Source organism: Paramisgurnus dabryanus, chromosome 14, assembly GCF_030506205.2.
Source record: "Paramisgurnus dabryanus chromosome 14, PD_genome_1.1, whole genome shotgun sequence".
NCBI classification, from domain to species: domain Eukaryota; kingdom Metazoa; phylum Chordata; class Actinopteri; order Cypriniformes; family Cobitidae; genus Paramisgurnus; species Paramisgurnus dabryanus.
Genome location: NC_133350.1, coordinates 32372174 through 32607173, shown reverse-complemented (window position 1 = coordinate 32607173; position 235000 = coordinate 32372174). Strand labels below are relative to the sequence as shown.

At 41.7% G+C, this 235000-nt stretch overlaps 3 long non-coding RNA genes and 113 other non-coding genes across 116 annotated transcripts; 100 read left to right on the top strand and 16 right to left on the bottom strand.

Annotated features, from left to right (window-relative positions):
* Positions 1 to 8432: 8432 nt before the first annotated feature.
* LOC135747292 (uncharacterized) lies at positions 8433 to 9827 on the bottom strand. The gene is made up of 3 exons (XR_010531829.2): positions 9766 to 9827; positions 9507 to 9567; positions 8433 to 8664 (listed from the first exon to the last, which is right to left on the bottom strand). It is a non-coding gene; the product is annotated as an uncharacterized lncRNA (long non-coding RNA).
* Positions 9828 to 12888: 3061 nt separating this feature from the next.
* Positions 12889 to 13029, bottom strand: LOC135747395 (U4 spliceosomal RNA). Its single transcript, XR_010531900.1, has one exon. It is a non-coding gene; the product is annotated as a U4 spliceosomal RNA (small nuclear RNA).
* Positions 13030 to 14119: 1090 nt separating this feature from the next.
* trnah-gug (transfer RNA histidin (anticodon GUG)) lies at positions 14120 to 14191 on the bottom strand. Its single transcript has one exon. It is a non-coding gene; the product is annotated as a tRNA-His (tRNA).
* A 201-nt stretch (positions 14192 to 14392) lies between these two features.
* On the bottom strand, positions 14393 to 14474 carry trnas-uga (transfer RNA serine (anticodon UGA)). Its single transcript has one exon. It is a non-coding gene; the product is annotated as a tRNA-Ser (tRNA).
* Positions 14475 to 14579: 105 nt separating this feature from the next.
* Positions 14580 to 14652, bottom strand: trnak-uuu (transfer RNA lysine (anticodon UUU)). Its single transcript has one exon. It is a non-coding gene; the product is annotated as a tRNA-Lys (tRNA).
* Positions 14653 to 16225: 1573 nt separating this feature from the next.
* On the bottom strand, positions 16226 to 16366 carry LOC135747396 (U4 spliceosomal RNA). Its single transcript, XR_010531901.1, has one exon. It is a non-coding gene; the product is annotated as a U4 spliceosomal RNA (small nuclear RNA).
* Positions 16367 to 17729: 1363 nt separating this feature from the next.
* On the bottom strand, positions 17730 to 17811 carry trnas-aga (transfer RNA serine (anticodon AGA)). The gene has a single exon. It is a non-coding gene; the product is annotated as a tRNA-Ser (tRNA).
* A 105-nt stretch (positions 17812 to 17916) lies between these two features.
* trnak-uuu (transfer RNA lysine (anticodon UUU)) lies at positions 17917 to 17989 on the bottom strand. Its single transcript has one exon. It is a non-coding gene; the product is annotated as a tRNA-Lys (tRNA).
* Positions 17990 to 18601: 612 nt separating this feature from the next.
* On the bottom strand, positions 18602 to 18742 carry LOC135747404 (U4 spliceosomal RNA). Its single transcript, XR_010531908.1, has one exon. It is a non-coding gene; the product is annotated as a U4 spliceosomal RNA (small nuclear RNA).
* A 3907-nt stretch (positions 18743 to 22649) lies between these two features.
* Positions 22650 to 22721, bottom strand: trnah-gug (transfer RNA histidin (anticodon GUG)). Its single transcript has one exon. It is a non-coding gene; the product is annotated as a tRNA-His (tRNA).
* A 783-nt stretch (positions 22722 to 23504) lies between these two features.
* On the bottom strand, positions 23505 to 26912 carry LOC135747294 (uncharacterized). Its single transcript, XR_010531830.2, has 4 exons — positions 26625 to 26912; positions 25608 to 25685; positions 24676 to 24750; positions 23505 to 24242 (listed from the first exon to the last, which is right to left on the bottom strand). It is a non-coding gene; the product is annotated as an uncharacterized lncRNA (long non-coding RNA).
* A 33215-nt stretch (positions 26913 to 60127) lies between these two features.
* On the top strand, positions 60128 to 60211 carry trnas-gcu (transfer RNA serine (anticodon GCU)). The gene has a single exon. It is a non-coding gene; the product is annotated as a tRNA-Ser (tRNA).
* Positions 60212 to 60683: 472 nt separating this feature from the next.
* On the top strand, positions 60684 to 60755 carry trnac-gca (transfer RNA cysteine (anticodon GCA)). Its single transcript has one exon. It is a non-coding gene; the product is annotated as a tRNA-Cys (tRNA).
* An 817-nt stretch (positions 60756 to 61572) lies between these two features.
* Positions 61573 to 61645, top strand: trnav-aac (transfer RNA valine (anticodon AAC)). The gene has a single exon. It is a non-coding gene; the product is annotated as a tRNA-Val (tRNA).
* An 817-nt stretch (positions 61646 to 62462) lies between these two features.
* Positions 62463 to 62544, top strand: trnas-gcu (transfer RNA serine (anticodon GCU)). Its single transcript has one exon. It is a non-coding gene; the product is annotated as a tRNA-Ser (tRNA).
* A 472-nt stretch (positions 62545 to 63016) lies between these two features.
* trnac-gca (transfer RNA cysteine (anticodon GCA)) lies at positions 63017 to 63088 on the top strand. Its single transcript has one exon. It is a non-coding gene; the product is annotated as a tRNA-Cys (tRNA).
* An 817-nt stretch (positions 63089 to 63905) lies between these two features.
* trnav-aac (transfer RNA valine (anticodon AAC)) lies at positions 63906 to 63978 on the top strand. The gene has a single exon. It is a non-coding gene; the product is annotated as a tRNA-Val (tRNA).
* Positions 63979 to 64795: 817 nt separating this feature from the next.
* On the top strand, positions 64796 to 64877 carry trnas-gcu (transfer RNA serine (anticodon GCU)). The gene has a single exon. It is a non-coding gene; the product is annotated as a tRNA-Ser (tRNA).
* Positions 64878 to 65349: 472 nt separating this feature from the next.
* Positions 65350 to 65421, top strand: trnac-gca (transfer RNA cysteine (anticodon GCA)). Its single transcript has one exon. It is a non-coding gene; the product is annotated as a tRNA-Cys (tRNA).
* Positions 65422 to 66238: 817 nt separating this feature from the next.
* trnav-aac (transfer RNA valine (anticodon AAC)) lies at positions 66239 to 66311 on the top strand. The gene has a single exon. It is a non-coding gene; the product is annotated as a tRNA-Val (tRNA).
* Positions 66312 to 67128: 817 nt separating this feature from the next.
* On the top strand, positions 67129 to 67210 carry trnas-gcu (transfer RNA serine (anticodon GCU)). The gene has a single exon. It is a non-coding gene; the product is annotated as a tRNA-Ser (tRNA).
* Positions 67211 to 67682: 472 nt separating this feature from the next.
* Positions 67683 to 67754, top strand: trnac-gca (transfer RNA cysteine (anticodon GCA)). Its single transcript has one exon. It is a non-coding gene; the product is annotated as a tRNA-Cys (tRNA).
* An 816-nt stretch (positions 67755 to 68570) lies between these two features.
* On the top strand, positions 68571 to 68643 carry trnav-aac (transfer RNA valine (anticodon AAC)). The gene has a single exon. It is a non-coding gene; the product is annotated as a tRNA-Val (tRNA).
* Positions 68644 to 69459: 816 nt separating this feature from the next.
* trnas-gcu (transfer RNA serine (anticodon GCU)) lies at positions 69460 to 69541 on the top strand. The gene has a single exon. It is a non-coding gene; the product is annotated as a tRNA-Ser (tRNA).
* Positions 69542 to 79178: 9637 nt separating this feature from the next.
* On the top strand, positions 79179 to 79250 carry trnac-gca (transfer RNA cysteine (anticodon GCA)). The gene has a single exon. It is a non-coding gene; the product is annotated as a tRNA-Cys (tRNA).
* Positions 79251 to 80067: 817 nt separating this feature from the next.
* Positions 80068 to 80140, top strand: trnav-aac (transfer RNA valine (anticodon AAC)). Its single transcript has one exon. It is a non-coding gene; the product is annotated as a tRNA-Val (tRNA).
* Positions 80141 to 80957: 817 nt separating this feature from the next.
* trnas-gcu (transfer RNA serine (anticodon GCU)) lies at positions 80958 to 81039 on the top strand. The gene has a single exon. It is a non-coding gene; the product is annotated as a tRNA-Ser (tRNA).
* Positions 81040 to 81511: 472 nt separating this feature from the next.
* Positions 81512 to 81583, top strand: trnac-gca (transfer RNA cysteine (anticodon GCA)). The gene has a single exon. It is a non-coding gene; the product is annotated as a tRNA-Cys (tRNA).
* Positions 81584 to 82399: 816 nt separating this feature from the next.
* On the top strand, positions 82400 to 82472 carry trnav-aac (transfer RNA valine (anticodon AAC)). The gene has a single exon. It is a non-coding gene; the product is annotated as a tRNA-Val (tRNA).
* Positions 82473 to 83301: 829 nt separating this feature from the next.
* On the top strand, positions 83302 to 83383 carry trnas-gcu (transfer RNA serine (anticodon GCU)). Its single transcript has one exon. It is a non-coding gene; the product is annotated as a tRNA-Ser (tRNA).
* A 471-nt stretch (positions 83384 to 83854) lies between these two features.
* trnac-gca (transfer RNA cysteine (anticodon GCA)) lies at positions 83855 to 83926 on the top strand. Its single transcript has one exon. It is a non-coding gene; the product is annotated as a tRNA-Cys (tRNA).
* A 1706-nt stretch (positions 83927 to 85632) lies between these two features.
* On the top strand, positions 85633 to 85714 carry trnas-gcu (transfer RNA serine (anticodon GCU)). Its single transcript has one exon. It is a non-coding gene; the product is annotated as a tRNA-Ser (tRNA).
* A 10580-nt stretch (positions 85715 to 96294) lies between these two features.
* Positions 96295 to 96366, top strand: trnac-gca (transfer RNA cysteine (anticodon GCA)). The gene has a single exon. It is a non-coding gene; the product is annotated as a tRNA-Cys (tRNA).
* Positions 96367 to 97179: 813 nt separating this feature from the next.
* trnav-aac (transfer RNA valine (anticodon AAC)) lies at positions 97180 to 97252 on the top strand. The gene has a single exon. It is a non-coding gene; the product is annotated as a tRNA-Val (tRNA).
* Positions 97253 to 98068: 816 nt separating this feature from the next.
* On the top strand, positions 98069 to 98150 carry trnas-gcu (transfer RNA serine (anticodon GCU)). The gene has a single exon. It is a non-coding gene; the product is annotated as a tRNA-Ser (tRNA).
* Positions 98151 to 98622: 472 nt separating this feature from the next.
* Positions 98623 to 98694, top strand: trnac-gca (transfer RNA cysteine (anticodon GCA)). The gene has a single exon. It is a non-coding gene; the product is annotated as a tRNA-Cys (tRNA).
* Positions 98695 to 99511: 817 nt separating this feature from the next.
* On the top strand, positions 99512 to 99584 carry trnav-aac (transfer RNA valine (anticodon AAC)). Its single transcript has one exon. It is a non-coding gene; the product is annotated as a tRNA-Val (tRNA).
* Positions 99585 to 100401: 817 nt separating this feature from the next.
* Positions 100402 to 100483, top strand: trnas-gcu (transfer RNA serine (anticodon GCU)). The gene has a single exon. It is a non-coding gene; the product is annotated as a tRNA-Ser (tRNA).
* A 471-nt stretch (positions 100484 to 100954) lies between these two features.
* On the top strand, positions 100955 to 101026 carry trnac-gca (transfer RNA cysteine (anticodon GCA)). Its single transcript has one exon. It is a non-coding gene; the product is annotated as a tRNA-Cys (tRNA).
* An 813-nt stretch (positions 101027 to 101839) lies between these two features.
* Positions 101840 to 101912, top strand: trnav-aac (transfer RNA valine (anticodon AAC)). The gene has a single exon. It is a non-coding gene; the product is annotated as a tRNA-Val (tRNA).
* An 816-nt stretch (positions 101913 to 102728) lies between these two features.
* On the top strand, positions 102729 to 102810 carry trnas-gcu (transfer RNA serine (anticodon GCU)). The gene has a single exon. It is a non-coding gene; the product is annotated as a tRNA-Ser (tRNA).
* A 461-nt stretch (positions 102811 to 103271) lies between these two features.
* Positions 103272 to 103343, top strand: trnac-gca (transfer RNA cysteine (anticodon GCA)). Its single transcript has one exon. It is a non-coding gene; the product is annotated as a tRNA-Cys (tRNA).
* Positions 103344 to 104130: 787 nt separating this feature from the next.
* Positions 104131 to 104203, top strand: trnav-aac (transfer RNA valine (anticodon AAC)). Its single transcript has one exon. It is a non-coding gene; the product is annotated as a tRNA-Val (tRNA).
* Positions 104204 to 131799: 27596 nt separating this feature from the next.
* On the top strand, positions 131800 to 131871 carry trnac-gca (transfer RNA cysteine (anticodon GCA)). Its single transcript has one exon. It is a non-coding gene; the product is annotated as a tRNA-Cys (tRNA).
* An 820-nt stretch (positions 131872 to 132691) lies between these two features.
* trnav-aac (transfer RNA valine (anticodon AAC)) lies at positions 132692 to 132764 on the top strand. The gene has a single exon. It is a non-coding gene; the product is annotated as a tRNA-Val (tRNA).
* Positions 132765 to 133581: 817 nt separating this feature from the next.
* On the top strand, positions 133582 to 133663 carry trnas-gcu (transfer RNA serine (anticodon GCU)). The gene has a single exon. It is a non-coding gene; the product is annotated as a tRNA-Ser (tRNA).
* A 472-nt stretch (positions 133664 to 134135) lies between these two features.
* Positions 134136 to 134207, top strand: trnac-gca (transfer RNA cysteine (anticodon GCA)). The gene has a single exon. It is a non-coding gene; the product is annotated as a tRNA-Cys (tRNA).
* Positions 134208 to 135020: 813 nt separating this feature from the next.
* Positions 135021 to 135093, top strand: trnav-aac (transfer RNA valine (anticodon AAC)). The gene has a single exon. It is a non-coding gene; the product is annotated as a tRNA-Val (tRNA).
* An 816-nt stretch (positions 135094 to 135909) lies between these two features.
* On the top strand, positions 135910 to 135991 carry trnas-gcu (transfer RNA serine (anticodon GCU)). The gene has a single exon. It is a non-coding gene; the product is annotated as a tRNA-Ser (tRNA).
* A 460-nt stretch (positions 135992 to 136451) lies between these two features.
* On the top strand, positions 136452 to 136523 carry trnac-gca (transfer RNA cysteine (anticodon GCA)). Its single transcript has one exon. It is a non-coding gene; the product is annotated as a tRNA-Cys (tRNA).
* Positions 136524 to 137340: 817 nt separating this feature from the next.
* On the top strand, positions 137341 to 137413 carry trnav-aac (transfer RNA valine (anticodon AAC)). Its single transcript has one exon. It is a non-coding gene; the product is annotated as a tRNA-Val (tRNA).
* Positions 137414 to 138230: 817 nt separating this feature from the next.
* On the top strand, positions 138231 to 138312 carry trnas-gcu (transfer RNA serine (anticodon GCU)). Its single transcript has one exon. It is a non-coding gene; the product is annotated as a tRNA-Ser (tRNA).
* Positions 138313 to 138783: 471 nt separating this feature from the next.
* On the top strand, positions 138784 to 138855 carry trnac-gca (transfer RNA cysteine (anticodon GCA)). Its single transcript has one exon. It is a non-coding gene; the product is annotated as a tRNA-Cys (tRNA).
* An 813-nt stretch (positions 138856 to 139668) lies between these two features.
* Positions 139669 to 139741, top strand: trnav-aac (transfer RNA valine (anticodon AAC)). Its single transcript has one exon. It is a non-coding gene; the product is annotated as a tRNA-Val (tRNA).
* Positions 139742 to 140391: 650 nt separating this feature from the next.
* On the top strand, positions 140392 to 140473 carry trnas-gcu (transfer RNA serine (anticodon GCU)). The gene has a single exon. It is a non-coding gene; the product is annotated as a tRNA-Ser (tRNA).
* A 1062-nt stretch (positions 140474 to 141535) lies between these two features.
* On the top strand, positions 141536 to 141608 carry trnav-uac (transfer RNA valine (anticodon UAC)). Its single transcript has one exon. It is a non-coding gene; the product is annotated as a tRNA-Val (tRNA).
* Positions 141609 to 142424: 816 nt separating this feature from the next.
* On the top strand, positions 142425 to 142506 carry trnas-gcu (transfer RNA serine (anticodon GCU)). The gene has a single exon. It is a non-coding gene; the product is annotated as a tRNA-Ser (tRNA).
* A 461-nt stretch (positions 142507 to 142967) lies between these two features.
* Positions 142968 to 143039, top strand: trnac-gca (transfer RNA cysteine (anticodon GCA)). Its single transcript has one exon. It is a non-coding gene; the product is annotated as a tRNA-Cys (tRNA).
* An 817-nt stretch (positions 143040 to 143856) lies between these two features.
* On the top strand, positions 143857 to 143929 carry trnav-aac (transfer RNA valine (anticodon AAC)). The gene has a single exon. It is a non-coding gene; the product is annotated as a tRNA-Val (tRNA).
* Positions 143930 to 144746: 817 nt separating this feature from the next.
* trnas-gcu (transfer RNA serine (anticodon GCU)) lies at positions 144747 to 144828 on the top strand. The gene has a single exon. It is a non-coding gene; the product is annotated as a tRNA-Ser (tRNA).
* Positions 144829 to 145299: 471 nt separating this feature from the next.
* Positions 145300 to 145371, top strand: trnac-gca (transfer RNA cysteine (anticodon GCA)). Its single transcript has one exon. It is a non-coding gene; the product is annotated as a tRNA-Cys (tRNA).
* Positions 145372 to 146184: 813 nt separating this feature from the next.
* trnav-aac (transfer RNA valine (anticodon AAC)) lies at positions 146185 to 146257 on the top strand. The gene has a single exon. It is a non-coding gene; the product is annotated as a tRNA-Val (tRNA).
* A 650-nt stretch (positions 146258 to 146907) lies between these two features.
* On the top strand, positions 146908 to 146989 carry trnas-gcu (transfer RNA serine (anticodon GCU)). Its single transcript has one exon. It is a non-coding gene; the product is annotated as a tRNA-Ser (tRNA).
* A 1062-nt stretch (positions 146990 to 148051) lies between these two features.
* trnav-aac (transfer RNA valine (anticodon AAC)) lies at positions 148052 to 148124 on the top strand. Its single transcript has one exon. It is a non-coding gene; the product is annotated as a tRNA-Val (tRNA).
* Positions 148125 to 148940: 816 nt separating this feature from the next.
* On the top strand, positions 148941 to 149022 carry trnas-gcu (transfer RNA serine (anticodon GCU)). Its single transcript has one exon. It is a non-coding gene; the product is annotated as a tRNA-Ser (tRNA).
* A 461-nt stretch (positions 149023 to 149483) lies between these two features.
* Positions 149484 to 149555, top strand: trnac-gca (transfer RNA cysteine (anticodon GCA)). Its single transcript has one exon. It is a non-coding gene; the product is annotated as a tRNA-Cys (tRNA).
* Positions 149556 to 150372: 817 nt separating this feature from the next.
* Positions 150373 to 150445, top strand: trnav-aac (transfer RNA valine (anticodon AAC)). The gene has a single exon. It is a non-coding gene; the product is annotated as a tRNA-Val (tRNA).
* Positions 150446 to 151262: 817 nt separating this feature from the next.
* trnas-gcu (transfer RNA serine (anticodon GCU)) lies at positions 151263 to 151344 on the top strand. Its single transcript has one exon. It is a non-coding gene; the product is annotated as a tRNA-Ser (tRNA).
* A 472-nt stretch (positions 151345 to 151816) lies between these two features.
* trnac-gca (transfer RNA cysteine (anticodon GCA)) lies at positions 151817 to 151888 on the top strand. The gene has a single exon. It is a non-coding gene; the product is annotated as a tRNA-Cys (tRNA).
* An 813-nt stretch (positions 151889 to 152701) lies between these two features.
* trnav-aac (transfer RNA valine (anticodon AAC)) lies at positions 152702 to 152774 on the top strand. The gene has a single exon. It is a non-coding gene; the product is annotated as a tRNA-Val (tRNA).
* A 650-nt stretch (positions 152775 to 153424) lies between these two features.
* Positions 153425 to 153506, top strand: trnas-gcu (transfer RNA serine (anticodon GCU)). The gene has a single exon. It is a non-coding gene; the product is annotated as a tRNA-Ser (tRNA).
* Positions 153507 to 154568: 1062 nt separating this feature from the next.
* On the top strand, positions 154569 to 154641 carry trnav-aac (transfer RNA valine (anticodon AAC)). Its single transcript has one exon. It is a non-coding gene; the product is annotated as a tRNA-Val (tRNA).
* A 650-nt stretch (positions 154642 to 155291) lies between these two features.
* On the top strand, positions 155292 to 155373 carry trnas-gcu (transfer RNA serine (anticodon GCU)). The gene has a single exon. It is a non-coding gene; the product is annotated as a tRNA-Ser (tRNA).
* A 1062-nt stretch (positions 155374 to 156435) lies between these two features.
* trnav-aac (transfer RNA valine (anticodon AAC)) lies at positions 156436 to 156508 on the top strand. The gene has a single exon. It is a non-coding gene; the product is annotated as a tRNA-Val (tRNA).
* Positions 156509 to 157324: 816 nt separating this feature from the next.
* On the top strand, positions 157325 to 157406 carry trnas-gcu (transfer RNA serine (anticodon GCU)). Its single transcript has one exon. It is a non-coding gene; the product is annotated as a tRNA-Ser (tRNA).
* Positions 157407 to 157867: 461 nt separating this feature from the next.
* trnac-gca (transfer RNA cysteine (anticodon GCA)) lies at positions 157868 to 157939 on the top strand. Its single transcript has one exon. It is a non-coding gene; the product is annotated as a tRNA-Cys (tRNA).
* Positions 157940 to 158756: 817 nt separating this feature from the next.
* Positions 158757 to 158829, top strand: trnav-aac (transfer RNA valine (anticodon AAC)). The gene has a single exon. It is a non-coding gene; the product is annotated as a tRNA-Val (tRNA).
* An 817-nt stretch (positions 158830 to 159646) lies between these two features.
* trnas-gcu (transfer RNA serine (anticodon GCU)) lies at positions 159647 to 159728 on the top strand. Its single transcript has one exon. It is a non-coding gene; the product is annotated as a tRNA-Ser (tRNA).
* A 472-nt stretch (positions 159729 to 160200) lies between these two features.
* trnac-gca (transfer RNA cysteine (anticodon GCA)) lies at positions 160201 to 160272 on the top strand. Its single transcript has one exon. It is a non-coding gene; the product is annotated as a tRNA-Cys (tRNA).
* An 813-nt stretch (positions 160273 to 161085) lies between these two features.
* Positions 161086 to 161158, top strand: trnav-aac (transfer RNA valine (anticodon AAC)). The gene has a single exon. It is a non-coding gene; the product is annotated as a tRNA-Val (tRNA).
* A 650-nt stretch (positions 161159 to 161808) lies between these two features.
* trnas-gcu (transfer RNA serine (anticodon GCU)) lies at positions 161809 to 161890 on the top strand. The gene has a single exon. It is a non-coding gene; the product is annotated as a tRNA-Ser (tRNA).
* A 1062-nt stretch (positions 161891 to 162952) lies between these two features.
* Positions 162953 to 163025, top strand: trnav-aac (transfer RNA valine (anticodon AAC)). The gene has a single exon. It is a non-coding gene; the product is annotated as a tRNA-Val (tRNA).
* Positions 163026 to 163841: 816 nt separating this feature from the next.
* trnas-gcu (transfer RNA serine (anticodon GCU)) lies at positions 163842 to 163923 on the top strand. The gene has a single exon. It is a non-coding gene; the product is annotated as a tRNA-Ser (tRNA).
* A 461-nt stretch (positions 163924 to 164384) lies between these two features.
* Positions 164385 to 164456, top strand: trnac-gca (transfer RNA cysteine (anticodon GCA)). Its single transcript has one exon. It is a non-coding gene; the product is annotated as a tRNA-Cys (tRNA).
* An 817-nt stretch (positions 164457 to 165273) lies between these two features.
* trnav-aac (transfer RNA valine (anticodon AAC)) lies at positions 165274 to 165346 on the top strand. The gene has a single exon. It is a non-coding gene; the product is annotated as a tRNA-Val (tRNA).
* An 815-nt stretch (positions 165347 to 166161) lies between these two features.
* On the top strand, positions 166162 to 166243 carry trnas-gcu (transfer RNA serine (anticodon GCU)). The gene has a single exon. It is a non-coding gene; the product is annotated as a tRNA-Ser (tRNA).
* Positions 166244 to 166704: 461 nt separating this feature from the next.
* On the top strand, positions 166705 to 166776 carry trnac-gca (transfer RNA cysteine (anticodon GCA)). Its single transcript has one exon. It is a non-coding gene; the product is annotated as a tRNA-Cys (tRNA).
* An 817-nt stretch (positions 166777 to 167593) lies between these two features.
* trnav-aac (transfer RNA valine (anticodon AAC)) lies at positions 167594 to 167666 on the top strand. Its single transcript has one exon. It is a non-coding gene; the product is annotated as a tRNA-Val (tRNA).
* An 817-nt stretch (positions 167667 to 168483) lies between these two features.
* Positions 168484 to 168565, top strand: trnas-gcu (transfer RNA serine (anticodon GCU)). Its single transcript has one exon. It is a non-coding gene; the product is annotated as a tRNA-Ser (tRNA).
* A 472-nt stretch (positions 168566 to 169037) lies between these two features.
* Positions 169038 to 169109, top strand: trnac-gca (transfer RNA cysteine (anticodon GCA)). The gene has a single exon. It is a non-coding gene; the product is annotated as a tRNA-Cys (tRNA).
* An 813-nt stretch (positions 169110 to 169922) lies between these two features.
* trnav-aac (transfer RNA valine (anticodon AAC)) lies at positions 169923 to 169995 on the top strand. The gene has a single exon. It is a non-coding gene; the product is annotated as a tRNA-Val (tRNA).
* A 650-nt stretch (positions 169996 to 170645) lies between these two features.
* Positions 170646 to 170727, top strand: trnas-gcu (transfer RNA serine (anticodon GCU)). The gene has a single exon. It is a non-coding gene; the product is annotated as a tRNA-Ser (tRNA).
* A 1062-nt stretch (positions 170728 to 171789) lies between these two features.
* Positions 171790 to 171862, top strand: trnav-aac (transfer RNA valine (anticodon AAC)). Its single transcript has one exon. It is a non-coding gene; the product is annotated as a tRNA-Val (tRNA).
* An 816-nt stretch (positions 171863 to 172678) lies between these two features.
* On the top strand, positions 172679 to 172760 carry trnas-gcu (transfer RNA serine (anticodon GCU)). Its single transcript has one exon. It is a non-coding gene; the product is annotated as a tRNA-Ser (tRNA).
* A 461-nt stretch (positions 172761 to 173221) lies between these two features.
* trnac-gca (transfer RNA cysteine (anticodon GCA)) lies at positions 173222 to 173293 on the top strand. Its single transcript has one exon. It is a non-coding gene; the product is annotated as a tRNA-Cys (tRNA).
* Positions 173294 to 174110: 817 nt separating this feature from the next.
* Positions 174111 to 174183, top strand: trnav-aac (transfer RNA valine (anticodon AAC)). The gene has a single exon. It is a non-coding gene; the product is annotated as a tRNA-Val (tRNA).
* Positions 174184 to 175000: 817 nt separating this feature from the next.
* Positions 175001 to 175082, top strand: trnas-gcu (transfer RNA serine (anticodon GCU)). The gene has a single exon. It is a non-coding gene; the product is annotated as a tRNA-Ser (tRNA).
* A 472-nt stretch (positions 175083 to 175554) lies between these two features.
* On the top strand, positions 175555 to 175626 carry trnac-gca (transfer RNA cysteine (anticodon GCA)). The gene has a single exon. It is a non-coding gene; the product is annotated as a tRNA-Cys (tRNA).
* Positions 175627 to 176439: 813 nt separating this feature from the next.
* trnav-aac (transfer RNA valine (anticodon AAC)) lies at positions 176440 to 176512 on the top strand. Its single transcript has one exon. It is a non-coding gene; the product is annotated as a tRNA-Val (tRNA).
* An 817-nt stretch (positions 176513 to 177329) lies between these two features.
* Positions 177330 to 177411, top strand: trnas-gcu (transfer RNA serine (anticodon GCU)). The gene has a single exon. It is a non-coding gene; the product is annotated as a tRNA-Ser (tRNA).
* A 472-nt stretch (positions 177412 to 177883) lies between these two features.
* Positions 177884 to 177955, top strand: trnac-gca (transfer RNA cysteine (anticodon GCA)). Its single transcript has one exon. It is a non-coding gene; the product is annotated as a tRNA-Cys (tRNA).
* Positions 177956 to 178768: 813 nt separating this feature from the next.
* trnav-aac (transfer RNA valine (anticodon AAC)) lies at positions 178769 to 178838 on the top strand. Its single transcript has one exon. It is a non-coding gene; the product is annotated as a tRNA-Val (tRNA).
* Positions 178839 to 179488: 650 nt separating this feature from the next.
* trnas-gcu (transfer RNA serine (anticodon GCU)) lies at positions 179489 to 179570 on the top strand. The gene has a single exon. It is a non-coding gene; the product is annotated as a tRNA-Ser (tRNA).
* A 1062-nt stretch (positions 179571 to 180632) lies between these two features.
* On the top strand, positions 180633 to 180705 carry trnav-aac (transfer RNA valine (anticodon AAC)). Its single transcript has one exon. It is a non-coding gene; the product is annotated as a tRNA-Val (tRNA).
* Positions 180706 to 181521: 816 nt separating this feature from the next.
* trnas-gcu (transfer RNA serine (anticodon GCU)) lies at positions 181522 to 181603 on the top strand. The gene has a single exon. It is a non-coding gene; the product is annotated as a tRNA-Ser (tRNA).
* A 461-nt stretch (positions 181604 to 182064) lies between these two features.
* trnac-gca (transfer RNA cysteine (anticodon GCA)) lies at positions 182065 to 182136 on the top strand. The gene has a single exon. It is a non-coding gene; the product is annotated as a tRNA-Cys (tRNA).
* Positions 182137 to 182953: 817 nt separating this feature from the next.
* Positions 182954 to 183026, top strand: trnav-aac (transfer RNA valine (anticodon AAC)). The gene has a single exon. It is a non-coding gene; the product is annotated as a tRNA-Val (tRNA).
* An 817-nt stretch (positions 183027 to 183843) lies between these two features.
* trnas-gcu (transfer RNA serine (anticodon GCU)) lies at positions 183844 to 183925 on the top strand. The gene has a single exon. It is a non-coding gene; the product is annotated as a tRNA-Ser (tRNA).
* A 472-nt stretch (positions 183926 to 184397) lies between these two features.
* Positions 184398 to 184469, top strand: trnac-gca (transfer RNA cysteine (anticodon GCA)). Its single transcript has one exon. It is a non-coding gene; the product is annotated as a tRNA-Cys (tRNA).
* A 7905-nt stretch (positions 184470 to 192374) lies between these two features.
* On the bottom strand, positions 192375 to 194572 carry LOC135747305 (uncharacterized). The gene is made up of 2 exons (XR_010531831.2): positions 194309 to 194572; positions 192375 to 193886 (listed from the first exon to the last, which is right to left on the bottom strand). It is a non-coding gene; the product is annotated as an uncharacterized lncRNA (long non-coding RNA).
* A 792-nt stretch (positions 194573 to 195364) lies between these two features.
* Positions 195365 to 195446, top strand: trnas-gcu (transfer RNA serine (anticodon GCU)). Its single transcript has one exon. It is a non-coding gene; the product is annotated as a tRNA-Ser (tRNA).
* A 461-nt stretch (positions 195447 to 195907) lies between these two features.
* On the top strand, positions 195908 to 195979 carry trnac-gca (transfer RNA cysteine (anticodon GCA)). Its single transcript has one exon. It is a non-coding gene; the product is annotated as a tRNA-Cys (tRNA).
* A 29669-nt stretch (positions 195980 to 225648) lies between these two features.
* Positions 225649 to 225720, bottom strand: trnac-gca (transfer RNA cysteine (anticodon GCA)). The gene has a single exon. It is a non-coding gene; the product is annotated as a tRNA-Cys (tRNA).
* Positions 225721 to 226192: 472 nt separating this feature from the next.
* On the bottom strand, positions 226193 to 226274 carry trnas-gcu (transfer RNA serine (anticodon GCU)). The gene has a single exon. It is a non-coding gene; the product is annotated as a tRNA-Ser (tRNA).
* Positions 226275 to 229562: 3288 nt separating this feature from the next.
* trnac-gca (transfer RNA cysteine (anticodon GCA)) lies at positions 229563 to 229634 on the bottom strand. The gene has a single exon. It is a non-coding gene; the product is annotated as a tRNA-Cys (tRNA).
* A 463-nt stretch (positions 229635 to 230097) lies between these two features.
* trnas-gcu (transfer RNA serine (anticodon GCU)) lies at positions 230098 to 230190 on the bottom strand. Its single transcript has one exon. It is a non-coding gene; the product is annotated as a tRNA-Ser (tRNA).
* Between the last annotated feature and the right edge of the window lie 4810 nt (positions 230191 to 235000).

The window sequence follows — 235000 nt, the reverse complement described above, 5'->3', positions numbered from 1 at the left end:
ACCAGTATTAATAAACATTTAAACAAAAATAAAAAAGTGCTGTGATCATCTACTGTTTAATCACGACTATAATGCAGCAACATTACACAGCTGATATCATATAGCAATTGATCACACCCTAGTGTCATGTTGCTTTTGTAAAATGACTACTTTAATTGAAATTAACATTGGATTATGGATTCTTACAGTCTGTTAAAGATCATGTCGTAAGCAATAAATCATATATTTCATAATAGAAAAGTAAACAGAAGTTGGACTCTTGTTGATTTGTTTCTAGACCCGTCAAAGCACCCACAGTTACATTCAGTCAACCGTGTCAATTACTTAAAGCAGCTGAGGACTATACAGAGGGTTCATGTTTTGGTATAGCGGTAACAATGCTAATTTACTCACCAGTCTGAGATTGTTGAAGCGTTCATCTGTGGAAGCTGGATGGTGGTTTCTCTCATCACCCTATCATTGGTGAGGATGCACTCTCGGATATGTCTGTAGACCCGTGCAATCATTGTGAAGCGGGTGACCCTCTCTCCATTAACACGCACAGCATTTTGGTAGAGAGCACAGAGCCTTATGAAGATGCCCTCCACCACTCTGTTGCAGTCAGGCCTCTGTGCAGGACTATGAGGCCCAATGAAACACCTACAAATTACAGCAGAATACATATTATTAATGTAAGATTGTTTTCAGTGTGTGAACTTTTCTCTGTTAAAAATTTGTGACAAAAAACTGTTCTAAAACTCAACATTTTAAATAAAAAAAAACCCATTAAATTGTACAAAAAAGTAATACTTTTGGTTAGTAGCCTTATTTTTTAGGTTTAATTACACAGAATTCATGATAAATAATGTATTTTATAAAATGTCATAAAACTGGGGCCCCCCTGGCACCATCTCGCGGCCCCCAGTTTGAAAACCACTGGTCTAGATGTTAATTTTTAATATCTGTGCAGAGTTATGTTGTCTTGTTTGTCTTCTGGGTCGATGTTGAAATATCATATCAATAAATTAGGTATCTACTGTTTTACTGTGTTGTGGCATTATCACAGCTTTGGACAAAAAGTGTCTTAAACTGTTGTTAAACACAGTTAATCCAAAAGTCTATGAGAAAAATAAACTGGCTTTTTTGAGAGGGTCAGCCAACAAAAATATGTAATCCCTGTGGCACTCTATAATGACCCCGGTCTGCGTTTTTTCAACGATGTATGGTTAGAACTGTGTCCATAGGAATGTAACTTACATAACATAAAATCAGCATTAAACGTAAATCACAACTAACAATTTTTGTTTTATCTAAGCCAAGTATGAATTTAAGAGGCTGCAGGAAGATAAGCTAGTCATAATTCGTCAGGTTTTACTAAATATATATCTTATTATAAAAATCAAAACCCTCAAACAAATCAAAACCCTGTATTTGCTAAATTTAGCATACCTTCTGGTGCTCTCCACACCTGGTGCCACATTCTTCTTACTGGCCCTGAATCGTCCCTGTTTTAGGTTGGTTTGGTGACGTGGCGAGTAAGTGGTCTTTTTCTTATCAAACTCCCCCAATGCCTGCCATAGGTTGATGATTTGATCAGACTCTTCTCCAGTTAAGGCCAGACGGTGTTCTCTAAGGTTGAACAAATACTCTGCCAAGTCCTGCACAGCTCCATAACCTTCAATATTATCGGGTCCAACACAATCCTAAAATGAAAGATCATTTAGCAACTTTTGAAAGCACCAATGAATACAAATATTCACATGAAAGCACAGCCAACATAACCCAGATTTTGTTTGCATACATGTATATGTACATTAAAAAAGAAACCGTGCCCTTACATCATGCAAAGGGTTCTCTTCAGATGTTGGAAGGTCAGTTTCTGTGGACCCTTGGTTACCTGGGGCTACATGAAAAAGGTAAATATTTAGTTTACATTTGTATTTATCTTTCAATATGACAAATATTCATTTAGAGTCATTTAGAGTTAGTTTGACAACAAACAACTCTCAATAAAAATACTTTGATAAAACTCACAGCTATGTGCGCCAGGAGATAGTGCTGGCTGAGTGTGCAGTGAGCTGGAAACAGAAGATGTGACTGGTATTGGAGGGACCACAGACAGTGATGACGTAGAGCTGGTGACAGGAGATCTCACTGGTGACACATACAGTGATGACTTGGGTCTGGTTGCCGGAGGGGTTGAAGATGATGCTGCAGACACTGATGCTTGTGAAGCAGCAGAAGGTATCCGCTCTGTGTCAAAGGTGGGGACAGTGATGTCTTGAAACTCCTCAAGTTCATCATAAGCTTCCTCCACCTCTATAGCAACCTCAGTGGTCTCAGACTCTTCAATGGCCAACCTGTAGTCCTGCAGAACTTTACCAGTTTGCTGGTAAAGATACTCTACTCCGATAAGTTCACCTTTAAAATATTAAAACAATGACAATTAGATAATATACCAGAATATTATATTATTACTCTTTATTATAACACTGTGTGTGTGTGTGTGTGTGTGTGTGTGTGTGTGTGTGTGTGTGTGTGTGTGTGTGTGTGTGTGTGTGTAATTGTCACCAAAAACAACAAACAGTTATCTACCAGTGTACTTTCTTGGCCCAACATAAGGGCTGATTTTCATGCCCATGACCTCCTCTGCAAGAATATTGGCAGGATGACGGAGAAGATGACTATAGGAATGTGGCTGCTGCTCATCAGTTGTTGCTGCCACAGCCCGGTCCTCATTCCACCTTGCAAGTCCATCCAAAAGATACGCCTGAAAAAAGGTGTCACTTGCCAGCGTGCCTGTACATTAAAAAAATCATATAAATACATAAATAACTGTTCTTGCTATTCTCATAATTATTTCAATCAGGCATGTGATTGGCTAAGGACAAAAAAGCAGGAAAATATATTGAGACCCCACACACACACGCCAATCAAACTGGTGGCGGATCTATACGGATAGTAAAGTAGGACCCATAACAACTTATTTGAACAAAAAAACACATTTTAATTCATTTTACAGCTAGATGTGCAACATGCTACTTTTTTGTACAGTATGACACATAACAAATTATTTGGTGGATGTGTAACAGTGGGAATCAAAAGCAAGTGTCTTGTCCACTGCTCCATCACCACCTCTCTCTATATCAACAACCATAATAAAAAATATGTTTTAACTTATTTTTGTTTTGCATTTTTACCCAACTTTAACAGCTAAATGTGCAACATGCAAATGTTCATGTCAAAAGAAGGCCTATTTTGCCGACATCCAAATAAAATGTAGGCAATGGCTTATAAAGAACTAAAGGCATGGCTACTTTTAATTTTATACTTTAAATACATTTCCAAGCCTGTACTTTGATACTTTTACTTGAGTAAAGAAGTTAAATCAGTACTTCTATTTTTACCAGAGTATTTTTTTTTAATACAAATATCTGTAAAATGTGCTACACAGGACCATTAGTTATAATAAAGTGTCTTAAAGGTCTCTTTTTCTAATTTTAGACCCCTGTAGATGAGTAACTTTGTTAGCTGTTAAACATGAACAATAGAAGGTTGACACTAATAAATAGAAGTAATTGTACAAAAAAGTGCAGGTGCTATTTATTTTAATCAAACTGGCAACCTTAAAACTTTAAACACACGAATAGAAGGTTGACACTAATAAATAGAAGTAATTGTACAAAAAAGTGCAGGTGCTATTTATTTTAATCAAACTGGCAACCTTAAAACTTTAAACACACGAAACCTTTGAAACAAACGATGATACAGAGCTCAATCCTAAGTCTGCAGCCTTCCGGAGGTCGCATTTCTAAGCTGCATACGTCATCAAGACTCATCAAGAGTCACAATATTAACAATAATGAAGTTTACTATTATTCTTAGTTAATCGTAAATTGTTGTAATATGTTTATCAGGGCTTGACATTAACTTTTTGAGGAACTTGTCCTTCGGACAAGTAAATTTGTGTTTCACTTGTCCATGCACAAAAGTCACTTGTCCGGGTAAAGATTTATAATATAATGTATTTTTTGAGTTTTGCTAATCAGTGGCAGACCAAGGGATTTTTTCATAGGGGTGGCCAGGCAGGGGCCAGCAGTTACTCTGGGGTGGCATATAAAATCTCTATCATCCAACCTTAAAATACTTTTAAGTATTATAGTGTGTTAATCAGAATAATGTAACATACAATTGCTACAATAATTTAATTTTTATTAAAATGAATTGAGATTAACATACAATTTATAGTCATAATTCAACCTCCATGTTTTTTCATGTGAATCATGTGAATTTTGAAGGCTACTTTAATGTATTTTACTAAGATTTGTTTGGCTGCTTCTTGCTACTCTTTCTGAAGAAGGATGCTATATCTGCTGCCTTTCTCTTCATTTTTCCCTCATTTCAATGATTGTCTGGCATTAAAACACTAAAGCAAAACATTAAAACATTACCATGTTTTTAAAAACTTATTAGGGTAAATGTATCTAGATTATCTGTTATATATAAAATCAATCTTAATCCTAGCATTTACGCTGTAATGTCTGTGTGGGATTTTTTAATGTACAGTGACGAACTCTGTCAGATTCAAATCGGCTGTCACGCGGCGCAAACACACGTAGGCGCGCTGAAAGAGAGATTCTCATTATAAAACAGATTCTTAAACAAGATTTTAAGCCCATTATGTGTTTTTACAGAACTTTAGAAGAGAAATTTATATTCACGCCGGAGCCTGAAGAAACACTCCGTCCCGCGATTCCCGCCCCTCCGTGTTCGTCGATCAGGTTTCATGCACGAATGTAATGCTCAGTTAGGTTAAACCAGGCTCGATGAGGTAACTTATTTCCTTGCCTTTTTTCGGAACCAATATTATTGCATCGTCCCTCTCTCAGTCGCCACCAGGATATTCTGCAATGGCGCTCGTTTTTCCTCTCATTTCTGTGAAAATTGCTGCTCCAAATCCACCAAGTAAACCGACGTGTATATGTTTGCCGCTTTGTTTCGCGTCACGCGAGTGACAGCCAAACGTCGCAAATGAGGAGAAGAGAGGAGATAAACGATCGGGTCTGATTGGTGAATACAATCATACTTCGCCATCCGCCATTTGCGAACGGTCAGAAACACGTCCTTGTTGATACTTGGAAAGGAAGGAAAATGCATCTCTTTGTCATCTGCCACCGGTGTGGCCCTGTTGCGCGGGGACGGCGATTGTGGTTCCGTCCCGGGTTACCATGGCGACGGCTGTGAGATACCCCCCTCCCCCCTTATTATTATTTTTTTACATATCTGCATGATTCACGTAGGTCACATTTTCAGGTCGGAAAATCCGGAATTCCGGATTAATCCGGAAAAATCACATCCCTGTTCAATATATAATTAAGTAAAATCTTATTTAAAAAATTCTGTGACTAAAATTACTTACCTGGGATGAATCTGTTGAGGTGCAGATGAAAAGACTCCAGCGAAGTAGAACCTCTGGCACAGCGGTAAGTTGGCAGACGATGCCCTCCCTTCATTAAAGTGCCCGTCTGCATGTAGAGCTGCACACCTTGAGGATCCTGGATGCAGGCCACATGCTTTCGCTGGGACTTTATGATCTCACTCATCCGGGCTGAGTTTATTAAAGGGACTCCCAGAGTGTCACGACCAGCATCTCCTTCAAAGGCCTGAATGAGGCGCTCAATCATCGTCAGGGTCTCCTTGGTCCCACGAGTGGTTCTCCTGCAATGTAGGGCTAGCTCGCTACGGCTGATACGGCGCAGTACATCCGCCTCAGATGATGGTCTCCAGTCAGCTTCTAGCTCTGCACGCTTTGCCATCTTCAGGGCCGTCAGGTCGGCCTGGTCCCACATGAAAATACAGTGGCTGAGGCGACTCATAAATGTGGCATATAACGGGTGACAGTCGGTGGTGCAACCCACAGAAAATCTCCTCATAAAGTGCCATATATCCAACCGGATGGTCATTTGCTCCCACTCTTCAAACATCCTCCTCAGAAGAGTGTTGCCACAGCAGTCTCGGTCCACATACAGTACCTCGGGAGGAGCTACCCCAGCCACTCTGTGTCTCCTAATGAGGCCTTCAATCATTGGCCCAAGACCAAAACCCTCACTTGCTGTGAGCACGGACATGATCACCTGTCCATGCTCATTTCCAACATTGGTTGCCCAGGCAGCGGTGCCATAGCTGGGTCCTGCTAGTTTTCTGGCTACTTTTTTTGTGGAATCCATTTTTAAGATCCGACCATATTGTGATGTTATAGCGGCCTTGATCTCATCCAGCCGTTGCAGGACATCCTGGGCATAGACCTGCATCAGCCACCGGTGCTTAGGGACAGAAGGCATTGGAGGAAATGGTTCAAATGTCACAGGCAGTATCAAGCTTGATGTGACAGCACTGGCAATCCCCTTGCAATCTGTAAGATATTGGACTGTTTTTTGCAACCAGACCTCAGCATGACGCTCCTGCAGCTTGCGCTGGATCTGGCTGCTGCTGTTTCCCAGGCCTCGTTGACGCATCAAACATACTACCTGAAAGTCACATGCAAGTTTTGAGGTTAGAATGCAGGGGAACTGCACTCTGTGGCCAATGTCGAGTTGGGAGACGATATCATGGCTCCAGCTGATGACCTTTCTCTTACATCTTCGGCAGGCCAGGTACTCAGATGCCACAAAGTACACACTATTTAAAGCAATCACGACCCTGATCTTTTGATGCAGGCCAGCTGAGGTCAGAAGGTCTTTCTGACAGTCTGGATGTGGACAGGTCAGCTTCAATTGCCACAGCTTTCGTGGCATCCAGAGCAGCAGAGGATGGCCAAAGTAATTCCAAGGAAGGAGCACTACTGGTCTTCAGTGGTACCGGTGGAGGATACCACCAAAGTTTGTCCACCCTGTTATAGATCAGCTCAGGACGGCCTGGTGCAGCCCACCTGAACAGGGCCTTGGATATCCACCTTTGGTCTACTTCAGGCAGGGTGTGTATCCATCCAGCTGGAAGACAGACTCGTTTTGCTGGAAAAAAACATAAACACTAATTCACATTGTTGCACCAACAAGGCTTCAATTAAGCCTAGAATTTGACAGACAGTTTAGAGCTAATCCAGGGTTTGTTGATCTTAGTTTAATTTTAATTTGACTTGTGTTGCACTACTTCAATTTAAACACAGATTAACAAATCTTAGATTAAAACCTTAACTACACCCTTCATCTGTGATTTATTTTGTCCGCCACGATGAATTTGCTGTAATTAAACAGCAACAATGTTGACGTTGTCATTCAAAAGAAAATAAACAGTTTATGCAGGCAAAGGTAAAGTCATTTTTGTATTATAAATCACTACCTACATGCATCGGAAATCTAAAGGGTTGATTCAAAATAATAACATTTGACAATCTATTAAAACAGTCTATTGTATTGTATTGAGCAATGTGGCAGGAAACAAGCTCAGATATTGTGATATAATGCTGTGCCAGCGCATTTGTCATGCATAATCTAGGTTTAATGTAAAATTTAAACCTGGATCAAAATGATAATTTAAATGTAACCCTGTTTATTTTTCAACAAGATTAAATGTTTGGGCCTAATCCTTGTCGGTGCAACCCACCCATTGTTTTACTTTACTTTATTATGCCTGTAAAGGAAACTTCAATATTTTGTTATATGTTTTAAATAAGTATAAACGTACATGCCACATGTGCCTCCTCAAACATAGTTGCCTCTGCCAGCAGTGTGCTGTCATCTATCTCAGTAGACACAGGGGGGTGGGTTAGGGTAGCTGAGGGCCCTGCGGCGGCTTCAATGGAAACAGTCGGGTCGGTGAGGGTGGCTGTGGGCCCTGTGGCTCCCTCAATGGACACAGTTGGATGGGTGAGGGTGGCAGAGGGTCGTGCACGTGCCTGGGCCAAAGCTACAAAACAAAACAAGGGACAATTAAACATGACTCCTGAACAGCAACAAATACTAAAAACAAACCAAGTATTTTACACATAAATGTTTGCTTACAAGGTGTGGTTTTGATGGGGGAAACCATCCTTTTTATGGTCTTGGTCAGGGTTCTTTGGTCAGGCAACTTCCCAACCAAGAGGGAGCGTAGAGAGGCAGTGGAAGCATGGGTGGTGGCAGCGTGCTGGGTGGGTGCAGCATGCTGGGTAGGTGCAGCGTGCTGGGTGGGTGCAGCGTGCTGGGTGGGTGCAGCGTGCTGGGTGGGTGCAGCGTGCTGGGTGGGTGCAGCTTGCTGAGTAGGGGCATCGTGCTTGGAAGCTTTTGCATCATTTTGCTCTTCCTTCATAGCAATGGCAATTTTGCCAGAAGGAAAGAGCTCAATATACTCCCTGAAACTCCCCTTGTTGTGGGCATGTTCTTGGGAGTCTTTGCTGCCTCCTGTGGTGTCCCTCTTCATAGATGCAACCAGGTAAGCAACATACACTAGTGCATTTTCTGCCACCCACCTGAATGTTTGCCCACGAAAGATACCAAACTGGATTTCAAAGAAACCCAGCAGGTGCTTTCTGTTAGCTGGATCTCCATGGTGCTGACTTAAGCTTTTCTTGGCCTTGTCCAGCACAGCCTCCGGGGACAGGGGTCTTGTGTAAGGCTTTCCTTTGTTGGCTTCCTTCACCTTTGCTGCTTCCAGTGTGTCCGAAAGATTCAGGCTGCCATCAGCCCGTCTCCTGAAGCGAGGCTCCATCTGAATTAAAAAATGAAGATATAAATATTACAGAGAAACAGAAAACACATTTGGTAATCCAGCTGTGTAAATTACATTACTATATGGGCAATTCCTTACAAAAGCTAACCTTACCATGAACATTTTTTTACCAAAGATTTTCACTGCATTTATAGCTTAGCTGTCAAAATTTGGTGGTTTTTATACCACTGGAGGTCTCTTTCTTAAAGATTTTAAAGCATTTTAAGTATGTTTTTTCATAATCATATAAAAACCATTTCAGAATTGTCACATCCATAACAGTACATATTCCTCTTTAATGCACACATGAAAATTACATTTAAATGCATTGTTTTTGTTCTAAAAAAGAGTCATCCCTTCTCCATTTGTTCTGTTTTTGGCTTCTGGTTTGTGCAAAATAATTCACTGAAATCCTACAAATGTTTTCTCTCAAAAACGTGTGTCTTTTTGTCACTTCCATAACATTCATAACAGTCCCTCATCTAAAATAGAAAACTAGTGCATAGATTGATATTATTTTGATTACTGATAACAAACATATTGACTCTGACTATTTATATTTCATGTTTTGACAAAAAAATCACATTAATAATGCAGAAATTGATCACATTACAGTGTTGATTTTATATTACTCTATGTATATAAATATATATGTATATTTTTTCCAACAGATTCAAAATGTTGACTAACATATCAGCATTATATTCCAGAGTAAGCTCTAATAATGTTACAAGTAAAGCATTTAACCTTAAATCATGCATTTACAATTGATTTAGCTAAAACAACTAAGTTTAGCATCAAAATACACTTAAAGGTTCTAAAAATAGAAGCATGTAACTTACTGTGCACGAAGCTGTAGTAAAGCCGTAGTAACTTACAGTTATACTTTATTGCTCTGTGAATCTATAAAACATACAAATTAACTTACAGTATAACAATTACAACAACAACAACAATATAATAAATAACAATTGATGTTTAATTAAAAGTTTGTATTAGTGACCTAAATTACAAAGCTAATGTTAGCCTGGCTAACGGTACAGGTGTTTCGTTTAAAACGAATATTTGCTACTGAACTAAAAATAGAAGCATGTAACTTACTGTGTACGAAGTTGTAGTAAAGATGTAGTAAACTGTAACGTTATACTTTGTTTTGATTGCTCGGTAAATCTATAAAACATATAAGTTTGATTACAGTAACGTTATAACGATTGCAACAACACACACATATATACATATATATAATAACAATTGACGTTTAATTATTAGTTTGTATTAATTACCTAAATTACAAAGCTAGTCTGTGCTAGAGGTTTTTCGTTTAAAACAATTTAAAATATTTGCTACTTTATTTTTGTTGATAAAAAGTGACTTACCTGAAGATGTTTCTCCGACCGTAATTCACAAGCTCTGGGGGGCTCTTGACGTTGATTGGTCAATTCTTGGTTGTTACTAGCAGACAGGTTCATGATAGCGATACGAGCGCTGATTGGTCATTGCATGCGAATCTTGGTTTCAGTCAGGAGCGCTGATTGGCCGTTGCTTGCAAATCTTGGTTTCAGTCAGGAGCGCTGATTGGCCATTGCTTGCAAATCTTGGTTTCAGCCGGGAACGCTGATTGGCCGTCGCTTGCAAATCTTGGTTTCAGCCGGGAACGCTGATTGGCCGTTGCCTGCAAATCTTGGTTTCAGCGGGGAATTTGATTGGCTGTCATAACCAAGAATAACCACGACTTACAGGTGGCAGGGAGAGCTATCCGGGCTCAGGTCTCAGCTCCAGAGCTTCACGTCTCAAGCCTCCTATGGTCTTATAACACTTGCAGACAAAGATGGGATTTTTTTATCATGACCTGTTCATTACTCGCCGGTCTGCGGACAGAGTAAATGTTACTAGAATGCCACAAATGAGCAGGAGCCTGCTTCAGTCTTCTAACAGAGTATGTAAGAGCTCTTAAAGTGGAGTAGTCTTGCTTCAGCTTGAGACACTGTTCTCTTGGGGAAAAAGCAGTTGTCCTCCAAAACGTCATCAGAGAGGCAGCGTTACTAAGCTAGAGTAAGTGTAGGTGTGTTTGCGTAACATGATGAACTGACTCTCCAGTTGCACGAGATAAAGCACATGTGACAAAAACGTGATCCTTCCTGTAAAAAGCCAGCTAAATAATTTTTTGTTATTTGCTCATTTCTCCATAAAATCATCACACATGACGTAAAGAACACTCTGTAAAACGCAATCTTGATATTTTCAACGTCCACTGCCTCATCAAAGCTTGAAATGAATGCAAGTAGAGGTAGCTGCAGGCTGGAGCAATGGGCGTGGCAAGAGGTCGGAAAGAAATGGGGCGTGCCACGAGGAATGGGGCGTGCCGTAAGGTCTTTTCAATTGGACGCGAAAACCTTCCTGATCCGCATAAAAGCGAGCCATAAACTTAATCACTATATACTATGTTGCTTGCTGATGTATGTATATAAACAATTTTATCGTAACACATAGAGCAACACTCACACGCTGTTTGCTGATTCACTCACTTCTTTTACTGCTTTATTCAGTACAGAACTCACTCTAATATAGAACACTGTTGCCCCCTAATGACAACTCTTCATATAGCACAACATTTAGCTGCATATATAACACTATACAAAATACATTTCTTTCACTGTTAAAATAACAATATTGATATTGAGAATTCATTCAAAAGTACGTTACCTTCGACACCTTCTGTATGGCGCGGGTTACATGACGTCATCACCACCGCAACTTTTTCAGGATCAATCATTAAAAACATTTATAATGTTTGTGATAAATGCACTTTTTGTAAAACATCAATTATAGATATTAAACATTTATTTTTGTATTGCCCTTTTTCTATTTCATTTTGGACTGACTTCAAAATAGATATTCCTAAAATAGAAATTCCCAGTATTAGAATTTAGAACCTCATGACATTTTACTTTGTTTCCAAAACCCATATTTTTCTGGAAAAAAATGTATATAATTAAATTATTTTGTCGACGTTTTATATGCATAATACACAAATAAAAGAAACCCTCATATATTACCTTTTATAAGACCTAGCAGTATACTTTGAAACCCTTTCAAACATGAGATAACAAAACAAAAAGTTTTTGAAAATATCTATAACTACTTTGACTCATAAACTTTTATTTTTGTATTCATTTGTATTTTTCATTTTATACTTGTTATTCTCCGATTTACACATTTTGAGCTGTATTTACATTGCTTTGTATTCATAATTTTTTATTGCATTATACTTGAAATGTCTGTATTTGAACTAAATAATACAATTAAAAAATCATTAAAAAACAAATTATTATTTTAAAGATAAAAATGTCTCTAAAAGTAATGTTATTTTTTATAAAAATGGTACAGCAAATGTTTTGGCTGTATAAAGGCATATACGTGTTTGATCAAACCATATAATTATTAAATGAAGTAAAAACGGTTTAATACACTTCTTTTAAGTGACATTAATCAATTAAGCAAAACAAACACCATTTTATCCAAAAAACATTTATTCAGTCATTTTTACAATAATTTTTTTGAAACGTCAATTGAAGTTGTCATCAAAGGCTTGTGTTCTTGTGTTCAAAACTCATTCCTTCGAACAGAAGCCATCAAACTCTCTATCTAAATAGAACGCACAATGACCCCCTTCATGGCGAACCGCGCGAAGTCTGTGGCTTTGCAAATGGCTTTGTATCTTGCGATATTCTAACAACAGAGCACAGAACGGACATCAACATAAATCGCCGACTCGGATGTCTTCGATGCAAATGCAGTCATTAATTTTTCTCACTGTAACATGTATCTGTCAACAACAATTAAATAATCCCCGAAGCTGAAAAGACATCAAGCAAAGAGACCATCAAATTATATCGCACATGAATTATATCCATCTTCTTCTTTCCATCAAAAGAAAATTACGATTTCTTTTTAGCTAAAGGAAATGACGTATAACTATGGTTACGGCTGATTGGCCAACGCAGTTGCCAGGAGGAAGCTCCTTTGACCAATGAGAAACCTCTTACCACGCCCCTACCTCCTGCCACACCCCTACCTCTTGCCACGCCCATTGCTCCAAGCTGCAGCTACCCCTGTCTCAATGAATGTGACACCAACTATTGGGATGAACCTGCGATACCCCTGATCTCATTACGAGCAACCCCAAAACAAGGGGACATCTTTCTTTTCCAACGACTTTGTAAGTCTCTTAAGAGACTGGCAAAAATTGCCAAAGCTGACTGTATTTCAAGTCATCCTGGCGGGGTATTGGGTAAAGTTTTCAACCAGCAATGATCACGCCTCGGGTAAACCTCATAGGCTACGATATTGCCTCTGCGAAAGAATGACAGCAAAGGTCACGACCTCTCCTGTGCACATTCACGGACGCTGGACGACATGGTGGTAATCACCATGAGAACTGAGATTAGACTTCAGGTACAAATTTTAGAGCATGTTTTTTGTTTTTGTCGAAAGTATATTGAGGAAAGGGTAAACACTGCAGAGGGCAATTAGGCAAGTGGGAATTGTTGACTTGAACCCTGAGAATATAATCTGTTACGGCTTGGAGAGTTTATTTCATTATTTAAAGATAACAGGATTGACTAAGAGAATGTAGGGGTTTTTTTTGTGGGGAAAACTCTGCTTCACACTCCAACACAGTAGGTGGCAATAATGCACCTTAAAGTTGGTGCTACCCGCCATTAAACAGAGAAGAAGAAGAAAAAGAAGACGAAGAAGAAGGTACTGCTTTGCTGTATGTTGTGCCTTTTCGGCAGGTAAGAGATCTTTACGAGAAGTTTAATTATTTTTCGCTTTCTATTAAGAAAAGCATAAGTGCAAAAACATGTTTAAATTAATTTAAGGACAACAATCTGGGGCAGGGAATTATGGAAATTGTGAAAAGAAAGGGGTGGGGCCTTAATCCTTAACCTCTCAGAACATTGCTCAGGTAAGGATCAACAGGATTAGCCACAATGCACATCCGTTCCAAACAACGACCTGTTCCAGCTCTTCTTTGGTCTCATGTTGTACGCGCTGTATATGGTCAAAATGACAATGGAAGCGCATCACTCCACAACAGGGCTGCTTGTTTAACACACACAGGAGAAACTACAAAAGGCTGCTTAGTTTTCCCTTCGCATATCCCACGGTAACAACTTGAGCTTCAGAAATACAACACCTCGTGAGCTGGAACGTCCAACAAGAGAACGTCCGGGAAGCAAACGCTCGTAGTCGGCAGGGTTTGAACGTGGGTGAGGAGACCCCAACGGCTTTCGAGTCAATCGCCTTAAGAAGACGGCCACAACGAGTCGTCGGGGTGAACCATCTGGGCTTGGTGTGTGCCGAAAAGAACTTGTAAGAAGAGGTTAAGTTTTTACAGAATGGGTTGAGCAGCTGATCACAAACAGTAAGCCACCTATCGTCCTGAATGGACTGCCGTGACCCGGATTCGAACCGGGGTTGCTGCGGCCACAACGCAGAGTACTAACCACTATACGATCACGGCATGCCACCAGACTCCACCAGAATGCCGCCTGCAGGTCTGCCATAGTGTGTCGGCCGGAAGGCGCTTGGCATTGATTTTCCTAAGTCTCAATCAACTTTTTGTTTACGTTCATCGGCAAACCTTAAACGAAATGCCTCTTAAAGTCCAATCCATCATCGAGTCCGAAAGCTGACCCGAAAGCCAAAGGAAAACGCCCGCAGATGTAGTCGACAGGATTCGAACCTGCGCGGGGAGACCCCAATGGATTTCAAGTACATCGCCTTAACCACTCGGCCACGACTACATGCTGTCAGGTGGGTGATATGTTTAACTCTCGCCATTCCCAGCGAAACGGAGCTCTTCACACAGCGGCACAAAATCCGATATAGGATCTTATGAGAACAGTCATCGCCCGAACAGGGACTTGAACCCTGGACCCTCAGATTAAAAGTCTGATGCTCTACCGACTGAGCTATCCGGGCTCAGGTCTCAGCTGCAGAGCTTCTCAGCTCCAGAGCTTCACGTCTCAAGCCTCCTATGGTCTTATAACGCTTGCAGACAAAGATGGGATTTTTTTATCATGACCTGTTCATTACTCGCCGGTCTGCGGACAGAGTAAATGTTACTAGAATGCCACAAATGAGCAGGAGCCTGCTTCAGTCTTCTAACAGAGTATGTAAGAGCTCTTTAAGTGGAGTAGTCTTGCTTCAGCTTGAGACACTCTTCTCTTGGGGAAAAAGCAGTTGTCCTCCAAAACGTCATCAGAGAGGCAGCGTTACTAAGCTAGAGTAAGTGTAGGTGTGTCTGCGTAACATGATGAACTGACTCTCCAGTTGCACGAGATAAAGCACATGTGACAAAAACGTGATCCTTCCTGTGAAAAGCCAGCTAAATAATTTTTTGTTATTTGCGCATTTCTACATAAAAGCATCACACATGACGTAAAGAACACTCTGTAAAACGCAATCTTGATAGGGATGGCTCCCGCGAAACTGACGTTTCGACACTGTGTCGAGATCCCGAAGCGTAAATGTTTCGAAACACTGCTCCGAAATGTGATTCGAAACACCCATGTCACGTGATGAAGTGATTCGAAACACCAAGCGGTGCATTTCACAAGTATTTCGAAAGGTGGCGTACCTGTCGAATCTGCTTCGAATCTTAAACTGACAGGGTAGGAAACAAAACTGACAATACCTCATAGATGCGTTTTTGGCAAGATCAAATACTATAAATTACTGAAAAGAAGTAATTTTTCCTCATAGGTATGTAACACTTAGGCTACTTACAAAAAATGCATGCCAGCAACAAGTGTCCCTTGTGTGAGAATGTTTTCAAGGGCTGGATAAATTATATGTAAAAAAGAAGCTGGTTGAGTTTATCAACAAAGAACAATTTATATATTTGAATAAAGATCTTTATATGTAAACAATGTGGCATATTATGGCTTGATAAATTTTATGAATCTCTTATTATTTATTTGGTATATCTCTATTCTGTTTTTTTTTTCATTAGATAGACCTGAATAGCCTATAGTTATCGACAATTGTGAGCCTAAAAGCTCATGTAGTTGTCAAACAGATGTTAAAACAACAACAAAACTATTTCATTATGATGACGTAGCACATACATTTCCCAGGTTCGATCCTAAGATCTACGAATGAGAGTCGAGAGCACTATCCACTCTCCCATTCTATCACTTGTGTATCAAGCAAACAACATGTGGGATACAATTTGTCAGCGCTCGTCTAAAATCTTGTCAAGGCTGCTTCATGTAAAGACATGCAAACGACCGCTAGGTGTCACTGTGGAGGCGGTTTCGGATTGATGTTTCGAAGCCTCGAAACAAACGGCACAATTGATTCAACTGTTTCAGTGTTTCACGAAGCCTCGCTCTGCCCACCACTAAATCTTGATATCTTCAACGTCCACTGCCTCATCAAAGCTTGAAATGAATGTGACACCAACTATTGGGATGAACCTGCGATACCCCTGATCTCATTACGAGCAATCCCAAAACAAGGGGACATCTTTCTTTTCCAACGACTTTGTAAGTCTCTTAAGAGACTGGCAAAAATTGCCAAAGCTGACTGTATTTCAAGTCATCCTGGCGGGGTATTGGGTAAAGTTTTCAACCAGCAATGATCACGCCTCGGGTAAACCTCATAGGCTACGATATTGCCTCTGCGAAAGAATGACAGCAAAGGTCACGACCTCTCCTGTGCACATTCACGGACGCTGGACGACATGGTGGTAATCACCATGAGAACTGAGATTAGACTTCAGGTACAAATTTTAGAGCATGTTTTTTGTTTTTGTCGAAAGTATATTGAGGAAAGGGTAAACACTGCAGAGGGCAATTAGGCAAGTGGGAATTGTTGACTTGAACCCTGAGAATATAATCTGTTACGGCTTGGAGAGTTTATTTCATTATTTAAAGATAACAGGATTGACTAAGAGAATGTAGGGGTTTTTTTTTGTGGGGAAAACTCTGCTTCACACTCCAACACAGTAGGTGGCAATAATGCACCTTAAAGTTGGTGCTACCCGCCATTAAACAGAGAAGAAGAAGAAAAAGAAGACGAAGAAGAAGGTACTGCTTTGCTGTATGTTGTGCCTTTTCGGCAGGTAAGAGATCTTTACGAGAAGTTTATTTATTTTTCGCTTTCTATTAAGAAAAGCATAAGTGCAAAAACATGTTTAAATTAATTAAGGACAACAATCTGGGGCAGGGAATTATGGAAATTGTGAAAAGAAAGGGGTGGGGCCTTAATCCTTAACCTCTCAGAACATTGCTCAGGTAAGGATCAACAGGATTAGCCACAATGCACATCCGTTCCAAACAACGACCTGTTCCAGCTCTTCTTTGGTCTCATGTTGTACGCGCTGTATATGGTCAAAATGACAATGGAAGCGCATCACTCCACAACAGGGCTGCTTGTTTAACACACACAGGAGAAACTACAAAAGGCTGCTTAGTTTTCCCTTCGCATATCCCACGGTAACAACTTGAGCTTCAGAAATACAACACCTCGTGAGCTGGAACGTCCAACAAGAGAACGTCCGGGAAGCAAACGCTCGTAGTCGGCAGGGTTTGAACGTGCGTGGGGAGACCCCAACGGCTTTCGAGTCAATCGCCTTAAGAAGACGGCCACAACGAGTCGTCGGGGTGAACCATCTGGGCTTGGTGTGTGCCGAAAAGAACTTGTAAGAAGAGGTTAAGTTTTTACAGAATGGGTTGAGCAGCTGATCACAAACGGTAAGCCACCCATCTTCCTGAATGGACTGCCGTGACCCAGATTCGAACCGGGGTTGCTGCGGCCACAACGCAGAGTACTAACCACTATACGATCACGGCATGCCACCAGGCTCCACCAGAACGCCGCCTGCAGGTCTGCCTTAGTGTGTCGGCCGGAAGGCGCTTGGCATTGATTTTCATAAGTCTCAATCAACTTTTTGTTTACGTTCATCGGCAAACCTTAAACGAAATGCCTCTTAAAGTCCAATCCATCATCGACTCCGAAAGCTGACCCGAAAGCCAAAGGAAAATGCCCGCAGACGTAGTCGGCAGGATTCGAACCTGCGCGGGGAGACCCCAACGGATTTCTAGTCCATCGCCTTAACCACTCGGCCACGACTACATGCTGTCAGGTGGGTGATATGTTTAACTCTCGCCATTCCCAGCGAAACGGAGCTTTTCACACAGCGGCACAAAATCCGATATAGGATCTTATGAGAACAGTCATCGCCCGAACAGGGACTTGAACCCTGGACCCTCAGATTAAAAGTCTGATGCTCTACCGACTGAGCTATCCGGGCTCAGGTCTCAGCTCCAGAGCTTCCCGTCTCAAGCCTCCTATGGTCTTATAACGCTTGCAGACAAAGATGGGATTTTTTTTATCATGACCTGTTCATTACTCGCCGGTCTGCGGACAGAGTAAATGTTACTAGAATGCCACAAATGAGCAGGAGCCTGCTTCAGTCTTCTAACAGAGTATGTAAGAGCTCTTTAAGTGGAGTAATCTTGCTTCAGCTTGAGACACTCTTCTCTTGGGGAAAAAGCAGTTGTCCTCCAAAACGTCATCAGAGAGGCAGCGTTACTAAGCTAGAGTAAGTGTAGGTGTGTCTGCGTAACATGATGAACTGACTCTCCAGTTGCACGAGATAAAGCACATGTGACAAAAACGTGATCCTTCCTGTGAAAAGCCAGCTAAATAATTTTTTGTTATTTGCTCATTTCTCCATAAAATCATCACACATGACGTAAAGAACACTCTGTAAAACGCAATCTTGATATCTTCAACGTCCACGTCCATCAAAGCTTGAAATGAATGTGACACCAACTATTGGGATGAACCTGCGATTCCCCTGATCTCATTACGAGCAACCCCAAAACAAGGGGACATCTTTCTTTTGCAACGACTTTGTAAGTCTCTTAAGAGACTGGAAAAAATTGCCAAAGCTGACTGTATTTCAAGTCATCCTGGCGGGGTATTGGGTAAAGTTTTCAACCAGCAATGATCACGCCTCGGGTAAACCTCATAGGCTACGATATTGCCTCTGCGAAAGAATGACAGCAAAGGTCACGACCTCTCCTGTGCACATTCACGGACGCTGGATGACATGGTGGTAATCACCATGAGAACTGAGATTAGACTTCAGGTACAAATTTTAGAGCATGTTTTTTGTTTTTGTCGAAAGTATATTGAGGAAAGGGTAAACACTGCAGAGGGCAATTAGGCAAGTGGGAATTGTTGACTTGAACCCTGAGAATATAATCTGTTACGGCTTGGAGAGTTTATTTCATTATTTAAAGATAACAGGATTGACTAAGAGAATGTAGGGGGTTTTTTTTGTGGGGAAAACTCTGCTTCACACTCCAACACAGTAGGTGGCAATAATGCACCTTAAAGTTGGTGCTACCCGCCATTAAACAGAGAAGAAGAAGAAAAAGAAGATGAAGAAGAAGGTACTGCTTTTGTCACCACCAGGGGCTGGCTGGTCTAAACTAAAGCCACGCCCCTTTGCAACTCCCACCTCGAGGAGGTCCCCAAAGCCAACCCAACGACCAGACAAACACGGGAACAGGTAAGTAAAATTTAAAACAAGCTTTATTTAGTTAAATATTTAAAAGAATGGGGGATTTGGGAAAAGGGGAAATTAAAACTAATAGGCCTCTTCTTCTCCCTCCAGGGAGACTGCAGCCACGGCAGACAGGCCAAGGGCAGCAAGGGTGCCAACCACCATAAGCCGGGGGAGAAAGGGGAACGTCAGGCTCCGGCCTGGACCCTGCTAACCGTGGCGCCCTCCTTCTTCCGTCCTGGAGGCAGAATAATTTGGGTATGACTGGTAAGGAAGATCTCCACTGTCGGTGTACCTTCCCTCGGGCCGGCAGGGGGTCCTCGCCCCACGTGCCTTTACGTTCCCTGTCGTACGTCCGTCCACGTTCTCCTTATGCTCCACAGATAGTCACTGCTACACAAAAGCACTGTTAGCTTGCACTTGAGGTGTCTCTCACCGGCTCTGCTGCTTGCAGCTCTCTGGGTGGGTATCACGTTACACAGTCTGTTTCCTAGTTGCTTCTCCTTGCTCTCTACAGGCGGCCTCTAGGACACAAATGACACTGTTACTTGGACTTCGGGTATTGCTCACCGGTTCTGCTGCTTACAGCTCCCTGGGTAAGTATCACGTTCACAGTTTGCTCTTCAGTGGTTCACTCTCGTTCTGCTCTCTCTCCACAGGTGGCCGCTAGAACACAAAGACACTGTCACTGGGACTTCGAGTAATTCTCACCGGCTCTGCTGTTTACAGCTTTCTGGGCAGGTATCACATTCACGGTTTGCTCTTCAATGATTCACTCTCGTTCTGCTCTCTCTCCACAGGTGGCCGCTAGGACACAAAGACACTGTTACTGAGACTTCGAGTATTTCTCACCGGCTCTGCTGTTTACAGCTTTCTGGGTAGGCATCACGTGCACAGTTTGCTCTTCAATGATTCACTCTCGTTCTGCTCTCTCTCCACAGGTGGCCGCTAGAACACAAAGACACTATTACTGAGACTTCGAGTATTTCTCACCGGCTCCGCTGTTTACAGCTTTCTGGGTAGGTATCACGTTCACAGGTGGCTCTTCAATGATTCACTCTCGTTCTGCTCTCTCTCCACAGGTGGCCGCTAGAACACAAAGGCACTGTTGCTGAGACTTCGAGTAATTCTCACCGGCTCTGCTGCTTACAGCTTTCTGGGTAGGTATCACGTCCACAGTTTGCTCTTCAATGATGCACTCTCGTTCTGCTCTCTCTCCACAGGTGGCCGCTAGAACACAAAGACACTGTTACTGAGACTTCGAGTATTTCTCACCGGCTCTGCTGCTTACAGCTTTCTGGGTAGGTACCACGTTCACAGGTGGCTCTTCAATGATTCACTCTCGTTCTGCTCTCTCTCCACAGGTGGCCGCTAGAACACAAAGGCACTGTTGCTGAGACTTCGAGTAATTCTCACCAGCTCTGCTGCTTACAGCTTTCTGGGTAGGTATCACGTCCACAGTTTGCTCTTCAATGATTCACTCTCGTTCTACTCTCTCTCCACAGGTGGCCGCTAGAACACAAAGACACTGTTACTGAGACTTCGAGTGTTTCTCACCGGCTCTGCTGTTTACAGCTTTCTGGGTAAATATGGTTCTCCTCCGTAGGTCAGCAGAGGGGCGAAGGTCACACACCACCTCACCGGGTCGAGCGCTGCCCTATCTCCAATGCCCATAGGCCGATCGATTCCTAGACGGGGGCGCCCTTTTCGTAGAGACCACGGGGCGGCGGACCCTTTCGCCTCTGACTCTGCGACAAAGCAGACACAGGTAAGTTCACACCACGAATGTTTCCAATGGTTTACTCACGGTCACGGACAGCTCTTAGTCTGCATCCCTTCGTACTCCAAACAGCACACTATTTATAGTAACAGTGGTTTCTGTAGTCGTTGGCCTCTCCGTCCTCTGCCCAGTGGAAGAAAATGGATAATGCGGGGCTTCGTCTACAAGACACACAGCAACCCACAGCAATACACAGCACCACTCCAAACGTGAAAAAGATTTATTACACAGTCTCACTCACCACACTAGAAGTGCACCACAACAAGGGAAGCGCCCGGTGTCCTCCACTGCGCTTGGGCTACGATAAGGCGATGGGAAATACGACCACAATAAGTCTCGTTGCGGTGGCTTGTTTGAAGTTGGACTTCTCACGGCTCGCCCACCACACTCTTATAGGGGTAGGGCCGCCCTCCTTCTCCTGGAGGTTTCCAATAGTTATACAAGTTAACTTTTGCCAGTTACTCCACACAAAAAGGGTATACTCACGGCGAATAGCCTTTGTTTACGTTGTACCAGAAGGTCAATTTTCTTCCTGCTTTACTCCTTCAGTATTGATTAAAACAAGTTCCTTTCGACCCATAGGATTTTCCTGTTCACTCCAGCAGGTCCACAATCAAAACTGCAACGAGAGAGAGAGAGAACCACAGACAGCCACCACGTCCAAAAACGAGCACAGCTCCGTTTCCCAGCACACACTAAGCACCTCTAACTGTGTTCTAACTGTGCTTTATATACTCCTCTCTGTACTATAATCATCCAATTGCCCGGCGATCTCTTCAACTAGGCACAGCTGTGCCCAATCGGCTGATTACAGCCTCCGTGAATCTGCCGGATGTCCGGTGTTTCCGTTTTCCGGTCTGGACGGAAACATCCGGGCGGAACCAAAACTTCCTCAACTTTTGGTTCCGCCCTGAAAGATCGTCACCCCGTGACATCTTGCTGTATGTTGTGCCTTTTCGGCAGGTAAGAGATCTTTACGAGAAGTTTATTTATTTTTCGCTTTCTATTAAGAAAAGCATAAGTGCAAAAACATGTTTAAATTAAGGACAACAATCTGGGGCAGGGAATTATGGAAATTGTGAAAAGAAAGGGGTGGGGCCTTAATCCTTAACCTCTCAGAACATGGCTCAGGTAAGGATCAACAGGATTAGCCACAATGCACATTCGTTCCAAACAACGACCTGTTCCAGCTCTTCTTTGGTCTCATGTTGTACGCGCTGTATATGGTCAAAATGACAATGGAAGCGCATCACTCCACAACAGGGCTGCTTGTTTAACAGACACAGGAGAAACTACAAAAGGCTGCTTAGTTTTCCCTTCGCATATCCCACGGTAACAACTTGAGCTTCAGAAATACAACACCTCGTGAGCTGGAACGTCCAACAAGAGAACGTCCGGGAAGCAAACGCTCGTAGTCGGCAGGGTTTGAACGTGCGTGGGGAGACCCCAACGGCTTTCGAGTCAATCGCCTTAAGAAGACGGCCACAACGAGTCGTCGGGGTGAACCATCTGGGCTTGGTGTGTGCCGAAAAGAACTTGTAAGAAGAGGTTAAGTTTTTACAGAATGGGTTGAGCAGCTGATCACAAACGGTAAGCCACCCATCTTCCTGAATGGACTGCCGTGACCCGGATTCGAACCGGGGTTGCTGCGGCCACAACGCAGAGTACTAACCACTATACGATCACGGCATGCCACCAGACTCCACCAGAACGCCGCCTGCAGGTCTGCCTTAGTGTGTCGGCCGGAAGGCGCTTGGCATTGATTTTCCTAAGTCTCAATCAACTTTTTGTTTACGTTCATCGGCAAACCTTAAACGAAATGCCTCTTAAAGTCCAATCCATCATCGAGTCCGAAAGCTGACCCGAAAGCCAAAGGAAAACGCCCGTAGACGTAGTCGGCAGGATTCGAACCTGCTTGGGGAGACCCTAATGGATTTCTAGTCCATCGCCTTAACCACTCGGCCAAAAAAGGGGCAAAATGGACTGCTTGTGGGGGGGAAGAGAAGAAAAGAGAGAGGAAAGAGGGGGGAAAGAGAGGGGAGAAAAAGGAGAAAAAATGAAGAAAAACGTACACTATATCAATTTTTATCCACTCTTTTATCTTCTCAACATTGTTTACACATACACACTAAAAACTCCTGGGTCAAAAACAACCCATAATGGGTTATTTTTGACCCAACTCCTGGGTTAAAAAGGGACCAACTAATTTCTGGGTTATTTCAACCCAGAAAAATGGGTTATTCTTTTTGACCCAACTTCTGGGTTAAATACCTGACCCAACTTCTGGGTTAAAATAACCCAAAATTGTAGTTAATATAACCCAACTTCTGGGTCAAAAGAACAACCCCAATATCTGGGTGGAAAAACCCAGAAATTTGTAGATCCTTTTTAACCAAAGGTCAAAGATAACCTAAATTGTGTAACTATGCCTTATTTCAGAAAAGAAAAATTCAGACACTTACACACTTCAAGCAGTTTTAAATTTTTATTGGATTCAATTAAATTCTATATAAAAATGCACACTTGGACCTATTTATTTTAGGTCACACTGTAATAACATTAGAAAGGAAAAATAGAATAATAAACAACTCTCAAACATTTGACAACATTCAATAATTGGATTGAACTTGAGGCTTTAAGTCTTCAAACATTGGTTGTGTGCAGCTTGAGATCTCCCAGAGGGGAACGGCTTCGATTGCTGAAGGTATTCCACCAGTGCTGGCCGGTGACTTCTTTATTCGAGGATGCTCGATGCAAAGTTCGTCACAACATGTATGTAGCTTGTCATGTGTGTGGTTTGTAATTTTAAAATATGTATTCTGCCCATCGAGAGATCCTGTGTGCATCACGTGTCATGTCAAAATAAGTTCCTGCTGCAGACGCGTTTAAAGGGTTTATGATAAAAGAGATCCTCGCGTTTGCCAGATACTCGCATAATCTCATGCATAATAGGAGTTTACTGTTAAGGAAGTGTCTGGCGTGTATTTTAGAAACATGAGCGTCTCTTTTATCATAAACGGTTTTGACGCGTGTGCAGCAGGCACTTATTTTGACAAAACACGTGATGTACACAGGATCTCTCGACACGCAGGACACATATTTTGGAAAAGGGAACCACACACGTGACAATCTGAACACTTATTTTGAATTAGCGCATCCTCTGATGAGCAGTCACGAGCCGCCACTGTATTCCACCATATTTGTTCCAACCTAAAACAGACATTTACAGAAAGATATAAAGTGAATATTGTGTAGAACGTAAATTGTAAGCAAGATAATAGACTACCAGTTTGTGTTATAATGCTGATACTAACTGTACAAGGAAGCCAAATGAGCTGTGGTTCTTAATTGGTGTCTTCATTTTGAGTGGGTACAAGAAAATGTGGGTTGAGAACCACTGAGTAATAAAACTTAACATCTTTAACTTAACTTTTTAGTCAGATTGCTACCTTAGATGGCATCGCCCAAAACTGAAATACAACTGCGAGGAACCTTGAAGTTGTTTTTTAAACCAGGATTCACCCTTTAGCTTCCACATGAAACATGTCCCTTGTATAGCCTTCTTTCACATGAACAGTATAGTTATAGAATTAAGAATATTCTCTCTCAGAGTAGTGCTGAGAAACTGGTCCATTGTACTTACAGACATTTGGTGTATGAACGCTGTCAGGGATTCAGTGGAATGCCGGATAGTCTTCTTCTCAACCCTGTAGATGGCCTGTAAATGATGACAGAATTTTCATTTTTGGGTGAACTATCCCTTTAAGCCCTATTAAAGAAAAAGTATTTCAATATTTTACTATGTTCTTACCTTAACTTAGACGAAATAATACATCCTTTTTTCTATGCATGCAGTTCATCTTTGTACAGCGCGTTATTAATGCATTTAGTCTAGCCCCATTCATTCCTTAGGATCCAAACAGGGGTGAATTTAGAAGCCACCAAGCACTTCCATGTGTTCCCTATTTAAAGACTGTTACATGAGTAGTTACACCAGTAAATCTAGTGGCACTAAATAATTTTTTAAGCTGATAAAAATGAGAACTATATTGTATGGCGGAAGATCACTTAGTTTGCAGCACTTTGACCTCTGGTGCAGTAACATCATAACTCATCACACTGATTTTGAAAAAGATGAGAGAGTTCACAGGAGTGATGTTACTGCACCAGAGGTCAAAGTGCTGCAAACTAAGTGCACTACCGCCATACATTATAGTTCTCATTTTTTAATCCGCTTAAAATATCGTCACCTCTTATTTTGTGCCACCATACTTACTCGTTTAAATACTCATGTAACAGTCTTTAAATAGGGAAAACATGGAAGTGTTTTGTTGCTTCTAAATTCATCCCTGTTTGGATCCTAAGGAATGAATGGGGCTAGACTAAATGCTAACACATTCACGACATGCTGTACACGATGTACTGCACGCATTAAAAAGACAGGGATGTATTATTTTGTCTAAGTTGATGTAAAAACATAGTAAAATATTGAAAAACGGTGTAGTTTTCCTTTAAAGAAAAATGTTGTTTAGGTATAGAGAGATGATATGAGGGCAATAAGAGTAAAAAGCTCACCTCAAAAATGTCTCTGTCAGCTCAAACAGCCGCCACTCAGTTAACTTGTCAGTGACAAAGCTGTCCATTTAAACAGACCTGGAGAAAACATATAGAGGTTAGCAACAATTTGAAGACTTGACCTGCTTCTTTAAATCTCACTACTTCAGCCAGTAGAGCACTGTATAATATTATAAGCATGGTGCAGCTGGTAAACATAACTCAAAGCAACGCAACGGTTGGTTTTGCCGGTTGTTGATGAGTAACAGCTGTGAGTGATCACAACACGCTTAAGCAGCCACATCACAGGATAATAAGTGAACAGTGTCCCAATGTCAAGCGAGCTAAAGTCCTTACCAGTGCCCGAACCTGTGTACATGATAAACTGATTCACGACCTCGCGAGCTATAGGGAACGAAGAGACACAGGGTACAGTATGTGTGTGTACCGGCGGCGCCATTTTGCGTCTGTCTGCGGCGCCGAGCGCCATGTACATAGTTTTAAATTTACACTTATTTGTCTCAAATTTGTCGTTAATGTATATACAGACTTCACCATGTGCTGTAATGTACATTAAATTTTACATTCATTTACAGAAATGAGCTACTTTCATGAAAATTGGTTGATATTGGATTTTCAGGTGATATCCTAAATTCATTCAGTTTACGGACGCTCTGAGGTAAAGTGTTCAGACTGCAGACTCAGCAACGATTGTATTTAATTATACAGTACAATCATAACATAGTACTGATATATCTTAATTCCATAATGTCCTTAAACATAACAATATTGCTGGCCATAATCTGAGAAAGTGCGGGATACCTCGAGTGGTCTTATATACGGCGCGGCGCTTCTCGTCCGGTGTTCCCCGTCCGGTGTTCCCCGTCCGGTGTTCCCCCTTAACCCCCTTAACATTGCACGAAGTCATAGCTGCCCTGTACTTATCGTATTTTTACCGGTATTATAACAATGAGATAAGCAACGGGGACATGGACACAGAAAGTTTACGTTACATTGACACTTAAAATACTTGCTTACCTTGAATACACAACGAAGAAGCCCAGGCCAAAACGGATCGAGCGCGCCGCGAACTCCGGTGACAGTTATTTCAATCGACTGTTGTGAGAAAATTCCAGAACAGCGAGGGGCGGGGCGTTAACCCAGAACATGGGTTAACCTTTGAAAAATAACCCAGAAACCCAAACAACCCAGGAATTGGGTCAAAATATTAGCCCTATAACCCAGAAAATGGTTACTCTCTGAAAAAATAACCCATAATTTTAACCCAACACAAATAACCCAGAATATGGGTTGAAGAAATAACCCAGGAGTTTTTAGAGTGTAGTTCTCCAGTTATTGCAAGGTTTATCATCACTTTAATTTTCATGTCTCTTGCGGGACTCGAACCTATACTAGGGCAATATCGCTTGCATCTTCAGTAGCGCCTCACTCCAGAACACGACATCCAGGGGGCGGGGTTGGATTCAGGTCCAGGGGCGGAGCTGGAACTCTTCCCACTGCATTTTGATTGGTCGGCAGTTTTACCACAAGACACGTCATACACGTGTTGTTACCATTTCCCCATTGAGTTGTAACTAAATTAAGTTATTATTTTGACAGAAAAACAAACTTTACTTATGACTACAAAAAAATTGTGACTTTAAGATGAAATGTAAGTGTTTTTGCTATGTTTTGAAGTAAAACATTTCGGGCACTACGAGTAATCTTACCACATGCAGTATAATACCTATGAATGTATACAGTATAAATTAGCAGAAATATTAAAATATATATGGCAAGTTATTTAGAAATTAATAAATTGAATGTTTATCTTGTAGGGACTTTGAATTTGTTTTAACGCGTCTTTGCTTACAGGCATTAGGAAACGGGTTTCCAAAACATGGTTTACGTTTTTTTTTATTGTGCTAATAAAATATATCAAATAAATGTGTGTTTTTATGTGTAATAAGTGTGACAATGTACAGCCAAGCGGGTCGAAAATATATCCCTTCAGTGATATCACCCTGTCTGGAACGTATTCCTCCCCTTACACTAACTGTGATCATTACTTAATAAATTATGATTCATTCTTGACTATATTATTAATCAAACGTAGACTTAAACTGATAAGAGCAAACGTTGGCGACCACAGGTTGCAACTAATTGCGGGCTGCAACAACGCAAATACCGCAACGCAAATACCGGTATACTGGTTCACTTGGCGGAACAAAGTATATAAAGTGGGAGGAGTTGGCTCTAGATCCAACTCCGCCCCCTGGATCTCATGTTCTGCAGTGAGGACCCATCTCTCTTCGCTTGTTCTAGTCTGGTAGTGCATTCCGGAAGTACACATGCAATGCATTTTGGGTAATGTAGTACTTTTTTAAGACAGGAACTATTTTCCATATGAAACACCACAGTAATAACCCTGTGATTATGCAATTATGCACATAAATGCATTTAAAGCAAATTTTGTAAGTAAACATATTTTGTGGTGTAAACAAATCATTATTCAAATATTTAACTCAAAATGTCACATGCTACATTTACAGCTAAAACAGTATTAACAGTGTATAGCTTTAAATGTAAATAAATCCCTCATCATGTTTCCCCTCCTTTTTTTTGAAAACACAATTACAAACACAGGCTACATCTGTGCAACACAAGTGAATAAAACATATTATAAATTGAGCATTGAGTGTTGGGTTTTGTGAATAAATGTAAAATGATTCTGCAAGTAATTCTGGCTATAGTTTTAACAATTACATTCAATGGATGACATTCACTGTCCTGGTATTCAAGAGGAAATTACATAAAAACGTGAAGGCTGTTCTTGGCCCCATAAAATTCTTAAACTTTATGGTAACAGACATACAAACGACATAGAGAGATACAAGTAATAGTGACAGCAACTATACACTCTTCCTCCAGACACCCAGGGTCAGCCTTGAGGCTGGACAGTACCACCACCCCTTCAGCTGGGTGTGTCCAGTCCTTTTATTTTTGTCCTGGCCACACACCTTACAGGTGTAGTTGTACTGTAGTCCTTTGTCAGCCTCTTCTGTGTCGGTTCCCCCATTGACACTAGCTCCTCATCAGAAATTGCTATGAATTTATTAAATATGACTTAAAAACAGATACAAATAGGATTGGTATGAATAATGATGCTTTGTTATGATAATTATGAGTCCGGGTATATCTAGTAATAATTATGAGAAAAGGAGAAAATGCAGATTAAATGATGTCATAAATTATTTTTTAATTAAATACTGATTGGGCCAACAGTTCCACACTCTTGCCAGGATTTGCACCTGGAGTCTCCCACCCAAAGGATGGACGTGTTACTATTACACCACAAGAGTTGTGTTTTTTTTTTTTTTTTTTGGAAATAGTTGCATTAGCAACTAATATTTTTTTCCATAATAATTTTGCAACAGCAAATGGTTTGAACAGTGATTGTGAAATATTAAAATAAATAAAAAATATTATTAATAAAAGTATAAATAAAAAAGAATGAATTTCTTATATTTACAAAGAGCTTCTCCACTCCTCAAGGGTCTGTCCAGATGCAGGGCAGTACCATTTGCCTCGTACCTGTGAGTGTCCAGTTTGCTTTGATTTAGGCTGACCACACAGCTTACACTCATAGTGATAGCTCTCTTTTGCCTTTCTGACCTTTGGGGGCTCACCTTTCCTCACTCTCTCCTGGTTTTCAAGTTCTGCCCTGCGTAACCGCCATTCACGCTGGCGATTAAAGGGATCTAGTGCTTGGTGAGGGAGCCTAGGTTGGTCATGAAAGTAGGAGGTGGATGACCAGCCCTGGTGGGTGGGTTGCAGACCAGCCCTGGTTGGAGGACCAGCCCTGGGTGGATGCTGAGGGTGGTGGGTAGGTTACAGACCAGCCCTGGGAGGATGCTGATTGTGGTGGTTGGGTGGCAGGCCAGCCCTGGGAGGATGCTGAGGGTGGTGGGTTGGTGGTAGACCAGCCCTGGATGGATGCTGAGGGTTGTGGGTGGGGGGCAGACCAGCCCTGGGAGGATGCTGAGGGTTGTGGGTGGGTGGAGGACCAAACATGAGAGTGTGCCAGGGGCGCCTGGTAGGAAGACCAGCTCTGGTACTGTGTTGGGGATGGCTGGTTGGCAGAGGACCACACTGTAAAAAATGATTTGTTGACCCAACTTGACTTGGTCAAGTCATCTTATTGCATTGACTCAGTTAAGTTTAGCCAACATTAGGAGTTAAGTTAACTCAACTTATATGTATTTGTTGAAATAACTTGCAGTAAATTGGGCCAACGTACCATATCAATTAATAAGCAATTAGATTTTTTTGTTAAGTAAACTTAAAAACATATTGGTTTAACTTAATTTTTCATGTTTTCACAACCATTAACAAAGTCTAATTGACATAAAATAGTGAGTTTTCCCTCAACATCACAACTTAACTTTTTGAGTTTATTAGACTTCATTGTTTTCTTTGACAAGAAGTTCTAGATATCTGCCTGAAACCAGATTTTTTTTAAATGAAATCAACACAACTGCAAAATTGAAACTCTCAGCATTTATTTTTCCTTGCAAAGATATGAAAACATTACACGAAAAACACTCACATATATTCAGCTCACATAAGCACATGCAAACTTCTTTATGCACAGACCCATTCTTAGAGAATAGTATCAGATATTTTCATTGCAGGAACAACTGTACATGAAGAATTCACTATAAGCTGAGTTTAACAACTTCAAATAAAAGTCTTCAATTCCCAATCAAATGTCAGACATGACAAGGAAAGAGAAGCAGGACAAGGTAACAAGAACACAGTCTGTTTAAAAAAAAATTCTATAATACCAATGTTAAAATTAGGGATGTCCCGATCAGGTTTTTTTGCCCTCGAGTCCGAGTCCGAGTCATTTGATTTTGAGTATCTGCCGATACCGAGTCCCGATCCGATACTTCTATAATACATTAAAAAAAAAGAATAAAGAAGAGCAAAAAAACAGAACCAGTCCAGGATGTTCCTTATGTCATGCCGCACGCATTGCTGTTTCTGTGTGGAGTCAAAAGAGTCTAACTCTGTGCCAGCGCATAACTACAGATGTGTTAAAAAATAATGAATATATACTATATATGTTCAGGGGTTAAATTGGGGTTTGTTTTGTGGGGATGCTCTGTTAGGAGGGAGGGTTCGAGGGGTAACATGTTTAATCCTGATGACAGCAAAGCAACTGGGTGTGTTTCAATGACATTTTGTATCTCTGATAGGATTTTATAAGTTTCAGTTTTAAAGCTGTGCCACATGTTGACCCAAACTTTAAAACCTGAACTTTAAATTATGCAAATCTATGAGTCTGACACCCTATATGCATTTGGTGCACATGTCATTATGCACAATTGATCAAACTTTGAATGAAGTTATAAGACTTAACCTCCTTGACTCATTCTAGGCATAAGATAGGCTACCCAAAAAGACTCAATTAACAAGAAAAACAACATACTGATTCAGCAATATATCTTATAAATTAGCCATAGAGATTCCCTAAGCTGGTCAGCTGTTAGTTAAACAATCACTATAGTTAGGTCGTAATTGATTTGTATAATCAAAATACATTATTTTATTAAACTATACAATCAGTTGTATCCAGTTATCTAGTTAACATTTTGTAATGAGATGAGTGACATTGCTATACATACTTTAATACTTTGTTTCTAGACTTCTATTAAGTTTTTTCGACATGGGCACCATTCTTACCTCTCTTTCTCTCATCTCTACAGTAATGTCAAATGATCCTGCGCGAATGCGCGTTCTTGAGGTTCTGAGTGAGACGCGGAGCTGCGTCTGAGCACATGTTGACAATAACGATCAACGCGTCGTTTAAATGAGCGGTAAAAACGCGGTTTTGTCGTGGGTTCCTTGCACGCACGAGTGTGTGAAGCCTATGAATGAAAGCACGTCAATAGGCTTGTTCGACTTCATGCGGCGCCGCAACACTCGACACCCTGGTGACGTCAAACTACCGCGAGAGTGATCCGCGAAATCATACGGAGGAGTTTGCTTTTACATCGTTCTCGCGGAACTTTGACGTCATGCAGCACCACAAGAACCGGCAGCCGGATGAAGTCGAACAAGCCTATTCTCTTCAGTTCACACGCACCAGCGCAGCGCGTACACTGGCGCGGAGCAGAGCGAGAACTTAATGGATTTTAAACCCTGCATATGTATCCGAGTCCTGATCGGGAGGTAACGTCCGATCCCGATCGAGTCTGAAACCACGTGATCGGGGCCGATTTCCGATCACGTGATCGGATCAGGACATCCCTAGTTAAAATATAAACCTCACAAAAACACGTGCAAACTTCTCTATGCACTAGGGCTGCACAATAAATCGCATGTGATTGTCACGCGCATCTTGTAAGTAATGCCGGTTCCTTGATTAGTAGTAAATCGCCATCCGCTGCTTTCAGATGGAGCGGCATTTACTACACAGAGCCGTTCACTGACATTTGGGGCAATTTCGCATTTATTATCGCGGACGTATTGCCTGCGATATGGCCCAGATTGTCAGTGAACTACGGCTCTGTGTAGTAAATGCCGCTCCATCTGAAAGCAGCTGATGGCGATTTACTACTAATCCAGGAACTGACGAGATGTGCGTGGTATCGCATGCGATTTATCGTGCAGCCCTACTATGCACAGAACCATTTAAGAGCCAAAATAGTACAAATAACTCCTTGTCATTATCAGATATTTTCCTAACAGCTTATAGTGAATTATTCATGTACAGTTGTTCCTGTGTTTAACAACTTCAAATAAAACAGTGTCTTTAATTCCCAATCAAATGACAAACATGACAAGGAAAGAGGAAGCAGAACAAGGTAACAAGTGAACAGTCTGTTTAAAATTTTTTTAAGAATACCAATGTTACACTTAAAGCGATACACCATCGTTTTGTCATATTAAACTATGTTATTACTTAAACTAAGAAGAGTCAATGTACCTCTATCATCTTAGTGCGTGCACTTAAGATCTGTGGCGTGTGACGACACTTTGATAGCACTTAGCTTAGCCCAGTTCATTCAATGGTACCAAACAGAGATAAAGTTAGAAATGACCAAACATATTGTTTTCCCTATTTAATACGAGTATTTATACGATTAAATATGGTGGCACAAAATAAAACATGGTGCTTTTAAAAGCGGGTTAAAAAGGGTAACTATATTGTAAGGTGGAATAGCACTTTTGGGAGTACTTCAACTCGCCTGAAAAATCTGCTCCCCTTCTCCCTCTCATAATGATTATAGTTACCCTTTTAAACCCACTTTTAAAAGCGCCACATTTTATTTTGTTCCACCATATTTGATCGTATATCTACTCGTATTAAATAGGGAAAACGTTAATGTGTTTGATAATTTCTAACTTTATCTCTGTTTGGTACCATTGAATGAACTGGGCTAAGCTAAGTGCTACCAAAGTGTCGCCGCACGCCACAGTTCTTAAGTGCACGCACTAAGATGATAGGGGTATGTATTGACTCTTCTTAGTTAAAAGGATAGTTCACTTTGAAATTAAATTTTGATATGTTTTAGCTTACCTCAGGGGCATCCAAGATGTAGGTGTCTTGGTTTCCGCGGTACTTTCACTTTTGATATTTTTAGGTCAAACCGTTGTTGTCTGTCAGTCATATAATGCAGGTCTATGGTCACTTACTAAATGTTACTTCAAAGAGCATGCACAGAGAAGTCCAAATTAAACAACTGTCCATCATAAGTACACATTGATGGCCTAAGACACGAAACGAGCGGTTTGTGTGAGAAAACGAACACTATATTGTTTTTGCCCCTTGTACACAACCACGTCTGTGCTTAGTCTGCACATGCGCCAGAAGAGATCTCCTGGATGAGTTTGCGCGAGCATACGTAATTGTTTTCTTTCACGTCGGTTTAAACATCCCGGATAAGCGCAAATCAGTACAATTTCTATTAACTGTCTTACCTACAATCTCTGTTCTGTGTAAACAATGAGTGACGTACACGTGCGAGAGATCACTTCCGGCGCATGCGCAGACTAAGCACAGATGTGGTTGTGTACAAGGGGCAAAAACGATATAAATAGTGTTCGCTTTCTCACACAAACCGCTCGTTTCGTGTCTAAGGCCATCAATGTGTACTTACGATGGACAGTTGCTTAATTTGGACTTCTCTGTGAATGCTCTTTGAGGTAATGTTTACCTCATAGACCTGCATTATATGACTGACAGACAAGAACGGTTTGACCTAAAAACATCAAAAGTGAAACTACCACGGAAACAAAGACACCTACATCTTGGATGCCCTTGAGGTAAGCTAAAACATATCAAAACTTAATTTCAAAGTGAACTATTGCTTTAAGGTAATAACAGTTTAATATGACAAAACGATGGAGTATCCCTTTAAAACAATAATATCTAAAATAACAATGGTCTTAAACTTTAAAACAGTGTAACAGTGTAAGTGCTTATAGTAGCAAGGAGAAGAAAAGAGTTTCTTATCTCAGCAACTTGCTCTTCAAAGAGTGAACTCTTGCGGTGCAAGAGGGTGATCCCACTCCAATGAACAGGCGTTGTATCACTTCAAAAGTGAATTTTAATTCCTTTGGAAAGTCAATGTTTAATGTGTACACCAGGCCCATCAGGTTCAGAAAAGCATTAGGTATGTCACTCAGGTGACGCATCACCACTTCTTCCTCAATCACCAGGGCAACGTCATTGTAGAATTCTGGGTGAGGCTCCATCACATTTTCCACAACCACTAGGACTCCGATCACCACGCCCTTGATCACATCCTTTTCACGGTCACTGGGCTTTGTAGAATGAAAACAAAATTAAGGTACTATTACTTATAACCAATTTCACAAACAATTTAAAGTCCCCAGACCCCTACAAATTAAGAGATCTAATGTTCAATATTCCCTCGTTTTGCCTTAAAGGTTTCAGCATACCTCGCATATCTTCATGAATTTAGAAGGAGTCTCTCGCATGTATCACGGCAGCCCAAGCAATGCTGCAGTCCTCATCCTTTGGTTTGTTGTCTGTAAAATATATGATGGTTAAAGTACCTCCTTTATTGGTTCAATCCTTTGTTTTTCTTTTAATTTATCCTTTCACCCCCCTCCCTCTGTCTTGAAAAATAAAAACATTAATTTCAAATATGTACACTTTTTGCATGCTTTTGTTGTAAATAATTTACCAGTGATGTGGTACAACAACAACAGTTGTTTGTTACCTTTTGTTCAGCACCAAAATAAGATTTAATAGTAGATGTAACCAGCTGATGTCACTTAAACCAGGAGTGTCTAAGGGTGGTTCACACTGGGCTCGTTTGCTGTGATCTGAACTCCTAACCCGATTGTTCCCGACCCCGGCAGCGTTGGTCTGATTTCACACTCAACTGATTTCTGTCAAACCCTGGTGCGTTATTACGTTATCACAAACGTGCATGAAGCATAATAGAAAACAGATTCCACACGCTATGCGCGAACACACTGAAGGCTCACTATCGCTCGTATCCAAGGTAAATCATCAACACTATCATCCCTTACATGTATTATATTTAACTAAATACATCATAATAAGCTAAAACGCATGCGCAGGTCACATTACTTCCTGAACAAGTGCGCACGCGGCACGGTTTGAGTGCAACCGAACAAAGACCACTTCCTCCAGGTAGTCTTGGCTTCGGTACCCCAGTGCACACCCAAGTCCACATGACAAAATCATACTGTGACACTGTCATGTGGACTCGGATGTGCACTGTTTCAGGAAGAAATGTGACCTGCCCATAAGTTAGCTTATTATGATGCATTTAGTTAAATATAATACATGTAAGGGATGATAGTGTTGATGATTTACCTTGGATACGAGTGAGAATGAGCCTTCAGTGTGTTTGTGCATAGCATGTGGAACCAGGACAACAAATCTAAAAATCCACTGTCTCCTTAAAAGAGTTAATTTGCAAGCAGCAGAAGCCCACATTATATGACACACACACACACACACACACACACACACACACACACACACACACACAGCACCGAATTAATAAAAAAAGCTATATATTGACCAGTGTTGTTTTCTATCATAATAACGCACCAGGGTTCGATCGAAATCGAATCCATTTGAGTTTGAAACCAGACCAACGCTGCGGGGTCACCGGGAACAATCGCGTTTGGGCTATATGCCACAAAGTAAACCATGATCAGACAGAACAAATTCAGTCACTTTGTGCAATTAAAGGTAATTACATCAATGTAGTGCACTTTAAGAGTAAAAATAAGTGACATAGATCTATGAGGAATTTAAAAATCTTTGGTTGCATATATGCATGGTAATAATAGGGCACACAAATGAGATTCACCATTGGTCAAAACATGTTTATAGAATAATAAGTGGTAGCATTTAATAAAGATTTATTATTTATCACTGAACATCAAGCAACCTTAGCACCCTACATTTGAAGTGGATACTGCAACATTAAAGTTTATCATTCAAATGATGATGTGACTTTGCCTTTTCAGACACCCAGGAATTTAGTCAAGTCAATTTGTTTTTTGCATTAATCTTTTGGCAAAGCATAACAGTCAAGAGCTACGCGTTTCACACACACATGCAGGCAAACAAGATCTACGAGTGTGTCATTATACTATTCTGTAATCGCATGCGTTAACGCAAACACGCAAATTAGATTCACAAACCATCAGCTAATGTGTGTTTTTGTCAGGATTATGTGGGATCTGATTCATGTGGATGCGCGCGTTAACGCATGCGCGTAGAGAATATTATAATGCAAGCAAAACGTTTTGACACAAATGCAACTTTATATTGATATCGTGAGACAGCATTTGAAATGCAAGCACCTGCTTCTCTTAATTTCTTCTAAAATGATGCCTGTCTCTGCCTATTCCTTCTATCCATGCCCAGCGCCACTTATTTAAGTGCTTTATCAATTAGGTCATATCTTTCCTGTTCTTTATAAACTTACTTTCCATCCTGCGGATTCCTTGCTACGTGACATCTCCGGTCTCCGCACGGTACCTGCACCTGGATCTCTCAACCACACTTTAAAGACCCGCCCCATTCTACTTCTGATTGGCTAGTTTAGTTTGGTTGAGAGTAAAATATGTGTTCCTCTAATCCTATTTGTGGGTGAACGCATGAACGCGAAATGATATGAATATATCAACGTTATATATATTTTTTTTAATTCGCAGTCAACGCCGCACGCCGGAGATCCGGCACGGTGCCTGAAAACTTTAAACCATGCGAAAAAGCTATTTTGGGCCATTTTACACCAATTAACATGCTAAAAAGTAACTGTACACGTTTTTATCTGTTTACCAACATTAACTTACACTAGTCAAAGACGACTTCTCTTTCTGCTCACGTCTCGACAACAGCTCGGTGTCTAACACTGTGTGTGTGGCTCCTGATTAACGTTAACTTACCAATCAAGTTGTCTTAAATTAATACGCAAACGAAACAAGCCTATTTTTTTACATGAAAGAAAGAACAAAGCGGGGTATACTTACTATAAAAATCCATCTGTAGTCGTTCAAATAATCCTTCGTCGTCTTTTTTCTCCCATCAGCAACTCCTGTAGTGATCTCGTCCTCTCGTGCAGAAAATGGCGATGGCGCCTCTTGTTCAAATTCGTTAAAGTAGTACGTCATTATGACGTAGAGATTCTGGCACATGCGCATGAGGCAAAAAAATTGAAAGAACCTATGTTTTGTTGTTATATGAACACCTTATTTTAAGTTTTCAATTTCCCTTCAAGTTGAGGTTGATATAACTCATCCTTCTGCGTAGTGAGACACTGCAAGTTGACAGGACATGATTTTACTTGTCCACCTGACTAAAACTCAGAATCACTTTTTACAGTGCAGCCCTCCGTACTGATGTTTTGAGAAGAAGCAGCATCGTGTTGGGCAATACTTGCTTCTTCCCCACCTGTGTGTGGAATAGCAGATGTTCTGGAACTGTTTCGCCTGCGGATTTTTGCCTCACCCTCACGGTTTTCAGGCTCCTGGAACTCCAAAGGAGTGTGTCCATGCTGAACTGGCTGTGATGGTAGGTCACGAACCTCCAGGAGGGATTCTTTAGCCACGGCAATCTGCCGTGGAGGCCGCACACCCTGAAGTAAAGAACCCTGTTCTGATGTCTTAGAGCGTTCTTGCAGCCTGCAGAGACAGAAAACAAAACACACAAGAGTACATTTTTCAGTGTGTTAATATTTAAAAATTTTGTTCAAATACGCAATTCAATCAATTTATGAAGATATTAAAGATGAACTCACCAGTCGGACACTGTGGTGTTGTTAATATTAACCAGTACGAGGTCACTCCTGTCCATGATCTCTTGGCAGTCCTCAACTAGCTGCTTGATGTGTGAGTAGGTCATTACAATGGACTGGGGTATGGCAAATCTCCTCCCTTTATTGTCCTTTGGCCTATTTCAGGGTTGCTTGTACTCTTTGTACAACTTGAGAGCAACACATTCAGAAATTCGGTTCTTGTCTGGTCTGTGAGCAGCCTGACCATGGACCATGAACAATCTGCAAATAGATGACCAGATCACATAGTGCTCTTTATATATGCCTGTTAACATATTGACATAACTATGAAGAGTTTGGTTCCAAAACGCGATAAGCGCCATTTTTAAAATAAAAAAAAGTTACTGCCAAAATCAGTATTGTATCAGGTCAGTATTAAAAAGTTAATTCTTAATTTTACGCAAAATCCAATAACCGCCATGTTATTCTGTCATCTTTTCTCCCTTTTTTCCCAAAACGTGATAAACACCAGTCCCCCTTTTCTGCAGAATGCAATAAATCCGCTCAACAAATCACAGCGCACCATCCCACGCAGTGTAAAGAAACAATGGCGGCGCGTTGAATACACACAGAATCCTAGTTTTCCTCATCTACTTTGTACTTCATGATCAACAAACAAATAAAAACAAAATAATACTTTTGATGGCATTGATAAACCTGTGGTGGTTTCCTGAGACGGGGAAGAAACATAAGCCACTCGGGCGACAAGAAAACGACAGCTGTTCTCACACGACAGCATGAAGCTTCTGTCATGCTAACACATTAACTCCAGGGGATCTTATGAAAAACTTTCCATAATTGTACTCGAAGTCAACAAAAAATGTAGCAGGACCAAAACAGCGATGATGTCTCAAGTATAACAGCAGCAATGACAGTGTTCTTAACATGACAAAGTGTTTTAATTAATTCTATTAATGCTTATTTTAATCAGTGTATACCACTAATCACCTAAATGAATATAACATGGCATCAGTTTTTATAATAAATCTTTGAAAATCAAATTTTTAATGTTATTATAACCTAAAGATGTGAAAGTTTGTAACAGAAAATAGTGGTTTTCATCTTGACACTTTCTTGGTATAGAAAAATGGATGTATTGCGTTTTGGAACCAAGCTCTTTAAATATTGATATGAATACTAAAGAATACAGTTATATGAGATGTAGATACCTCTCAGCTGCTTGCTGGCCTGGAGCAGAGCCACTGCGCTTTCTTGAAGCCCTCCAAGGTCCTGACAAATTTTTTTTTTTGCTCTTGAGGGTGTATCTGGTGGGGGTCTTGTCAAAGACACTTAGATGCGAGTATAACCTCAAAATCTCTGCCACTTCAGCATTGGAGAGTGCTGTTATACTTCTGTTAAGCCCAACCAGGTAACCTGCCAAGGCATCAACTGCCTCCCATCCAGGAATCCCTCTGGCATCACACCTGGTGTCCTGTTACAAAATTAAACCAATAAACATCTGGTACAAGAGCAAATATAAAGAAGCCCACATTTCTAATGGTGAAACATTATCCACTTTACCGTAGCTGGAGTGACGAGCCCACTTTCCTCAAATGGGGCGAGGACAGGCCTTGTAGAGGCATCACTCTCAATTGGGGAGTGAACGGGACTTGCAGAGGCATCTATCTCCTCAAATGGGGAGTAGACGGGCCCAGCAGAGGCATCCCCCTTCTCCAATGAGGAGTAGACGGGCCCAGCAGATGCATCACCCTTCTCCAGTGGGGAGTAGATGGGCCCAGCAGATGCATCACCCTCTTCCAGTGGGGAGTAGACGGGCCCAAAAGATGCATCACCCTCCTCCAGTGGGGACCTGGGATCTGGCCTGGGCCTAGGGCCACCGCTTCCAAATTCCTGAGGTGATTAATAAAAGTATACACAGAATAATTAATAAAGAATAAATAATCTTTTAAATGTTTTTTGTGTCTGTTCTACATAAAAAATGAAAAACTGGTTATTAGTTTTCCAATATTTTTTTAAAAGTTGGGGTCGGTTTTTTGTACGTCGCTTAATACATCCGAGATCAAATGAGACATCCGAGATGTTCAGATCTTGCTAATTATGATCTTGCTTATTCAGTTCTTTGAACACCTCTGCTGTTGATGATTAGTATGGCAGGATTGAATTATCTGAGATCATTGCGCTTTCGTTCACTGCAAGAAAAGGCAATACAGGTCGATAGTACAAACACTGATCAGCCACGATTGCCCAGTTGTTACAATGGCCAAGAACATGCCCTTTTATTACCCCTTGCAGTGCGCAAGCTATTAATAAAAGGTTATTGTGAACTTTTCATGAGGCTGAATTTGTAAACCCAGTTAAAGCTACTTTTGTACATAAAATCACCCTACATAATGTAAAATATTTTGTGTAAATATAATCTTGATATCTTCACTATTCATGTTAAAGATTGAAATTAATGATTGTAATCAAACTTTGATGCTCCTAAAGTACTTTAAGTCTCTTTTAAAAACAGTTAAATGCTGTTTTGTCTGTTTGTAACATCAACCTTAAAAGCAGAATAAAAACAGGTGGTGGTCCTGTATCTTCATGTAATGTGCTAGCAGGAGTGATGTCTTTAAACTGATTGATTGTACAGATCATCTTTGGAGGCAGCTGCTCTCTTAAACCTACAGCCAATGCAACACTTTGATTCTGATAAATAAACTTTGAATTGTAGTTTATTAAAAGATGGTGTTTTTCTCCTATTGTGCATAATACACCAACACTTTTAGCAGTTCTCAAGAATGTGTTAAATGAAGTATGATGTGCAGTAAATGAATGTAAATGTGTTTCTACATCAAAAGATTACAAAGTGCAACTGTTTCTGATAGCAATGCACATGACAGCAAAGAAATGCTCTCAGATGAAAGTCATTTAGAGAAACTATATGCAAGTGGTTAAATAAGTTTAATTAAATTGCCTTTTTCTTATATAACTGATTTCTGACTATATTAGCAGTAGTCCACATTAACTAAAAGTCTTGCATCTGCTGAGTCTGCACAGAAATTTGTAGTAAAGAAGATAAAGATATGTGAAGATATGTGCAAAAAAAACCTTATTTGGTTATTGGCATTTTTGTCACAGGAAAGGGACAGGGTAACATCGTTGTAGACAGAGTTTTAAAGATAGAATAGATAGAAATGACTAGGCAAACCCTTCATGCATGACTTTGTAAGCCTACTTGACAATCTAAAGACAAAACTAAAATAGGAGATTAGTTTATTCAAAGGAAACTTATTTCACACTGAGTAATATTCTTTATTGTACATAATGTTAACTTTATGTGGGAGGGGATATATTATCGTGAGAGTCTACGGGGCTTTTTACACCTGGTCACTTCATGCGTTTTCTCTGATCGGATAGCTATCTGATCGTAAAAAGACCAGGTGTAAATGCCCTCTGAAACGATTTCGAGACGGATTTAAATCCGATCGCTCAAACCACTTCAGGAGGTGGTCTGGGACGCATTTCAGAGAAGTGTAAATGCATCTGGTTGATGAAACCACATACGTTGCGCTTTACTCCTCCCAAACGTAAACGCGTCACTCGTAAGTAAGCTGGAAGAGTGCCAAACAAACAAAGATGACACGCCTATTGCTTTATGGAGTGATGACAGCGGGTAAAAAAGCTTCCTAGAATCAATAAAAGAGTCAATGACAAACTCAAATGACAAAGAAATATAACTTTAAGAGAGAGTTTTGTGAATGCTTTTCCCATCATGGACCCGCATAAAATCATCGCTCTGTCACCTTCCTGCTGTGCTGTACTGCGTGCTCAGCTCATGCCGAGCAAGGAGAGACGCGCGTCCCCTGCCCAACATACAGAACAACATACAGTAAGTGCTGCATATTGTTGCGTAAACGTCATCTTAAGTTTTTTAAGGCGGAGTAATAAATAGTGTGTTTGCATTTTGGGCGGGGTAAAAGATCGGATTCATATTGGTTTTGCCAAGACGCATGTGGCCAAATGTAAAAGAAACAGTTTTAACAAATCAGATAGCTATCCGATCAGAGAAAACACATGAAGTGACCAGGTGTAAAAGGCCCTTTGAGAAGTGAGACTGAGTGTATTATTGCGAGAGTCAGTGAGGCTGGGGAGAGAAAGTTGTTCTCAGTTTGTAGGGTGTGAGTGGATGTGGCGGATTTTGGGCGTAAAACGGAATAATAAAATCTTTCTTTGGAACTACGTTGCATCTATAGTTATTTGCATGGTAGCAGAGGATGGTTTCCAACGACAGAGTACCGCCTAAGCTTGATGAAGCCCAACCATACGAGTGCTGGAAAAATTAAGTTACTATTTGGAGACTTGTTACGGACTTGGACAAGAAGAAGCAGGCACTCGCGATGGTACTGGGGATCGAGGGGCGAGCCAGAGAGACCGCTTTGGAAATACCTGCGAACAATCTGAACAAAGACGATGGTATGAAAACTTTGCTAGCTAAGCTGGACGCAATATTCTTATGAAGCATACTCTCATTTCGACTCGATTTCTAAAAAATCTTGTGTCCATGACGGACTACATCATAGACTTTGAGCAGAGATACAACTTCATGAAGAAGTACATGACCCTGTCTGATGCTGTGTTAGCATTTAAACTTCTGGACACGGCTTGTCTGAGAAGAGTAGAAAGCTAGCACTTACAGCGTGCACGGATTTAACATTTGCATCCATGAAGTCAGCGTTGAAGCCGATTTCGGAGGAAAAACCAGTGGAGTAAGCGAACAAAATGCGTAATTTGTCAGAGCACGTACCATTGGCCAAAAGACTGTCCTCATCACAGAAATGAAGTAAAGCTAGCAGAAGATGAAAATGTGGAAGAGTGTAACTTTACACTGTTTACCAAAGTCATGAAAAGAAGATCAGGCCTACAGATGAAAAGTACAAGACAGGAGACAGGGTGTACTACAAACATGCAGACAGTACAGAGTGAAAAGGCCCTGCTGTAGTTATCGGTCAGGATGGCTCTGTAGTATGTATCAGACATGGGGGATTCTTGTCAGAGTACATCAGTCCAGGCTGAATAAAGTTAATGCACAGGATGAGGATAAACTTGTAAAAGGAAAGTGAATTCTATGGATTTTAAGTCTGCTTTTTTACAGGGAATGGAACTCTCAAGAGACATTTACATTCATCCCCCACCAGAAGCAGGTGTGGACAATGTATTCAGGTGTGGACAATGTATTTTGGAAACTAAAGAAATGTGTGTATGGACTTGCAGACGCATCCCTCTACTGGTACAACAAGGTCAAAGAACTCATGCTGAACAGTGGGGGTAAAATGTCACGGGTTGATCCTGCAGTGTTTTATTGGCAGGATGAGCAGTCTGAGGTGACCGGCATACTGGCATGCCATGTGGATGATTTTTTTTGGGCAGGTTCAGAGGATTTTGTAACTAATGTCATCCCTGTTCTTAAATCTGTATTTCACGTAGGTCGTGAAGAGCATGAGAGTTTTTCATATGTGGGTATGAATATTGCTACTGTGGGTGGTATAGTGCAGGTGCATCAGCACAGTTACATTAAAAACCTATAACCAGTTCACTTACAGGCAGCACGAGCTGTACACAGAGAGGCTCCACTAAACGAGAAAGTAAGAGAACAACTCCGGTCAAAAATAGGACAGATTTTGCGGGTTGCTAAACAAACAAGACCAAATGTAATGTTTGACACATGTAGCCTAGCATCCAACATTAACAATGCTACTGTTCAGTCCACACATGAAGTGATCAAAGTAATCCATAAACTTAAGTCAGAGAAAGTCACACTTAAGTTCCAACTCTTGGGAAACAGTGATGATTTAAGTTTAGTGGTTTTCAATGATGCCTCACTGGGCAGTCTTCAGGATGGAGGTACACAGGGAGGGGTTTTAATTGGCCTCATGGAAAAAACAGTAAAGTTTTCCCCTTTGTTTTGTCAATCTAAGAAAATCAAACGTGTGTTAAGAAACACGCTGGCAGTAGAAACCCTTGTGATTGTAGCAGCACTACCCAGAGACGGGTTGAATGATAAGTGCTTTAATTAGAGACAGGTGCGCTATGGGTGTAGGTGTGCATAAAAGGAAGGTTTTCAGCATTGTTTGAGCGTGATGGGTGGTTGCTGCTGTGACTTTGGATGTTGAATGCCTAATGTTTTCTTAGTGGATCTTTTGAGTCGTTTGGGACGAGCATTTAATTGTGGACTTGCTGCATTTTGGGTATGTCACAGTGGATAAATAATTTGTTTTATTTAAGAAGAGCTGTTGACTGTATGCGCTTTGTTCATTTGTCTTCGTATTCATTCCGGGCTGTATTTATCATGCTGTGCTTTGGTGTTAGCAAGGCTGACTCTATTTATCAGGTTTGTAAACTATCGTGAGTTATTTAATATAAAGGAAGCTGTTGTTTGTAAGCGCTCTATTTGTTTACATAGTATACATGCCGTGCGGAGTTTATCCATTACTGGATGTGTCAGCAGTGCCGACTTTCTAATAATCAGGTGGGTATGCTACTGATTTATTGCATGCCGATTATGAAAATTCCAACGTTAATGCTGTACTCTTTCCTTTATCAGCTTAAAGCACTCCAGAGGTATACGCCCATCTGACACTGGGTAGCTGATTTGGATAGTGGCCCAGCTTTGTTAGTTTCTAATTTTATTTAAGTATCTGCCTAGCGGCGTACATTTCTGTGACACCTGGTCCACCCCTTCATTTGTGCCGTCCGCATTAAGTGGCCTGTTCCTGGGAATAACTGTGGGACAGGGTATTAAGCCGGACATTCGCTACCCCGTATTGTTTCAACCAGCGGAGGTTTGCGTGGTTGTAAGGTACATTTGTGGTCGTGTGCATGAGTTAAGTGTAAGTGTGTGTGACTTATAGCATGTGTATAGTGCAGGCACGTGCACACATAGACATCAAAGGGGGCTTGAGCACCTGCCCTTTTTGTTCCTGGAGAGAAAGTGCCCTTTTTCTTCTGGGGTGCTTTTTATTTTTTTTTTAAATAATAATATAATCTTTATTCATATAACAACTGATGTCTGTCTGTTTCTTGTGTTTTTTACTTATTACTTATTTAATTTAACATGAATTCATTCAGGAATCATTTTAATGAAATTTAAACTCAGAAAAAAGAAAATTAGCGCTATTTGCGGTACACACACGGTTAACAGATGAGTCCCGCCTCCAAAACTCACATAGCTAATATGATTGGCTTTACCTTTCTTAAGTCCCGCCTCTCTAATCTACTTTTCTTTATGATTGGTTTGTCTATCCTCGTGTATGGCTGCATTGCAATCGCGCTTGTAAGCGCCAAAGCTCAGCCAGAATGAGACGCGATGTGCATGATTATGCTGCAGCAGGCAATCGGTAAGTGTGTGAGGAAGAAAGCATTCTTATATTAACAGTTTTATGCATAAAATATGGGACACATCGTTACACATAACGATTCAGGGACATTGTTTTCCATGGTAATCCCATATTAACCGGAATAGTTGCAAACTTGTAACCGTATATAGTGTATGTAGTTTAAACAGACTGCTCATAAAATAATAAAGCACAACCAATAATATAATTGCTAACTACAGTGGTAAGCTTTTTTGTTTGCGTTTTTTTGTAATGGTTGGCTGTTAAATAAGTACAATGTGTTATACCGGAGTGCTGGAGTAGATTGGGAAGAAATCTGATGGTTCAGTATTTTACTTGCCCATTCAGAATTTTCACATCACAAAAAAGTAAAATATAAAATACAAATAAAATAGGCCTAATCTATATTTGTTGTTTCTGACATGTGTAACCCTAATAAATATGAAACCTAAGATTAAAGGTGCCATAGGATGTGTTGCCATAATGTTAAATTGTTCTTTGATAATTACATAGAAGGTATGTTGCTTTATTAAGTGCAAAAATGATCCAGAAACGTTTTTATATGTCCATTAACAACCCTAGAATTTGTCATTTGAATTAAATGGTCTATTTTTGCTCTATTTGAAAGGGTCATGAATAATAATGTTGAGCTCTGATCTGAGGCTTATGCCAGAAGCTCACATTAGTAAACAGACCGTATCAGATGAAAATACAGATTTTGAGTAACAACTAATTGTTAACTAATAGAGCTTCAGCTAAACACTAGCATATAGCATTTATTGGCATGTAGCGCTAACTCAGCAGTCACAACTTTGTTTTTAGCACTTTAACACATTTGTAAATTAATGTGTAATTTAATGTTGGTGTGTACATCATGTCATCAAGAGTCTTTCCACCTGAAATTTAGAAATCTAAATTGGTGAATTTAGAAGAAATCTACAGATACAAACAGATGGAGGATACACTCTAAAAAAAATTGTAAATCTGAGTAACTGCATCTGGTACTGTACATTAATAAATAAAACTGAGTAGAAATAATTTAACATTAAACATTAAAAATAATTATTAAGTTGCTGTATTTTGTCAATCATTTTTGCAGTGATTTTTTCCAGTAAAGTTAACAAAATAGCAGCAACAACCCTCTTCAGTTTAAAGTGAATATTTGTGTTGATTTTATAGCGTTATGTATTCTGATAACAACAAAATAACTAAAATGATGTAGTGTCTTGTGCAAAAATAAACAAATTATTAGTAAAACACGCCCCTCTGCTGGATGCATTTATTTAGGTTATTCTAAATATATACTTGAAACTAGTAGCTTAGAAAATGTTTTCAAAACATGCACATTGTGTAATGGTTTCCTTTGCTGCTCTATAAACCTAGAAAACTAAGGAGAACATGGTTTCTGTGTGAACTGATTATTTTGTAGACATCTTTTGAAAATGAAACAATTGCGTAAGTTTTAGGAAGATAAAATTAATTAACTTTTTTAATTATTTTTTTTAAAAAAGGAAGTGAAAGTTGCGTTAATATATATACTTTTTTGTTTTAAAAAAAACAAACAAAAAAAACAACATAATTATGAGAAGTGCCCTTTATTTCACTTGAGCCCCTGCCCCTCAAAATGTCTGTGCACGTCCCTGGTATAGTGTGAGAACGACACGTCGTTTAATGTGTGTGTGAATTATAAAGCGTTTATCGTGTGGTAAGTAGATTATGGTTTAAGTGAGGAATGAGTGCTAGTTTGTTTACTTTATTTTGTATTTGTTATAAACTATGATGTGATTTATTTAGTTTTCTTTGTTTATTTGATTTAATATTGGTTTCACGTGTGTTTATTTGGTTATTTTGTGGAGCTGTGGTATATTATTCAACTGTTAGATCGGTCCGGGAGGAGTGTTAACCTCTCTTAATTTTTTTGTAATTGTTCACTGAGTGGTTTGTGTAACTTTGTTTCTTTGAAACGCGTGTGCTGAAGTGGGCCCAAAGAAACTTTTATTTAAAGTGTGTGGTGAAGTGGAAATTAGCTTTTCTTTCTCCCTGTTATCCGATCTGAACTTTTGATGTCTGCTACCTAATCCAGTGTTTTTAAATGAAGCTAGCTTTGCTAGTCTTGTGTTAAAGCTATTACATTAAATTGTGGTTTTACTCTCTGTATAAATAAAGTATTGTTTTTGTATTCATGTCTCCCCTGAATCTTTGTGGGAACAAACCTGTGTCCCATTTATATTTTCCTGGGTGTAATTCCAAGGGTGGCATAGTCTGTTACAAAGACTTGGGTGTTTAGAAGTCTTTAAGAGATTCCGAATGTTGGAGGTAAATTGTGTTTAGAATAACAGCTCTGGGTGCAACACTGTCAGATGGTATTGACACTTGTGTTCTTGCTTACTAATAAAGCTGATCTTGATGATCTTCCCCCTTATTTGTGTTACTGATCATTCCCTGTTTAATGCTCTTAAGTCTACAAAGCAGGTCACAGAGAAGAAACTAAGATTAGAAATAAAGTGGTGTCAAAGGGCTCCTACATGCTAACAAAATCGAAGTGCATTGGTCAGAAGCCAAGTCACAACTTGCTGACTGTTTGATACAGAAAAGGTGCTTCCTCACTTGTGCTTCTTAAAGCACTGTATGAGGGTGTATGGAAACTGTAATATCTGGTTGATTGAACAATTATTTTGGTAAAAAATTGTTTATACTCTAGCACAGTGGTTCCCAATCCTGGTCCTCGAGGTCCCCCTGACAAAGTTTTAGATGTCTCCTTATTTAACACACCTGATTCAACTTATCAGCCTACTTCACAAATGGTAAACATGTCTCTCTAATGAGCTGATGAGTTAAATCAGGTGTGTTAAATAAGGAGACATCTAAAACTTTCTATTGGGGGGCTTTGAGGACCAGGATTTGGAACCACTGCTCTAGCATATTTAAATGTTACCATGTTCTGAAAATCATTTTGTATTTGGTGACATTAGGTGTGTTCGAGATCATCCGGCGCTGCGCAGACCGATTTGCGGGATTTGCCGCTTGCAGTCGGGGGATGAACTGAAGACTGAGCCGTCAAGCTGGACACCTGCTGCTTGCCATATTGACGTGTGCGCCTTGTTTTTAATCGTGAACGAAGTGAATTAGATGCTGAATTTCATAAAAACTAATTTTTAAATAAAAAGTTGCAACCAGAAACATTTTATATTGAATATTTTAATTGCTGCTTATACTGTATACCCGAAAATAACAGGAAACAAGCCTATATTATTAAAATACCAATAGAGTTTGTTATTTTCATTTTTATTTTATATTCAAAACGCAATATAACATATATGCAAACTAACGTGTTTTTTCCTGTTTTAAAACATGAATTTGTTTATTTGTGGAACTAAAGGTTGGATTAAACTTGAAACGCACGTGATCGTTGTCATCAGTAAGGTGACCAATCACGAAAAGCTGTTACGTCATCACAACTCCGTGCCGCCGCTCTGGAGTGTCTAGTTATTTACACACAACACCTATTATTGCTGGGTAAAGATGATTGATTGCTATTTTTATAAAGGAAAATTAAAATTAATTTAAAATGAATGTGATCATAAGCATGTTTGTCTTGTCATTCGTTTAAGAATAATAAGTAAAACAGCTGCTGCACAAAAAAGATGCACAAGTACATAAACATATTTTTCTTTTATATATTTTTAAATAACATTGCTAGAAGATTCAATCTATCCTTTTTTATGTGTTGAATTTGAAATGCTTTTCATATTTATTGTACATCTTACGCAGATTGCCCTCGTATAATGAGAATACATAACTCTGACAGACTTTACGTATCACATCCGCTTAAAAAGGTGCGATCTGATGAGTTTCGAAGAACCAAATAATTTAAGATCAAGACAAATCGCCAACAATCAAATCCAGCTGACTGATTAATCCACGTATGAAGAACAGACCCCAGATATACTGTTGACATATTACCTGCAATGTGAGGTCATGAGTCTGTGGTACGGTCACATCAGGACATTCATCCTCAAGGTCTTCATCCAAGATCTCAGGCAGGATGTCAGCATTACCAGTCTGCTGGCTCAGAAGATCTCCTCTGTTGGATTGTGCCAGAAGATATTCTACAGCAATTCGCTCTCCTGCAATAGATATTCATCAAGGGAAAAATTATTGTTTACTTGCGTACCATGTCACAGTATAGGTCTGATCATCAACAGCAGACTTTTCTTACCTGTAGGTTTCCCAGGGGGGATAAATTCTGGAAGAAGAGGTTTTCCCAAGACTTTGTTGCTGAGCGCATTCACATTGGACATCAAACGAATGTCATACAGCTTTGTCCTGGATGTCTCAGTCATTGAAAGTGCTTGTGCTGACCGGTTTAAATTCCACCTTGACACACCCTCAAGCATGTACATCTGAGTGTGCAATGCATTGCATCTCCACCCTACTCAGACAAAAAACAGGATCACTGATTACAACAAATTACAACAATATTATGTCAACATTCAATAGCAAAATATACCATATGTGCGTGTGTGAGGTTTTAACATGCCTGGAATGAAAGCACACTGGTGCTTATGAAAGCTTTCCAAAGAGGAGGACCCTCTGGCGCATCTTAGAACATCCAGTGTCTTCTCTCCTTTCTCCAGCCCTGACCCAATGTTAGTATAAAGCTGCACTTCTGGTGGATCCTGAATGCAGGCAAGGTGCTTTTGCTGTACCTTCCACACTTCAGACATGCGCTCGTGGTTAATAAGGTGCAGCCCAGTGCCGTCCACAAGGTTCCACATGGAGTCAAGAAGACTTTTGATGAGGGCACGGGTCTCCTCCACTCCCCGGGTTTTCCTGCGGCAGTGCTTGGCTAGCTCTTTAGGGCTGATGCTCGCCAACACCTGGGCATCTGTTGGCTCATAGCCCTGATGCTTTTGCCTCAGCTCTGACCGCTTTGCCTCTTTCAGATTACTGATGTCCTGGTAATCCCACTCAAAAATGCAGCTCGACAATTTGGAGCAGAACGTACCGTACAGTGGATGGTGTTCCGTGGTGAGACCTTTGGTGAATCGCCTCATAAAGTGGAACACATCCAACCGCACAGTGGACGTCCATGGCCAAAACCAATGGAGAACTGGGCTCACCCCTGTGTAAATTCACAAGATCATAAATACATTTTTTTCCCTCACAACATGTATGTATTCGTCATGTGTGTGGTTCGTCATTTCAAAATATGTGTTCGGTGGGTCGAGTGAATCTATGTGCATCATGTGTTTTGTCAAAATCAGTACCTGCTGCAGACGCGTCTAAAGGGTTTATGGGTTCATAAAAAAGACGCTTGTGTTTGCCAGATACTCATATAATCTCAAGTTTACTGTAAGGGAGTCTGTATTTTGTGAATGTGAGCGTCTCTTTTATCATAAACAGTTTTGACACGTGTGGAGCAGGCACTTATTTTGACAAAACACGTGATGCACATGGTTCACATTTTTTGAAAACACAAGCGACACACATGACACTCCAAACCCATATTTTGAATTTGGCCCCTCAGAGGAGCAGTCACCAGCAGCCACTGGTTTGTAGTGTCATCAACTGCAATAATTTGGCAAAAAAACATCAACACCAATTACAGGTAACCCACCTCTGTCACTGCAACAGTCTCTATCCACATAGATGGCGGCTGGCTGTGGCTCACCAGCATCCCTGTACCGTTGGACGATCCCTTGGCACAGGTCATCCAGTCCAGCCCCCTCGCCGGTTGTGAGGACAGAGTTGAGGACCTGACCATGCTCGTTCCCAACATTGGTCATCCATGTTGCCGTGTTCTCAATACCCCCAGCCAGTTTTTTGGTCACCTGTTATAACAAAAGAATATACATCATAAGCACATGTATTCTTATTAAACCCTTATAGAACAAATGAGCTCAAGCTTATATGTTTACATTTACCTTCTTAGTGGAATCGAGCTTCAGAATTCTGCCAAATGTTGAAGTGATGACACCTTTGAGTTCATCAAGGTGGCCGACAACATCGTTGGCATGCACTGTCTCAAACCACTGGACCAGGGGCAAGGGAATGAAGGGTGGTGGTGGGGAATAAACAGCCTGGGACTGCTTCAGGCAGGATTTTTTGTGAATTTCACAATCTGTGAAATAGTCACAGGATCTCCTAGCCCACTCCTCACTGTGTGCCTCTTGAAATGCCTGCTGCAGGTAACTGGAGCTATTCCCTGCTGTTCTAGGACGCAAAAGTGTCACACATTTTCTGTCTAGTGCCAAATGTATAGTCAACACAGCAGGGAATTTGTTGCGGTTAGAGGGGTCCAGTTGCTTTAAAATCTCACTACTCCAAGGACAGACAGGTATTTTGCACTGGCTGCACCTTGGGTAGTCTCCCCCTATTAAATAATACTTGCTGTCCACATCAATGACCTCTCTGACCTTGGTGTAAATGCCAGAGTGGTGCATCTTTCGGTTGCACTGAGTACATTTCAAAGGGATGCCCCACATGCGCATTGGTGCCCACAGGAACATCCTCTGTCGAAAGTAATCATGTGGGTTTGGAGGTGCCACAGATCTGATTGGGCTTGGGGGGTGGTGCCAATTTTCCCTGACATTCTGTCTCAGTTGCCCTCTTGCATCATAGAGAATGTGGGCAATCCACTCCAAATCACCTGGCTTGATGACCCGGAGGAATGGCTTTGGTAAAAACCCGGCCCGGCTTACCTCTGGAAAGCGCAGAGGGACTGGTAGTCCTGGTGCTGCTGGAGGAGGAGCAGAAGCAGGAGAAGAAGGAAGTGGTGTGCCACTCTGAGTCGCTGGTGCCATCTCAGATAGTGTGGAAGGGGTAGGAGCAGGAGCAACTTGGAGACAGATGGTTGGTGTCGTCTCCTGGGATGTGAGGCAGACTGTAGCTGGAGCATCTCGGGGAGAGACGATTGGTGTCGGTTTCATCTCTTGGGCTGGGGTAGTGGAGGGACAGGCTGAAGGGGTTGAAGGTGAGGTTAAGACATGACACTTCTCAAGGTGCTCTGATAACCTGACAGCACCCATGGCCTTTGTGCCGCAGTGCTCACACTGCTCCTGGACATGGAAGTCTGACAGATGCTGTGTAAACTGGTCAGAGAGCACTTCCTGAGCACAAAGGGAGCATGTCATACTATTATCACTGGTCCCTGTCTGCTGTGGACCTGCAGCGGTCCCTGTCTGCTGTGGACCTGCTGCGGTCCCTGTCTGCTGTGGACCTGTTGCGGTCCCTGTCTGCTGTGGACCTGTTGCGGTCCCTGTCTGCTGTGGACCTGTTGCGGTCCCTGTCTGCTGTGGACCTGCTGCGGTCCCTGTCTGCTGTGGACCTGCTGCGGTCCCTGTCTGCTGTGCACCTGCTGCGGCCCCTGTCTGTACTATACTCTTATCCTCTAAATCACACAAAACTCTGCATCAAAACAAGTCATTTGGAGAATCAAGCACATACAGCGAAGAACCAGCCATGGGGAACAGCTGTAAAGGAAGCATTTGTCAGCATCTTTGTCTCACATCTTATGTTTAAGGATTCAATGACATTACTTCCCACCAAACATGAGACGTCTCCCCGACGTGCAGATCATGTCTATATTAGGTCGCTTGGTCCAGGCCCTTATCTGTACGTCTATACAACGTGCAGATCAGGTACAGTATCTGGACGTCTGACTATGAGTATCTGGACGTCTGACTATGACCCCTCTTGGACGTCAGGTAGACGTCCAAAAGGGGTTCGGGAAATCAATACAAAAACATTTTATACAAATGTGGTCTATGAGTTCTGAGTCAAAAAACATAAACATCACGTGTATTTTTGTAGAAAAATTTTGTAAAGCTGATAAAATAATGTAATCTTTATATATGAATGTGTGTTCAAAAACATAGCACTGCTCATAGATAAAGTTCCACCTTAAATGCTGTCTCTCTCTCTCTCTCTCTCTCTCTCTCTCTCTCTCTCTCTCTCTCTCTCTCTCTCTCTCTCTCTCTCTCTTTAATTAACAGAGATGTATATGCTGACGTTTTATTGAAAATGTTTTGTCACCATAATGACGATCAGTGATTCCTTTAGTTGGGTAGTTTGACTCTTTGACTTTTTGTAGTAGTGTTTGGTCTTTGTAAGAGTGTTTGCTAAAGCATGTTATTTGCTGCAAAGAAAATTTGTTATAAACAAAACTCACATGTGGATCTTACAACTTCATTCAAAGTTTACCAAGAGTAATACCACATATGTAAAGTCCATAAATTCATTTTGTAAACCATGTAGTATTGTCTCAATTTCTCAGTTGATTTGAGGTGTCACATCCAACTTATTATTTAGGTTCATACCACCACTGGGAAGCGCTTATATACAATTAACAGTCCAGATTTCATTGTCACATATGCAGACATCAAGAATCAGCCCATGAATCACAACAGTGGTGACAATCTCTGGACTCATGAGTTTTATAATACGCTGGTGCAATGCATTGCAACATTTAGAAAAATCACCATCATTGTGATTCATGAGCTGATTCTTGATGTCTGCATCTGTGTCAAAAAAATCTAGACCTTAGATTTTTGATTACAGCCACGAGGTTTCATTTTCAGTTACAGTAGGCAGCAATATGCATCAAAGTATGTTCATTGTAGCTCCAAACAAAACTGAGATCGAGGTTTACTTCTTAACTTAATTTATGATGTTTTATCTGTGTTGTTAGTTCAGTTATGTTATATAATATCATCACTTCTGACCATCAATGTAATTAATGTGAAGCCACAAGTAAGTTGCATTGGTAACAAACACTTGGTGCAATAATAATGTGTTTTAAAAAACACCATCATCAAGCACACACACTACAGTATAAAAAAAGAGTCAAACTACCCAACTAAAGGAAACACTGATCACCATGATGGTGACAAAACATGTTCCATAAAACATCAGAATCTTGTAAATTCTCAAAAACGAGCAGGTAGAAATGACAAAAAATAGAGTGAATTTGTTTTTTTTTAGTCAGTATGGTCCTACTTCAAAACAATGCTTTGTTAAAACAACTTTTTGTAATGGTGATGACATTGTTTTAGAGAATGTACATGTAACAATTATCCAGCGAGAGCAAGTGTGGGAGGGAGAGTGAAGTTCACCTCACTTCACTTCAATAATTGAACGAGAGAGAGAGAGAGAGAGAGAGAGAGAGAGAGCAAGATTGCAGACGCAGACAGTTAAGGTGGAACTGGTATATTTGGGAATTATCTATAAGCAAAAAATTTTAACATTTATTCATATATAAAGATTATATATACACATATAATGTTTAAAAAGGCCACATTTTAAATAGTTTTACTTTGCGTGGAGGTCCCCTTGACATCATCTTGGATGTTCAAAACAGGTCATAAAAAGACGTCATAAAAACTTTCATTCTGGCTCCTCATGGGACGTCGAAATGACGTCTTTTTAAGACGCTTTGCTCAGTGGGTTACATCATGGTAGCCACATTTGCAGGGAATCGTTTTCCCAAAAATATATTTTTTTCTGACCGTTAGGCCATATGCAGGGGTCAGCGGACAATTCTTTATCCTCTCTAACACTGCCTTCCAACGTCTGCTCCCAGGTCTCTGGCCAGTGGAAAATTTATATTTCCCCTGGGCAAACAGCATCATGACGCCGGTCCAGAATGAATCTGGCTTTCCTTGCTTTGGCATCTATAGGACAAGAGATAGTCATTTATGCTGTTGTATGCAACATGTAGGCCTGCATGCACAGACAGATAAACAGACAGACAGATAGATAGATAGGAAATTAAACAGCTAAAATATAAGGTTGTATGTTTTTTACAGTCTTAACTTATCTGGTCAGGGCCTGTATGTATAAAGCCGCTCAGAGTAAAATTTTTGTCTTAAGTGTGTCAAAATTCTAAGAATAATGTCATTTTACTCTTATTCCTAGACTTAAGCATAAGTTTGATTTATAAAGCCTCCTAAGTGTTAAGACTAGGTCTCAGCTCCTAAATTATTAAAGAGAGCTGGAGAGGTCTCTTAACCTAGTTTAGAGTAAGAAGGCAGCAGAGAGGCGAAGATCATGCACTTTACAACAAAGAATGTGTAAGAATTACTTTAATTCAAATGTATTTATATAGCACTTTTTACAAATTTATTGTTGCAGACCAGAAAATGTACAATAAATACATATTAGTAGTATATAAACAGTAGATAGGAATTAATATAACATTATGAAATATAAAGAGTATAGGGTTTTTTATACAATGTATATTATATTACACAATATAATATACAGTATAAGATGTATATTAGTGAAACTTATTTAAGTGCTTGCACAGTACCAAGATTTTTTATGGGATTAACAAGACATCATACTTAAAGGTATATAAATTTGCATAATATTAAAAGTTAAAGTTGGATCAATTTATTGATATTGCCTAAAAATGTAATGTTTTTTCAACTTAAATTTTCTGAGTTTAAGTGAAATAATTAAAGTTAAAATGTTTAAATATTAGGTGTTCCTAATTGAAGTAAGTTTTTTAAGTAGAGACGCTTTTTTGGTTTTACAGTTTATGACAGGTAAATAAAATACCATAAAATGTAAATAACATCTACAATAGCATTATCAACCTCAAAAATTGCAAAGTATCTACAAGATTGCAGTGACATCATTACATGTAAAGTGATATTAATAGTGTCATGATTCTGCCCTCTTGTCATTGCTTTATTCTAGTCTTGAGGCAGAATCATGATAGACTCATGTTTTGTGTGCCTGCACGTGGCCTTTTTGTTGGGCTGCGTGCTTGCGTGTCTTGTCACTTTATCCCCGCTCCCTTGTCATCCTCTTGCCTTCATTGACTAATCCTTGTCACCTGTACCCCTCATTAATTTACCCCTATTTAAGGTCCTTGTGCTCTGTGTTCTGTCTGGTATTGTTAGCTCTGTTCTTGATCCGTTCCTGAGTTAAGTTAAGTTAAGTTAAGTTAAGTTAAGTTAAGTTAAGTTAAGTTAAGTTAAGTTAAGTTAAGTTAAGTTAAGTTAAGTTAAGTCAAGTCAAGTCTAGTAAGCCAAGTTCATTGAATGTTGTTATTGTGTTGTCTAGTCAAGTTCAGTCTAGTTAATGTCAAAGTCTAGTCAAGTTTAGTATTATGTACTATTCGCACAGGATTAGTATTACCTGGGGACCCTGTGTGATTTAGAAAATACCTCCCTACGTCTGAGTTTCGTGTGGCCGGTTCGCACGGGATAAGCAAAGCCTGTGATTTCACTCAAATTTACTGACTTATCTCCCTGATATAATGTTGAGGCTTTGCATAACACTATCACGCAGCACCGCGACATGCTGTAAAAGGTACCTTTACCAAATCATATTTCGTTGGCTGATCATACAGTGAGTGAACGTGTGGGGAAAAAAGTGAAACTGAGATGACAGAATTAGCGTCCTCTGCCTCTAGATGCCGTTTTAAAGATTAAAATTACTTTTAACTATCTGATCAACACAAATACAAGGCGCCAAAATATGATTGCTTACCAGCATTAAAACCGCTTTTAATAAAAACCGAATTTCACCGCTCCGTGGACGAGGAGGCAGCAGCCAATGTAACGTCTGGCTGTATATTAACTGACTGAACACTTGACTCTCGCCTGGGCATTTAGATATGCAAGTTTTTCATCAACAATATCTGCGTGAAACATTAACATCATGATCATCTGCCGACTCGACTGTTTCAGCACGTCCTCTACGGAGAGTCTGCTTTATTAACGGCTTTTCGTTCGCTCCGCGTGAGCTAAATGTTTTTGTTCTGTACTTTTTTACTCGCATATATTTCTACATATTTTCAACCAAGGAACACACGGAATATAATATAAGTTATTATGAATAGCAGTTAAGCTTGTTCTGAAATGATGAAAAAAGCCAAATGACTAAAAATGATCTTACAACAACTTAATTTCAAACGTTATAGATACAAATTGAAAATGTCCTAATATGTATTGCCTTCAAGCCTAAACAAAGTTCTTTAATATAATATATATATTCTCATAGGGGAAAGATAGCACCCTGCGTTCTACCTCAGTGCATCTCGTTGTTCTGGATTTAAGTAATAATCTTATTTTAATAAACAAGGTATACCACGCTAGTAAGCCACGCAAAATCACCGCAAATGAAATTCCTTTACCACGACATCCATAGCGCCACCTAAACTTAGAGATCGCAAATATTGACAGTTCTGCATATTTTTAATCATCAAGATGGACGAGAGAGACTGATTAGAAGTTTAAAATTAGAAATATACTAATAAAGTCCTCAAGTTTCACAATGAAAGCCAAAAAAATCGAAGGGATGTGTCTCTGTATGTGCGCTTCACAGCTGCAGTGCGAGAGGCGCAGAAACTGAGAAAATAAATAAATAAAAAAGGCTCACTGGTAACAAATGCTGGCCAAATTACAGAGATGCCTATTCGCACGGGACTAATATTATCAGAGGACCTCGGTGTTCGGCGAAATATGGTAGGTCATTTGCGGAGGAATTTTTACTTTACAAATTACAGACATGGCCGATTCGCACGGGATTAAGATCACAGACAACCTCTGTAATTATTACAAATCACTAGAGGTCACCAGGTAATACTAATCCCGTGCGAATAGGGCTTTAGTCAGTCCTAGTTATTGTTTCTTATTTAATGTGCTTTGCTCCCACGTGGGCTCTGTTTATTTATTAATAAAGTCATCTTTGTTTTCCATCTGTCTGCGCTTGGGTTCGTTCTCATTCTAATCATGACAAAGAGTATAAAACCCTGACCCCAAGCATAATGTTAGCAATGAGCAAACCAAATGTGAAAGTGACAAAAATGGCAAAAATTACAATTGTGTTTAAGTGGAGAAATCCAGCTTAACTTGATCATCTTGTTCAGGCTTGATCACAAGTATTTTTTATCTAAGTGTTTGCAAACTTTAGTATTTTCTTAAACAGCTTGTCAGTGAAATGAAAATGATATGATTCATCATCTTAATTTTTTAAATAGCACTACGTTTGTAACATGTTAACATGTTTTAACATGTTAAAATCTTAATCAAAATGGTGCAAATCTTGTAAAATAAACGTATGTACTTATTTGTAATATTGTTAAACATTTCTTGAAGCAAATTTAAATTAATATATTTAAATACTAATATAATTGTAATGTCTTCATGATTCATGAATGTATGGTGTCACATGCTGCTGTGAATGTACCGTTGCCGGCTTTCTATGGGCTGATTCAGAGGTTAAGGGCGGCCATTTTAGGTTGAAATCATTGTAGTCCTCAGTTTGCAGCACTTAAGTCAGCACTTAAGAATGAGTCTTACACTTTACTTAAAAGTGTTTATAAATACTCTTTATAAATGTCTCCTATTGTGAAACTGTCCTACTCCTTACTAAGAATTTTTTGACACTTAAGTCATAGCTTAAGACTATTCTCTTAAGAGAATTTCTGAGAAGTTTTATACATACAGGCCCAGGAATTTTTTAAGTCTTAAGTTTCTGAGACACTGTTTCATTTACATTGTTATGTTAATGTGAAATACTTTGTTAAGATCACATTAGATGGCATGAACTCACCCTGATGGTTGTCGGTTATTAAAAAATGTAATCAAAACAGTTTAGTGATGAAAGAAATGGGAAAAATGATACTCTCTCACTCACAATCTCTCTATTGTATGATAACTGAACTAAAATCACAACACAAGTCAATCCTGTTTCTTCATATGATGTTTTTTTGATACAGAATATGATGAATGACATGAATATATATAACAAAATATCCAATTCAGTTTACCTTGATGGCTATTTTCTGTTTCAATCTCTCGTCCTATTGCTGCAGACCTTATGGTCAAGTGGTGTAACCAGTGTTTTGTCTGAAAGACTAATATTATACAAAAAAGATCATATGAATAATAATTTAATACTCTACTACACTGTAATAATGGGTATTTAAACGATTTGTACTTAAATGGTCAAAGAATAGACATAAAACAAGATGTTTACAGCATATGGTTTTGCTCAGTACAATGAAAAACCCATACAATTTAAATTTAGAAATAAATATAATAAAAAACATATTCTCATAGGATATTACTAATTAAAGAACTATTTTCATGCGAACTCATGAGGTGTAAAATATTAGATATTAGTCATTTTTTGTGACTATCTATCTATTGACAACATATTTTGTTAAAAATAGTATAAATGTCATATTAAATAATAATTAATGGCGTTATCCTTTAAGGTTTTCTGACAGTCTTATCAAACTTAACAGCGACATAAACACTTGACACAGACACAAAATTGAGCATCTCTGTTCTAGTTTAATTTGATGGACCAAAGACAGACACAAAAAAGACACTTAAAAACGTCAAGTAAAGAAAATAATTAACATAGCGATCAGCGTTATCCCTTAAGGTTTTGTGACCGTCTTATCAAACTTCACGAAAAACATCCAACGTTGATCAAAGCAGAAGTATTTACAAACAAAACAAATACTTTTACGATTTCATTTCAGTGATTTATAATTAAATTCAGATAATTTAGTAAGTTCTACTTACTTTTAGTGTCTAGAGATATTCGCCGACGGTAAATACAGTTACCTGAGGATGAACTATAACATTGTCTCCGTCAGTAACCAATCAGAACACTGTTTGCACGGGGCACCTGTTTCGACGCATATAATTGGCTCTTTTGCCCCCCTTGGAGCGGCAACTGTTTCGAAGCATATGATTGGCTCTTTTGCCACGCTGTTGTTAGGACTCTGTTCGGATTTGTTAGGAGTTGTTAGGACTTGTTAGGACTTTGTTAGGAATTGTTAGGACTTCTTAAAGCAGTCCAATTAGTGGAGGGTACGAGGTGGCCGAGTGGTTAAGGTGATGGACTGCTAATCCGTTGTGCTCTGCACGCGTGGGTTCGAATCCCATCCTCATCGTTGTGACGTTGAACTTTCTTTAAGACGCAACATTTCCGAAGCTTACGTTGTTTCTCACACCTCTAGGAGTGATCTGCTACCCATTAGACAAAGCAACGTGTTTTCGTTGCACCAGTTTTGAAGTGCTTACAATCCAGAGTCTCTGATGGACACTTGAGTGTTTTCAGACTTTAAAGTTTCAGACTATGTGCCAACTGTCTAGAAAGTGGTAAAGACTGGGTTGAGCGGATTTACCTTTGTTGATGTTTGCTGTAAGAGGAAAAGAACAGGAATCATAACAACTGAAAAACCTTAGCGGAATGGTTGAAAACATACGTTGTCTCTAGCACAATTTTTATAGGTCAGTGCTAGAGCGTTTAAACGCAGATAGGGAGGTCTAACCGTTCACTTGGACATTATCAAGACAGCTTTAACTGTGGTGAAGCATAACACATGTTGGTTTTTCAATTCTTCAGTCACGTGTGTTCTCATAGGGGGTATAGCTCAGTGGTAGAGCATTTGACTGCAGATCAAGAGGTCCCCGGTTCAAATCCGGGGGCCCCCTTAAGCCTGTATGTCCGTAACCTCTTGCGGTAGTTTGCCGCGTTAATCTTTCGGACTCAAAGTTCATCATGGATCCTTTTCACGTAGGTCCTGGAGTGCAGCAGTCCTGCAGAGTGTAGCTCCAGCTCCAATCAGGCCCACATGAACAGGCTAACCAAGGTCTAAAGGTCACCTGAGAACCACAGGTGGATGAGGTTTATTCAGGGTTGGAAATAAAATCTGCAGCATTGCGGCACTTCAGGACCGGCGTTGCCTACCCCTGTTCTAACGCTAAAGACGAGCATACACTGTGCCATTTCAGCACAGTCGTGGCTAAATGCCAACGTACACTATACGAGTAAATCCCATGCGATGTGAAGCCAAAGTTCACAAATTGTGTGCTCACACTATAGCAGGGGTCTTTGACCCGGCTCCTGGTGAGCTTCCGCCCTGCAGATTTTAGCTCCAACCCCAATGAAACTTAGCTGAAGCAGCTTATCAAGGTGTTCAAGGTTGCTTGATAATTACAGACTGTTGTGTTGGAGGTGGGTTGAAACTGAAGTCTGCAGGACAGTAGCCGACCAGCAGCAGGTTTGGAAATATCTGCGTTATTCGGTCAGATCGCAGAGCTGAGACTTGACTGCTCACACGTCATCTCTGAAACAAATCGGAGAGATATCCAAACTAAGAAGTGTGTAGCTGTTTGCCGGTTTCAGAAGAAGCATCCATGCATTTCTGGGAAATGCACCGCCTTTCTCATACAGTTTGTGCGGTCCCTTCAAACGATCGCAAAATATGTGACAAAATGCTTTGATACAACCAAGTGTCAGAGCATGTGGGTTTCTGTAGTGTAGTGGTTATCACGTTCGCCTAACACGCGAAAGGTCCTCGGTTCGAAACCGGGCAGAAACAGTGTTTTCCTTTTGATACGCTGCGAGTTAAATTCCTTTCTTGAGCCACGTTACTCCTTGTATCATGAAGCACTTTTAAAGTTACACACAGTTCCGCCCGTCACATTCGCTTCACGCATGAAAGGTGGCCAGTTCTCAAGTGGGCGAAAAGCATTGCCCCTTTGGGAAGTGTTGCACAGAGAGAAAGTGTGTGGCCAAATCTATCAAAATAAACATTGAATCCAAAGGAACAGGTTTCTGTGGTGATGTGGTTATCACAAATGTCCTCGGTTCGACTGAAATAAACACTTTGTTAGAGATATGACAGGGTTTTGGTCATGTTGATTTAACAACCTCAACAGTTACATCAGTTTGATGCACGTTATTGTAAACCTGATCGTCGGTTAGTGTTAGTTGAACGGACGGCAGGTAAGTGTACTGAGGTTTAGTCAACATTACCCAGCCAGTTGGCTGTGTACATAAGCCAATGAAAACCTCTTGTTCCCTTTAAATAAAGTCTTGAATGTCTCCTTTGGTTTTTGCCTGTTTTATGTCGAAATCCGATGAAAACTATTTTGAAAAAGAACCCCAATCAATTAAAGGTCAGTCTTTGAAATTATTTCTAAACATGTCTAAGGCGATGGATTGCTCATGCACAGTTCTCTTCAGGCGTTTCCCTTCTGTCAGGCCAAAATGAACGCTTTCTAAAAGATAACGTTTAATTACACCAACAACGGAAACAATTTGATGCACGCTACTACGTACTTGGTGGTAATTTAGGAATCGCAAAATGCCCCACAGCAGCGGTTACGGGAAAGTCTCACAGGACAACCTCACAGGACGAGGTGGCCGAGTGGTTAAGGCGATGGACTGCTAATCCATTGTGCTCTGCACGCGTGGGTATGAATCCCATCCTCGTCGTTGTGACATTGAACTTTCTTTAAGACGCAACATTTCCGAAGCTTACGTTGTTTCTCACACCTCTAGGAGTGTTCTGCTACCCATTAGACAAAGCAACGTGTTTTCGTTGCACCAGTTTTGAAGTGCTTACAATCCAGAGTCTCTGATGGACACTTGAGTGTTTTCAGACTTTAAAGTTTCAGACTATGTGCCAACTGTCTAGAAAGTGGTAAAGACTGGGTTGAGCGGATTTACCTTTGTTGATGTTTGCTGTAAGAGGAACAGAACAGGAATCATAACAACTGAAAAACCTTAGCGGAATGGTTGAAAACATACGTTGTCTCTAGCACAATTTTTATAGGTCAGTGCTAGAGCGTTTAAACGCAGATAGGGAGGTCTAACCGTTCACTTGGACATTATCAAGACAGCTTTAACTGTGGTGAAGCATAACACATGTTGGTTTTTCAATTCTTCAGTCACGTGTGTTCTCATAGGGGGTATAGCTCAGTGGTAGAGCATTTGACTGCAGATCAAGAGGTCCCCGGTTCAAATCCGGGGGCCCCCTTAAGCCTGTATGTCCGTAACCTCTTGCGGTAGTTTGCCGCGTTAATCTTTCGGACTCAAAGTTCATCATGGATCCTTTTCACGTAGGTCCTGGAGTGCAGCAGTCCTGCAGAGTGTAGCTCCAGCTCCAATCAGGCCCACATGAACAGGCTAACCAAGGTCTAAAGGTCACCTGAGAACCACAGGTGGATGAGGTTTATTCAGGGTTGGAAATAAAATCTGCAGCATTGCGGCACTTCAGGACCGGCGTTGCCTACCCCTGTTCTAACGCTAAAGACGAGCATACACTGTGCCATTTCAGCACAGTCGTGGCTAAATGCCAACGTACACTATACGAGTAAATCCCATGCGATGTGAAGCCAAAGTTCACAAATTGTGTGCTCACACTATAGCAGGGGTCTTTGACCCTGCTCCTGGTGAGCTTCCGCCCTGCAGATTTTAGCTCCAACCCCAATGAAACTTAGCTGAAGCAGCTTATCAAGGTGTTCAAGGTTGCTTGATAATTACAGACTGTTGTGTTGGAGGTGGGTTGAAACTGAAGTCTGCAGGACAGTAGCCGACCAGCAGCAGGTTTGGAAATATCTGCGTTATTCGGTCAGATCGCAGAGCTGAGACTTGACTGCTCACACGTCATCTCTGAAACAAATCGGAGAGATATCCAAACTAAGAAGTGTGTAGCTGTTTGCCGGTTTCAGAAGAAGCATCCATGCATTTCTGGGAAATGCACCGCCTTTCTCATACAGTTTGTGCGGTCCCTTCAAACGATCGCAAAATATGTGACAAAATGCTTTGATACAACCAAGTGTCAGAGCATGTGGGTTTCTGTAGTGTAGTGGTTATCACGTTCGCCTAACACGCGAAAGGTGCTCGGTTCGAAACCGGGCAGAAACAGTGTTTTCCTTTTGATACGCTGCGAGTTAAATTCCTTTCTTGAGCCACGTTACTCCTTGTATCATGAAGCACTTTTAAAGTTACACACAGTTCCGCCTGTCACATTCGCTTCACGCATGAAAGGTGGCCAGTTCTCAAGTGGGCGAAAAGCATTGCCCCTTTGGGAAGTGTTGCACAGAGAGAAAGTGTGTGGCCAAATCTATCAAAATAAACATTGAATCCAAAGGAACAGGTTTCTGTGGTGATGTGGTTATCACAAATGTCCTCGGTTCGACTGAAATAAACACTTTGTTAGAGATATGACAGGGTTTTGGTCATGTTGATTTAACAACCTCAACAGTTACATCAGTTTGATGCACGTTATTGTAAACCTGATCGTCGGTTAGTGTTAGTTGAACGGACGGCAGGTAAGTGTACTGAGGTTTAGTCAACATTACCCAGCCAGTTGGCTGTGTACATAAGCCAATGAAAACCTCTTGTTCCCTTTAAATAAAGTCTTGAATGTCTCCTTTGGTTTTTGCCTGTTTTATGTCGAAATCCGATGAAAACTATTTTGAAAAAGAACCCCAATCAATTAAAGGTCAGTCTTTGAAATTATTTCTAAACATGTCTAAGGCGATGGATTGCTCATGCACAGTTCTCTTCAGGCGTTTCCCTTCTGTCAGGCCAAAATGAACGCTTTCTAAAAGATAACGTTTAATTACACCAACAACGGAAACAATTTGATGCACGCTACTACGTACTTGGTGGTAATTTAGGAATCGCAAAATGCCCCACAGCAGCGGTTACGGGAAAGTCTCACAGGACAACCTCACAGGACGAGGTGGCCGAGTGGTTAAGGCGATGGACTGCTAATCCATTGTGCTCTGCACGCGTGGGTATGAATCCCATCCTCGTCGTTGTGACATTGAACTTTCTTTAAGACGCAACATTTCCGAAGCTTACGTTGTTTCTCACACCTCTAGGAGTGTTCTGCTACCCATTAGACAAAGCAACGTGTTTTCGTTGCACCAGTTTTGAAGTGCTTACAATCCAGAGTCTCTGATGGACACTTGAGTGTTTTCAGACTTTAAAGTTTCAGACTATGTGCCAACTGTCTAGAAAGTGGTAAAGACTGGGTTGAGCGGATTTACCTTTGTTGATGTTTGCTGTAAGAGGAACAGAACAGGAATCATAACAACTGAAAAACCTTAGCGGAATGGTTGAAAACATACGTTGTCTCTAGCACAATTTTTATAGGTCAGTGCTAGAGCGTTTAAACGCAGATAGGGAGGTCTAACCGTTCACTTGGACATTATCAAGACAGCTTTAACTGTGGTGAAGCATAACACATGTTGGTTTTTCAATTCTTCAGTCACGTGTGTTCTCATAGGGGGTATAGCTCAGTGGTAGAGCATTTGACTGCAGATCAAGAGGTCCCCGGTTCAAATCCGGGTGCCCTCTTAAGCCTGTACGTCCGTAACCTCTTGCGGTAGTTTGCCACGTTAATCTTTCGGACTCAAAGTTCATCATGGATCCTTTTCACATAGGTCCTGGAGTGCAGCAGTCCTGCAGAGTTTAGCTCCAGCTCCAATCAGGCCCACATGAACAGGCTAACCAAGGTCTAAAGGTCACCTGAGAACCACAGGTGGATGAGGTTTATTCAGGGTTGGAAATAAAATCTGCAGCATTGCGGCACTTCAGGACCGGCGTTGCCTACCCCTGTTCTAACGCTAAAGACGAGCATACACTGTGCCATTTCAGCACAGTCGTGGCTAAATGCCAACGTACACTATACGAGTAAATCCCATGCGATGTGAAGCCAAAGTTCACAAATTGTGTGCTCACACTATAGCAGGGGTCTTTGACCCTGCTCCTGGTGAGCTTCCGCCCTGCAGATTTTAGCTCCAACCCCAATGAAACTTAGCTGAAGCAGCTTATCAAGGTGTTCAAGGTTGCTTGATAATTACAGACTGTTGTGTTGGAGGTGGGTTGAAACTGAAGTCTGCAGGACAGTAGCCGACCAGCAGCAGGTTTGGAAATATCTGCGTTATTCGGTCAGATCTTAGAGCTGAGACTTGACTGCTCACACGTCATCTCTGAAACAAATCGGAGAGATATCCAAACTAAGAAGTGTGTAGCTGTTTGCCGGTTTCAGAAGAAGCATCCATGCATTTCTGGGAAATGCACCGCCTTTCTCATACAGTTTGTGCGGTCCCTTCAAACGATCGCAAAATATGTGACAAAATGTGTTGATACAACCAAGTGTCAGAGCATGTGGGTTTCTGTAGTGTAGTGGTTATCACGTTCGCCTAACACGCGAAAGGTCCTTGGTTCGAAACCGGGCAGAAACAGTGTATGCCTTTTGATACGCTGCGAGTTAAATTTCTTTCTTGAGCCACGTTACTTCTTGTATCATGAAGCACTTTTAAAGTTACACACAGTTCCGCCCGTCACATTCGCTTCACGCATGAAAGGTGGCCAGTTCTCAAGTGGGCGAAAAGCATTGCCCCTTTGGGAAGTGTTGCACAGAGAGAAAGTGTGTGGCCAAATCTATCAAAATAAACATAGAATCTAAAGGAACAGGTTTCTGTGGTGATGTGGTTATCACAAATGTCCTCGGTTCGACTGAAATAAACACTTTGTTAGAGATATGACAGGGTTTTGGTCATGTTGATTTAACAACCTCAACAGTTACATCAGTTTGATGCACGTTATTGTAAACCTGATCGTCGGTTAGTGTTAGTTGAATGGACGGCAGGTAAGTGTACTGAGGTTTAGTCAACATTACACAGCCAGTTGGCTGTGTACATAAGCCAATGAAAACCTCTTGTTCCCTTTAAATAAAGTCTTGAATGTCTCCTTTGGTTTTTGCCTGTTTCATGTCGAAATCCGATGAAAACTATTTTGAAAAAGAACCCCAATCAATTAAAGGTCAGTCCTTGAAATTATTTCTAAACATGTCTAAGGCGATGGATTGCTCATGCACAGTTCTCTTCAGGCGTTTCCCTTCTGTCAGGCCAAAATGAACGTTTTCTAAAAGATAACGTTTAATTACACCAACAACGGAAACAATTTGATGCACGCTACTACGTACTTGGTGATAATTTAGGAATCGCAAAATGCCCCACAGCAGGCGTTACGGGAAAGTCTCACAGGACAGCCTCACAGGACGAGGTGGCCGAGTGGTTAAGGCGATGGACTGCTAATCCATTGTGCTCTGCATGCGTGGGTTCGAATCCCATCCTCGTTGTTGTGACGTTGAACTTTCTTTAAGACGCAACATTGCCGAAGCTTACGTTGTTTCTCACACCTCTAGGAGTGATCTGCTACCCATTAGACAAAGCAACGTGTTTTCGTTGCACCAGTTTTGAAGTGCTTACAATCCAGAGTCTCTGATGGACACTTGAGTGTTTTCAGACTTCAAAGTTTCAGACTATGTGCCAACTGTCTAGAAAGTGGTAAAGACTGGGTTGAGCGGATTTTCCTTTGTTGATGTTTGCTGTAAGAAGAACAGAACAGGAATCATAACAACTGAAAAACCTTAGCGGAATGGTTGAAAACATACGTTGTCTCTAGCACAATTTTTATAGGTCAGTGCTAGAGCGTTTAAACGCAGATAGGGAGGTCTAACCGTTCACTTGGACATTATCAAGACAGCTTTAACTGTGGTGAAGCATAACACATGTTGGTTTTTCAATTCTTCAGTCACGTGTGTTCTCATAGGGGGTATAGCTCAGTGGTAGAGCATTTGACTGCAGATCAAGAGGTCCCCGGTTCAAATCCGGGTTCCCCCTTAAGCCTGTATGTCCGTAACCTCTTGCGGTAGTTTGCCGCGTTAATCTTTCGGACTCAAAGTTCATCATGGATCCTTTTCACGTAGGTCCTGGAGTGCAGCAGTCCTGCAGAGTTTAGCTCCAGCTCCAATCAGGCTCACATGAACAGGCTAACCAAGGTCTAAAGGTCACCTGAGAACCACAGGTGGATGAGGTTTATTCAGGGTTGGAAATAAAATCTGCAGCATTGCGGCACTTCAGGACCGGCGTTGCCTACCCCTGTTCTAACGCTAAAGACGAGCATACACTGTGCCATTTCAGCACAGTCGTGGCTAAATGCCACATACACTATACGAGTAAATCCCATGCGATGTGAAGCCAAAGTTCACAAATTGTGTGCTCACACTATAGCAGGGGTCTTTGACCCTGCTCCTGGTGAGCTTCCGCCCTGCAGATTTTAGCTCCAACCCCAATGAAACTTAGCTGAAGCAGCTTATCAAGGTGTTCAAGGTTGCTTGATAATTACAGACTGTTGTGTTGGAGGTGGGTTGAAACTGAAGTCTGCAGGACAGTAGCCGACCAGCAGCAGGTTTGGAAATATCTGCGTTATTCGGTCAGATCGCAGAGCTGAGACTTGACTGCTCACACGTCATCTCTGAAACAAATCGGAGAGATATCCAAACTAAGAAGTGTGTAGCTGTTTGCCGGTTTCAGAAGAAGCATCCATGCATTTCTGGGAAATGCACCGCCTTTCTCATACAGTTTGTGCGGTCCCTTCAAACGATCGCAAAATATGTGACAAAATGCGTTGATACAACCAAGTGTCAGAGCATGTGGGTTTCTGTAGTGTAGTGGTTATCACGTTCGCCTAACACGCGAAAGGTCCTCGGTTCGAAGCCGGGCAGAAACAGTGTGTTCTTTTGATACGCTGCGAGTTAAATTCCTTTCTTGAGCCACGTTACTCCTTGTATCATGAAGCACTTTTAAAGTTACACACAGTTCCGCCCGTCACATTCGCTTCACGCATGAAAGGTGGCCAGTTCTCAAGTGGGCGAAAAGCATTGCCCCTTTGGGAAGTGTTGCACAGAGAGAAAGTGTGTGGCCAAATCTATCAAAATAAACATAGAATCCAAAGGAACAGGTTTCTGTGGTGATGTGGTTATCACAAATGTCCTCGGTTCGACTGAAATAAACACTTTGTTAGAGATATGACAGGGTTTTGGTCATGTTGATTTAACAACCTCAACAGTTACATCAGTTTGATGCACGTTATTGTAAACCTGATCGTCGGTTAGTGTTAGTTGAACGGACGGCAGGTAAGTGTACTGAGGTTTAGTCAACATTACCCAGCCAGTTGGCTGTGTACATAAGCCAATGAAAACCTCTTGTTCCCTTTAAATAAAGTCTTGAATGTCTCCTTTGGTTTTTGCCTGTTTCATGTCGAAATCCGATGAAAACTATTTTGAAAAAGAACCCCAATCAATTAAAGGTCAGTCCTTGAAATTATTTCTAAACATGTCTAAGGCGATGGATTGCTCATGCACAGTTCTCTTCAGGCGTTTCCCTTCTGTCAGGCCAAAATGAACGCTTTCTAAAAGATAACGTTTAATTACACCAACAACGGAAACAATTTGATGCACGCTACTACGTACTTGGTGGTAATTTAGGAATCGCAAAATGCCCCACAGCAGGCGTTACGGGAAAGTCTCACAGGACAGCCTCACAGGACAAGGTGGCCGAGTGATTAAGGCGATGGACTGCTAATCCATTGTGCTCTGCACGCGTGGGTACGAATCCCATCCTCGTCGTTGTGACGTTGAACTTTCTTTAAGACGCAACATTTCCGAAGCTTACGTTGTTTCTCACACCTCTAGGAGTGATCTGCTACCCATTAGACAAAGCAACATGTTTTCGTTGCACCAGTTTTGAAGTGCTTACAATCCAGAGTCTCTGATGGACACTTGAGTGTTTTCAGACTTTAAAGTTTCAGACTATGTGCCAACTGTCTAGAAAGTGGTAAAGACTGGGTTGAGCGGATTTACCTTTGTTGATGTTTGCTGTAAGAGGAACAGAACAGGAATCATAACAACTGAAAAACCTTAGCGGAATGGTTGAAAACATACGTTGTCTCTAGCACAATTTTTAAAGGTCAGTGCTAGAGCGTTTAAACGCAGATAGGGAGGTCTAACCGTTCACTTGGACATTATCAAGACAGCTTTAACTGTGGTGAAGCATAACACATGTTGGTTTTTCAATTCTTCAGTCACGTGTAACATCTGGCTGGACGTCCACTGGAGGTCTCTTCAGTCTGGGTCGTTAACGGTTTCATGCTGTGACCCTAGAATGAGTTTTGTCACCAGGTCTGCTTGGACGCTTTAATCAGAAGATCCTAATCTCCTGATAACACACATTTCCAGACCTATCGACTCTCTCTCTCTGGCTGTTTTATTGTGCCAATCTAAGCAAATTAACACCTCAAAGCAAACTTCAAACCGTGAGCAGAGACGAAGCAGCCATGACACAAAAATGTGTCTGTCTAAGATCACAGCTAAGACCAAAATAAATTGGTTTAAATTGTATATATTATATATCCTTGTATTGCATGTTTGTATCTGTAATGAACCACTTTCTTGTAACACTATAGGGATGCTTTGTTCATCTTAGCATGTCTCATAAATACTATTTGATGTGTGTTTCAAACCATACCTTGTTTACACTCTTAATAACCCCCTTTTCCTTTCCTGATCAATGATGTGCATCATCTTACCATAACTGATATCAAACTTGTTAAATATTAATCAAAATTATTATTTAACAAAATCTTTAGCATAGTCCATCTATGCAAATGAGTCTGGTAAAACAAAGACAAAGTTTTCCTACTCTATCAACACCCTTTTGGATTGGTCATCTGAACTTCAAGGGGTTGGTCTAAACTCAGGTTAAGAGGCCTGCACCCCAATTCATCGAGGCTCACAGCGCACAGCTCACGCTTGTATGTATAGTTAGTCTTGTGTGTTTTTGTAGTGTAACGTAGTTTAATAAACCGGTTTTGCATTTCACAATTGAATTGTTTCTATGTTCAATGCTCATGAAATAAATGTCACTTAATCTGCCGTTAAGATCTTAAAGCTACATGCTTAAAAATACTTTATAGCAGTAAGAAGGTTAATTTTAAAGGCCATGAAATTAACATTTCTTAGACGTTAATATACGATTATGGATATATGTCTTCGGTGGACGAACATATTAATTAATTGTTATTATTAATTCTGCTACGCCAGGTAAAACCTGATAAACTTGTATAATTAATTACCGTTAGTTATACATAATATTCCCTTTTGAGCTAAAATCTAAGATTCCCTTGGGAATCCCCGTAGTATTACAGTCGGAGGTTTATAGTGTTTCAAATAACTTTATTCCCCTCCTCCCGCTGAATCGCTACATATTAATGGTGGAGAATGCGGGCAGATTTAAACATTATTTCTGAGCAAAAACAGTTAACAGGTCAAATGTGTTTTGCATTGTGTGAATGAAAAGAACTATCAGCTATAACTGATTTCGTTCTTATATTGGTATGAATGAAAATGTAATTTCCTGTATCATTTTCAGGACATAACAGACTCGCGCCCCTGTTATGTATAGTTAACTGCAGTCTTTAAGGTAACCGCATTACCGTCTGATTCCGCCTAATAAAGAGTATAATTCCTTTATTTTGAGCGAAGCGGTGGTCGAGTGAGTACTCCCATCTGATAAGGCCTTTTTGTTATCTCCAGGAAATTATTTACAATTTGAGAAGCTGTCTATTGTATTTTTCCATTTTATTCACGTACGTGGATTTTTAAAATTGTAAGCACCGAGGGAAAAACTTTTCAATTTTAAAGGAGATAAACCTTGATCAAGTAACTTATGTCAACGGAGAAGAAAGCCCGTTAGACTTTTATTTATTGTGTGTCCCGGTAACGTAAGCCAAAACTGGCACCGGACGAACACAGCTCAAATTACATCCGTCGTCTTAGCAACGCAGCGGTCGCCGATGTAATTATTGTATGGAAGCGAATCTTTGTCAGTTTAAAGCGTACTACCTAGTTCTAACACTAGATGTCAGTCTTGAGTGTCTAACACTTCTCCTTCTCTCTCACTTTACGCCTGACTTCCGCTTTTTTTGTTTGTTGGGCGAAATATCGCCATCTGGTGGGGAAAGCTCGTTTGGTCCTCTCATAAACTCTTTTGGGAGTGTATGACAGGAGTCAAACTGGGATTTCTGACCTTACTTCGATATCTAGGTTATTTTACTACTTTGTAGTTTTGTTTCCTACATATTGAATGTTATGGTCTTAAATTATAAATAATAATTAATATTGCTGTGGCTTTATTAATTTATTATTTCTTTATTTAATTTTTTTTAAATTTTGATTTATCTTATTTTTATTTTATTTCATTTTTGCTGTTCTCTCTCACTCCTTAGTACTTCTTATTCTCTTTTCTATTGTAGAGATTGTATTTTAATTAAGTTTAAATTTAAATTTAATGCAGTTTGATTTATTTTAAATTTTAATTGAATTAATTCTTTACTGTGAATAGAATCTAGCCCCACAAGTCCCATTCTCAGTGAATTCATTTATGTTTTAACTGGTGCAATAGGATAAGCCCCCTGTCCCTTGCAAGTTGGGCCTAGCCCAGCCACTCTAGCTAAGCCACTCCCCTAGCTCGCATGACTTCATAGTGCCCTCTCCCTGTAAGGCCCTGTCATTAAATCTAGGGTAGAGAACCTGCTAAGCTAAAACAGGGATCCCCTTTTCATCCCTATTTTCATCTCCTATCCTTTTCATTTCTCAGCCTTCTGACTTTGTCTGTTTGGCTGTCTTATTTTCTTTTCAGTTTTATTTTTATTTGAATCTTTTTTTTTCCCATTTTATTTTATTTGTTTTATTTTCAACAATTTATCTTTCTCACCTTCTATTTGCTTTTTATTTTATTTTATCATTATAATTAATTAACTTTAATTATTTTGATCTTATTTTTATTTTTGGGCTGAAAGACCATATCTGCACAAACCATGAGAAAATGTATTAGTAATGCGACCGATTAACCAAATGTCTGAAGCGACCAATAGGTTAAAACACATCGTCCATTCACTAAACTTTTTCCCTTTTTACCCACACTAATTATCTGCGCCGCCGAAGCAAGGCCCCGATAATAGTTTTTATTTTTGCCACTAGCTGATCACGTCAGTTAGACCCACATAGCCCATATTTTTTTTTTTATTCATTTTAGCTCGTTTAAATTCTGCGGACTTGTATTGGCTCTTTGTGTGTTTTGTCACCCACCAGTGCGCCAACGTGTCCAGATCACCCAGCCCTGCCAACCACTGTGACCAGCTGGAGGCATGGCTCAACGATCCGACATCTGACCTCCTGCCCAATGTCGCCAACGATCTGCAGTGCCGAGACCGAGAGCAACGGGATGGCAACCTGGACGAGATCATAGCCCGTGATTCAACACAGAGCTACAGCCACAAGGAGATGGCAAGGATCACAGGTGCCATCGCTCACAACCTCATCATTCAGCTAAAGCGGGACGAAAGGAACGTCACCCACCTGGAACAGGATGCAGCAACGCTAAAGCTCCAAGCAAAGGAAGCCTGGAGGAATCAGGAGGACGCGCAGACTCGTCTAGATCGGCTGACACAGGAATCCAAGGATCAGCAGCAGCTGATCGAGGATGAACACAAGAGGATAAAGAATGAGGCGAGACAACTTCACAAGGCCATCTCACAACTCCACACAGACACCGAGCACAGAGAGCAGCGGGAAAAGACCGCCAAAGAGGATCTGGGAAAGCTCCTGCAGGCCAAAAGTCTTCTGGTAAGAGCCAAGGCAGAACAGAAAGAACGTGATGCCAAGTCCAAGGCCTACGAAAACCACCTGCAAGCTGCTCAAGCTGAAATTCAATTTCTTGTTCAGCAACATCACCAACCTAAGGACGAACGTGATTCCGTCCAAAAAGAACTTTTATATGGTTTCAGAATGCAAGCTGAACCATTGAGAGAGAAAGCATCATTTTCCTCTCATCCAATCAGTGTCTCTGCACTCCCCCACCAAAGTTTCGTGCTGAAAAGGAGGGGGGGGGTGAGAGCCCACTGTTAAGAACTTTGCCAGCCAGCGTCCACAACCCTCTCACAAGAACACAAGGGGGGTGGGGCCAACACCTTTCCCAATGATGTCTACAGACACATGGCGTGGCCCAAAGACCTTGACAAGCTGGCCAGAAACAGTCCAACATTTAGTCCAAACACTGCAGGTGTCCATGACATCCACGCTTACCTGCAGAACATTGACTTTTATGTGCGCACGCTGCCGAATGTAACCACGAGAGACCAGCTGTATCTGCTATGGATTACTTCCAGCCATTAGGTGAGGAGCTTCCTGGACCGGCAGTCAGAAAGTGTCAAGTTGGATTATAAGGAGCTGCAAATGGCCTTGATAGAAGAGTTTTCAGATCGAGAATCACGATGAGGACTAATCGCTGCAATGGACTTAAAACAAAGCAGAAATTAAACTCCACAGGCCTACTACTACAACTGACTTTCAGTCTACTCCAGCTCACAAAACGAGCCAAGAATGGAGGAAACATCAAGATCCTCCCCCTGCAAAGCTTTATTTTACCGTAATGCAACACTTAGGATTTATGGCCTACCCTCACCTGACGACAACCAGACAGCTGCAGGACTTCGTCCATAAAGCCTACGGTAAACAAAAGCCACCTCTGAAAAGACTGTCATCCTTTCTTTCTCTGAAAATTACCCCAAAACGGCCACTGGAGGGCGAACAACAGCGCCACAGTAAAGGACATTTCAGCAGAGAGCCAAGAGGATCGAAGGACTTCACAGCCAAGATCATCAGACAGCCAGAGAACAGCGTCCATGGAAACCATCCTGCATCTGTCAGAATGGGAAGTCCAAACAGTCAACAGATGGACCCGGTTCGACACACAGTGAACAAAGCTAAGTCTGAACTGTCACAAAAGCAAAGCGACACATACACATCTGAGTCAGCAGAGATTTTGAAAATAGTGAAGAAGTCAAATCCAAAGGAGGCCTCACAAGGAGGACCGCGAGGATGAACCGAACTATTTATCACTAGCAGCAGCACTGGAATACAGCAAGAACTTTCCAGAAAACCCTCCTGCAAGCAACACTTAAATCTCTGCCACTCATCACGTTACCATCGATCCAGTCATTGCAAAAATCAGTGACTTTGGCACACAAACTGTATTTCAAACATCAACCAGTCAGATTCAGCAGGTACCAGGAAAGTGCTGTGTTAGACATCTGTTTCCCTACAGAATCACTGAAGACCAGCCTTAACTGCCTTCCAGTTACCACACAAAACCTGGTACTAAGGCCCTGGGAAACCTGAATGAGAGAGGAGTAGCTAAAAGACTCTATTTAGCAACCACCGTGAAACACAAGGTCAGATTGGAAACCCTCGCCAACACTGGAGCTGATCTAATGCTGATGTCATTCCAGCTTTTCACAAGACTCCAGAACAACGATGAAGCACAAGATCTGACCCTCAACCCACAAAGGTGTATGCTGAATATGCAGTCTCACAGCCAAACTGCAACAGGTGCTTTCCATCCACCTGACCATCGGTCCTATGAGACTTCTACACCCTGTGTAAATCTCACCAGTAGACACATATCCTCTTTTCATTGGCAAAGACTTTTTAGATAGTTTTGAGCCTTTAACAGACTTTACAAAGTAAAAATTTGGGCTCAGGTGAGAGAAATTCTACCTTTTCACTCAGAAAATCATCTGAAGTACATTGCCAAGTCACAAAGTTATGGATTACCCAGCAGCCAGTCGCGAGAACATCGTCTCAGACCAAAAGTTCAAGTTCACTGTTGTGCACATTACAAACAGCCCACCCACCCGCCCAACTGTGATTGCACTGACCTGCTGCCAACACACGCCCACCACCACAGTGCCCATCACATAGCCACTTACACTGGCTCCACATATCTCAAACAGTGACATAGCTGCATTACATGCCTCCGACACCACCATACAAGCTATGTCAACCACCTCTCAGACCCCTCCACCTGCCCTATCATGAACTCTGACCTCATTGCTACACCAGCCCTTAAATGTCTTAACGACATGTAACACCTGCTGCATATACAACATCACATCCTCTTATATGTCCCTGACGACCGCACTACACCAAAGCATGTGGTTCTTCATTGACATAGGGGGGTCCTACAGATGTATGCGCATGACACAGCATGTGCCAGACACCAAGTCGCAAGAGCCACGTACAAACCACTGAAACAGGTGGCATACTGGCCCTGGATGCAGCAGGACTTAGCAGAATGCATCAAAGGATGCCTGGTTTGCTGCTAACTACAATCGGCTAACCCAAACCACAGAGCACCACTGCAAAGAACAGGTGCTAATTTTGGTCAGACTTTAAGACTTTTAGGCTGGGTAAACTGCTACCCAGGTCGACGAGGGGCAACAAACATTTACTCATGGTCATTTGCCAATTCACACAGTGGGTCGAGCCTCCCAGCACCCAATGACACTGCTCAAAACACAGCACCTCTACACATGATCCACATCTTCGCCAGGTTCGAACTGCCACTGAGAGTCAACTCAGATAGAGGTACCCATTTCACAGCTGAAATTATTAAAGATGTGTGGAAACCCCTAGGCGCACACGCCCAACTCCACATCAGCATCATCCCTCCTCATCGGACCAAGTGAAAGAACCAAGCAGACTGTGGCTAGCATGTCAAAGAAATGTGTCTCAGCAAATCAGATGGACTGGGATCGGAAACTCCCCTTTAGTGTTATGGCTATCAGATCGACCCCAAATTAATTTACTGGTGTGTCTCCCTTCAAACCATTGACGGGACGGCAGATGACACTGCCAGTACACCTGTTGTACCAACCTTGAGATTCCAATCTCATCACAGCCAACACCACTCACCAGAATCCCAATGAACTTCACAGGCATCTGGAAACCTTCGCTTCCGCCCGGGAACAGCTACAGAAGATGGCTGAGGGCTAGAAGGCAGACTACGACTGGAAGTCATCATGAGAGGAACTGGACGTGGATGACAATGTTTGGTACAACAGCTTTGCACAGCCACTTCACACAACTCACCAGGGACTGTCGAAGGAAGTTCTGCCACGCTGGACAGGACCCCATCAGATTGTGGACAAAATCTCTGCTGTTGCATACCAGACCAGGATGGACAGGGAGGAGAAAGAAACAATCTTCAGATGGGTCCATCATAACACAACCAACACACTAAACATTGAGGCATAACAGAAAAGGGGGGACTAGTTCCAACTAGACCAAACCGCCTCCTTACTGCCTCCCCACCAAACAAGCAGCTGCATCTTGCATCAAACCTGCGCAGGTGCAGCCGCACAAAAGACATTCACCATCTCTGCCCAAGCATTCCTTTTTATTTTTAAGGACAACACTGATGACATCTATGGGCTGCAGCCCATGAAGATCGACTCCCAGTGTTCCGCTTCGGTTAAACCACTAGCCGATGCCACTAACACTCGTAGGTGACTGATGGCTGTTCAACACCCCAGCCTACACAAACACGTTAACCTACAAACCACCCACATCAGTCTGCACAACCAGACAAAGTGGATTCAAACTCCAAAGGATGTGATTCTCCACATTGATGACCTGGCACTTGATCACCTTCCCAGTGAGTAGTACCACATCAAACTGGAAATCTCAACTTTCTTCAGGGACCACCACTTCATCGTAAACCCTGAACTGGAAATGAGGATTGCATAAGGGAGGACCCAAACTAATTGATGTCACAGACTTCAACACTGTCCTCCAGAGACTCGCTCAGATGCCCACTACAGACAGCCTTTGTGTTGTCTGATCTTGGACTGCCACTGACACGGTACTGTGCCTCTCCGCAGGAATAGGATACATCCTTACTCTCAGCCTAACCTTCATCCCATAATGAAGAGTCAACGGGATGCAAGAGTTCAGCGAACAGGTGCACAACTGTCCTCCTGTTGGACATTCAAATGGAACCGTGGAAGGCAGCACACCCAGGCAGAGCCAGAGCCCAATCTCATTCAAATCACCCTTTGCCTATTTGACAGAACGCTGCAGACAATTAAGAAACACCTGCCATCCAGACTTCATGACCTGCCTGATCATCGCCCGCCAAAGTCTCCCTGGACTTTAACGGTCGTGAAGGGGGGAATATGTAACATCTGGCTGGACGTCCACTGGAGGTCTCTTCAGTCTGGGTCGTTAACGGTTTCATGCTGTGACCCTAGAATGAGTTTTGTCACCAGGTCTGCTTGGACGCTTTAATCAGAAGATCCTAATCTCCTGATAACACACATTTCCAGACCTATCGACTCTCTCTCTGGCTGTTTTATTGTGCCAATCTAAGCAAATTAACACCTCAAAGCAAACTTCAAACCGTGAGCAGAGACGAAGCAGCCATGACACAAAAATGTGTCTGTCTAAGATCACAGCTAAGACCAAAATAAATTGGTTTAAATTGTATATATTATATATCCTTGTATTGCATGTTTGTATCTGTAATGAACCACTTTCTTGTAACACTATAGGGATGCTTTGTTCATCTTAGCATGTCTCATAAATACTATTTGATGTGTGTTTCAAACCATACCTTGTTTACACTCTTAATAACCCCCTTTTCCTTTCCTGATCAATGATGTGCATCATCTTACCATAACTGATATCAAACTTGTTAAATATTAATCAAAATTATTATTTAACAAAATCTTTAGCATAGTCCATCTATGCAAATGAGTCTGGTAAAACAAAGACAAAGTTTTCCTACTCTATCAACACCCTTTTGGATTGGTCATCTGAACTTCAAGGGGTTGGTCTAAACTCAGGTTAAGAGGCCTGCACCCCAATTCATCGAGGCTCACAGCGCACAGCTCACGCTTGTATGTATAGTTAGTCTTGTGTGTTTTTGTAGTGTAACGTAGTTTAATAAACCGGTTTTGCATTTCACAATTGAATTGTTTCTATGTTCAATGCTCATGAAATAAATGTCACTTAATCTGCCGTTAAGATCTTAAAGCTACATGCTTAAAAATACTTTATAGCAGTAAGAAGGTTAATTTTAAAGGCCATGAAATTAACATTTCTTAGACGTTAATATACGATTATGGATATATGTCTTCGGTGGACGAACATATTAATTAATTGTTATTATTAATTCTGCTACGCCAGGTAAAACCTGATAAACTTGTATAATTAATTACCGTTAGTTATACATAATATTCCCTTTTGAGCTAAAATCTAAGATTCCCTTGGGAATCCCCGTAGTATTACAGTCGGAGGTTTATAGTGTTTCAAATAACTTTATTCCCCTCCTCCCGCTGAATCGCTACACACGTGTGTTCTCATAGGGGGTATAGCTCAGTGGTAGAGCATTTGACTGCAGATCAAGAGTTCCCCGGTTCAAATCCGGGTGCCCCCTTAAGCCTGTACGTCCGTAACCTCTTGCGGTAGTTTGCCACGTTAATCTTTCGGACTCAAAGTTCATCATGGATCCTTTTCACGTAGGTCCTGGAGTGCAGCAGTCCTGCAGAGTTTAGCTCCAGCTCCAATCAGGCCCACATGAACAGGCTAACCAAGGTCTAAAGGTCACCTGAGAACCACAGGTGGATGAGGTTTATTCAGGGTTGGAAATAAAATCTGCAGCATTGCGGCACTTCAGGACCGGCGTTGCCTACCCCTGTTCTAACGCTAAAGACGAGCATACACTGTGCCATTTCAGCACAGTCGTGGCTAAATGCCAACGTACACTATACGAGTAAATCCCATGCGATGTGAAGCCAAAGTTCACAAATTGTGTGCTCACACTATAGCAGGGGTCTTTGACCCTGCTCCTGGTGAGCTTCCGCCCTGCAGATTTTAGCTCCAACCCCAATGAAACTTAGCTGAAGCAGCTTATCAAGGTGTTCAAGGTTGCTTGATAATTACAGACTGTTGTGTTGGAGGTGGGTTGAAACTGAAGTCTGCAGGACAGTAGCCAACCAGCAGCAGGTTTGGAAATATCTGCGTTATTCGGTCAGATCGCAGAGCTGAGACTTGACTGCTCACACGTCATCTCTGAAACAAATCGGAGAGATATCCAAACTAAGAAGTGTGTAGCTGTTTGCCGGTTTCAGAAGAAGCATCCATGCATTTCCTGGAAATGCACCGCCTTTCTCATACAGTTTGTGCGGTCCCTTCAAACGATCGCAAAATATGTGACAAAATGTGTTGATACAACCAAGTGTCAGAGCATGTGGGTTTCTGTAGTGTAGTGGTTATCACGTTCGCCTAACACGCGAAAGGCCCTCGGTTCGATACCGGGCAGAAACAGTGTATGCCTTTTGATACGCTGCGAGTTAAATTTCTTTCTTGAGCCACGTTACTTCTTGTATCATGAAGCACTTTTAAAGTTACACACAGTTCCGCCCGTCACATTCGCTTCACGCATGAAAGGTGGCCAGTTCTCAAGTGGGCGAAAAGCATTGCCCCTTTGGGAAGTGTTGCACAGAGAGAAAGTGTGTGGCCAAATCTATCAAAATAAACATAGAATCTAAAGGAACAGGTTTCTGTGGTGATGTGGTTATCACAAATGTCCTCGGTTCGACTGAAATAAACACTTTGTTAGAGATATGACAGGGTTTTGGTCATGTTGATTTAACAACCTCAACAGTTACATCAGTTTGATGCACGTTATTGTAAACCTGATCGTCGGTTAGTGTTAGTTGAATGGACGGCAGGTAAGTGTACTGAGGTTTAGTCAACATTACACAGCCAGTTGGCTGTGTACATAAGCCAATGAAAACCTCTTGTTCCCTTTAAATAAAGTCTTGAATGTCTCCTTTGGTTTTTGCCTGTTTCATGTCGAAATCCGATGAAAACTATTTTGAAAAAGAACCCCAATCAATTAAAGGTCAGTCCTTGAAATTATTTCTAAACATGTCTAAGGCGATGGATTGCTCATGCACAGTTCTCTTCAGGCGTTTCCCTTCTGTCAGGCCAAAATGAACGTTTTCTAAAAGATAACGTTTAATTACACCAACAACGGAAACAATTTGATGCACGCTACTACGTACTTGGTGGTTATTTAGGAATCGCAAAATGCCCCACAGCAGGCGTTACGGGAAAGTCTCACAGGACAGCCTCACAGGACGAGGTGGCCGAGTGGTTAAGGCGATGGACTGCTAATCCATTGTGCTCTGCACGCGTGGGTTCGAATCCCATCCTCGTCGTTGTGACGTTGAACTTTCTTTAAGACGCAACATTGCCGAAGCTTACGTTGTTTCTCACACCTCTAGGAGTGATCTGCTACCCATTAGACAAAACAACGTGTTTTCGTTGCACCAGTTTTGAAGTGCTTACAATCCAGAGTCTCTGATGGACACTTGAGTGTTTTCAGACTTCAAAGTTTCAGACTATGTGCCAACTGTCTAGAAAGTGGTAAAGACTGGGTTGAGCGGATTTTCCTTTGTTGATGTTTGCTGTAAGAGGAACAGAACAGGAATCATAACAACTGAAAAACCTTAGCGGAATGGTTGAAAACATACGTTGTCTCTAGCACAATTTTTATAGGTCAGTGCTAGAGCGTTTAAACGCAGATAGGGAGGTCTAACCGTTCACTTGGACATTATCAAGACAGCTTTAACTGTGGTGAAGCATAACACATGTTGGTTTTTCAATTCTTCAGTCACGTGTGTTCTCATAGGGGGTATAGCTCAGTGGTAGAGCATTTGACTGCAGATCAAGAGGTCCCCGGTTCAAATCCGGGTTCCCCCTTAAGCCTGTATGTCCGTAACCTCTTGCGGTAGTTTGCCGCGTTAATCTTTCGGACTCAAAGTTCATCATGGATCCTTTTCACGTAGGTCCTGGAGTGCAGCAGTCCTGCAGAGTTTAGCTCCAGCTCCAATCAGGCCCACATGAACAGGCTAACCAAGGTCTAAAGGTCACCTGAGAACCACAGGTGGATGAGGTTTATTCAGGGTTGGAAATAAAATCTGCAGCATTGCGGCTCTTCAGGACCGGCGTTGCCTACCCCTGTTCTAACGCTAAAGACGAGCATACACTGTGCCATTTCAGCACAGTCGTGGCTAAATGCCACATACACTATACGAGTAAATCCCATGCGATGTGAAGCCAAAGTTCACAAATTGTGTGCTCACACTATAGCAGGGGTCTTTGACCCTGCTCCTGGTGAGCTTCCGCCCTGCAGATTTTAGCTCCAACCCCAATGAAACTTAGCTGAAGCAGCTTATCAAGGTGTTCAAGGTTGCTTGATAATTACAGACTGTTGTGTTGGAGGTGGGTTGAAACTGAAGTCTGCAGGACAGTAGCCGACCAGCAGCAGGTTTGGAAATATCTGCGTTATTCGGTCAGATCGCAGAGCTGAGACTTGACTGCTCACACGTCATCTCTGAAACAAATCGGAGAGATATCCAAACTAAGAAGTGTGTAGCTGTTTGCCGGTTTCAGAAGAAGCATCCATGCATTTCTGGGAAATGCACCGCCTTTCTCATACAGTTTGTGCGGTCCCTTCAAACGATCGCAAAATATGTGACAAAATGCGTTGATACAACCAAGTGTCAGAGCATGTGGGTTTCTGTAGTGTAGTGGTTATCACGTTCGCCTAACACGCGAAAGGTCCTCGGTTCGAAACCGGGCAGAAACAGTGTGTTCTTTTGATACGCTGCGAGTTAAATTCCTTTCTTGAGCCACGTTACTCCTTGTATCATGAAGCACTTTTAAAGTTACACACAGTTCCGCCCGTCACATTCGCTTCACGCATGAAAGGTGGCCAGTTCTCAAGTGGGCGAAAAGCATTGCCCCTTTGGGAAGTGTTGCACAGAGAGAAAGTGTGTGGCCAAATCTATCAAAATAAACATAGAATCCAAAGGAACAGGTTTCTGTGGTGATGTGGTTATCACAAATGTCCTCGGTTCGACTGAAATAAACACTTTGTTAGAGATATGACAGGGTTTTGGTCATGTTGATTTAACAACCTCAACAGTTACATCAGTTTGATGCACGTTATTGTAAACCTGATCGTCGGTTAGTGTTAGTTGAACGGACGGCAGGTAAGTGTACTGAGGTTTAGTCAACATTACCCAGCCAGTTGGTTGTGTACATAAGCCAATGAAAACCTCTTGTTCCCTTTAAATAAAGTCTTGAATGTCTCCTTTGGTTTTTGCCTGTTTCATGTCGAAATCCGATGAAAACTATTTTGAAAAAGAACCCCAATCAATTAAAGGTCAGTCCTTGAAATTATTTCTAAACATGTCTAAGGCGATGGATTGCTCATGCACAGTTCTCTTCAGGCGTTTCCCTTCTGTCAGGCCAAAATGAACGCTTTCTAAAAGATAACGATTAATTACACCAACAACGGAAACAATTTGATGCACGCTACTACGTACTTGGTGGTAATTTAGGAATCGCAAAATGCCCCACAGCAGGCGTTACGGGAAAGTCTCACAGGACAGCCTCACAGGACAGCCTCACAGGACAAGGTGGCCGAGTGATTAAGGCGATGGGCTGCTAATCCATTGTGCTCTGCACGCGTGGGTACGAATCCCATCCTCGTCGTTGTGACGTTGAACTTTCTTTAAGACGCAACATTTCCGAAGCTTACGTTGTTTCTCACACCTCTAGGAGTGATCTGCTACCCATTAGACAAAGCAACGTGTTTTCGTTGCACCAGTTTTGAAGTGCTTACAATCCAGAGTCTCTGATGGACACTTGAGTGTTTAAGACTTTAAAGTTTCAGACTATGTGCCAACTGTCTAGAAAGTGGTAAAGACTGGGTTGAGCGGATTTACCTTTGTTGATGTTTGCTGTAAGAGGAACAGAACAGGAATCATAACAACTGAAAAACCTTAGCGGAATGGTTGAAAACATACGTTGTCTCTGGCACAATTTTTAAAGGTCAGTGCTAGAGCGTTTAAACGCAGATAGGGAGGTCTAACCGTTCACTTGGACATTATCAAGACAGCTTTAACTGTGGTGAAGCATAACACATGTTGGTTTTTCAATTCTTCAGTCACGTGTGTTCTCATAGGGGGTATAGCTCAGTGGTAGAGCATTTGACTGCAGATCAAGAGGTCCCCGTTTCAAATCCGGGTGCCCCCTTAAGCCTGTATGTCCGTAACCTCTTGCGGTAGTTTGCCGCGTTAATCTTTCGGACTCAAAGTTCATCGTGGATCCTTTTCACGTAGGTCCTGGAGTGCAGCAGTCCTGCAGAGTTTAGCTCCAGCTCCAATCAGGCCCACATGAACAGGCTAACCAAGGTCTAAAGGTCACCTGCGAACCACAGGTGGATGAGGTTTATTCAGGGTTGGAAATAAAATCTGCAGCATTGCGGCACTTCAGGACCGGCGTTGCCTACCCCTGTTCTAACGCTAAAGACGAGCATACGCTGTGCCATTTCAGCACAGCCGTGGCTAAATGCCAACGTACACTATACGAGTAAATCCCATGCGATGTGAAGCCAAAGTTCACAAATTGTGTGCTCACACTATAGCAGGGGTCTTTGACCCTGCTCCTGGTGAGCTTCCGCCCTGCAGATTTTAGCTCCAACCCCAATGAAACTTATCTGAAGCAGCTTATCAAGGTGTTCAAGGTTGCTTGATAATTACAGACTGTTGTGTTGGAGGTGGGTTGAAACTGAAGTCTGCAGGACAGTAGCCGACCAGCAGCAGGTTTGGAAATATCTGCGTTATTCGGTCAGATCGCAGAGCTGAGACTTGACTGCTCACACGTCATCTCTGAAACAAATCGGAGAGATATCCAAACTAAGAAGTGTGTAGCTGTTTGCCGGTTTCAGAAGAAGCATCCATGCATTTCTGGGAAATGCACCGCCTTTCTCATACAGTTTGTGCGGTCCCTTCAAACGATCGCAAAATATGTGACAAAATGTGTTGATACAACCAAGTGTCAGAGCATGTAGGTTTCTTAAGTGTAGTGGTTATCACGTTCGCCTAACACGCGAAAGGTCCTCGGTTCGAAACCGGGCAGAAACAGTGTGTTCTTTTGATACGCTGCGAGTTAAATTCCTTTCTTGAGCCACGTTACTCCTTGTATCATGAAGCACTTTTAAAGTTACACACAGTTCCGCCCGTCACATTCGCTTCACGCATGAAAGGTGGCCAGTTCTCAAGTGGGCGAAAAGCATTGCCCCTTTGGGAAGTGTTGCACAGAGAGAAAGTGTGTGGCCAAATCTATCAAAATAAACATAGAATCCAAAGGAACAGGTTTCTGTGGTGATGTGGTTATCACAAATGTCCTCGGTTCGACTGAAATAAACACTTTGTTAGAGATATGACAGGGTTTTGGTCATGTTGATTTAACAACCTCAACAGTTACATCAGTTTGATGCACGTTATTGTAAACCTGATCGTCGGTTAGTGTTAGTTGAACGGACGGCAGGTAAGTGTACTGAGGTTTAGTCAACATTACCCAGCCAGTTGGCTGTGTACATAAGCCAATGAAAACCTCTTGTTCCCTTTAAATAAAGTCTTGAATGTCTCCTTTGGTTTTTGCCTGTTTCATGTCGAAATCCGATGAAAACTATTTTGAAAAAGTACCCCAATCAATTAAAGGTCAGTCCTTGAAATTATTTCTAAACATGTCTAAGGCGATGGATTGCTCATGCACAGTTCTCTTCAGGCGTTTCCCTTCTGTCAGGCCAAAATGAACGCTTTCTAAAAGATAACGTTTAATTACACCAACAACGGAAACAATTTGATGCACGCTACTACGTACTTGGTGGTAATTTAGGAATCGCAAAATGCCCCACAGCAGGGGTTACGGGAAAGTCTCACAGGACAACCTCACAGGACGAGGTGGCCGAGTGGTTAAGGCGATGGACTGCTAAACCATTGTGCTCTGCACGCGTGGGTACGAATCCCATCCTCGTCGTTGTGACGTTGAACTTTCTTTAAGACGCAACATTTCCGAAGCTTACGTTGTTTCTCACACCTCTAGGAGTGATCTGCTACCCATTAGACAAAGCAACGTGTTTTCGTTGCACCAGTTTTGAAGTGCTTACAATCCAGAGTCTCTGATGGACACTTGAGTGTTTTCAGACTTTAAAGTTTCAGACTATGTGCCAACTGTCTAGAAAGTGGTAAAGACTGGGTTGAGCGGATTTACCTTTGTTGATGTTTGCTGTAAGAGGAAAAGAACAGGAATCATAACAACTGAAAAACCTTAGCGGAATGGTTGAAAACATACGTTGTCTCTAGCACAATTTTTATAGGTCAGTGCTAGAGCGTTTAAACGCAGATAGGGAGGTCTAACCATTCACTTGGACATTATCAAGACAGCTTTAACTGTGGTGAAGCATAACACATGTTGGTTTTTCAATTCTTCAGTCACGTGTAACATCTGGCTGGACGTCCACTGGAGGTCTCTTCAGTCTGGGTCGTTAACGGTTTCATGCTGTGACCCTAGAATGAGTTTTGTCACCAGGTCTGCTTGGACGCTTTAATCAGAAGATCCTAATCTCCTGATAACACACATTTCCAGACCTATCGACTCTCTCTCTGGCTGTTTTATTGTGCCAATCTAAGCAAATTAACACCTCAAAGCAAACTTCAAACCGTGAGCAGAGACGAAGCAGCCATGACACAAAAATGTGTCTGTCTAAGATCACAGCTAAGACCAAAATAAATTGGTTTAAATTGTATATATTATATATCCTTGTATTGCATGTTTGTATCTGTAATGAACCACTTTCTTGTAACACTATAGGGATGCTTTGTTCATCTTAGCATGTCTCATAAATACTATTTGATGTGTGTTTCAAACCATACCTTGTTTACACTCTTAATAACCCCCTTTTCCTTTCCTGATCAATGATGTGCATCATCTTACCATAACTGATATCAAACTTGTTAAATATTAATCAAAATTATTATTTAACAAAATCTTTAGCATAGTCCATCTATGCAAATGAGTCTGGTAAAACAAAGACAAAGTTTTCCTACTCTATCAACACCCTTTTGGATTGGTCATCTGAACTTCAAGGGGTTGGTCTAAACTCAGGTTAAGAGGCCTGCACCCCAATTCATCGAGGCTCACAGCGCACAGCTCACGCACAGCACGCCAAACGGCTGCTCAACAGTGAGGCCACGGCACCCAGCCGGGCTCGCTGTGAGACCTGTCCCTCTCTCGGATAGTTTTCACGGGCACCCTGACACTTGGACAAACTTTAACAAATTGGACAAATTAATCGCCACAGATTAACCAGACCGACGGATTAACCCAAAAAGGAACAACTCCTACGGACACCTCAGGACTCCGTCACGTGACCACAAACTCAGGAACTCTCTTCCTCGCATACGCGCCCATACAGCTGGACGTACACACGTGCCTCACAAAAGCCAAACGCAAGTATCGCTTGTTCATTCGCTGTAAAAAGTTATTGCCCCTTTTAATTAAGGTGATTCTTAGAGTTCTGATGGTTTGTGCAGAAGTTAAGTCTATAGTGATATTGCCCTTCCTTTACTCTCTCTCTCTCTCTTAATTTTCCATTCTTTCTCTTTCATATATGTTTCTTGTTTGTTGTTTGTATGTATAGTTAGTCTTGTGTGTTTTTGTAGTGTAACGTAGTTTAATAAACCGGTTTTGCATTTCACAATTGAATTGTTTCTATGTTCAATGCTCATGAAATAAATGTCACTTAATCTGCCGTTAAGATCTTAAAGCTACATGCTTAAAAATACTTTATAGCAGTAAGAAGGTTAATTTTAAAGGCCATGAAATTAACATTTCTTAGACGTTAATATACGATTATGGATATATGTCTTCGGTGGACGAACATATTAATTAATTGTTATTATTAATTCTGCTACGCCAGGTAAAACCTGATAAACTTGTATAATTAATTACCGTTAGTTATACATAATATTCCCTTTTGAGCTAAAATCTAAGATTCCCGTGGGAATCACCGTAGTATTACAGTCGGAGGTTTATAGTGTTTCAAATAACTTTATTCCCCTCCTCCCGCTGAATCGCTACATATTAATGGTGGAGAATGCGGGCAGATTTAAACATTATTTCTGAGCAAAAACAGTTAACAGGTCAAATGTGTTTTGCATTGTGTGAATGAAAAGAACTATCAGCTATAACTGATTTCGTTCTTATATTGGTATGAATGAAAATGTAATTTCCTGTATCATTTTCAGGACATAACAGACTCGCGCCCCTGTTATGTATAGTTAACTGCAGTCTTTAAGGTAACCGCATTACCGTCTGATTCCGCCTAATAAAGAGTATAATTCCTTTATTTTGAGCGAAGCGGTGGTCGAGTGAGTACTCCCATCTGATAAGGCCTTTTTGTTATCTCCAGGAAATTATTTACAATTTGAGAAGCTGTCTATTGTATTTTTCCATTTTATTCACGTACGTGGATTTTTAAAATTGTAAGCACCGAGGGAAAAACTTTTCAATTTTAAAGGAGATAAACCTTGATCAAGTAACTTATGTCAACGGAGAAGAAAGCCCGTTAGACTTTTATTTATTGTGTGTCCCGGTAACGTAAGCCAAAACTGGCACCGGACGAACACAGCTCAAATTACATCCGTCGTCTTAGCAACGCAGCGGTCGCCGATGTAATTATTGTATGGAAGCGAATCTTTGTCAGTTTAAAGCGTACTACCTTGTTCTAACACTAGATGTCAGTCTTGAGTGTCTAACACTTCTCCTTCTCTCTCACTTTACGCCTGACTTCCGCTTTTTTTGTTTGTTGGGCGAAATATCGCCATCTGGTGGGGAAAGCTCGTTTGGTCCTCTCATAAACTCTTTTGGGAGTGTATGACAGGAGTCAAACTGGGATTTCTGACCTTACTTCGATATCTAGGTTATTTTACTACTTTATAGTTTTGTTTCCTACATATTGAATGTTATGGTCTTAAATTATAAATAATAATTAATATTGCTGTGGCTTTATTAATTTATTATTTCTTTATTTAATTTTTTTTAAATTTTGATTTATCTTATTTTTATTTTATTTCATTTTTGCTGTTCTCTCTCACTCCTTAGTACTTCTTATTCTCTTTTCTATTGTAGAGATTGTATTTTAATTAAGTTTAAATTTAAATTTAATGCAGTTTGATTTATTTTAAATTTTAATTGAATTAATTCTTTACTGTGAATAGAATCTAGCCCCACAAGTCCCATTCTCAGTGAATTCATTTATGTTTTAACTGGTGCAATAGGATAAGCCCCCTGTCCCTTGCAAGTTGGGCCTAGCCCAGCCACTCTAGCTAAGCCACTCCCCTAGCTCGCATGACTTCATAGTGCCCTCTCCCTGTAAGGCCCTGTCATTAAATCTAGGGTAGAGAACCTGCTAAGCTAAAACAGGGATCCCCTTTTCATCCCTATTTTCATCTCCTATCCTTTTCATTTCTCAGCCTTCTGACTTTGTCTGTTTGGCTGTCTTATTTTCTTTTCAGTTTTATTTTTATTTGAATCTTTTTTTTCCCATTTTATTTTATTTGTTTTATTTTCAGCAATTTATCTTTCTCACCTTCTATTTGCTTTTTATTTTATTTTATCATTATAATTAATTAACTTTAATTATTTTGATCTTATTTTTATTTTTGGGCTGAAAGACCATATCTGCACAAACCATGAGAAAATGTATTAGTAATGCGACCGATTAACCAAATGTCTGAAGCGACCAATAGGTTAAAACACATCGTCCATTCACTAAACTTTTTCCCTTTTTACCCACACTAATTATCTGCGCCGCCGAAGCAAGGCCCCGATAATAGTTTTTATTTTTGCCACTAGCTGATCACGTCAGTTAGACCCACATAGCCCATATTTTTTTTTTATTCATTTTAGCTCGTTAAAATTCTGCGGACTTGTATTGGCTCTTTGTGTGTTTTGTCACCCACCAGTGCGCCAACGTGTCCAGATCACCCAGCCCTGCCAACCACTGTGACCAGCTGGAGGCATGGCTCAACGATCCGACATCTGACCTCCTGCCCAATGTCGCCAACGATCTGCAGTGCCGAGACCGAGAGCAACGGGATGGCAACCTGGACGAGATCATAGCCCGTGATTCAACACAGAGCTACAGCCACAAGGAGATGGCAAGGATCACAGGTGCCATCGCTCACAACCTCATCATCCAGCTAAAGCGGGACGAAAGGAACGTCACCCACCTGGAACAGGATGCAGCAACGCTAAAGCTCCAAGCAAAGGAAGCCTGGAGGAATCAGGAGGACGCGCAGACTCGTCTAGATCGGCTGACACAGGAATCCAAGGATCAGCAGCAGCTGATCGAGGATGAACACAAGAGGATAAAGAATGAGGCGAGACAACTTCACAAGGCCATCTCACAACTCCACACAGACACCGAGCACAGAGAGCAGCGGGAAAAGACCGCCAAAGAGGATCTGGGAAAGCTCCTGCAGGCCAAAAGTCTTCTGGTAAGAGCCAAGGCAGAACAGAAAGAACGTGATGCCAAGTCCAAGGCCTACGAAAACCACCTGCAAGCTGCTCAAGCTGAAATTCAATTTCTTGTTCAGCAACATCACCAACCTAAGGACGAACGTGATTCCGTCCAAAAAGAACTTTTATATGGTTTCAGAATGCAAGCTGAACCATTGAGAGAGAAAGCATCATTTTCCTCTCATCCAATCAGTGTCTCTGCACTCCCCCACCAAAGTTTCCTGCTGAAAAGGAGGGGGGGGGGGGTGAGAGCCCACTGTTAAGAACTTTGCCAGCCAGCGTCCACAACCCTCTCACAAGAACACAAGGGGGGTGGGGCCAACACCTTTCCCAATGATGTCTACAGACACATGGCGTGGCCCAAAGACCTTGACAAGCTGGCCAGAAACAGTCCAACATTTAGTCCAAACACTGCAGGTGTCCATGACATCCACGCTTACCTGCAGAACATTGACTTTTATGTGCGCACCCTGCCGAATGTAACCACGAGAGACCAGCTGTATCTGCTATGGATTACTTCCAGCCATTAGGTGAGGAGCTTCCTGGACCGGCAGTCAGAAAGTGTCAAGTTGGATTATAAGGAGCTGCAAATGGCCTTGATAGAAGAGTTTTCAGATCGAGAATCACGATGAGGACTAATCGCTGCAATGGACTTAAAACAAAGCAGAAATTAAACTCCACAGGCCTACTACTACAACTGACTTTCAGTCTACTCCAGCTCACAAAACGAGCCAAGAATGGAGGAAACATCAAGATCCTCCCCCTGCAAAGCTTTATTTTACCGTAATGCAACACTTAGGATTTATGGCCTACCCTCACCTGACGACAACCAGACAGCTGCAGGACTTCGTCCATAAAGCCTACGGTAAACAAAAGCCACCTCTGAAAAGACTGTCATCCTTTCTTTCTCTGAAAATTACCCCAAAACGGCCACTGGAGGGCGAACAACAGCGCCACAGTAAAGGACATTTCAGCAGAGAGCCAAGAGGATCGAAGGACTTCACAGCCAAGATCATCAGACAGCCAGAGGACAGCGTCCATGGAAACCATCCTGCATCTGTCAGAATGGGAAGTCCAAACAGTCAACAGATGGACCCGGTTCGACACACAGTGAACAAAGCTAAGTCTGAACTGTCACAAAAGCAAAGCGACACATACACATCTGAGTCAGCAGAGATTTTGAAAATAGTGAAGAAGTCAAATCCAAAGGAGGCCTCACAAGGAGGACCGCGAGGATGAACCGAACTATTTATCACTAGCAGCAGCACTGGAATACAGCAAGAACTTTCCAGAAAACCCTCCTGCAAGCAACACTTAAATCTCTGCCACTCATCACGTTACCATCGATCCAGTCATTGCAAAAATCAGTGACTTTGGCACACAAACTGTATTTCAAACATCAACCAGTCAGATTCAGCAGGTACCAGGAAAGTGCTGTGTTAGACATCTGTTTCCCTACAGAATCACTGAAGACCAGCCTTAACTGCCTTCCAGTTACCACACAAAACCTGGTACTAAGGCCCTGGGAAACCTGAATGAGAGAGGAGTAGCTAAAAGACTCTATTTAGCAACCACCGTGAAACACAAGGTCAGATTGGAAACCCTCGCCAACACTGGAGCTGATCTAATGCTGATGTCATTCCAGCTTTTCACAAGACTCCAGAACAACGATGAAGCACAAGATCTGACCCTCAACCCACAAAGGTGTATGCTGAATATGCAGTCTCACAGCCAAACTGCAACAGGTGCTTTCCATCCACCTGACCATCGGTCCTATGAGACTTCTACACCCTGTGTAAATCTCACCAGTAGACACATATCCTCTTTTCATTGGCAAAGACTTTTTAGATAGTTTTGAGCCTTTAACAGACTTTACAAAGTAAAAATTTGGGCTCAGGTGAGAGAAATTCTACCTTTTCACTCAGAAAATCATCTGAAGTACATTGCCAAGTCACAAAGTTATGGATTACCCAGCAGCCAGTCGCGAGAACATCGTCTCAGACCAAAAGTTCAAGTTCACTGTTGTGCACATTACAAACAGCCCACCCACCCGCCCAACTGTGATTGCACTGACCTGCGGCCAACACACGCCCACCACCACAGTGCCCATCACATAGCCACTTACACTGGCTCCACATATCTCAAACAGTGACATAGCTGCATTACATGCCTCCGACACCACCATACAAGCTATGTCAACCACCTCTCAGACCCCTCCACCTGCCCTATCATGAACTCTGACCTCATTGCTACACCAGCCCTTAAATGTCTTAACGACATGTAACACCTGCTGCATATACAACATCACATCCTCTTATATGTCCCTGACGACCGCACTACACCAAAGCATGTGGTTCTTCATTGACATAGGGGGGTCCTACAGATGTATGCGCATGACACAGCATGTGCCAGACACCAAGTCGCAAGAGCCACGTACAAACCACTGAAACAGGTGGCATACTGGCCCTGGATGCAGCAGGACTTAGCAGAATGCATCAAAGGATGCCTGGTTTGCTGCTAACTACAATCGGCTAACCCAAACCACAGAGCACCACTGCAAAGAACAGGTGCTAATTTTGGTCAGACTTTAAGACTTTTAGGCTGGGTAAACTGCTACCCAGGTCGACGAGGGGCAACAAACATTTACTCATGGTCATTTGCCAATTCACACAGTGGGTCGAGCCTCCCAGCACCCAATGACACTGCTCAAAACACAGCACCTCTACACATGATCCACATCTTCGCCAGGTTCGAACTGCCACTGAGAGTCAACTCAGATAGAGGTACCCATTTCACAGCTGAAATTATTAAAGATGTGTGGAAACCCCTAGGCGCACACGCCCAACTCCACATCAGCATCATCCCTCCTCATCAGACCAAGTGAAAGAACCAAGCAGACTGTGGCTAGCATGTCAAAGAAATGTGTCTCAGCAAATCAGATGGACTGGGATCGGAAACTCCCCTTTAGTGTTATGGCTATCAGATCGACCCCAAATTAATTTACTGGTGTGTCTCCCTTCAAACCATTGACGGGACGGCAGATGACACTGCCAGTACACCTGTTGTACCAACCTTGAGATTCCAATCTCATCACAGCCAACACCACTCACCAGAATCCCAATGAACTTCACAGGCATCTGGAAACCTTCGCTTCCGCCCGGGAACAGCTACAGAAGATGGCTGAGGGCTAGAAGGCAGACTACGACTGGAAGTCATCATGAGAGGAACTGGACGTGGATGACAATGTTTGGTACAACAGCTTTGCACAGCCACTTCACACAACTCACCAGGGACTGTCGAAGGAAGTTCTGCCACGCTGGACAGGACCCCATCAGATTGTGGACAAAATCTCTGCTGTTGCATACCAGACCAGGATGGACAGGGAGGAGAAAGAAACAATCTTCAGATGGGTCCATCATAACACAACCAACACACTAAACATTGAGGCATAACAGAAAAGGGGGGACTAGTTCCAACTAGACCAAACCGCCTCCTTACTGCCTCCCCACCAAACAAGCAGCTGCATCTTGCATCAAACCTGCGCAGGTGCAGCCGCACAAAAGACATTCACCATCTCTGCCCAAGCATTCCTTTTTATTTTTAAGGACAACACTGATGACATCTATGGGCTGCAGCCCATGAAGATCGACTCCCAGTGTTCCGCTTCGGTTAAACCACTAGCCGATGCCACTAACACTCGTAGGTGACTGATGGCTGTTCAACACCCCAGCCTACACAAACACGTTAACCTACAAACCACCCACATCAGTCTGCACAACCAGACAAAGTGGATTCAAACTCCAAAGGATGTGATTCTCCACATTGATGACCTGGCACTTGATCACCTTCCCAGTGAGTAGTACCACATCAAACTGGAAATCTCAACTTTCTTCAGGGACCACCACTTCATCGTAAACCCTGAACTGGAAATGAGGATTGCATAAGGGAGGACCCAAACTAATTGATGTCACAGACTTCAACACTGTCCTCCAGAGACTCGCTCAGATGCCCACTACAGACAGCCTTTGTGTTGTCTGATCTTGGACTGCCACTGACACGGTACTGTGCCTCTCCGCAGGAATAGGATACATCCTTACTCTCAGCCTAACCTTCATCCCATAATGAAGAGTCAACGGGATGCAAGAGTTCAGCGAACAGGTGCACAACTGTCCTCCTGTTGGACATTCAAATGGAACCGTGGAAGGCAGCACACCCAGGCAGAGCCAGAGCCCAATCTCATTCAAATCACCCTTTGCCTATTTGACAGAACGCTGCAGACAATTAAGAAACACCTGCCATCCAGACTTCATGACCTGCCTGATCATCGCCCGCCAAAGTCTCCCTGGACTTTAACGGTCGTGAAGGGGGGAATATGTAACATCTGGCTGGACGTCCACTGGAGGTCTCTTCAGTCTGGGTCGTTAACGGTTTCATGCTGTGACCCTAGAATGAGTTTTGTCACCAGGTCTGCTTGGACGCTTTAATCAGAAGATCCTAATCTCCTGATAACACACATTTATCAGGACCTATCGACTCTCTCTCTGGCTGTTTTATTGTACCAATCTAAGCAAATTAACACCTCAAAGCAAACTTCAAACCGTGAGCAGAGACGAAGCAGCCATGACACAAAAATGTGTCTGTCTAAGATCACAGCTAAGACCAAAATAAATTGGTTTAAATTGTATATATTATATATCCTTGTATTGCATGTTTGTATCTGTAATGAACCACTTTCTTGTAACACTATAGGGATGCTTTGTTCATCTTAGCATGTCTCATAAATACTATTTGATGTGTGTTTCAAACCATACCTTGTTTACACTCTTAATAACCCCCTTTTCCTTTCCTGATCAATGATGTGCATCATCTTACCATAACTGATATCAAACTTGTTAAATATTAATCAAAATTATTATTTAACAAAATCTTTAGCATAGTCCATCTATGCAAATGAGTCTGGTAAAACAAAGACAAAGTTTTCCTACTCTATCAACACCCTTTTGGATTGGTCATCTGAACTTCAAGGGGTTGGTCTAAACTCAGGTTAAGAGGCCTGCACCCCAATTCATCGAGGCTCACAGCGCACAGCTCACGCACAGCACGCCAAACGGCTGCTCAACAGTGAGGCCACGGCACCCAGCCAGGCTCGCTGTGAGACCTGTCCCTCTCTCGGATAGTTTTCACGGGCACCCTGACACTTGGACAAACTTTAACAAATTGGACAAATTAATCGCCACAGATTAACCAGACCGACGGATTAACCCAAAAAGGAACAACTCCTACGGACACCTCAGGACTCCGTCACGTGACCACAAACTCAGGAACTCTCTTCCTCGCATACGCGCCCATACAGCTGGACGTACACACGTGCCTCACAAAAGCCAAACGCAAGTATCGCTTGTTCATTCGCTGTAAAAAGTTATTGCCCCTTTTAATTAAGGTGATTCTTAGAGTTCTGATGGTTTGTGCAGAAGTTAAGTCTATAGTGATATTGCCCTTCCTTTACTCTCTCTCTCTCTCTTAATTTTCCATTCTTTCTCTTTCATATATGTTTCTTGTTTGTTGTTTGTATGTATAGTTAGTCTTGTGTGTTTTTGTAGTGTAACGTAGTTTAATAAACCGGTTTTGCATTTCACAATTGAATTGTTTCTATGTTCAATGCTCATGAAATAAATGTCACTTAATCTGCCGTTAAGATCTTAAAGCTACATGCTTAAAAATACTTTATAGCAGTAAGAAGGTTAATTTTAAAGGCCATGAAATTAACATTTCTTAGACGTTAATATACGATTATGGATATATGTCTTCGGTGGACGAACATATTAATTAATTGTTATTATTAATTCTGCTACGCCAGGTAAAACCTGATAAACTTGTATAATTAATTACCGTTAGTTATACATAATATTCCCTTTTGAGCTAAAATCTAAGATTCCCTTGGGAATCCCCGTAGTATTACAGTCGGAGGTTTATAGTGTTTCAAATAACTTTATTCCCCTCCTCCCGCTGAATCGCTACACACGTGTGTTCTCATAGGGGGTATAGCTCAGTGGTAGAGCATTTGACTGCAGATCAAGAGGTCTCCGGTTCAAATCCGGGTGCCCCCTTAAGCCTGTATGTCCGTAACCTCTTGCGGTAGTTTGCCGCGTTAATCTTTCGGACTCAAAGTTCATCATGGATCCTTTTCACGTAGGTCCTGGAGTGCAGCAGTCCTGCAGAGTTTAGCTCCAGCTCCAATCAGGCCCACATGAACAGGCCTAGGTCTAAAGGTCACCTGCGAACCACAGGTGGATGAGGTTTATTCAGGGTTGGAAATAAAATCTGCACCATTGCGGCACTTCAGGAGCGGCGTTGCCTACCCCTGTTCTAACGCTAAAGACGAGCATACACTGTGCCATTTCAGCACAGCCGTGGCTAAATGCCAACGTACACTATACGAGTAAATCCCATGCGATGTGAAGCCAAAGTTCACAAATTGTGTGCTCACACTATAGCAGGGGTCTTTGACCCTGCTCCTGGTGAGCTTCCGCCCTGCAGATTTTAGCTCCAACCCCAATGAAACTTATCTGAAGCAGCTTATCAAGGTGTTCAAGGTTGCTTGATAATTACAGACTGTTGTGTTGGAGGTGGGTTGAAACTGAAGTCTGCAGGACAGTAGCCGACCAGCAGCAGGTTTGGAAATATCTGCGTTATTCGGTCAGATCGCAGAGCTGAGACTTGACTGCTCACACGTCATCTCTGAAACAAATCGGAGAGATATCCAAACTAAGAAGTGTGTAGCTGTTTGCCGGTTTCAGAAGAAGCATCCATGCATTTCTGGGAAATGCACCGCCTTTCTCATACAGTTTGTGCGGTCCCTTCAAACGATCGCAAAATATGTGACAAAATGCGTTGATACAACCAAGTGTCAGAGTATGTGGGTTTCTGTAGTGTAGTGGTTATCACGTTTGCCTAACACGCGAAAGGTCCTCGGTTCGAAACCGGGCAGAAACAGTGTGTTCTTTTGATACGCTGCGAGTTAAATTCCTTTCTTGAGCCACGTTACTCCTTGTATCATGAAGCACTTTTAAAGTTACACACAGTTCCGCCCGTCACATTCGCTTCACACATGAAAGGTGGCCAGTTCTCAAGTGGGCGAAAAGCATTGCCCCTTTGGGAAGTGTTGCACAGAGAGAAAGTGTGTGGCCAAATCTATCAAAATAAACATAGAATCCAAAGGAACAGGTTTCTGTGGTGATGTGGTTATCACAAATGTCCTCGGTTCGACTGAAATAAACACTTTGTTAGAGATATGACAGGGTTTTGGTCATGTTGATTTAACAACCTCAACAGTTACATCAGTTTGATGCACGTTATTGTAAACCTGATCGTCGGTTAGTGTTAGTTGAACGGACGGCAGGTAAGTGTACTGAGGTTTAGTCAACATTACCCAGCCAGTTGGCTGTGTACATAAGCCAATGAAAACCTCTTGTTCCCTTTAAATAAAGTCTTGAATGTCTCCTTTGGTTTTTGCCTGTTTCATGTCGAAATCCGATGAAAACTATTTTGAAAAAGAACCCCAATCAATTAAAGGTCAGTCCTTGAAATTATTTCTAAACATGTCTAAGGCGATGGATTGCTCATGCACAGTTCTCTTCAGGCGTTTCCCTTCTGTCAGGCCAAAATGAACGTTTTCTAAAAGATAACGTTTAATTACACCAACAACGGAAACAATTTGATGCACGCTACTACGTACTTGGTGGTAATTTAGGAATCGCAAAATGCCCCACAGCAGGCGTTACGGGAAAGTCTCACAGGACAGCCTCACAGGACGAGGTGGCCGAGTGGTTAAGGCGATGGACTGCTAATCCATTGTGCTCTGCACGCGTGGGTTCGTATCCCATCCTCGTCGTTGTGACATTGAACTTTCTTTAAGACGCAACATTTCCGAAGCTTACGTTGTTTCTCACACCTCTAGGAGTGATCTGCTACCCATTAGACAAAGCAACGTGTTTTCGTTGCACCAGTTTTGAAGTGCTTACAATCCAGAGTCTCTGATGGACACTTGAGTGTTTTCAGACTTTAAAGTTTCAGACTATGTGCCAACTGTCTAGAAAGTGGTAAAGACTGGGTTGAGCGGATTTTCCTTTGTTGATTTTTGCTGTAAGAGGAACAGAACAGGAATCATAACAACTGAAAAACCTTAGCGGAATGGTTGAAAACATACGTTGTCTCTAGCACAATTTTTATAGGTCAGTGCTAGAGCGTTTAAACGCAGATAGGGAGGTCTAACCGTTCACTTGGACATTATCAAGACAGCTTTAACTGTGGTGAAGCATAACACATGTTGGTTTTTCAATTCTTCAGTCACGTGTGTTCTCATAGGGGGTATAGCTCAGTGGTAGAGCATTTGACTGCAGATCAAGAGGTCTCCGGTTCAAATCCGGGTGCCCCCTTAAGCCTGTATGTCCGTAACCTCTTGCGGTAGTTTGCCGCGTTAATCTTTCGGACTCAAAGTTCATCATGGATCCTTTTCACGTAGGTCCTGGAGTGCAGCAGTCCTGCAGAGTTTAGCTCCAGCTCCAATCAGGCCCACATGAACAGGCTAACCAAGGTCTAAAGGTCACCTGAGAACCACAGGTGGATGAGGTTTATTCAGGGTTGGAAATAAAATCTGCAGCATTGCGGCACTTCAGGACCGGCGTTGCCTACCCCTGTTCTAACGCTAAAGACGAGCATACACTGTGCCATTTCAGCACAGTCGTGGCTAAATGCCAACGTACACTATACGAGTAAATCCCATGCGATGTGAAGCCAAAGTTCACAAATTGTGTGCTCACACTATAGCAGGGGTCTTTGACCCTGCTCCTGGTGAGCTTCCGCCCTGCAGATTTTAGCTCCAACCCCAATGAAACTTAGCTGAAGCAGCTTATCAAGGTGTTCAAGGTTGCTTGATAATTACAGACTGTTGTGTTGGAGGTGGGTTGAAACTGAAGTCTGCAGGACAGTAGCCGACCAGCAGCAGGTTTGGAAATATCTGCGTCATTCGGTCAGATCGCAGAGCTGAGACTTGATTGCTCACACGTCATCTCTGAAACAAATCGGAGAGATATCCAAACTAAGAAGTGTGTAGCTGTTTGCCGGTTTCAGAAGAAGCATCCATGCATTTCTGGGAAATGCACCGCCTTTCTCATACAGTTTGTGCGGTCCCTTCAAACGATCGCAAAATATGTGACAAAATGTGTTGATACAACCAAGTGTCAGAGCATGTGGGTTTCTGTAGTGTAGTGGTTATCACGTTCGCCTAACACGCGAAAGGTCCTCGGTTCGAAACCGGGCAGAAACAGTGTATGCCTTTTGATACGCTGCGAGTTAAATTCCTTTCTTGAGCCACGTTACTTCTTGTATCATGAAGCACTTTTAAAGTTACACACAGTTCCCCCCGTCACATTCGCTTCACGCATGAAAGGTGGCGAGTTCTCAAGTGGGCGAAAAGCATTGCCCCTTTGGGAAGTGTTGCACAGAGAGAAAGTGTGTGGCCAAATCTATCAAAATAAACATAGAATCTAAAGGAACAGGTTTCTGTGGTGATGTGGTTATCACAAATGTCCTCGGTTCGACTGAAATAAACACTTTGTTAGAGATATGACAGGGTTTTGGTCATGTTGATTTAACAACCTCAACAGTTACATCAGTTTGATGCACGTTATTGTAAACCTGATCGTCGGTTAGTGTTAGTTGAATGGACGGCAGGTAAGTGTACTGAGGTTTAGTCAACATTACCCAGTCAGTTGGCTGTGTACATAAGCCAATGAAAACCTCTTGTTCCCTTTAAATAAAGTCTTGAATGTCTCCTTTGGTTTTTGCCTGTTTCATGTCGAAATCCGATGAAAACTATTTTGAAAAAGAACCCCAATCAATTAAAGGTCAGTCCTTGAAATTATTTCTAAACATGTCTAAGGCGATGGATTGCTCATGCACAGTTCTCTTCAGGTGTTTCCCTTCTGTCAGGCCAAAATGAACGCTTTCTAAAAGATAACGTTTAATTACACCAACAACGGAAACAATTTGATGCACGCTACTACGTACTTGGTGGTAATTTAGGAATCGCAAAATGCCCCACAGCAGGCGTTACGGGAAAGTCTCACAGGACAGCCTCACAGGACGAGGTGGCCGAGTGGTTAAGGCGATGGGCTGCTAATCCATTGTGCTTTGCACGCGTGGGTTCGAATCCCATCCTCGTCGTTGTGACGTTGAACTTTCTTTAAGACGCAACATTGCCGAAGCTTACGTTGTTTCTCACACCTCTAGGAGTGATCTGCTACCATTAGACAAAGCAACGTGTTTTCGTTGCACCAGTTTTGAAGTGCTTACAATCCAGAGTCTCTGATGGACACTTGAGTGTTTTCAGACTTTAAAGTTTCAGACTATGTGCCAACTGTCTAGAAAGTGGTAAAGACTGGGTTGAGCGGATTTACCTTTGTTGATGTTTGCTGTAAGAGGAACAGAACAGGAATCATAACAACTGAAAAACCTTAGCGGAATGGTTGAAAACATACGTTGTCTCTAGCACAATTTTTATAGGTCAGTGCTAGAGCGTTTAAACGCAGATAGGGAGGTCTAACCGTTCACTTGGACATTATCCAGACAGCTTTAACTGTGGTGAAGCATAACACATGTTGGTTTTTCAATTCTTCAGTCACGTGTGTTCTCATAGGGGGTATAGCTCAGTGGTAGAGCATTTGACTGCAGATCAAGAGGTCCCCGTTTCAAATCCGGGTGCCCCCTTAAGCCTGTATGTCCGTAACCTCTTGCGGTAGTTTGCCGCGTTAATCTTTCGGACTCAAAGTTCATCATGGATCCTTTTCACGTAGGTCCTGGAGTGCAGCAGTCCTGCAGAGTTTAGCTCCAGCTCCAATCAGGCCCACATGAACAGGCCTAGGTCTAAAGGTCACCTGCGAACCACAGGTGGATGAGGTTTATTCAGGGTTGGAAATAAAATCTGCAGCATTGCGGCACTTCAGGACCGGCGTTGCCTACCCCTGTTCTAACGCTAAAGACGAGCATACACTGTGCCATTTCAGCACAGCCGTGGCTAAATGCCAACGTACACTATACGAGTAAATCCCATGCGATGTGAAGCCAAAGTTCACAAATTGTGTGCTCACACTATAGCAGGGGTCTTTGACCCTGCTCCTGGTGAGCTTCCGCCCTGCGGATTTTAGCTCCAACCCCAATGAAACTTATCTGAAGCAGCTTATCAAGGTGTTCAAGGTTGCTTGATAATTACAGACTGTTGTGTTGGAGGTGGGTTGAAACTGAAGTCTGCAGGACAGTAGCCGACCAGCAGCAGGTTTGGAAATATCTGCGTTATTCGGTCAGATCGCAGAGCTGAGACTTGACTGCTCACACGTCATCTCTGAAACAAATCGGAGAGATATCCAAACTAAGAAGTGTGTAGCTGTTTGCCGGTTTCAGAAGAAGCATCCATGCATTTCTGGGAAATGCACCGCCTTTCTCATACAGTTTGTGCGGTCCCTTCAAACGATCGCAAAATATGTGACAAAATGCGTTGATACAACCAAGTGTCAGAGTATGTGGGTTTCTGTAGTGTAGTGGTTATCACGTTCGCCTAACACGCGAAAGGTCCTCGGTTCGAAACCGGGCAGAAACAGTGTGTTCTTTTGATACGCTGCGAGTTAAATTCCTTTCTTGAGCCACGTTACTCCTTGTATCATGAAGCACTTTTAAAGTTACACACAGTTCCGCCCGTCACATTCGCTTCACACATGAAAGGTGGCCAGTTCTCAAGTGGGCGAAAAGCATTGCCCCTTTGGGAAGTGTTGCACAGAGAGAAAGTGTGTGGCCAAATCTATCAAAATAAACATAGAATCCAAAGGAACAGGTTTCTGTGGTGATGTGGTTATCACAAATGTCCTCTGTTCGACTGAAATAAACACTTTGTTAGAGATATGACAGGGTTTTGGTCATGTTGATTTAACAACCTCAACAGTTACATCAGTTTGATGCACGTTATTGTAAACCTGATCGTCGGTTAGTGTTAGTTGAACGGACGGCAGGTAAGTGTACTGAGGTTTAGTCAACATTACCCAGCCAGTTGGCTGTGTACATAAGCCAATGAAAACCTCTTGTTCCCTTTAAATAAAGTCTTGAATGTCTCCTTTGGTTTTTGCCTGTTTCATGTCGAAATCCGATGAAAACTATTTTGAAAAAGAACCCCAATCAATTAAAGGTCAGTCCTTGAAATTATTTCTAAACATGTCTAAGGCGATGGATTGCTCATGCACAGTTCTCTTCAGGCGTTTCCCTTCTGTCAGGCCAAAATGAACGTTTTCTAAAAGATAACGTTTAATTACACCAACAACGGAAACAATTTGATGCACGCTACTACGTACTTGGTGGTAATTTAGGAATCGCAAAATGCCCCACAGCAGGCGTTACGGGAAAGTCTCACAGGACAGCCTCACAGGACGAGGTGGCCGAGTGGTTAAGGCGATGGACTGCTAATCCATTGTGCTCTGCACGCGTGGGTTCGAATCCCATCCTCGTCGTTGTGACGTTGAACTTTCTTTAAGACGCAACATTGCGTTGTTTCTCACACCTCTAGGAGTGATCTGCTACCATTAGACAAAGCAACGTGTTTTCGTTGCACCAGTTTTGAAGTGCTTACAATCCAGAGTCTCTGATGGACACTTGAGTGTTTTCAGACTTTAAAGTTTCAGACTATGTGCCAACTGTCTAGAAAGTGGTAAAGACTGGGTTGAGCGGATTTACCTTTGTTGATGTTTGCTGTAAGAGGAACAGAACAGGAATCATAACAACTGAAAAACCTTAGCGGAATGGTTGAAAACATACGTTGTCTCTAGCACAATTTTTATAGGTCAGTGCTAGAGCGTTTAAACGCAGATAGGGAGGTCTAACCGTTCACTTGGACATTATCCAGACAGCTTTAACTGTGGTGAAGCATAACACATGTTGGTTTTTCAATTCTTCAGTCACGTGTGTTCTCATAGGGGGTATAGCTCAGTGGTAGAGCATTTGACTGCAGATCAAGAGGTCCCCGTTTCAAATCCGGGTGCCCCCTTAAGCCTGTATGTCCGTAACCTCTTGCGGTAGTTTGCCGCGTTAATCTTTCGGACTCAAAGTTCATCATGGATCCTTTTCACGTAGGTCCTGGAGTGCAGCAGTCCTGCAGAGTTTAGCTCCAGCTCCAATCAGGCCCACATGAACAGGCCTAGGTCTAAAGGTCACCTGCGAACCACAGGTGGATGAGGTTTATTCAGGGTTGGAAATAAAATCTGCAGCATTGCGGCACTTCAGGACCGGCGTTGCCTACCCCTGTTCTAACGCTAAAGACGAGCATACACTGTGCCATTTCAGCACAGCCGTGGCTAAATGCCAACGTACACTATACGAGTAAATCCCATGCGATGTGAAGCCAAAGTTCACAAATTGTGTGCTCACACTATAGCAGGGGTCTTTGACCCTGCTCCTGGTGAGCTTCCGCCCTGCGGATTTTAGCTCCAACCCCAATGAAACTTATCTGAAGCAGCTTATCAAGGTGTTCAAGGTTGCTTGATAATTACAGACTGTTGTGTTGGAGGTGGGTTGAAACTGAAGTCTGCAGGACAGTAGCCGACCAGCAGCAGGTTTGGAAATATCTGCGTTATTCGGTCAGATCGCAGAGCTGAGACTTGACTGCTCACACGTCATCTCTGAAACAAATCGGAGAGATATCCAAACTAAGAAGTGTGTAGCTGTTTGCCGGTTTCAGAAGAAGCATCCATGCATTTCTGGGAAATGCACCGCCTTTCTCATACAGTTTGTGCGGTCCCTTCAAACGATCGCAAAATATGTGTCAGAGTATGTGGGTTTCTGTAGTGTAGTGGTTATCAAGTTCGCCTAACACGCGAAAGGTCCTCGGTTCGAAACCGGGCAGAAACAGTGTGTTTTTTTGATACGCTGCGAGTTAAATTCCTTTCTTGAGCCACGTTACTCCTTGTATCATGAAGCACTTTTAACTTCTTACACCCTGAAGCTATTTTGGGGATTTTCGCCTGGATTTGGCCTACCCAATTTCAAAAGCTTCCCATACCCACATGCAGAGGTTTACATACAAAAGTTTGGTATCATTTTACAGGAAACCCTTTGAAATTACATAAAACACTGTTGAAAGTGCTAAACATGGTTGTATGTGATGTCAGGCCTCTAATAAACACAAAAATAAATAGGCGCTTTTTATGTTTTTTTTCTAAAGTTTTTATTTGAAAGTATATATATGTCTCCTTTGGTTTTTGCCTGTTTCATGTCGAAATCCGATGAAAACTATTTTGAAAAAGAACCCCAATCAATTAAAGGTCAGTCCTTGAAATTATTTCTAAACATGTCTAAGGCGATGGATTGCTCATGCACAGTTCTCTTCAGGCGTTTCCCTTCTGTCAGGCCAAAATGAACGCTTTCTAAAAGATAACGTTTAATTACACCAACAACGGAAACAATTTGATGCACGCTACTACGTACTTGGTGGTAATTTAGGAATCGCAAAATGCCCCACAGCAGGCGTTACGGGAAAGTCTCACAGGATGGCCTCACAGGACGAGGTGGCCGTACCCTCCACTAATTGGACTGCTTTAAGAAGTCCTAACAAGTCCTAACCAAGTCCTAACAATTCCTAACAAAGTCCTAACAGTTCCTAACAAGTCCTAACAACTCCTAACAACTCCTAACAAATCCGAACAGAGTCCTAACAACAGCGTGGCAAAAGAGCCAATCATATGCTTCGAAACAGTTGCCGCTCCAAGGGGGGCAAAAGAGCCAATTATATGCGTCGAAACAGGTGCCCCGTGCAAACAGTGTTCTGATTGGTTACTGACGGAGACAATGTTATAGTTCATCCTCAGGTAACTGTATTTACCGTCGGCGAATATCTCTAGACACTAAAAGTAAGTAGAACTTACTAAATTATCTGAATTTAATTATAAATCACTGAAGTGAAATCGTAAAAGTATTTGTTGTGTTTGTAAATACTTCTGCTTTGATCAACGTTGGATGTTTTTCGTGAAGTTTGATAAGACGGTCACAAATAGCGGGATAACGCTGATCGCTATGTTAATTATTTTCTTTACTTGACGTTTTTAAGTGTCTTTTTTGTGTCTGTCTTTGGTCCATCAAATTAAACTAGAACAGAGATGCTCAATTTTGTGTCTGTGTCGAGTGTAAATGTCGCTGTTAAGTTTGATAAGACGGTCACAAAACCTTAAAGGATAACGCCATTAATTATTATTTAATATGACATTTATACTATTTTTAACAAAATATGTTGTCAATAGATAGATAGTCACAAAAAATGGCTAATATCTAATATTTTACACCTCATGAGTTCTCATGAAAATAGTTGTTTAATTAGTAATATCCTATGAGAATATGTTTTTTATTATATTTATTTCTAAATTTAAATTGTATGGGTTTTTCATTGTACTGAGCAAGACCATATGCTGTAAACATCTTGTTTTATGTCTATTCTTTGACCATTTAAGTACAAATCGTTTAAATACCCATTATTACAGTGTATTAGAGTATTAAATTATTATTCATATGATCTTTTTTTGTATAATATTAGTCTTTCAGACAAAACACTGGTTACACCACTTGACCATAACGCTTGCAGCAATAGGACAAGAGATTGAAACAGAAAATAGCCATCAAGGTAAACTGAATTGGATATTTTGTTATATATTCATGTCATTCATCATATTCTGTATCAAAAAAACATCATATGAAGAAACAGGATTGACTTGTGTTGTGATTTTAGTTCAGTTATCATACAATAGAGAGATTGTGAGTGAGAGAGTATCATTTTTCCCATTTCTTTCATCACTAAACTGTTTTGATTACATTTTTTAATAACCGACAACCATCAGGGTGAGTTCATGCCATCTAATGTGATCTTAACAAAGTATTTCACATTAACATAACAATGTAAATGAAACAGTGTCTCAGAAACTTAAGACTTAAAAAATTCCTGGGTCTGTATGTATAAAACTTCTCAGAAATTCTCTTAAGAGAATAGTCTTAAGCTATGACTTAAGTGTCAAAAAATTCTTAGTAAGGAGTAGGACCAGTTTGAGAATAGGAGACATTTATAAAGAGGCTGAAAGCCACTTTAAGTAAAGTGTAAGACTCATTCTTAAGTGCTGACTTAAGTGCTGCAAACTGAGGACTACAATGATTTCAACCTAAAATGGCCGCCCTTAACCTCTGAATAAGCCCATAGAAAGCCGGCAAGGGTACATTCACAGCAGCATGTGACACCATACATTCATGAATCATGAAGACATTACAATTATATTAGTATTTAAATATATTAATTTAAATTTGCTTCAAGAAATGTTTAACAATATTACAAATAAGTACATACGTTTATTTTACAAGATTTGCACCATTTTGATTAAGATTTTAACATGTTAAAACATGTTAACATGTTACAAACGTAGTGCTATTTAAAAAATTAAGATGATGAATCATATCATTTTCATTTCACTGACAAGCTGTTTAAGAAAATACTAAAGTTTGCAAACACTTAGATAAAAAATACTTGTGATCAAGCCTGAACAAGATTATCAAGTTAAGCTGGATTTCTCCACTTAAACACAATTGTAATTTTTGCCATCTTTGTCACTTTCACATTTGGTTTGCTCATTGCTAACATTATGCTTGGGGTCAGGGTTTTATACTCTTTGTCATGATTAGAATGAGAACGAACCCAAGCGCAGACAGATGGAAAACAAAGATGACTTTATTAATAAATAAACAGAGCCCACGTGGGAGCAAAGCACATTAAATAAGAAACAATAACTAGGACTGACTAATACTAAACTTGACTAGACTTTGACATTAACTAGACTGAACTTGACTAGACAACACAATAACAACATTCAAAGAACTTGGCTTACTAGACTTGACTTGACTTAACTTAACTTAACTTAACTTAACTTAACTTAACTTAACTTAACACAGGAACGGATCAAGAACAGAGCTAACAATACCAGACAGAACACAGAGCACAAGGACCTTAAATAGGGGTAAATTAATGAGGGGTACAGGTGACAAGGATTAGTCAATGAAGGCAAGAGGATGACAAGGGAGCGGGGATAAAGTGACAAGACACACAAGCACGCAGCCCAACAAAAAGGCCACGTGCAGGCATACAAAACATGAGTCTATCATGATTCTGCCTCAAGACTAGAATAAAGCAATGACAAGAGTGCGGAATCGTGACACTATTATGATGTCACTGCAATCTTGTAGATACTTTGCAATTTTTGAGGTTGATAATGCTATTGTAGATGTTATTTACATTTTATGGTATTTTATTTACCTGTCATAAACTGTAAAACCAAAAGCATCTCTACTTAAAAAACTTACTTCAATTAGGAACACCTAATATTTAAACATTTTAACTTTAATTATTTCACTTAAACTCAGAAAATTTAACTTGAAAAAACATTACATTTTTAGGCAATATCAATAATTTGATCCAACTTTAACTTTTACAGTGTATATTATGCAAATTTATATACACCTTTAAGTATGCTGTCTTGATAATCCCATAAAAAAGCTTGGTACTGTGCAAGCACTTAAATATGTTTCACTAATATAGATCTTATACTGTATATTATATTGTGTAATATAATATACATTGTATAAAAAACCCTATACTCTTTATATTTCATAATGTTATATTAATTCCTATCTACTGTTTATATACTACTAATATGTATTTATTGTACATTTTCTGCTCTGCAACAATAAATTTGTCAAAAGTGCTATATAAATACATTTGAATTAAAGTAATTCTAACACATTCTTTGTTGTAAAGTGCATGATCTTCGCCTCTCTGCTGCCCTCTTACTCTAAACTAGGTTAAGAGACCTCTCCAGCTCTCTTAAATAATTTAGGAGCTGAGACCTAGTCTTAACACTTAGGGGGCTTTATAAATCAAACTTATGCTTAAGTCTAGGAATAAGAGTAAAATGACATTATTCTTAGAATTTTGACACACTTAAGACAAAAATTTTACTCTGAAAAGCTTTATACATACGGGCCCTGACCAGATAAGTTAAGACTGTAAAAAACATACAACCTTATATTTTAGCTGCTTAATTTCCTATCTATCTATCTGTCTGTCTGTTTATCTGTCTGTGCATGCAGGCCTACATGTTGCATACAACAGCATAAATGACTACCTCTTGTCCTATAGATGCCAAAGCAAGGAAAGCCAGATTCATTCTGGACCGGCGTCATGATGCTGTTTGCCCAGGGGAAATATAAATTTTCCACTGGCCAGAGACCTGGGAGCAGACGTTGGAAGGCAGTGTTAGAGAGGATAAAGAATTGTCCGCTGACCCCTGCATATGGCCTAACGGTCAGAAAAAGAGATATTTTTGGGAAAACGATTCCCTGCAAATGTGGCTACCATGATGTAAGTAATGTCATTGAATCCTTAAGCATAAGATGTGAGACAAAAATGCTGACAAATGCTTCCTTTACAGCTGTTCCCCATGGCTGGTTCTTCGCTGTATGTGCTTGATTCTCCAAATGACTTGTTTTGATGCAGAGTTTTGTGTGATTTACAGGATAAGAGTATATAGAGAGTAAATACAAAATGTTGTTTCCCCCAGTCAGGACAACAGACAGGGGCCACAGCAGGTCCACAGCAAACAGGGACCGCAGCAGGTCCACAGCAGACAGGGACCGCAGCAGGTCCACAGCAGACAGGGACCGCAGCAGGTCCACAGCAGACAGGGACCGCAGCAGGTCCACAGCAGACAGGGACCGCAACAGGTCCACAGCAGACAGGGACCGCAGCAGGTCCACAGCAGACAGGGACCAGTGATAATAGTATGACATGCTCCCTTTGTGCTCAGGAAGTGCTCTCTGACCAGTTTACACAGCATCTGTCAGACTTCCATGTCCAGGAGCAGTGTGAGCACTGCGGCACAAAGGCCATGGGTGCTGTCAGGTTATCAGAGCACCTTGAGAAGTGTCATGTCTTAACCTCACCTTCAACCCCTTCAGCCCGTCCCTCCACTACCCCAGCCCAAGAGATGACACCGACACCAATCGTCTCTCGCCGAGATGCTCCAGCTACAGTCTGCCTCACAGCCCAGGAGACAACACCAACCATCCGTCTCCAAGTTGCTCCTGCTCCTACCCCTTCCACACTATCTGAGATGGCACCAGCGACTCAGAGTGGCACACCACTTCCTTCTTCTCCTGCTTCTGCTCCTCCTCCAGCAGCACCAGGACTACCAGTCCCTCTGCGCTTTCCAGAGGTAAGCCGGGCCGGGTTTTTACCAAAGCCATTCCTCCGGGTCATCAAGCCAGGTGATTTGGAGTGGATTGCCCACATTCTCTATGACGCAAGAGGGCAACTGAGACAGAATGTCAGGGAAAATTGGCACCACCCCCCAAGCCCAATCAGATCTGTGGCACCTCCAAACCCACATGATTACTTTCGACAGAGGATGTTCCTGTGGGCACCAATGCGCATGTGGGGCATCCCTTTGAAATGTACTCAGTGCAGCCGAAAGATGCACCACTCTGGCATTTACACCAAGGTCAGAGAGGTCATTGATGTGGAGAGCAAGTATTATTTAATAGGGGGAGACTACCCAAGGTGCAGCCAGTGCAAAATACCTGTCTGTCCTTGGAGTATTGAGATTTTAAAGCAACTGGACCCCTCTAACCGCAACAAATTCCCTGCTGTGTTGACTACACATTTGGCACTAGACAGAAAATGTGTGACACTTTTGCGTCCTAGAACAGCAGGGAATAGCTCCAGTTACCTGCAGCAGGCCTTTCAAGAGGCACACAGTGAGGAGTGGGCCAGGAGATCCTGTGACTATTTCACAGATTGTGAAATTCACAAAAGATCCTGCCTGAAGCAGTCCCAGGCTGTTTATTCCCCGCCACCACCCTTCATTCCCTTGCCCCTGGCCCAGTGGTTTGAGACAGTGCATGCCAACGATGTTGTCGGCCACCTTGATGAACTCAAAGGTGTCATCACTTCAACGTTTGGCAGAATTCTGAAGCTCGATTCCACTAAGAAGGTAAAAGTAAACCTGTATAAGCTTGAGCTCATTTGTTCTTTTAGGGTTTAATAAGAATACATGTGCTAATGATGTATATTCTTTTGTTATAACAGGTGACCAAAAAACTGGCTGGTGGTATTGAGAACACGGCAACATGGATGACCAATGTTGGGAACGAGTATGGTCAGGTCCTCAACTCTGTCCTCACAACTGGCGAGGGGGCTGGACTGGATGACCTGTGCCAAGGGATCGTCCAACGGTACAGGGATGCTGGTGAGCCACAGCCAGCCGCCATCTATGTGGATAGAGACTGTTGCAGTGACAGAGGTGGGTTACCTGTAATTTGGGTTGATGTTTTTTTGCCAAATAATGCAGTTGATGACACTAGAAACCAGTGGCTGCTGGTGACTGCTCTTCTGAGGGGCACAAATTCAAAATATGGGTTTGGAGTGTCATGTGTGTCGCTTGTGGTTTCAAAAAATGTGAACCATGTGCTAGGGCTGCACGATTAATCGTTTTAAAACCGAAATCGCGATGTGAATGGATGCGATTTTCGAATCGCAAGAAATGCGATTATTTCGATTCAAAACTATTAAATATAACAATCATCTAGTACGCAGTTTTTGACAGTTCGCTTCATGCGCATTTTACGTTTGATGCAGTTTAGACCAATAGAGGGCATGAACACTGAGGTGCTGACTACACGTCAGATAACACCATTAGGAAAACATGAGCGAGCAGCAGTTCAACTCCTCAACAAAGTGTACGGCCATATGATTTCCGCGATGCGGAAAACACGGACAGAATCGCGAAATGCATACAAATGGAATTAACTGCACAACGCGGAATGTCATGAAGTTGGCAGATTTTGGATTCAGTCATTTTAAAAACGCATTATAACTCATTAACCGGCAAATGAAAGGACAGAAATGCGCGAAAACATTTCCCTTTTGTGTAATGTTGGACTTAAAGAAAGGTGTATATACGTCCGTTTCTCGTCATGCATCGCAAACAATGACAAGCGCCTCATCAGACTATAAGCAGGTTTCATTAAAGCCCGGAACACAGCAGACGAAAGAGGTACATTATACTTTCTTGCACGCGCACATCTGCGCCGCTTTGAATATTTACAGGCATGAGGGTTCATGAAGCGCGCACACACAGAGCAGTCAGCACACGCGTGATCACTAAACTTAAGTTTTCTTTCTTGTCTAAGTGAACATAAACAGCTGGATGTTTATCAGTAGGCTATATTGAAGCAGAGCAGTTTTAAAGCTGTCTTGTGTTTTAAAGTGACAGTAACCTGGTGCTTTCTGTGTCAGAAATGTTTATTACACACCAAAAATTAAAATCACTCCTTACTCTTAACTGAACAAGCTTCTGCAGCTCCACATTTAAAATCCTACAGTGAGGACTGTGCAGTCTTTTATTTGTATTTTTTGCTTATGTTAAATCATAGATTCTAATAACTAATATATTTACATTTATTACAGATGCCTGAAAAGTAAAACAAGATGAGTATAGTCTTATGATTAAAAGAAAAACTAAACATTTGCTTATCAGATGCATTGTTGTAGTGACAGCCAAAATACATTGGCCTATATGTTATTTTAAATAAAACTTTCAAAAAAAAAATTTAAATTGTATTTTTTTTAATGTTCTTAGATTAAAAAAAAAGTTTGTCTGCAGAATAGCAAAGTCCTGCAGACAACTTGGTACAATGTTTAAGGGGTTTTAAATAAACAGTAGCACAGCATCTTTCTTTGTTGCTATTAAAGAGTAACTAAACCCTAAACCAACTTTTTTTAGTTAATGATCTGTAAGAATGATGCTTTATTAGTGCTGTTCATTGATTTTAGTAAGTTTTTTGACATTAGGATATAAAGTGTTTCAACACTATAAAATATGGTGTAAAAACGTCTGAGTGCTGACCTCTTCAGGTTGAACGATAGCTACTGCAGTTGAATTTTCCTATTGGATGTTGGGTCCAAAAAGTAACTCGTGACGTAAGCAGATTCAAGCTCACCACGCCCTTGTTACGATCTCATTACACACTTAAGTTCGTCCCCTCTATCTCCGTTGGGATCTGCCCACTTTTCTTGCATTTTTCAAATATTGCCAGTGGGTGGAGTCAGGCTCTGACTAGGGGTTTAGTTACGCTTTAAAACCACCACAACAAACCTGGATGTACCTCTTTTATTATATACTAATGAATTGCACTTTAAATCGCGAATCGCAATTTTGATCATAAAAATCGCAATTAGATTTTTTCTCCGAATCGTGCAGCCCTACCATGTGCATCACGTGTTTTGTCAAAATAAGTGCCTGCTCCACACGTGTCAAAACCGTTTATGATAAAAGAGACGCTCACATTCACAAAATACACACAAGACACTCCCTTACAGTGAACTTGAGATTATATGAGTATCTGGCAAACACAAGTGTCTTTTTTATAAACCCATAAACCCTGCAGCAGGCACTTATTTTGACAAAACACGTGATGCACATAGATTCACATTCACTCGACCCACCGAACACATATTTTGAAATGACAAGCCACACACATGACGAATGCATACATGTTGTGAGGAATTTTTTTTTATTCATGATCTTGTGAATTTACACAGGGGTGAGCCCAGTTCTCCATTGGTTTCGGCCATGGACGTCCACTGTGCGGTTGGATGTGTTCCACTTTATGAGGCGATTCACCAAAGGTCTCATCACGGAACACCATCCACTCTATGGTACGTTCTGCTCCAAATTGTCGAGCTGCATTTTTGAGTGGGATTACCAGGACATCAGTAATCTGAAGGAGGCGAAGCGGTCAGAGCTGAGGCAAAAGCATCAGGGCTATGAGCCAACAGATGCCCAGGTGTTGGCGAGCATCAGCCCTAAAGAACTAGCCAAGCACTGCCGCAGGAAAACCCGGGGAGTGGAGGAGACCCGTGCCCTCATCAAAAGTCTCCTTGACTCCATGTGGAACCTTGTGGACGGCACTGGGCTACACCTTATTAACCACGAGCGCATGTCTGAAGTGTGGAAGGTACAGCAAAAACACCTTGCCTGCATCCAGGATCCACCAGGAGTGCAGCTTTATACTAACATTGGGTCAGGGCTGGAGAAAGGAGACAAGACACTGGATGTTCTAAGATGCGCCAGAGGGTCCTCCTCTTTGGAAAGCTTTCATAAGCACCAGTGTGCTTTCATTCCAGGCATGTTAAAACCTCACACACACACATGGTATATTTTGCTATTGAATGTTGACATAATATTGTTGTAATTTGTTGTAATCAGTGATCCTGTTTTTTGTCTGAGTAGGGTGGAGATGCAATGCATTGCACACTCAGATGTACATGCTTGAGGGTGTGTCAAGGTGGAATTTAAACCGGTCAGCACAAGCACTTTCAATGACTGAGACATCCAGGACAAAGCTGTATGACATTCGTTTGATGTCCAATGTAAATGCGCTCAGCAACAAAGTCTTGGGAAAACCTCTTCTTCCAGAGTTTATCCCCCCTGGGAAACCTACAGGTAAGAAAAGTCTGCTGTTGATGATCAGACCTATACTGTGACATGGTACGCAAGTAAACAATTTTTCCCTTGATGAATATCTATTGCAGGAGAGCGAATTGCTGTTGAATATCTTCTGGCACAATCCAACAGAGGAGATCTTCTGAGCCAGCAGACTGGTAATGCTGACATCCTGCCTGAGATCTTGGATGAAGACCTTGAGGATGAATGTCCTGATGTGACCGTACCACAGGCTCATGACCTCACATTGCAGGTAATATTATGTCAACAGTATATCTGGGGTCTGTTCTTCATACGTGGATTAATCAGTCAGCTGGATTTGATTGTTGTCGATTTGTCTTGATCTTTAATTATTTAGTTCTTCGAAACTCATCCTAGAGTTGCTGTCATAGCAACCGGTCCGTAAGATTAAACCAGCTCGGGAGCAGGCTTATTTCATGTAAACAACATTAGATTGCACCTTTTTAAGCGGATGTGATACGTAAAATCTGTCAGAGTTATGTATTCTCATTATACGAGGGCAATCTGCGTAAGATGTACGATAAATATGAAAAGCATTTCAAATTCAACACATAAAAAAGGATAGATTGAATCTTTTAGCAATGTTATTTAAAAAATATATATAAAAGAAAAATGTTTATGTACTTGTGCATCTTTTTTTGTGGAGCAGCTGTTTTACTTATTCTTAAACGAATGACAAGACAAACATGCTTATGATCACATTCATTTTAAATTTATTTTAGCAATAATAGGTGTTGTGTGTGTAAATAACTATAGATGCAACATAGTTCCAAGGAAAGATTGTTATTCCGTTTTAAGCCCATTTCGCCACATTGGTTACACCCTACAAACCGAGAACAACTTCCTCTCCCCAGTCTCACTGGCTCTCCCGATAATAGGGACTTTAAGCAACAGCCTCTGGTGGAACGGCAACGGCATTCTGGCGTTGTATTGCGCATGCGCGAATTTAACTGCTACTTTGCGACGTTCTACTGTAACGGTCTACTACGGGAGAACAGCTGATTTGCCGTAGTCGCTACAACGTGAGAGATTATGTAAATAAATATTATGATTCATGGCATATGACATTGTAATTGCATCAGTTTATGATTGTACCACAAGTCTTTTATATAATATGTGTTCAAATGTTTTAAAGGTAAGCTACTTTTAAAGATTTTTAAGTATTCAACATTTTCAGTATTGCTTAAATCTAGGTTTTTAGACTTATTTACATCATACAATAGTAAAAACTTCTGACAAAAGATTGTCATGTAACGCCAAAAGCAATCCTTCTCTTGCTTTTTTAAATGACATTTTTTTGTATCTTAATAAATTAATTAATACCACGTTGCGCTGTCCTGTTTACGGTTGCTTAGTGATTTTTACGTTCTTGGCTACGGCGGTCTGACAGCATACTTCCGGTCGCCGTAGCCGTTCCATTCCCAGCTGTTGCTTAAAGTCCCTATTATAGTTTCCATACACCCTCATACAGTGCTTTAAGAAGCACAAGTGAGGAAGCACCTTTTCTGTATCAAACAGTCAGCAAGTTGTGACTTGGCTTCTGACCAACGCACTTCGATTTTATTAGCATGTAGAAGCTCTTTGACACCACTTTATTTCTAATCTTAATCTCTTCTCTGTGACCTGCTTTGTAGACTGAAGAGCGTTAAACAGGGAATGATTATAAGTAACACAAATAAGTGGAAGATCATTAAGATCAGCTTTACCAGTAGTAAGCAAGAACATAGCAGTGTCAATACCATCTGACAGTGTTGCACCCAGAGGTGTTATTCTACACACAATTTACCTCTAACAAGGTACTATTCGGAACCTCTTAAAAGATTTCTAAACACCCAAGTCTTTGTAACGGACTACGCCACCCTGGGAATTACACCCAGGGAAATATAAATGGGACACAGGTTAGTTCCCACAAAGATTCAGAGGAGACACGAATACAAAAACAACAATACTTTATTTATACAGAAAGTAAAACCACAATTTAATGTAATCTTTAACACAAGACTAGTGAAGCTAGCTTCATTTAAAAACACTGGATTAGGTTCCAGACATCAAAAGTTCAGATCGGATAACAGGGAGAAAGAAAAGCAAATTTCCACTTCACAACACACTTTAAATACAAGTTTCTTTGGGCTCACTTCACCACACGTGTTTCAAAGAAACAAAGTTACACAAACTACTCAGTGAACAATTACAAAAAAATAAATTGAGGTTAACACTCCTCCCTGACCGACCTAACAGTTGAATAAAATACCACAGCTCCACAAAATAACCAAATAAACACACTTGTGAAACCAATATTAAATCAAATAAACAAAGAAAACTAAATAAATCACATCATAGTTTATAACAAATACAAAATAAAGTAAACAAACTAGCACTCATTCCTCACTTAAACCATAATCTATTTACCACACGCACCTCTATAATTCACGCACGCACATTAAACGACGTGTCATTCTCACACTATACACACGCTATAAGTCACACACATCTTATCTTAACTCATGCACACGACCACAAATGTACCATACAACCACGCAAACCTCCTCCAGTTGAAACAATATGGGGTAGCGAATGCCCAACTTACAGTTTTTCCCAGTCGCTTTGGTGCATTTCTCACATCACTATTTACATTTGCACAACAGTTAATGCAGTTCTCAAAACAATTAGTACAAACTGCAAAACCTAGTTGATAACCTGCAAAAGTGTGTCACTTGCTCAAAATGGATAGGACATTCCTCAAAAGCAAGTATTCATGTCAATGAAAGTGTCAGTGTCATCAAAATGAAAAGTCCTGACACCATTGTTTATGAACAAGATAGTCAAGTGGCTTAGTCATGTTTTCATTATGACAGTTTACTTTATAAATGTTTTCCAATGCAAAAAAGTAAAATCTTGGTGACACTACCTGAAAATACTCAAGACTATACACTTTTCCACAGCTATTTGAAAAATACAATAAAGTTACACATTACTGTATTTAGTGAGGTAACTGAGTACAAGACACTGAATATGTATGTTTCACATTTTCACTGCATATGCTCTTTGCAATTAGGGATGGGACGGTTTGAAAATTTCATATCATGATTATAGTGACCAAAGTTATCACGGTTATCAATATTATCATGGTTTTCTTAAATTGAGATGGAAGTGTTCAAAAAGAACTGATACACACACTGAAAAATTTTAACAAGTTTTATTTTTGAAAATCAGCAAACAACAAATACAAGTAGCAGCTATATGCACTTTAAGCATAAACATTAAACCAGAGGTGTCCGGCCTTTTTTTGTGTGGCAATCTACTTTTAAAATGAGAAAGCTGACAAAACCTACCTGCTAAAAAAATTTTTTTAACAAAACACAGTTACATTTTTTAATAACACTTTAAATGTGTGTTAGGAGGACTATCTCTACGTTGAATTTAGGGTTGTCACCATTACTCTATTCTTTTTGAGGAGTTAAAAAAAATCATTGAGTACATGGTGAGACCATATAGCGGAGATGCGGTTTTGATGAAATAAACTGACAACATTATCAGAAGCATTTCTCTCTCATTCGGTCGATCGCGCGCACATACACCGTACGTGTGGATCAACTCCAGCATGTATGTGCATTCAAATTTCGGAAGTTAGACGACTCCGCTGCAGCGGGCAGGCATAAGATTTATAAAAACACACTTGAGAAGAAATGCGCAACAACTCAAAAAGACTTCTAAGACCATAATGCCAATTTGGCGCTTTGCTTTCCGAAGCTCGTGGAGGCGTGGAGCAGCATACAGTTATTAACTTATAGGCGATCTACCGGCATTGCATTTGCGATCGACTGGTTGTACTGGACACCCCTGCATTAAATGAACATTAACATGGAGCCCTGAGATGTATGAACCTGTTTTAATGAACAGTACCTTAAATAAGAACATCAAATGCACACATAAGCAACGCATTAAAACACAGTGCACCTGTTACTGCATCCGCCACGCCTTCTCGCACAAAAGCTAATGTTGCATGCGAGCGCCTGCGTCAAGCTGATTCTGGCTGGACAGGATTTACAGAGAGTTTTCAAAATCACGGTAATCAAACACAGTTATAATGATAATTACATTTTAAACGATAATACTAACCGTCAGGACATTTTATCATGGTTAATCGTGAAACCGGTAATCGTCCCATCCCTATTTGCAATTCTAATCTGTTCATAGTATTGTGCAAAACAAAAAAATGCATCCTTATTTACAACAAACATACTCACTTTGGCTGTGCACAACTGTAAAAAACATTGCAGTACATATTGGAACTGAACATACAACAGACATAGTACTGTAATCATTCTTGTACATCCAGACATTCCTCTGTCTGGCCACATCATTTCAAAAATTGTTCAATTTAGGAGACTTTTCGGAGAAAAAAAAAAGACTTTAAAAAATTTTTGACAACTTTAAAAGTTTTGTATGTAATGACTGAAGCAATGAAATAAGGACTGTTAGTTTTACATGGAATGACTATTCAGCATTCACAAGTATAGTTAATTTTGACTGACATGACAAACAAATGATAATGTTATAAAACAGCAGAGAATTGTATGAAAGCAATTGATGCATGTCCAAAAGCATTTGCAATTTGTTCGAAGGAATGAGAAACTGCTACTATGACGTGCACAAATGACTAAATGTTGTGGAGGTTGAACTAACTGTTGTGCGAATGTAAATAGTGATGTGAGAAATGCACCAAAGCGACTGAGAAAAACAAATACCCTGTCCCACAGTTATTTCCAGGAACAGGCCACTTAATGCGGACGGCACAAATGAAGGGGTGGACCAGGTGTCACAGAAGTAAGCCGCTAGGCAGATACTTAAACAAAAAAATTAGAAAAATAATAATAAAACACCAAGAAGGGGAAGCTGGGCCACCATCCAAATCCACTACCCAGTGTCATATGGGCATATACCTCCGGAGTGCTTTAAGCTGATAAAAGAAAAAGTACAGCATTAACGATGGAATTTTCATAATCAGCATGCAATAAATCAGTAGCATACCCACCTGATTATTAGAGAGTCGGCACTGCTGACACATCCAGTGATGGATAAACTCCACATGGCATGTATACCATGTAAACAAATAGAGCGCTTACAAACAACAGCTCCCTTTATATTAAATAACTCACGATAGTCTACAAACTTGATTAATAGAGTCAGCCTTGCTAACGCCAAAGCACAGCATGATAAATACAGCTCGGAATGAATACTAAGACAAATGAACAAAGCACATACAGTCAACAGCTCGTCTTAAATAAAACAAATTATTTATCCACTGTGACATACCCAAAATGCAGCAAGTCCACAATCAAATGCTGGTCCCAAACGGCTCAAAAAATCCACTAAGAAAACATTAGGCATTCAACGTCCAAAGTCACAGCAGCAACCACCCGTCAGCCTCAAACAATGCTGGAAACCTTCCTTTTATGCACACCTACACCCATAGCACACCTGTCTCTAATTAAAGCACTTATCATTCAACCCGTCTGGGTAGTGCTGCTACAATCGCAAGGGTTTCTCCTGCCAGCGTGCTTCTTACCACAAGTTTGATTTTCTTAGATTGCCAAAACAAAGGGGAACACTTTACTGTTTTTTCCATGAGGACAATTAAAGCCCCTCCCTGTGTACCTCCATCCTGAAGATTGCCTAGTGAGGCATCACTGAAAGCCACTAAACTTAAATCATCACTGTTTCCCAAGTGTTGGAACTTAAGTGTGACCTTCATTTCATGTATGGACTGAACAGTATCATTCTTAATGTTGGATGCTAGGCTACATGTGTCAAACATTACATTTGGTCTTGTTTGTTTGAACATTGAACAATGTAACTGTGCTGATGCACCTGCACTATACCACCCACAGTAGCAATATTCATACCCACATATGAAAAATTCTCATGCTCTTCACGACCCACGTGAAATACAGATTTAAGTACAGGTATGACATTAGTAACAAAATCCTCTGAACCTGCCCCAAAAAAATCATCCACATGGCATGCCAGTATGCCGGTCACCTCAGACTGCTCATCCTGCCAATAAAACACTGCAGAATCAACCCGTGACATTTTACCCCCACTGTTCAGCATGAGTTCTTTGACCTTGTTGTACCAGTAGAGGGAGGCGTCTGCAAGTCCATACACACATTTCTTTAGTTTCCACAATACATTGTCCACACCTGCTTCTGGTGGGGGACGAATGTAAATGTCTCTTGAGAGTTCCATTCCCTGTAAAAAAGCAGACTTAAAATCCATAGAATTCACTTTCCATTTGTTCTGACAAATAACAACTGACAGCAGCCTGAGTGACTCTGATGCACATGTGGGAGAATCTTTTTGTAATTCATGGATATTGACCTCTTCAAAACCTCTCACCACAAGGCGAGCTTTTGTATCAAAACCATTAGAAGTTTCCTTCAACGTACAGACCCATCTAGTAGAAATACATCTTTGACCCTTAGGGGTGTGCATTGGCATTGTCCTCACAATTCGATTCAATTACGATTCACTAGGTAACGATTCAATTCGATTCTACGATGCATTGCGATGCATCAGAATTTAATTCTACTGTACACAACAAGGCAAATTTTTAACCAGTCAAGTAGTAAAGTCAAGTGCAAATATTCTCAACAAAAACGGAAGCTAAGCAGCTTTAAGACAATGACAATTATATACCTGAGATGAGAATTTTACACACAGTGTAAGTCTTGTCTAGTTTCCCATTAACTTCATAGAATCCGAAATGTGCTCGTATGTCCACTTTCCATGGAAAAGGGTGCGTTTTTATTTACCCGTCTATCACGATCATCTCTCTCCACCTCAGCCATCTTGATTGTTGTTGTTATGCCCCCGAAGGTAATTGAAACTTCACAATTTTATTGTCGAGGCCAGAAAATAAACAGTGGCATAATCGATTATGGCACTTTGCTGCATCGATGCTGAATTGTGCATGCGCGCATTGCGATGCATTGCCGCATCGATTATTGTTGACACCCCTACTTGTCTGTAACCTCTTCGTAAACATTATTATTTTGCCAGTTTTCAGTCTCTTCCTGTTTAGCAGCATCAAAAGAGATGTCTTTGGTAATCAGTACATCAGCATCTGTGTTTTCACATTCATTGAAAAGATCATCAACATATGACATGTCTAAAGCTTCCTTTAGACCCCCCACTGCCATTTGTTTTAAGATACTACACATTGTACCAGTTTTTATATTGCCCTTTTGCTTTTCCTGTTCGGCCTAAAACTCTGTCAGTGTGCTTAGTACCATCATCTCTGTTTGTAAATGTCACTGTCTGACCTGTTCTCAGTTTGACACCAGTAGAACCCAATGTATTAGTACTATCTGTCTCATTAGTTTGTCCTACGTCTTCTCTATCATCTGTTTATGTGTTGTCAGGGAATTGAACATCTCCCTTAACACTCATTTCATCATCTGAATTGTCTGACACATCCGTGTGTATTACGCTTTCATTTTCTTTACTATTTTCAGGATTATCGAGTAGTACAAGTTTATCCTCATCCTCATTAACTTTATTCACCCTGGACTGATGTTCTCTGACAAGAATCCCCCATGTCTGAAAAATGCTACAGAGCCATCCTGACCGATAACTACAGCAGGGCCTTTCCACTCTGTACTGTCGCACGTTTGTAGTACACCCTGTCTCCTGTCTCGTACTTTTCAGCCTGATCTTCTTTTGTAAAGCTCTTCTTATCCTTTCTGAAAATTCCACCTATGTGAATGCTCTTCTGGAAGCTTGCAATGCTGCTAAGTGCTGTCCTACTCTAGTACCAATAGAAGTGCCTTCTAGAGCAGGTAGTTTATCCACCAAAGCGGAGAGAAGATTAGGACTGCAACCAAACACAAGCTGATATGGACTATAACCATGCCATTTTTGCCATAAGAGCCCAGCCTAGAGAAGTCTGCCAACCACACCCGTTTCCTTTTTTCACCTTCAGGAGGATCTCAGTCAGTGTCATGTTGTGTCTCTCCAACAGCACGTTGCTCCAAGGACTGTATCCCGCTGTAGTCTTTATCTCAGTGTTAAATTTTTCTGCCATCTCTCTTAACTCCTAATTGTTAAACTCACCACGTTGTCGGTGTATATTCTTTTCGGGGCACCATGAACACTTATCCACGAGTGAATGAAAGAGTTGACGATCTCCGAGGCTTTTTTGTTCTCACAATGTTTCCAGCGCTGAAGCGTGTAAAGTGGTCGATGATATGGAGGTACCATACGCCAGGTTCCAGCTCATATAGATCCATTGCCACTGTCTCATTATACTCTGAGGCTAAAGGCAAACCAACAGCAGGCTTGTGCTTGGTCTTGCTGTATCTTTGACATACCTCACAGTCACGGATGATCTCTTGCAGAATAACTTGACAGTCAGGAAACTACACTAACCTTTTCCACTGGTGGCACTTGCGCTACCAACTTTTTCAGTTACTGGCGCAAAATATGATTTGGTCGCACATATTTTTTTCAAATTATATTAAGGCGCTCTGGATAATAATGAACAATAATGAAATGTATTGCATACAGATATGCTTTTTATTTTACTTGCCATCTTTTAAACCACATGCCTTCTTGTTTTCTTAAACGTTGCAGTGTTTCCCACAGATCTGAAATTTACTTGTGGTGGTAGCTGGTGAAAAGGGCAATTATTACCCACTGAAAAATAATGGTCTACTATACATGTGACGTAGAACTAATAATGTGTGACACAACACAATACTTTGATTTATTGAAAATTAATATTAATTTCACATTATATTTCATTAATCTAACCACCCCAAACTTTCTTTGCCATTAACAATCTTTCTATTTCTCTCTTGCCAATTTAAAAAGCTTAATCCACTCATTATTTCAGATTTAAAAGTCTAGTTGCTGTCCCGGTGACAGACTTTACATTGCTTTGCTCGTTCAGTGCAATGGGCTTGACATTAGCACTTATTTTTTGCTACAATCTCTGTGCAAACTTAATATGGATATGGTTTTAGAAAAGATATGGTTTATTAATAATAAGATTATTTAAAAAATGTGAGAAAGAAAATGCAGCGCGTGCAAATTCAATTGCAGGAGAGTATAGCTTAAAAAAGAACCCCTTCACACACACGCATGCACTTTACAGGTGTGTGTACCAAAAAACGGCACCACAGTGCAATCATATATGGGCAACTTGTAATCTGACATATTTCGTTCAATAATAATAATCTCTGTTTTATTGGAGTTTAGCATAAGGAAGTTATTCTCTCTCACGCGAGTCAGACCGATCGCGCAATGCATCACATATGCTTAAACTTATGTAGCCACGCAACAATAATTTCAGCATGCATTCACTGTATACAGCGGGACGTGATGTTGTGATTTTTCGAACGGATTCTTAACCTAAAATGCACCGCAATGCAAGTGATGCAAACCAAATGCAGCGTTCTATTGAAAATGAATGTATGTATTTCTGCCGTACCAAAATGCAATGAAGCAACTGAACGTCTGACTGGGGTGTCACTCTTCCTCACACACAAACACAGGTGCACGTGCGCGCACACACACAGGTTGTTACCATAGCAAATAGGCTCACCCCAGAAATGATATATTATATGTTAGTAGCCTAATGGTAAATGCTGCAGGTGTAGAAATGTACATAAACCAGATATTTACTTTGATGTCAGGGCTAGATTACAGCATGAAACCTGTTGTGCATATTAATAAATTAAAGTGTTTAATTGTTGGCACTGGCACTTATAAACACTAAATGGGTAAAAATTGAAATAAATAGGCTTATTTTTTGGAGCCAAATACCTCTGTTTTTTCAGAAATAAAAGCCAAATGCTTGAACATTGAACAAGCCAAGTCATTTTCGTTATGCATTATTTGTTTTGGTTGTTTAAAAACACACACAAATCCGATTACTCGATTAATCGATCGATTCAGTGCTAGATTAATCGATTACAAAAAGAAACGATAGCTGCAGCCCTATTGTTATCAAATACAGTTGCATTTTATAATATTTTGATGTAGAATAACATTTACATTCATTTACTGCACATCATACTTCATTTAACACATTATTGGGAACTGCTAAAAGTGTTGGTGTATTATTAACAACTGCACAAAAGAGGGAAAACACCATATTTTAATAAACTACAATTCAAAGTTTATTTACCAGAAATTAAATTGTTGCATTGGCTGTGGGTTTAAGAAAGAGCAACTGCCTCCAGAGATGATTTGTACAATCAATCAGTTTAGAGACATCACTCCTGCTAGCACATTTCATGAAGATACTTAGGTTGATGTTACAAACAGACAAAACAGCATTTAACTGTTTTTAAAAGAGACTTAAAGTACATTAGGAGCATCAAAGTTTGATTACAATCATTAATTTCTGTCTTTAACATGAATAGTAAAGATATCAAGATTATATTTACTTAAAATATTTTACATTATGTAGGGTGATTTTATGTACAAAAATAGCTTTGACTGGGTTTACAAATTCAGCCTCATAAAAAGTTCACAAAAACCTTTCATTAATACCTTGCGCACTGCAAGGGGCAATAAAAGGGCATGTTCTTGGCCATAGTAACAATCGGGCAATCACAGCATGGCTGATCAGTGTTTCTACTATCGACCTGTAAACTAATAGCCAGTTTTTCATTTTTAATGTAGAACAGACACAAGAAGCATTTAAAAGATTATTTATTCTTTATTAATAATTCTGTGTATACTTTTATTAATCACCTCAGCAATTTGGAAGCGGTGGCCAAAGGCCCAGGCCAGATCCCAGATCCCCACTGGAGGAGGGTGATGCATCTGCTGGGCCCGTCCACTACCCACTGGAGGAGGGTGGTGCATCTGCTGGGCCTGTCTACTCCTCATTGGAGAAGGGGGATGCCTCTGCTGGGCAGGTCTACTCCCCATTGGATGAGGGCGATGCCTCTGCTGGGCCCGTCTACTCTCCATTGGAGGAGGGTGATGCCTCTGCTGGGCCCGTCTGCTCCCCATTTGAGGAGAGAGATGCCTCTGCAAGTCCCGTCCACTCCCCAATTGAGAGTGATGCCTCTACCAGGACTGTCCTCGCCCCATTTGAGGAAAGTGGGTTCGTCACTCCAGCTCCGGTAAAGTGGATAATGTTTCACCATTAGAAATGTGGGCTTTTTTATATTTGCCCTTGTACCAGATGTTTATTGGTTTAATTTTGTAACAGGACACCAGGTGTGATGCCAGAGGGATTCCTGGATGGGAGGCAGTTGATGCCTTGGCAGGTTACCTGGTTGGCCTTAACCGAACCATAACAGCACTCTCCAATGCTGAAGTGGCAGAGATTTTGAGGTTATACTCTCATCTAAGTGCCTTTGACAAGACCCCCACCAGTTACTCCCTCAAGAGCAAAAAAAAAAATTTGTCAGGACCTTGGAGGACTTCAAGAAAACGCAGTGGCTCTGCTCCAGGCCAGCAAGCAGCTGAGAGGTATCTACATCTCATATAACTGTATTCCTTAGTATTCATATCAATATTTAAAGAGTTTGGTTCCAAAACGCAATACATCCATTTTGACTAATTTGACTAAAACATGTTTTGTATACCAAGAAAGTGAAAAGATAAAAACCACTATTTTCTGTTACAAACTTTCACATAGCATATTTAGTTTATAATATAAAAAATTCAAATCCATAATTTGATTTTCAAAGATTTATTATAGACGGTTTCAGCAGTAACAACATAAACAAGCGGGTGTCGTGGTCCACACTAGGGCTGTCAATCTTCCTCTATTATCCCATTCGAATTTCATTCATAATTTTTTTTTTTAAATTCGATTTATAATCGATTATTTAATGCTCAAATTTGACTAATTAATATTTACTATACCTATCTACACACGTTGTAAAAATGGGCTTATGCATTGCCAATGCCACTATGAGCTCGTATAGTTGACTTGTTTTAAATTATGTCCACTAGAAGACATTGCAGTATTACTAATAAACATGTAATTATTTGATAACAGGTGATATCTTTCTTGCTAATTAATGACTAAGCTTAGACACAAAATTAACAAAGTTGTCAACTTTAATGAAAAATTTCATTATCAACGCAGTTCTCTTTGTTCACGTATGAGGGCTGCGTAGATCGCATCATTAGTTATACAATACTTACACACAGCACACACATCCCCTGGCCTCCAATTTCACTATTCTTTTTTCATTTAAACACACCTTAGAGGAAGTGTGATCTTGAACAAGTATTTTGTTACTGGTCGAAAAGACAAACTTATCCAAACAAATTAGCATTAAAGACATTCCCAAAACGGTCGTCCATAGCACTGAGAGCGGTTTTCTCCTGACACTGTCCTCTTCACCTTGGCTGCTTCGTTCTCGTCTTCCTCATAACCTTCCTCCGCAACCGCTATCAGCTCCGCTTTCTCTTTCTCACGTACCTCCTGCTGCTGGTCTTGTTTCAAATGAATTAGCCGATGGAAATGCGGGTCGAGGTAGCTAGCTGTATTTAACAGCATAAATGCGTTAGATAGTGAACACATAAAAAATATTTTTTTATAAAAAATTTTTTAAATCCCATTCGAATAGTAGTTTTAACATTCGATTAGTATTATTTTTTTTAATATTCGAATTATATTCGATTACTGAAATTCGTTTCAACAGCCCTAGTCTGCACGTAACTTCCGGTAAACTCCGCTAAGAATAAATTACAACAAAGTTCTTTAAATGTAGTTTATTTATATAACAAGCAACACATAGATTACCTAGGAAACCAAAACATTTGTTATTTTCGACGAGACATTTGTTCAAGAGAGCAGTTTAGCAACTAGTCAGACCATTCGAGTGGCTTATGTTTCTTCCCCGTCTCAGAAAACCACCACAGGTTTATCAGTGCCATCAAAAGTATTATTTTGTTTTTGTTTGTTTGTTGATCACGAAGTACAAAGTAGATGAGGAAAACTAGGATTATGTGTGTATTCAACGCACCGCCATTGTTTCTTTACACTGCGTGGAATGGTGCGCTGTGATTTGTTGAGCGGATTTATTGCATTCTGCAGAAAAGGGGGACTGGTGTTTATCGCATTTTGGGAAAAAGGGAGAAAAGATGACAGAATAACACGACAGTTATTGGATTGTGTGTAAAATTAAGAATTTACTTTTTAATACTGACCTGATACAATACTGTTTTTGGCAGTAACTTTTATTTTATTTTTAAAATGGCGTTTATCGCGTTTTGAAACCAAACTCTTCATAGTTATGTCAATATGTTAACATGCATATATAATAAGCACTATGTGATCTGGTCATCTATTTGCAGATTGTTCATGGTCCATGGTCAGGCTGCTCACAGACCAGACAAGAACCGAATTTCTGAATGTGTTGCTCTCAAGTTGTACAAAGAGTACAAGCAACCCAGAAATAGGCCAAAGGACAATAAAGGGAGGAGATTTGCCATACCCCAGTCCATTGTAATGACCTACTCACACATCAAGCAGCTAGTTGAGTACTGCCAAGAGATCATGAACAGGACTGACCTCGTACTGGTTAATATTAACAACACCACAGTGTCCGACTGGTGAGTTAATCTTTAATATCTTCATAAATTGATTAAATTGCGTATTTGAACAAAAATTTTAAATATTAACACACTGAAAAATTTACTCTTGTGTGTTTTGTTTTCTGTCTCTGCAGGCTGCAAGATTGCTCTAAGAAATCAGAACAGGGTTCTTTACTTCAGGGCGTGCGGCTTCCACAGCAGATTGCCGTGGCTAAAGAATCCCTCCTGGAGGTTCGTGACCTACCATCACAGCCAGTTCAGCATGGACACACTCCTTTGGAGTTCCAGGAGCCTGAAAACCGTGAGGGTGAGGCAAAAATCCGCAGGCGAAACAGTTCCAGAACACCTGCTATTCCACACAGTGGTGGGGAAGAAGCAAGTATTGCCCAACACGATGCTGCTTCTTCTCAAAACATCAGTACGGAGGGCTGGTCCTCTGCCAACCAGCCATCCCCAACACAGTACCAGAGCTGGTCTTCCTACCAGGCGCCCCTGGCACACTCTCATGTTTGGTCCTCCACCCACCCACAACCCTCAGCATCCTCCCAGGGCTGGTCTGCCACCCAACCACCACCCTCAGCATCCACCCAGGGCTGGTCTGCCCCCCACCCACAAGCCTCAGCATCCATCCAGGGCTGGTCTACCACCAACCCACCACCCTCAGCATCCTCCCAGGGCTGGCCTGCCACCCAACCACCACAATCAGCATCCTCCCAGGGCTGGTCTGCAACCTACCCACCACCCTCAGCATCCACCCAGGGCTGGTCCTCCAACCAGGGCTTGTCTGCAACCCACCCACCACCCTCAGCATTGACACAGGGCTGGTCCTCCAACCAGGACTGGTCTGCAACCCACCCACCACCCTCAACATCCACCCAGGGCTGGCCTGCCAACGAACCACCACCCTCAGCACTCTCCCAGGGCTGGCCTGCCACCGAACCAACACCCTCAGCATCCTCCCAGGGCTGGCCTGCCACCCAACCACCACCCTCAGCATCCTCCCAGGGCTGGCCTGCCACCCAACCACCACCCTCAGCATCCTCCCAGGGCTGGCCTGCCACCCAACCACCATCCTCAGCGTCCTCCCAGGGCTGGCCTGCCACCCAACCACCACCCTCAGCGTCCTCCCAGGGCTGGCCTGCCACCCAACCACCACCCTCAGCGTCCTCCCAGGGCTGGCCTGCCACCCAACCACCACCCTCAGCATCCACCCAGGGCTGGTCATCCACCTCTTTCTGTCCTGACCAACCTATGCTCCCTCACCAAGCACTAGATCCCTTTAATCGCCAGCGTGAATGGCGGTTACGCAGGGCAGAACTTGAAAACCAGGAGAGAGTGAGGAAAGGTGAGCCCCCAAAGGTCAGAAAGGCAAAAGAGAGCTATCACTATGAGTGTAAGCTGTGTGGTCAGCCTAAATCAAAGCAAACTGGACACTCACAGGTACGAGGCAAATGGTACTGCCCTGCATCTGGACAGACCCTTGAGGAGTGGAGAAGCTCTTTGTAAATATAAGAAATTCATTCTTTTTTATTTATACTTTTATTAATCATATTTTTTATTTATTTTAATATTTCACAATCACTGTTCAAACCATTTGCTGTTGCAAATGGAAAAAAAAATTATGGAAAAAAATATTAGTTGCTGATGCAACTATTTCCAAAAAAAAAAAAAAAAAAAAAAAAAACACAACTCTTGTGGTGTAATAGCAACACGTCCATCCTTTGGGTGGGAGACTCCAGGTGCAAATCCTGGCAAGAGTGTGCAACTGTTGGCCCAATCAGTATTTAATTAAAAAATAATTTATGACATCATTTAATCTGCATTTTCTACTTTTCTCATAATTATTACTAGATATACCCGCACTCATAATTATCATAACAAAGCATTATTATTCATACCAATCCTATTTGTATCTGTTTTTAAGCCATATTTAATCCATTCATAGCAATTTCTGATGAGGAGCTAGTGTCAGTGGGGGAACCGGCACAGAAGAGGCTGACAAAGGAAAAGTACAACTACACCTGTAAGGTGTGTGGCCAGGACAAAAATAAAAGGACTGGACACACCCAGCTGAAGGGGACTGACCCTGGGTGTCTGGAGAAAGAGTGTATAGTTGCTGTCACTATTACTTGTATCTCTCTATGTCGTTTGTATGTCTGTTACCATTAAGTTTAGGAATTTTATGGAGCCAAGAACAGCCTTGACGTTTTTATGTAATTTCCTCTTGAATACCAGGACAGTGAATGTCATCCATTGAATGTAATTGTTAAAACTATAGCCAGAATTACTTGCAGAATCATTTTACATTTATTCACAAAACCCAACACTCAATGCTCAATTTATAATATGTTTTATTCACTTGTGTTGCACAGATGTAGTCTCTCATATAATTGTGTTTTCAAAAAAAAGGAGGGGAAACATGATGTGGGATTTATTTACATTTAAAGCTATACACTGTTAATACTGTTTTAGCTGTAAATGTAGCATGTGACATTTTGAGTTAAATATTTGAATAATGATTTGTTTACATCACAAAATATGTTTACTTACAAAAGAATTAGCTTTAAATGCATTTATGTGCATAATTGCATAATCACAGGGTTATTACTGTGGTGTTTCATATGGAAAATAGTTCCTGTGTTAAAATAGTACTACATTACCCAAAATGCATTGCATGTGTACTTCCGGAATGCACTACGAGACTACAAGCGAAGAGAGATGGTCCTCGGTCCTCGCTGCTGAACAAGAGATCCAGGGGGCGGGGTTCGATCTAGATCCAACTCCTCCCACTTTATATACTTTGTTCCGCCAAATGAACCAGTAAATTTGCGTTGTTGCAGCCCGCAACAACGTTTGCTCTTATCAGTTTAAGTGTACGTTTGATTAATAATATAGTCAAGAATTAATCATAATTTATTAAGTAATGATCACAGTTAGTGTAAGGGGAGGTAAGGGATACGTTCCCGACCGGGTGATATCACTGAAGGGATATATTTTCGACCCGCTTGGCTGTACATTATCCCACTTATTACACATAAAAACACACATTTATTTGATATATTTTATTAGCACGTTAAAAAAACCGTAAACCATGTTTAGGAAACCCGTTTCCTAATGCCTGTAATCAAAGACGCGTTAAAACAAATTTAAAGTCCCTACAAGATAAACATTCAATTTATTAATTTCTAAATAACTATATGCCATATATATGTTAATAATTCTGCAAATTTATACTGTATACATTCATAGGTATTATACTGCATGTGGTAAGATTACTCGTAGTGCCCAAAATGTTTTACTTCAAAACATAGTAAAAACACTTACATTTCATCTTAAAGTCATTACTTTTTTTGTAGTCATAAGTAAAGTTTGTTTTTCTGTCAAAAGAATAACTTAATTTAGTTACAACTCAATGGGGAAATGGTAACGCAACCACACGTGTATGACGTGTCTTGTGGTAAAACTGCCGACCAATCAAAATGCAGTGGGAAGAGATCCAGCTCCGCCCCTGGATCTGAATCCAACCCCGCCCCCTGGATGTCGTGTTCTGCAGTGAGGCATAGGTTCGAATCCCGCAAGAGACATGAAAATTAAAGTGATGATAAACCTTGAAAAAGTGGAGAATTATGTGTAAACAATGTTGAGAAGATAAAAGAGTGGATAGAAAATTGATATAGTGTACGTTTTTCTTCATTTTTTCTCCTTTTCTCCCCTCTCTTTCCCCCCTCTTTCCTCTCTCTTTTCTTTTCTTCCCCCCCACAAGCAGTCCATTTTGCCCCTTTTTTGGCCGAGTGGTTAAGGCGATGGACTGCTAATCCATTGTGCTCTGCATGCGTGGGTTCGAATCCCATCCTCGTCGTTGTGACGTTGAACTTTCTTTAAGACGCAACATTGCGTTGTTTCTCACACCTCTAGGAGTGATCTGCTACCATTAGACAAAGCAACGTGTTTTCGTTGCACCAGTTTTGAAGTGCTTACAATCCAGAGTCTCTGATGGACACTTGAGTGTTTTCAGACTTTAAAGTTTCAGACTATGTGCCAACTGTCTAGAAAGTGGTAAAGACTGGGTTGAGCGGATTTTCCTTTGTTGATGTTTGCTGTAAGAGGAACAGAACAGGAATCATAACAACTGAAAAACCTTAGCGGAATGGTTGAAAACATACGTTGTCTCTAGCACAATTTTTATAGGTCAGTGCTAGAGCGTTTAAACGCAGATAGGGAGGTCTAACCGTTCACTTGGACATTATCAAGACAGCTTTAACTGTGGTGAAGCATAACACATGTTGGTTTTTCAATTCTTCAGTCACGTGTGTTCTCATAGGGGGTATAGCTCAGTGGTAGAGCATTTGACTGCAGATCAAGAGGTCCCCGGTTCAAATCCGGGTGTCCCCTTAAGCCTGTATGTCCGTAACCTCTTGCGGTAGTTTGCTGCGTTAATCTTTCTGACTCAAAGTTCATCATGGATCCTTTTCACGTAGGTCCTGGAGTGCAGCAGTCCTGCAGAGTTTAGCTCCAGCTCCAATCAGGCCCACATGAACAGGCTAACCAAGGTCTAAAGGTCACCTGAGAACCACAGGTGGATGAGGTTTATTCAGGGTTGGAAATAAAATCTGCAGCATTGCGGCACTTCAGGACCGGCGTTGCCTACCCCTGTTCTAACACTAAAGACGAGCATACACTGTGCCATTTCAGCACAGTCGTGGCTAAATGCCAACGTACACTATACGAGTAAATCCCATGCGATGTGAAGCCAAAGTTCACAAATTGTGTGCTCACACTATAGCAGGGGTCTTTGACCCTGCTCCTGGTGAGCTTCCGCCCTGCAGATTTTAGCTCCAACCCCAATGAAACTTAGCTGAAGCAGCTTATCAAGGTGTTCAAGGTTGCTTGATAATTACAGACTGTTGTGTTGGAGGTGGGTTGAAACTGAAGTCTGCAGGACAGTAGCCGGCCAGCAGCAGGTTTGGAAATATCTGCGTTATTCGGTCAGATCGCAGAGCTGAGACTTGACTGCTCACACGTCATCTCTGAAACAAATCGGAGAGATATCCAAACTAAGAAGTGTGTAGCTGTTTGCCGGTTTCAGAAGAAGCATCCATGCATTTCTGGGAAATGCACCGCCTTTCTCATACAGTTTGTGCGGTCCCTTCAAACGATCGCAAAATATGTGACAAAATGTGTTGATACAACCAAGAAGTGTCAGAGCATGTGGGTTTCTGTAGTGTAGTGGTTATCACGTTTGCCTAACACGCGAAAGGTCCTCGGTTCGAAACCGGGCAGAAACAGTGTATGCCTTTTGATACGCTGCGAGTTAAATTCCTTTCTTGAGCCACGTTACTTCTTGTATCATGAAGCACTTTGAAAGTTACACACAGTTCCGCCCGTCACATTCGCTTCACGCATGAAAGGTGGCCAGTTCTCAAGTGGGCGAAAAGCATTGCCCCTTTGGGAAGTGTTGCACAGAGAGAAAGTGTGTGGCCAAATCTATCAAAATAAACATAGAATCTAAAGGAACAGGTTTCTGTGGTGATGTGGTTATCACAAATGTCCTCGGTTCGACTGAAATAAACACTTTGTTAGAGATATGACAGGGTTTTGGTCATGTTGATTTAACAACCTCAACAGTTACATCAGTTTGATGCACGTTATTGTAAACCTGATCGTCGGTTAGTGTTAGTTGAATGGACGGCAGGTAAGTGTACTGAGGTTTAGTCAACATTACCCAGCCAGTTGGCTGTGTACATAAGCCAATGAAAACCTCTTGTTCCCTTTAAATAAAGTCTTGAATGTCTCCTTTGGTTTTTGCCTGTTTCATGTCGAAATCCGATGAAAACTATTTTGAAAAAGAACCCCAATCAATTAAAGGTCAGTCCTTGAAATTATTTCTAAACATGTCTAAGGCGATGGATTGCTCATGCACAGTTCTCTTCAGGCGTTTCCCTTCTGTCAGGCCAAAATGAACGCTTTCTAAAAGATAACGTTTAATTACACCAACAACGGAAACAATTTGATGCACGCTACTACGTACTTGGTGGTAATTTAGGAATCGCAAAATGCCCCACAGCAGGCGTTACGGGAAAGTCTCACAGGATGGCCTCACAGGACGAGGTGGCCGAGTGGTTAAGGCGATGGACTGCTAATCCATTGTGCTCTGCACGCGTGGGTTCGAATCCCATCCTCGTCGTTGTGACGTTGAACTTTCTTTAAGACGCAACATTGCCGAAGCTTACGTTGTTTCTCACACCTCTAGGAGTGATCTGCTACCCATTAGACAAAGCAACGTGTTTTCGTTGCACCAGTTTTGAAGTGCTTACAATCCAGAGTCTCTGATGGACACTTGAGTGTTTTCAGACTTTAAAGTTTCAGACTATGTGCCAACTGTCTAGAAAGTGGTAAAGACTGGGTTGAGCGGATTTACCTTTGTTGATGTTTGCTGTAAGAGGAACAGAACAGGAATCATAACAACTGAAAAACCTTAGCGGAATGGTTGAAAACATACGTTGTCTCTAGCACAATTTTTATAGGTCAGTGCTAGAGCGTTTAAACGCAGATAGGGAGGTCTAACCGTTCACTTGGACATTATCAAGACAGCTTTAACTGTGGTGAAGCATAACACATGTTGGTTTTTCAATTCTTCAGTCACGTGTGTTCTCATAGGGGGTATAGCTCAGTGGTAGAGCATTTGACTGCAGATCAAGAGGTCCCCGTTTCAAATCCGGGTGCCCCCTTAAGCCTGTATGTCCGTAACCTCTTGCGGTAGTTTGCCGCGTTAATCTTTCGGACTCAAAGTTCATCATGGATCCTTTTCACGTAGGTCCTGGAGTGCAGCAGTCCTGCAGAGTTTAGCTCCAGCTCCAATCAGGCCCACATGAACAGGCCTAGGTCTAAAGGTCACCTGCGAACCACAGGTGGATGAGGTTTATTCAGGGTTGGAAATAAAATCTGCAGCATTGCGGCACTTCAGGACCGGCGTTGCCTACCCCTGTTCTAACGCTAAAGACGAGCATACACTGTGCCATTTCAGCACAGCCGTGGCTAAATGCCAACGTACACTATACGAGTAAATCCCATGCGATGTGAAGCCAAAGTTCACAAATTGTGTGCTCACACTATAGCAGGGGTCTTTGACCCTGCTCCTGGTGAGCTTCCGCCCTGCAGATTTTAGCTCCAACCCCAATGAAACTTATCTGAAGCAGCTTATCAAGGTGTTCAAGGTTGCTTGATAATTACAGACTGTTGTGTTGGAGGTGGGTTGAAACTGAAGTCTGCAGGACAGTAGCCGACCAGCAGCAGGTTTGGAAATATCTGCGTTATTCGGTCAGATCGCAGAGCTGAGACTTGACTGCTCACACGTCATCTCTGAAACAAATCGGAGAGATATCCAAACTAAGAAGTGTGTAGCTGTTTGCCGGTTTCAGAAGAAGCATCCATGCATTTCTGGGAAATGCACCGCCTTTCTCATACAGTTTGTGCGGTCCCTTCAAACGATCGCAAAATATGTGACAAAATGCGTTGATACAACCAAGTGTTAGAGTATGTGGGTTTCTGTAGTGTAGTGGTTATCACGTTCGCCTAACACGCGAAAGGTCCTCGGTTCGAAACCGGGCAGAAACAGTGTGTTCTTTTGATACGCTGCGAGTTAAATTCCTTTCTTGAGCCACGTTACTCCTTGTATCATGAAGCACTTTTAAAGTTACACACAGTTCCGCCCGTCACATTCGCTTCAGACATGAAAGGTGGCCAGTTCTCAAGTGGGCGAAAAGCATTGCCCCTTTGGGAAGTGTTGCACAGAGAGAAAGTGTGTGGCCAAATCTATCAAAATAAACATAGAATCCAAAGGAACAGGTTTCTGTGGTGATGTGGTTATCACAAATGTCCTCTGTTCGACTGAAATAAACACTTTGTTAGAGATATGACAGGGTTTTGGTCATGTTGATTTAACAACCTCAACAGTTACATCAGTTTGATGCACGTTATTGTAAACCTGATCGTCGGTTAGTGTTAGTTGAACGGACGGCAGGTAAGTGTACTGAGGTTTAGTCAACATTACCCAGCCAGTTGGCTGTGTACATAAGCCAATGAAAACCTCTTGTTCCCTTTAAATAAAGTCTTGAATGTCTCCTTTGGTTTTTGCCTGTTTCATGTCGAAATCCGATGAAAACTATTTTGAAAAAGAACCCCAATCAATTAAAGGTCAGTCCTTGAAATTATTTCTAAACATGTCTAAGGCGATGGATTGCTCATGCACAGTTCTCTTCAGGCGTTTCCCTTCTGTCAGGCCAAAATGAACGTTTTCTAAAAGATAACGTTTAATTACACCAACAACGGAAACAATTTGATGCACGCTACTACGTACTTGGTGGTAATTTAGGAATCGCAAAATGCCCCACAGCAGGCGTTACGGGAAAGTCTCACAGGACAGCCTCACAGGACGAGGTGGCCGAGTGGTTAAGGCGATGGACTGCTAATCCATTGTGCTCTGCACGCGTGGGTTCGAATCCCATCCTCGTCGTTGTGACGTTGAACTTTCTTTAAGACGCAACATTGCGTTGTTTCTCACACCTCTAGGAGTGATCTGCTACCATTAGACAAAGCAACGTGTTTTCGTTGCACCAGTTTTGAAGTGCTTACAATCCAGAGTCTCTGATGGACACTTGAGTGTTTTCAGACTTTAAAGTTTCAGACTATGTGCCAAATGTCTAGAAAGTGGTAAAGACTGGGTTGAGCGGATTTTCCTTTGTTGATGTTTGCTGTAAGAGGAACAGAACAGGAATCATAACAACTGAAAAACCTTAGCGGATTGGTTGAAAACATACGTTGTCTCTAGCACAATTTTTATAGGTCAGTGCTAGAGCGTTTAAACGCAGATAGGGAGGTCTAACCGTTCACTTGGACATTATCAAGACAGCTTTAACTGTGGTGAAGCATAACACATGTTGGTTTTTCAATTCTTCAGTCACGTGTGTTCTCATAGGGGTATAGCTCAGTGGTAGAGCATTTGACTGCAGATCAAGAGGTCCCCGGTTCAAATCCGGGTGCCCCCTTAAGCCTGTATGTCCGTAACCTCTTGCGGTAGTTTGCCGCGTTAATCTTTCGGACTCAAAGTTCATCATGGATCCTTTTCACGTAGGTCCTGGAGTGCAGCAGTCCTGCAGAGTTTAGCTCCAGCTCCAATCAGGCCCACATGAACAGGCTAACCAAGGTCTAAAGGTCACCTGAGAACCACAGGTGGATGAGGTTTATTCAGGGTTGGAAATAAAATCTGCAGCATTGCGGCACTTCAGGACCGGCGTTGCCTACCCCTGTTCTAACGCTAAAGACGAGCATACACTGTGCCATTTCAGCACAGTCGTGGCTAAATGCCAACGTACACTATACGAGTAAATCCCATGCGATGTGAAGCCAAAGTTCACAAATTGTGTGCTCACACTATAGCAGGGGTCTTTGACCCTGCTCCTGGTGAGCTTCCGCCCTGCAGATTTTAGCTCCAACCCCAATGAAACTTAGCTGAAGCAGCTTATCAAGGTGTTCAAGGTTGCTTGATAATTACAGACTGTTGTGTTGGAGGTGGGTTGAAACTGAAGTCTGCAGGACAGTAGCCGACCAGCAGCAGGTTTGGAAATATCTGCGTCATTCGGTCAGATCGCAGAGCTGAGACTTGATTGCTCACACGTCATCTCTGAAACAAATCGGAAAGATATCCAAACTAAGAAGTGTGTAGCTGTTTGCCGGTTTCAGAAGAAGCATCCATGCATTTCTGGGAAATGCACCGCCTTTCTCATACAGTTTGTGCGGTCCCTTCAAACGATCGCAAAATATGTGACAAAATGTGTTGATACAACCAAGTGTCAGAGCATGTGGGTTTCTGTAGTGTAGTGGTTATCACGTTCGCCTAACACGCGAAAGGTCCTCGGTTCGAAACCGGGCAGAAATAGTGTATGCCTTTTGATACGCTGCGAGTTAAATTCCTTTCTTGAGCCACGTTACTTCTTGTATCATGAAGCACTTTTAAAGTTACACACAGTTCCCCCCGTCACATTCGCTTCACGCATGAAAGGTGGCGAGTTCTCAAGTGGGCGAAAAGCATTGCCCCTTTGGGAAGTGTTGCACAGAGAGAAAGTGTGTGGCCAAATCTATCAAAATAAACATAGAATCTAAAGGAACAGGTTTCTGTGGTGATGTGGTTATCACAAATGTCCTCGGTTCGACTGAAATAAACACTTTGTTAGAGATATGACAGGGTTTTGGTCATGTTGATTTAACAACCTCAACAGTTACATCAGTTTGATGCACGTTATTGTAAACCTGATCGTCGGTTAGTGTTAGTTGAATGGACGGCAGGTAAGTGTACTGAGGTTTAGTCAACATTACCCAGTCAGTTGGCTGTGTACATAAGCCAATGAAAACCTCTTGTTCCCTTTAAATAAAGTCTTGAATGTCTCCTTTGGTTTTTGCCTGTTTCATGTCGAAATCCGATGAAAACTATTTTGAAAAAGAACCCCAATCAATTAAAGGTCAGTCCTTGAAATTATTTCTAAACATGTCTAAGGCGATGGATTGCTCATGCACAGTTCTCTTCAGGCGTTTCCCTTCTGTCAGGCCAAAATGAACGCTTTCTAAAAGATAACGTTTAATTACACCAACAACGGAAACAATTTGATGCACGCTACTACGTACTTGGTGGTAATTTAGGAATCGCAAAATGCCCCACAGCAGGCGTTACGGGAAAGTCTCACAAGACAGCCTCACAGGACGAGGTGGCCGAGTGGTTAAGGCGATGGACTGCTAATCCATTGTGCTTTGCACGCGTGGGTTCGAATCCCATCCTCGTCGTTGTGACGTTGAACTTTCTTTAAGACGCAACATTGCCGAAGCTTACGTTGTTTCTCACACCTCTAGGAGTGATCTGCTACCATTAGACAAAGCAACGTGTTTTCGTTGCACCAGTTTTGAAGTGCTTACAATCCAGAGTCTCTGATGGACACTTGAGTGTTTTCAGACTTTAAAGTTTCAGACTATGTGCCAACTGTCTAGAAAGTGGTAAAGACTGGGTTGAGCGGATTTACCTTTGTTGATGTTTGCTGTAAGAGGAACAGAACAGGAATCATAACAACTGAAAAACCTTAGCGGAATGGTTGAAAACATACGTTGTCTCTAGCACAATTTTTATAGGTCAGTGCTAGAGCGTTTAAACGCAGATAGGGAGGTCTAACCGTTCACTTGGACATTATCCAGACAGCTTTAACTGTGGTGAAGCATAACACATGTTGGTTTTTCAATTCTTCAGTCACGTGTGTTCTCATAGGGGGTATAGCTCAGTGGTAGAGCATTTGACTGCAGATCAAGAGGTCCCCGTTTCAAATCCGGGTGCCCCCTTAAGCCTGTATGTCCGTAACCTCTTGCGGTAGTTTGCCGCGTTAATCTTTCGGACTCAAAGTTCATCATGGATCCTTTTCACGTAGGTCCTGGAGTGCAGCAGTCCTGCAGAGTTTAGCTCCAGCTCCAATCAGGCCCACATGAACAGGCCTAGGTCTAAAGGTCACCTGCGAACCACAGGTGGATGAGGTTTATTCAGGGTTGGAAATAAAATCTGCAGCATTGCGGCACTTCAGGACCGGCGTTGCCTACCCCTGTTCTAACGCTAAAGACGAGCATACACTGTGCCATTTCAGCACAGCCGTGGCTAAATGCCAACGTACACTATACGAGTAAATCCCATGCGATGTGAAGCCAAAGTTCACAAATTGTGTGCTCACACTATAGCAGGGGTCTTTGACCCTGCTCCTGGTGAGCTTCCGCCCTGCGGATTTTAGCTCCAACCCCAATGAAACTTATCTGAAGCAGCTTATCAAGGTGTTCAAGGTTGCTTGATAATTACAGACTGTTGTGTTGGAGGTGGGTTGAAACTGAAGTCTGCAGGACAGTAGCCGACCAGCAGCAGGTTTGGAAATATCTGCGTTATTCGGTCAGATCGCAGAGCTGAGACTTGACTGCTCACACGTCATCTCTGAAACAAATCGGAGAGATATCCAAACTAAGAAGTGTGTAGCTGTTTGCCGGTTTCAGAAGAAGCATCCATGCATTTCTGGGAAATGCACCGCCTTTCTCATACAGTTTGTGCGGTCCCTTCAAACGATCGCAAAATATGTGACAAAATGCGTTGATACAACCAAGTGTCAGAGTATGTGGGTTTCTGTAGTGTAGTGGTTATCACGTTCGCCTAACACGCGAAAGGTCCTCGGTTTGAAACCGGGCAGAAACAGTGTGTTCTTTTGATACGCTGCGAGTTAAATTCCTTTCTTGAGCCACGTTACTCCTTGTATCATGAAGCACTTTTAACTTCTTACACCCTGAAGCTATTTTGGGGATTTTCGCCTGGATTTGGCCTACCCAATTTCAAAAGCTTCCCATACCCACATGCAGAGGTTTACATACAAAAGTTTGGTATCATTTTACAGGAAACCCTTTGAAATTACATAAAACACTGTTGAAAGTGCTAAACATGGTTGTATGTGATGTCAGGCCTCTAATAAACACAAAAATAAATAGGCGCTTTTTATGTTTTTTTTCTAAAGTTTTTATTTGAAAGTATATATATGTCTCCTTTGGTTTTTGCCTGTTTCATGTCGAAATCCGATGAAAACTATTTTGAAAAAGAACCCCAATCAATTAAAGGTCAGTCCTTGAAATTATTTCTAAACATGTCTAAGGCGATGGATTGCTCATGCACAGTTCTCTTCAGGCGTTTCCCTTCTGTCAGGCCAAAATGAACGCTTTCTAAAAGATAACGTTTAATTACACCAACAACGGAAACAATTTGATGCACGCTACTACGTACTTGGTGGTAATTTAGGAATCGCAAAATGCCCCACAGCAGGCGTTACGGGAAAGTCTCACAGGATGGCCTCACAGGACGAGGTGGCCGAGTGGTTAAGGCGATGGACTGCTAATCCATTGTGCTCTGCACGCGTGGGTTCGAATCCCATCCTCGTCGTTGTGACGTTGAACTTTCTTTAAGACGCAACATTGCCGAAGCTTACGTTGTTTCTCACACCTCTAGGAGTGATCTGCTACCCATTAGACAAAGCAACGTGTTTTCGTTGCACCAGTTTTGAAGTGCTTACAATCCAGAGTCTCTGATGGACACTTGAGTGTTTTCTGACTTTAAAGTTTCAGACTATGTGCCAACTGTCTAGAAAGTGGTAAAGACTGGGTTGAGCGGTTTCAAATCCGGGTGCCCCCTTAAGCCTGTATGTCCGTAACCTCTTGCGGTAGTTTGCCGCGTTAATCTTTCGGACTCAAAGTTCATCATGGATCCTTTTCACGTAGGTCCTGGAGTGCAGCAGTCCTGCAGAGTTTAGCTCCAGCTCCAATCAGGCCCACATGAACAGGCCTAGGTCTAAAGGTCACCTGCGAACCACAGGTGGATGAGGTTTATTCAGGGTTGGAAATAAAATCTGCAGCATTGCGGCACTTCAGGACCGGCGTTGCCTACCCCTGTTCTAACGCTAAAGACGAGCATACACTGTGCCATTTCAGCACAGCCGTGGCTAAATGCCAACGTACACTATACGAGTAAATCCCATGCGATGTGAAGCCAAAGTTCACAAATTGTGTGCTCACACTATAGCAGGGGTCTTTGACCCTGCTCCTGGTGAGCTTCCGCCCTGCGGATTTTAGCTCCAACCCCAATGAAACTTATCTGAAGCAGCTTATCAAGGTGTTCAAGGTTGCTTGATAATTACAGACTGTTGTGTTGGAGGTGGGTTGAAACTGAAGTCTGCAGGACAGTAGCCGACCAGCAGCAGGTTTGGAAATATCTGCGTTATTCGGTCAGATCGCAGAGCTGAGACTTGACTGCTCACACGTCATCTCTGAAACAAATCGGAGAGATATCCAAACTAAGAAGTGTGTAGCTGTTTGCCGGTTTCAGAAGAAGCATCCATGCATTTCTGGGAAATGCACCGCCTTTCTCATACAGTTTGTGCGGTCCCTTCAAACGATCGCAAAATATGTGACAAAATGCGTTGATACAACCAAGTGTCAGAGTATGTGGGTTTCTGTAGTGTAGTGGTTATCACGTTCGCCTTACACGCGAAAGCTCCTCGGTTCGAAACCGGGCAGAAACAGTGTGTTCTTTTGATACGCTGCGAGTTAAATTCCTTTCTTGAGCCACGTTACTCCTTGTATCATGAAGCACTTTTAAAGTTACACACAGTTCCGCCCGTCACATTCGCTTCACACATGAAAGGTGGCCAGTTCTCAAGTGGGCGAAAAGCATTGCCCCTTTGGGAAGTGTTGCACAGAGAGAAAGTGTGTGGCCAAATCTATCAAAATAAACATAGAATCCAAAGGAACAGGTTTCTGTGGTGATGTGGTTATCACAAATGTCCTCTGTTCGACTGAAATAAACACTTTGTTAGAGATATGACAGGGTTTTGGTCATGTTGATTTAACAACCTCAACAGTTACATCAGTTTGATGCACGTTATTGTAAACCTGATCGTCGGTTAGTGTTAGTTGAACGGACGGCAGGTAAGTGTACTGAGGTTTAGTCAACATTACCCAGCCAGTTGGCTGTGTACATAAGCCAATGAAAACCTCTTGTTCCCTTTAAATAAAGTCTTGAATGTCTCCTTTGGTTTTTGCCTGTTTCATGTCGAAATCCGATGAAAACTATTTTGAAAAAGAACCCCAATCAATTAAAGGTCAGTCCTTGAAATTATTTCTAAACATGTCTAAGGCGATGGATTGCTCATGCACAGTTCTCTTCAGGCGTTTCCCTTCTGTCAGGCCAAAATGAACGTTTTCTAAAAGATAACGTTTAATTACACCAACAACGGAAACAATTTGATGCACGCTACTACGTACTTGGTGGTAATTTAGGAATCGCAAAATGCCCCACAGCAGGCGTTACGGGAAAGTCTCACAGGACAGCCTCACAGGACGAGGTGGCCGAGTGGTTAAGGCGATGGACTGCTAATCCATTGTGCTCTGCACGCGTGGGTTCGAATCCCATCCTCGTCGTTGTGACGTTGAACTTTCTTTAAGACGCAACATTGCGTTGTTTCTCACACCTCTAGGAGTGATCTGCTACCATTAGACAAAGCAACGTGTTTTCGTTGCACCAGTTTTGAAGTGCTTACAATCCAGAGTCTCTGATGGACACTTGAGTGTTTTCAGACTTTAAAGTTTCAGACTATGTGCCAAATGTCTAGAAAGTGGTAAAGACTGGGTTGAGCGGATTTTCCTTTGTTGATGTTTGCTGTAAGAGGAACAGAACAGGAATCATAACAACTGAAAAACCTTAGCGGATTGGTTGAAAACATACGTTGTCTCTAGCACAATTTTTATAGGTCAGTGCTAGAGCGTTTAAACGCAGATAGGGAGGTCTAACCGTTCACTTGGACATTATCAAGACAGCTTTAACTGTGGTGAAGCATAACACATGTTGGTTTTTCAATTCTTCAGTCACGTGTGTTCTCATAGGGGGTATAGCTCAGTGGTAGAGCATTTGACTGCAGATCAAGAGGTCCCCGGTTCAAATCCGGGTGCCCCCTTAAGCCTGTATGTCCGTAACCTCTTGCGGTAGTTTGCCGCGTTAATCTTTCGGACTCAAAGTTCATCATGGATCCTTTTCACGTAGGTCCTGGAGTGCAGCAGTCCTGCAGAGTTTAGCTCCAGCTCCAATCAGGCCCACATGAACAGGCTAACCAAGGTCTAAAGGTCACCTGAGAACCACAGGTGGATGAGGTTTATTCAGGGTTGGAAATAAAATCTGCAGCATTGCGGCACTTCAGGACCGGCGTTGCCTACCCCTGTTCTAACGCTAAAGACGAGCATACACTGTGCCATTTCAGCACAGTCGTGGCTAAATGCCAACGTACACTATACGAGTAAATCCCATGCGATGTGAAGCCAAAGTTCACAAATTGTGTGCTCACACTATAGCAGGGGTCTTTGACCCTGCTCCTGGTGAGCTTCCGCCCTGCAGATTTTAGCTCCAACCCCAATGAAACTTAGCTGAAGCAGCTTATCAAGGTGTTCAAGGTTGCTTGATAATTACAGACTGTTGTGTTGGAGGTGGGTTGAAACTGAAGTCTGCAGGACAGTAGCCGACCAGCAGCAGGTTTGGAAATATCTGCGTCATTCGGTCAGATCGCAGAGCTGAGACTTGATTGCTCACACGTCATCTCTGAAACAAATCGGAGAGATATCCAAACTAAGAAGTGTGTAGCTGTTTGCCGGTTTCAGAAGAAGCATCCATGCATTTCTGGGAAATGCACCGCCTTTCTCATACAGTTTGTGCGGTCCCTTCAAACGATCGCAAAATATGTGACAAAATGTGTTGATACAACCAAGTGTCAGAGCATGTGGGTTTCTGTAGTGTAGTGGTTATCACGTTCGCCTAACACGCGAAAGGTCCTCGGTTCGAAACCGGGCAGAAATAGTGTATGCCTTTTGATACGCTGCGAGTTAAATTCCTTTCTTGAGCCACGTTACTTCTTGTATCATGAAGCACTTTTAAAGTTACACACAGTTCCCCCCGTCACATTCGCTTCACGCATGAAAGGTGGCGAGTTCTCAAGTGGGCGAAAAGCATTGCCCCTTTGGGAAGTGTTGCACAGAGAGAAAGTGTGTGGCCAAATCTATCAAAATAAACATAGAATCTAAAGGAACAGGTTTCTGTGGTGATGTGGTTATCACAAATGTCCTCGGTTCGACTGAAATAAACACTTTGTTAGAGATATGACAGGGTTTTGGTCATGTTGATTTAACAACCTCAACAGTTACATCAGTTTGATGCACGTTATTGTAAACCTGATCGTCGGTTAGTGTTAGTTGAATGGACGGCAGGTAAGTGTACTGAGGTTTAGTCAACATTACCCAGTCAGTTGGCTGTGTACATAAGCCAATGAAAACCTCTTGTTCCCTTTAAATAAAGTCTTGAATGTCTCCTTTGGTTTTTGCCTGTTTCATGTCGAAATCCGATGAAAACTATTTTGAAAAAGAACCCCAATCAATTAAAGGTCAGTCCTTGAAATTATTTCTAAACATGTCTAAGGCGATGGATTGCTCATGCACAGTTCTCTTCAGGCGTTTCCCTTCTGTCAGGCCAAAATGAACGCTTTCTAAAAGATAACGTTTAATTACACCAACAACGGAAACAATTTGATGCACGCTACTACGTACTTGGTGGTAATTTAGGAATCGCAAAATGCCCCACAGCAGGCGTTACGGGAAAGTCTCACAAGACAGCCTCACAGGACGAGGTGGCCGAGTGGTTAAGGCAATGGACTGCTAATCCATTGTGCTTTGCACGTGTGGGTTCGAATCCCATCCTCGTCGTTGTGACGTTGAACTTTCTTTAAGACGCAACATTGCCGAAGCTTACGTTGTTTCTCACACCTCTAGGAGTGATCTGCTACCATTAGACAAAGCAACGTGTTTTCGTTGCACCAGTTTTGAAGTGCTTACAATCCAGAGTCTCTGATGGACACTTGAGTGTTTTCAGACTTTAAAGTTTCAGACTATGTGCCAACTGTCTAGAAAGTGGTAAAGACTGGGTTGAGCGGATTTACCTTTGTTGATGTTTGCTGTAAGAGGAACAGAACAGGAATCATAACAACTGAAAAACCTTAGCGGAATGGTTGAAAACATACGTTGTCTCTAGCACAATTTTTATAGGTCAGTGCTAGAGCGTTTAAACGCAGATAGGGAGGTCTAACCGTTCACTTGGACATTATCCAGACAGCTTTAACTGTGGTGAAGCATAACACATGTTGGTTTTTCAATTCTTCAGTCACGTGTGTTCTCATAGGGGGTATAGCTCAGTGGTAGAGCATTTGACTGCAGATCAAGAGGTCCCCGTTTCAAATCCGGGTGCCCCCTTAAGCCTGTATGTCCGTAACCTCTTGCGGTAGTTTGCCGCGTTAATCTTTCGGACTCAAAGTTCATCATGGATCCTTTTCACGTAGGTCCTGGAGTGCAGCAGTCCTGCAGAGTTTAGCTCCAGCTCCAATCAGGCCCACATGAACAGGCCTAGGTCTAAAGGTCACCTGCGAACCACAGGTGGATGAGGTTTATTCAGGGTTGGAAATAAAATCTGCAGCATTGCGGCACTTCAGGACCGGCGTTGCCTACCCCTGTTCTAACGCTAAAGACGAGCATACACTGTGCCATTTCAGCACAGCCGTGGCTAAATGCCAACGTACACTATACGAGTAAATCCCATGCGATGTGATGCCAAAGTTCACAAATTGTGTGCTCACACTATAGCAGGGGTCTTTGACCCTGCTCCTGGTGAGCTTCCGCCCTGCGGATTTTAGCTCCAACCCCAATGAAACTTATCTGAAGCAGCTTATCAAGGTGTTCAAGGTTGCTTGATAATTACAGACTGTTGTGTTGGAGGTGGGTTGAAACTGAAGTCTGCAGGACAGTAGCCGACCAGCAGCAGGTTTGGAAATATCTGCGTTATTCGGTCAGATCGCAGAGCTGAGACTTGACTGCTCACACGTCATCTCTGAAACAAATCGGAGAGATATCCAAACTAAGAAGTGTGTAGCTGTTTGCCGGTTTCAGAAGAAGCATCCATGCATTTCTGGGAAATGCACCGCCTTTCTCATACAGTTTGTGCAGTCCCTTCAAACGATCGCAAAATATGTGACAAAATGCGTTGATACAACCAAGTGTCAGAGTATGTGGGTTTCTGTAGTGTAGTGGTTATCACGTTCGCCTAACACGCGAAAGGTCCTCGGTTTGAAACCGGGCAGAAACAGTGTGTTCTTTTGATACGCTGCGAGTTAAATTCCTTTCTTGAGCCACGTTACTCCTTGTATCATGAAGCACTTTTAACTTCTTACACCCTGAAGCTATTTTGGGGATTTTCGCCTGGATTTGGCCTACCCAATTTCAAAAGCTTCCCATACCCACATGCAGAGGTTTACATACAAAAGTTTGGTATCATTTTACAGGAAACCCTTTGAAATTACATAAAACACTGTTGAAAGTGCTAAACATGGTTGTATGTGATGTCAGGCCTCTAATAAACACAAAAATAAATAGGCGCTTTTTATGTTTTTTTTCTAAAGTTTTTATTTGAAAGTATATATATGTCTCCTTTGGTTTTTGCCTGTTTCATGTCGAAATCCGATGAAAACTATTTTGAAAAAGAACCCCAATCAATTAAAGGTCAGTCCTTGAAATTATTTCTAAACATGTCTAAGGCGATGGATTGCTCATGCACAGTTCTCTTCAGGCGTTTCCCTTCTGTCAGGCCAAAATGAACGCTTTCTAAAAGATAACGTTTAATTACACCAACAACGGAAACAATTTGATGCACGCTACTACGTACTTGGTGGTAATTTAGGAATCGCAAAATGCCCCACAGCAGGCGTTACGGGAAAGTCTCACAGGATGGCCTCACAGGACGAGGTGGCCGAGTGGTTAAGGCGATGGACTGCTAATCCATTGTGCTCTGCACGCGTGGGTTCGAATCCCATCCTCGTCGTTGTGACGTTGAACTTTCTTTAAGACGCAACATTGCCGAAGCTTACGTTGTTTCTCACACCTCTAGGAGTGATCTGCTACCCATTAGACAAAGCAACGTGTTTTCGTTGCACCAGTTTTGAAGTGCTTACAATCCAGAGTCTCTGATGGACACTTGAGTGTTTTCAGACTTTAAAGTTTCAGACTATGTGCCAACTGTCTAGAAAGTGGTAAAGACTGGGTTGAGCGGTTTCAAATCCGGGTGCCCCCTTAAGCCTGTATGTCCGTAACCTCTTGCGGTAGTTTGCCGCGTTAATCTTTCGGACTCAAAGTTCATCATGGATCCTTTTCACGTAGGTCCTGGAGTGCAGCAGTCCTGCAGAGTTTAGCTCCAGCTCCAATCAGGCCCACATGAACAGGCCTAGGTCTAAAGGTCACCTGCGAACCACAGGTGGATGAGGTTTATTCAGGGTTGGAAATAAAATCTGCAGCATTGCGGCACTTCAGGACCGGCGTTGCCTACCCCTGTTCTAACGCTAAAGACGAGCATACACTGTGCCATTTCAGCACAGCCGTGGCTAAATGCCAACGTACACTATACGAGTAAATCCCATGCGATGTGAAGCCAAAGTTCACAAATTGTGTGCTCACACTATAGCAGGGGTCTTTGACCCTGCTCCTGGTGAGCTTCCGCCCTGCGGATTTTAGCTCCAACCCCAATGAAACTTATCTGAAGCAGCTTATCAAGGTGTTCAAGGTTGCTTGATAATTACAGACTGTTGTGTTGGAGGTGGGTTGAAACTGAAGTCTGCAGGACAGTAGCCGACCAGCAGCAGGTTTGGAAATATCTGCGTTATTCGGTCAGATCGCAGAGCTGAGACTTGACTGCTCACACGTCATCTCTGAAACAAATCGGAGAGATATCCAAACTAAGAAGTGTGTAGCTGTTTGCCGGTTTCAGAAGAAGCATCCATGCATTTCTGGGAAATGCACCGCCTTTCTCATACAGTTTGTGCGGTCCCTTCAAACGATCGCAAAATATGTGACAAAATGCGTTGATACAACCAAGTGTCAGAGTATGTGGGTTTCTGTAGTGTAGTGGTTATCACGTTCGCCTAACACGCGAAAGGTCCTCGGTTCGAAACCGGGCAGAAACAGTGTGTTCTTTTGATACGCTGCGAGTTAAATTCCTTTCTTGAGCCACGTTACTCCTTGTATCATGAAGCACTTTTAAAGTTACACACAGTTCCGCCCGTCACATTCGCTTCACACATGAAAGGTGGCCAGTTCTCAAGTGGGCGAAAAGCATTGCCCCTTTGGGAAGTGTTGCACAGAGAGAAAGTGTGTGGCCAAATCTATCAAAATAAACATAGAATCCAAAGGAACAGGTTTCTGTGGTGATGTGGTTATCACAAATGTCCTCGGTTCGACTGAAATAAACACTTTGTTAGAGATATGACAGGGTTTTGGTCATGTTGATTTAACAACCTCAACAGTTACATCAGTTTGATGCACGTTATTGTAAACCTGATCGTCGGTTAGTGTTAGTTGAACGGACGGCAGGTAAGTGTACTGAGGTTTAGTCAACATTACCCAGCCAGTTGGCTGTGTACATAAGCCAATGAAAACCTCTTGTTCCCTTTAAATAAAGTCTTGAATGTCTCCTTTGGTTTTTGCCTGTTTCATGTCGAAATCCGATGAAAACTATTTTGAAAAAGAACCCCAATCAATTAAAGGTCAGTCCTTGAAATTATTTCTAAACATGTCTAAGGCGATGGATTGCTCATGCACAGTTCTCTTCAGGCGTTTCCCTTCTGTCAGGCCAAAATGAACGTTTTCTAAAAGATAACGTTTAATTACACCAACAACGGAAACAATTTGATGCACGCTACTACGTACTTGGTGGTAATTTAGGAATCGCAAAATGCCCCACAGCAGGCGTTACGGGAAAGTCTCACAGGACAGCCTCACAGGGCGAGGTGGCCGAGTGGTTAAGGCGATGGACTGCTAATCCATTGTGCTCTGCATGCGTGGGTTCGAATCCCATCCTCGTCGTTGTGACGTTGAACTTTCTTTAAGACGCAACATTGCGTTGTTTCTCACACCTCTAGGAGTGATCTGCTACCATTAGACAAAGCAACGTGTTTTCGTTGCACCAGTTTTGAAGTGCTTACAATCCAGAGTCTCTGATGGACACTTGAGTGTTTTCAGACTTTAAAGTTTCAGACTATGTGCCAACTGTCTAGAAAGTGGTAAAGACTGGGTTGAGCGGATTTTCCTTTGTTGATGTTTGCTGTAAGAGGAACAGAACAGGAATCATAACAACTGAAAAACCTTAGCGGAATGGTTGAAAACATACGTTGTCTCTAGCACAATTTTTATAGGTCAGTGCTAGAGCGTTTAAACGCAGATAGGGAGGTCTAACCGTTCACTTGGACATTATCAAGACAGCTTTAACTGTGGTGAAGCATAACACATGTTGGTTTTTCAATTCTTCAGTCACGCGTGTTCTCATAGGGGGTATAGCTCAGTGGTAGAGCATTTGACTGCAGATCAAGAGGTCCCCGGTTCAAATCCGGGTGTCCCCTTAAGCCTGTATGTCCGTAACCTCTTGCGGTAGTTTGCTGCGTTAATCTTTCTGACTCAAAGTTCATCATGGATCCTTTTCACGTAGGTCCTGGAGTGCAGCAGTCCTGCAGAGTTTAGCTCCAGCTCCAATCAGGCCCACATGAACAGGCTAACCAAGGTCTAAAGGTCACCTGAGAACCACAGGTGGATGAGGTTTATTCAGGGTTGGAAATAAAATCTGCAGCATTGCGGCACTTCAGGACCGGCGTTGCCTACCCCTGTTCTAACACTAAAGACGAGCATACACTGTGCCATTTCAGCACAGTCGTGGCTAAATGCCAACGTACACTATACGAGTAAATCCCATGCGATGTGAAGCCAAAGTTCACAAATTGTGTGCTCACACTATAGCAGGGGTCTTTGACCCTGCTCCTGGTGAGCTTCCGCCCTGCAGATTTTAGCTCCAACCCCAATGAAACTTAGCTGAAGCAGCTTATCAAGGTGTTCAAGGTTGCTTGATAATTACAGACTGTTGTGTTGGAGGTGGGTTGAAACTGAAGTCTGCAGGACAGTAGCCGGCCAGCAGCAGGTTTGGAAATATCTGCGTTATTCGGTCAGATCGCAGAGCTGAGACTTGACTGCTCACACGTCATCTCTGAAACAAATCGGAGAGATATCCAAACTAAGAAGTGTGTAGCTGTTTGCCGGTTTCAGAAGAAGCATCCATGCATTTCTGGGAAATGCACCGCCTTTCTCATACAGTTTGTGCGGTCCCTTCAACCGATCGCAAAATATGTGACAAAATGTGTTGATACAACCAAGTGTCAGAGCATGTGGGTTTCTGTAGTGTAGTGGTTATCACGTTCGCCTAACACGCGAAAGGTCCTCGGTTCGAAACCGGGCAGAAACAGTGTATGCCTTTTGATACGCTGCGAGTTAAATTCCTTTCTTGAGCCACGTTACTTCTTGTATCATGAAGCACTTTGAAAGTTACACACAGTTCCGCCCGTCACATTCGCTTCACGCATGAAAGGTGGCCAGTTCTCAAGTGGGCGAAAAGCATTGCCCCTTTGGGAAGTGTTGCACAGAGAGAAAGTGTGTGGCCAAATCTATCAAAATAAACATAGAATCTAAAGGAACAGGTTTCTGTGGTGATGTGGTTATCACAAATGTCCTCGGTTCGACTGAAATAAACACTTTGTTAGAGATATGACAGGGTTTTGGTCATGTTGATTTAACAACCTCAACAGTTACATCAGTTTGATGCACGTTATTGTAAACCTGATCGTCGGTTAGTGTTAGTTGAATGGACGGCAGGTAAGTGTACTGAGGTTTAGTCAACATTACCCAGCCAGTTGGCTGTGTACATAAGCCAATGAAAACCTCTTGTTCCCTTTAAATAAAGTCTTGAATGTCTCCTTTGGTTTTTGCCTGTTTCATGTCGAAATCCGATGAAAACTATTTTGAAAAAGAACCCCAATCAATTAAAGGTCAGTCCTTGAAATTATTTCTAAACATGTCTAAGGCGATGGATTGCTCATGCACAGTTCTCTTCAGGCGTTTCCCTTCTGTCAGGCCAAAATGAACGCTTTCTAAAAGATAACGTTTAATTACACCAACAACGGAAACAATTTGATGCACGCTACTACGTACTTGGTGGTAATTTAGGAATCGCAAAATGCCCCACAGCAGGCGTTACGGGAAAGTCTCACAGGATGGTCTCACAGGACGAGGTGGCCGAGTGGTTAAGGCGATGGACTGCTAATCCATTGTGCTCTGCACGCGTGGGTTCGAATCCCATCCTCGTCGTTGTGACGTTGAACTTTCTTTAGGACGCAACATTGCCGAAGCTTACGTTGTTTCTCACACCTCTAGGAGTGATCTGCTACCCATTAGACAAAGCAACGTGTTTTCGTTGCACCAGTTTTGAAGTGCTTACAATCCAGAGTCTCTGATGGACACTTGAGTGTTTTCAGACTTTAAAGTTTCAGACTATGTGCCAACTGTCTAGAAAGTGGTAAAGACTGGGTTGAGCGGATTTACCTTTGTTGATGTTTGCTGTAAGAGGAACAGAACAGGAATCATAACAACTGAAAAACCTTAGCGGAATGGTTGAAAACATACGTTGTCTCTAGCACAATTTTTATAGGTCAGTGCTAGAGCGTTTAAACGCAGATAGGGAGGTCTAACCGTTTACTTGGACATTATCCAGACAGCTTTAACTGTGGTGAAGCATAACACATGTTGGTTTTTCAATTCTTCAGTCACGTGTGTTCTCATAGGGGGTATAGCTCAGTGGTAGAGCATTTGACTGCAGATCAAGAGGTCCCCGTTTCAAATCCGGGTGCCCCCTTAAGCCTGTATGTCCGTAACCTCTTGCGGTAGTTTGCCGCGTTAATCTTTCGGACTCAAAGTTCATCATGGATCCTTTTCACGTAGGTCCTGGAGTGCAGCAGTCCTGCAGAGTTTAGCTCCAGCTCCAATCAGGCCCACATGAACAGGCCTAGGTCTAAAGGTCACCTGCGAACCACAGGTGGATGAGGTTTATTCAGGGTTGGAAATAAAATCTGCAGCATTGCGGCACTTCAGGACCGGCGTTGCCTACCCCTGTTCTAACGCTAAAGACGAGCATACACTGTGCCATTTCAGCACAGCCGTGGCTAAATGCCAACGTACACTATACGAGTAAATCCCATGCGATGTGAAGCCAAAGTTCACAAATTGTGTGCTCACACTATAGCAGGGGTCTTTGACCCTGCTCCTGGTGAGCTTCCGCCCTGCGGATTTTAGCTCCAACCCCAATGAAACTTATCTGAAGCAGCTTATCAAGGTGTTCAAGGTTGCTTGATAATTACAGACTGTTGTGTTGGAGGTGGGTTGAAACTGAAGTCTGCAGGACAGTAGCCGACCAGCAGCAGGTTTGGAAATATCTGCGTTATTCGGTCAGATCGCAGAGCTGAGACTTGACTGCTCACACGTCATCTCTGAAACAAATCGGAGAGATATCCAAACTAAGAAGTGTGTAGCTGTTTGCCGGTTTCAGAAGAAGCATCCATGCATTTCTGGGAAATGCACCGCCTTTCTCATACAGTTTGTGCGGTCCCTTCAAACGATCGCAAAATATGTGACAAAATGCGTTGATACAACCAAGTGTCAGAGTATGTGGGTTTCTGTAGTGTAGTGGTTATCACGTTCGCCTAACACGCGAAAGGTCCTCGGTTCGAAACCGGGCAGAAACAGTGTGTTCTTTTGATACGCTGCGAGTTAAATTCCTTTCTTGAGCCACGTTACTCCTTGTATCATGAAGCACTTTTAACTTCTTACACCCTGAAGCTATTTTGGGGATTTTCGCCTGGATTTGGCCTACCCAATTTCAAAAGCTTCCCATACCCACATGCAGAGGTTTACATACAAAAGTTTGGTATCATTTTACAGGAAACCCTTTGAAATTACATAAAACACTGTTGAAAGTGCTAAACATGGTTGTATGTGATGTCAGGCCTCTAATAAACACAAAAATAAATAGGCGCTTTTTATGTTTTTTTTCTAAAGTTTTTATTTGAAAGTATATATATGTCTCCTTTGGTTTTTGCCTGTTTCATGTCGAAATCCGATGAAAACTATTTTGAAAAAGAACCCCAATCAATTAAAGGTCAGTCCTTGAAATTATTTCTAAACATGTCTAAGGCGATGGATTGCTCATGCACAGTTCTCTTCAGGCGTTTCCCTTCTGTCAGGCCAAAATGAACGCTTTCTAAAAGATAACGTTTAATTACACCAACAACGGAAACAATTTGATGCACGCTACTACGTACTTGGTGGTAATTTAGGAATCGCAAAATGCCCCACAGCAGGCGTTACGGGAAAGTCTCACAGGATGGCCTCACAGGACGAGGTGGCCGAGTGGTTAAGGCGATGGACTGCTAATCCATTGTGCTCTGCACGCGTGGGTTCGAATCCCATCCTCGTCGTTGTGACGTTGAACTTTCTTTAAGACGCAACATTGCCGAAGCTTACGTTGTTTCTCACACCTCTAGGAGTGATCTGCTACCCATTAGACAAAGCAACGTGTTTTCGTTGCACCAGTTTTGAAGTGCTTACAATCCAGAGTCTCTGATGGACACTTGAGTGTTTTCAGACTTTAAAGTTTCAGACTATGTGCCAACTGTCTAGAAAGTGGTAAAGACTGGGTTGAGCGGTTTCAAATCCGGGTGCCCCCTTAAGCCTGTATGTCCGTAACCTCTTGCGGTAGTTTGCCGCGTTAATCTTTCGGACTCAAAGTTCATCATGGATCCTTTTCACGTAGGTCCTGGAGTGCAGCAGTCCTGCAGAGTTTAGCTCCAGCTCCAATCAGGCCCACATGAACAGGCCTAGGTCTAAAGGTCACCTGCGAACCACAGGTGGATGAGGTTTATTCAGGGTTGGAAATAAAATCTGCAGCATTGCGGCACTTCAGGACCGGCGTTGCCTACCCCTGTTCTAACGCTAAAGACGAGCATACACTGTGCCATTTCAGCACAGCCGTGGCTAAATGCCAACGTACACTATACGAGTAAATCCCATGCGATGTGAAGCCAAAGTTCACAAATTGTGTGCTCACACTATAGCAGGGGTCTTTGACCCTGCTCCTGGTGAGCTTCCGCCCTGCGGATTTTAGCTCCAACCCCAATGAAACTTATCTGAAGCAGCTTATCAAGGTGTTCAAGGTTGCTTGATAATTACAGACTGTTGTGTTGGAGGTGGGTTGAAACTGAAGTCTGCAGGACAGTAGCCGACCAGCAGCAGGTTTGGAAATATCTGCGTTATTCGGTCAGATCGCAGAGCTGAGACTTGACTGCTCACACGTCATCTCTGAAACAAATCGGAGAGATATCCAAACTAAGAAGTGTGTAGCTGTTTGCCGGTTTCAGAAGAAGCATCCATGCATTTCTGGGAAATGCACCGCCTTTCTCATACAGTTTGTGCGGTCCCTTCAAACGATCGCAAAATATGTGACAAAATGCGTTGATACAACCAAGTGTCAGAGTATGTGGGTTTCTGTAGTGTAGTGGTTATCACGTTCGCCTAACACGCGAAAGGTCCTCGGTTCGAAACCGGGCAGAAACAGTGTGTTCTTTTGATACGCTGCGAGTTAAATTCCTTTCTTGAGCCACGTTACTCCTTGTATCATGAAGCACTTTTAACTTCTTACACCCTGAAGCTATTTTGGGGATTTTCGCCTGGATTTGGCCTACCCAATTTCAAAAGCTTCCCATACCCACATGCAGAGGTTTACATACAAAAGTTTGGTATCATTTTACAGGAAACCCTTTGAAATTACATAAAACACTGTTGAAAGTGCTAAACATGGTTGTATGTGATGTCAGGCCTCTAATAAACACAAAAATAAATAGGCGCTTTTTATGTTTTTTTTCTAAAGTTTTTATTTGAAAGTATATATATGTCTCCTTTGGTTTTTGCCTGTTTCATGTCGAAATCCGATGAAAACTATTTTGAAAAAGAACCCCAATCAATTAAAGGTCAGTCCTTGAAATTATTTCTAAACATGTCTAAGGCGATGGATTGCTCATGCACAGTTCTCTTCAGGCGTTTCCCTTCTGTCAGGCCAAAATGAACGCTTTCTAAAAGATAACGTTTAATTACACCAACAACGGAAACAATTTGATGCACGCTACTACGTACTTGGTGGTAATTTAGGAATCGCAAAATGCCCCACAGCAGGCGTTACGGGAAAGTCTCACAGGATGGCCTCACAGGACGAGGTGGCCGAGTGGTTAAGGCGATGGACTGCTAATCCATTGTGCTCTGCACGCGTGGGTTCGAATCCCATCCTCGTCGTTGTGACGTTGAACTTTCTTTAAGACGCAACATTGCCGAAGCTTACGTTGTTTCTCACACCTCTAGGAGTGATCTGCTACCCATTAGACAAAGCAACGTGTTTTCGTTGCACCAGTTTTGAAGTGCTTACAATCCAGAGTCTCTGATGGACACTTGAGTGTTTTCAGACTTTAAAGTTTCAGACTATGTGCCAACTGTCTAGAAAGTGGTAAAGACTGGGTTGAGCGGTTTCAAATCCGGGTGCCCCCTTAAGCCTGTATGTCCGTAACCTCTTGCGGTAGTTTGCCGCGTTAATCTTTCGGACTCAAAGTTCATCATGGATCCTTTTCACGTAGGTCCTGGAGTGCAGCAGTCCTGCAGAGTTTAGCTCCAGCTCCAATCAGGCCCACATGAACAGGCCTAGGTCTAAAGGTCACCTGCGAACCACAGGTGGATGAGGTTTATTCAGGGTTGGAAATAAAATCTGCAGCATTGCGGCACTTCAGGACCGGCGTTGCCTACCCCTGTTCTAACGCTAAAGACGAGCATACACTGTGCCATTTCAGCACAGCCGTGGCTAAATGCCAACGTACACTATACGAGTAAATCCCATGCGATGTGAAGCCAAAGTTCACAAATTGTGTGCTCACACTATAGCAGGGGTCTTTGACCCTGCTCCTGGTGAGCTTCCGCCCTGCGGATTTTAGCTCCAACCCCAATGAAACTTATCTGAAGCAGCTTATCAAGGTGTTCAAGGTTGCTTGATAATTACAGACTGTTGTGTTGGAGGTGGGTTGAAACTGAAGTCTGCAGGACAGTAGCCGACCAGCAGCAGGTTTGGAAATATCTGCGTTATTCGGTCAGATCGCAGAGCTGAGACTTGACTGCTCACACGTCATCTCTGAAACAAATCGGAGAGATATCCAAACTAAGAAGTGTGTAGCTGTTTGCCGGTTTCAGAAGAAGCATCCATGCATTTCTGGGAAATGCACCGCCTTTCTCATACAGTTTGTGCGGTCCCTTCAAACGATCGCAAAATATGTGACAAAATGCGTTGATACAACCAAGTGTCAGAGTATGTGGGTTTCTGTAGTGTAGTGGTTATCACGTTCGCCTAACACGCGAAAGGTCCTCGGTTCGAAACCGGGCAGAAACAGTGTGTTCTTTTGATACGCTGCGAGTTAAATTCCTTTCTTGAGCCACGTTACTCCTTGTATCATGAAGCACTTTTAAAGTTACACACAGTTCCGCCCGTCACATTCGCTTCAGACATGAAAGGTGGCCAGTTCTCAAGTGGGCGAAAAGCATTGCCCCTTTGGGAAGTGTTGCACAGAGAGAAAGTGTGTGGCCAAATCTATCAAAATAAACATAGAATCCAAAGGAACAGGTTTCTGTGGTGATGTGGTTATCACAAATGTCCTCGGTTCGACTGAAATAAACACTTTGTTAGAGATATGACAGGGTTTTGGTCATGTTGATTTAACAACCTCAACAGTTACATCAGTTTGATGCACGTTATTGTAAACCTGATCGTCGGTTAGTGTTAGTTGAACGGACGGCAGGTAAGTGTACTGAGGTTTAGTCAACATTACCCAGCCAGTTGGCTGTGTACATAAGCCAATGAAAACCTCTTGTTCCCTTTAAATAAAGTCTTGAATGTCTCCTTTGGTTTTTGCCTGTTTCATGTCGAAATCCGATGAAAACTATTTTGAAAAAGAACCCCAATCAATTAAAGGTCAGTCCTTGAAATTATTTCTAAACATGTCTAAGGCGATGGATTGCTCATGCACAGTTCTCTTCAGGCGTTTCCCTTCTGTCAGGCCAAAATGAACGTTTTCTAAAAGATAACGTTTAATTACACCAACAACGGAAACAATTTGATGCACGCTACTACGTACTTGGTGGTAATTTAGGAATCGCAAAATGCCCCACAGCAGGCGTTACGGGAAAGTCTCACAGGACAGCCTCACAGGACGAGGTGGCCGAGTGGTTAAGGCGATGGACTGCTAATCCATTGTGCTCTGCACGCGTGGGTTCGAATCCCATCCTCGTCGTTGTGACGTTGAACTTTCTTTAAGACGCAACATTGCGTTGTTTCTCACACCTCTAGGAGTGATCTGCTACCATTAGACAAAGCAACGTGTTTTCGTTGCACCAGTTTTGAAGTGCTTACAATCCAGAGTCTCTGATGGACACTTGAGTGTTTTCAGACTTTAAAGTTTCAGACTATGTGCCAACTGTCTAGAAAGTGGTAAAGACTGGGTTGAGCGGATTTTCCTTTGTTGATGTTTGCTGTAAGAGGAACAGAACAGGAATCATAACAACTGAAAAACCTTAGCGGAATGGTTGAAAACATACGTTGTCTCTAGCACAATTTTTATAGGTCAGTGCTAGAGCGTTTAAACGCAGATAGGGAGGTCTAACCGTTCACTTGGACATTATCAAGACAGCTTTAACTGTGGTGAAGCATAACACATGTTGGTTTTTCAATTCTTCAGTCACGTGTGTTCTCATAGGGGGTATAGCTCAGTGGTAGAGCATTTGACTGCAGATCAAGAGGTCCCCGGTTCAAATCCGGGTGTCCCCTTAAGCCTGTATGTCCGTAACCTCTTGCGGTAGTTTGCTGCGTTAATCTTTCTGACTCAAAGTTTATCATGGATCCTTTTCACGTAGGTCCTGGAGTGCAGCAGTCCTGCAGAGTTTAGCTCCAGCTCCAATCAGGCCCACATGAACAGGCTAACCAAGGTCTAAAGGTCACCTGAGAACCACAGGTGGATGAGGTTTATTCAGGGTTGGAAATAAAATCTGCAGCATTGCGGCACTTCAGGACCGGCGTTGCCTACCCCTGTTCTAACACTAAAGACGAGCATACACTGTGCCATTTCAGCACAGTCGTGGCTAAATGCCAACGTACACTATACGAGTAAATCCCATGCGATGTGAAGCCAAAGTTCACAAATTGTGTGCTCACACTATAGCAGGGGTCTTTGACCCTGCTCCTGGTGAGCTTCCGCCCTGCAGATTTTAGCTCCAACCCCAATGAAACTTAGCTGAAGCAGCTTATCAAGGTGTTCAAGGTTGCTTGATAATTACAGACTGTTGTGTTGGAGGTGGGTTGAAACTTAATTCTGCAGGACAGTAGCCGGCCAGCAGCAGGTTTGGAAATATCTGCGTTATTCGGTCAGATCGCAGAGCTGAGACTTGACTGCTCACACGTCATCTCTGAAACAAATCGGAGAGATATCCAAACTAAGAAGTGTGTAGCTGTTTGCCGGTTTCAGAAGAAGCATCCATGCATTTCTGGGAAATGCACCGCCTTTCTCATACAGTTTGTGCGGTCCCTTCAACCGATCGCAAAATATGTGACAAAATGTGTTGATACAACCAAGTGTCAGAGCATGTGGGTTTCTGTAGTGTAGTGGTTATCACGTTCGCCTAACACGCGAAAGGTCCTCGGTTCGAAACCGGGCAGAAACAGTGTATGCCTTTTGATACGCTGCGAGTTAAATTCCTTTCTTGAGCCACGTTACTTCTTGTATCATGAAGCACTTTGAAAGTTACACACAGTTCCGCCCGTCACATTCGCTTCACGCATGAAAGGTGGCCAGTTCTCAAGTGGGCGAAAAGCATTGCCCCTTTGGGAAGTGTTGCACAGAGAGAAAGTGTGTGGCCAAATCTATCAAAATAAACATAGAATCTAAAGGAACAGGTTTCTGTGGTGATGTGGTTATCACAAATGTCCTCGGTTCGACTGAAATAAACACTTTGTTAGAGATATGACAGGGTTTTGGTCATGTTGATTTAACAACCTCAACAGTTACATCAGTTTGATGCACGTTATTGTAAACCTGATCGTCGGTTAGTGTTAGTTGAATGGACGGCAGGTAAGTGTACTGAGGTTTAGTCAACATTACCCAGCCAGTTGGCTGTGTACATAAGCCAATGAAAACCTCTTGTTCCCTTTAAATAAAGTCTTGAATGTCTCCTTTGGTTTTTGCCTGTTTCATGTCGAAATCCGATGAAAACTATTTTGAAAAAGAACCCCAATCAATTAAAGGTCAGTCCTTGAAATTATTTCTAAACATGTCTAAGGCGATGGATTGCTCATGCACAGTTCTCTTCAGGCGTTTCCCTTCTGTCAGGCCAAAATGAACGCTTTCTAAAAGATAACGTTTAATTACACCAACAACGGAAACAATTTGATGCACGCTACTACGTACTTGGTGGTAATTTAGGAATCGCAAAATGCCCCACAGCAGGCGTTACGGGAAAGTCTCACAGGATGGTCTCACAGGACGAGGTGGCCGAGTGGTTAAGGCGATGGACTGCTAATCCATTGTGCTCTGCACGCGTGGGTTCGAATCCCATCCTCGTCGTTGTGACGTTGAACTTTCTTTAGGACGCAACATTGCCGAAGCTTACGTTGTTTCTCACACCTCTAGGAGTGATCTGCTACCCATTAGACAAAGCAACGTGTTTTCGTTGCACCAGTTTTGAAGTGCTTACAATCCAGAGTCTCTGATGGACACTTGAGTGTTTTCAGACTTTAAAGTTTCAGACTATGTGCCAACTGTCTAGAAAGTGGTAAAGACTGGGTTGAGCGGATTTACCTTTGTTGATGTTTGCTGTAAGAGGAACAGAACAGGAATCATAACAACTGAAAAACCTTAGCGGAATGGTTGAAAACATACGTTGTCTCTAGCACAATTTTTATAGGTCAGTGCTAGAGCGTTTAAACGCAGATAGGGAGGTCTAACCGTTCACTTGGACATTATCCAGACAGCTTTAACTGTGGTGAAGCATAACACATGTTGGTTTTTCAATTCTTCAGTCACGTGTGTTCTCATAGGGGGTATAGCTCAGTGGTAGAGCATTTGACTGCAGATCAAGAGGTCCCCGTTTCAAATCCGGGTGCCCCCTTAAGCCTGTATGTCCGTAACCTCTTGCGGTAGTTTGCCGCGTTAATCTTTCGGACTCAAAGTTCATCATGGATCCTTTTCACGTAGGTCCTGGAGTGCAGCAGTCCTGCAGAGTTTAGCTCCAGCTCCAATCAGGCCCACATGAACAGGCCTAGGTCTAAAGGTCACCTGCGAACCACAGGTGGATGAGGTTTATTCAGGGTTGGAAATAAAATCTGCAGCATTGCGGCACTTCAGGACCGGCGTTGCCTACCCCTGTTCTAACGCTAAAGACGAGCATACACTGTGCCATTTCAGCACAGCCGTGGCTAAATGCCAACGTACACTATACGAGTAAATCCCATGCGATGTGAAGCCAAAGTTCACAAATTGTGTGCTCACACTATAGCAGGGGTCTTTGACCCTGCTCCTGGTGAGCTTCCGCCCTGCGGATTTTAGCTCCAACCCCAATGAAACTTATCTGAAGCAGCTTATCAAGGTGTTCAAGGTTGCTTGATAATTACAGACTGTTGTGTTGGAGGTGGGTTGAAACTGAAGTCTGCAGGACAGTAGCCGACCAGCAGCAGGTTTGGAAATATCTGCGTTATTCGGTCAGATCGCAGAGCTGAGACTTGACTGCTCACACGTCATCTCTGAAACAAATCGGAGAGATATCCAAACTAAGAAGTGTGTAGCTGTTTGCCGGTTTCAGAAGAAGCATCCATGCATTTCTGGGAAATGCACCGCCTTTCTCATACAGTTTGTGCGGTCCCTTCAAACGATCGCAAAATATGTGACAAAATGCGTTGATACAACCAAGTGTCAGAGTATGTGGGTTTCTGTAGTGTAGTGGTTATCACGTTCGCCTAACACGCGAAAGGTCCTCGGTTCGAAACCGGGCAGAAACAGTGTGTTCTTTTGATACGCTGCGAGTTAAATTCCTTTCTTGAGCCACGTTACTCCTTGTATCATGAAGCACTTTTAACTTCTTACACCCTGAAGCTATTTTGGGGATTTTCGCCTGGATTTGGCCTACCCAATTTCAAAAGCTTCCCATACCCACATGCAGAGGTTTACATACAAAAGTTTGGTATCATTTTACAGGAAACCCTTTGAAATTACATAAAACACTGTTGAAAGTGCTAAACATGGTTGTATGTGATGTCAGGCCTCTAATAAACACAAAAATAAATAGGCGCTTTTTATGTTTTTTTTCTAAAGTTTTTATTTGAAAGTATATATATGTCTCCTTTGGTTTTTGCCTGTTTCATGTCGAAATCCGATGAAAACTATTTTGAAAAAGAACCCCAATCAATTAAAGGTCAGTCCTTGAAATTATTTCTAAACATGTCTAAGGCGATGGATTGCTCATGCACAGTTCTCTTCAGGCGTTTCCCTTCTGTCAGGCCAAAATGAACGCTTTCTAAAAGATAACGTTTAATTACACCAACAACGGAAACAATTTGATGCACGCTACTACGTACTTGGTGGTAATTTAGGAATCGCAAAATGCCCCACAGCAGGCGTTACGGGAAAGTCTCACAGGATGGCCTCACAGGACGAGGTGGCCGAGTGGTTAAGGCGATGGACTGCTAATCCATTGTGCTCTGCACGCGTGGGTTCGAATCCCATCCTCGTCGTTGTGACGTTGAACTTTCTTTAAGACGCAACATTGCCGAAGCTTACGTTGTTTCTCACACCTCTAGGAGTGATCTGCTACCCATTAGACAAAGCAACGTGTTTTCGTTGCACCAGTTTTGAAGTGCTTACAATCCAGAGTCTCTGATGGACACTTGAGTGTTTTCAGACTTTAAAGTTTCAGACTATGTGCCAACTGTCTAGAAAGTGGTAAAGACTGGGTTGAGCGGTTTCAAATCCGGGTGCCCCCTTAAGCCTGTATGTCCGTAACCTCTTGCGGTAGTTTGCCGCGTTAATCTTTCGGACTCAAAGTTCATCATGGATCCTTTTCACGTAGGTCCTGGAGTGCAGCAGTCCTGCAGAGTTTAGCTCCAGCTCCAATCAGGCCCACATGAACAGGCCTAGGTCTAAAGGTCACCTGCGAACCACAGGTGGATGAGGTTTATTCAGGGTTGGAAATAAAATCTGCAGCATTGCGGCACTTCAGGACCGGCGTTGCCTACCCCTGTTCTAACGCTAAAGACGAGCATACACTGTGCCATTTCAGCACAGCCGTGGCTAAATGCCAACGTACACTATACGAGTAAATCCCATGCGATGTGAAGCCAAAGTTCACAAATTGTGTGCTCACACTATAGCAGGGGTCTTTGACCCTGCTCCTGGTGAGCTTCCGCCCTGCGGATTTTAGCTCCAACCCCAATGAAACTTATCTGAAGCAGCTTATCAAGGTGTTCAAGGTTGCTTGATAATTACAGACTGTTGTGTTGGAGGTGGGTTGAAACTGAAGTCTGCAGGACAGTAGCCGACCAGCAGCAGGTTTGGAAATATCTGCGTTATTCGGTCAGATCGCAGAGCTGAGACTTGACTGCTCACACGTCATCTCTGAAACAAATCGGAGAGATATCCAAACTAAGAAGTGTGTAGCTGTTTGCCGGTTTCAGAAGAAGCATCCATGCATTTCTGGGAAATGCACCGCCTTTCTCATACAGTTTGTGCGGTCCCTTCAAACGATCGCAAAATATGTGACAAAATGCGTTGATACAACCAAGTGTCAGAGTATGTGGGTTTCTGTAGTGTAGTGGTTATCACGTTCGCCTAACACGCGAAAGGTCCTCGGTTCGAAACCGGGCAGAAACAGTGTGTTCTTTTGATACGCTGCGAGTTAAATTCCTTTCTTGAGCCACGTTACTCCTTGTATCATGAAGCACTTTTAAAGTTACACACAGTTCCGCCCGTCACATTCGCTTCACACATGAAAGGTGGCCAGTTCTCAAGTGGGCGAAAAGCATTGCCCCTTTGGGAAGTGTTGCACAGAGAGAAAGTGTGTGGCCAAATCTATCAAAATAAACATAGAATCCAAAGGAACAGGTTTCTGTGGTGATGTGGTTATCACAAATGTCCTCGGTTCGACTGAAATAAACACTTTGTTAGAGATATGACAGGGTTTTGGTCATGTTGATTTAACAACCTCAACAGTTACATCAGTTTGATGCACGTTATTGTAAACCTGATCGTCGGTTAGTGTTAGTTGAACGGACGGCAGGTAAGTGTACTGAGGTTTAGTCAACATTACCCAGCCAGTTGGCTGTGTACATAAGCCAATGAAAACCTCTTGTTCCCTTTAAATAAAGTCTTGAATGTCTCCTTTGGTTTTTGCCTGTTTCATGTCGAAATCCGATGAAAACTATTTTGAAAAAGAACCCCAATCAATTAAAGGTCAGTCCTTGAAATTATTTCTAAACATGTCTAAGGCGATGGATTGCTCATGCACAGTTCTCTTCAGGCGTTTCCCTTCTGTCAGGCCAAAATGAACGTTTTCTAAAAGATAACGTTTAATTACACCAACAACGGAAACAATTTGATGCACGCTACTACGTACTTGGTGGTAATTTAGGAATCGCAAAATGCCCCACAGCAGGCGTTACGGGAAAGTCTCACAGGACAGCCTCACAGGACGAGGTGGCCGAGTGGTTAAGGCGATGGACTGCTAATCCATTGTGCTCTGCATGCGTGGGTTCGAATCCCATCCTCGTCGTTGTGACGTTGAACTTTCTTTAAGACGCAACATTGCGTTGTTTCTCACACCTCTAGGAGTGATCTGCTACCATTAGACAAAGCAACGTGTTTTCGTTGCACCAGTTTTGAAGTGCTTACAATCCAGAGTCTCTGATGGACACTTGAGTGTTTTCAGACTTTAAAGTTTCAGACTATGTGCCAACTGTCTAGAAAGTGGTAAAGACTGGGTTGAGCGGATTTTCCTTTGTTGATGTTTGCTGTAAGAGGAACAGAACAGGAATCATAACAACTGAAAAACCTTAGCGGAATGGTTGAAAACATACGTTGTCTCTAGCACAATTTTTATAGGTCAGTGCTAGAGCGTTTAAACGCAGATAGGGAGGTCTAACCGTTCACTTGGACATTATCAAGACAGCTTTAACTGTGGTGAAGCATAACACATGTTGGTTTTTCAATTCTTCAGTCACGTGTGTTCTCATAGGGGGTATAGCTCAGTGGTAGAGCATTTGACTGCAGATCAAGAGGTCCCCGGTTCAAATCCGGGTGTCCCCTTAAGCCTGTATGTCCGTAACCTCTTGCGGTAGTTTGCTGCGTTAATCTTTCTGACTCAAAGTTCATCATGGATCCTTTTCACGTAGGTCCTGGAGTGCAGCAGTCCTGCAGAGTTTAGCTCCAGCTCCAATCAGGCCCACATGAACAGGCTAACCAAGGTCTAAAGGTCACCTGAGAACCACAGGTGGATGAGGTTTATTCAGGGTTGGAAATAAAATCTGCAGCATTGCGGCACTTCAGGACCGGCGTTGCCTACCCCTGTTCTAACGCTAAAGACGAGCATACACTGTGCCATTTCAGCACAGCCGTGGCTAAATGCCAACGTACACTATACGAGTAAATCCCATGCGATGTGAAGCCAAAGTTCACAAATTGTGTGCTCACACTATAGCAGGGGTCTTTGACCCTGCTCCTGGTGAGCTTCCGCCCTGCGGATTTTAGCTCCAACCCCAATGAAACTTATCTGAAGCAGCTTATCAAGGTGTTCAAGGTTGCTTGATAATTACAGACTGTTGTGTTGGAGGTGGGTTGAAACTGAAGTCTGCAGGACAGTAGCCGACCAGCAGCAGGTTTGGAAATATCTGCGTTATTCGGTCAGATCGCAGAGCTGAGACTTGACTGCTCACACGTCATCTCTGAAACAAATCGGAGAGATATCCAAACTAAGAAGTGTGTAGCTGTTTGCCGGTTTCAGAAGAAGCATCCATGCATTTCTGGGAAATGCACCGCCTTTCTCATACAGTTTGTGCGGTCCCTTCAAACGATCGCAAAATATGTGACAAAATGCGTTGATACAACCAAGTGTCAGAGTATGTGGGTTTCTGTAGTGTAGTGGTTATCACGTTCGCCTAACACGCGAAAGGTCCTCGGTTCGAAACCGGGCAGAAACAGTGTGTTCTTTTGATACGCTGTGAGTTAAATTCCTTTCTTGAGCCACGTTACTCCTTGTATCGTGAAGCACTTTTAAAGTTACACACAGTTCCGCCCGTCACATTCGCTTCACACATGAAAGGTGGCCAGTTCTCAAGTGGGCGAAAAGCATTGCCCCTTTGGGAAGTGTTGCACAGAGAGAAAGTGTGTGGCCAAATCTATCAAAATAAACATAGAATCCAAAGGAACAGGTTTCTGTGGTGATGTGGTTATCACAAATGTCCTCGGTTCGACTGAAATAAACACTTTGTTAGAGATATGACAGGGTTTTGGTCATGTTGATTTAACAACCTCAACAGTTACATCAGTTTGATGCACGTTATTGTAAACCTGATCGTCGGTTAGTGTTAGTTGAACGGACGGCAGGTAAGTGTACTGAGGTTTAGTCAACATTACCCAGCCAGTTGGCTGTGTACATAAGCCAATGAAAACCTCTTGTTCCCTTTAAATAAAGTCTTGAATGTCTCCTTTGGTTTTTGCCTGTTTCATGTCGAAATCCGATGAAAACTATTTTGAAAAAGAACCCCAATCAATTAAAGGTCAGTCCTTGAAATTATTTCTAAACATGTCTAAGGCGATGGATTGCTCATGCACAGTTCTCTTCAGGCGTTTCCCTTCTGTCAGGCCAAAATGAACGTTTTCTAAAAGATAACGTTTAATTACACCAACAACGGAAACAATTTGATGCACGCTACTACGTACTTGGTGGTAATTTAGGAATCGCAAAATGCCCCACAGCAGGCGTTACGGGAAAGTCTCACAGGCAGCCTCACAGGACGAGGTGGCCGAGTGGTTAAGGCGATGGACTGCTAATCCATTGTGCTCTGCATGCGTGGGTTCGAATCCCATCCTCGTCGTTGTGACGTTGAACTTTCTTTAAGACGCAACATTGCGTTGTTTCTCACACCTCTAGGAGTGATCTGCTACCATTAGACAAAGCAACGTGTTTTCGTTGCACCAGTTTTGAAGTGCTTACAATCCAGAGTCTCTGATGGACACTTGAGTGTTTTCAGACTTTAAAGTTTCAGACTATGTGCCAACTGTCTAGAAAGTGGTAAAGACTGGGTTGAGCGGATTTTCCTTTGTTGATGTTTGCTGTAAGAGGAACAGAACAGGAATCATAACAACTGAAAAACCTTAGCGGAATGGTTGAAAACATACGTTGTCTCTAGCACAATTTTTATAGGTCAGTGCTAGAGCGTTTAAACGCAGATAGGGAGGTCTAACCGTTCACTTGGACATTATCAAGACAGCTTTAACTGTGGTGAAGCATAACACATGTTGGTTTTTCAATTCTTCAGTCACGTGTGTTCTCATAGGGGGTATAGCTCAGTGGTAGAGCATTTGACTGCAGATCAAGAGGTCCCCGGTTCAAATCCGGGTGTCCCCTTAAGCCTGTATGTCTGTAACCTCTTGCGGTAGTTTGCTGCGTTAATCTTTCTGACTCAAAGTTCATCATGGATCCTTTTCACGTAGGTCCTGGAGTGCAGCAGTCCTGCAGAGTTTAGCTCCAGCTCCAATCAGGCCCACATGAACAGGCTAACCAAGGTCTAAAGGTCACCTGAGAACCACAGGTGGATGAGGTTTATTCAGGGTTGGAAATAAAATCTGCAGCATTGCGGCACTTCAGGACCGGCGTTGCCTACCCCTGTTCTAACACTAAAGACGAGCATACACTGTGCCATTTCAGCACAGTCGTGGCTAAATGCCAACGTACACTATACGAGTAAATCCCATGCGATGTGAAGCCAAAGTTCACAAATTGTGTGCTCACACTATAGCAGGGGTCTTTGACCCTGCTCCTGGTGAGCTTCCGCCCTGCAGATTTTAGCTCCAACCCCAATGAAACTTAGCTGAAGCAGCTTATCAAGGTGTTCAAGGTTGCTTGATAATTACAGACTGTTGTGTTGGAGGTGGGTTGAAACTGAAGTCTGCAGGACAGTAGCCGGCCAGCAGCAGGTTTGGAAATATCTGCGTTATTCGGTCAGATCGCAGAGCTGAGACTTGACTGCTCACACGTCATCTCTGAAACAAATCGGAGAGATATCCAAACTAAGAAGTGTGTAGCTGTTTGCCGGTTTCAGAAGAAGCATCCATGCATTTCTGGGAAATGCACCGCCTTTCTCATACAGTTTGTGCGGTCCCTTCAACCGATCGCAAAATATGTGACAAAATGTGTTGATACAACCAAGTGTCAGAGCATGTGGGTTTCTGTAGTGTAGTGGTTATCACGTTCGCCTAACACGCGAAAGGTCCTCGGTTCGAAACCGGGCAGAAACAGTGTATGCCTTTTGATACGCTGCGAGTTAAATTCCTTTCTTGAGCCACGTTACTTCTTGTATCATGAAGCACTTTGAAAGTTACACACAGTTCCGCCCGTCACATTCGCTTCACGCATGAAAGGTGGCCAGTTCTCAAGTGGGCGAAAAGCATTGCCCCTTTGGGAAGTGTTGCACAGAGAGAAAGTGTGTGGCCAAATCTATCAAAATAAACATAGAATCTAAAGGAACAGGTTTCTGTGGTGATGTGGTTATCACAAATGTCCTCGGTTCGACTGAAATAAACACTTTGTTAGAGATATGACAGGGTTTTGGTCATGTTGATTTAACAACCTCAACAGTTACATCAGTTTGATGCACGTTATTGTAAACCTGATCGTCGGTTAGTGTTAGTTGAATGGACGGCAGGTAAGTGTACTGAGGTTTAGTCAACATTACCCAGCCAGTTGGCTGTGTACATAAGCCAATGAAAACCTCTTGTTCCCTTTAAATAAAGTCTTGAATGTCTCCTTTGGTTTTTGCCTGTTTCATGTCGAAATCCGATGAAAACTATTTTGAAAAAGAACCCCAATCAATTAAAGGTCAGTCCTTGAAATTATTTCTAAACATGTCTAAGGCGATGGATTGCTCATGCACAGTTCTCTTCAGGCGTTTCCCTTCTGTCAGGCCAAAATGAACGCTTTCTAAAAGATAACGTTTAATTACACCAACAACGGAAACAATTTGATGCACGCTACTACGTACTTGGTGGTAATTTAGGAATCGCAAAATGCCCCACAGCAGGCGTTACGGGAAAGTCTCACAGGATGGTCTCACAGGACGAGGTGGCCGAGTGGTTAAGGCGATGGACTGCTAATCCATTGTGCTCTGCACGCGTGGGTTCGAATCCCATCCTCGTCGTTGTGACGTTGAACTTTCTTTAGGACGCAACATTGCCGAAGCTTACGTTGTTTCTCACACCTCTAGGAGTGATCTGCTACCCATTAGACAAAGCAACGTGTTTTCGTTGCACCAGTTTTGAAGTGCTTACAATCCAGAGTCTCTGATGGACACTTGAGTGTTTTCAGACTTTAAAGTTTCAGACTATGTGCCAACTGTCTAGAAAGTGGTAAAGACTGGGTTGAGCGGATTTACCTTTGTTGATGTTTGCTGTAAGAGGAACAGAACAGGAATCATAACAACTGAAAAACCTTACCGGAATGGTTGAAAACATACGTTGTCTCTAGCACAATTTTTATAGGTCAGTGCTAGAGCGTTTAAACGCAGATAGGGAGGTCTAACCGTTCACTTGGACATTATCCAGACAGCTTTAACTGTGGTGAAGCATAACACATGTTGGTTTTTCAATTCTTCAGTCACGTGTGTTCTCATAGGGGGTATAGCTCAGTGGTAGAGCATTTGACTGCAGATCAAGAGGTCCCCGTTTCAAATCCGGGTGCCCCCTTAAGCCTGTATGTCCGTAACCTCTTGCGGTAGTTTGCCGCGTTAATCTTTCGGACTCAAAGTTCATCATGGATCCTTTTCACGTAGGTCCTGGAGTGCAGCAGTCCTGCAGAGTTTAGCTCCAGCTCCAATCAGGCCCACATGAACAGGCCTAGGTCTAAAGGTCACCTGCGAACCACAGGTGGATGAGGTTTATTCAGGGTTGGAAATAAAATCTGCAGCATTGCGGCACTTCAGGACCGGCGTTGCCTACCCCTGTTCTAACGCTAAAGACGAGCATACACTGTGCCATTTCAGCACAGCCGTGGCTAAATGCCAACGTACACTATACGAGTAAATCCCATGCGATGTGAAGCCAAAGTTCACAAATTGTGTGCTCACACTATAGCAGGGGTCTTTGACCCTGCTCCTGGTGAGCTTCCGCCCTGCGGATTTTAGCTCCAACCCCAATGAAACTTATCTGAAGCAGCTTATCAAGGTGTTCAAGGTTGCTTGATAATTACAGACTGTTGTGTTGGAGGTGGGTTGAAACTGAAGTCTGCAGGACAGTAGCCGACCAGCAGCAGGTTTGGAAATATCTGCGTTATTCGGTCAGATCGCAGAGCTGAGACTTGACTGCTCACACGTCATCTCTGAAACAAATCGGAGAGATATCCAAACTAAGAAGTGTGTAGCTGTTTGCCGGTTTCAGAAGAAGCATCCATGCATTTCTGGGAAATGCACCGCCTTTCTCATACAGTTTGTGCGGTCCCTTCAAACGATCGCAAAATATGTGACAAAATGCGTTGATACAACCAAGTGTCAGAGTATGTGGGTTTCTGTAGTGTAGTGGTTATCACGTTCGCCTAACACGCGAAAGGTCCTCGGTTCGAAACCGGGCAGAAACAGTGTGTTCTTTTGATACGCTGCGAGTTAAATTCCTTTCTTGAGCCACGTTACTCCTTGTATCATGAAGCACTTTTAACTTCTTACACCCTGAAGCTATTTTGGGGATTTTCGCCTGGATTTGGCCTACCCAATTTCAAAAGCTTCCCATACCCACATGCAGAGGTTTACATACAAAAGTTTGGTATCATTTTACAGGAAACCCTTTGAAATTACATAAAACACTGTTGAAAGTGCTAAACATGGTTGTATGTGATGTCAGGCCTCTAATAAACACAAAAATAAATAGGCGCTTTTTATGTTTTTTTTCTAAAGTTTTTATTTGAAAGTATATATATGTCTCCTTTGGTTTTTGCCTGTTTCATGTCGAAATCCGATGAAAACTATTTTGAAAAAGAACCCCAATCAATTAAAGGTCAGTCCTTGAAATTATTTCTAAACATGTCTAAGGCGATGGATTGCTCATGCACAGTTCTCTTCAGGCGTTTCCCTTCTGTCAGGCCAAAATGAACGCTTTCTAAAAGATAACGTTTAATTACACCAACAACGGAAACAATTTGATGCACGCTACTACGTACTTGGTGGTAATTTAGGAATCGCAAAATGCCCCACAGCAGGCGTTACGGGAAAGTCTCACAGGATGGCCTCACAGGACGAGGTGGCCGAGTGGTTAAGGCGATGGACTGCTAATCCATTGTGCTCTGCACGCGTGGGTTCGAATCCCATCCTCGTCGTTGTGACGTTGAACTTTCTTTAAGACGCAACATTGCCGAAGCTTACGTTGTTTCTCACACCTCTAGGAGTGATCTGCTACCCATTAGACAAAGCAACGTGTTTTCGTTGCACCAGTTTTGAAGTGCTTACAATCCAGAGTCTCTGATGGACACTTGAGTGTTTTCAGACTTTAAAGTTTCAGACTATGTGCCAACTGTCTAGAAAGTGGTAAAGACTGGGTTGAGCGGTTTCAAATCCGGGTGCCCCCTTAAGCCTGTATGTCCGTAACCTCTTGCGGTAGTTTGCCGCGTTAATCTTTCGGACTCAAAGTTCATCATGGATCCTTTTCACGTAGGTCCTGGAGTGCAGCAGTCCTGCAGAGTTTAGCTCCAGCTCCAATCAGGCCCACATGAACAGGCCTAGGTCTAAAGGTCACCTGCGAACCACAGGTGGATGAGGTTTATTCAGGGTTGGAAATAAAATCTGCAGCATTGCGGCACTTCAGGACCGGCGTTGCCTACCCCTGTTCTAACGCTAAAGACGAGCATACACTGTGCCATTTCAGCACAGCCGTGGCTAAATGCCAACGTACACTATACGAGTAAATCCCATGCGATGTGAAGCCAAAGTTCACAAATTGTGTGCTCACACTATAGCAGGGGTCTTTGACCCTGCTCCTGGTGAGCTTCCGCCCTGCGGATTTTAGCTCCAACCCCAATGAAACTTATCTGAAGCAGCTTATCAAGGTGTTCAAGGTTGCTTGATAATTACAGACTGTTGTGTTGGAGGTGGGTTGAAACTGAAGTCTGCAGGACAGTAGCCGACCAGCAGCAGGTTTGGAAATATCTGCGTTATTCGGTCAGATCGCAGAGCTGAGACTTGACTGCTCACACGTCATCTCTGAAACAAATCGGAGAGATATCCAAACTAAGAAGTGTGTAGCTGTTTGCCGGTTTCAGAAGAAGCATCCATGCATTTCTGGGAAATGCACCGCCTTTCTCATACAGTTTGTGCGGTCCCTTCAAACGATCGCAAAATATGTGACAAAATGCGTTGATACAACCAAGTGTCAGAGTATGTGGGTTTCTGTAGTGTAGTGGTTATCACGTTCGCCTAACACGCGAAAGGTCCTCGGTTCGAAACCGGGCAGAAACAGTGTGTTCTTTTGATACGCTGCGAGTTAAATTCCTTTCTTGAGCCACGTTACTCCTTGTATCATGAAGCACTTTTAAAGTTACACACAGTTCCGCCCGTCACATTCGCTTCACACATGAAAGGTGGCCAGTTCTCAAGTGGGCGAAAAGCATTGCCCCTTTGGGAAGTGTTGCACAGAGAGAAAGTGTGTGGCCAAATCTATCAAAATAAACATAGAATCCAAAGGAACAGGTTTCTGTGGTGATGTGGTTATCACAAATGTCCTCGGTTCGACTGAAATAAACACTTTGTTAGAGATATGACAGGGTTTTGGTCATGTTGATTTAACAACCTCAACAGTTACATCAGTTTGATGCACGTTATTGTAAACCTGATCGTCGGTTAGTGTTAGTTGAACGGACGGCAGGTAAGTGTACTGAGGTTTAGTCAACATTACCCAGCCAGTTGGCTGTGTACATAAGCCAATGAAAACCTCTTGTTCCCTTTAAATAAAGTCTTGAATGTCTCCTTTGGTTTTTGCCTGTTTCATGTCGAAATCCGATGAAAACTATTTTGAAAAAGAACCCCAATCAATTAAAGGTCAGTCCTTGAAATTATTTCTAAACATGTCTAAGGCGATGGATTGCTCATGCACAGTTCTCTTCAGGCGTTTCCCTTCTGTCAGGCCAAAATGAACGTTTTCTAAAAGATAACGTTTAATTACACCAACAACGGAAACAATTTGATGCACGCTACTACGTACTTGGTGGTAATTTAGGAATCGCATAATGCCCCACAGCAGGCGTTACGGGAAAGTCTCACAGGACAGCCTCACAGGACGAGGTGGCCGAGTGGTTAAGGCGATGGACTGCTAATCCATTGTGCTCTGCATGCGTGGGTTCGAATCCCATCCTCGTCGTTGTGACGTTGAACTTTCTTTAAGACGCAACATTGCGTTGTTTCTCACACCTCTAGGAGTGATCTGCTACCATTAGACAAAGCAACGTGTTTTCGTTGCACCAGTTTTGAAGTGCTTACAATCCAGAGTCTCTGATGGACACTTGAGTGTTTTCAGACTTTAAAGTTTCAGACTATGTGCCAACTGTCTAGAAAGTGGTAAAGACTGGGTTGAGCGGATTTTCCTTTGTTGATGTTTGCTGTAAGAGGAACAGAACAGGAATCATAACAACTGAAAAACCTTAGCGGAATGGTTGAAAACATACGTTGTCTCTAGCACAATTTTTATAGGTCAGTGCTAGAGCGTTTAAACGCAGATAGGGAGGTCTAACCGTTCACTTGGACATTATCAAGACAGCTTTAACTGTGGTGAAGCATAACACATGTTGGTTTTTCAATTCTTCAGTCACGCGTGTTCTCATAGGGGGTATAGCTCAGTGGTAGAGCATTTGACTGCAGATCAAGAGGTCCCCGGTTCAAATCCGGGTGTCCCCTTAAGCCTGTATGTCCGTAACCTCTTGCGGTAGTTTGCTGCGTTAATCTTTCTGACTCAAAGTTCATCATGGATCCTTTTCACGTAGGTCCTGGAGTGCAGCAGTCCTGCAGAGTTTAGCTCCAGCTCCAATCAGGCCCACATGAACAGGCTAACCAAGGTCTAAAGGTCACCTGAGAACCACAGGTGGATGAGGTTTATTCAGGGTTGGAAATAAAATCTGCAGCATTGCGGCACTTCAGGACCGGCGTTGCCTACCCCTGTTCTAACACTAAAGACGAGCATACACTGTGCCATTTCAGCACAGTCGTGGCTAAATGCCAACGTACACTATACGAGTAAATCCCATGCGATGTGAAGCCAAAGTTCACAAATTGTGTGCTCACACTATAGCAGGGGTCTTTGACCCTGCTCCTGGTGAGCTTCCGCCCTGCAGATTTTAGCTCCAACCCCAATGAAACTTAGCTGAAGCAGCTTATCAAGGTGTTCAAGGTTGCTTGATAATTACAGACTGTTGTGTTGGAGGTGGGTTGAAACTGAAGTCTGCAGGACAGTAGCCGGCCAGCAGCAGGTTTGGAAATATCTGCGTTATTCGGTCAGATCGCAGAGCTGAGACTTGACTGCTCACACGTCATCTCTGAAACAAATCGGAGAGATATCCAAACTAAGAAGTGTGTAGCTGTTTGCCGGTTTCAGAAGAAGCATCCATGCATTTCTGGGAAATGCACCGCCTTTCTCATACAGTTTGTGCGGTCCCTTCAACCGATCGCAAAATATGTGACAAAATGTGTTGATACAACCAAGTGTCAGAGCATGTGGGTTTCTGTAGTGTAGTGGTTATCACGTTCGCCTAACACGCGAAAGGTCCTCGGTTCGAAACCGGGCAGAAACAGTGTATGCCTTTTGATACGCTGCGAGTTAAATTCCTTTCTTGAGCCACGTTACTTCTTGTATCATGAAGCACTTTGAAAGTTACACACAGTTCCGCCCGTCACATTCGCTTCACGCATGAAAGGTGGCCAGTTCTCAAGTGGGCGAAAAGCATTGCCCCTTTGGGAAGTGTTGCACAGAGAGAAAGTGTGTGGCCAAATCTATCAAAATAAACATAGAATCTAAAGGAACAGGTTTCTGTGGTGATGTGGTTATCACAAATGTCCTCGGTTCGACTGAAATAAACACTTTGTTAGAGATATGACAGGGTTTTGGTCATGTTGATTTAACAACCTCAACAGTTACATCAGTTTGATGCACGTTATTGTAAACCTGATCGTCGGTTAGTGTTAGTTGAATGGACGGCAGGTAAGTGTACTGAGGTTTAGTCAACATTACCCAGCCAGTTGGCTGTGTACATAAGCCAATGAAAACCTCTTGTTCCCTTTAAATAAAGTCTTGAATGTCTCCTTTGGTTTTTGCCTGTTTCATGTCGAAATCCGATGAAAACTATTTTGAAAAAGAACCCCAATCAATTAAAGGTCAGTCCTTGAAATTATTTCTAAACATGTCTAAGGCGATGGATTGCTCATGCACAGTTCTCTTCAGGCGTTTCCCTTCTGTCAGGCCAAAATGAACGCTTTCTAAAAGATAACGTTTAATTACACCAACAACGGAAACAATTTGATGCACGCTACTACGTACTTGGTGGTAATTTAGGAATCGCAAAATGCCCCACAGCAGGCGTTACGGGAAAGTCTCACAGGATGGTCTCACAGGACGAGGTGGCCGAGTGGTTAAGGCGATGGACTGCTAATCCATTGTGCTCTGCACGCGTGGGTTCGAATCCCATCCTCGTCGTTGTGACGTTGAACTTTCTTTAAGACGCAACATTGCCGAAGCTTACGTTGTTTCTCACACCTCTAGGAGTGATCTGCTACCCATTAGACAAAGCAACGTGTTTTCGTTGCACCAGTTTTGAAGTGCTTACAATCCAGAGTCTCTGATGGACACTTGAGTGTTTTCAGACTTTAAAGTTTCAGACTATGTGCCAACTGTCTAGAAAGTGGTAAAGACTGGGTTGAGCGGATTTACCTTTGTTGATGTTTGCTGTAAGAGGAACAGAACAGGAATCATAACAACTGAAAAACCTTAGCGGAATGGTTGAAAACATACGTTGTCTCTAGCACAATTTTTATAGGTCAGTGCTAGAGCGTTTAAACGCAGATAGGGAGGTCTAACCGTTCACTTGGACATTATCCAGACAGCTTTAACTGTGGTGAAGCATAACACATGTTGGTTTTTCAATTCTTCAGTCACGTGTGTTCTCATAGGGGGTATAGCTCAGTGGTAGAGCATTTGACTGCAGATCAAGAGGTCCCCGTTTCAAATCCGGGTGCCCCCTTAAGCCTGTATGTCCGTAACCTCTTGCGGTAGTTTGCCGCGTTAATCTTTCGGACTCAAAGTTCATCATGGATCCTTTTCACGTAGGTCCTGGAGTGCAGCAGTCCTGCAGAGTTTAGCTCCAGCTCCAATCAGGCCCACATGAACAGGCCTAGGTCTAAAGGTCACCTGCGAACCACAGGTGGATGAGGTTTATTCAGGGTTGGAAATAAAATCTGCAGCATTGCGGCACTTCAGGACCGGCGTTGCCTACCCCTGTTCTAACGCTAAAGACGAGCATACACTGTGCCATTTCAGCACAGCCGTGGCTAAATGCCAACGTACACTATACGAGTAAATCCCATGCGATGTGAAGCCAAAGTTCACAAATTGTGTGCTCACACTATAGCAGGGGTCTTTGACCCTGCTCCTGGTGAGCTTCCGCCCTGCGGATTTTAGCTCCAACCCCAATGAAACTTATCTGAAGCAGCTTATCAAGGTGTTCAAGGTTGCTTGATAATTACAGACTGTTGTGTTGGAGGTGGGTTGAAACTGAAGTCTGCAGGACAGTAGCCGACCAGCAGCAGGTTTGGAAATATCTGCGTTATTCGGTCAGATCGCAGAGCTGAGACTTGACTGCTCACACGTCATCTCTGAAACAAATCGGAGAGATATCCAAACTAAGAAGTGTGTAGCTGTTTGCCGGTTTCAGAAGAAGCATCCATGCATTTCTGGGAAATGCACCGCCTTTCTCATACAGTTTGTGCGGTCCCTTCAACCGATCGCAAAATATGTGACAAAATGTGTTGATACAACCAAGTGTCAGAGCATGTGGGTTTCTGTAGTGTAGTGGTTATCACGTTCGCCTAACACGCGAAAGGTCCTCGGTTCGAAACCGGGCAGAAACAGTGTATGCCTTTTGATACGCTGCGAGTTAAATTCCTTTCTTGAGCCACGTTACTTCTTGTATCATGAAGCACTTTGAAAGTTACACACAGTTCCGCCCGTCACATTCGCTTCACGCATGAAAGGTGGCCAGTTCTCAAGTGGGCGAAAAGCATTGCCCCTTTGGGAAGTGTTGCACAGAGAGAAAGTGTGTGGCCAAATCTATCAAAATAAACATAGAATCTAAAGGAACAGGTTTCTGTGGTGATGTGGTTATCACAAATGTCCTCGGTTCGACTGAAATAAACACTTTGTTAGAGATATGACAGGGTTTTGGTCATGTTGATTTAACAACCTCAACAGTTACATCAGTTTGATGCACGTTATTGTAAACCTGATCGTCGGTTAGTGTTAGTTGAATGGACGGCAGGTAAGTGTACTGAGGTTTAGTCAACATTACCCAGCCAGTTGGCTGTGTACATAAGCCAATGAAAACCTCTTGTTCCCTTTAAATAAAGTCTTGAATGTCTCCTTTGGTTTTTGCCTGTTTCATGTCGAAATCCGATGAAAACTATTTTGAAAAAGAACCCCAATCAATTAAAGGTCAGTCCTTGAAATTATTTCTAAACATGTCTAAGGCGATGGATTGCTCATGCACAGTTCTCTTCAGGCGTTTCCCTTCTGTCAGGCCAAAATGAACGCTTTCTAAAAGATAACGTTTAATTACACCAACAACGGAAACAATTTGATGCACGCTACTACGTACTTGGTGGTAATTTAGGAATCGCAAAATGCCCCACAGCAGGCGTTACGGGAAAGTCTCACAGGATGGTCTCACAGGACGAGGTGGCCGAGTGGTTAAGGCGATGGACTGCTAATCCATTGTGCTCTGCACGCGTGGGTTCGAATCCCATCCTCGTCGTTGTGACGTTGAACTTTCTTTAAGACGCAACATTGCCGAAGCTTACGTTGTTTCTCACACCTCTAGGAGTGATCTGCTACCCATTAGACAAAGCAACGTGTTTTCGTTGCACCAGTTTTGAAGTGCTTACAATCCAGAGTCTCTGATGGACACTTGAGTGTTTTCAGACTTTAAAGTTTCAGACTATGTGCCAACTGTCTAGAAAGTGGTAAAGACTGGGTTGAGCGGATTTACCTTTGTTGATGTTTGCTGTAAGAGGAACAGAACAGGAATCTTAACAACTGAAAAACCTTAGCGGAATGGTTGAAAACATACGTTGTCTCTAGCACAATTTTTATAGGTCAGTGCTAGAGCGTTTAAACGCAGATAGGGAGGTCTAACCGTTCACTTGGACATTATCCAGACAGCTTTAACTGTGGTGAAGCATAACACATGTTGGTTTTTCAATTCTTCAGTCACGTGTGTTCTCATAGGGGGTATAGCTCAGTGGTAGAGCATTTGACTGCAGATCAAGAGGTCCCCGTTTCAAATCCGGGTGCCCCCTTAAGCCTGTATGTCCGTAACCTCTTGCGGTAGTTTGCCGCGTTAATCTTTCGGACTCAAAGTTCATCATGGATCCTTTTCACGTAGGTCCTGGAGTGCAGCAGTCCTGCAGAGTTTAGCTCCAGCTCCAATCAGGCCCACATGAACAGGCCTAGGTCTAAAGGTCACCTGCGAACCACAGGTGGATGAGGTTTATTCAGGGTTGGAAATAAAATCTGCAGCATTGCGGCACTTCAGGACCGGCGTTGCCTACCCCTGTTCTAACGCTAAAGACGAGCATACACTGTGCCATTTCAGCACAGCCGTGGCTAAATGCCAACGTACACTATACGAGTAAATCCCATGCGATGTGAAGCCAAAGTTCACAAATTGTGTGCTCACACTATAGCAGGGGTCTTTGACCCTGCTCCTGGTGAGCTTCCGCCCTGCGGATTTTAGCTCCAACCCCAATGAAACTTATCTGAAGCAGCTTATCAAGGTGTTCAAGGTTGCTTGATAATTACAGACTGTTGTGTTGGAGGTGGGTTGAAACTGAAGTCTGCAGGACAGTAGCCGACCAGCAGCAGGTTTGGAAATATCTGCGTTATTCGGTCAGATCGCAGAGCTGAGACTTGACTGCTCACACGTCATCTCTGAAACAAATCGGAGAGATATCCAAACTAAGAAGTGTGTAGCTGTTTGCCGGTTTCAGAAGAAGCATCCATGCATTTCTGGGAAATGCACCGCCTTTCTCATACAGTTTGTGCGGTCCCTTCAAACGATCGCAAAATATGTGACAAAATGCGTTGATACAACCAAGTGTCAGAGTATGTGGGTTGTAGTGTAGTGGTTATCACGTTCGCCTAACACGCGAAAGGTCCTCGGTTCGAAACCGGGCAGAAACAGTGTGTTCTTTTGATACGCTGCGAGTTAAATTCCTTTCTTGAGCCACGTTACTCCTTGTATCATGAAGCACTTTTAACTTCTTACACCCTGAAGCTATTTTGGGGATTTTCGCCTGGATTTGGCCTACCCAATTTCAAAAGCTTCCCATACCCACATGCAGAGGTTTACATACAAAAGTTTGGTATCATTTTACAGGAAACCCTTTGAAATTACATAAAACACTGTTGAAAGTGCTAAACATGGTTGTATGTGATGTCAGGCCTCTAATAAACACAAAAATAAATAGGCGCTTTTTATGTTTTTTTTCTAAAGTTTTTATTTGAAAGTATATATATGTCTCCTTTGGTTTTTGCCTGTTTCATGTCGAAATCCGATGAAAACTATTTTGAAAAAGAACCCCAATCAATTAAAGGTCAGTCCTTGAAATTATTTCTAAACATGTCTAAGGCGATGGATTGCTCATGCACAGTTCTCTTCAGGCGTTTCCCTTCTGTCAGGCCAAAATGAACGCTTTCTAAAAGATAACGTTTAATTACACCAACAACGGAAACAATTTGATGCACGCTACTACGTACTTGGTGGTAATTTAGGAATCGCAAAATGCCCCACAGCAGGCGTTACGGGAAAGTCTCACAGGATGGCCTCACAGGACGAGGTGGCCGAGTGGTTAAGGCGATGGACTGCTAATCCATTGTGCTCTGCACGCGTGGGTTCGAATCCCATCCTCGTCGTTGTGACGTTGAACTTTCTTTAAGACGCAACATTGCCGAAGCTTACGTTGTTTCTCACACCTCTAGGAGTGATCTGCTACCCATTAGACAAAGCAACGTGTTTTCGTTGCACCAGTTTTGAAGTGCTTACAATCCAGAGTCTCTGATGGACACTTGAGTGTTTTCAGACTTTAAAGTTTCAGACTATGTGCCAACTGTCTAGAAAGTGGTAAAGACTGGGTTGAGCGGTTTCAAATCCGGGTGCCCCCTTAAGCCTGTATGTCCGTAACCTCTTGCGGTAGTTTGCCGCGTTAATCTTTCGGACTCAAAGTTCATCATGGATCCTTTTCACGTAGGTCCTGGAGTGCAGCAGTCCTGCAGAGTTTAGCTCCAGCTCCAATCAGGCCCACATGAACAGGCCTAGGTCTAAAGGTCACCTGCGAACCACAGGTGGATGAGGTTTATTCAGGGTTGGAAATAAAATCTGCAGCATTGCGGCACTTCAGGACCGGCGTTGCCTACCCCTGTTCTAACGCTAAAGACGAGCATACACTGTGCCATTTCAGCACAGCCGTGGCTAAATGCCAACGTACACTATACGAGTAAATCCCATGCGATGTGAAGCCAAAGTTCACAAATTGTGTGCTCACACTATAGCAGGGGTCTTTGACCCTGCTCCTGGTGAGCTTCCGCCCTGCGGATTTTAGCTCCAACCCCAATGAAACTTATCTGAAGCAGCTTATCAAGGTGTTCAAGGTTGCTTGATAATTACAGACTGTTGTGTTGGAGGTGGGTTGAAACTGAAGTCTGCAGGACAGTAGCCGACCAGCAGCAGGTTTGGAAATATCTGCGTTATTCGGTCAGATCGCAGAGCTGAGACTTGACTGCTCACACGTCATCTCTGAAACAAATCGGAGAGATATCCAAACTAAGAAGTGTGTAGCTGTTTGCCGGTTTCAGAAGAAGCATCCATGCATTTCTGGGAAATGCACCGCCTTTCTCATACAGTTTGTGCGGTCCCTTCAAACGATCGCAAAATATGTGACAAAATGCGTTGATACAACCAAGTGTCAGAGTATGTGGGTTTCTGTAGTGTAGTGGTTATCACGTTCGCCTAACACGCGAAAGGTCCTCGGTTCGAAACCGGGCAGAAACAGTGTGTTTTTTTGATACGCTGCGAGTTAAATTCCTTTCTTGAGCCACGTTACTCCTTGTATCATGAAGCACTTTTAAAGTTACACACAGTTCCGCCCGTCACATTCGCTTCACACATGAAAGGTGGCCAGTTCTCAAGTGGGCGAAAAGCATTGCCCCTTTGGGAAGTGTTGCACAGAGAGAAAGTGTGTGGCCAAATCTATCAAAATAAACATAGAATCCAAAGGAACAGGTTTCTGTGGTGATGTGGTTATCACAAATGTCCTCTGTTCGACTGAAATAAACACTTTGTTAGAGATATGACAGGGTTTTGGTCATGTTGATTTAACAACCTCAACAGTTACATCAGTTTGATGCACGTTATTGTAAACCTGATCGTCGGTTAGTGTTAGTTGAACGGACGGCAGGTAAGTGTACTGAGGTTTAGTCAACATTACCCAGCCAGTTGGCTGTGTACATAAGCCAATGAAAACCTCTTGTTCCCTTTAAATAAAGTCTTGAATGTCTCCTTTGGTTTTTGCCTGTTTCATGTCGAAATCCGATGAAAACTATTTTGAAAAAGAACCCCAATCAATTAAAGGTCAGTCCTTGAAATTATTTCTAAACATGTCTAAGGCGATGGATTGCTCATGCACAGTTCTCTTCAGGCGTTTCCCTTCTGTCAGGCCAAAATGAACGTTTTCTAAAAGATAACGTTTAATTACACCAACAACGGAAACAATTTGATGCACGCTACTACGTACTTGGTGGTAATTTAGGAATCGCAAAATGCCCCACAGCAGGCGTTACGGGAAAGTCTCACAGGACAGCCTCACAGGACGAGGTGGCCGAGTGGTTAAGGCGATGGACTGCTAATCCATTGTGCTCTGCATGCGTGGGTTCGAATCCCATCCTCGTCGTTGTGACGTTGAACTTTCTTTAAGACGCAACATTGCGTTGTTTCTCACACCTCTAGGAGTGATCTGCTACCATTAGACAAAGCAACGTGTTTTCGTTGCACCAGTTTTGAAGTGCTTACAATCCAGAGTCTCTGATGGACACTTGAGTGTTTTCAGACTTTAAAGTTTCAGACTATGTGCCAACTGTCTAGAAAGTGGTAAAGACTGGGTTGAGCGGATTTTCCTTTGTTGATGTTTGCTGTAAGAGGAACAGAACAGGAATCATAACAACTGAAAAACCTTAGCGGAATGGTTGAAAACATACGTTGTCTCTAGCACAATTTTTATAGGTCAGTGCTAGAGCGTTTAAACGCAGATAGGGAGGTCTAACCGTTCACTTGGACATTATCAAGACAGCTTTAACTGTGGTGAAGCATAACACATGTTGGTTTTTCAATTCTTCAGTCACGTGTGTTCTCATAGGGGGTATAGCTCAGTGGTAGAGCATTTGACTGCAGATCAAGAGGTCCCCGGTTCAAATCCGGGTGTCCCCTTAAGCCTGTATGTCCGTAACCTCTTGCGGTAGTTTGCTGCGTTAATCTTTCTGACTCAAAGTTCATCATGGATCCTTTTCACGTAGGTCCTGGAGTGCAGCAGTCCTGCAGAGTTTAGCTCCAGCTCCAATCAGGCCCACATGAACAGACTAACCAAGGTCTAAAGGTCACCTGAGAACCACAGGTGGATGAGGTTTATTCAGGGTTGGAAATAAAATCTGCAGCATTGCGGCACTTCAGGACCGGCGTTGCCTACCCCTGTTCTAACACTAAAGACGAGCATACACTGTGCCATTTCAGCACAGTCGTGGCTAAATGCCAACGTACACTATACGAGTAAATCCCATGCGATGTGAAGCCAAAGTTCACAAATTGTGTGCTCACACTATAGCAGGGGTCTTTGACCCTGCTCCTGGTGAGCTTCCGCCCTGCAGATTTTAGCTCCAACCCCAATGAAACTTAGCTGAAGCAGCTTATCAAGGTGTTCAAGGTTGCTTGATAATTACAGACTGTTGTGTTGGAGGTGGGTTGAAACTGAAGTCTGCAGGACAGTAGCCGGCCAGCAGCAGGTTTGGAAATATCTGCGTTATTCGGTCAGATCGCAGAGCTGAGACTTGACTGCTCACACGTCATCTCTGAAACAAATCGGAGAGATATCCAAACTAAGAAGTGTGTAGCTGTTTGCCGGTTTCAGAAGAAGCATCCATGCATTTCTGGGAAATGCACCGCCTTTCTCATACAGTTTGTGCGGTCCCTTCAAACGATCGCAAAATATGTGACAAAATGTGTTGATACAACCAAGTGTCAGAGCATGTGGGTTTCTGTAGTGTAGTGGTTATCGCGTTCGCCTAACACGCGAAAGGTCCTCGGTTCGAAACCGGGCAGAAACAGTGTATGCCTTTTGATACGCTGCGAGTTAAATTCCTTTCTTGAGCCACGTTACTTCTTGTATCATGAAGCACTTTGAAAGTTACACACAGTTCCGCCCGTCACATTCGCTTCACGCATGAAAGGTGGCCAGTTCTCAAGTGGGCGAAAAGCATTGCCCCTTTGGGAAGTGTTGCACAGAGAGAAAGTGTGTGGCCAAATCTATCAAAATAAACATAGAATCTAAAGGAACAGGTTTCTGTGGTGATGTGGTTATCACAAATGTCCTCGGTTCGACTGAAATAAACACTTTGTTAGAGATATGACAGGGTTTTGGTCATGTTGATTTAACAACCTCAACAGTTACATCAGTTTGATGCACGTTATTGTAAACCTGATCGTCGGTTAGTGTTAGTTGAATGGACGGCAGGTAAGTGTACTGAGGTTTAGTCAACATTACCCAGCCAGTTGGCTGTGTACATAAGCCAATGAAAACCTCTTGTTCCCTTTAAATAAAGTCTTGAATGTCTCCTTTGGTTTTTGCCTGTTTCATGTCGAAATCCGATGAAAACTATTTTGAAAAAGAACCCCAATCAATTAAAGGTCAGTCCTTGAAATTATTTCTAAACATGTCTAAGGCGATGGATTGCTCATGCACAGTTCTCTTCAGGCGTTTCCCTTCTGTCAGGCCAAAATGAACGCTTTCTAAAAGATAACGTTTAATTACACCAACAACGGAAACAATTTGATGCACGCTACTACGTACTTGGTGGTAATTTAGAAATCGCAAAATGCCCCACAGCAGGCGTTACGGGAGAGTCTCACAGGATGGCCTCACAGGACGAGGTGGCCGAGTGGTTAAGGCGATGGACTGCTAATCCATTGTGCTCTGCACGCGTGGGTTCGAATCCCATCCTCGTCGTTGTGACGTTGAACTTTCTTTAAGACGCAACATTGCCGAAGCTTACGTTGTTTCTCACACCTCTAGGAGTGATCTGCTACCCATTAGACAAAGCAACGTGTTTTCGTTGCACCAATTTTGAAGTGCTTACAATCCAGAGTCTCTGATGGACACTTGAGTGTTTTCAGACTTTAAAGTTTCAGACTATGTGCCAACTGTCTAGAAAGTGGTAAAGACTGGGTTGAGCGGATTTACCTTTGTTGATGTTTGCTGTAAGAGGAACAGAACAGGAATCATAACAACTGAAAAACCTTAGCGGAATGGTTGAAAACATACGTTGTCTCTAGCACAATTTTTATAGGTCAGTGCTAGAGCGTTTAAACGCAGATAGGGAGGTCTAACCGTTCACTTGGACATTATCAAGACAGCTTTAACTGTGGTGAAGCATAACACATGTTGGTTTTTCAATTCTTCAGTCACGTGTGTTCTCATAGGGGGTATAGCTCAGTGGTAGAGCATTTGACTGCAGATCAAGAGGTCCCCGTTTCAAATCCGGGTGCCCCCTTAAGCCTGTATGTCCGTAACCTCTTGCGGTAGTTTGCCGCGTTAATCTTTCGGACTCAAAGTTCATCATGGATCCTTTTCACGTAGGTCCTGGAGTGCAGCAGTCCTGCAGAGTTTAGCTCCAGCTCCAATCAGGCCCACATGAACAGGCTAACCAAGGTCTAAAGGTCACCTGCGAACCACAGGTGGATGAGGTTTATTCAGGGTTGGAAATAAAATCTGCAGCATTGCGGCACTTCAGGACCGGCGTTGCCTACCCCTGTTCTAACGCTAAAGACGAGCATACACTGTGCCATTTCAGCACAGCCGTGGCTAAATGCCAACGTACACTATACGAGTAAATCCCATGCGATGTGAAGCCAAAGTTCACAAATTGTGTGCTCACACTATAGCAGGGGTCTTTGACCCTGCCCCTGGTGAGCTTCCGCCCTGCAGATTTTAGCTCCAACCCCAATGAAACTTATCTGAAGCAGCTTATCAAGGTGTTCAAGGTTGCTTGATAATTACAGACTGTTGTGTTGGAGGTGGGTTGAAACTGAAGTCTGCAGGACAGTAGCCGACCAGCAGCAGGTTTGGAAATATCTGCGTTATTCGGTCAGATCGCAGAGCTGAGACTTGACTGCTCACACGTCATCTCTGAAACAAATCGGAGAGATATCCAAACTAAGAAGTGTGTAGCTGTTTGCCGGTTTCAGAAGAAGCATCCATGCATTTCTGGGAAATGCACCGCCTTTCTCATACAGTTTGTGCGGTCCCTTCAAACGATCGCAAAATATGTGACAAAATGCGTTGATACAACCAAGTGTCAGAGCATGTGGGTTTCTGTAGTGTAGTGGTTATCATGTTCGCCTAACACGCGAAGGCCAGCCGTGAATAGTTGTAATGCAGTGACAGCCAATCAAATTGAAGCTTTTCTGCTGCTGTCCCAGGTGCTGGAATGATGTCACAACCAATCATATTTTTCACTTTTTTTTATTTTGGCTTGGACCGGGGTTCGAAGCCCACACAAGGCACTATTGTTTTGCACGTTTGTGTGCAGTTTAAGCATAATAGACACATAATATAAGAATTTGAAATTATAACATTAACTTATCTCTAAAATGTGCTATTTTTTCTGCATTTGTGTGTTGTGTCAGTAGAAAATGTTGACATTATGATATAGATTTTATCAAATGTGCATTAACAACAAACCTATAAGGAGTACATGTATATAAATATTAAATCATTACAACAGGTGGGCAATTGTAATTAAAAAACTAAGTTTTTATGAACAACTTCTTTATTTGTTTCCTAAATTAAACTGGTTTAGTTATTTTTATTTAACTGTTGTTTGACTATTTTAATAACTCTATACAGATAAAATAACTGTTAAGTGAAGTAATGTCAATATAAGATAGAAATAGCAAACAGACACACTATACAAACCAAGACATGTTTCAAAGAATGTTTTGTTTTATTAACCCTTTCAATAAAAGTACACACACAAGCAAAATGTCTTGCCAAGGGAATGTTACTCATTTTGTTTTTGCAAAATGTCTAGGATTTGTTAGTCCCTCAATGCTATAAGCTTTAAACACCTTTGTAGAGCAGTCAAAATACCCAACAGGGGCTTGCTGATAAAAAATTTAATAGAGAAGACATCTCTATCATAGTGAGACTTTGGCTGTCCACAGGCAAGACACATCTTTGTCTGCTTTTTCTCTCCATAATACCCTCAACTACTTTCTCGGTGGACTCTTGAGTAATTGGTGTGGTCAGAGCAGGTGCAGGTGGGTTTGGAATGGCAGAGTTCATTGTTACCACTGGCACACTGGTGGTCTCCCTCCCCTCTGTCAGGTAGTGTCAGAGGTGCTGTCTCTGATTAAGTTTCTCATCACTGGTGTTTAAAAAAGAACTGGTGTTCAGTCGTTTGGCTTAGTGCTTAATATATTGTGAAATGTGTAGTTTAGTTGTTAGATGGAGCATGGTGTTTGGATCAGTGCAGGAGTTTTGAACCATTGCTGCATACTGCTGATCCACAAGCTTAAGGATGTCCTTCTTCTCATGATGTTTGTTAAGCAATTTGTCAATGGCCTCCTTCATTGGGGATGTCCATCGTTTGTGGTCTAGAACAAACACCCTCCCACCAGTCTTCACAAGTCAGGTACGGGCCTTTGCAGGTGAGGCCACTACGGGCAGCAGGGGAATATGTGTGGTTTCTACAGCAAGGAAAATAGAAACATTAATCTGTTTGTCCTGAATAAATTATAATAGCATTTGGTAAAACAGTGTGTACTTTAAAATATATACCTATCTCTGTCTGAGGCTCTATGCAGGCACTTTAAGGCAATGACACCGATGGCACAGGCAGCACGTCAATGGATTCTACAAGAATAATAGCACTTTCATCAACAACCTGTTATAATTGTAGCAAGTGTTTAGTGTTATGTACAGAGAATAAACACATTTCATGCTGTTCATTTGTCATATATTTACCTGGTTTTGACTGCAGCTCTACATCAGCACAATGATATGAGGACAGCAAGGGCACATCAATGGTGGTAATGGATCCTACAAGAATAAAATAGCATTAAGAGTTTTATTTTAAAGGCAGTGAGTGCATGATAACTTCAGCGCATGTTTTTCTTTCTTAAAATATTTACCTGACCCTGGCTCATCATGACTTGATGGCACAACAAGATCAGCAGAAAGGTCTCCAGCCTGGGCAGTGGGCTTGGGCTACGCTTAACTGGATGCAAAGGCAGATCTGTCTTGTTCCTGTGCTTTCTCCAATAAAGCACAACAGGACGACATCCAGGTTCAACAAACTCAAACCTCTCCTGAGAATCTTTGTTGGATACCTGAAGAGCAGGATACTTAGGCATGCCTAACACCCTCTTTGACACGGTATTGATGTCTGCAATAAGAGATGAGTCAAACACACCAGGGAGATTAACACCCAATGGTTTTAGGTCCACCAGACGTTTCAGCGGGCCACTCCAATCATCCCCTGTGTTTGAAACAGCTCTGAGGAAACACGTGTGCCAGTGATCCACTGAGTCTGGTGGAAGTGGTAGCCCTCCTGCTGTGATGTCCCTCTGTGACATCAACTTCCAGCTTGATTATGATGTGTTGATTAAAGTGACACCTTGACGCACATGTGTTTCGAAAGTCACCAGAAGCACCCTCAGCAATAATGGCATCTCTAGTCTTCCAAGCTTTCCAGTTCAGGTGTTCGCTTGCCTGAAGTTCTGGCACTCTAAATGCTGCACAGCAATCCCTGAAAGCACGACAGAAATGTGTATTTAAATGTCACAGCTGTTGTTAAACAATCATTCCAACATTCATCAGTAAATATGAAGTGTAATACTCATTATCTATGCCCATACTATGTCAAAAAATTGTAGGCAGTCAGTTTTGTGCCAATTAAAACACCTCACCTGTCTACCCACTGGTACTGTGCCTTCTCCACATCTGCAATTTTGTACTGGTTTGCTAGGCCCTGGTACATGGCTGTGTCTATCAGCTCTGGCTGAGGAGGTAAACGCCACAGTGACACGGTCTTCATAGGGTTGCTCACAGGAGTGGAGCCTGGCCATAGACCCATTTATTCCAGCTATGTTTTCATCCAGATCCTCTGCTGATGAGAACAATTCCAGTGAAGCACATCATGATCATAGCCAGGAAGATGTGGAGAAGCTTTAGAAAGGGTTCATGTGTCTGAGTATGATTGAAATTTAGAAGAAAACATATGAATTATGATAATCACGTTTGTATTTTTGCTCTCTTACTTTGAACTGTCTAATGCAGAGATGGTGGGCTGCGCACAGAAGAACCAGAAGCAGAGGATCATGGATCTGAATGCACAAAAACAATTAACAAGTTGTAAAATGTTCTAATACAAAAAATACAAGTAAACAAAGAAAAACAACTACAATATTACCATGTGATGCCTCCGCTGTTTGTGGGACACTACGTGATGTGGTTCGTGAAGATGAGAGAGTTTCTAAAAACTAGAATTTAAAAAGGATTAAGGATTTTTTTTTAAAAGGATATATTAATCAATCCAAATATAGAGTTGATTCAACATAATCCTGTCTAGTCCAATCGAGTGCAATACACTCTTACCGTTTTTGCCACAGTCCTCAAAGTAAGTGTCCTGCGTGCATGAAAGTTGTCTACAACGCTGTGCTCTCCCGAAAAACAGTGTACAATACATCTAAGCTAAACAGTTAAGATGTAAATGTGGGCCGAGATAGAATCACCCAAAAACCTGACATAAAACACACCTGTAGCTGAAACACTTTTCTTTGATTGTGTGAAAGGTGATGGTTCTTACTCAAGAAATTTCAGCTCTTTAAGAAGGGGTGCAGGTGTTTTCAAAAAAACAAAAAACAAAAGATTATAACTACAGTATATTGAACTCAAATGTTTGATCAAAGAGACAGAAATACAGTATATTTACCATAGACTGGTGATTTTTTAGTGTCATCACAAGGCTTTGATAGGAAAGCAGGAGGTTCTACAAGACACAAATCTTGTTAATAACAAGCAGTTTTAAGTGATCTGTTTACATTTAAAGGAATAGTTCACGCAAAAAGCCTCATGTTGTTGTAAACCTGTATGAGTTTCTTTCTTGTGTTGAACACAAAAGACTATATTTTGATAAATAATGTTAGGCACACAGTTGACGGTACCCACTGACTTTCATAGTATTCGTTTTCCCTACTATGGAAGTCAATAGGTACCGTCAACGGACTGCTTACCATCATTAATCAAAATATATTCTTTTGTTTCTATTTCAGATGAAAGAAATTCACACATATTTAAAACAACATAAGGCTAGGTTAATAAATTTTCATTTTTGCTGAACTATCCCTTTAAATGTTTACATAAAAAGGATACATTATGTCAAACATCACAAACTGTGGCAGGGAATGTGAAAGGGCAAAATGCAAGAACATGCAATTCCTCATGTGTTAGTAGACAGAAATGTTTATGTTTCCAAAAAAGTGAACACTTACCCTGAACAGGGTTTGTATCAATTCATGATAGGGATGAAATCAATCTACAGCCTCCTGAAATGTTAGTATAATGCCAACAGCACACACACTATTGTTAATGAAACATGGCCGGAGCGAAACCCTGAAACAATAAGAAGATTTATATTCAGTTTCAGAGAGCATTTCATCTCAGTTCATCAGTTTCTACTCCAGCGTTGAACCTAAATGTGTAAAAACCTTTTCCTTTTTCCATAGAGCAGGAGTGGGGAACCCTGGGTCCTGGAGGGCCACTGTCCTGCAGAGTTTAGTTCCAACCCTAATTAAACACACCTGAATTTCATTTCCAAGTGATCCTGAAGACTTGAATTTTTAATTAGGGTTGGAACTAAACTCTGCAGGACAGTGGCCCTCCAGGACCAGGGTTGCCCACCCCTGCCATAGAGCATCTCACTTCAGTTGTTGAGGATGATGATGCTGTAGTTAACAGAACATATATGACACATAAAAATATATTAAACATTTGTGTATTGTTTGACAAATAAACTAATAATAAATAACATGCACTCAATACAGAAAAATACTTACATGGTACCTGTAGTTTAGAGGGGGTGATGCTCAGCATTGAACACTCCAACTCTGTGTCTTCATCCATTTCTGTTGTAGACAGACAATAATTACAGGGTTGCTTTAACACTCTTCTTGAATATTTTTCCAATTTACCTCCGTGTTAAAGGTATAGTTAACCCAAATAACTTACTCACTATCATGTTGTTACAAAGCTGTATACATTTCTTTGTTCTGATGAACATGAAGGAAGATATTTTGATGATTGTCTGTAACCAAACGGTTCATGAGACCCATTTACTTCCAAGGTAGGAAAAAGGATTAATGAAGAGAATGGGACTCACGAACGGTTTGGATATAAACATTCCTCAAAATATCTTCCTTCATGTTCATCAGAACAAAGAAAAGTAAACAGCTTTGTAACAACATGAGGGTGAGTAAATTACGAAATAATTTTCATTTTTAGGTGGACTATCCCTTTAACTGTATAACAAGATACATAGAGAACAATGCAATCTTAATGCATGTTTGTGTGATTATATGGCAAGTATTCTTTTCTGTGGAAAAAACAACTGACCTGTGGGTAACCACAGATAAACAGTCACCTGACTGTTGCTGCTGTCTCAGTAAGTATTGCTGCAGCTTATAATTCTGTGTTGCGTTTGCCAAACTGCAGAATGTATTCACCAAATACTTCTTTTTTGTCTGATGCATCACCTCCTCCTTGACGTACCACAGTCAAAGCATTTTGTCTAACAAGCTCCTCCTTTATTGGTGCTGATTTGTCCTTCAGAGACGGGTTGTTTTTGATAACCCTGGCCTGGTCAGTTGGTTCCTGAAGAAGATAACCCAGTGGTCCCTTACGGAATGCAACTTTAGCCCTTCCTGGGAGAAAACTACCATTTTGTGCATGATGACCTGTAAAACAGGAAAAGCACAGATTTTAAAATAAAGACTTTTAGATTTAGATTAAAGCATTGTAAAGTGTCAGGTATGTTTGGATATGCAATACAAATAATGTTGTGCTGCAACACTGAACTGCATATTTTGTTTTCCAATACAAATAAAACATTTCACATTAAAAGCAGTCATGTCTCTTACTACAGTTGAAACAAAAAACGTGGTTACTGTTGTAAAACCATGGTAACCACAAAATAACCATGGTTATGACAACTATGGTTTTCAAAACCCATAATTAAATCATGGTTGGTGTAGTTAAACAATGGTTTTGCTCATAGTAATCAATACATACACAAAAAAAAACATAGTTAGGCTACTACACTTTTATCACAATAAAACCATGGTTAATTTTCGTAAGGGTTTTTACGGTCTATGGACATTACGTGCATGTTTACAGAAACCTAAAGTGTCATAACTTACTAATAAAACGCAATAAATGTATCGAGGAGTAAACATAAAAAACTACATTACACGACGTACGTAAATTTAGAGAGATGAGCCTGTAAATAATATTCAAGTCCTAAACATATATGTAAACATAAACAGCGTTTTACAGAAACGAAATATTACTGCAATGAATGTGAATTATAGTTATGTTCATTGATATTTCACCTTGCAAACAGCTTAATGATGCGTTTTAGAGAGACATATGATTACAATCTCTGACAACGCGACACTGGCACGTTCACAAAAATCCACGCATTTCAACAGTTGCAGCCATTAAACGTTTATGTGATGTGTACTGTAAATAAACTTACCTTTGAGAAGTAAAGCAGGATTGCAGAGTTGTCTTTCCAACGAGGAAGTTAACATGACTCAAATTTCCCAATAGTGTCTGTCTGCGGAGTGCAAGAGAGGGGCGTGCCGTTAAGCGGCGTAACTTTTAGCAGGGGGCGGAAATTTAAGTTGTCCAAGTCACACAGAATCCCGCGAGATGTCCGACTTCCGCTAAACTGACACGGCACATCCGATAGCTAGTAATAGTAAGACGATTGTTTATAGCTCTCTTTCAACTTTAGCGTAATGACAAATAACGTTACTGCCGTAAATGTTTTAAATTGAGGGCACGGAGGAAGCTTCATAAGACGCTCGGATGGTCTTATATTGTCTCATTCATCGTCATTGTTAACGTGGGTAGACAATATGGCCATATTCGGCATATATGGACATATTTACCATCCTAAAATTATTAAAGTACCGAGGCATACCAATATTTAAATCGTGAACTGTTACACAGTGAGGGTGACTTTGTCTTTTTTTTAAGTAAATGTGCACCTCAGACAGTTTAATATGTATTAAACCAAGATGAAATTCACTTGCAAACTTAATTCATTTTAAGTTTTAAGAGGAATCTACAGAGCTCACGTGGTTTTATAAGAAATGGCTACTAACAGATAACATCTGGTGATATTGTAAAGGTTTATAAAAAATAACTATTCACAACAGGTAACATTGTAAAGGTGTATAAAATAACCATTCACAACAGGTAACATTGTAAAGGTGTATAAAAATAACCCTTCACAACAGGTAACATCTGGTGACATTGTAAAGGTTTATAAAAATAACTATGCACAACATGTAACAACTGGTGACATTGTAAAGGTTTATAAAATAATTATTCACAACAGGTAACATCTGGTGATATTGTGAAGGTTTATACAAATAACTATTCACAACAGGTAACATTGTAAAGGTGTATAAAAATAACTATGCACAACATGTAACAACTGGTGACATTGTAAAGGTTTATAAAAATAACTATCCACAACATGTAACAACTAGTGAGATTGTAAAGGTTTATAAAAATAACTATCCACAACATGTAACAACTAGTGAGATTGTAAAGGTTTATAAAATAATAATTCACAACAGGTAACATCTGGTGACATTGTAAAGGTTTATAAAAATATCCTTTTAGCAAGATCACCCTGCAATAAATTATAACACAGCATTATGAGAGGCATCAGGAGCTGATCCCAAGTGTATAGCTGGAAGCTGTTGATGTATGTACAGTATTGGTAAAGTGCACATGAATGCATTTTATAATAATAATTCATCCAATGTCAACCCTGTGTAGAGCTGAGAAATGTGGTTGTTTCTCAGCAGCAGTAATGTCCAATGGTGCCAGCTTAACACATTGGTGCAGTTTCCCAGACAGGGCTTAGTCAGGGGAGCCCAAACTCAGTCCTGGAGGGTCGGTGTCCTGCAGAGTTTAGCTCTAACTTGCATCAGAGCACCTGCCAGTAAGTTTCTAGTATTCTTAGTAGGACATTAATTGGCTGCTTCAGGTGTGTTTGATTAGGGTTAGAGCTAAACTTAGCAGGACACAGTTTGGAAACCCTTTGTTTAGATCAGGGGTGACCCACCCTGTTCCTGGAGATCTACCCTCCTGCATATTTTAGTTCTAACCCAGCTTTAACAAACACACCTGACTATAATTTTAAGGTTGCCCTGAAATGCTTGATTGGCAGGTTCAGGTGTGTTTGATTGGGGTTGGAGCTGAACTCTGCAGGACAGTAGATCTCAAGGCACAGGTTTGGTCACCAATGGTTTAGATTAAACCAGGACTGGGCACTTATATTAGGAAATTTTAGTTTTTACAAACAAACCTTACAAAAACAAGACTGGTGTGCATCTTGAAACAAAACAATGGCACTGATATATGTTGAGATGTGTCAGTACAAGGTGTTTTCTTAATTACAGTAGCTCAAACATGCATTTTAGCCCGGGAACAGTATAAGCCCTGTCTGGAAAACCGCCACATTGTTTTACCATAACAGATATGGGTTGTTTTGTGATTTTGAAGTGTAGACAGATGGATCATCCTATTGTATTTCTGCATCACAGTTAAGCTGCATGTGGATGGTATCACCCTCACAAGTTGTCCACTGCATCACTTCACATCAATGCAGCTGTGAAAATAATAACCATAAACAAACATATTTTACATTTGTACTTAAAATAAGCTTACATTATGAGAATAAACAATGGCACCCATACTTAAACAGAATAGGGTTTGAGAGAGATACATTAAAAACGAGACAGTAGTACACACATCCTTTAACTCCAGTGTTATTATGATGTTTAATAGGTCATTAATGAATAACTGTCATTTGAAATGTCGACAACTTACAGGAATAACTGTAAGATTCTAATGTACTAATATCTAACGTTACTATCGTAAACAGGAAAATATATAGGTGAGCAATGAAACTCATGCAAGATTTGTTGCATTTTGTTAACTACTCGTTACTGATCATAAGTGTAATCATAGAACGGACTTCACAAATCTAACATTAGGCTAACAACACATAGCTAACGTTAGCGAGCTTACCTGAAACGGTCGACCTTAATTCAGCCCCTGGCGTGACTTCTTAACATGTGTCGACTCGTAGCCGAACCATTTCTCGGGAAAAGGATGTTCGTCAGTCGGCTTCCCGTCCATTAAAATTGGTACGAACAAACATGAAGGCGCTTGGATGAGCAACTTTAATAACGCATTTAGCCGCCGTATCTCTATGCGGGCAGAAGAGAAGACAGAATGACAACATCTCGTCCTGACGTCTCGCGTGGTTCTGTGTAACTTGGACAACTTAAAGTTACGCCCCCTGCTTGAGCCACGTTACTCCTTGTATCATGAAGCACTTTTAAAGTTACACACAGCTCCGCCCGTCACATTCGCTTCACACATGAAAGGTGGCCAGTTCTCAAGTGGGCGAAAAGCATTGCCCCTTTGGGAAGTGTTGCACAGAGAGAAAGTGTGTGGCCAAATCTATCAAAATAAACATAGAATCCAAAGGAACAGGTTTCTGTGGTGATGTGGTTATCACAAATGTCCTCGGTTCGACTGAAATAAACACTTTGTTAGAGATATGACAGGGTTTTGGTCATGTTGATTTAACAACCTCAACAGTTACATCAGTTTGATGCACGTTATTGTAAACCTGATCGTCGGTTAGTGTTAGTTGAACGGACGGCAGGTAAGTGTACTGAGGTTTAGTCAACATTACCCAGCCAGTTGGCTGTGTACATAAGCCAATGAAAACCTCTTGTTCCCTTTAAATAAAGTCTTGAATGTCTCCTTTGGTTTTTGCCTGTTTCATGTCGAAATCCGATGAAAACTATTTTGAAAAAGAACCCCAATCAATTAAAGGTCAGTCCTTGAAATTATTTCTAAACATGTCTAAGGCGATGGATTGCTCATGCACAGTTCTCTTCAGGCGTTTCCCTTCTGTCAGGCCAAAATGAACGTTTTCTAAAAGATAACGTTTAATTACACCAACAACGGAAACAATTTGATGCACGCTACTACGTACTTGGTGGTAATTTAGGAATCGCAAAATGCCCCACAGCAGGCGTTACGGGAAAGTCTCACAGGACAGCCTCACAGGACGAGGTGGCCGAGTGGTTAAGGCGATGGACTGCTAATCCATTGTGCTCTGCACGCGTGGGTTCGAATCCCATCCTCGTCGTTGTGACGTTGAACTTTCTTTAAGACGCAACATTGCGTTGTTTCTCACACCTCTAGGAGTGATCTGCTACCATTAGACAAAGCAACGTGTTTTCGTTGCACCAGTTTTGAAGTGCTTACAATCCAGAGTCTCTGATGGACACTTGAGTGTTTTCAGACTTTAAAGTTTCAGACTATGTGCCAACTGTCTAGAAAGTGGTAAAGACTGGGTTGAGCGGATTTTCCTTTGTTGATGTTTGCTGTAAGAGGAACAGAACAGGAATCATACCAACTGAAAAACCTTAGCGGAATGGTTGAAAACATACGTTGTCTCTAGCACAATTTTTATAGGTCAGTGCTAGAGCGTTTAAACGCAGATAGGGAGGTCTAACCGTTCACTTGGACATTATCAAGACAGCTTTAACTGTGGTGAAGCATAACACATGTTGGTTTTTCAATTCTTCAGTCACGTGTGTTCTCATAGGGGGTATAGCTCAGTGGTAGAGCATTTGACTGCAGATCAAGAGGTCCCCGGTTCAAATCCGGGTGCCCCCTTAAGCCTGTATGTCCGTTACCTCTTGCGGTAGTTTGCCGCGTTAATCTTTCGGACTCAAAGTTCATCATGGATCCTTTTCACGTAGGTCCTGGAGTGCAGCAGTCCTGCAGAGTTTAGCTCCAGCTCCAATCAGGCCCACATGAACAGGCTAACCAAGGTCTAAAGGTCACCTGAGAACCACAGGTGGATGAGGTTTATTCAGGGTTGGAAATAAAATCTGCAGCATTGCGGCACTTCAGGACCGGCGTTGCCTACCCCTGTTCTAACGCTAAAGACGAGCATACACTGTGCCATTTCAGCACAGTCGTGGCTAAATGCCAACGTACACTATACGAGTAAATCCAATGCGATGTGAAGCCAAAGTTCACAAATTGTGTGCTCACACTATAGCAGGGGTCTTTGACCCTGCTCCTGGTGAGCTTCCGCCCTGCAGATTTTAGCTCCAACCCCAATGAAACTTAGCTGAAGCAGTTTATCAAGGTGTTCAAGGTTGCTTGATAATTACAGACTGTTGTGTTGGAGGTGGGTTGAAACTGAAGTCTGCAGGACAGTAGCCGGCCAGCAGCAGGTTTGGAAATATCTGCGTTATTCGGTCAGATCGCAGAGCTGAGACTTGACTGCTCACACGTCATCTCTGAAACAAATCGGAGAGATATCCAAACTAAGAAGTGTGTAGCTGTTTGCCGGTTTCAGAAGAAGCATCCATGCATTTCTGGGAAATGCACCGCCTTTCTCATACAGTTTGTGCGGTCCCTTCAAACGATCGCAAAATATGTGACAAAATGCGTTGATACAACCAAGTGTCAGAGCATGTGGGTTTCTGTAGTGTAGTGGTTATCACGTTCGCCTAACACGCGAAAGGTCCTCGGTTGAAACCGGGCAGAAACAGTGTGTTCTTTTGATACGCTGCGAGTTAAATTCCTTTCTTGAGCCACGTTACTCCTTGTATCATGAAGCACTTTTAAAGTTACACACAGTTCCGCCCGTCACATTCGCTTCACGCATGAAAGGTGGCCAGTTCTCAAGTGGGGCGAAAAGCATTGCCCCTTTGGGAAGTGTTGCACAGAGAGAAAGTGTGTGGCCAAATCTATCAAAATAAACATAGAATCCAAAGGAACAGGTTTCTGTGGTGATGTGGTTATCACAAATGTCCTCGGTTCGACTGAAATAAACACTTTGTTAGAGATATGACAGGGTTTTGGTCATGTTGATTTAACAACCTCAACAGTTACATCAGTTTGATGCACGTTATTGTAAACCTGATCGTCGGTTAGTGTTAGTTGAATGGACGGCAGGTAAGTGTACTGAGGTTTAGTCAACATTACCCAGCCAGTTGGCTGTGTACATAAGCCAATGAAAACCTCTTGTTCCCTTTAAATAAAGTCTTGAATGTCTCCTTTGGTTTTTGCCTGTTTCATGTCGAAATCCGATGAAAACTATTTTGAAAAAGAACCCCAATCAATTAAAGATCAGTCCTTGAAATTATTTCTAAACATGTCTAAGGCGATGGATTGCTCATGCACAGTTCTCTTCAGGCGTTTCCCTTCTGTCAGGCCAAAATGAACGCTTTCTAAAAGATAACGTTTAATTACACCAACAACGGAAACAATTTGATGCACGCTACTACGTACTTGGTGGTAATTTAGGAATCGCAAAATGCCCCACAGCAGGCGTTACGGGAAAGTCTCACAGGACGGCCTCACAGGACGAGGTGGCCGTACCCTCCACTAATTGGACTGCTTTAAGAAGTCCTAACAAGTCCTAACCAAGTCCTAACAATTCCTAACAAAGTCCTAACAGTTCCTAACAAGTCCTAACAAGTCCTAACAAGGTCCTAACAGTTCCTAACAAATCCGAACAGAGTCCTAACAACAGCGTGGCAAAAGAGCCAATCATATGCTTCAAAAAAATTGCCGCTCCAAGGGGGGCAAAAGAGCCAATTATATGCGTCGAAACAGGTGCCCCGTGCAAGCAGTGTTCTGATAGGTTACTGACGGAGACGATGTTACAGTTCATCCTCAGGTAACTGTATTTACCGTCGGCGAATATCTCTAGACACTAAAAGTAAGTAGAACTTACTAAATTATCTGAATATAATTATAAATCACTAAAGTGAAATCGTAAAAGTATTTGTTGTTTTTGTAAATAATTCTGCTCTGATAAACGTTGGATGTTTTTCGTGAAGTTTGATAAGACGGTCACAAAACCTTTAGGGATAATGCTAATCGCTATATTAATTATTTTCTTTACTTGACGTTTTTAAGTGTCTTTTGTGTGTCTGTCTTTGGTTCATCAAATTAAACTAGAACAGAGATGCTCAAATTTGTGTCTGTGTCGAGTGTTTATGTCGCTGTTAAGTTTGATAAGACGGTCACAAAACCTTAAGGGATAATGCTAATCGCTATATTAATTATTTTTTTTACTGGACGTTTTTAAGTGTCTTTTGTGTGTCTGTCTTTTGTTCATCAAATTAAACTAGAACAGAGATGCTCAATTTTGTGTATGTGTCGAGTGTTTATGTCGCTGTTAAGTTTGATAAGACGGTCACAAAACCTTAAGGATAACGCAGTTAATTATTATTTAATATGACATGTATACTATTTTTAACAAAATATGTTGTCAATAGATAGATAGTCACAAAAAATGACTAATATCTAATCTTTTACACCTCATGAGTTCTCATGAAATTAGTACTTTAATTAGTAATATTCTATGAGAATATGTTTTTTGTTATATTTATTTCTAAATTTAAATTGTATGCATTTTTCATTGTACTGAGTAAGACCATATGCTGTAAACATCTTGTTCTATTCTTTGACCATTTAAGTACAAATCGTTGAAATACCCATTATTACAGTGTAGTAGAGTATTACATTATTATTCATATGATCTTTTTTGTATAATATTAGTCTTTGAGACAAAACACTGGTTACACCACTTGACCATAACGTCTGCAGCAATAGGACAAGAGATCGAAACAGAAAATAGCCATCAAGGTAAACTGAAATGGATATTTTAATATATATTCATGTCATTCATCATATTCTGTATAAAAAAAACATTTCATAACATCAATGAAGAAACAGGATTGACTTGTGTTGTGATTTTAGTTCAGTTATCATACAATAGAGAGATTGTGAGTAAGAGAGTATAATTTTCCCCATTTCTTTCATCACTAAACTGTTTTGATTACATTTTTTAATAACCGACAACCATCAGGGTGAGTTCATGCCATCTAATGTGATCTTAACAATGTAAATGAAACAGTGTTTCAGAAACTGAAGACTTAAAAAATTCCTGGGCCCGTATGTATAAAACTTCTCAGAAATGCTCTTAAGAATAGTCTTAAGCTATGGCTTAAGTGTCAGAAAATTCTTAGTAAGGAGTAGGAGCAGTGTGAGAATAGGAGACATTTATTAAGAGGCTGAAAGCAACTTTCAGTAAAGTGTAAGACTCATTCTTAAGTGCTGACTTAAGTGCTGCAAACTGAGGACTACAATGATTTCAACCTAAAATGGCCGCCCTTAACCTCTGAATCAGCCAATAGAAAGCCGGCAACGGTACATTCACAGCAGCATGTGACACCATACATTCATGAATCATGAAGACATTACAATTATATTAGTATTTAAATATATTAATTTAAATTTGCTTCAAGAAAAGTTTAACAATATTACAAATAAGTACATACATTTATTTTACAAGATTTTGCACCATTTTGATTCAGATTATAACATGTTAATGAAATAGACAAACGTAGTGCTATTTAAAAAATTAGGATGATGAATCATATCATTTTCATTTCACTGACAAGGTGTATATAAGAAAATACAAAAGTTTGCAAACACTTAGATAAAAAATACTTTGATGATCAAGCCTGAACAAGATGATCAAGTTAAGCTGAATTTCTCCACTTAAACACAATTGTAATTTTTGCCATCTTGTCACTTTCACATTTGGCTTGCTCATTGCTAATATTGTAACATTATGTTTGGGGTCAGGGTTTTATACTCCATTTGTCATGATAAGAATGAGAACGAACCCAAGCGCAGACAGATGAAAAACAAAGATGACTTTATTAATAAGTAAACAGAGCCCACGTGGGAGCAAAACATTAAACAAGCAACAATAACTAGTACTGACTAACACTAAACTTGACTAGACTTTGACATTAACTAGACTGAACTTGACTAGACAACACAATAACAACATTCAAAGAACTTGGCTTACTAGACTTGGCTTACTTCACTTCACTTCACTTCACTTCACTTCACTTCACTTCACTTCACTTCACTTCACTTCACTTCACTTCACTTCACTTCACTTCACTTCACTTCACTTCACTTCACTTCACTTCACTTGACACAGGAACGGATCAGGAACAGCGCTAACGATACCAGACAGAACACAGAGCACAAGGAGCTTAAATAGGGGTAAAATAATGAGGGGAACAGGTGACAAGGATTAGTCAATGAAGACAAGAGGATGACAAGGGAGCGGGGATAAAGTGACGAGACAAAAAGGCCACGTACAGGCACACAAAACATGAGTCTATCATGATTCTGCCTCAAGACTAGAATAAAGCAATGACAAGAGGGCAGAATCATGACACTATTAATATCACTTTACATGTAATGATGTCACTGCAATCTTGTAGATACTTCACAATTTTTTAGGTTGATAATGCTATTGTAGTTGTTATTTACATTTTATGGTATTTTATTTACCTGTCATAAACTGTAAAACCAAAAGCGTCTCTACTTAAAAAAAACTTACTTCAATTAGTAACACCTAATAATTAAACATTTTAACTTTATTTATTTCACTTAAACTCAGAAAATGTAAGTTGAAAAAACATTACATTTTTAGGCAATATCAATTATTTGATCCAACTTTAACTTTTTACAGTATATATTATGCAAATTTATATACCTTTAAGTATGCTGTCTTGATAATCTCATAAAAAATCTCGGTACTGTGCAAGCACTTGAATAAGTTTCACTAATATACATCTTATACTGTATATTATATAGTGTAATATAATATACATTGTATAAAAAACCCTATACTCTTTATATTTCATAATGTTATATTAATTCCTATCTACTGTCTATTTTCTGCTCATTGTACATATATAAACTACTTTTAAAGGACTTTGTTTTTAATTATTCTACGCAGAGTTTACCAGAAGTTATGTGATGACCACGAAAGCTGCGTGTTTATGTTGTTACTGCTAAAACCATCCATAGAAATACATTTGAATTAAAGTAATTCTAACACATTCTTTGTTGCTAAGTGCATAAGACCTCTCCAGCTTTCTTAAATAATTTAGGATCTGAGACCTTGTCTTAACACTTAGGAGGCTTTATAAATCAAACTTATGCTTAAGTCTAGGAATAAGAGTAAAATGACATTATTCTTAGAATTTTGACACACTTAAGACTAAAATATTAAGTTAAGACTGTAAAAAACATACAACCTTATATTGTAGCTGCTTAATTTCCTATCTATCTACCTGTCTGTCTGTTTATCTGTCTGTGCATGTAGGCCTACATGTTGCATACTCAGCCTAAATGACTGCCTCTCGCCCTATAGATGCCAAAGCAAGGAAAGCCAGATTCATTCTGGACCGGCGTCATGATGCTGTTTGCCCAGGGGAAATATAAATTTTCCACTGGCCAGAGACCCGGGAGCAGACGTTGGAAGGCAGTGTTAGAGAGGATAAAGAATTGTCCGCTGACCCCTGCATATGGCCTAACGGTCAGAAAAAAAGATATTTTTGGGAAAAATATTCCCTGCAAATGTGGCTACCATGATGTAAGTAATGTCATTGAATCCTTAAACATATGATGTGAGACAACGATGCTGACAAATGCTTCCTTTACAGCTGTTCCCCATGGCTGGTTCTTCGCTGTATGTGCTTGATTCTCCAAATGACTTGTTTTGATGCAGAGTTTTGTGTGATTTAGAGAATAAGAGGATATAGAGAGTAAATACAAAATGTTGTTTCCCCCAGTCAGGACAGCACACAGGGACCGCAGCAGGTCCACAGCAGACAGGGACCGCAGCAGGTCCACAGCAGACAGGGAGCGCAGCAGGTCCACAGCAGACAGGGAGCGCAGCAGGTCCACAGCAGACAGGGACCGCAGCAGGTCCACAGCAGACAGGGAGCGCAGCAGGTCCACAGCAGACAGGGACCAGTGGTAATACAATGACATGCTCCCTTTGTGCTCAGGAAGTGCTCTCTGACCAGTTTACACAGCATCTGTCAGACTTCCATGTCCAGGAGGAGTGTGAGCACTGTGGCACAAAGGCCATGGGTTCTGTCAGGTTATCAGAGCACCTTGAGAAGTGTCATGTCTTAACCTCACCTTCAGCCCGTCCCTCCACTACCCCAGCCCAAGAGATGACACCGACACCAATCGTCTCTCCCCGAGATGCTCCAGCTACAGTCTGCCTCACAGCCCAGGAGACGACACCAACCATCTGTCTCCAAGTTCCTCCTGCTCCTACCCCTCCAACCCTATCTGAGATGGCACCAGCGACTCAGAGTGGCACACCACTTCCATCTTCTCCTGCTTCTGCTCCTCCTCCAGCAGCACCAGGACTACCAGTCCCTCTGCGCTTTCCAGAGGTAAGCCGGGCCAGGTTTTTACCAAAGCCATTCCTCCGGGTCATCAAGCCAGGTGATTTGGAGTGGATTGCCCACATTCTCTATGACGCAAGAGGGCAGCTGAAACAAAATGTCAGGGAAAATTGGCACCACCCCCCAAGCCCAATCAGATCTGTGGCACCTCCAAACCCACATGATTACTTTCGTCAGAGGATGTTCCTGTGGGCACCAATGCGCATGTGGGGCATACCTTTGAAATGTAATCAGTGCAACCGAAAGATGCACCACTCTGGCATTTACACCAAGGTCAGAGAGGTCATTGATGTGGACAGCAAGTACTATTTAATAGGGGGAGATTACCCAAGGTGCAGCCAGTGCAAACTACCTGTCTGTCCTTGGAGTAGTGATATTTTAAAGCAACTGGACCCCTCTAACCGCAACAAATTCCCTGCTGTGTTGACTACACATTTGGCACTGGACAGAAAATGTGTGACACTTTTGCGTCCTAGAACAGCAGGGAATAGCTCCAGTTACCTGCAGCAGGCCTTTCAAGAGGCACACAGTGAGGAGTGGGCCAGGAGATCCTGTGACTATTTCACAGATTGTGAAATTCACAAAAGATCCTGCCTGAAGCAGTCCCAGGCTGTTTATTCCCCGCCACCACCCTTCATTCCCTTGCCCCTGGCCCAGTGGTTTGAGACAGTGCATGCCAACGATGTTGTCGGCCACCTTGATGAACTCAAAGGTGTCATCACTTCAACGTTTGGCAGAATTCTGAAGCTCGATTCCACTAAGAAGGTAAAAGTAAACCTGTATAAGCTTGAGCTCATTTGTTCTTTTAGGGTTTAATAAGAATACATGTGCTAATGATGTATATTCTTTTGTTATAACAGGTGACCAAAAAACTGGCTGGTGGTATTGAGAACACGGCAACATGGATGACCAATGTTGGGAACGAGTATGGTCAGGTCCTCAACTCTGTCCTCACAACTGGCGAGGGGGCTGGACTGGATGACCTGTGCCAAGGGATCGTCCAACGGTACAGGGATGCTGGTGAGCCACAGCCAGCCGCCATCTATGTGGATAGAGACTGTTGCAGTGACAGAGGTGAGTTACCTGTAATTTGGGTTGATGTTTTTTTGCCAAATAATGCAGTTGATGACACTAGAAACCAGTGGCTGCTGGTGACTGCTCTTCTGAGGGGCACAAATTCAAAATATGGGTTTGGAGTGTCATGTGTGTCGCTTGTGGTTTCAAAAAATGTGAACCATGTGCTAGGGCTGCACGATTAATCGTTTTAAAACCGAAATCGCGATGTGAATGGATGCGATTTTCGAATCGCAAGAAATGCGATTATTTCGATTCAAAACTATTAAATATAACAATCATCTAGTACGCAGTTTTTGACAGTTCGCTTCATGCGCATTTTACGTTTGATGCAGTTTAGACCAATAGAGGGCATGAACACTGAGGTGCCGACTACACGTCAGATAACACCATTTGGAAAACATGAGCGCGAGCAGCAGTTCAACTCCTCAACAAAGTGTACGGCCATATGATTTCCGCGATGCGGAAAACACAGACAGAATCGCGAAATGCATACAAATGGAATTAACTGCACAACGCGGAATGTCATGAAGTTGGCAGATTTTGGATTCAGTCATTTTAAAAACGCATTATAACTCATTAACCGGCAAATGAAAGGACAGAAATGCGCGAAAACATTTCCCTTTTGTGTAATGTTGGACTTAAAGAAAGGTGTATATACGTCCGTTTCTCGTCATGCATCGCAAACAATGACAAGCGCCTCATCAGACTATAAGCAGGTTTCATTAAAGCCCGGAACACAGCAGACGAAAGAGGTACATTATACTTTCTTGCACGCGCACATCTGCGCCGCTTTGAATATTTACAGGCATGAGGGTTCATGAAGCGCGCACACACAGAGCAGTCAGCACACGCGTGATCACTAAACTTAAGTTTTCTTTCTTGTCTAAGTGAACATAAACAGCTGGATGTTTATCAGTAGGCTATATTGAAGCAGAGCAGTTTTAAAGCTGTCTTGTGTTTTAAAGTGACAGTAACCTGGTGCTTTCTGTGTCAGAAATGTTTATTACACACCAAAAATTAAAATCACTCCTTACTCTTAACTGAACAAGCTTCTGCAGCTCCACATTTAAAATCCTACAGTGAGGACTGTGCAGTCTTTTATTTGTATTTTTTGCTTATGTTAAATCATAGATTCTAATAACTAATATATTTACATTTATTACAGATGCCTGAAAAGTAAAACAAGATGAGTATAGTCTTATGATTAAAAGAAAAACTAAACATTTGCTTATCAGATGCATTGTTGTAGTGACAGCCAAAATACATTGGCCTATATGTTATTTTAAATAAAACTTTCAAAAAAAAAATTTAAATTGTATTTTTTTTAATGTTCTTAGATTAAAAAAAAAGTTTGTCTGCAGAATAGCAAAGTCCTGCAGACAACTTGGTACAATGTTAAAGGGGTTTTAAATAAACAGTAGCACAGCATCTTTCTTTGTTGCTATTAAAGAGTAACTAAACCCTAAACCAACTTTTTTTAGTTAATGATCTGTAAGAATGATGCTTTATTAGTGCTGTTCATTGATTTTAGTAAGTTTTTTGACATTAGGATATAAAGTGTTTCAACACTATAAAATATGGTGTAAAAACGTCTGAGTGCTGACCTCTTCAGGTTGAACGATAGCTACTGCAGTTGAATTTTCCTATTGGATGTTGGGTCCAAAAAGTAACTCGTGACGTAAGCAGATTCAAGCTCACCACGCCCTTGTTACGATCTCATTACACACTTAAGTTCGTCCCCTCTATCTCCGTTGGGATCTGCCCACTTTTCTTGCATTTTTCAAATATTGCCAGTGGGTGGAGTCAGGCTCTGACTAGGGGTTTAGTTACGCTTTAAAACCACCACAACAAACCTGGATGTACCTCTTTTATTATATACTAATGAATCGCACTTTAAATCGCGAATCGCAATTTTGATCAGAAAAATCGCAATTAGATTTTTTCTCCGAATCGTGCAGCCCTACCATGTGCATCACGTGTTTTGTCAAAATAAGTGCCTGCTCCACACGTGTCAAAACCGTTTATGATAAAAGAGACGCTCACATTCACAAAATACACACAAGACACTCCCTTACAGTGAACTTGAGATTATATGAGTATCTGGCAAACACAAGTGTCTTTTTTATAAACCCATAAACCCTGCAGCAGGCACTTATTTTGACAAAACACGTGATGCACATAGATTCACATTCACTCGACCCACCGAACACATATTTTGAAATGACAAGCCACACACATGACAAATGCATACATGTTGTGAGGAATTTTTTTTTATTCATGATCTTGTGAATTTACACAGGGGTGAGCCCAGTTCTCCATTGGTTTCGGCCATGGACGTCCACTGTGCGGTTGGATGTGTTCCACTTTATGAGGCGATTCACCAAAGGTCTCATCACGGAACACCATCCACTCTATGGTACGTTCTGCTCCAAATTGTCGAGCTGCATTTTTGAGTGGGATTACCAGGACATCAGTAATCTGAAGGAGGCGAAGCGGTCAGAGCTGAGGCAAAAGCATCAGGGCTATGAGCCAACAGATGCCCAGGTGTTGGCGAGCATCAGCCCTAAAGAACTAGCCAAGCACTGCCGCAGGAAAACCCGGGGAGTGGAGGAGACCCGTGCCCTCATCAAAAGTCTCCTTGACTCCATGTGGAACCTTGTGGACGGCACTGGGCTACACCTTATTAACCACGAGCGCATGTCTGAAGTGTGGAAGGTACAGCAAAAACACCTTGCCTGCATCCAGGATCCACCAGGAGTGCAGCTTTATACTAACATTGGGTCAGGGCTGGAGAAAGGAGACAAGACACTGGATGTTCTAAGATGCGCCAGAGGGTCCTCCTCTTTGGAAAGCTTTCATAAGCACCAGTGTGCTTTCATTCCAGGCATGTTAAAACCTCACACACACACATGGTATATTTTGCTATTGAATGTTGACATAATATTGTTGTAATTTGTTGTAATCAGTGATCCTGTTTTTTGTCTGAGTTGGGTGGAGATGCAATGCATTGCACACTCAGATGTACATGCTTGAGGGTGTGTCAAGGTGGAATTTAAACCGGTCAGCACAAGCACTTTCAATGACTGAGACATCCAGGACAAAGCTGTATGACATTCGTTTGATGTCCAATGTAAATGCGCTCAGCAACAAAGTCTTGGGAAAACCTCTTCTTCCAGAGTTTATCCCCCCTGGGAAACCTACAGGTAAGAAAAGTCTGCTGTTGATGATCAGACCTATACTGTGACATGGTACGCAAGTAAACAATTTTTCCCTTGATGAATATCTATTGCAGGAGAGCGAATTGCTGTTGAATATCTTCTGGCACAATCCAACAGAGGAGATCTTCTGAGCCAGCAGACTGGTAATGCTGACATCCTGCCTGAGATCTTGGATGAAGACCTTGAGGATGAATGTCCTGATGTGACCGTACCACAGGCTCATGACCTCACATTGCAGGTAATATTATGTCAACAGTATATCTGGGGTCTGTTCTTCATACGTGGATTAATCAGTCAGCTGGATTTGATTGTTGTTGATTTGTCTTGATCTTGAATTATTTAGTTCTTCGAAACTCATCCTAGAGTTGCTGTCATAGCAACCGGTCCGTAAGATTAAACCAGCTCGGGAGCAGGCTTATTTCATGTAAACAACATTAGATTGCACCTTTTTAAGCGGATGTGATACGTAAAATCTGTCAGAGTTATGTATTCTCATTATACGAGGGCAATCTGCGTAAGATGTACGATAAATATGAAAAGCATTTCAAATTCAACACATAAAAAAGGATAGATTGAATCTTTTAGCAATGTTATTTAAAAAATATATATAAAAGAAAAATGTTTATGTACTTGTGCATCTTTTTTTGTGGAGCAGCTGTTTTACTTATTCTTAAACGAATGACAAGACAAACATGCTTATGATCACATTCATTTTAAATTTATTTTAGCAATAATAGGTGTTGTGTGTGTAAATAACTATAGATGCAACATAGTTCCAAGGAAAGATTGTTATTCCGTTTTAAGCCCATTTCGCCACATTGGTTACACCCTACAAACCGAGAACAACTTCCTCTCCCCAGTCTCACTGGCTCTCCCGATAATACAGTTTCCATACACCCTCATACAGTGCTTTAAGAAGCACAAGTGAGGAAGCACCTTTTCTGTATCAAACAGTCAGCAAGTTGTGACTTGGCTTCTGACCAACGCACTTCGATTTTATTAGCATGTAGAAGCTCTTTGACACCACTTTATTTCTAATCTTAATCTCTTCTCTGTGACCTGCTTTGTAGACTGAAGAGCGTTAAACAGGGAATGATTATCAGTAACACAAATAAGTGGAAGATCATTAAGATCAGCTTTACCAGTAGTAAGCAAGAACATAGCAGTGTCAATACCATCTGACAGTGTTGCACCCAGAGGTGTTATTCTACACACAATTTACCTCTAACAAGGTACTATTCGGAACCTCTTAAAAGATTTCTAAACACCCAAGTCTTTGTAACGGACTACGCCACCCTGGGAATTACACCCAGGGAAATATAAATGGGACACAGGTTAGTTCCCACAAAGATTCAGAGGAGACACGAATACAAAAACAACAATACTTTATTTATACAGAAAGTAAAACCACAATTTAATGTAATCTTTAACACAAGACTAGTGAAGCTAGCTTCATTTAAAAACACTGGATTAGGTTCCAGACATCAAAAGTTCAGATCGGATAACAGGGAGAAAGAAAAGCAAATTTCCACTTCACAACACACTTTAAATACAAGTTTCTTTGGGCTCACTTCACCACACGTGTTTCAAAGAAACAAAGTTACACAAACTACTCAGTGAACAATTACAAAAAAATAAATTGAGGTTAAAACACTCCTCCCTGACCGACCTAACAGTTGAATAAAATACCACAGCTCCACAAAATAACCAAATAAACACACTTGTGAAACCAATATTAAATCAAATAAACACAGAAAACTAAATAAATCACATCATAGTTTATAACAAATACAAAATAAAGTAAACAAACTAGCACTCATTCCTCACTTAAACCATAATCTATTTACCACATGCACCTCTATAATTCACGCACGCACATTAAACGACGTGTCATTCTCACACTATACACACGCTATAAGTCACACACATCTTATCTTAACTCATGCACACGACCACAAATGTACCATACAACCACGCAAACCTCCTCCAGTTGAAACAATACGGGGTAGCGAATGCCCAACTTAGTTAGCAACTTTCCCAGTCGCTTTGGTGCATTTCTCACATCACTATTTACATTTGCACAACAGTTAATGCAGTTCTCAAAACAATTAGTACAAACTGCAAAACCTAGTTGATAACCTGCAAAAGTGTGTCACTTGCTCAAAATGGATAGGACATTCCTCAAAAGCAAGTATTCATGTCAATGAAAGTGTCAGTGTCATCAAAATGAAAAGTCCTGACACCATTGTTTATGAACAAGATAGTCAAGTGGCTTAGTCATGTTTTCATTATGACAGTTTACTTTATAAATGTTTTCCAATGCAAAAAAGTAAAATCTTGGTGACACTACCTGAGAATACTCAAGACTATACACTTTTCCACAGCTATTTGAAAAATACAATAAAGTTACACATTACTGTATTTAGTGAGGTAACTGAGTACAAGACACTGAATATGTATGTTTCACATTTTCACTGCATATGCTCTTTGCAATTAGGGATGGGACGGTTTGAAAATTTCATATCATGATTATAGTGACCAAAGTTATCACGGTTATCAATATTATCATGGTTTTCTTAAATTGAGATGGAAGTGTTCAAAAACAACTGATACACACACTGAAAAATTTTAACAAGTTTTATTTTTGAAAATCAGCAAACAACAAATACAAGTAGCAGCTATATGCACTTTAAGCATAAACATTAAACCAGAGGTGTCCGGCCTTTTTTTGTGTGGCAATCTACTTTTAAAATGATAAAGCTGACAAAACCTACCTGCTAAAAAACATTTTTTAACAAAACACAGTTACATTTTTTAATTAACACTTTAAATGTGTGTTAGGAGGACTATCTCTACGTTGAATTTAGGGTTGTCACCATTACTCTATTCTTTTTGAGGAGTTAAAAAACAATCATTGAGTACATGGTGAGACCATATAGCGGAGATGCGGTTTTGATGAAATAAACTGACAACATTATCAGAAGCATTTCTCTCTCATTCGGTCGATCGCGCGCACATACACCGTACGTGTGGATCAACTCCAGCATGTATGTGCATTCAAATTTCGGAAGTTAGACGACTCCGCTGCAGCGGGCAGGCATAAGATTTATAAAAACACACTTGAGAAGAAATGCGCAACAACTCAAAAAGACTTCTAAGACCATAATGCCAATTTGGCGCTTTGCTTTCCGAAGCTCGTGGAGGCGTGGAGCAGCATACAGTTATTACAGTTTTTCTCAGTCGCTTTGGTACATTTCTCAGATCAGAATTGAAATTCTCAAAACTGCTTGTTCAATTCTCACATCATTGTGTCACTTGTGCACATCAAAAAAGCAGTTTCTCATTTCTTTGAACAAGTTGCAAATGCTTTGGTACATCCATGCAAATGATTATGTACAATTCTCTGCTTTTCCCTACATTATCAGTTGCTTATATCATGTAGATCAAAATGTATTATAATGATTCTCTGTTGAATAGTCTCACCCCCCACAACATGTAGGCATTAGTTCATAGTATAAGTCTTTACATGCAAAATGGTTGAACATGTTGTCAAAATACAGGGTATCATCAAACATATTTCTATACATTTCCATTAGACATTTTTTCTAAATCTGTCCTGAATTGGTAAATTGCTCCCAGGTGAATCTTGACTTTCTCTAACAGACAGAAACGTCCCCAGCAAGCAAAAACCAAGACGTTGAAATGACTGCTAACTATTGACCCAATATAGTCCGGCTATGAGTAACCCACTTCTACCCTAAATAACCTTGAATTTGGTTACATGCAATTTTTGCCAAAATAACTTGAAGATATGATATTCCAACATGTAAGCAAAGTGTGTTCAATGTGTTTGCTTTCATTTCTTTTACATGTTCTTATTGTTCTAAAAGTAACGTTATATGCATCATCTATTCTTGGGCTATGGTTAGACATCTTTTAGACATCCGTCATGTTCACATTTCTACTTTTGTTTTTTTTTCTCTTTATGCTATGCAGTGCTTGCAGTGCTGTCTTTATCTTTCTTTATGGGAATGACATGGTCTTTCAACGAATTACAGTACAAACAGTAAAAGCGTAAATGTAAATTTTGTCCAGTCTCTTGCAATCAAACTCACACATAACTTATAGTAAGTGTAACTTACAATTTACAATACTTGTCGTCAAAACTTTAGCCATAGTTTACATCAGAACATCACTTCAGAGTAAACTGTTATATTGACAACATGACTAAACAATTTGACTGTCTTATCCGTACACAATGACACAATGACTTGTTATTCTGATGGCACTGACATGTTCATTGACACAGATTTTTAATTTTGAGAGATGAACTAAGTATTTTGAGTAAAAGAGTAGCTTTTGCAGGTTATCCATGATGTTTTGCTATTTGTACAAATTGTTGTGAGAAATGCACTTACTGTTTTGCAAATTGTGAGTATGATTCGAGAAATGTACCAAAGCGACTGAGAAAAACTGTAACTTATAGGCAATCTACCGGCATTGCATTTGCGATCGACTGGTTGTACTGGACACCCCTGCATTAAATGAACATTAACATGGAGCCCTGAGATGTATGAACCTGTTTTAATGAACAGTACCTTAAATAAGAACATCAAATGCACACATAAGCAACGCATTAAAACACAGTGCACCTGTTACTGCATCCGCCACGCCTTCTCGCACAAAAGCTAATGTTGCATGCGAGCGCCTGCGTCAAGCTGATTCTGGCTGGACAGGATTTACAGAGAGTTTTCAAAATCACGGTAATCAAACACAGTTATAATGATAATTACATTTTAAACGATAATACTAACCGTCAGGACATTTTATCATGGTTAATCGTGAAACCGGTAATCGTCCCATCCCTATTTGCAATTCTAATCTGTTCATAGTATTGTGCAAAAGAAAAAAATGCATCCTTATTTACAACAAACATACTCACTTTGGCTGTGCACAACTGTAAAAAACATTGCAGTACATATTGGAACTGAACATACAACAGACATAGTACTGTAATCATTCTTGTACATCCAGACATTCCTCTGTCTGGCCACATCATTTCAAAAATTGTTCAATTTAGGAGACTTTTCGGAGAAAAAAAGACTTTAAAAAAATTTTGACAACTTGAAAATTTTTGTATGTAATGACTGAAGCAATGAAATAAGGACTGTTAGTTTTACATGGAATGACTATTCAGCATTCACAAGTATAGTTAATTTTGACTGACATGACAAACAAATGATAATGTTATAAAACAGCAGAGAATTGTATGAAAGCAATTGATGCATGTCCAAAAGCATTTGCAATTTGTTCGAAGGAATGAGAAACTGCTACTATGACGTGCACAAATGACTAAATGTTGTGGAGGTTGAACTAACTGTTGTGCGAATGTAAATAGTGATGTGAGAAATGCACCAAAGCGACTGAGAAAAACAAATACCCTGTCCCACAGTTATTTCCAGGAACAGGCCACTTAATGCGGACGGCACAAATGAAGGGGTGGACCAGGTGTCACAGAAGTAAGCCGCTAGGCAGATACTTAAACAAAAAAATTAGAAAAATAATAATAAAACACCAAGAAGGGGAAGCTGGGCCACCATCCAAATCCACTACCCAGTGTCATATGGGCATATACCTCCGGAGTGCTTTAAGCTGATAAAAGAAAAAGTACAGCATTAACGATGGAATTTTCATAATCAGCGTGCAATAAATCAGTAGCATACCCACCTGATTATTAGAGAGTCGGCACTGCTGACACATCCAGTGATGGATAAACTCCACATGGCATGTATACCATGTAAACAAATAGAGCGCTTACAAACAACAGCTCCCTTTATATTAAATAACTCACGATAGTCTACAAACTTGATTAATAGAGTCAGCCTTGCTAACGCCAAAGCACAGCATGATAAATACAGCTCGGAATGAATACTAAGACAAATGAACAAAGCACATACAGTCAACAGCTCGTCTTAAATAAAACAAATTATTTATCCACTGTGACATACCCAAAATGCAGCAAGTCCACAATCAAATGCTGGTCCCAAACGGCTCAAAAAATGAAAAAAAAATCATCCACATGGCATGCCAGTATGCCGGTCACCTCAGACTGCTCATCCTGCCAATAAAACACTGCAGAATCAACCCGTGACATTTTACCCCCACTGTTCAGCATGAGTTCTTTGACCTTGTTGTACCAGTAGAGGGAGGCGTCTGCAAGTCCATACACACATTTCTTTAGTTTCCACAATACCTGGTGGGGGACGAATGTAAATGTCTCTTGAGAGTTCCATTCCCTGTAAAAAAGCAGACTTAAAATCCATAGAATTCACTTTCCATTTGTTCTGACAAATAACAACTGACAGCAGCCTGAGTGACTCATGTGGGAGAATCTTTTTGTAATTCATGGATATTGACCTCTTCAAAACCTCTCACCACAAGGCGAGCTTTTGTATCAAAACCATTAGAAGTTTCCTTCAACGTACAGACCCATCTAGTAGAAATACATCTTTGACCCTTAGGGGTGTGCATTGGCATTGTCCTCACAATTCGATTCAATTACGATTCACTAGCATCGATTATTGTTGACACCCCTACTTGTCTGTAACCTCTTCGTAAACATTATTATTTTGCCAGTTTTCAGTCTCTTCCTGTTTAGCAGCATCAAAAGAGATGTCTTTGGTAATCAGTACATCAGCATCTGTGTTTTCACATTCATTGAAAAGATCATCAACATATGACATGTCTAAAGCTTCCTTTAGACCCCCCACTGCCATTTGTTTTAAGATACTACACATTGTACCAGTTTTTATATTGCCCTTTTGCTTTTCCTGTTCGGCCTAAAACTCTGTCAGTGTGCTTAGTACCATCATATCTGTTTGTAAATGTCACTGTCTGACCTGTTCTCAGTTTGACACCAGTAGAACCCAATGTATTAGAACTATCTGTCTCATTAGTTTGTCCTACGTCTTCTCTATCATCTGTTTATGTGTTGTCAGGGAATTGAACATCTCCCTTAACACTCATTTCATCATCTTAATTGTCTGACACATCCGTGTGTATTACGCTTTCATTTTCTTTACTATTTTCAGGATTATCGAGTAGTACAAGTTTATCCTCATCCTCATTAACTTTATTCACCCTGGACTGATGTTCTCTGACAAGAATCCCCCATGTCTGAAAAATGCTACAGAGCCATCCTGACCGATAACTACAGCAGGGCCTTTCCACTCTGTACTGTCGCACGTTTGTAGTACACCCTGTCTCCTGTCTCGTACTTTTCAGCCTGATCTTCTTTTGTAAAGCTCTTCTTATCCTTTCTGAAAATTCCACCTATGTGAATGCTCTTCTGGAAGCTTGCAATGCTGCTAAGTGCTGTCCTACTCTAGTACCAATAGAAGTGCCTTCTAGAGCAGGTAGTTTATCCACCAAAGCGGAGAGAAGATTAGGACTGCAACCAAACACAAGCTGATATGGACTATAACCATGCCATTTTTGCCATTAGAGCCCAGCCTAGAGAAGTCTGCCAACCACACCCGTTTCCTTTTTTCACCTTCAGGAGGATCTCAGTCAGTGTCATGTTGTGTCTCTCCAACAGCACGTTGCTCCAAGGACTGTATCCCGCTGTAGTCTTTATCTCAGTGTTAAATTTTTCTGCCATCTCTCTTAACTCCTAATTGTTAAACTCACCACGTTGTCGGTGTATATTCTTTTCGGGGCACCATGAACACTTATCCACGAGTGAATGAAAGAGTTGACGATCTCCGAGGCTTTTTTGTTCTCACAATGTTTCCAGCGCTGAAGCGTGTAAAGTGGTCGATGATATGGAGGTACCATACGCCAGGTTCCAGCTCATATAGATCCATTGCCACTGTCTCATTATACTCTGAGGCTAAAGGCAAACCAACAGCAGGCTTGGGCTTGGTCTTGCTGTATCTTTGACATACCTCACAGTCACGGATGATCTCTTGCAGAATAACTTGACAGTCAGGGAACTACACTAACCTTTTCCACTGGTGGCACTTGCGCTACCAACTTTTTCAGTTACTGGCGCAAAATATGATTTGGTCGCACATATTTTTTTCAAATTATATTAAGGCGCTCTGGATAATAATGAACAATAATGAAATGTATTGCATACAGATATGCTTTTTATTTTACTTGCCATCTTTTAAACCACATGCCTTCTTGTTTTCTTAAACGTTGCAGTGTTTCCCACAGATCTGAAATTTACTTGTGGTGGTAGCTGGTGAAAAGGGCAATTATTACCCACTGAAAAATAATGGTCTACTATACATGTGACGTAGAACTAATAATGTGTGACACAACACAATACTTTGATTTATTGAAAATTAATATTAATTTCACATTATATTTCATTAATCTAACCACCCCAAACTTTCTTTGCCATTAACAATCTTTCTATTTCTCTCTTGCCCATTTAAAAAGCTTAATCCACTCATTATTTCAGATTTAAAAGTCTAGTTGCTGTCCCGGTGACAGACTTTACATTGCTTTGCTCGTTCAGTGCAATGGGCTTGACATTAGCACTTATTTTTTGCTACAATCTCTGTGCAAACTTAATATGGATATGGTTTTAGAAAAGATATGGTTTATTAATAATAAGATTATTTAAAAAATGTGAGAAAGAAAATGCAGCGCGTGGGTGTAACAAGAACCATCGCCATAGAAACCAGAGGCATATGGTCACAGTGTAGTTCCCTGACAGTCCTTGTCAGTATTTCCAGAGCTGTGGATGAGTCTCTGCAGTTGGTCTGCTGCGCAGGCGTGGCCAAACTGCTTATGATGCTTCAGGAGAACTTTACGCTCCTCTTTTGTAGACATCTTTATTGTGACAACAAGAACTTCACTTTCATTGGTGTCCGCTTCATTATTACCATCTCTAATGTCAACACAATAATCTCCCGAACTAATGAGCTCAAGAGGCACTGGTTGCTTGAACATGACAACTCTGTCATTCTCCATGTCTAAAACTGATCCTGCTTCCTTTAGAGACATTTTACTCAGCAGTAAAGGAATATTAACAGGAACAACTTCCGTTTTAATGTGACATTTTGTTGGTCCGATCTTAGCGGGAAGCTTCACCCTTTTGTTGGGAGTATACCACCTGACCATCACAAAATCTGAACGGTCTGCAGCTTGAAGATTCTGTTTGCAACAGTTTGTTTATTTGACTTTGGCTCAGATCTTTTATATAACTATCCAGCCATTTCTCACCACAAACAGTATGTGTGCATGCTGTGTCAATGATAGCTGATCCCAGTGATTCAGTTAGGAAGATCTCAGAGTCTGTCATGACTTTGGTACACAGTTTAATGTTACACTCTTCCACATTTTCATCTTCTGCTAGCTTTACTTCATTTCTGCGATGAGGACAGTCTTTTGGCCAATGGTACGTGTCTGACAAATGACGCATTTTGTTCACTTACTACACTGGTTTTTCCTCCGAAATCGGCTTCAACGCTGACTTCATGGATGCAAATGTTAAATCCGTGCACGCTGTAAGTGCTAGCTTTCTACTCTTCTCAGACAAGCCGTGTCCAGAAGTTTAAACGCTAACACAGCGTCAGGCATGGTCAGGTACTTCTTCATGCAGTTGTATCTCTGCTCAAAGTCTATGATGTAGTCCGTCATGGACACCACATTTTTTGAAATCGAGTCGAAATTAGAGTATGCTTCATAAGAATATTGCGTCCAGCTTAGCTACCATAGTTTCCATACCATCGTCTTTGTTCAGATTGTTCGCAGGTATTTCCAAAGTGGTCTCTCTGGCTCGCCCCTCGATCCCTAGTACCACCGCGAGTATCTGCTTCTTCTTGTCCAAGTCCGTAACAAGTCTCCAAATACTAACTTCATTTTTCCAGCACTCGTATGGTTGGGCTTCGTCAAGCTTAGACGGTACTCTGTAGTTGGAAACCATCCTCTGCTACCATGCAAATAACTATAGATGCAACGTAGATCCAAAGAAAGATTTTATTATTCCGTTTTACGCCCCAAATCCCCCACATGCACTCACACTCTACAGACTGAGAACAACTTCCTCTCCCCAGCCTCACTGACTCTCGCAACTCAGTCTCACTTCTCGTAGACTCTCGCGATAATATATCCCCTCCCACATAGAGTTAACATTATGTACAATAAAGAATATTACTCAATGTGAAATAAGTTTCCATTGAATAAACTTATCTCTGATTTTAGCTTTGTCTTTAGATTGTCAAGTAGGCTTACAATCTCATGCATGAAGGGTTTGCCTAGTCATTTCTATCTATTCTATCTTTAAAACTCTGTCTACAATGATGTTACCCTGTCCCTTTCCTGTGACAAAAATGCCAATAACCAAATAAGTTTTTTTTTGCACATATTTTCACACATCTTTATCTTCTTTACAACAAATTTCTGTGCAGACTCAGCAGATGCAAGACTTTCAGTTAATGTGGCTACTGAGAAAAACGCAATTTAATTAAACTTATTTAACCACTTGCATATAGTTTCTCTAAATGCATTTCATCTGAGAGCATTTCTTTGCTGTCATGTACATTGTTCACACGGACCGTTGTTCAATGTTCAGGAAGCACATAATAGCGCGTGGTACATTTTGAATTTAGTTGGCGCGATGGCGGAGCAAATATGTCCATAAACGACAGAGAGAGAATGTCTAAAGTTTGGTATCATTACATTATCATTACATTCAGCATCTGAACCGAAAACATCCACTGCTGTTTCACCAAGCGTCGATGAAACAAGGTAACGTAGCTTCCGCTGATTTTAATCCCATACTGTATTTGTAGCGATGTCGTTATGCGGTTTGACTAGATATGATGTTTAGCTTTGATGTTTTTAAGTAGTAAACGTATTCACGTTCAATTGCAGGAGAGTATAGCTTAAAAAAGAACCCCTTCACACACACGCATGCACTTTACAGGTGTGTGTACCAAAAAACGGCACCACAGTGCAATCATATATGGGCAACTTGTAATCTGACATATTTCGTTCAATAATAATAATCTCTGTTTTATTGGAGTTTAGCATAAGGAAGTTATTTTCTCTCACGCGAGTCAGACCGATCGCGCAATGCATCACATATGCTTAAACTTATGTAGCCACGCAACAATAATTTCAGCATGCATTCACTGTATACAGCGGGACGTGATGTTGTGATTTTTCGAACGGATTCTTAACCTAAAATGCACCGCAATGCAAGTGATGCAAACCAAATGCAGCGTTCTATTGAAAATGAATGTATGTATTTCTGCCGTACCAAAATGCAATGAAGCAACTGAACGTCTGACTGGGGTGTCACTCTTCCTCACACACAAACACAGGTGCACGTGCGCGCACACACACAGGTTGTTACCATAGCAAATAGGCTCACCCCAGAAATGATATATTATATGTTAGTAGCCTAATGGTAAATGCTGCAGGTGTAGAAATGTACATAAACCAGATATTTACTTTGATGTCAGGGCTAGATTACAGCATGAAACCTGTTGTGCATATTAATAAATTAAAGTGCTTAATTGTTGGCACTGGCACTTATAAACACTAAATGGGTAAAAATTGAAATAAATAGGCTTATTTTTTGGAGCCAAATACCTCTGTTTTTTCAGAAATAAAAGCCAAATGCTTGAACATTGAACAAGCCAAGTCATTTTCGTTATGCATTATTTGTTTTGGTTGTTTAAAAACACACACAAATCCGATTACTCGATTAATCGATCGATTCAGTGCTAGATTAATCGATTACAAAAAGAAACGATAGCTGCAGCCCTATTGTTATCAAATACAGTTGCATTTTATAATATTTGATGTAGAATAACATTTACATTCATTTACTGCACATCATACTTCATTTAACACATTATTGGGAACTGCTAAAAGTGTTGGTGTATTATCAACAACTGCACAAAAGAGGGAAAACACCATATTTTAATAAACTACAATTCAAAGTTTATTTATCAGAAATTAAATTGTTGCATTGGCTGTGGGTTTAAGAAAGAGCAACTGCCTCCAGAGATGATCTGTACAATCAATCAGTTTAGAGACATCACTCCTGCTAGCACATTTCATGAAGATACTTAGGTTGATGTTACAAACAGACAAAACAGCATTTAACTGTTTTTAAAAGAGACTTAAAGTACTTTAGGAGCATCAAAGTTTGATTACAATCATTAATTTCTGTCTTTAACATGAATAGTAAAGATATCAAGATTATATTTACTTAAAATATTTTACATTATGTAGGGTGATTTTATGTACAAAAATAGCTTTGACTGGGTTTACAAATTCAGCCTCATAAAAAGTTCACAAAAACCTTTCATTAATACCTTGCGCACTGCAAGGGGCAATAAAAGGGCATGTTCTTGGCCATAGTAACAATCGGGCAATCACAGCATGGCTGATCAGTGTTTCTACTATCGACCTGTAAACTAATAGCCAGTTTTTCATTTTTAATGTAGAACAGACACAAGAAGCATTTAAAAGATTATTTATTCTTTATTAATAATTCTGTGTATACTTTTATTAATCACCTCAGCAATTTGGAAGCGGTGGCCAAAGGCCCAGGCCAGATCCCAGATCCCCACTGGAGGAGGGTGATGCATCTGCTGGGCCCGTCCACTACCCACTGGAGGAGGGTGGTGCATCTGCTGGGCCTGTCTACTCCTCATTGGAGAAGGGGGATGCCTCTGCTGGGCAGGTCTACTCCCCATTGGATGAGGGCGATGCCTCTGCTGGGCCCGTCTACTCTCCATTGGAGGAGGGTGATGCCTCTGCTGGGCCCGTCTGCTCCCCATTTGAGGAGAGAGATGCCTCTGCAAGTCCCGTCCACTCCCCAATTGAGAGTGATGCCTCTACCAGGACTGTCCTCGCCCCATTTGAGGAAAGTGGGTTCGTCACTCCAGCTCCGGTAAAGTGGATAATGTTTCACCATTAGAAATGTGGGCTTTTTTATATTTGCCCTTGTACCAGATGTTTATTGGTTTAATTTTGTAACAGGACACCAGGTGTGATGCCAGAGGGATTCCTGGATGGGAGGCAGTTGATGCCTTGGCAGGTTACCTGGTTGGCCTTAACCGAACCATAACAGCACTCTCCAATGCTGAAGTGGCAGAGATTTTGAGGTTATACTCTCATCTAAGTGCCTTTGACAAGACCTCCACCAGTTACTCCCTCAAGAGCAAAAAACAAAATTTGTCAGGACCTTGGAGGGCTTCAAGAAAACGCAGTGGCTCTGCTCCAGGCCAGCAAGCAGCTGAGAGGTATCTACATCTCATATAACTGTATTCCTTAGTATTCATATCAATATTTAAAGAGTTTGGTTCCAAAACGCAATACATCCATTTTGACTAATTTGACTAAAACATGTTTTGTATACCAAGAAAGTGAAAAGATAAAAACCACTATTTTCTGTTACAAACTTTCACATAGCATATTTAGTTTATAATATAAAAAATTCAAATCCATAATTTGATTTTCAAAGATTTATTATAGACGGTTTCAGCAGTAACAACATAAACAAGCGGGTGTCGTGGTCCACACTAGGGCTGTCAATCTTCCTCTATTATCCCATTCGAATTTCATTCATAATTTTTTTTTAAATTCGATTTATAATCGATTATTTAATGCTCAAATTTGACTAATTAATATTTACTATACCTATCTACACACGTTGTAAAAATGGGCTTATGCATTGCCAATGCCACTATGAGCTCGTATAGTTGACTTGTTTTAAATTATGTCCACTAGAAGACATTGCAGTATTACTAATAAACATGTAATTATTTGATAACAGGTGATATCTTTCTTGCTAATTAATGACTAAGCTTAGACACAAAATTAACAAAGTTGTCAACTTTAATGAAAAATTTCATTATCAACGCAGTTCTCTTTGTTCACGTATGAGGGCTGCGTAGATCGCATCATTAGTTATACAATACTTACACATAGCACACACATCCCCTGGCCTCCAATTTCACTATTCTTTTTTCATTTAAACACACCTTAGAGGAAGTGTGATCTTGAACAAGTATTTTGTTACTGGTCGAAAAGACAAACTTATCCAAACAAATTAGCATTAAAGACATTCCCAAAACGGTCGTCCATAGCACTGAGAGCGGTTTTCTCCTGACACTGTCCTCTTCACCTTGGCTGCTTCGTTCTCGTCTTCCTCATAACCTTCCTCCGCAACCGCTATCAGCTCCGCTTTCTCTTTCTCACGTACCTCCTGCTGCTGGTCTTGTTTCAAATGAATTAGCCGATGGAAATGCGGGTCGAGGTAGCTAGCTGTATTTAACAGCATAAATGCGTTAGATAGTGAACACATAAAAAATATTTTTTAATAAATTTTTTTTTAAATCCCATTCGAATAGTAGTTTTAACATTCGATTAGTATTATTTTTTTTAATATTCGAATTATATTCGATTACTGAAATTCGTTTCAACAGCCCTAGTCCGCACGTAACTTCCGGTAAACTCCGCTAAGAATAAATTACAACAAAGTTCTTTAAATGTAGTTTATTTATATAACAAGCAACACATAGATTACCTAGGAAACCAAAACATTTGTTATTTTCGACGAGACATTTGTTCAAGAGAGCAGTTTAGCAACTAGTCAGACCATTCGAGTGGCTTATGTTTCTTCCCCGTCTCAGAAAACCACCACAGGTTTATCAGTGCCATCAAAAGTATTATTTTGTTTTTGTTTGTTTGTTGATCACGAAGTACAAAGTAGATGAGGAAAACTAGGATTATGTGTGTATTCAACGCACCGCCATTGTTTCTTTACACTGCGTGGAATGGTGCGCTGTGATTTGTTGAGCGGATTTATTGCATTCTGCAGAAAAGGGGGACTGGTGTTTATCGCATTTTGGGAAAAAGGGAGAAAAGATGACAGAATAACACGACAGTTATTGGATTGTGTGTAAAATTAAGAATTTACTTTTTAATACTGACCTGATACAATACTGTTTTTGGCAGTAACTTTTATTTTATTTTTAAAATGGCGTTTATCGCGTTTTGAAACCAAACTCTTCATAGTTATGTCAATATGTTAACATGCATATATAATAAGCACTATGTGATCTGGTCATCTATTTGCAGATTGTTCATGGTCCATGGTCAGGCTGCTCACAGACCAGACAAGAACCGAATTTCTGAATGTGTTGCTCTCAAGTTGTACAAAGAGTACAAGCAACCCAGAAATAGGCCAAAGGACAATAAAGGGAGGAGATTTGCCATACCCCAGTCCATTGTAATGACCTACTCACACATCAAGCAGCTAGTTGAGTACTGCCAAGAGATCATGAACAGGACTGACCTCGTACTGGTTAATATTAACAACACCACAGTGTCCGACTGGTGAGTTAATCTTTAATATCTTCATAAATTGATTAAATTGCGTATTTGAACAAAAATTTTAAATATTAACACACTGAAAAATTTACTCTTGTGTGTTTTGTTTTCTGTCTCTGCAGGCTGCAAGATTGCTCTAAGACATCAGAACAGGGTTCTTTACTTCAGGGCGTGCGGCTTCCACGGCAGATTGCCGTGGCTAAAGAATCCCTCCTGGAGGTTCGTGACCTACCATCACAGCCAGTTCAGCATGGACACACTCCTTTGGAGTTCCAGGAGCCTGAAAACCGTAAGGGTGAGGCAAAAATCCGCAGGCGAAACAGTTCCAGAACACCTGCTATTCCACACAGTGGTGGGGAAGAAGCAAGTATTGCCCAACACGATGCTGCTTCTTCTCAAAACATCAGTACGGAGGGCTGGTCCTCTGCCAACCAGCCATCCCCAACACAGTACCAGAGCTGGTCTTCCTACCAGGCGCCCCTGGCACACTCTCATGTTTGGTCCTCCACCCACCCACAACCCTCAGCATCCTCCCAGGGCTGGTCTGCCACCCAACCACCACCCTCAGCATCCACCCAGGGCTGGTCTGCCCCCCACCCACAAGCCTCAGCATCCATCCAGGGCTGGTCTACCACCAACCCACCACCCTCAGCATCCTCCCAGGGCTGGCCTGCCACCCAACCACCACAATCAGCATCCTCCCAGGGCTGGTCTGCAACCTACCCACCACCCTCAGCATCCACCCAGGGCTGGTCCTCCAACCAGGGCTTGTCTGCAACCCACCCACCACCCTCAGCATTGACACAGGGCTGGTCCTCCAACCAGGACTGGTCTGCAACCCACCCACCACCCTCAACATCCACCCAGGGCTGGCCTGCCAACGAACCACCACCCTCAGCACTCTCCCAGGGCTGGCCTGCCACCGAACCAACACCCTCAGCATCCTCCCAGGGCTGGCCTGCCACCCAACCACCACCCTCAGCATCCTCCCAGGGCTGGCCTGCCACCCAACCACCACCCTCAGCATCCTCCCAGGGCTGGCCTGCCACCCAACCACCATCCTCAGCGTCCTCCCAGGGCTGGCCTGCCACCCAACCACCACCCTCAGCGTCCTCCCAGGGCTGGCCTGCCACCCAACCACCACCCTCAGCGTCCTCCCAGGGCTGGCCTGCCACCCAACCACCACCCTCAGCATCCACCCAGGGCTGGTCATCCACCTCTTTCTGTCCTGACCAACCTAGGCTCCCTCACCAAGCACTAGATCCCTTTAATCGCCAGCGTGAATGGCGGTTACGCAGGGCAGAACTTGAAAACCAGGAGAGAGTGAGGAAAGGTGAGCCCCCAAAGGTCAGAAAGGCAAAAGAGAGCTATCACTATGAGTGTAAGCTGTGTGGTCAGCCTAAATCAAAGCAAACTGGACACTCACAGGTACGAGGCAAATGGTACTGCCCTGCATCTGGACAGACCCTTGAGGAGTGGAGAAGCTCTTTGTAAATATAAGAAATTCATTCTTTTTTATTTATACTTTTATTAATCATATTTTTTATTTATTTTAATATTTCACAATCACTGTTCAAACCATTTGCTGTTGCAAATGGAAAAAAAATATTTCACAATCACTGTTCAAACCATTTGCTGTTGCAAATGGAAAAAAAAAATTATGGAAAAAAATATTAGTTGCTGATGCAACTATTTCCAAAAAAAAAAAAAAAAAAAAAAAAAACACAACTCTTGTGGTGTAATAGCAACACGTCCATCCTTTGGGTGGGAGACTCCAGGTGCAAATCCTGGCAAGAGTGTGCAACTGTTGGCTCAATCAGTATTTAATTAAAAAATAATTTATGACATCATTTAATCTGCATTTTCTACTTTTCTCATAATTATTACTAGATATACCCGCACTCATAATTATCATAACAAAGCATTATTATTCATACCAATCCTATTTGTATCTGTTTTTAAGCCATATTTAATCAATTCATAGCAATTTCTGATGAGGAGCTAGTGTCAGTGGGGGAACCGGCACAGAAGAGGCTGACAAAGGAAAAGTACAACTACACCTGTAAGGTGTGTGGCCAGGACAAAAATAAAAGGACTGGACACACCCAGCTGAAGGGGACTGACCCTGGGTGTCTGGAGAAAGAGTGTATAGTTGCTGTCACTATTACTTGTATCTCTCTATGTCGTTTGTATGTCTGTTACCATTAAGTTTAGGAATTTTATGGAGCCAAGAACAGCCTTGACGTTTTTATGTAATTTCCTCTTGAATACCAGGACAGTGAATGTCATCCATTGAATGTAATTGTTAAAACTATATCCAGAATTACTTGCAGAATCATTTTACATTTATTCACAAAACCCAACACTCAATGCTCAATTTATAATATGTTTTATTCACTTGTGTTGCACAGATGTAGTCTCTCATATAATTGTGTTTTCAAAAAAAAGGAGGGGAAACATGATGTGGGATTTATTTACATTTAAAGCTATACACTGTTAATACTGTTTTAGCTGTAAATGTAGCATGTGACATTTTGAGTTAAATATTTGAATAATGATTTGTTTACATCACAAAATATGTTTACTTACAAAAGAATTAGCTTTAAATGCATTTATGTGCATAATTGCATAATCACAGGGTTATTACTGTGGTGTTTCATATGGAAAATAGTTCCTGTGTTAAAATAGTACTACATTACCCAAAATGCATTGCATGTGTACTTCCGGAATGCACTACGAGACTACAAGCGAAGAGAGATGGTCCTCGGTCCTCGCTGCTGAACAAGAGATCCAGGGGGCGGGGTTCGATCTAGATCCAACTCCTCCCACTTTATATACTTTGTTCCGCCAAATGAACCAGTAAATTTGCGTTGTTGCAGCCCGCAACAACGTTTGCTCTTATCAGTTTAATGATAAGCTAAAATCTGCAGGGCGGAAGCTCACCAGGAGCAGGGTCAAAGACCCCTGCTATAGTGTGAGCACACAATTTGTGAACTTTGGCTTCACATCGCATGGGATTTACTCGTATAGTGTACGTTGGCATTTAGCCACGACTGTGCTGAAATGGCACAGTGTATGCTCGTCTTTAGCGTTAGAACAGGGGTAGGCAACGCCGGTCCTGAAGTGCCGCAATGCTGCAGATTTGATTTCCAACCCTGAATAAACCTCATCCACCTGTGGTTCTCAGGTGACCTTTAGACCTTGGTTAGCCTGATCATGTGGGCCTGATTGGAGCTGGAGCTAAACTCTGCAGGACTGCTGCACTCCAGGACCTACGTGAAAAGGATCCATGATGAACTTTGAGTCCGAAAGATTAACGCGGCAAACTACCGCAAGAGGTTACGGACATACAGGCTTAAGGGGGCACCCGGATTTGAACCGGGGACCTCTTGATCTGCAGTCAAATGCTCTACCACTGAGCTATACCCCCTATGAGAACACACGTGACTGAAGAATTGAAAAACCAACATGTGTTATGCTTCACCACAGTTAAAGCTGTCTTGATAATGTCCAAGTGAACGGTTAGACCTCCCTATCTGAGTTTAAACGCTCTAGCACTGACCTATAAAAATTGTGCTAGAAACAACGTATGTTTTCAACCATTCCGCTAAGGTTTTTCAGTTGTTATGATTCCTGTTCTGTTCCTCTTGCAGCAAACATCAACAAAGGTAAATTCGCTCAACCCAGTCTTAACCACTTTCTAGACAGTTGGCACATAGTCTGAAACTTTAAAGTCTGAAAACACTCAAGTGTCCATCAGAGACTCTGGATTGTAAGCACTTCAAAACTGGTGCAACGAAAACACGTTGCTTTGTCTAATGGGTAGCAGATCACTCCTAGAGGTGTGAGAAACAACGTAAGCTTCGGAAATGTTGCGTCTTAAAGAAAGTTCAACGTCACAACGACGAGGATGGGATTCGAACACACGCGTGCAGAGCACAATGGATTAGCAGTCCATCGCCTTAACCACTCGGCCACCTCGTCCTGTGAGGCTGTCCTGTGAGACTTTCCCATAACCCCTGCTGTGGGGCATTTTGCGATTCCTAAATTGCCACCAAGTACGTAGTAGCGTGCATCAAATTGTTTCCGTTGTTGGTGTAATTAAACGTTATCTTTTAGAAAGCGTTCATTTTGGCCTGACAGAAGGGAAACGCCTGAAGAGAATTGTGCATGAGCAATCCATCGCCTTAGACATGTTTAGAAATAATTTCAAGGACTGACCTTTAATTGATTGGGGTTCTTTTTCAAAATAGTTTTCATCGGATTTCGACATGAAACAGGCAAAAACCAAAGGAGACATTCAAGACTTTATTTAAAGGGAACAAGAGGTTTTCATTGGCTTATGTACACAGCCAACTGGCTGGGTAATGTTGACTAAATCTCAGTACACTTACCTGCCGTCCGTTCAACTAAAACTAACCGACGATCAGGTTTACAATAACGTGCATCAAACTGATGTAACTGTTGAGGTTGTTAAATCAACATGACCAAAACCCTGTCATATCTCTAACGATAGCTGTGTCCCAATTCAAGGGCTGCAACCTTATGAGCTTTCGACCTTAAAAGGTGAGCACTCGGTCTTTCAAGGTGGAAGCCTCAGAAGTTCGCGAAGAGAACTGAAATGAGACTGTCTAACCTTCGGAGGACCCATAATTAGCGTCACCTGCTGCACGCGCCCACCTGCACGTTTCTGACTTATTATAATAAATATGACATCAGAAAAATCATTAATTTATTTTAGAAATATGACACGTTGATGTATATTAAACTATTCAACAGTATAACAAATTAATCAACCTTATAAATATACGCAACATAAAAAGAATATTATTAACACAAAACATAACTTATAATACTAAAACAGTGACAAGAATTTTTTTTCTGATAAATACATTTTTATTTAATAAAGGTTTTAATTGTTTATTTTAGAATATCCACCCATTATATGCAGCCGTTGCAGAGGCGCAATGACTCTTGGGACATCCTCGGCTGTTAAGGATCCATTCGTTCTATCCTTAACAGCGCGGAGAAATGAGGACGCATTTTGAGGCTTCATTCTAAGCATCCTTTGAATTGGGACGGCCTTACTGGCCTTAAGTCGCGCTGCTGTGACGCAATCGGTCTTAAAATACATCCTCAGATGGTCGCAGCCCTTGAATTGGGACACAGCTAAAGTGTTTATTTCAGTCGAACCGAGGACATTTGTGATAACCACATCACCACAGAAACCTGTTCCTTTGGATTCTATGTTTATTTTGATAGATTTGGCCACACACTTTCTCTCTGTGCAACACTTCCCAAAGGGGCAATGCTTTTCGCCCACTTGAGAACTAGCCACCTTTCATGCGTGAAGCAAATGTGACGGGCAGAACTGTGTGTAACTTTAAAAGTGCTTCATGATACACGGAGTAACGTTTCTCAAGAAAGGAATTTAACTCGCAGCGTATCAAAAGGAACACACTGTTTCTGCCCAGTTTCGAATCGAGGACCTTTCGCGTGTTAGGCGAACGTGATAACCACTACACTACAGAAACCCACATGCTCTGACACTTGGTTGTATCAATGGATTTTGTCACATATTTTGCGATCGTTTGAAGGGACCGCACAAACTGTATGAGAAAGGCGGTGCATTTCCCAGAAATGCATGGATGCTTCTTCTGAAACCGGCAAACAGCTACACACTTCTTAGTTTGGGTATCTCTCCGATTTGTTTCAGAGGTGACGTGTGAGCAGTCAAGTCTCAGCTCTGCGATCTGACCGAATAACGCAGGTATTTCCAAACCTGCTGCTGGTAGGCTACTGTCCTGCAGACTTCAGTTTCAACCCACCTCCAACACAACAGTCTGTAATTATCAAGCAACCTTGAACACCTTGATAAGCTGCTTCAGCTAAGTTTCATTGGGGTTGGAGCTAAAATCTGCAGGGCGGAAGCTCACCAGGAGCAGGGTCAAAGACCCCGGCTATAGTGTGAGCACACAATTTGTGAACTTTGGCTTCACATCGCATGGGATTTACTCATATAGTGTACGTTGGCATTTAGCCACGACTGTGCTGAAATGGCACAGTGTATGCTCGTCTTTAGCGTTAGAACAGGGGTAGGCAACGCCGGTCCTGAAGTGCCGCAATGCTGCAGATTTTATTTCCATCGAAGCAGATTGCTTTGTCTAATGGGTAGCAGATCACTCCTAGAGGTGTGAGAAACAACGTAAGCTTTGGCAATGTTGCGTCTTAAAGAAAGTTCAACGTCACAACGACGATGATGGGATTCGAACCCACGCGTGCAGAGCACAACTTTGTGTGTAACTTTAAAAGTGCTTCATGATACAAGGAGTAACATGTCTCAAGAAAGGAATTTAACTCGCAGCGTATCAAAAGGAACACACTGTTTCTGCCCGGTTTCGAACCGAGGACCTTTTGCGTGTTAGGCGAACTTGATAACCACTACACTACAGAAACCCACATGCTCTAACACTTGGTTGTATCAACGGATTTTGTCACATATTTTGCGATCGTTTGAAGTGACCGCACCAACTGTTTGAGAAAGGCGGTGCATTTCCCAGAAATGCATGGATGCTTCTTCTGAAACCGGCAAACAGCTACACACTTCTTAGTTTGGGTATCTCTCCGATTTGTTTCAGAGGTGACGTGTGAGCAGTCAAGTCTCAGCTCTGCGATCTGACCGAATAACGCAGGTATTTCCAAACCTGCTGCTGGTCGGCTACTGTCCTGCAGACTTCAGTTTTAACCCACCTCCAACACAACAGTCTGTAATTATCAAGCAACCTTGAACACCTTGATAAGCTGCTTCAGCTAAGTTTCATTGGGGTTGGAGCTAAAATCTGCAGGGCGGAAGCTCACCAGGAGCAGGGTCAAAGACCCCTGCTATAGTGTGAGCACACCATTTGTGAACTTTGGCTTCACATCGCATGGGATTTACTCGTATAGTTTACGTTGGCATTTAGCCACGACTGTGCTGAAATGGCACAGTGTATGCTCGTCTTTAGCGTTAGAACAGGGGTAGGCAACGCCGGTCCTGAAGTGCCGCAATGCTGCAGATTTGATTTCCAACCCTGAATAAACCTCATCCACCTGTGGTTCTCAGGTGACCTTTAGACCTTGGTTAGCCTGTTCATGTGGGCCTGATTGGAGCTGGAGCTAAACTCTGCAGGACTGCTGCACTCCAGGACCTACGTGAAAAGGATCCATGATGAACTTTGAGTCCGAAAGATTAACGCGGCAAACTACCGCAAGAGGTTACGGACTACAGGCTTAAGGGGGCACCCGGATTTGAACCGGGGACCTCTTGATCTGCAGTCAAATGCTCTACCACTGAGCTATACCCCTATGAGAATACACGTGACTGAAGAATTGAAAAACCAACATGTGTTATGCTTCACCACAGTTAAAGCTTTCTTGATAATGTCCAAGTGAACGGTTAGACCTCCCTATCTGCTTTTAAACGCTCTAGCACTGACCTATAAAAATTGTGCTAGAGACAACGTATGTTTTCAACCATTCCGCTAAGGTTTTTCAGTTGTTATGATTCCTGTTCTGTTCCTCTTACAGCAAACATCAACAAAGGTAAATCCGCTCAACCCAGTCTTTACCACTTTCTAGACAGTTGGCACATAGTCTGAAACTTTAAAGTCTGAAAACACTCAAGTGTCCATCAGAGACTCTGGATTGTAAGCACTTCAAAACTGGTGCAACAAAAACACGTTGCTTTGTCTAATGGGTAGCAGACCACTCCTAGAGGTGTGAGAAACAACGTAAGCTTCGGCAATGTTGCGTCTTAAAGAAAGTTCAACGTCACAACGACGAGGATGGGATTCGAACCCACGCGTGCAGAGCACAATGGATTAGCAGTCCATCGCCTTAACCACTCGGCCAAAAATGGGGCAAAAGGGACTGCTATGGGTGGGGGAAAAGAAAAAATGAGGAAAAATTAGTAAAGACTGAAAAATTTGTTAAAAATGTAAATTGAAAGAGAAAATTGAAGAGATTTTTTTTCTTTTTACCAGTTTTTCTCCTTTTCACTTCTTTTAACTAAGAAATTACAACTATATCATTATATATAATATAATTTATATAATATATTAGTATAACTAAGTCAATATTTTAACCTATTTTACTTTATAACAAAACAACTCCTAATATTCCTAGTTTTTCTCCTTTTCACTTCTTTGAACTAAGAAATTACAACTATATCATTCTATATAATATAATATATATATAATATATTAGTATAACTAAGTCAATATTTCAACCTATTTTACTTTATAACAAAACAACTCCTAATATTCCTTGTGGTAAAACTGAAAAATAAAACATACAAAACATAATTCCACAAATACGGTTTATTTTAAAAGCAAATGTATACGTAACAATAATTAGAAGAAATGTATAAACAAACACAAAATAATATATATATATACACAAACATACATACATACATACATAAGGGCCGGCCTGGAAACTGCACTAATCTTAAGGGCCGGACTGGAGCCTGCACTGATCTGAGGGGCCGGCATAGAGACTGCACTGATCTTAAGGGCTGGGCTGGAGCATGCACTGATCTGAGGGGCCGGGCTGGAGCATGCACTGATCTGAGGGCCAGGCTGGAGAATGCACTGATCTGAGGGCCGGGCTGGAGAATGCACTGATCTGAGGGCCCGAGCTGGAGCATGCACTGATCTGAGGGCCGGGCTGGAGAATGCACTGATCAGAGGGGCCGGACTGGAGCATGCACTGATCTGAGGGGCGGCACAGAGACTGCACTGATCTTAAGGGCCGGGCTGGAGCCTGCACTTTTTTGAGGGGCCATTATATATAGATAGATATAGATAGATATACATATATAGATATGAATGAAAATATATAGAAATAATAAAAATATAAAAAGTTAAGCTAATAAAATTAAAATAAAACAAACATAAAACTAAATAATTACATACATTAAAATTACATATAATTACAATAGTTACATTTTAACAGAAATATATACATGAATATTATATGATAAATTCTACTATTATATTCTATTTCTATGTATATTAGATATAAATATTTGGATAGATGGATAGATATATATATAATAAGAAACTTTCAGATCTGACCATTATATAAAATAAAATGCTAGTGAACGTACTAGTTAAAACCCGAACTTAAAAGTTATGCTGATTGTTTTCTATATTAAAATAAAGACAAAATAAAACTTTTAGAGTTAAAGAGTCTTTCCACTCTGTAGTGGTCTGACCAGATGCTGGACAATACCACTTTCCTTTAACCTGGGAATGTCCAGTAAGTTTGCTCTTTGAGTGCCCACATGCTTTACACTGATAATGGTAATGTTCTTTAGTGTAACGCTCCTTTGGTGGCTCCCCTCTTGCCACACTTACCTGATCCGCAAGTGCTGCCTTGTGCAGTCTCCAAGCACGTTGTCGGTTCCGAGGAGGTGGTGGAGCTGATAGCTGTTGGCCTGGCGGAAAGGAAGACCATCCCTGAGAGTGTTGTGGTGGTGGTGCTGATGGCTGTTGGCTTGGCAGAAAGGAAGACCATCCCTGAGAGTGTGGTGGTGGTGCTGATGGCTGTTGGCCTGGCGGAAAGGAAGACCATCCCTGAGAGTGTGGTGGTGGTGCTGATGGCTGTTGGCCTGGTGGAAGGGAAGACCATCCCTGAAAGTGCGGTGGTGGTGCTGATGGCTGTTGGTCTGACGGAAAGGAAGACCTTCCTTGAGAGTATGGTGGTGGTGCTGATGGCTGTTGGCCTGGTGGAAGGGAAGACCACCCGTGAGGCATTGGTGGAGCCGGTGGTGGATGGAAAGACAAACCATGATGTGGTGGATACAGCGGAGAAGACCAGTCAGAATATCCAGGCCAGGTATGCAACCCTGGAAGTTGCTGGGCTTCTGCTGCAGGAGAATAGCCTGTGCCAAATGGCGATGTGTCTCCTAGCCCTAGCTCTGTGTGTGTAATAAAAGACATTGCAGTTCCAGTTCGTGCATATTTACGCTGACGAATAACTGCCTCACCCTCCCGATTTTCAGGCTCCTGGAATTCATTGGCAACATGTCCATGTTGTACAGGTGCAGATGGGAGCTCTTTAGGCTTTGGAAGCGGCTCATTTATACTGATGGAATTGCACTCCTTGCAGCAAGGTGTCTCGACCCGTTCTTGTTTTCCTGTCAAGAAGCCTGGGAAAGAAAAACAAACATCAGGTTTGAAGAGAGCAAAACTACTTTCAAAATTAAAAATTTACTATTTAGTACACTCACATAATGTTATGTACTACATAGCAATATCTCAAATGATTGTTTATTCAAACAATTAAAATTGTATGATAAATAAACTAAGCTGGGCCGGGTTTCCCAAAAGCATCGTAAGGCTAAGTAGATCGTAAAAACGATTGTACGAATCATCTTAGAATTACGGGCTGTTTCCCAAAAGCTTCGTAACTTAAGTTGCACTTGAAAATCATCGTAGATCTACGAGTGGTCTGGAGTAATCGTTCATTCATAAGTGCATCGTAAGACAACAGAGTTACAAGGTCACCTACAGGACAACCAGCAAATTGCACTCCTGCAATGACGATAATGTAATGTTTTTAATGTTTATTTATTTATTGGGTATTTCTTTGTTTATTTTATATTAAATATATAATATAATATATTTACAATTCAAATGAGAAATCAAATTTAAATGACTAAACATAAATGAATAAAGAAGGAAAACGTATTTTGTACAAGTTGGTAAAAGTTTTTTGTATTTTGGTCAAAGTTGGTATAGCAAATTGATAAATGGTTCATACCGATAGCTGCTATAATTAATCTAAACATTGTTTTGAAGGGAAATGGCATCTAATTAAAGAAACCAAATAAATATTTACGGTACAATGCAATAATCCATAATAATAAATAAACATATAGAATAAACAACAAATAATAATAATAATCTAAACTATAATAGAAACGCAGAAGGCATTTCGCAGTGGGACGAGTCCTAACTAAATACGGAAAAGAATATTTAACAAATTATTAAAACATTTAAAAAGTCATTGAACAATAATGAAAATATATAATTAAAAATATTAGTGCACATCTGCTGAAGATCATTAGCCTAAACAAGCTTCTGCTACAAAATCGAGTCATTCTATTGGTGACATTTCAGCACTTGACAAATGGATAGCGACTCGTAAGTAGCACTTAAAACCCAGCTGCGAGCGATTGTTTCACGTGCATCTTTGGGAAACACACGTAAATGAACAACGAATGTTCGTTACGTAGCTCGTAGAAAGCGCTCTTAAGTGCTAAGTTCAATCGTTATCGGGAAACCGGGCCCTGGATGATAACGATAAAGTAATTTCACAATTTGATTACTTTGCAGTTATTAAATGGATTTGAATCAACATTTAGCTGGCTTCAGCCGAACAATTACAGTTTTTTTCCTTTTAGTAGCTGCTTCACACTAGAATTTAACTCTGAAGCATTTTTTTTTGTGGTTATCACAGTAAAGGTACTTTGAATCAGTAGTGCTATAGAAATAAAGGTGACTTGACAAAGTCTAAATAATAAATGTACAGATCTGTCAATTTTTGTAAAACAAATTCAAAATATGTGATCAGGACAGTCTTTATTATTTTTATGTATATGATTCGGTGATAAACAGCTGGATATACATTGTCTGAAATATTTTATTGTTATTCATCAGTTGCAACATTCTGAGGTCTGTTATTCTTTAATACTTACTTTAGTTTATAATAATATAATTACACTGTGCACAGTATGCAAAAATAGATGAATATAGATGAATACTTTTTTCAATACAATTAATAACTACAACAAAATGATGTAAATAAATGCAATGAAAAAATATACAATTTGCAGTGTGATTCAATAGACCTATAAGAAGTGCTGGCTTTAAATACCTATATTAGCCATCTGTTATACACAACTGTTAATGATGACCATTATTGTGGAGAAACTGACATTGCAATGGCACAGCTGATCACCTTGACAACAAATATATTTTCAATTAAGAACAGTTAGTTCTGTAGATACTTCTGTACGTGCTGTCGTTGATAGGAATATACTACTGAAGTGATTCTAGGAAGCCAAAACAAAACTTACCAAGACGACACTGTAGTGTTGTTGACCGTAACTAGCACCAAGTTGGTCTTCTCCAGTATCTCTCTGCAGTCTTCAAGCAGCTGCTTAATGTGACTGTATGTCATCACAATCGCCTGAGGAATGGCAAAGACTTTGCCCTTGTTGTCTCTGGGCCTGTTTCTTGCTTCATTGAACTCCTTCAAAAGCTTGAGTGCGACACATTCTGAAATCCTGTTGGCATCAGGTCTCTCGGCAGCCTGGCCATGAATCATGAACAGTCTGTGGATATAAATATACTTTGATGGAATTATGTATGATTGGTATACTATGGCTCATTATAGCTTTGTAGGCATATAGACTACTTATATTTTTAAATTTTACACAGATAAAGCCCACACACTGAAAAAAGTCCAAGATCTCATGATTATCTGACTCTAAAATGTTTTTTTTAGCCTTAGTAAGGAATTAAATTACTACACAGGCAGCATGAAACAAGACTAGAGACATCTGTGCTGTACAGCTTAACTTACCTCTCAGCTGCTTGCTGGCCAGGGGCTGAGCCACTACGCTTCCGTGAAGCTCTCCAAGGACCTTCCAAGATCTTTTT